This window comes from Ciconia boyciana, chromosome 12 (genome assembly GCF_034638445.1).
Source record: "Ciconia boyciana chromosome 12, ASM3463844v1, whole genome shotgun sequence".
NCBI lineage: Eukaryota > Metazoa > Chordata > Aves > Ciconiiformes > Ciconiidae > Ciconia > Ciconia boyciana.
In genome coordinates this window covers 11,846,633-12,120,342 of record NC_132945.1, presented here as the reverse complement: position 1 = coordinate 12,120,342, position 273,710 = coordinate 11,846,633, and the positions used below count along the sequence as shown (strand labels likewise).

The following is a 273,710-nucleotide window of genomic DNA, read 5'->3' as shown; positions in this document are numbered from 1 at the left end:
GTGGGGCGGGGGGAGGCTGTGCTGGCAGCATCTCCCAGACTGTGGGCTCTCACTGGCAGAGGATCCTTTCTTCAGGTTAGACAGAGGATGCTTTGAAGTGGTTCGGTGCTCGGTTGGTTTTTGTGCTTTTCTTTTTTTTTTTCCCCCTCCCTTTAATGGGAATTGTATTCCGTGTGTGGAGCAGCTGGTAATTCTCCTCCTAGCTGCTGCTGTGTCACCTCCGAGCAGCTCTCGTGAGACTCCTCTTTTCACTGGCTGTACAGAGAACTCAAGCAGAAGAGCCTTGGGTCTGCTCCTTGCTGTAACCCTACTGATTAGAGAGATGTCTCTGAGAAAGCATTAGATACCTGGTCCTGCCTGGGGTGGGGACAGAGAGAAGAGACCTTGCAAGCAGCATCCCCACCCCGTTAGCTGTGGTCATCAGCCTGGGGGTCTGTATGATCGCGGCCAACACAGCACAGCATGTGCCTCACTGATGCCTAACAGCAATAAAACGCAGATTTTTTTTTTTTTTAAAGTGCTTTCCTCAGTCAAAATCCTCTGGTCCCAGAGGGGACCCAGGCCTGAGCTGGGTGAGGGAAGGGAGTGTTCCCCAAAGAGTTGGGTTCCTCTGGGGAGGGAGAAAGACCTTGTGGCTGTGGGAGAGAAGCTGGATGCTCCGGTCTCAGCTCCCATCTCTTGGCTCTGTAAGAGGAGGATGCCGGGGTTTGCTTTGTCTAAGCTCTTCAGAGGATGATCTCTTTATGGCAATGCCTTCCCTTGCTACCTGTTCATGCAGGATGAGATCCAAGTTAGATAGTCTCCGCTAACGCTGATCCTAATAACTTGCCTGTGTTTACCTGCCCCCGGCAATATTCTTGCAAATGAGGTGTCAGCAGGGATGCTGGCGCGTGCGAGCCGCTCCGTGTGGGTTTTACAGCACCAATAAAGCAAGGCTGAGGCGCGTGGTCAGGAGGAATCATGCTGGCATCCAGCTGGAGAGCCAGTGGCACGTGGGGAAGGTCTGTCTCCCAGGCCGGTTTGAGATGACAGCGTCTCATCAGTTGCTCCTTCACCTGGCGCTTGTTCAACAGAGGATCCTTGTGGAAATGGCTTGAACTTCACGTGTGCTAACCACAGCTCCTGCAGGCTCCTCTGCTGAGAAGGTGGCAGTTTGTTACCCAAGCTTCAGCGCAGGCTGCTTCCCCAGGCATTGCTCTGCTTGGCATGAAGAGCAAAGGCCAGGTGTAACACCTATGGGTCTCCCAGTCCCTGTGTGATTTGGCTGCAGAGCCCTGCTCCTGCCTGTCCACGAAGGAGCTGGGCCACATAAGTCTCTGATCTCCCAGTCCCGCACAGGGTGTAAGCAATGCCCCCAGCCACAGCTCCAAGGAGACCGGGAAGCATCTCTCCATCAGTAATGCTGTGTCTGCCTCAGTGGCCCTAGGTGTTATTTGGAAACTGCCCCTAGACCCTGAGCCTCTTATTGCCTGTAGCCTCCGATACACCTCAACCACTACGTCTGCAGCAGCAGTACTGGTGGGGCTGTAAGAAGGTGACCAAGGACTTGGGAGCATCTCATCTCTGTCCTGCAAATTTGTGGTACCACCTGTCATTACCGAAAGCGCTGCTGCATAATCCATCCCCAGTGTGCAAAGGGGCTGGCGGGGAGCCATGCCTCTCAGAGATCTGCTTCTCCTTCTTCTGCTGTGGGCACTGGCTCCAGGATTTGCAGATGCTCTGGGTCAGAGGGTTTTGTCTCTCCTCCTTTATAATTGCAACGAGGATAATTGGTTTTGTGGTTGAGCACAAGCGCAGGAAGCCCATGAGCCCTCCTTCCTCCCCAGCACCCATGCCGCTCCCCACCAGCAGTCAGGCATGACCAGAGGCTCCTCTCCCCCCACGGCTCGGAGGAGCTGGCTAGCTGAGTGCCAAGAGGGTGCCAGAGCATCCCAGTGTGTTCAGCAAGGAGAGAGGTCTGTGCTAGCCACCTTCCCCTGGAGCCAGGCAGGCTGCCTGCTCCCCTCCAACCTCATTACAACTCCTTCCCATGCTTGCAGAGAGCCTGTTATCATGCCTAGTTAACAGGCAGGGGGAGAGGCTGGTTTATATGGATTTAGCACTGAGACAGTGGGCCTGGAGCCCAGCTCCTCCTTCCTGAGGTCTTGCACACACCTCCCTCCCAGCCTCTGCTCGGCAGGTAGCTTTCTGAGTCGGAAGAGTTTGGGGGGCTGTGACTGACCTTCTCCCAGGGTGCCCTTTGGGTTGGTGGCCTTCCTTCCACCTGTCCCGGTGGCCTTCCTTCCATCTGCCTTGGTGGCCTTCCTTCCGCCCATTCTGATGGCCTTCCATCCTTTGTGCTTCACTGCATAGGGCTACTATGAAAAATATTCCCCTCCCATGAGGGCTTGGCCACCACTGCAGTCATCACTGAACCCCGGGGCTGGAGCTGAACCCCCAACCTGTCTCTTCCCACTCCTTGCCCCGGGAGCCCCCCAGATTTCCCAGAGGGATGTCCATCCTAGTCCCAGGACAGGGCTTGTAGCTCCTGTCTCCCCGTGACAATGAGCTGCTGGCAGACAGGAGGTATTAAGGACCAACTGGCTCATCTGCTGAGAGCATTTGATTGTTGTTGTTATCATTTTTATTACCTTTTTTATGGGCTAGCAGAAGGATTTTAACTGTGCCCGGAGCTCGCCAAGGAGGCAGCAGGGGCTGGTGGCTCCTTGCCCACATCTCTGGGAGTTGATTTTGATGCTCTCAGCCAAACTAGGAGTGTCAGGGAGAGGCATTCCTGGCCCAGCCTCGCGGGACTGCGGCTGCCCCTTGTGTTATCCATGGCCCAGCTGGTGCCTAGCTTAACCCTGGCCTCACAGCTGCCCAGAGCCCGTCGCTGCCTCAAAGCATTGATCTGAGCAGGCAGAGGAAGGGGCAGCAAGCTCCCAAGGCCAAGCTTCAGCTCTCCCTCCTGCTTCTCATGACTCAGGACAGACAAAGTCATCTGATGTGTTCCCGCCAGTGGCTATGAATTGTCATTCACCAAAAGTGCCAAGGTGACAGCTGTGGAGACCATGGGCAGTGGTTTCGCTTGCAGATGAGGAGCAGCATAGATCCTGGCTTTGCGATGCTCTCCGGATGCTAACGCAGCTGGTGTGAATGGGCATGGTGGTTTAGGGAGCTACTGGTCTGTGCCGCCTCTCCTCTGCGGCTCGGCCGCTGCCTGACAGTGGGTTCGACCTGCTGCAAAATGGGTTTGTTTCAGTCCCCCTTGGTGAAAGCAAAGCAGCGGTGCTGTAGGCAGATCTGTTTACTTCACACTGCAGCAGCTTGGGGGCACAGACAGGGGCAGACAGCATGTGGCAACGGAGGGGATGGGGATGGGGATGGGGAGCGGGGCTGTGTCCCAGGGGGTTCGGCCAGCCCCACCAGGGCTGGCGTGGGAGGTGTCTTGCCCCCTCCCAAGCTCTCCATGCCACCACCAGCTTCCTCACTGGGGACGTGTTTCTGGAGGGCTGTTGCAGTGTGAGTGTGAGGTGGCCCAGGGTTGTCACACAGGACCTCCATCACTCCCCCTGCTGCACCCACAATCCCAGCCCCCTGCCCCCTGTGCCAGCCGCAGCTCCAGGTGCTTGAGTGGCAGCCAGTTGGTTGATTCGGCCTGCTCCCATCCGTCCATCATGGTATGCAAAGCCCATGAGCAGCAGACTGTGGGTGTCCTGCTGCTGGAGAAGAGATGCAAGCAGCCAGGTGACAAAAGCGGGGGCTGGTGCCCCTTGGCTAGGGGGCTGCCCAGAGAGGTAATGGAGGGGAGGCAGTACTCCCATACACTGGGGGCTCTGGGTGCTGTGGCATAGCAGGCGTGCTGCAGCCCTGTGGTGGTGTGGGTTGCAGGGTGCCGTGCGATAATGTGTTGCAGCTAATGCTGTGTGACAGTTTGACAGGTCCTCCTGGGACAGCCGGAGCTGACATGCCATCTTCAGAGCTGTCACTCTTTGGCTTCCAGACTACGGCATTTATCGTAAACAGGCGGCGTGGGTAACTCTTTCCCCCAGCGTTTAAGGAGTGCGAAGGGCTGTGGTTTTATTTGCATATCCTCAGGAAGATGCTCAGCCCACATTAATCAACACTGGGCTGTATCCTCCAGAGAGATGGAGCCAGCTGGGGGGAGGGCAGAGAGGACAGGGGTCTAACATCCCCCTGGTCCAAGGAGATGATGCCGAGCACCTCCCTTAGAAGATTCAGGGCTCTGGCAGGAGCCAAGCATTGCCATGCCCTGTTCTGGGGCTCACCTCCGCCCAGCCCCAGCAAGGGGTTTTGTACCCACTTGGGTGAGCCACGGCTGCCGCAGCATACGGTGCTCACGGTGCCCTGGCTGGAGAGTGGGTGGGAATGGCATCGACTCCTTGAGGCTGAGGTAGCCACTGAGCCCTGCCAGGCTCAGTTTCACATGTAAAACGCAGGTGCAGGACATATTGCTGCCTTCCCCAGCCCCCTGAGCTTGTCCCAGGGTGTGAGCAGCATACTGTACAGACCACTGTCCCCCTGGCAGGAGTTCTGGGGCACGAGGTGCCATCAGACCAGCCCGGGGAGATGCTTGCGGTCCTGTGCCTTCCATTTCTCTGCTCCGCCAGGTGCTCTTGGTGCTCTCCAAGAACAGTGAGGCTCCCGGTGCTCAAACCCTTTCACTCTCAGAGAGCAACAAACCAGGAATACGCATGGCAAAGCAGAATTACCGGCATGTCTGGAGAGGCAGGGAGCTGGAACAAGACAGGCTCTGACAGCTGCTTTCAGGAGGTCTGTGAGAGACTGAGCAATGTGTCAGCCACGCACAGCTCGTCCTGCAGAGCATCAACCCCCATTTTGCCTGGCTGCCTTTCAGCACACACAGCCTGTCTGCATCTCAGGAGCTGCCTGGCTCTACCTGTCCTGCCCGTGAAATGCATTTGGGGTGGGCACTGGGGCAGCAGCCGTGGGCTGCTCCCTCGTGGGACAGTAGCTGAGCAATGGGGATGCACCAGTCCTGGTGGTGGGGCTGGGAAGCAGCATGTGTTTCCAGGCTGTCATGCTGAGGATTGTGTCTTGTTCCTTATTAAGAGTCCAGATATGATATTCACTCAGCAGAAATCAGCTCATCATCCACCTCTCCCCACCTGTCTGTCTGTCTATCTGTCCATCCCTCCCAGCTCCTTCACGTAGCAGCAGAGTAGCATCTGTAGGGAAAAAAAAATCTCTCTCTGGAAGATTTGGGTTACTCTGCAGGGCTGTAAGGTCAGGAAAGCAAAAGCTGGTGCTTGCTATGCAGAGCACAGAGCCGACATGCCGGACAAGCAGGTACTTACTCAGCTGCACCTGCGAGGGCCAGCTTTGCACTGCGGTGGGGGTTTGCATCCATGGGAGGGGAGAAATGATGCTACCAGGGCCAGAAGGGGATGGCAGGCAAGCAGGGGAGATTGAGACACGCTGAGCTCCTGGGTGGGCCTTGCTGTCCCCCATGCCGGCCAGCCAGCCGGTTGGAGCTGCGGAGGGGGACAGGGCACCCACGCTGCTCTGTCCCCACTCACCGAGTTTTCTTTGCTCAGCTGCTCTGCGCCTAGGTTATTTTAGCTTTGATTCAGCTCCGAAATTGCCTTGGCTGAAACTCTGTCTCTATTGTTTTCAGTCTGCAGGAGCATCATTGAACGTGTCAAAAAGATAAATTGGAGAAAAGGAGAGGGGAGGAGAAAAAAAAAGAGGACAGCAGTGCAGTTGGTGGCGAGAGCCATGCCAGTTGTGGTATCCCAGGGCAGCTGGCTGCTTCAAGCACCCGCTCCCTTCCCAGAGGCAGCTCCTTACCCTGCTTCCCAGCTCCCTCCCTGCAGCCCTGTCCCCTTCTCTGCAGGGCTGAGACACCCTTCTGGACATCCCCCTTCCCTCCTGCCGGAGGGGTTTTTCCCCTCAGCAAAGCTCATTTAGGCTTAGCATTTGCCCTGTGTGAGCCTGGTCTGGGAGCATGGGGAGCACAGCCTCTGAGACCTGCTCTCTGTACCTGCCCTGGTTGGGGCTGAGGCACCAAGACCAGCCTGGTGGGCGGTGAGCTAAAGCCCCTGCAGATCAGCTGGGAGCACCGTAGCAGGGCTCTGGAGACAAACAGAAGAGGTAGGAGGGAGTGAGACAAACAAGCAGGATAGACAGTGAGAGGTCCTGGGCCTTGGGTGGAGGCTCGGAGCAGGCCTGTGTGTCCCCAGGGGTTTCACTCGCTGGTGGGCTTGTGCACATCTCGGGGTACAGCACGCCAAAACGCCTGGTCCAGGGTCCATGGAGCTGGGGAAGGTCTGTGCATCGCAGACCCAGTCTGCATGGGTTGGCTTGGGCTCCAGCCCAGGCTCCCTAAGGAGTTCAGGGGGCCCCTGTCCCAACAGTTTGAAGAGGGTTCAGGCTTCTGCATCCCTGGAAGGATCAGGCCTGAGGGATGAGGTTTTGGGGGTTATCTGTCCATTCAGGGTTATCAGTCAGTGCTGGAAGATGTGGCACCGTCCAAGGGCTCCTGGAGCCAGCACTGGGGATGCAGCATTGAACAGCTCGGGGCAGGTTGCTGTCATAACACCTTCACCACTGCTAATGTGATCAGCCTCCTCCAAGACACAGCTATCAGGGGAAGCCCTGTCCTGAGGGCTCATTAACAGCCAGGCAGAGAACGAGCATGCTCCTAGGGGGATTGGGAGGGTTAAATCCCACTGAGGCACCAGGACCCCTGGTTTGGCTCCCGGGAAAGGTGCTCGCAGTGAGTTCTAGGAGGTTGAAAAGGCGGTTGTTACTGCTGCTGGGGATGCCAGGGCAAATGAATAGCCTATTAAATAAAATGTCAGCCAGAAACAGATGAGAACTGGCATTGCTTTTTGAGCTTGCACTTTACAAAATGAATCTCCTTGTGCGTGGTTGATTTGCATATTCAAAATAGGCCGTGGTGGAGAGGCTCTCCTTCTGAACCCACTGACACCAAGGGCTAAATTGTGTAAATTCGGTTATCCAAATCCTCCTCTAAATGACTGGAACAATCTAACGACATAATCCATTGACAGAGGAGATGGGTTTTCAGAGCCTAAGCCCCTTTGTTTCTGGAAATGACGTCAACTTGCACGTGAGAAATGAAGCCGAGAAATTGCCGGCAAGCGCTGAGCTGGGTCCCATGCCGGGGCAGCTGAAACCATTGCCTGCCCCGGTTGCCTTTCACACCTGAAATGGGGAAGATTGATCTATGTGAAAACTTCAGGAGGCAAATACTGGGCGGATCCCATTAAATAAGGCTGGTTTCAAACAGAAACTGATTTGCATGGGCTGATCAAGGTAATTACTACAGCAGGAACTCGGAAAATCATCAGATTCTTATGCAGTAGGAGTGCTGAGGTCTGCTGCTATGAAGCTCGGTGCATAGAAGCCTGCCAGCATTACCATGCCTGCCAGCAGCAGCCTGAGCTGTCGCTCCCCCTCGTCTGACAGGGGAGGCAAACTCATGACATCGATAATTTATAAATCATTTAGTCTGGTTTAGAAACCTGTTGGGGTGTTTCTCTGCATTACCAATGCTTTCCAAACACTGGTGCGTGCGGAGCGCAATGGCCCCGCGGAGCAGCACCTGCTGGCACAGGCAGAGCCAAACCGCCAGCAGCGGGAGGTACCCACACAGCATGTGGGTAATGGGCATCTCGCTCTTGCTGGTAATTTGGTCCCATCTGGTACGCTGGGGACCGAAAGGCTGCGCTGGCATCTACACTCTTTCTTCTTCCACAGCCGGGCAAGTGCGACCTTTGGTGCTGCCTGGGAGCCCTGGCAGAGCGCAGGGCTGTGTGCCAGTGGGCAGGCAGCCTGGTGGGTGACTGGCAGGGATTTGTGCCGTGGGCAGGTGGTAGCTCTTGGGTGGCATTTGGCCTGGTGGAAAGGAGATACCTTGGGTGTTCCCAGCACCCCTGCCTGTGTCCCACAGGGGACTGTGTGTGCATGCATCCCACAGGGACCCCAGCTGCCTGCATCCCATGGGGAAGCATGCTTGTGTACATCCCACGGGGACCCTGGGGCACCCATGTCAGGTCGTGCCTCCAGAGGAGCAGTTCCACATCCCTGTGCCCACGCCGTTTCCCCAGGTGAGCACCTTCAGGTGATTTGCAGGCGAGGAGGCGTGCAGCTGGTGAGACACGCATGTCTCCTGTTGACAGAGAGATGCCATCTCCTGAGGCTGCTGGTTCAGTGCAACATTTGTACACGCACGTGTAGAAAACAGAGTACGCGTGGGCGGGTGTGCCTCTAAATATAGGCCTGGCTACCTGGGAAGCGCGCTGCACTCACAAGCCCACTTGCTGCAGCTTGCAGAGTCCCCTCCTCGCCCCGCGCCCCCAGGAGCATGCTGGCACAGGCAGCAGAGCTCAGAGCAGGTTATAAAGAGATTATAAAGAAGTATAAATTAAGGCTCTCTGCTAGAAATGCCGGCAGCCCCAGGCTGAAAGCATCGTGCTCAAAGGCTCCCCCTACTCCTTTGCCTTTTATTTTTTTTACTGGTTTTGCCTTTATCTGGCATCAGCTCAAGAGCTTTACTGAGCCTTGGAGCATGGAAAGGGCTCCCAGAAGAGGCAGGGGTGGAGGGGGACCCACTGATGCTGTGCTTGTCACGTCCCGTAAGCAGCTTCCTGTGAAGCTCTGGTCAAGGCTGGTGACAGTATCGGGGGCTTGGTGGGATGGTCCCCGCTGCTACGCAGGCAAGCTCGTGGGCCAGCTTTGTCATGGCTTGGGGACCTTCTTGCCAGTGTTGTGCTGCCAGAAATGCTCCAGGGTTTGCCACCTCTATGTCAAGGCGAGTTCTCGCCCTGGACAGGCTGGCAGGGCTGAGCTGTGGGTTGCTGGACCACACTGGGAGGTGCTGGGTGAGTTTGCTGGGTCTGACTCACGCTCCCTCTGCAGCTGGGGCTGTCATGCAGCTGTCTAGGCTGGGGATGTTGCTGTCGCTTCTGTGGTCCTGCCTCCTCCATTGTCATCCCTTCCCCGAGGCCCCTTCCCTGCTCTGCTCTGTGCTGCGCTGGGTGGAGATAGCAGTCCTGAAAACCACCAGCAAGTCAGCAGCTGAGCAAATTTCTCTCTGTAAATCCAGAGTGAAAGTCCTGGGATTCATGAGGGCCAAAAGGAAAGTGCTTGATTGGATTTTCAAGCCTCTTTTCAGCACTGGGAGAGAGGGGCTGACAGTCTCCCTGAATCTTCCTCATTGCCGCCTGGGAGGGGATGCAGACTGTGCTCTCTCACTAATGGGATGTAAAAGATCTGTAACTCTCCCCCCTTTATTTAACTCCCCTCTGGACTTTGTATGCAGCAATAAATTTCTCCTCCTGCAAATCCTTTGGAGCAGGCAGGCAGCTAACGGAGTCCCTTGCCTGGTGCGTCGGCAGGCATGGAGGGAGCCGTGCTCCTGCTGCCTCGCTGCCAGAGAGGAGCCGCTGCACCGTGCAGCAGCCAGAGCCTGTCCCCAAGGAGCACGAGGCTCTGGGGACATGCTGTGTGCATTTGGGGTCTCCTGCAGGAAAGGCTCAGTTTGGGTTCAAGCTGCCTGTGCCAGCATGAGAGGGGCAGGAACGCCTGGGGCTGGCACCCATCGCCTGGTGTAAGCTCCCTCCTCCCCACGGGACCAAGAGTGTTTGTCTCCAGTACCACCAGAAAGCCAGAAAGTTAATACAACATGAAGGTCTCCCGGGTTAAAATCGGGGAACGCAGGAGCTGAGTGGTTCAATCAGCAGCAGTAAGTGAGCGGCACAGAGCAGCCAGGCTGTAGTGGGGAATTGATGTCACTCCAAGTGCCCATCACGCAGCTGAAGTATCACACAAATAAGGGAGAAAAGTGCTGCAAATTTTATTCCATCACTCCTTATCTCTGATTAATCTTCTTATGTGTTCATCTCATTTTAGCCCAGTGTTGACTGTCTGTTTACTGTATTCCGATAGTACTCGCAGAGATAAAAATCCTTCTGAGTCTGTAACGTCTTCCCGAGCCCTGCCCTGGCTGGGCAAGGGGGGCTCCTGCCTGCTGACACCAGTGGAGCACCGCAGAGGAGAGGACCAAGGTAATGTGCCTGTGGTCACCACGGCAGATGGTAGCAGAGGAGGGGCTGGAAACCAGTTTCTCACAGGCCCTAGATTAGTGCCCAGTCGCTTGGGCATCCCCAAAGGGAAAGAAAAATACCCTAAAAAAATTGTCCCATAGTGTGGCTTTGCAGCCCATGCTTAGGGCATGTGCTCAACACATGAGAGAGGAGATGGGCTTTCCTCTTACCATCCCTCTCTCATTGCAGGCAGATTTGTTAGAGCCCTGCGAGGAAAACCCTGCCTGTCCCAAGTGAGGGACTCCTCTGGCCCAGGCTCTCCAGCTCAGCTCGGTTTTGCCAGCAGCCTTGCGGTAGTGGCTCCCTTGCCTGCTGCTGGGTGAGGCAGGAGCGTGAGCCTTCTGGGCCTGACCCTGTTGCTAAAGGATTTTGCATTAATCTTCTTCTTGGCAAGGTGCTTCTCCGTCCGGAGAGAACAAAAATCCCTTAAACAGCCAAAAATTGTAGGGAAAATTGGAGGAGAAAATGGTGGGAGCCCCCAGGTAAAAACAATTAGCATTTATAGAACAATGCCTGTAACAGCATGGAAACCCGCACAAATGAGGCAACCCGCTGTCTTTGGGGGGCATTCAAACAGGTTGTACAGCACCCCAGCCTGTCCCCAATTTGTACAGGCACGGCCAGGCTATGTGTGCGGACACCCTGGAGGTCTTCATCCTCTCACGCTCAGCATCCTTCACTCCCACAGGTACCGATGCTCCACAGTGCTGCTGCCGAGCACGTGCCCTGGACCCCTGCTGCCTCCTGAAGGCACCTGGTGGCACGCTCGGGCACATGCAAGTGGGGTCCCATCTCTGCCACGCTCACGCACGCCTCGGGGAGCCCATGCCAGTGGCCTGACACGCAGGTGGGTACACGCCCCATCGGTGTGCTGGGGAGGTGGGCTCAGGTCCTCTCTCCCCCTGTGTATTGAGAGAGAGGGCTCATCCCGATCAGATTCTTCTTGGTGTAAATTCTCCAAGGTTTTGGCAAGCTATAGCATGGGAATTTTGTAGGCCTCTGGCTTTAGTAGCTGGAAATTGCTTTTAAAACCCAGTTGAATTTACAGCCTCTCCAGCATCCTGTGGCACCAAGCTCCAAGGATTAATTGGCTCTTGGGTGGCAAAGTCCTGCTTTTTCCATGTGTTAAACCTCCTTCCACAGGTGCCCTCCAGTTCTCATGCACTGCCAGCTTCCTGCCCTATGTCAGGCTGGTTTTAGGGGCCCCATCACAGTCCCTCTTCCTCTTCTCCTTTCCAGGCTGGAGAGCCCAAGTCTGAGATGGGGCAGATGATGTTTGTGAGTGGAAGGTGCGATCCAGGCTGGGCTTCAGATTCTCAGGGGTGCTTCTGGCCGTGTCTCACAGGGCTTGTTTCAGGACAGTCTCTCCCTGTGCAGAAGCTGTTTCTTCTGTTGACCTGAGCGTGTCTGGAGGTTGGGGTACAGGGTCTTTATTAGCCAAGATGACAGTTCTGAGCGCCAGGTCGGGCCAGTCCCACTCCCTGCTGGTAGGGCTGAGCCCCCCTCCATCGCTCTCTGCCTATCACAGGTCCTGGGATTTCCACCTGGCCCACATCTCTCCCTGCCCCTCTGCCTGTGTTTATCTCTAGCTGAGATGCCCAGGACTATTTAAAAAGCTGCAGGCTGAGCAGCAGAGAGCTGCGGCTGCTGCCTGGAGCCAGGCTGTGGCTGCTGCTTCATCATTTACAGCTGCCTTTGGCCACACACTGGCTTCTCCAGGAGCTCAGCTCCAGCTGTGCTGGGGGACACTGCTCACCGTCTGCTTGTTCCTGCACCAAAAGCCCAGAGTATTTTTGCCCTCAAATGGTTGCCATCTGGCACCCGACCTCTGTACCAGCAGCGTACCTGGTGTACCTGCCAGCTCAGGACAGACCCAGTGCCAACGGTAAAGCTAACCCTTGCTAACACTTTTGAAGAGCTCTACTGATTTTAAATTGCTTCCTAATATTGACAGCAAATCCGAGCTGGAGCACAGGGTGTAAAGTCCTGGGCCGTATAGCAGAGCCGTACACAGGCTGCAGTTCTCTAGGATGGGTCCATGAAGGACTTCAGCCGTGAAGGCCTGTGTCATTCTGCTGCCTTTAACATTGGTCTCAGCCAGGCTGGCACCCCTCAGTCCAGCCCTCCTCACTTCAGCTAGCCATTAACTGCTGCCAAAGCAAGGGCAACCATTACCGGGCCATCAAACGCCACCTCCGTGTGCATTGCGTGTCTGAGCAGCTTCGCAGTGGTCTGGAAGTACAGCATCTGTTTGCCCTTGCTGGGGGTGTCTGACATGTTAACGTGGTCCAAATGGCATCTTCCAAGGTGACCAGATGCTTGCTGGGTGCAGATGTGCAGGGCTGATGGAGCAGAGATGCACGTCACAGTGGATCCCATGCTGGCCAGCTCTGCCCGCTCTGCTCTCGTCCCCGCCATTGGTCCCCATGCTCCCTGGCAGCCCTGCAGGCTCTGTCTGAGATGGAGACCAGTGTGTGAGGCTGGAACTGCCATATGCTCCCCATAAAAACACTTCTTGGCCCGTTCCCCGGCGTTTCCTGCCGCTGCCACACGTGCTAAGGATCCCACATGCCTCACAAGCCGTTCACCAACTGCAGCCTGGCAGATGGAGAAGCTGGGCACAGTTTTGCAGAGGAGAGACAGGAATCCATAGGCTCTGTTTGTTCTCAGGTTGTTCATGGCAGCAGAGGAAGGGGGAGGAGAGCTGGTACCCACCCCTGCAGCAACGTCTGTGCAAAGTGCCCCTCTGCTAAAGGCTCAAGACCTTTCCATACCCACTCCCCATCCTGGGGCTCAGCCATAAGCCCTTCTTCAGCTGCAGAAGGTGTTTTCACCTGGTGCCATCCTGTTTAAAGGCAGTTAGAAATGGTGTGAGTGTCCTGGGTGGATGGAGACCATCGGTCCTCCCATGCAGGTGGTACTGGTTTGTTCTGGTGGCTTTTCCTGCTAGCAGAGATGGTCAGTCAGCACTAAAAGTAAAAGGGAGACAACCAGTCATCAGAGGGAGCAGAGATTTATTGCAGTAGGAAATTAAAAATGTACGCGTCAGCTTTTGGAGTAACTCTTGCTCTGCCTTTATCTGTCTGGGGGGGAATGAAGGCACTGGATTCAGCCCTGCTCTGTAGTGCAGAGGTCTGAAGGTACTCAGGAAGCTGAAGGCACATCCCTTGGCGGTGTATCGTGGTGGGGAGTGACCAGACGGAGCTAATGTCTCTCTTACCTTGGGTGGCAGAGCGTGACCGGATCGGTGTCTGAGCTCTGACCACAGAAGATAAGTGTCCAAGCCCCAGGAGAGGGGATATCTTCATGCCGTGTCAGTTGAGACACTGTGAAGAGCTGGGTGAGGAGCAGACGCCCTCCCACAGGGGCACATCCGTGGTGGGCTCCCGCTGCTGATGGGTACAGGGGGGTTTCTCCTGGTGAGTCCTTTCACCTTGTGCTGAGACGTTTCCTAATGACCTTGTGTCTTGGTGGCATTGTGCCACAGTGGTCCCCAGGGATGCAAGGGGACACAGTGCAGCCTCTGGGGCTGGGGGAGGGCAGCAGGCAGGTAGGGACATAGGCAGGGTGGGGACACGGACATGAACGGCCATCTGCTCCCTGCGGTGGGATGGGGTCAGCGCTGGTCTGTGCCCACCGAGGCGGGTGGTGGGTGTCTTCCAAGCAGCGTGGCCCGGATCACTGGCCGCTGAGCCCAGGATGGGGCTGGGTTTGGGTGCTGCTGATGGAGCAGAGCTGCTGAGCTCCAGAGGTTGTTTTATAGCCCCAGTTTCCTGCTGTGAGAGGGAGGCCAAGAGATTTGCAGCCCAGCACACTTCTCTGCCTGGGAATTAGAAAAAGAAACACAAAAACAGGCTTTAGGGAAGCGATGGCTCCTGCGATGGGGTGCAGCCAAGCTGTAATTACCAGTGTTAGGGAGAGCATTACCTGCTGCTGCTGCTGGTTTTCTCCGACCTCTTGCTCTGGTGCAGGGCGAGCACATGTCGTGCCCAAGCCCAGCATGGGAGAGCTGCCACGGAAAGGACGTCCGCAGCCCGGAGAAGGCATGTTGTACCTGCTGCTGAGCTTATTACTGCTTCTCCGGGAGTGGATAAGTCCTGTTTACAAGGACACTGGTCCTCTTTTATTTAATTTCCTGGTAATGCGTCTGCAGCATCTAAGTCTTATCAGGAGAGGAACAGCTTAAGAGCCTGGTAAAGGAATTTTATTGTCAGTATCCAGCTCTTTATTCCCCTTTTCCCTTTAACGCTGGATGGCAGACTGGTTGTGGCTGAAAAGAGGTGTGCTTTCTTTACCGTTTGTCAGTTTAAGCTGCAAAAATCTCCCCGCTAACCTTTTCTGATGGTAATTCAGCTGCGTGAGAGGCTGCTGTTCCCTGGGCTGTCATCAGAGGGTCGGGGCTCAGCTGCAGGCTCCATGGGGAGGAGCGGGGGTGAGACCCACTCCCAGATTGCACACAAAAGGACAGATCTGGGGACACAACAGCTGTAGCAGCTGTTTAACTGGGCAGCTGTAGTCCAGGACTTGTCATCCTGTGACTTGGTGAGCAAACCCCTGCCTCAGTTTCCCCAGAGCAATCGCACTGAGCTCAGCCACATCTCTGAAGCCTCCCAGTGCTTTGAGCCCTGCAGTTCATCCTCACGTTCATGCGCTGTGAGGGCTTGTTGGATGGGAGGCTGGAGTTGCTGTGGGCAGTCTGAGGGGACAAAAGGGCGCGGTCTCCCCTGGGAAGCCAGCAGCTCGGCGGCTCTGCTGTCTCTTGGCAGCCAGCTTCATCTCTGCAAACAGCAGGTGTTCTCCCCAGCCATGCCAGACATGCAGAGATGCAGCACTAAGTTCAGTCTCCTTTTCAGCCACAAGGCAATGGCTTTGGATAATGTTTGTTTGAGAAAATCGTTTGAATTGTGTGATATTTTTGTTGTTGTTGTTGCTGTTGTTCTTTTAAATGCTCATGGAAGTAGCAGAGCAGCTAATGAGGCAGCGCATAGCCAGTCACAGGGGAGACGGTCTCGCCTGCGCTTCCCTGCAGCTGCGCTCTCCTCGTGATGGAGCCGGCCCTGCACCCCATGTCTGCGGGTGCTGCACCCCCGCTGGGACCACTGATGGGTGCAGGACTCCCTCCCACCCCAGGAGATGCCCACACCCTTCTGCTCCTCAGCAGTTCCCTTCCCCAGGTCTCACTGTTTTGCTTCTCCAGCCGTGTGCCACTGCATGAGGAAGGGGAAAGCCATGGGTACCCGTCCGGCTGGGCACCAGGGATGGGTCAGGGTGGACCCGGCAGTGGTGACATCCCATCATCACAGAGCGCAGTTCATCCACAGCCAGCACTGTGTCCCTGACACTGGGTGGAGGCGCCCGGTGCTCAGAGCCCTCCTGGCTCCCATGGGAGACAAGGCAGCAGGGACAGGGACAGATCCTGCTCCCTTAAAGGATGTCAGGACAGGTCACGTGGGAATCAGGGCTGGCAGAGGGCTGTCTTTCCTGGCAGCAATGTGCTCAAGCCCAAAGCTGTGCGTGTGCTGGCGTGAAGCTGCAAAAAGCTCCCGTCCTCTTTTGGCCTCACCTGCCGTCCCTCTTCACTCTGCAGCGAGTGCCAACATGCGGTGCTTGGAGCAGGCAGGGGGATGTCGGAAATGCAGACAGATTGCATTAGATGGATGATGCGTCAAATCCTAAACTGATAAGAGACGGAACAATTGATGTGTTGCCAAAAGGCCAGGAAGGATCTTTTTTAAGCAGGCTAAATAGTGTGGACAGGAACAAGCAATGAGCAGCACAGAAACTACGACGTGTTCATAATTTTGTTTTTCTGGTCGCGGCCGTGCATGTTGCCATCTGTCTGTGCTGCGCTCCACTGCCATCCTGATGGTGCTGGGATTGCTCCCCAATAGCAGGTTCACAGCCCTATCGCACAGCCCGGAGCTATGGCTGGCGTTGCTCTGGGATGCCATGGGCAGGTTTGGCATGACCTTGCCCTGGGCTGGGTCTTCCCGGCTTCTGGCTGTCAGTGCTTCGAGGAGTCTGGGGGCTGGCAACGGGGACTTGGTAGTAGTGCCAGCAGCCAATGCTGAGCTTGCCTTAATCCCAGTTTTTAGATTGGCTGAACTTGTTTCCACTTCTCTCTGATATTATGCAGCCATGTTACATGGCGTGAAAAAGCCAACCCTTGAGTTTGCTCTTAAACCTCTGCAGAACAGGCAGAGAGACGGCATTCCAGCCATGCCAGGGCTGCCATCTCCTCTGAGCCTTGTGGCAGTGGCATCCCTCAGGTAATGACCAGAGTCACACCACCAGTAGTTTATCCCACACAGGTCTCCCATCTAATGAAGTGAGATGCTGGGACAGGGATGGGACAGTGAGATGCTGGAAGAGGATTTACCCTTGGGGGGTATGAGTGAATGTGCCCCTGCCTGAGCTGCTGGTGCTGTGGCAAGGATGGGCACTGAGCCTCACTGCTCTGCAAGGAGGACGGAGGAGCTGTGGATGTCTCAGCAAGCTGCTGGGACCCGCAGTGCCAGCAGCGATGCAGGAGGCAGGTGCAGTGGGGCTGCCCTCCAGGTTGCAGAGGGCCTGGGGCAGGCGGGGAGGGCTGCCATGATGGGGTGCATTACAGCCTGCCCCTCCACTCTGCAGCGCAGCCATGTGATGCTGGAGGAGTGCGGTGGCGATGATATGGAATGTGGGCAGCTGCCTTCGGACACACTCCGACAGGTGACAGTCCAGCGCCACCCCTGCTACGGATTTGGCTTCGTGGCCGGCAGTGAGAGGCCGGTGGTGGTGCGCTCGGTGGCAGCAGGTAGGGTGTGTGGTGGGGGGGTCCTTGGACACAGCTGCAGGGTGCCAGGAAGCACAGTGGCACCTTCCCCTGGTGGGACCCCTCCCTGGGCTCCTGTCCTCTCCTGTCCCCTCTGGTGGGCCTGTGGGGTGCCCTCTACAGCCACATACACGGGCAAATGCTCTGGGGGTGTTTGGGACCGTCCTGCTTCCCCCCCCCAACTCACAGCCCCGGGATGCCTGGGCTGGCCCTGACCCTCTCTCCCGGCAGGCGGCCCCTCTGAGGATAAACTCCTGCCAGGAGACCAGATCTTGGCCATCAACGATGAGGATGTGAGTGAAGCCCCCAGAGAGAGATTCATTGAGCTCATCAGGTGAGGAAAACACTCGTCCCTCATCGCCTCCAAGGAGGAGGCTCATGCCGGACTGCTGTGCCCTGACCAGAGCCTTGGAGTGTCAATGCACACCGCCAGGCTCTGCTGTCACTGGTGGTCACTGCTGGCCTGGGGAAGCCTCAACCTGAGCAGGGGGAGTGCCTTGGAGCAAGTGCCATACTTGTTCCCAGCTGGCCAAGGGGTGGGCAGCACTGGGAGACCACCCACAGCTATATTACCAAGCACCCCAAGGAGCCCACAAAGGTCCCAGCCACCATCGGGCTGGGAAGGGTGGGATGTGCTCTCTCAATAACCAAAAGCACATGTTGAGGTCTACCACCATGAGGTCCTGTCCACCTTCATTTCTCCTCTCTGTCACAGGAAGGCCAAGGACTTCATCATCCTCACGGTCCTGCACACCCACCAGGTGAGACTAGCGGGGCCATGGCCAGCCCCAGGGGAGCCAGGAAGGGGCTTAAGAGCCCTTTGGGAGACTGAGGTGGGGTCCCTGGAGGCGCCGGGGGACCACTCAGGCAGCTCAACTGAGGTGTTGGACTGGTCCCACCACCCCAAGGCTCTTCCAAGCTGTTGGGTCTGAGAGCTGCCGCAGCCCTGCAGGGTCAGTGTGGGGATGTGGCCATCTCGCTGTCCTTGTCACTATCTCCTCGCAGGAGGAAGAGAGGAAAAATATCCCCAAACCCATACGGTTTGCTGAGGGCATCAGGCGTGTCTGATGAAGTGGCCCGTCATGCCAGCAGCGGCAGGGAGGGATGTGCCATTGCCGTTCCCGCCAGGCTCAGCCGGGGTGTCCCTGTGGAGATGGAAGTGCCAGGCTGCAGGGCACAAGCAGGGTGGCTGGCGGTGGTGCTGGCACCAGGTGGTGATGGTGCACTGGGGCTCAGTGCCCATGGCGCTGGAGCAGATTGAACCGTCATGCCAGTGGCGGTGGTGGCAGGGCATCATTTCTGCTTTACTGAGCCCTTTGATGTCGATGAAGGAGATAAGTGTGGGAGCTCCCCTGTGCTCCCCTCCTCTCCGGAAAAGAGATGCCACCACACAGCGCTGCTCCATCAGGACTGGAGCGTGTGCCAGGCTCCAAAAAAGCTGTTTTTCTCCTGGCCCTGGATGGCCACCAGCCAGGACAGACTGCTCAGCTGACGCCGGTGCCCTCAGACGCACACAGCTCTGCAGCACGGCTGCCTCCATGTCGGAGCATGTGCAGGCAGAGGCTCCCCCGCACCTGGCACTGCCACCAGAACTTCCCACAGGGCTGCCCGGGGTCCTGCCACCTCCCATCTCCCAGCCACCTGGCTCCTCCCCACGGCTGCAGACCCACATCCAAGGGGCTCGTCTCTCCCATCCAAACCAGTGCCGGTGCCTCTGAGCAAGCCCCAGCTCATGTCTGCCGAAGCTCAGCCTGCACAGGGGGTGCCGGGCACATGTGCCCGCTGGGGGTGCAGCCTCTCCTGTCATGCTGAGGGTGCTGGTGTGACTTCAGGGGCTGCTGCTCATCGTCCTGACCCTGCCTGGAGCACTGTATAACCACGGCGAAAGGGACTTGCTTTCCACCCCCCCGTTTCATGGTTCGCTGCCCGCTCCCCATCGTCATGCTGGCTTCGGAGAGGCTTTCTCTGGGCCCTGTGTCTGCCTTTCCCTGCGCCACAGCTCTGAGGGCAGGCAGGTGATTTACCCAGTGATCTCTTTCCAGTCTCCCAAATCTGCTTTCATCAGCGCAGCCAAGAAGGCGAAGCTAAGGTCCAACCCGGCAAAGGTCCGATTTTCAGAGCAGGTGACAGTCGGCGAGACGGACCCAGTAAGTCCTGCCCTGCCTTCATCCATGATTCACCACTTGAGGCGTCCCCGGGGCCGTGGGGTGCGAGGTGGCCGGGAACTGCAGGGCTCCTCTCCCCTGATTTGGGCTCCACGGGTGAGAGCAACCCTCTGGCCCAGGGAGCCCCGCAGGGCAGATGCCCTTGGGCACACTCAAGGCGTTGGGTCAGTGCTGGGGGGGACATGCCGTGGTCCTCCCCTGTCCCTCCATCTGGATGGAGCCCCAGAAACTGTACTTGGAAACCTGGTCCCACCTGAGTCCCCCTGGGCACCCAAGGGTGACATCCAGGCAGTGCCAGTGCCTGCCCTAAGGAAGGTCTGTGGCTTCCAACCCAGTGCCAAAGGCTTCACAGGAGCGCCCATGCGTGGGGCAGGGTGACCAGAGCACTGCTGTGTGGCAATGGAAGCTGTTATGCTGCAGTAGCATTGCAGCCCAGTGCCATTATCTCTTAATTGCAGAAAGGTTTTATTAAGCAGCATAAAAAAACCCCCAAAAACAAAACAAAACAAAACCCTGTAAAGAGCTTCTAGCAAATTCTATTTTTAAGCAAAATCAATTAAGTAATTATCTGATCAAAACGCTTCTCGCTAAATAAAATCAGCCTTCACCCAACTTCCTGCACAGGGCATGTGCAAGGTTGAGGTGGGCTAGGCTTGGGTTACGGGTCAGGAAAGGGGGATCAGCTTTGAGCCACCCCGGCCATCGCCTCCCCTCTGGGACACCAGCCGGGGAGCAGGACAGGCTGCCATGGGCACAGCTCTGGGACGTGCTGGATGGAGTGCGATGCTCCATTCCTGCTGCAGCTGCTGGGAGCTGGGGAGGTGAATCTGTCAGGCAGCTCTGAATTGCTCCAGCTCTGCGCTTCTCGATGGCTCAGCAGAGACACTGGATTTTCAAGGGAAATGTGCCTCTTAACACATAAGCCCAGAGAAGCAGAGGATGCCGTAACCGCTCCATCACTGACACTCATTCTCTCTCCCTCCGTGCCCCCCATCCTCCTCGCCTCCCCCGTTGCCGGCCCTGCGTGCCAGGACATGTTGAAGAAAGAAGCTCTCCTCCTCATTCCCAACGTGCTGAAGGTTTTCCTGGAGAACGGGCAGATCAAATCGTTCACGTTCGATGGCCGAACCACCGTGAAGGTGGGCCCCTCCGCTCCACCCACGGCACCATGATGCTTCTCTCCTCCCGCCTGCCTGATCCATTTTTCCTTGTCTCCTGCTTCCTTGCACAAACACCGCAGCGGCGCTTGGCTGGCTGTAAACTGCCACCGCATGATAGATAGCCCCTCCGCCTCCCCAGGCAACATGCTTTGCAGCTGGCAGGGATGGGTTTTTACTGTCTTTCTCTCACTCCTAACTTTTCTCCTTGCTGTGAGCCTGCCTTCCAGCCAGGATGGGTGCTCCTGCGAGTCCCCTTGCCAGGGGACAACTCCCTGCAGCCCCCCTCTGAAACACCGCAGTGTTACCTGAGGTGCTGGGGATCTGGCTGCTGGTCATCTCCTGCTGCAAGGTCACTTCACCTAGCAGTGGCTGGGTACCATCCCGCGGCCCCTCTCAGCACTGCAGGGCCTCATCCTGTGCTGGTGCAGCCCCAGGTGCCAGGGAGGAGGGGGGTCTCAGTGGGGTGCCAGCTCCCACTCTGGGAGGGAGCCAGTGCCTTGCACCCAAGCCTGTCTGTGGCGTTTGCAGGACGTGATGGTGACGTTGCAGGACCGCCTGTCCCTGAGGCATATCGAGCACTTTGCCCTAGTCCTGGAGTATTCCAGCCCGGAGCAGAGCCACCGGTTCCTGCTGCTCCAGGACAAGCAGCCGCTGGCCCACGTAAGCCGCCGGGTGCGGGAGGGTATGGGACGGCTGGGGCACAGGGAGGCTCTTCTCCCACCAGCGTGGGGCTTGGCCGGGGTTGTGCGTGAGGTGGCGTAGCCTCTCCTTGCCTCTGGTATGATCCTGCAGGCTCGGGGTGCAAAGGGTGGACAAAGAGGGAGATGATCAGGGTTTTACCCATCCCACCCTGACAGCACCGTGGAAATGCTCTGTGCTCCAGCCCGGGCAGCTGCAGACAGCATTCATGAACATCCTTGGCCTGCCTGGGAGAGCCAGGAAACTGGCGCTGCTTGGAACCAGGGATAAAATGCAGATTGTGGAGGAAGCATTAGCCTTGGTGGCATAAAACCCTGCAGCGCCAGACAAAGCTGTCACACCAAGGAAGGCTGGGCTGTTCCCAGGATGAGAGGATCAGGTGGTGCATGGAGGAGAGAAATCTAATCCCCCCAGGGGAGAGGAGAGGGGGTCTCCTGCCCTGCAGGCAAATATACGTGGCTCCTGGGCTCACCGCTCCCCTCTGCTCCTGCCACAGGTTGTGCAGAGGACACACTACCATGGCATGAGATGCCTCTTCCGTGTGAGCTTCTTCCCCAAGGACCCAGTGGAGCTGCTGCGCCGGGATCCTGCAGCGTTTGAGTACTTGTACATCCAGGTAGGGGACTCACCCCTAGGAACTGGGAGCTGGTGGCGCTCATGGCCCATGCATCTGCCCAGGCTGGGCCCTGTGGAGGCATCCTTCAGGTGGCAGGTGCCCTGTCCCCATGGCTGTCTGAGGACACCTCTCCTCCCTCCTGCAGAGCCGCAATGATGTGATCAGAGAGCGCTTCGGCACAGACCCCAAGCCAGAGATGCTGCTGGGGCTGGCTGCCCTCCACATCTACATCACCGTCTCAGCCACCCGTCCCAGCCAGAAGGTCTCCCTCAAGAACGTGGAGTGAGTCCTCCTCCCTTTACCCACGCCGACGTGCAGCCCCTCTCTGTGTCCCCTCCCTGTGCTCCTGCTCACAGCCCCTGCATAACTGGGGTGCTCCCAGCAACACTTCAGGGTGCTGAGCATGAGATGCCCTGGGAGCCCTCCTGTAGCTGGCTGGTGGCTCACGGGCTTTGCAGCAGTGACACGCAGCCCCTGGGTCCCACCATGGGGCCATGTAAGACCCCCGCACGCTGACATCCAGCCACACACAGCAGCCTTGCCAGGGCTGGCGGGGATATTTGCTGCAAGCCCAGGATCATTTCCATGGGAACCCGGGCTGATTTTCTGCCTGGCATCCAAGGCAAAGAGAAGGCACTGTGGCTGCATAATCTCAGCCTGTCACCAAGTCATGCAGCCCTGGCTCAGCCCTCCTGCGGCTCCCAGTGATCCTCCTGCAGCTCCCGGAATCCATACGGAGTCCGTCTGTGCAGGCTGGCCTTGCCCAGTGTGCACGGGGAGGAGATGGGGAGATGGCACCCCAGGAGGACCCCAAAAGAGATTTGGAGATTTGCCCTGCATCCCTTAACCTTACATGAAGGTGAGTGGGAGCTGGGCTCGGCTGCAGAGCCTGGCACCACTGCGTTCCCCAGCCCGGTGCTGGTGGCTGTGACACTAGCCAGGGGTCCCATCCCCATGGGGACCCCGGCTGGGGGCTGCCGCTGCTCCGGCTGTGACACCAATGAAGTGCTGGTGCGGCTCCAGCTCCCTCTGATGGCAAGAGGATGCTCTCGGGCAGCATCCCTAGTTTCTGGCCCTCTCTGCCCATCGGCGGGGTCTCTGGCCTGGCGGCTCAGGCAGGCTTCCCTCCCCACAGGAAGGAGTGGGGCCTGGAGCCCTTCCTGCCCCCCTCGCTCCTGCAGCTCATCAGAGAGAAGAGCCTCCGGAAATCCCTCTCGCAGCAGCTCAAAGCCCACCAGAATCAGCCTGGCAGCACCAAGGTGAGCCCAACCCGTGCGGCCACAGCTCAGGGCTGGTGGGGTGGCAGCGTGCCCTCCGCCCCAGCCTTCCTGTTGTCCCCAGCTGCTTGGGGACTCCTATTATTGCTGCTTAAAGTCCCCTTGGATGGGAGATAAATCCCGGGTGACAGCCAGGCAGCTGCTCTCTCTCCTGAATCCACTTCCGAGAGCTGATCTGGATTTCGGGGACTGCAGTGAGGATCAGGGGGGTGAGATCAGCCGAGAGCCTGCTCTCAGCTTGACCGAAGCCGCACACATCAGTTATGCCTGTGTCTATCATTATCTCTGCTTCTGGGCTTGGAAAGCTCTGGAGGAGGCTGCTGAGCCACTGCCTCGGTCCCTGCAGGCATCAGAGCTCCCCAGGGTGGTTATATATCCTCCAGGAGGGTTATACATCTCTGAGGGGGATTATACATCCCCGGTGGGGGTTATATATCAAGCATCTGGGCTCCTCCCTGTCTGTGCCTCTGCTCTGAGTTACCTACCAGCATCTGCCCAGGATGGCAGGGAAGCAGAGACCCCTCCACCCCATGTCAGGCCCCCAGGCTCACTGCCAGCATAGCCTATGCCCCAAGCTGCCCGACAACATGCTGCACAGCCCTTGCTTGGGAGTTCCTGAGTTTATGCCAGCCTCTTGCATATCTTCCCCCTTGTGCTGGTGGTGATCCCCCGTGTGATGTGTTTTGTCAGGTCTCCACAGCCCAGGCGAAGCTGCAGTACCTGAGGATCCTGAACGAGCTGCCCACCTTTGCTGGGGTCCTCTTCAACACAGTAGGACTGGTACGGTAATTCAGGATGGGCTGGGAGGTGCTTGTCACTGGTCCTGAGTGTGTGCTGGAGGGGAGAGCCAGGGGAGATGTGGCTCCCACAGAAATTACTTCCCTCAGTCTCTTGTTTTGCCCCGCTGGGGTCCAAGCCCATCCAGAAAAGACTTCAGAGCCTCTGCTGACAGTAGGTCAGATCTTCAGCTCCACAGGGTCAGGGTCGGCTCTGTTCTTGCCAGCCTTTTGGGCAACGAGATGACCTGCTCAATGAAGTTGGAGTATTCTCAGACACATGCTTATAGCTCAGTCCTGCCCTGGCAGCATCCTGCCATCTCTCTCAGAGGAGGGCCACCCTTGGCAAAGGCCACCACGTTCCCTGCTTGTCCACACAGGGAATAGCCCGGCTGGCCTTACTGTCTCCGTCAGCAGTGGTCCAGCCCGACCACTGCTTGGCAGCTCTCAGGAAGCTGCCACCACCACGGCCCACTCCTCCCTCATCTCCATCAGAGGCATCTCCACCCCTCACCCAAGCCACCTCACTTTCTCCACGGCAGGAAGAAAGCCACCAAGCCAAACATGAGAACGGTGGACCCGCTAAGGCTCCCCGCTGCCTGGCTCACGTCTCCATCCCTCTCGATCCACCTCCCATCCAGGGGTCTCCATGTAAGTGCCACCTCTCTGCCATCCTTGCCTTTACTCCCACCCAAGGTCTCAGCGCTTCCCTTGCTTTGCCTCCTGGGTTCCATCTCTTGTAGCCTTTGATCTGCTCTGCTTCCACGACGCCTCAGAGCTCCTCACCGTGCAGCTCAAAGGGCTGCCTGTAGGAAATCGGTGAAGGCAGAACCACGTGGTGTCTGGTCAGTGACATGGCTGAGCAGTCGGAGCCTGCGTCTGACATTGCCTGGGTCTGCAGCGTTGGGCAACTCACCCCTGGTGTGGGTGCCCTGCCTTTTTTTTCATCTCTGACACCAAAGCAATGACTCTGAGCCAGCCTAGGAGTTGAACCACATATAAGTGGTAGAAAGTATTCCCTTATTCTCTTCTGCACTGGTCTGCCCAGCTCCTCTTCACCTCCAGGTCTGGCTTGAAGCATCCTTCCTGGGCAGACCAGAGCAAGAAAGATCTCTATTTTCAGTCAAGGCTTTAGTCTTTCTTCTTTTCTAAAATGCATTCACTCCCTCCTCTGCTTCCTTCTCTCAGAGGCAATGTCAGATCAGGCAGATTTGTAACATGCTCTTACTTTCCTGTAGTGACACCAGCAGACCTGAATATTTCATGTGGACAGTCAGTTCAGTGCTTTATTTTTAAATAGCCTTGGCATCCTGCACACCTTTCCCAGCTCTGCAGAGAGGCTCGGGGAGGGGGGGTCATGGCACCAGCTTCATCTGCTGCTCTGCAAAAGCCATCCGGGACCAAGCCAAGCTGCTGACATCAAAGCTTGGCTCCACAGAGAGAGCCAGGCACAGCCTGTGCAGCCCCAGGGTGCATTTATTCACCCCTGTCTGTCTGTCTCTCTTTCTCCACGTGCTCGTGCTATCAGGATGAGAAGCAGCCAGCCACCACGCTTCTGGTGGGACCCCGGCATGGCATCAGCCACGTCATCGACCTGAAGACCAACCTCACCACAGTGCTGTCGGAGTTCAGCAAGGTCAGCAAGATCCAGCTGTTCAGGGAGAACCAGGGGGTGGCCCGGGTGGAGACGAGCATCCTGGATGCCAAGGTAGGCACAGGTGCCACGGAGGCAGGCACAGAGGGAGAGTGGCTAGTGTGGAGGCTGTGGCTGGGGGTTCGGTGCTCGTCTTTGAGGGGGTTCAGGACAAAAGTGCATGTTGGACCATCTGCTTGGAGATTTCTAGGGACTCAAAAGCCCCTTTCACATTGCGGTCACAGGGCACGTGGTCTGCAGCATCTCCCCTGCCTGGTCTGGCTCTTTATGCCATAGAGGCAGGGACTGACGCCGAGGGTGTGCAGTGCAGGCATGGTGGCGTCCTGGCCATGACCCAAACACCTACCCAACGGTTCGAGCAGGGTCCTTGGGGCAGACGGGGGTGACACAGGCCAGGTCGGTAGCAGGGCCCTTTGGAGGCAGGACAGCACCTCGCCTCTGCTCAGGGCTGCTCAGCAGTCCATGGCCATACCTGGGCTGGATGCAGGTACTGGAGGGGACTGCTGGGGTTTCGTGCATTAGCAGCGCTTGTGGAACTCATCAAACCATGCAGGATCATTGAATGAACTGTAAATGATGGGACAGGGGGTGTCAGGCTCAGAGTGTGAGAAGAGATCGCTGGGCGTCCCTGGACATGGGTGTCCCTGGCTCCAGTAAGCCACGCCCTGGGTATCTTGCCAGCCACCTCCGTTATCCTCCCCTTCAGCCCACGGAGCAGTCTTTCCAGTCCTCGGCGTACATGCTCTCCTGGGCCCTATGCATTATCATCGTGCCATCCCCTGCTAGTTGTTGCGTGGTGCAGTGCTGGTTCTGGTAGTCGATCCCCATGGTCAGGCCCTGCCATCCCTCCTCACCTCTCGCAGTCTCCTGTCTCTCCTGGGTCCCAAACCCTTCAGAAGGTAAAAGCTTTACTGATTTCTTTGGTGTCTGGTCCAGCAGCCACAAGATCCTAAGGAGATCTTCCATTGGCCTTTGCTCAGGTTTTTAATAAGCTAGGACACATCTCCGGCAGACTCGCAGGCAGGTAGCCGGGTGCCTGCTCCAGGGCATCCTTGGTTTTATTGCCTCCCTGCGCCCAGCTCTTCCCTGCCCCATGCGGAAGAACAGAGCTGAGAAGCAACGATCTGACAGATAAATGCCAAGTTTCATCCTCTCCTCTCCTCCCACCTTGAATTCAACAGGACAGAGTTAGGATCGAGTTTGGGCTAAATTAGACAGGAGCAGTGCTTGGCAGAGGTGGTCTCATGCAATGACATCTGGCACAGTGGAGCTGTGACCGCTGTGGGGCATGGAGATGCTGCTGCACAGCAGAAGGTGTATCTGCACAAGCCCTCTGTGCCTTTGGTTGTAGGTTAGTTTTGCTGCCCCCACATTCATCCCTTTTCCCCCCAAGGCTGATGAACCTGAGCTGCTTTGCTGGCTACCTCCACGTTTCCTCATCTCCTGCGAGGTCTCTAAGCCTCAGCCCTCTCTGCAGCCCTTTCCTTGCGCTCTCTATTTCAGCCATAGCCTCGCAGATGTAATCATGGTGGATTTATTTAGGATTCTCCTGCTGCCTCCTCTCCTGGTGGATTTTAGCACTTCCTCCCACCAGTCTCATTAATTCCTCCAAGTCTGTTTTTCTGCTGCCACTGTGCTTGGTCCAGTAGTTCTGCTGAACTGCAGTAACAACCTGGTAGCCTCTGCCAGAGCCGTGCTCATCCTCATCCCCTCTGCTTCAGCTGTCCCTTCCAACAGCCTCATCGGTGAAGCCCTTTTTTTGCATTTGCAATTCAGTGGGTATTTGGTCAACTGTAATATCTGTAATATTCCCTATTCTGCATCCCACTGAGGTCAGTCATTGCTCAGGTGAAGTCCTGGTGTCCTGCTGTGCCTGTCCCTACCCTTCAAAACCCTCAAACCTCAACCCCTGCAGCCTGGTCAGGTGGAAGCCCTCCCTACCCAGCCCCTTTGGCTGCCAGGGCTGTGCAGGAGCCCACTGGGTCTCCTCCTTACTACTTACAGAGCAGGTATAACCAAGGGATATCGTCTGCACCATGAGTAACCCTTCTGGTTCCTCCTGGTGCCCATGCCCCTTGGATATGTGTGTATAAATAGCAATATTAATACATTAATAATAGGCTGATCATGACCCTGTGATTGCTCGTGGCTCACTGCGAGTGCTCAGAGCACGACATGTTCCTGCTGTCACCTAGCTCCATGGCCGTCTCGCCGGCTGCAAGTAGTGCGCGGGGAGATGTGCGGTGTTAGGTCTGCTCCACGTGGCACTGCTCAGCCCCGGGAGTGCATCGAGCTCACAGTGGGGTTCATGGGCCCCTCTAGTGCTGCTGTCCCCTCCCTGGCATGGGAGAGGGCAGTCATCGTCCCTGGCGCAGTCCGGTGCGCGGCTGAGACTGGCCACAGGAGTGGCAGATGTGCTGGAGGCTGAGGTGATGCTGGCATCCATCTGCTATAAATTAGGTGGCAATTCCCACGCGGCTTCTCCACAGATCCTGCAGTGCCACTCCCCTCAGCCATGCTCTGCAGTAGCAATCAACTCCATAACACCACCAGCCCTTTCCTGCTGTAGGAGTAGACTTTCTCCCGTGTCCCCTCTATCCAGCCTCCCAATTGCTGGAGAAAAGGCAGCTCACATACAACTTCCCACAAGCACGTACACATGCACGGCGTCTTTATCTCCCTGAGAAATTCCAGGCAGCTGCCTTACAGCCACCGAAAGCCCCTCTGCCTGCCTAGAGCAGAGTGAGCATCCCATTTGTGAATCTCAGCAGGCTCAACAGCACCCTGCCAGTGCAGAGGCTGCTGTTATCTGTCTTTATTTAACCATTATCCAAAGGGCTGGGTTTTAAAGCGAGAATGTCTGCTCCAAAATGAGGCATATGCTAATCCTACGCAGGACAGCAATGGATGAGGCAGGCTAAGAAAAGCAGGCAAAAAGATCATTACCTTGCAGTGCTAATCTGCTTTCTGCAATTATTCTATTGCACTGAACATGTCGCTGGCTAAAGCCCTGGGCTGCAAATAAATCTGTTTCCACCATGAGTCGTAAATCATTAGAGGGTTGTGCTCAAAGTAGTGTCCTGACTGCTCTGGGGACTTGCGCTCAAATCTGTATTACCCCTGGAAGCCTGTCAGAGCCCTGCGGATTGCAGAGCAGGTGGGGGTGTCCCCCTGGGGCCGTTGCACCGTGATGCCTGCCGCTGTGTTGCAGGATGCTGGTGCTGGGGCAGCTCCAGTGAGTTCCCCAGGTAATGGCAGGGACGCGGGTGAGCCAGCCTGAGTTGGTGGGGTGGCGACGGCCCGTCGCAGCTGCTCACTGCGTTACTGTGGAAACGGCAGATGTTCAGTGACGGTTAAGGGATTTGTGCAGAAAGGCCATTTTGAATTTCTAAGCGCCAGGTTTATTGATGTTGTGTAGTTGATCCTAAGGGTTGAATAAAAGGGTCAGGTCACAGAGCAGCCATCAGCCGGGAGGTCTGCACACCCCAACCACACCAGCCAGCATCCTTATCCACTGCTTGCCTGCAACTGCAGCCCAGATGTACCTGCTGGGAAGGAGCTGGCGAAGATTTTCAGGTAACAAGCAGGCTTGAGGAGATCATAAACCATTTGCATTTAGTTCAGGAGGAAAAGAAACGGTGTTTGTCTTATAAATTATTCACTGGGTAGTTAATTGGTTTGTTTTGGAGCTTTTCCATCCTGGGCTTCAGTTTCTGTTTAAAACAGCCCATTTAGGATACAAACCCAGGGCTGGTGCCTCTCCTTTGCTTTCTTTAGCTGTTTACCACTGCAAGGGTGGCAAGGGGGGAGGGACAAATGCTGGCAGGACCCCTGGTAGAGGAGCTGCACAACCTCAGGACAGAGGAACAAAAGCCTCCAGGCCTCTGCTACTGGGTCCAAGAAGGATTTTTATTCCCTGCAATGTCCAAGGGAGCTGCTGCAAGGAAAGGAACAGGTTTCACCTTACAGCCACAGAGGGAGTGGGGCAGGTTTGCTTGGAAATGCTGAGAAAGTTCACAGCATGCGGCTGGGGGCAGGATGGCGCTTCCCCAGCTGTGCTGCAGCGGTGCGGGTGTTTTACAGGATCGTGTGGTCATTCCCACCTGGCAATGTCACCTCTCTGCTGGGGCCATCACTTCTCCGCTCTTCCTTCTGCGCTCCAGACTTGCTGGTGTTTGAGCGTTGATTCTGGAGCTTGTAGATTCGCTAGGGACAAGGTGGTGGCACATGGTGTCTCCTGTGATCTTTATGCATTAAATACAGCTTGTCTTGGTGGTCTGGGGGCCCCGCAGGCCCGCATCTCCCAGGGACTTCCCCCTCCAGCTGCCTGGCAGTGCTGGGACCAGCATTTGAGAGTGGCCAGTGCTTCTGAGCCAGCTCAGATTTGGGCTTCCAGGCGTGCATCTCCCCTCCTCCCCAGCACAGGACTGCAAAGTCCTCTTCTACCTCCCAGCATCCCAGGAAGGGCAGTGTCAGCATCTCCTGCCCAGCATCCAGGCAAGCCCGGCAGCACTGATGGGGTGCAGAGGAGACGGAGGGGCTGCTGCTTGCCATGCTCACCCAAGCTCCCCAGTGCAGGAGGCACAGGGAGAGCTGCTCAGCTCCATGGGCACATCGGAGCCAGCTCCTGACATCCAGCCTGGTGGCTCCACCAGGTCGCATCCCTGGCTGTGCGGCTCCACAGCTCCTGCAGAAGCAAAGGTTTTGTTCTTACTCAAATGCCTTTTCAAATGGAGCATTTCTCCTTTCTGATTTACACAGCTACACACCGCTGGGCTTTTTATTATTAACAGTCTTGACATTGGCAAAAAAGCTGCCGAAGCCCTCTGAATGGGAATGAAAAAGGAACGCTCGGGGGGGTAGTCGGATCGCCTGAGCCTGGACAAGCATCTGCAATTTAACAGAGGAGCTGTCCCAGGCTGTGCCTCGTCCCCATGCCAGGATGCAGGGCAGAAGCCCATGGTGGCTGGCCACTTGCCAAGCGCAATTCAATCAAAGGCATTGGGGTAATTGACTTCATGTCTCCCAGCAGGGCCTGCAGCCAGCCGGCGCTTTAGATGAGATCAAGACTTGACAGAAGACAACAAAGGAAAAATTAATTCAGAAAGGTCCCCAGCTGCTGCTGTGCCTGGAATCTGGCTATTGATGTCGGTGTCCCAGGGGCCCCAGCGTGCTTCCAGCCTGCCATGGAAATAAAAAGCTGACATGCACAGCCGGGGTGCAGCCTTCTCCTCTCCTCCTGGAAGGAGCCAAGTCCTGCCCACTGGCCGCCCTTCCCTCTCACTGGGATGGTGACCCCTCTGCCTCCGAGACTTCCCCACTGGAGGTGGCGGCAGCGGGTGCCAGTGGGCCCACAGCCAGCCCCGAGCCCAGCAGTGCTTCCCCCAGCTGAGTGTGGCAGGGACACTTTGTGGGTGCCGAGGCCAGTGCCATACATCCGTTTGCCAAATTGTAGTCTGAAAATGGTGGAGAGCCCCATCAAACTGACAAAGGCAGGCAAGGCCGGCATTACTCCTGCTCATGCAAGCAATGAACAAAGCCCAGTTCATTTCCTCTATATGAAGAGGGAGGCTTTGGGGTGATGATGGACCTAAAGAGCCTTTCAGCCTGGTTCCCTAAGCTGAATTCATCTTTATTTGCATTAAGCCATTCTGAAACACTGTCATCTCATGGCAGAAAGGGAGGGACTGAGGTTTCCTTTGGCTCAGTACCTGGGTGGGAGGTGTGGATGCAGTTTGCCCCCCTTGCAGAGCCTTTCTAGCGGGACGTAAAGCAAAGCGTGTACCAGCATGTGGTGCCAGCCACAGCGCTACCCATAGTGCTGCCTGCGGGCACCCAGGATAGGAGCTAGCCAGAAACACAAGAGCCAGCCAGAAACACAAGAGTCAGACAACATGTGGAGAGGATGAGTTTCCAAGCCTGCAAAGCCAAATTTGATTTGTTTATTTAAAAAAAAAACAAACAAACAAACAAGCAGACCTCAGGTGTCCAGATGGTGCTGCAACCTTGGGAGTCCTGAGAACTTGCTTCGACAAATAGGAAACATGGAGGATGCCAAAAGCGCCGGCAGGCTCTGGTTATTAGAAATCCCACAGGGAAGAGCATGAGCCCTTTGAGTAGCTGCAGGGAGATGAAAGCTGGCCAGGGTGGTAGCTGCAGCATGATGGGAAGGTGTAGGCTGGACCTGCACCTTCCCCGGGACACAGCAGCACCATCGAAGTGGAGAGAAAGAGACACCTACAAGTTTGCAGTCTATAGAGGTACCTCTCCATCCGCTGTGACGTTTTGTGGGACCGTGCGGGGAACAAGGAGGGCGTTCACCCAGCAGAGGTGGTGGCTGCTCAAACCCGAAGGAAGGAGACGCTGCTGCAGAAACCTGGAGGTCTGCTGCTAACAAAGGCAGGAGGTTTATTGATCAACAAATGGGAAATAATGTTCCTAATCACAAGCAGCCTGGTATTGATAGAGCTGAGTTAATAATGCTTAAAGGGAGGGAAGGAAAGGTCAATGTACAAGTGAAAAATTGACTGCTGTCTCATTAGGCCTGGATGCCTATATTATTAAATATAAACTTGGCAGTGCACCTCAAGTAAACCAGGGAACATAAATTATGTAAATTCATCTCCCACCTTTCTACTGCACTACATTAAAGGAAGCAGGGTAAGACCCAAAGTACATGATAAAGGGGGGAGATTAAAAGGAAATGCACATAAGCTTAAGGGTTCTAGCATGCATAGATCAGGTCATAAATTAAATATGAGGACTGTTAAGATCCTCTAGTATAACCCTGGCCATAAAATTTCCTCCAGACATTCTTCTATGAAACCTTCACCTTTGTCTGAACAAGATAATATCCTCCAGAAGGATATCAAGGTTTGATTTAAAGGCAGGGCATAATAGAAAAAGCACTATATCCTTAATAAGCTAATGGAAAACCCATCTCTCATATCCAGTATAAATGTATTTTGTTTTACTTTCCAGAGAGACTAGTTGCCAAGCAGGAAACTTTAAATGAAAAAATGTCCTTTTCTCATTAGGACTAGAAAATCTAGAAAACCAGTATGAGTGAAAGATCAAAACCTCAATAATTTCAGCCTGGTATTATGCATTTAGATGTAGAAAGAGCATTCTCTTTAAAATTTGCTTCTTTTCATATTGGCATATTACAGATCAGAGATGAACCTTTACCTGTGCATCCCACTAGGAATCTGATGTTTGGCATTTTTAGAGCAGTAGGATTATCCCAGTAAGTTTGCTTCTGTGTAAAACCAGCTTTCGTCCTAAAGGTGCTGCTGCCCTGACAAAAATCAGACAGGCATTTCTGCTCTGGCATCCCTGGGAAGCAGAGCCCTCGGGGCGACCAAGGTATGAGCCCCCGCCACTGTCGCAGGGAGAACATGCCAATGAGGAGGAGGAAGAGGATGGGCTGGTTGGCATGAGACACACTATTGGTGTGTGGCAGGAGGATGACCAGAGGCTTATCCTAGTTAATAACTTGTTCCCCATCGGTGATTAACACTATCTCCTGATTAACAGCTGGGAAAGAGGTAAATTGGTGCCAACAGGGCAGGGGGCAGGTCTTAGAGGAACGACACTGGTTTTGCTCCTGCTGCATCCTTCCCTGCCTTCTGGCTGCTCACAGAAGTCTCTCTGCTCTACCGCACCACCGGGTTTAGAAAACTTATGAAGATTCACGCTCTTTCAGGTTGCTGCCTTTTTGACAGGTCTGGTTGAGATTGAGCAGCAAGTTAAAAAAATTGCAGGGGGAAGCAGAGATGTTGCATAAGCCCCAGCCCCTTGGGGACCAGGCCAATACTGACCACAGGCACAAGCCCTCACTGCTCCTTGCAGGATGTTTCCAAAGGAAAGGAGGTCAATCCCATTTGCTGCAAGACATGGGTATCACAAGGAAGCCCAAAGCACAGATTACAGTCCTGCATTGTTGTTACTTAGAGCAGCTCCCTGCAAAGCTGTCCTGAATTTACCATCTAAAACCCTTAGCAACATTAATTGGAAATTTTTCATGCAGCTGTTCAGAAAGTCACTTTGCTCAACTCACCTGTGCCTGGCTGTCTCTGCAAGATCTCATTTGCCTTGCCTGCGTGCAACAGGGTGACCAAGATTGCCGATGTCTAAAAATAACATCTTTGTTAGCTGCCATCACTGACACCTTCTCTTTGTAGCCTGATTTCCGAAGGAAATGAGGCTGCTGTGATCATTTTGCCTCTTTGCCTCTTGACCCCACAAATCACTTTCAGATCTGTTGGCCACTTTCAGGGAGATGTGGCAGCTCAGGGTGGGAGTCTCAAAGGCAGCTGAGCTGCTGCAATTTTGGCAAAATTACCTAGGTTGGTGGAAGAGAGAGATTCAGTCTTGTACCCCACGTGGGAAGGGGTTACAGCCAGACCTCTGTTAGTGAGCAGCAGAGAAGCCACCGAGGCCAGGGGAGATGCACAGCCCAACTGCAGCAGCTTTGCTCACATCCAGTATCTTTTTAAACAGACAATAATCCATCAGCAGGACACAGACCCCCTGCAGCGCAGGCTCCCAGGCCACGCAGAGCTGCTGGAGCACTGCTGGCAGCATGAGTGGATGGCTTCAAGCTGCCCCTGAAGTGATTTAGTCCCTAATAACAATATTTGAACACTTAACAATTAGAGAACCCTCACGCCACTTGCTTGCCAGGATGTGAGAGTAATCGTTTCTAAGACCCCTCCTAAGCTGTAATGCAACTCCTTAATCAGTATTAAGATTCCTCTTTTTCAGAGCGGAGTGCTACAGTTAACCCCAGCATGCCATGCACCGATTGCTGGAAGCCAGTCTGGAGGCTGGGCTTGCTTGGAGACCTGGCGGGGAGCTCGTGGCATCTTGGTGCATTGTATGGGGTTTATTTGTAGGCAAGAAACACCAGTCGGGCTGGTTGTGTCTTAGTCCTGTCTCCCTTCAGGAGGACCGATCCAGGGGCTGTCTTGCCAGCAAGACCCTACAGTCCCATCTCTGGGTGGGTGGGAGCATCCTGAAGCAGAGGTATCTGAACAAAGATGGAAATAGGGCTGGGTCTCAGAGGTACTGGTACCCAGCTGGGGTACTGGGACTGCATCGTGGGCTGAACGGCAAGCACTGAGAGGGAGGCAGTGAAGTTCCATGACTCTGTGCCACTCAGCCTTGGTGTCCCCAAGAGCTAGCTGTGAATCTCTGGTGTGTGACTTGCACGTGGTGGAAACTACCCCCCTAGTTTTCCTTTTGAAAGAGAATTCTCAACCCACCTTGGCCTCTTCACTTAATCTCCCAGTAGTGGATACTCATAAGCCATTGCCTCCCTCTCCTTGGCATTTGCTTCCTTTCTTGTTTCTAGCACTCAAACCCTCGCTGCTGCATAACAGGGCGGGGGGGAAGCACAAATGTCTCTTTATTCAACAGATGGCTTGAAAAACCCAAGAAGGCTTAGCCCTATGTAAAAGGCACTTGTTTTAAGGATGCTTCATACAGCAGAACTGGAACACATGGTTTCCTTTCATCACTTATGTCAAGACTGGAGCTGGGCTAAGAGGTGTCAACCCCCTCACCGCTGCATGCCTGCCTCCTTTGAGCTATGTGGAGAAACTCTTCTCTCCTTTCTCTCTATCTTGATACTTTCCCTTTGATCTGTGTCATCTCAGTTTTATTTTCAATGATGCAGGAAGAGCCTCATCAAGCAGGCAGGGGCAGAGCCTCTCAGCAGAGCACGTTCACTTGTCAGGTTATTTCTCTTCCACATCGGGTTATTTCTTTTCCTTTCTCTTCCTGCACAGCAGCCAAGGAGGGAACTTCTCTACCCTGGCCCTAGGATGAATCAGCCCCTGCCAGGGGCTGGTGTGGTTTGAGGATCACATGCAGCTCTGCCCAGGGCTGATGGCTTCACACCATATTGAGTTATATGGTCCAGAGCATGATGTGCTGTAAGGCCAGGTCTTCCTTTGCCAGAGTTGGCTTGGTGACTTAAAAAGGCAAGTGTTGAGCAGAGCACAGAACTGGCCAGTGGGTACCAGGAACCTCCTGTGGTTGTAAGACAAGGAAACCAAAATAGCTTTCATGCTTTTCACACTGTGTAGGCTTAAGTGGTTTTTCAAATGGGCTTGGTTTGCCCTGGATGTGGTAAATTAGTTCTTCTGAGTCCTGGAGGGCTGTCAGTGTGCAAGAGACCGAGCATGGCAGGATGGGCAGCCTGAGCCACAGCAGCAGCTAAACATCCCCCAGTTGCCTCAGATAAGCCCTGTACCTGGGTACAAAGGTCCTTTAGGTAGGGGTGCTTTGTGCAAGGGGTAGATGAGGGCTAGAGCTGCCATGCAATAACTTTTTTGAAGGCACTGCCAATTTTTTTTCCATCTCATGGGTCCGCCTTGAGCGGTGCTGGGGGCTCAGACCAAATGTAGACCGCTTGACCAAGCTGTGCTGGCACAGGCTGCTCTGCCCAGCCAGGTCCCAGCAGTGCATGGGACCTCAACGGGCAGGTAAGAGTGGATCCCACCCCAACAGCTTCCCCAAGCTAGCTAACCTTCTCCTTGGGACAAGCCAGGAATCAGGCAGTCACGGTGTCTGCTGCTAGACTGTGCAATGAGGTTATATGTGGCACACAGATCATGTCTGATTTTTTCTTCTCTTTAAAGCAAAGACCTTTTTAGTGTGTGAATAAATGCTCTCCTAAAAGAGAAGACACCATCTGCTCCTAAACACAAGTTTAATTTTCCAAAGGGTTAGATTTAAATAAGATCCACAGGCTCAGAGTGGTGGCTGGGAGAGCCTGTAATGGGGTTTTGCCCCTTCTGCATCTTGCTGGAAGCAGATGTCTTGTTTATGGGAGGGCGACATGGTGCCTGCAATGAAACAGGGGTTCTGGCAGCTGGAGACTCCACAAACTCCCTGAGCTCCCCAGGGCCTGATGGTTAAACTGGTGCTTGCAGGTAGGCTTAGAGCATTGACATGCAGACAAATGATCAGGAGCCAGTTGCACGGGGCCCTGCCATGCAGAGCCTGTGCCCTGCGGGGCTCCACCTCTTTCATCATCCTTAGGGGTGTCAGCAAGTGGGAATTACAGCTGCAGCAATGTGCTTTCTTGTGCACAGTGATTTGTTGGGCTATCTGGAGCAAGGACATGCACCTGGCTGTTTTTTCCTCTGTGGGTACTAAAAGTGCCAGCCAGCTCACCAGTTACACCAGTGCAGGCCCTGACACAACCCCTTTGGAGCACTGGTCCCATGCCAGCTGAGCCATGTGGCCCTCATGCACTTTGCCTCTCTTGCCTTCCAGCCGCTGGTGTTGCTGATGGAGTGGCCTGAAGCCACCAACTTTGCCTGCCTGATCGCAGGCTACTGCCGTCTCCTGGTGGACTCCAAGAAGATGATATTCTCCAGGGCACCCAGCCAGCCACCGCCGCCTCAGATTATCAAGGCAGGTACGTTTCAGCCTCTGCTTTCTGTGCGAGCCCCTTCCCCAGCCTCCCCCTCCTCCTCCCTCCTCCCAGAGCTCTGCAGCATTAGAAAGGAGAAGGGTTTCTCTGGCATCTCCCCTCTGCTCCCATTCCCCCTGCAGAACCAGCAGATCCCCTTTTAACCAGAAAACAAGGAGCAGGGAGGCAAGTCCTCATTTTGGATAAGCTCTGACTTGTGGTGTCAGCTTGGGCCCTAAACACTCACTGCAAGTGTTGTTCTGGCAGCTCCTAGAGCAGATCCAGGAGGTGCCATTTGAAAACACCTGTAATGCTGACAGCTAAATGCTGGGTCCTCACAGAACAGCTTGTGCATTGCCGCAGGGATGCAGCACATGCTCCTTGACCAGCATCCCGGCTCCAGAGACCAACGTGAGTGTATGCACTCAGCCAAGGACTGCGCACCTGCTGCCTTTGGACACTGGTGCCTTCATCAGCGGGGGTCTGGGCTGCACAGGCAGCTCTGCAAGTATGGCTGCTCTGCAGGAAAATTTGGTGTCCCAACTTTTCCAGTGCCCAGCCTGATGCAGGGAGTAGAGCGCTGGTCTGGGCACAGCAGGAAACTAGAACAGCTAAAGGCAGGTTCTGTCCCATCGACCACCAATGCTCTGTTCCTTGAGGATGGATTGCAGGTGTGAGTCACCCTCAAAATGTTCAATGATTCTCAAGAGTGATTTCAAACAAGAGCCAACCATGAGCTACATGCTGTTGTCCATGCAGGTGTTCACATCGAATATGTTTTGTATAGGGATATATAAAATACAGGATTAGTGGCTGGAGACGGGCAAAATACCAACACAGCTGACTCTGGAAGGTTGCCCCCAGACCTCCCAAGTGACACTGCAGCTCCAGAGAGCTGTGACAAGTCTTCAGTTTAGCTGGCAGACTGTCAAAACTGCCTCCTCAAGATGGGACTAGCTGGGGGAGGTAGGAGGAGTGCCGGGAGCTAGCAGGGTCCTTGGGAAAGGACTAGATGCCTCTGAGGTCTGAGGAAGGCACCCGGACACGGACTTAGCACATGTGGGAGGACACACTCACAAGAGGCATCAGGAAAGCATCTGCAGCAACCTCAGTGAATCCAGGGAAAGACCTGGCAGGTGATGTTGGTGTAAGTATAAGCGCATGGTTTCCTTTCGTTTCTTCACCTGCGCCTCTTATTGACAGCTGTCACAGTGCTTTCTGCTCTGGGTGCCCTACAGAAACACATTTAGTCACATTTTGCTATGAGCAGAGGGTGTTTCCAACTTAACTGGCTATCATCAGAGTGGTCCTTCCCTGGGTCATGTCACCCTGAGATGGGCTACAGGGACACATGGGGCACATGGCTGTGGGGAGTCAGAGGAATGTGGTAGGAAGCAGAGAGCATCCCAGAACATCCCCAAGGGCTTGGAGGGAGGCTGGAGGCACCCACAGTTACTGGTCACTCAGGAGATGTCTCAGCATGTGCAAGTGGTGCTTTTCTGCACTCTAGCAACAGTGATAATAGCCAGGATTTTTCCTCTGAGAGATTTGGCTTTGTGAGCATGGTGCACACCTATGCCAGAAGGGATGTTAGATCTTGCCCTTTTCTTGACAGTCTCAAGAAACCAATGTCACTCTGCAGGGGACTGGAGTGAGTGTGAGGGGAAGTCATGGTGTGGGTAGGACAGCAATGGAGCAATGCATCCATGGTCTTCATACCAAAGAGCTAGCCCCTCTCTGGATGGCCTGGTCTATCCTCAGGGGTGCAATGAAAACCTCTCTGACCAGTGGAATGGAACAGTTTCGCTGCAGACCCAGTACACTCAGCCCAGCCACTCAGGCATCCTTCAGAAGGAGTGAATTTAGTGTGTATTGAGAAAACAAAGTCTGCTCACAGTTCTGGTCTTGCTATGGCTGCAGGCTGAGCTGTCAGGAGCTACGCAGATCACAGGGAGCAGGGATTGCTGATCATTAGCACATCTCTGCAGGAATGATAAGAAAGCCCCACTGGGGTGAATCAAGTTAGCCCAGGCTTTGACTTCCCAGGCTGCAGGCAGGCTGTGCCAGAATCTTAAATGTAAAATCAAGCCCTGGCCCATGCTTTTTGCCTTGAAGAAGAGCACATCCATCTTCCCTGAGGCCCATTAAAACCTCCTGCTGAAGTGCAGACATTTTTAGAAATGCACGCTCTGTCCAGATGCTGTCAGTTAGATCCATCTCTCCGCATTTCCCTGCAGAGCCGTATGCCAGATCCTTGCCCTCCACAGGAAGGGTTGTGCCATGCTGGAGCTGCGCAGGCAATTCACCTCTTCCTGCTCCCAGTCAGCCAAGCAGCTCCATGCCCTTGGTTCCTCTCTCAGCTCTTCAGCAGGACCTTCTCCCCCAGAGCATCCAGCAGCTGGATTATGGATTTTAGGGTTTTGGCCCCATTCAGCAACAGGCCCTGGCTTGGCGTAGGCAGCTAGCGAGGCTGTCCAAACGGGGCAGGCTGCTAGCATGACCCATCAGAGGTGTCTGGCTTTGGGAAAGCCTCTGCTTCGGTCCATGCTGCCCCACCACAGCCCAGTGCTGAACGCATGTCCCCAGCTGCGGCAGCCTTGTGTTCACTCACACAGTTGTCATTTCTGAGTACAGTTATGTCCATAAATGAAAGAGATATTGTTTTGATTGAGATTTTAGCATTGCAGGTGATGAACAGTATAATACAAACATGTGTTTAGGGAGACAAATTGTCCAATTTGTTGAGCTAATGAATTTAATTAGGATTTATTTGATTTAATTTATACTTGGTAAGACAGAGCCTGCATCCCCCTGGCAGCCATTCTCAGCACAGCTGCACAACTCAACCTGTAATGCAGACAGATGCCTCTCCTGAGGGCTGGACCACTGGCCAGAAGTTCAAGCAATATTTCAGCCACTTGCCTTGCACAAGGGAGCAAGGGGAGGCTGTCGCAAGGAAATGCTTAACAGCAGGAGCAGAGGGCTCTTTCTGAGCTAGCCTGATCCGATAGCTGTCAGACAGACAGAAACAGTGCATGGATCGTGGGCAGCGAGGGACAGTGGACTGGGGGGTGTGTCTGTCACTTAAAGTCAGCCAAGCTACGTTGGATGTCTCCCTGAAAGGCAATATTGCACCACATTTAGCAGTCTCCTAAGGAAAACTGCTTGGTCTGGCCAACGTTATGCAAAAATGGTGACAACAATTCCTTCTTGCCATATAACACGTGAACTGGCAGACTGAGGCTGAAGGTTCTCGTTTGTGCATGCAGCCAGGCTGCTCCCATTGCCCTCTGAATATGGCTGGTGGCTCGGTGATGTGGCACCTGCATCCCCGTGTCTCAGTGCCTGCTGTGCTGGCCAGCCCTCCTCTGGTTCTGCCCAGCTCTGCCTCCCAGCAACCTACTGGGATCTTGCTTCCTCTCCCTGCTGCTGTCACGCAGCACAGAAACAAGGCATTTTCCCCTGTAGCTGACGTGGGTGGAGTCCAGCCCAGAGCAGCAAGAAAGCTGAGACATTTAGGAAACAGACCTGTCAGGAAAGGTCAATGGAATGTGCTGTGGTTAGTCTAGAAAAGAGACAGGTGGAGAGATGGAGAGGGAAGAATAGGACAATATTTCTGATGTCTAAAGGTTGTTTGTAAAAGGGCACCGATCAGTTGTACTGCTGGTCCATGGTGTCATTGATCTAATTCCTCACAAAAAACAGCTTTAGGATCAATACTTTCTTATCATAAATGGCATAATATTTATCTTCATAAACTTTATATGATTAAACTCTATAGCACGTAATCATTTTGGAGACAATAGACCAAACCACATGAAGAGGTGGCCTCCTCCGACAGTGTGTCATAGGGCTTTTGCTGGCTGCAGTTCAACTGCTTCTAAGAGCTGCCCAGCTACCCTCTAGGTTCTTCTGGCCTCCATCATCGCTATACCCCATCCACACCTAAGGGCCTCACTAAAACACTTTCAACAGCTCTCTGTTAATGGGAATCCAGATTTTATTGATTTAGGAAAAAAAGGCATGTCAGCTTCTTCGATACCATGTGGGCTTTTTTTGAGCTGGCCATCTTCCATGTTCACCATGTAAATCTCTGTATGTCCCTCTCCCTTCTGCCTCTTCTAAGTCTTCCCTTCTCTCATTATTGCAGAGAGGGGTTGATGTCTCGGAGCCAGAAGGTCCCTTGTCTTCAGTGTCAGCAGTCCCCTCCTGCTCTTGGTGGCAACACGCGTGGTATCCCTCAGGGCTCAACCCTTTCCTCTAGAAAGACCCACGCACTTAGGTGGGGAGGCCAAGGCAAGTGTGGCACATACAAAGCTGCCCATGGGAATATGCTCGCCTCCATCACACACACATTTATGAAGATTGCTTTAGTTACAGTTTTCCTGCCTCAGAGGTGGGGTACAGACAAGCTGATCACCTGAAATCCCTTCCAGCCCATGATCTGTTCTAGGAGTTAGTCAATAGGACCCCCTGGGAAACTGCCCTCAGGGACAAGGAAGCAGAACAGAGCTGGCAGATCTTTAAGGATGCTTTCCAAAGCAGAGCAAGATCTCTCGATCCCCAGGTGTAAGAAATCAGGAAAGGAAGGCAAGAGACCAGCATGGCTGAGTCGAGACCTGCTGGTCAAACTAAAGGGCAAGAAGGAAATGCACAGGCAGTGGAAGCAGGGACACTTGCTTCCAGGATCCTGGGAAACTCTGTAAAGACATTACCCAGCCGTGTAGGGATGGGGAAGGAAGGCCAAGGTGTGGATGGAGCTGAACTTGGCAACGGACACAAAGAATAATAAGAAGGGCTTCTATAGGTATGTCAGCCAGAAAAGGAAGGTCAAAGAAGGTGTACCCCCGCAATGAACACGACTGGCAAACTGGTAACGACGGATGAGGAGAAGGCTGAGGTACTCAACAACTTTTTTGTCTGTCTTCACTGGCAACCTCTCTTCCCACACCTCTTGAGTGGACGGACCACAAGACAGGGACTGGGGGAGCAAAGTCCCTCTCACTGTAAGAGAAGATCAGGTTCGTGACCACCTGAGGAAGCTGAACGTATATAAGTCTAGGGGACCTGACAAGATGCATCCCAGAGTCCTGAGGGAATTGGCTGATGTAGTTGCCAAGCCACTCTCATGGCTTGGCATGGAAAAATATCAAATATCTCATTATATTTCATATTTTTCAAATATCATGATATTTGAAAAGTCATGGCAGTCAGGTGAAGTCCCTGGTGACTGGAAAAAGGGAAGCATTGCACCCATTTTTTAAAAGGGTAAAAAGGAGGACCCTGGGGACTACTGACCTGTCAGCCTCACCTCTGTGCCTGGGAAGATCATGGAACAGATCCTCCTGGAAGCTATGTTAAGGCACATGGAGGACAGGGAGAGGATTCACGACAGCCAGCAAGGCTTCACCAAGGGCAAGTCTTGCCTGACCAACCTAGTGGCCTTCTATGATGGAGTGATGACATCAGTGGACAAGGGAAGAGCTACAGATGTCATCTTTCTGGATTTCTGTAAGGCCTTTGATACGGTCCCCCGCAACATCCTTCTCTCTAAATTGGAGAGAGAGGGATTTGATGGGTGGACTGTTCAGTGGATAAGGAAGTGACTGGATGGCCACATCCAACGAGTAGTGGTCAATGGCTCAATGTCCAGATGGAGATCAGCAGTGACTGGTGTCCCTCAGGGGTCCGTATTGGGACCAGTACTGTTTAATATCTTCATCAACAACATAGACAGTGGGATCGAGGGCACCCTCAGCAAATTTGCAGTTGACACAAGCTGAGTGGTGTGGTTGACATGCCTGAGGGATGGGATGCCACCCAGAGAGACCTGGACAAGCTTGAGAAGTGGGCCCATGTGAACCTCATGAGGTTCAACAAGGCCAAGTGCAAGCTCCTGCACCTGGGTCAGGGCAACTCCTGATACCAGTACAGGCTGGGGGATGATGTGATCGAGAGCAGCCCTGTGGAGGGGGACTTGGGGGTACTGGTGGATGAAAAGCTGGACATGAGCCGGCAGTGTGCACTCACAGCCCAGAAAGCCAACCATATCCTGGGCTGCATAAAGAGAAGTGTGGCCAGCAGGTCAAGGGAGGTGATTCTGCCCCTCTGCTCTGGTGAGACCCCACCTGGAGTACTGCATCCAGCTCTGGAGTCCTCAGCACAGGAAAGACAATGGACCTGTTGGAGTGGGTCCAGAGGAGGGCCACAAAAATGAGTAGAGGGATGGAACACCTCTCCTAGGCGGACAGGCTGAGATAGTTGGAGTTTTTAGCCTGGAGAAGGCTAAAAGGAAAAGAAGAGACCTTACTGCAGCCTTTCAATACTTAAAGGAGGCTTATAAGAAAGATGGGGACAGATTTTTTAATAGGGCCTGTAATGGCAGGACAAGGGCTAATGGTTTTAAACTAGAAGAGGGTAGATTCAGACTAGATATAAGGAAGAAATGTTTTACAATGAGGGTGGTGGAACACTGGAACAGGTTGCCCAGAGAGGTGATAGATGCCCCAAGCCTGGAAACATTCAAGGTCAGGTTGGACAGGGCTCTGAGCAACCTGATCTAGTTGAAGATGTCCCTGCTTATTGCAGGGGGTTTGGACTAGATTACCTTTAAAGGTCCCTTCCAATCCAAAGCATTCTATGATTCTATGATTCTATGATCCGCATGTGCAAGACATTTCTTCTTGCACTCATTACTGGCAGATAGGCCCAGCGGGTTGCAGAAGATGGTTTTTCAAAAGACCAGCCAGGTGGCTTGGCTGTGCTGTAGGGAACACGCGTGTCGCACTGCAGTCTGGCATGCCGAGAACACGTGGATGCTTCTCCAGGGTGAGCAGGAGCTTCCCCATGCTGTTTTCCCTTCTCCTGGGTGCTGCTGCTAATGTGCCTGTTGTGGTTTTGGTTTAGATTACATCAACGCACACAACCTCCACCGGCCTGCCACAGCGGGGCACACAGGAAAGAAAGAGACCGGGTTGGTGGGTGGCTCTGCCACCGGCACCGGAGCAGCTGGGGCTCCAGCCACCAGAGCTTCAGACTCGGAGCTCATCAGCTTTTGCTACCTCCACATGCGAGAGCAGAGAAAGGAAAGAGAGAGCAGGATGGATATCAATGAAAACCTGATTTTTTTTGAGGAAACTCGTCCTAGGACTAAATCCGACCCCACTTCCAAAAGCTCTGGCCAAGGCTACAATGGGGCAGCTAATGAGTATGACCCGGATGGCCTTGGCCAAGATAGGCACACAGCCAGGGCCAGGGCGCACACCATAGACACCCACCTGCGGAGCGACACCTCGCACTTCTACTGTGAGTCCTGCCAAGCCAAAATCAAGAGCCAGCTGGCCTCATGCAAGGGGGGCAGGCCTGGCAGCACCCGGGACAATATGGTGGACTTGATGTCGCTTCCCCCTCCTGGGAGTGATGAGGAAGAAGATGAGACGACGTCCCTGCTCCCCGCCATTGCTGCCCCCCCTCCTGGCTTCCGAGACAACAGCTCGGATGAGGATGACCCCAAGCGCCGGGCAGCTGCCCAGAGCCAGGAGCAGGGCCGGCACCTCTGTGGCATCCTCTACGATGAGATCCCTGTCACGCTGATAGACAACGTGCAACCACGGACGGTCCGAGACCATGCCCAAGAGCTGGACGATGCCCTGGTGTCCACCCTGCAGGCGCTGGAAGCCCTGGCTGCTTCAGAGGATTGTCCGCACCCCCCACCACAGCAGACAGCAGGTACTTCAGTGGCTGTGACTTTCTTTTTTCCCTATAGTCTTTCTTTCCTATGGTACATCCTTCCCTTCAGTCTCCTTCTCCCATCCTATATGTGATTGTGGAGCAGCTTCTATAGTAAAAACTAAGTTACGGCAACAGGCTCTAGCAGGAGCAGCCAAGCTGCTGCTCAGAAGATTTCTAAGCTGAGGTGGGACTCCTCTCCCTGACAGTGGCTGAAGGAGTCTCTTGGTTATCCCGTATCTGCCATGGTCCACATTCCACGATGCTGGGGTGATCCACTAACAAACCAGTACTGTGAGCATGAGTTCCTCCCTACTGTGACCCCACTCAGCTGGTACCTTTGGCCCTCAGTCTTCACAGGTTCCTGTTCAGGTTTTGCAGTGTGTGAGCCCTTCACAGGGCAAACCTGCTGTCACATGGGTGTCTCTGGGACCAGCCTGTTGGCAGCACAGTCCTTTATACCTCTTCCCGCCTTGGTTGCCCTACTCACTATGTCAGAGTAGGTGTTGCCCAATTTTCCTTCTTGCTCCAGTCAAGTCCCTGTAGCTCTGCTATCACTGACACTGGAAAGCTTCCCAGGACCTTTTCCTGAGCCAAGAGCTCTTGATGAATTGAGCTAGCAAGCCAGCTCAGTGCTGACAAGTGGTCTCTCTTAAAAGCATTAACTCTTAGATGCGGGAGACTAAAGTTTCTCCGATAAGATGCTGTGTCCTGCATTCCTGGGACCCTCCTGCCTCATGGAGTTCCCCTCTCCTCCACATAGCAGTGTGGTGTGAGTGTTGTCGTGGGGTTTTCTTTGTGTCCCTCCTCAGGTCTTATTGTCCTGGCTGCCATCACTCCTGAGTCATCCTTGGATTCTGGCCATGAAACCAACTCTTCAGAGCTAACTGATGTCTCAGAGATGGTCTCTGCTATGAAGCAGCATCAGAACGCAGCCTACTTCCTTGCTCAACACATCAACAAAGAAAACCTCCTGGCCAGGAAAGACTTGCCTTTCCGAATCCAGAGCTGTGCTGCCCAGGCTGTTCTCACCTCACCTTACCCCCTCAGCCGCCAGGAGCCGAGCCCTTCATTGAAGCCAGCTTTCTCTCACCAAAGCCCCAGCCTTACCAATTGCAAGAGCAAACAGGAGCAGCAGCATGCTGAGCGGAGCTGCACCTTGGCTGTCCAGCCAGTGCTGACACCTCAGCTTAATGAGCAGAACAGGGGGGCTCCAGTGCCAGGGTCCGAATGCAAAGGCGCAGGGCACACAAAAGCTGCCTTTGAGGTATCTCTGCACGCCACAGCAGCCCCAAGCAGGGCCCAGTCACAGGATCTACAAGAGAAGATGCCCAAAGAGGTCCAGCAGAGCTCCAAGCTCCTCCTGGATCAAAAAAGTGGTGTAACTCCAGCCATCATTTCAGCCACTCTGCAGCAAGTGGCAAATGCAAAAGGCTCAGCTCCCCAAGTGGTAGCAGCCTCAAAAGAAGACAAGAACATGAATGGTATGAGCAGCTGTGCATCAGCCAGCAGCAAGCCTTCGAAACTTAAAGGAGGTCCACCAACTGCAGAAACATTATGCAACTGTCAGCAGCAGCAGCAACTCCCTCCACAGCAGCATTGTGAAGTTTCTCCAAGTCCTAAAGAAGCTCATGGCAGTAAGGCTGAAGCTTTCCACCTTGCCTCAGCAGGTGATGAAATGATGCCCGGTAAGACTTTTGCCTCTAAAAGCTACCAGCAAAAAGTGAGTAAAGATGCTCCAGGAAAAGCTGGAGAGCCAGGTCAGAAGGCAGGTGGGGAAGCCACAAGCCTCATCTTTCAGAAACACACAGCTCCTTTAAACCAAGAACAGAAAATGCAACAGGAAAGTTCAGCCAAAAGCTTAAAAGCTGAGAGTAGCAATCTGCACTCTCCATCACCTGGTAGTGCTTTCAGGAGCACAAGCGAGGAACCCAAAGGGCCAATCCAGCTGGTTCCCAGATCTGAGAGCCTGCAGATCAGCACTGTGCCTTCCAAAAAAGTAGAAAAAGTCCTCGAGGTGACCCAACAAGATGCTGATGTCCCGGCTAAACCCAAAGCTCCAAAAGCTCCCTTCAGGTTGAGGAACCTGTTCTCTGCAACATTTCCGACCCGGCTGAAGAAGGAGACAGATGAGCGGCAGGCCCAGCTGCAGAAGGTGAAGCAGTATGAGCTGGAATTCCTTGAAGAGCTACTCAAGCCAAAGAGCAAAGGTGACCTCCCACCACAGGAGTATCTGCACCCTCCTGCCCCTGGGCGCTGCAGCTGCCAGCTAAGGAGCAGTCCTGTGCAAAAAGTCCCAGGGATGTCCAGGGAGCAAAGGCGCAGCTGCGACTGCAAGCGGATTTGCAGGGGCGTGAGGCCACCCCCTAACCAGTTGGTGATGCCAGAACTGGAGAGGCGAGGGAGGGATAAAGTTACCGAAGACCAGAAGCAGGCAGAAGCCATTAGGTTGACAAGCGTGAGCAGCCCTTCCAAAGGCAAGCGGATACGATCCACAAGTTTAGAGTCCAGAGACTACCGGTCAGATCCAGAGAACAGCATGTCCTGTTTGACAACATGCACTTCCCGGGGGGAGTGCATGGGTGCTCCACACTACAGCAAGCTCTTGCGTCGCTACAGTGTCAGTGAAATAGACAAGTCTGATAGGACATCCCTGACCTCTGACATCTACCAGAACATCTATACAACCAAGCAGAAAGGCCCCCAGAAAGAGCCTGAGCCCAGCATCCTTTGTCCTGTTCTGAAGAGCAAAATCCAGGAAGCCTCTGGAGTGGCTGACCCCTCCTATGTCCAGATAGCACAGGAGAAAAAGAACCAGAAGGGTTCAGCAGTGTTCTCTGTCCAGGAGGAGATGTATCCAAGTCCTGCTGAGCTGCGGGATGAAGACATGGAGGATGAGAAGTGCTGCTCCATCCGGTACTGCTTCTACTACAGGAAATGCGATGTTGCAGATGATGGGAGTGAGAAGGATGAGCTGTCCTATTCCATCCCCATGCAGATACTCCCGGGAATGAAGCTGGACAATCAGATGGTCCCAGTCATGAGCAGGACTCTTCAGGTCCTAGATGCAACAGCCTGCAGCAGTCCCAATGACAGTCAGACCCAGGAAATAGATTTAAGGACCTCCAGTTTTGAGGGGAGCTTGGCAAAGATCAACACCCTTCGAGGCCATGCCTACAGCTTTCCCAATGGGTTTCTGCAAGTGCAGCTGGACACCAATGAGCTCCTGACTATCCTGAGGCAGTGCGTGGTGAGCCCTGACGTCCGGGACTGCAAACCCTACATCTCCCAGCTGGCTGAGTACAAACAAGAGCTAGCCCTCAAGTTCAAGGAGTTTCGGGCATCCTGCCGCCGTGTGGCAGCTGTGGACAAGAGTCCCACCCACATGCTCTCTGCCATCACGAGCAGCTTCCAGGTGCTAAGCAGCCTCATCGAGACGTTTGTGAGGCTCGTGTATGTCGTGCGCTCAGAGTCCCAGCGCCAAGAGCTGCTGACAAAGGTGGAGGAGGTGGTAAGAAACTACACCTTCCTCCTGAAGGCTGCAGAGGAGTCCACGGCCAGAACGCTGAGCCACCAGCAGGCGGTGGAGCAGCTCGCCCGCCAGTCAGCCACGGTTGCCACTGTCATGAGCACGCTCACACGCTCCCTAAAGACGTTGATCAATAAGTAAGCCAGCTACAAAAACCAACAAGCCAGTGTGTGCCAGGCCACGTGCTAGTGGTTCTGAAATTGCATAGGTCTGGTGAGGATGCGTGTCTACAGGCCCACATCTACTGGGGTTTGTGGTAGCCAAGACGCTCTTTTATCTCTGCAGAATGGATGGTTGTGTTCGTGGTGGTTTTGAAGGGTAAATTCATGCCCTGTCGCAAGCTGTGCAACCAGCTCGTCAGGGGTCTCAAGCAGCTGCTCTGCTTGCTCTCCCATGCTGGCTTGTCGGTGATGGTACTTGAGGGGCACAGTCACCCCATTTCCACGCTAGTTTGGTTTCATGTGGTTCTGGGCCTCACTTGTGGTTCTGGGCCTCACTTGTGCAAAGACCTTTGTCATGGTGTGTGGTGGGCCAGTAAGTTAGCAGGAACTGAGCTGAGATCTCCTGGCTTCACTTGGGCAATTTGGAGCCAAACCAGTGTCTTGACACATAAACAGCTCTTCTGCCTCCAGGGTCTTCCTGCCCCACAAATGCAACATAATTATCAGCAGAAGAGGTCTCTGGGGTGCAAGTCCCTGCTGCTATGCTAGGTCTTGGGAAGTAGTCCTAGCATGGACAGGATGCCATAATCCTGGGGCAGAGCTAGGTCACCCTAGCAGGCTCTACTCTTACAGCTTAGGCACCAATGCCCTAGTCCTGAGCACAGGTACTGCCCATGCAAAAGGTGAGGGCTTAATGCATGCGAGTAGGGAGGATCCAGGGAACTACAGGCCTGTCAGTCTGGCCTCAGTGCTGGGGAAGGTTATGGAGCAGATCGTTTTGAGTGCCATCGTGCGGCATGTGCAGGACAACCAGGCAATCAGGCCCAGTCAGCATGGGTTTATGAAAGGCAGGTCCTGCTTGACCAACCTGATCTCCTTCTGTGATAAGGTGACCCACGTAGTGGATGAGGAAAAGGCTGTGGATGTTGTCTACCTAGACTTCAGTTAAACCTTTGACACCGTTTCCCACAGCATTCTCCTAGAGAAACTGCCTGCTCATAGCTTGGATGGGCATACTCTTCACTGGGTAAAAAACTGGCTGGCTGGCCGGGCCCAGAGAGTTGTGGTGAATGGAGTTAAATCCAGTTGGCGGCCGGTCATAAGCGGTGTTCCCCAGGGTTCAGTATTGGGGCCAGTTCTGTTTAATATCTTTATCAATGATCTGGACGAAGGGATCGAGTGCACCCTCAGTAAGTCTGCAGATGACACCAAGTTGCGTGGGAGTGTTGATCTGCTTGAGGGTAGGAAGGCTCTGCAGAGGGATCTAGACAGGCTGGATCGAGGGGCCGAGGCCAATTGTATGAGGTTCAACAAGGCTCAGTGCAAGGTCCTGCACTTGGGTCACAACAACCCCATGCAACGCTACAGGCTTGGGGAAGAGTGGCTGGAAAGCTGCCCGGTGGAAAAGGACCTGGGGCTGTTGGTTGACAGCCACCTGAATATGAGCTAGCAGTGTGCCCAGGTGGCCAAGAAGGCCAATAGCATCCTGGCTTGTATCAGAAATAGTGTGGCCAGCAGGAGTAGGGAAGTGATCGTGCCCCTGTACTCAGCACTGGTGAGGCCGCACCTTGAATACTGTGTTCAGTTTTAGGCCCCTCACTACAAGAAAGACATTGAGGTGCTGGAGCATGTCCAGAGAAGGGCAACGAAGCTGGTGAAGGGTCTGGAGCACAAGTCTGATGAGGAGCGGCTGAGGGAACTGGGGTTGTTTAGCCTGGAGAAAAGGAGGCTGAGGGGAGACCTTATTGCTCTCTACAGCTACCTGAAAGGAGGTTGTAGCGAGGTGGGGGTCAGTCTCTTCTCCCAGGTAACAAGTGATAGGATGAGAGGAAATGGCCTCAAGTTGTACCAGGGGAGGTTTAGATTGGATAGTAAGAAAAATTTATTCAGTCAAAGGGTTATCAAGCATTGGAACAGGCTGCCCAGGGAAGTGGTTGAGTCACCATCCCTGGAGGTATTTAAAAGCCGTGTAGATGTGGTGCTTAGGGACATGGTTTAGTGGTGGACTTGGCAGTGTTAGGTTAACAGTTGGACTTGATGATCTTAAGGGTCTTTTCCAACCTAAATGATTCTTTTGTTCTATGATTCTATGTTCCCCTTCCTCTGCTGGATGGCTGCATCCACAGTAGAGAGCCTGCAAGGAACCCAGATTGATCTTTGACCATTGCAAGCCAGAAGCTGGGCTAGCAGCTGAGAGGAGACCTCTTTCACACCATTCTCCAGAGGTCAGGTCTGTGCCTCCAAGGCTCAGCCCAAACCCTCTCCTATTTCCTTTCACCATGCCTATTAGAGAGGAACCCCAAGATCAGCTTTGTCTGTGAGCCACGGCTTGCTCCCGAGCCAGGCAGTGCTACTGCCATCGGCCAAAGGAGCTGCCCTCCTTGCCACGGTGTTGGGGTCCTTTTCCTGTCTCCACTGGACTGACTGCCATAAGAAGCATTATTTAGTACTGTGTGGTGGTTATTTATGTGGAGTTGGGGGTTTTGGATTGTTTTTTTCCACTTCCAGGTGAATGCTAAAATGATACCTAATTGCTTCCCTTTGCACCCCAAGGTTCTCCTCCTCCTCCCAGTCTAGCTTCTAGACCTAATCAATCAGACCGCCTTAATTGGTGCTTCACTGCAGTCACCCACCCTCCAAAACAGAGCGAGGAGAAAAATGCAAGGTTATACATTGCATTGCCCTTACCCTGCCACCCACTGTACTTCATGCGTGCACGGGGAGAGCGGGTCCTGCCGGGGTCCCTGCGCCTCTCCCCATCGCACCCGCCTCTGGCTGGAAAGGGAGATCGTGGCATCGGCCTCACAGCGCCAGGAGTGAGACCGGGTGTCAAACCCAGCCAGCTTGCCCCAGCGCTTGGGGATGATCAGGGATCTCCGTACGATCAATTGCTTCCCATCTCTATTATTTTTTATAAATACGCACATTTGAAATCTCTCGTTCTTCCATAGGAGTTATGGAAATGCACAATGTGCTTTTAACATGCGCATCCTCTACCGAGTGCAATAACGTCCCCTGGCCCATGGCTGTCCCGGACTTTGGCCATTGCTGTCAGCAAGGCAGAGAGGATCCTGCTGTGGGGACAGCCTCCTGCTTTCAAGAACCATGTAGCAAATATACAGTGGAAGAGCCAATTCAGATTTCAGTCTGTGGTGGGCAAAGCCCGTTATAATGCTGAAGGCCAACAGGGAGCCGTGTTTTTCTTCTCCCCATGAATTATCTGTTATGAAACTCTGAGTTTGTTCAAGCTCCCCATTATGCCTATATCATTCCTCCATAAATCTCTGTCTAATACAAAGGAAAATTTTTTAATTGTCTGTATATAGTATATATAAATAAAAAATATATAAATTATATATATACACAAATTTATGTCTTGTTTTACAAACAAGAAAGATTAAATATATTCATCTTAATATCCAAACTAGCATTTGTGTCTTTTTTTAAGAACTTTGTGGAAATGTGGCTATTCTTAGCTGTACAAAACATTGTTCATAAGCAAAACCCCCTATTTTTGTTGCTATAGAAATGCACGTATCGCCATACTGGAAGGGCACAGCTTAAGGACTCCACAACATTGCTGGACTCCACAGCAGTTAAGTACCAGGCTATGAAGGAAGCCACGAAGCAGCAAAAATGCAGGTTTGAAATGAACTGTTTGACTTGGCACAGTTTTGTGTTGTTAATGGGCGTTTTGGCTTAATTCCCCTCTGGGAGAGGGACGCCTGCAGCGGCACTCACCCCTTCACCACTGGCACTGGGCACTGCGGCCCTGCTGGGGAAAGTGTGATCCTCCTGGTGCCCGCAGGACACCCTCTTGCCCCTAAAGCAGGGGAGAGCCAGGACATGCTTTAACCCCACTCTGTTAGCAAACTCCTGTCTGATCCCTTTTGGATGAGCCAAGGTGAGCACCCACTGACCAGCACCAGTGCATGTTTTCAGCCAAGTCATGGCCTCTGCCTGGCGTTTGCTGTTCTGCCTGGGAAGAATTGCGGAGTGCGACCTGCCATCAGTGGCCTGATGGTTCTGCTGCCCTGTGGGACTGCTCGGGTGTGTCTGCAGGTGTGTCTGCTCGGTTGTGCAGCCCAGCAAAAGCACAATGCCAGACTCGGGGAGAAATCTGAGCAAGGCAAACAGTTTCCTAGCTACAGATGACGTTGCCAATATCCCGTTCCCTCTGGGGACACGTTTTGCCTGGCACAATGAACTACTCTCTATTTATCGGGGAGGAAGGCATTGGTGTGCGCCAATTGGTGTGGGCTCTTTGTGCCCCAAAGCCTCCAGGAACTATAAAAGCCAAGTCTGATAAAGATCCAACACAAAAAAACTTAGGAACTGGGTCATTCTCTGTATGGGGGCTGAATGTGTTGTCTAAAGCAAAGGCAGCAGCAGTCGAGACTCACACACGTTCTCTGTGCCTCCAGGCTCGTTATTTTAATCTGCATCACACCATTTCCCATGCTGAACTAACTAACGATGACACTGAATGGGACAAAACCCACCTACTTATAAAGCTGGGATCAAAGAAATGGAAAAGCCAAGAGGTTTTCTAACAATCCACAGAGCCTGAAAATATTATTGACAGCAGGCAGTTTAATCAGCAATTTCAGAGTCGATGCTTAGTACCATCTAGTGGGCAATCAGCACCCTGTCAGAAAGGAATTATTTATTCACAGCATACTGTTATTATTTGTACAGCGGTGGTGATAGGTGCTCCAGGATCAGTCAAATGTCCTTGTGTGAAGGGAGGAGCTATACTGGTACATGCCCGAGAAGGATGATGAAGTCTTGTCTTTATTACTGCTGTACTCAATCCTCTAGGTGCTGTCCCTGGGACCTAACTCTATTGGGCACTTGTAAATACTCTTACAGGAAATGATCCAGGTAAAATGTTCCAGTTAATGTTTTTGAATCACAGATTTTTCAAAAAACTGCATCTCAGTTACACAGCACAGAATTAAAAGTAAATATTTTTTTTTCCAAATCTAGTTCCCATTTCACTGTGCATCTAGTTGATCTACCTGCAGACTGCCTTGTTCTCATTTAGCATCAGCACCTCTTCAAATTGAAGCCACTGTCCCCCAGCAAGTTAAAGCAAAGTATATGGTTCTCGGAAAAGGACAATATTGTTTTGCAGGTGTGTGTGCATAAAGATAAATAAATTTTTCTCCATCCCCTCCCACCAGAGCAATCTGCCTGAGCGTAGCAGGTTGTGTTCACCTGCCCTTTAGCACCCTCTCAGAGCAGCGCCAGCAGTAACTGCCCTTCTCATACTGCCTTCACCCTGAGTTTTTTGCTGTAGCATTACAGCTGGTGCAGATTTCCTCCAGGGCCTTCACGGCTCCCATGAGCATTGCTCAGCCACAACGTGCATTCGTGACCATCTGACGTCATTGCACTCCCATCTGCTCCCTCCCTTAATCTTCTCTAAATTATGTCCACTCCCAAGGAGTACTCACCAGGGTTCTATCAGTGACAATGGATAGAAAAGGAACAAAAATTGGGCCATCGCTGGTCCCTCTAATACACATGAGAAAAATAGAAGACCTGGCTTTCAGAGGTTAAAGTGTCAAAAGCAGGAGCTGGAAAATTAGGACACCTCAAGCAGTAGTCCCAAGACAGGTTTGGGTAAAATTGCTTGTGTCTCTGTGGACTTGCTGGTTGTTGTCAGCTGGAGACAACAACTGGGCACCATGGTTTAAAGCACTTTGAACTCTAATCCCCGTGGCATAGTGGCCACATTCTCCTGTCGGGATTTCCAGCCTCTCCAAGGTCCTGGCAACACTACACAGGAATCACAGCAGCCGCAGATACAGCAGGGCAAGCTGAATAGTTGGGACCCACTGCTGCTTTCATGACACCCAAGGGAGCTGACAGTCAAATAGAAATGAGTAATGTCTAAATGTTGTCCTCATTTAAAGCACAGTATCTGGATTCTTGTGTAAAACATCCTAACAAATTCCTCGTGTAGAGAGACACAGTGGAGCTCGCTGGGACACACATGGCTTTAATTGGACATGGGAGAAGTCTGCCAGGGAAGACAGGTATCTCAGCTTATTTACATCGCCCAACGTTATTTAGTATGTATGAAAACAGTCCATACACATGATAGGAAACTTTTCTAAAGGTTTTTGTGTCAGGCTATGTAATTCCACGTCACGGCATGAGCAGACGAGGAACCTGCCCACACCTCATCCCACTGCAGCTGCTGCACAACCTTCCAGCCCAGCTGAGATGGTGCCCCTTGCTGTCACCTGCCCCCCAGATACAGAGCAAACAGGGACGGTGTTTTCTGCAGCTGGACCATAAAGTCATTAGAAAGCAAACACGCTGTGTTCGAAGTGGCAGAAATCCCAGCGCTGCCTCTCTGAGGTTTGTTGCACATGCCAAGGGCTGGGGACAGAGATGAAAGGGCTGGGGACATGCACTGGGTGTATACACACCGTCCAGGGCACCTTATAATGCTCCACTAAATCCCACTTTTGAAAAGGACCTTGGAAATACTCCTGAATCTTAATGAATATTCACCTCTTGCTAGAGCAACAGGACTCCGTCCTCATACTTTTAACAGGGCTCCTTAGAAAAGCACAGTAAAAATGCCAAGTAGAAGGATCAGGAACACAAAGGGACCGGTCAGGATCCTTTAAAGAGCTTGTCATCCCTAAGTCCATATTGTTTCTAGTGGAGACTTGAAAATACATTTATTTCCCAAAGTTTTCTCCTTTTCCTGACAAACGGTGTGCTTTTTCTGGGTGGATGTGCTCTGGTTCAGCTACGTCCTGTGTAACTCTTGTGTAGTATTTAAAGGGCTACAGGTGAGCTTCATTCCTAAATACAACCCATCGGACCCAGTGGGATACCTGTGATAAAGTAATATTCTCTACAAAAGAAAAGGGGGTTCTTGTAGAGTCAGTAAAAACTGGAACCAAGACGGTTCTTATTGCATCCAAGGGGCTTTGAGTAGCAGAGAGAGGACTTATCTAAAAATAATCCCTGCAAAACCAATGATAGAGGCAGAGAAGCAGGCAGAAAGTGACCAGCCAGTAGAACTGCTCCCAGAAGTGATGGTTGGTTTTCATGCCCCACACAGAGAAACCTCAGGTCTCTGAAGTGTTCAGTGAGTCAGGAGTGAAATCCAGAGGTTCCTAACACTGGAGATGCATCCCTTCTCAGACTCCCACCCCTCTTATGCCTTAAATTTTCCTCAGCCCCCACTTCCCTTTTCGCCTCCCAACCCTCTCCTCCCGCCCCCTTTCGCCCTCTACTTTTCTTCTAGGCCCCGCCGCCGCTCTGACCAATCGCAGGTCAGGCGGCCAGGCGGCGACCAATCGCAGGCCTCCTCCTGCCCTGCGCCCCACCTCCTGGACGGGCTAACGAGCAGCCGCGCGCGCACGCACGCCTCCCTCCCTCCCTCCGGGACCGTTGTTGAGGCGGTCGGCGGGGCAGGAGGGAGACCTCTGAGCCACGCCCACCGCCCTTCGCGCCATTGCGGGGGCGGGTAGGGCCCCGCCCCTGACCGCCACGGAGCCAATGGGAAGCGTGTCGAGGCGTGTCCGCGGGGACGGGGAGTCTATAAAGGGCCCGCGCGGCTGGCGGGAAGGGGTAAGATGGCGGAGTAGGTGCGAGTTGGCGTGGCCCGCGCTCACCGTGCCGCGTCCCCGCGCAGGAGGCGGGTGGGTCCCCGTGCGGCAGCCGGTTGCGGCACGAGGCACCCACGTGGAGGAGGAGGAGGAGGGCACCGCTGCCGCAGCCGCCATCATGCCCAACATCAAGATCTTCAGCGGGAGCTTGCACCAGGACCTGTCCCAGAAGATCGCCGACCGCCTCGGCCTGGAGCTGGGCAAGGTGGTCACGAAGAAGTTCAGCAACCAGGAGACACGGTGAGGCGGGGCCGCAATACAGCTCCCGATGCAACAGCCTGCAGGAGTCCCAGTGAAATAGATTTCCCAATTAAATAGATTTAAGGACCTCCAGTTTTGAGGGGAGCTTGGCAAAGATCAACACCCTTCGAGGCCATGCCTACAGTTTTCCCAATGGGTTTCTGCAAGTGCAGCTGGACACCAATGAGCTCCTGACTATCCTGAGGCAGTGCGTGGTGAGCCCTGATGTCCGGGACTGCAAACCCTACATCTCCCAGCTGGCTGAGTACAAACAAGAGCTAGCCCTCAAGTTCAAGGGGTTTTGGGCATCCTGCCGCCGTGTGGCAGCTGTGGACAAGAGTCCCACCCACATGCTCTCTGCCATCATGAGCAGCTTCCAGGTGCTAAGCAGCCTCATTTAGATGTCTGAGGCTCGTGTACATTGTGCACTTGGAGGCCCAGTGCCAAGAGCTGCTGACTCCTCAGCCTCCTACCGCTGTTGGTCTCATACTGCTTTTTGGCCTCCCACCTCTTTTTCTTCTCCCACTCTGTTTTGTCCTCACACCACTTTGAGGCCTCCCACCCCTTTTTGGTATCCACTTTTTTAGCCTCCCTCCCCTTTTCAGCCTCTACTTTCCTATTCATCCTCACACTCTTTCTCTGCCTCTACTTTCTGCCTCCTTTTTGGCCTCCACTTTTTTTTCTGGCTTCTACTTTTCTTTCAGCCACCAAGGCAAAGGGCAGAGCCTTGTGTTATTCCTATCAAGTGCCATTCATTAACAAAACCAGCTGTGAGGCGGTGCAGTCACAAGGCAACAAAGAAAAAAACCCTCAGCCACAGGCTTTTTGCATGAGAATGTGTCCTTGATTAAGTGGCTGGTGGTAATTGAGTGGCAATTGTATGCAGGAATATGCCAAGAGTGGGACAAGGGCTACTTGTCTTGATTGACATCACCATGAAATTTGATTGTTAATGTGCTGCTTAAAACTTCATGGAAAATATATTCTCAGGCCATGAAACATGAAGGTATTTCTGATTAAATGCATCTCCATAGAATCAGGTAAATAAAAAGGGTTTTTAGCCTTTTGTGTGCTTTCAGGTTCTCCTTAGTTGGACAGTAATTTACTTCACAATTCCTAAAACGTGAGGGAACACAGTAGCTCAGGCTATGAGCTTGTTCTTTCTGCTACCAAAACCAAGTCGTGCTTGTCTGCATTGTAAACCACAGGAAAATGAGATTCAATTCTTTAGATTGGAAGTAGATAATTCAATTTATTATATTTTGCTTTCAGAATGAAGTAAGCCAACTGGAATTAGGTGCTTTAATTCTGAATAAGGGTGCCCACAAGAGAGCTGAGATACTCCAATGCACTTTCACCTCCAAACTTCACTTTAGGCAGTGATCATTTTCCTGAGCATCTTTTGACAGACACCCTGATTCACAGGCCAATGGTTTTCAACCACGCAGTCTCTCCCTTCACTCCCCTTAGGCCAAGAACCAGAGAAATATCTCCCTCTTCAAAGCTGGTTCTCCTTGTCTCTTCTTCAGTTAATGGCAATGCAAGCTGCTAATAGACAAGCTATGGCTGAGGAACCTCATGAGCAAGCTTTTTGGCTCTTTTAATTAAGACTTTGGTGCATTAAGAGCTTCTCCTCAGTCAAATCTCTGAGATTATCCTGTTCTAAGAGCTTTGCTAGTGATAGTGATAAATCATTAAGGTAGGTGGACTTTTGTCCTCATAAGCAAAGTACTGTCTAACCTACAAAGACGTAGTAGCTGAAACACTGAAGGGTAGCAGGGACTTTTCTTAGGTGGCACTCGTGGCCATTTAACGCTGCTGTGAGCAGTGCAAGGCAGCAAGATGACGCAGAGCTGGAGGGACTATGAGTGGCCACAGCACCCAGCCCCTGGCTCTGTTTGCCTTGGAGGAAAAGGTGTCATCCACCAGCAGCTCCTCAAAATATTCCCTCCTGGGGGGCAGTTTCTGCCAGCTTACTGTGGCTCCTGAAAGCATGCTTGGCCTCTAGCTCAAAAAGGCAAAAAAGAGAAGTCTTTGGTTTTACACATGAAAGGCTGCCAGTCCCTGGTTTACAGGATTAAGGATCTAATTTCATCTTTTGTCAGATTTTTCACTCTTGTAAATCCCATCTCTGTGGTCACAGGAGGAAACTGACAGACATGCTACATGTCTATCATGACATGAGTCATGAGTTTCCTGTGTAGGGGAAACTTGGACAGAGTTTGTCAATGAGAGGCATAATTCACATATTTTAATATACCTTCTGCTGCCTTCAGCCTCAGGTTCCCAGTCCCTGGTTCACAAATAAACTGGGAGGGGACAGGGATGTTGGGGCACAGAAGACGCTCATTCTGCATTCAAGAACAGGGGAAAAAAAATGGAATTTAAACCAAGACTGAAGCAAATGGTTCAAAACCAGAAACAAATATTTCGGGGACCGGAAAGAAGTTATCCATCTTTCAAATTCTTCGAACTGCAATAGCAGCAACAAACCTTCTGTAGTCTGTGTTTTGCAGGGAGGAGAGGCCTTGAAGTTATTTTTAGACTACATAGCTTTATCACTGAAAAATATGTACAGAACAGCCACTGCAAACTTGCAATTATCCCAAACTATCATTTGAAAAAAAAGTTATGAACTGTGAAAGGCCCATATAAGAATGCCAACAAAATTGCCAGATTTTTTTAGGTGTCCTCCAGACAAAGGTACAGGAGTCATTAGTAAGGGAATGGTTACAGTGATGTGGATTTTGTGCAAGAATATGACTGCTAGAAATTTGGGAGTTATCCACAAATCCCATCACTTGAACCACGAGGTAGCCATCTGACAGTGAAGTTTTCTTCTGTGTTATTAGGATGAGCAATGTTTAGCAACAGATTAGAAGCAAAGGGCTGTATTCTTCCTTTCCCATTCCTTGGATTTGCTGTATGTCACAGCATTTCACAAGCTGCTACAGTTACACCAAAAAAATCAAAATTACCATATACTGATATTCCCATTCCCATCAATGCTAAGTATGGGAATTAATAGCTCTTTTAATCCAGATTAATTCCAAGTTTAATGACACCCTACAAAGGTTTATAGAAAATCTCAAAGCACAATTTTGTAATCATTAGTTTACTGGCCTTTGGGGATAGTGACAGCAGTATTTTGGGCCAGGATAGTTGCAAGACAAAATAAAGAAAATGTGGGTAGCCTCTGTGAATTGCGGACTATTTCTTCTGATTGAATTCTCAAGGACTCAAAGCACTAATTTATCAATGCCAAATTCATTGCAGAAGTTTGTTATCTATGAGACAGTCAAGTAAAATGAGTAGGAATTACACAACTGCATGCAAATTTTGAAGTTGTTTGTGGCTTATTTTGTATATTTAAAAACCTTTAAACACAATGTTTATTTTTGCAAAAGCTAAATTAATCTGCATAATGTAATCACATACAGGCTGAAAGTTCACAGAAGACTAATTACAGAATTAGGTACAAACCCCCGATTATAAATGTAAAAAACCCCTCAGAAATTAAATTAAACAGCCTGTTAAAACAGTACCTATATGGGTTTTAACAATGATCCAGAAGAGAGAAAAAAACACCTCTGTATTTGCAATTCAGAGTATCCACCACAATTATGATTTTTTTAATCTCAAAACGTGGCCAAAGGCTATTTCCAACAGAAAAATAAATAGCAGAAAGTATTGCTGCAAATTCTGAGGACAAGTGCAGAAAATATTGATTATGGCTATCATGATATTTTTTTCTCACTGAGTTTGCAGTGAGACCAGTCGTACTGGCTATATATGCGAGAAGTCAATACCTCTTCGCACATAAAGCCCACTACCATCATTTCACTTTTGAAATGGGATCAATTCACGATTCAGCCAAAGGAAAAGAGACTGAGCACAGCATACTTGAAGGGCAAAGAAAATAAATTATTAGCATTTTTGTAGACTAGAAGTTTGCAAGACAAAAAAGCAAAAGGTTTATCTTCAAGTGAAGAAGATAAGCACTATCCTTCAAAAATTAAAAACTTGCTCCGACTTGATAAGGTTGACACATCGTCCCGCCAAACCTTTGAAGCTAATAGCTGGGGACCGGTCCCAACCGCTGGACTTAGTGCGGCCGGTTTGGGTACGGCTGATGAGGCAGCAGAGCTCCCGTTTCTCCTGCTGTCCTTGACTCTGCGCAGCCTTCAGCTGAGGCGCCTGGGCTTCTGTTTGTGCTGGAAAAGCTACAATTTCTCTTAACGAGAACCTATTCGCTGTGAAAATCACAGAGAAACGTGAAATGGTGGGTGCCCAGCCCGTGCCCTGCAGGGCATTGCCGTACCTGGGGCCCCGCAGGCTGCCACCCCACAACTCTGGGCTTTGCTTGGAGGTAGCTACAGCACAGCATGAGGCTGCGGCTGTCATGCCGCAGCAAGTCACTCGCGGCGGTGCAACAGGCAGCGTCCAGCGGCATGGCGAGGTGGTGGCCGAGCAGTGCTGCCCCAGACGCAGTGGGATGACCCCTGTGCAGCGCTACGCAGGGTGCAGCAGCCTGGCGAGGTGACGCCTGTACAGTGTGACACGGCGGTACAGCAGCCGGGCAAGGTGACGCCCGTGCAACATGCCACTGGGGTACTGCATTACGCCGCGGTACTGCGGCCCGGCGAGGTGACGCCTGCTTAGCGCAGGGCAGGCCCGGGCAGCCCGCAGCGGCAGAGGAAGGAGGCAGCGGGCGCAGGCACACCGGCATGCTGAGGTAACCCCCGCCCCGCCGCCGCGAGGCTCCTCACCCGCCGGCGTCGGAGGCCGGCGGGGGACGCAGGCACGGCACTCTGTGGTGGGAGTGGGGCCATTTCCTCTCCCCCGCGCTGCCTCTCCTCCGGGCCTCTTCTGAGGGAGGGGAGCCATCATGGCCGCCGGAGCGGTCGACTGCCAATCACGCGACCAACGAACCCCCTCGTCGCCCCCCCTCGCCCCCCCAGGGCCACGTGGGGCAGGGCCGTTGGCCAGCTCTGGCCGCCGCCGCTCTGACCAATCGCAGGTCAGGCGGCCAGGCGGCGACCAATCGCAGGCCTCCTCCTGCCCTGCGCCCCACCTCCTGGACGGGCTAACGAGCAGCCGCGCACGCCTCCCTCCCTCCCTCCCTCCGGGACCGTTGTTGAGGCGGTCGGCGAGGCAGGAGGGAGACCTCTGAGACACGCCCACCGCCCTTCGCGCCATTGCGGGGGCGGGCAGGGCCCCGCCCCTGGCCGCCACGAAGCCAATGGGAAGCGTGTCGAGGCGTGTCCGCGGGGACGGGGAGTCTATAAAGGGCCCGCGCGGCTGGCGGGAAGGGGTAAGATGGCGGAGTAGGTGCGAGTTGGCGTGGCCCGCGCTCACCGTGCCGCGTCCCCGCGCAGGAGGCGGGTGGGTCCCCGTGCGGCAGCCGGTTGCGGCGCGAGGCGGAGCGTGGAGGAGGAGGGCGGCACCGCTGCCGCAGCCGCCATCATGCCCAACATCAAGATCTTCAGCGGGAGCTCGCACCAGGACCTGTCCCAGAAGATCGCCGACCGCCTCGGCCTGGAGCTGGGCAAGGTGGTCACGAAGAAGTTCAGCAACCAGGAGACATGGTGAGGCGGGGCCGCAATACAGCTCCCGGCGGGCCGCGGGGCTCTGCCGTGCTGGGGTCCGCACAGCCGCCACGCAGGGGCTGCTGGGATTTGTAGTGCGGGGCGCGGGGTGGGCGCTGGGGCCGCGGCCTGGTGCAGCGGCTCGGGCGGCCGGGGCCCTGCGGCCGGGCCCGGCCCCGGGGAGCGGCAGCTCGACGAGGGCCGCGCTCGGAGACCTCCACTGAGCGCGGAGCACTCCTGCCAGGGCGCTGTTGGGCCGGAGATGTCCAGCGCATCCCGCCCTCCCCCTGTGGGCAGCCGCTGCGCAGCCCCCGGGCGGGCCCGGGCCCGGGTCTCCCGTGGGCGTCCTTCAGCCAAGGGGCCGCCGTGCAGCCGCTCCGCTTGAGCAGCTCCCCGCCCAGAGCCCCTTTCTGTGGAGCGGCGCATGGGGCAGCATGGCGATCGTGCCGCTGGGCGCCGGGCCGGTGTGTACCGAGTGCTGGGTGAGAGGGAGCGGAAACAACCGGCCCGGTAAAGCCTGACACCCCGGGAACGGTGGAGCCCCGTGGGGGTGGGCTTTCCTATGGGGTGAGGCCGGGGCTCTGGTGCTCCCTGGAGAGCTCCCAGTGGCGGTGAGCCATGTGCTGGTGGCTGCACGGCCCCGGCAATGCCTCTAGCGGCCTCCGCTGAAAGGCGCCTGTCTCCCGTGCGGGCTGTGCCACGGTGCGCTGGGCTTCCGACAGGCGCTTTTAATGTTTTCGCTGCACCTCAGAGGGTGCAGTGCTCCTACACGTGGAGGAAAGGGCTTGTGTCACCCGGCTGCTGTGACAGAGGTCGGAGTGGCAGAATTCACCAGCCGGACCTTGCCCCTACCACCCCAAAAGCTAGGAGCTGGTGGGAATACACCTCCCGTGTTTCAGCCTCTGTGCTTAGACTGAGCTGTGATGACTTGAAGCTTGACAGTTTTGTGCTTAGGGTGTAGCTGGTGCCTTTAAACTACTCTGAAGAGCATCAGAGTCTTAAAGGTATTGATAAAATTATTCAGGAAAGATCAGAGGCTGATACCACCTTGCAGCCTGTGATGCAGTTGCAGTCATGCGGTCTGTGTTACCCTGAAGCTCTGAAACCTAAGAATCGTCTTGTTTTCTGTCTCTGTGCTTTATAAGTCCTGCTGCCATCCTACTTGAAGAACCTAAAAGAAAGGAGAGGCTAAAAATTATTCAGAGCTCTTAAAGCTTGGTTTAGAGAAGTACACTAAACATGTATACATGACATGGTATAATACAAAGAACCTTGAATGATTGCTTCAGCCCACTCCTTTCTTCTGGAGACAGTAATTTTTTCCAGGAGAATCCAGCATGTACATGTGACGTAGAATATTATGTTTCTATTGCATGGGTATTGATTGTAACTGAAAACTTCAGAGGTAGTATAAAGAGTTGTAGAGGAGAGTTGTAAAAAGAGTCTGTCTGATTTACAGCTATTGCCATTGCACTGTTCTCATTGCTCTTTATTAACTGCTTTTATCCATTTAGTTGGCTAACCAGCAGGTTTTTATGTCAGCAGGTAATGTGACTTTAAGACCTAATAGACATCTTATTTACCCTTATAAACTGATAGCAGATGCTTCCCAGAAAAAGTAGGATTGTTTTAACAGAACAGTTTGTTGATACTTTTGTACAATACATGTCTTGAATCAGCTTAATATTAAACTGTTAGTAAGTACAGTTGGAGATGACACTTGTATGCTAACTACTGTTAATTCAGACACCTAGCAGAAAGTTCTCATGCTGGCTGGAGTTCTTACTGAGAGATTGGTGTATGCTGTAAGTCAGTGTGCAATAAAGATGACAGCAGTTTGCTGATGGATATTGAGCAGTAAGACTATAAATACCTAGTGGTCATCAAAAACACGTTGAAGAGGGGAGGAAGATCAGAGAACGAAATATTAAAATTAGAAATCTACCCTAAGGGGCTCTACAAATGAAGCCATTAGGAATGGGTTGGGTGATTTTCTGTCTTATTTGTTCCTAGAGTTTGTGGCAGCAGTCTGCAGAGTGGGTGAGCATCTTTAGTGCAATAAGAAAGAAACCGTGAAAGAGCTTTATTCGCAGTAGACTGACTTCTGGTTACTTCCAAATCTGTGGCAGACTTCCCTAAACTGAAATGTTGGCAGTACTTAGTAGTTAATCTGTTCCTACAAAAGGTCTTATGCAGCATTGCCCTGTATGAAACCTCAAACCTAAGACTACTGCTTTCTTTCCAGCTCTGCCTCTGGTGCAGGTGTCTTGATACACACGCTGAAGCTGGCAGTTTGCTGCTGGCAAACAGGACCTTTGGCTTGTATTCAGTCCCTTCATCAGCAGGGATTAGTGTGCATTACATCCAGGAGGAAATTAACCCCAAAAGCCTTTCCAAAGTGAAATGCTGGAGGGCTTCTCTGTTCAAGCCAGTGAATAGCTGTTGTGACTCTCAATCTAATAATCGGCTGCAGCATAGCTTCTGGTAGAAGTTTGGCTCGGCTTTCTCTGCTGACTGGCCATATCCTTGCTTCCTTTGTACACTACTGCTTTTAGCTGAGGTGATTGTACTTCTGATTCAGGGGGAACCAGGCCTGTTCTGGGGTGTTTACATGCTCAGCTTGTGTTGAGATTGAGAGTACAGGCTGAGTGCTTTTAGCCTTACTGACTGAACCATTAAATTTGATCAGTGAGCGATGTAAAATAGTTACTGAGCAAATAAGCAACAGCGTTCCTGCTCAACACCCTTGGTTATATGACACTGTCACCCACAGACCCTTGGGAATGCAATCCCTTGGTTGCTCTGCAGGCATATGTAATGGCTGTGTTTTAATTTGTGTTTGGATACAACTCTCCTTTCCTCATCTGTTCCCAGTGTGGAAATAGGCGAGAGTGTACGCGGGGAGGATGTCTACATTGTGCAGAGTGGCTGTGGTGAAATCAATGACAATCTGATGGAGCTCCTTATCATGATAAATGCCTGTAAGATTGCCTCAGCCAGCAGAGTCACAGCTGTCATACCCTGCTTCCCTTATGCTCGGCAGGACAAAAAGGACAAGGTAAGGGATGTGGTACAGGTTTCTGCTGGGAAGATGAATGCACACCTTGAAAGTCCTGACTGCTGGATAGGGATTAGATGAAGTTGAATACGTAGAGAAGGAGATAAAACTTATTTTCATTTCCTTAAACCTCAGAGCATCGGACTGCAAATTCATCTTTTCATAAAGATCTAGTTCTTGAAAATACACCAAGCTATAATCACCATTTGATGAAAAGATGCAATGTTAACGAGTACTCCTTTTAGTAACTGCTTGTGAATCATTGCCTAGAAGTGGAAGACTGACATCTTGATGAAGGAGTTGAACTTGTCTTCAATACTGTTTTTTCCTGTACTAGAGTCGAGCTCCAATCTCTGCCAAGCTGGTTGCAAACATGCTGTCTGTGGCAGGTGCAGATCATATAATCACCATGGACCTGCATGCATCTCAGATTCAGGTAGGAGCTAAAATCAGGGAAGTATTTACCTGCTCCAATCTGAGCCTCTTTACTGCCTTGCAGGCTTTCCAGCGATCTGCCTTTTTTAGACACAGCAGTGATCGGGCCTTGGGAACGTGGGACTAGAAGGGACTTGTAGAATCAGTCAGAAGGGGATGGGGAGATGGGTAACAGGTTCATCTGTAAATGAAATTATAGCTGTTCTTGATCAGACTAAGCATAATGAGTCCCGTGTAAATGAATGTTGGGCTAGTAAATGATCCATGCAACTTTATTGCCACAGAGTGATACTATGTATTCTTAACTGGTCCTTTGAGGAATTTGCACTGGAGAATGGCTTTGTCAAGAGTGTTCTTAAATATTGAGTAGAGCTTTCTGATATTTACTGAATTGTAAGGGAGAAGTGAGCAGTGCTCTGTTTGACACGGTGGCTAGTAATACTGCTGCCCTGAGGTTAGTTCTGCCTCCAGGTGTACTGGCACAGCTGCTTGTGAGGGTTCAGTTGACCAAGACAGTGATCTGATAGCTTGCTGCTGGACAAGATGGGCAATCCCACTTGTCAGTCTCTTTCCACCTTGAGCAAGTGCTCTGAGATCAAGAAACCAACTCAGTGCAACTGAGAGGGGTGTGGCAGAGGGAAGGATATCTATTGTATTGCTGCAAACACTTTGAATCCAGAAGGGTAAGACACCTACTGCCTGGTGAAGTAGGTGGTCTGGCTGTCATTTTAACAGTTGAAAATGCAGCCATTCACACTTAAGTATAATTTCTTCCAGTATAATTTGCCCAGAAATACTGTGTCTCAGATGGAAAAAAACCTATGGGGGCACAGCTGAGAAGACTTTCAGAAAGATCATGAAATAAAAGAACAGAGCCCAGCAGGGTATGCCTCCTTCCTAAGAGGCTTGGAGTTGTGATGTGTGCCATAGGGTTGACCTTTCACCAGCAGCAATGGTGAGACTCAATTGAATAATTGGGTTTGTGTATATAAGGTTCCAGCACCTGACTAGCTTCAGCCTGGTTCTTGTAGTTGCTGGGTTGCTGAGCACAGAAGGAATGATGGTAGGAAGGATCTGTTACCCCTATACCTTGAAGCATTCCTCTGGAGTAGTTGCCCCCACTCTCCTGCCTATTACTCCATGTCCAGGATTAACTTCTGGCTTTTAGTGACCTTTGAGGTTTACTTGGAGGAGTCTGCTGGGTCAGTGTAAAGTTGTGGAACCAGCTGCATTAGTTTATAAACAAATGTTACTCAAGCCTTTTTCATAGGTTTCCTGTAGATGCAAACAGTGTAGGTAATGAGCTTTAAAGATTGACTTTGTAAACAGGCAGCTAGCTGTTCTGAAAATGAGTGTGTTTGATGCTGGTTTTCTGCACCCCCTTAAGACAGAACTAGTTCCATGTTGTGAAGGTGTCAGATGTAAAGTGTTATTTATGCTGCTAAACTATTTCTGGCTCTGAAGGTTTCTAACATTACTATTCTGTGTATCCCAAAGGCTACTGCCCTTGCATTAAGGGAGGTAGAAAGGAAAGCTGAAAGCTGTGGAAAGGCAGTGGCTGCATGCTTGATCATGTAGAAGGCTTCTTCCAACTGTTTTTGGAATGTGACCTTCAGCTATATCTGTTTCTGTCATCTTCCTTGCAGGGTTTTTTTGATATCCCTGTTGATAACTTATATGCTGAGCCTGCTGTACTGAAATGGATCAAAGAGAATATTGCAGAGTGGAAGAACTGCACCATTGTTTCACCAGATGCTGGTGGAGCCAAGAGGTAAGCTGTCAGACAGCTAGCTTGAGGTGCTGCTTCTATGTCTACTTGAATTCCTGAGAGTGCTTGTGACCTTATTCTTAAGACACATGTTCCCTCTGCCAGCCTGCCTTCTGTAAGACAAGTCTGTGGCAGCTAGTGAAGAGTGGTCAGATATTCTTCCTAAGGAATGTTTAGAAGGTTTCTTGGGCTACATGGAGAATTAAATAGCTTCTAGAATCACAGCTGCATGGGTAGGAATTGCGCAATTACTACATCCCTTGGACTAAAACAATTTTTTTGTGGAAGAGTAATTATGCAGGTTGAAGGAGGGAACCATGTAGCTCATACCCCTATGCCAAGACAAGGTTACTGCTGCTGGTTAATGATACATTTTTATCCAGGCTGTTTTCTTTGCAGTATTTAGCTTAGTCTATTCAGGCATTTTCTTACTTTATTACTCTTGATTTGAATATCTAGCTGGGACTTAAGCCTGCTGCTACTCTTCTTCCCTGAGAGCAAGGAAGATAGATGGTTCCTTTCCAAAAAGCAGCAGCATATCTTATAGCACATTTCTACTTTGATAGCCTGACAATCACCCATCCTTCTGCAGATAAACATGCCAGTTTGTGGGCAGTTCAGAATGTTCTCAGGTGCTTATTGGGAGAAACTGGGCTGTTCCTTGATGCTTCTGTATAAGGGCAAAGGGACGCAGATGTATTCTTTAATCCAGGACTGTCACACCAAAATGTTGGTGCATGTTGACTTGATTCACATACTTTAGAGTGTTTTAAGCTGTTACAAACAGCCAAGAGATACTACTGCTGTAGGTTGCTGTATGTCTTCCTGTAGCTTTGTTGTGGCCCATGTATTGGACAAGACCTTTTGTATATTCAGCTACTTCTGTAGCTTGTTGCATAATGCAGTATATGAAATGCCAAGTCAGCCAGCTGTAATCTTGCTCCTGAAAAAACCTCTTCAAAAGCCACTTAAGCTGAAATGTGTCAATCTTAACTGGTGCAATATTTTATGGAGATACTGCAGAACTAAATACATTAGTAAACAGTTTAGTTTAACAATCTTGTGTAGGACTCCCAGGGTGATGAGTCTGATCGACTGAAGCTAGGAGTCTACTCATCTCAAGTGTAGAATTTCTTAGGGGCATGTGTATTTTGTTCCTTCTCACTTTTGTATGCTTTTAAACTCTTTACTATTCGTAAAGATAAAGTTTAGGTCCCTCTAGTAAAGTTGTTCTGTGGTCACATTAACCAAAGTAAATGTGAGATGGTGGACTTGCATTTCTTGGATGTGCATTCCTGCCACTGTCCTTGTGCCAGTACTTGTATGCATGACAATTGAATGCTTATATGAGTGCAAGTAGATCCCTGTCGTAGCTCAAATTAAGCCTTTCCAGTATAGTGTTATAAAGATGACAACTTCCCAAGCATTCTGATCACTTCAGGTTTGCCAAACTTGCTGGTTAAGGTTTGTTTTGAGCTTTAAATGCAAATTAATTTACAGTGGTCAGGATGAAAGACTGTTTTATCTTAATCTAGTTGCTGTAATTGAGAGAGATTAGATCGGAGACTGCAGTTTAACTGCTTGAAGGGAAACTAAAGTGGCAGAGTGTCTTCTGTTGCTTGGGAGCAGTTACAGATGTGGTGACAGCTTCTCTTACTGCAGTAGCAGTTTGTGCTTAATAGTTTTAAAAGAGATTCAGTTGTAGCTGTTGTGTGGAGTTAAGTGTTGTTTGGAAACTGTTCTCTCTTCAGAGTCACCTCCATTGCAGATCGATTGAATGTAGACTTTGCCCTCATTCACAAGGAGCGCAAGAAGGCCAATGAAGTGGATCGCATGGTGCTGGTGGGTGATGTGAAAGACAGAGTGGCCATTCTGGTAGATGATATGGCAGACACATGTGGTACCATCTGTCATGCTGCAGACAAGTGAGTAGGGCTGACTGATTATTTCCTAAATCAGAAACCTATTGTTAGCGAACGCTATGTAATGAGTTAATCAGATTATTTGCATATCAAGTTTCACAAAGTAACTTACAGTTTCTTGATTATATATCTCATGTCATACAAAATAAGTGAAAAGCCTAGTTAAAGTTCTCACAGTGGGAATAGCTAGAAGACCATAGTGTCTTTTTTATTTGAAAAATGCTTGTGTTGAAAGTATGTCTTCCATTATACCATCACTGACTATGCTAGGTAGAACTAAGTGTTGTCTGGTCCGTCAACTTAAGGTCATACATCTGAATTTCTATTAGAAGTAAGCTTTTCAAGCTTTATCTTTCAAGACTTCCACGCTAGTAACACCAGCATATGCAATAGTCAGTATTAAATATCTGCTACCTTGTGTTGGCAAAAAATCACAGAAGGTGATTTGTATGATCTAGTCCAAATGTGCGAGGGCTAAGAACAATATTTTTTTTCAATGTATACTTTGCCTGTGGTGGATTTTATGGTACTTGTTAAACTGTTTTCTTCCCCCAAATCAGTAGTGGGCTGGAGGGGAGAATCAAAGATAGTCTGTCCCCTAAGCATATGGTATTATCTCCTTTCATGCTTACCATGAGCCCTGCACTAATGTCAGTTTAATACTTGCTAAGAATTTCTCATCCTTCTCCTTTTTACCCATTTGTAGGCTTGTGTCAGCTGGAGCCACCAAAGTTTATGCCATCCTAACTCATGGGATCTTTTCTGGGCCAGCAATTTCTCGGATCAACAATGCCTGTTTTGAGGCAGTTGTAGTCACAAACACAATACCCCAGGAGGACAAGATGAAGCAGTGCCCTAAAATACAGGTGAGCATCTGCTTTCTCTTCTGTCGCTCCTGGGAGGTGATAGCACTTGTCTGTCATGTTGGTGGGAAAACGCCATAATACTGTCTAGTGCTTACACCAGTTTCATTGGTACTAGAATCAGTGGCAGTATTGACTAGTTCTCTTGTTCCTATTGCTGTGGGATAACAGACCTGTTACACTGATAAAATGCAGCTTCTAATCCAGCTCTTCTTAAACAGTTCATTTAAGTAAACTTTTTCAGGGCTTGTTTTACCTAGATCAGATCACTGATCTAATGGGGCCATGATGTAAACAAGCAGTTGTATCTGTACGCTTTGGAGGATTGATATGCTGTTGACATATAATACTGAAGCAGAAGTAGATAGGAACTTCTGAAGTTGGTAATGCCAGCTTCAGTTGTGTATCTGTCACCTAATGCCCAGCCCTTTAAGCAGAGTGTCCCTTCCTTTTGTGAAGCAAAGTAGGCCTGTTTTAGAGAAGGTGAATGCTTCATGTCTGCTCATAACAGCAGTGCAGGTGAGCTGGAAGAGGGAGTGCAGTGTTATCCCATGGACATGTCTTGCTGGTTTGACTAAGAGCAGTTGACATAACTGTACAGTACAATGTTCAGATACTTGCCAAAGATAAACAAAACACTTTGCCATCCATATGAAAGCTAAAAGCTGGTCTCTTGATGCTCCCTCTGTGTCTTGGGTTTTCCATTTAGAAAAAGTACTGTGGCATTTTGTTTCCCAAGCTGAGGCTGACTTTCCTGGAAGGAAAAAATTGGCTGTACAACTTGAGCTAGGCAGAACTTGAGGATTTCCTGTGTTAATGGACAGCTGGAAGTTGCAGCTTTACCTGAGCATTCAGGCATAATAGGTCCATCAGAAGCTTCAGGTACACATAGCATACACACAGCATACACACAGCCAAGGACATCCTAAATGCTAGCTTCACAGCACAGATGTATAGGGGACAGGTTTTTGGAGAAGTTCTGGAAAGTGAATGGCACTGCTAAGACTCAGCTAGTACTGTGGTGTAAGTGTAGGAGGTTCCCCAGTACTGGTGTTCTGGTGAAGAGGAAGCTCAACTGGTTGAAGCTGCAGTGAATTTTAAGCTGCTTTTGGAAGTAAGTTAAGCTGATTGCAAACTGCTATTGCGTTGCATTTTTTTCAACACTAACTTCTGGATGATATTCCTGCAACTGAGCACATCTAAAAGATGTCTGATGCCTCAACTTCTTTCCAAGGTCCATGCTACAGTTAATGTAGGCAAAATGTTAAACTGGTAATCAGTATGTAAATAGCTATAGCCAAAGATTGCAGTGGAGTAGTTTTTCAGGCTCTCGCTTAACACCTCACTCTTATGCTAACATCTGATGTTTAGTGTTGAGAAATGCAGAACTAAAGGATTTGTCATAAGTCTCATGCTCTGTCTGCTCTGCAGCTCTTAAGTTTTTTTTCTTTCCTTCCTTAGGAGGCAAACTATCCAGAAGAGAGAAAATGTTAAATATGGATTTCACTTAGTTTCCTCAACGCACCATGAATGTGGTGCTTCTTACTGAGACTACATATATCAAAATGCTTTAGCTGCTGGGGTTCAGAGCTAGTTTTATTGAGACTTGATTTCTCCCTCTTGTTAACTGGATTACCCCGCCAGGTGGAGCCAGCACAGTGACTGGGAGCTGAGCTGCAGCACAGTAGTTTCATCTTTCTTAGACTGCTGGCAGTGACAATAAAGCCTCATGACTCAAGGGAAGTGATCTGATCTTGATTTAGACTCCTGTAAATTCTCTGCAACCTACACAAAGTGAATAAGATAGTCCTAGGGTAAACAGACTGACCTTAGGGAGTCTCAGCAAAGAAAAGTGACAGTAGACTGTCATCCTGACAAAGATCAACAGTGAAATAATTCTTGTAGCGCTATATGTAGAATATCTTCAGAATTATATGTAATTAAACCCAAGCCTGTGTGGCATGTTATAAATTTGGGTGATGAGTTTACTCTTTAAGTTCTTCCTAACTTATCAGCTGTTCTTCCAGGCTTGATGTCTTTTCCCAGTGATGCTGATGCATCTTTCTTCCCCTCCAGGTGATTGACATCTCAATGATCCTTGCGGAGGCCATCAGGAGGACTCATAATGGGGAATCTGTGTCCTACCTATTCAGCCATGTCCCTTTATAACAACAGATGCCAGCTGCTGCTTGTATGGCTTTTTTTTTTAAAACCAAAAGTTGTTCAGCTTGTTGTAAAGTTCAGTGCAGTTCTCCACAGCTTAAGTCAGGCTCATTGGCTCTGATCCCAATGCTGGGAGGCTGGGGGGGGAAAGCTTATCTCTTTAACACTCCAACTCCACCAGCAACCCTGTGCATTGGGGCTCATCAGTAGTATTGACTCAGTTCTGCAGATCTGTGGAGAGCAGGACTGACACATGGCTAACTGCCACAATTATTTTGAGGGGGGGAGGGAGAGGATTTGTCTGTGGGCAGGGTTAGATGATCTGGCATGCACACCCTAAATTGTTTGGGAAGTAGAGCTCCCTAGGACACGTTGATCTGCATCTATGGCAAGAGCCTGAGAGACTGCTGGCTGTCTTACCACTCTATACCAGCCAGAAGACCTTGAAGAGCGATGGGGAAAGCTTGTATCTTGGCCAAGCTTGACCCTAGGTGAAACCATGGGGGACACCTGGGAGGTGATTCTGCTATAGCTTCCTCCTATGCAAGGAGGTCAGTGTAGCTTGCAAACTTGAATTCATCTTAATTATTGATGACATTAAATGCCCTTTAGCATGCTACACAGCAAAGTGAAGGTGAGAGTATAGTCTGTGCAGTACTGCCTTGCTGTGTTAACTTAGTGGTGAAGGTGCATCCTGGACGAGCATTCTTCTCCCTCTTGTGTAGAGGACTTTGTGGTGGTTGTGTGCTTTAGTTTCTAGTGCAGGCTAAAACCAGTTCCTCAATTTCACAGCTTACTGTTAGCCTTGCTAGTGATTAGAGGACTGCTGTCATGTATGATAGCTGCACCTTGACTTGTTGTGCAAATCCTTGATCCTTTTTTTACCAGTACGCTAGTAAACTGAGCCTCTTTATCTCATAGTAGCTTGGTTGTTGCATCTAGCAAGTGCCTGCTCAGACGCTGGGGTGACCACAATACACAACAGCTTTGTGTCCAGCCTCTCATTGTCTGCAATCCTGTTGTCCTGTAAGTTACTGACACATTCTGGTTGCTTGTCCTGGTCATTCTTGCCTTGCCTTGAAAGTGTTGCTCCTTGCAAAAGATCTTAAACCACGGAGCATAGGAGGTTGCAGGACTACAAAACATGAAGAAGCCCTTGGAGTGGGTCTGATGCTGCTAATGAGTGCTTACAGCAATGGGTTGAAGAGGCTGATGATACATAGTACTGGGAAAACTGTAGAGCTAACACCAACCTGACAGGCAGCAAAGTGCCTGAAAGAAAAATACCAAAACTAGAGCTGGCTGAGGCTCCCGGATGTAGTAAGTATCATCTGAAACTTGAATACTTAGTAACTGTACCAGACAATCGTAAGGTAAACTGTTAAGTCTCTCCTGGACTCTTATGGGGTTATAGACCAAGCTGTTTTATGCTCTGTTTTTTATAAGCACTCCTCTTTTATTTGTTTTTGAGGTGGAGGAAGGGAAAAAGGGAAAAGAAGGAACTTGAAATTACTTGGTAGAGTAACCAGCATGGCTTTGATAGGCTAGGGTCTGGGGTATAAGTGGAACTAACTGAAAGACTTGGTTAAGATCTAGGGAAGTACTTCTTTAGTTGTGCCTTTTACTGAAGACTTCTCTCCCTTTCTAGAACTCCTGTCCTGTGGCAATGTTAACACTTCTCTTACAGTGTAGGGTTTTTCTTTTTGTATAAGAATTGTTTGTCTGGAAAGTGTGTGTGTCTTGCTTCTTTGCTTTGCATCCTGCACTGAGCTCTACTGAGAGTCTGATTCCTGCCTCCTGTATTGGAGCCCCTGCTGCCGCACTGCCAATGCCCTGAGAGCCAAGAGCCAGGACATCAGAGCAGCGGTGTGAGGATTTTCCAGCAGCGTTTGTGTTTAAACTTAAGACCTGATGAAGGAATTAAACTTTTATTTAAAAACCATGGCCTCTGCCTATAAATGCTTCTAAAAACCGAAAAAGGTGACATGCATCTTCTGAGTTGGGTCACTTGCAAGGTAGGTCATGGAATAATGTTATTTGGAAGGGACCTTGGAAGGTCATCTGGTTTAACCCTCTTGCAGCGGGGCTGACTGAGGTTCATCTTGGCTGTGCTCCCATTGCATGGAAGAAAAAGCTTGGGACCAAGCTACTTCTTTTAGAGGGTAGTGGCTTTTGTCTGTATCTGATTTCCTAGACTTAATTGTTAGAGGTGGTGCTGCAGTTTCTCTTGTACTGTTATGTATCTGAGCAGATCTGTTCAGGTAGGAGAAAACCTGAATAGTTTAGCAAGTAGGAATGAAGAATTGCTAAGTATCTTGCACAAAGCTAATGATCAGAGGCAGCAGGATTATGTCCCAAGAAGCACTTGTTCTAACTAAACCATGATTCTTTCTCATTGTGTATTGTAGACTGGGAAAGTATAAATGAAGTCAGAAGGATGAGATGGCACGTCTAGAGTAAGGTCTTTGTCCTTACAATAGAATTCCAGCCCTAGATTGAATATTACTTCAGGAAACATGACCATGGCCTCAGGTAGATTTTTGCTGAGGATCACTACTGTCATTCATCTGTTAAAACATGTTTCAATACTGATCAATGAATAAGTGAACTGTATATTTTTTCCTCGGATAGCAAGGGAGGTGATGTGGGTCTCATCAGGGTGATGTAGCAGACTTCACCTTCCTTAGTGAAGAAACACAACATGAGCTTTACAGCCAAAAATATGTACAAAGGTGACCATTGCTATTGGTGTGTATATACTGTTTTAGTTACTTCAATAAAACCTGGGGGTTGGATTGAGGGAGGGCACAGACTTAAAATGCCGTATGACAGCACTGTAGCTCTTAAAAGGATGAGTGATACACAGGGTATGGGAACTGTCCCAAGGAGGTAAAGCTCTTCTGCTCTGGAAACCTTCAGATCAGAAGGGCTGGATACTTTGGTAAAGTTCCTTCCCTAAATTAAAAAACAAAATACTTTCTAATTACTAAACCTATTTGTAGGCAGGTTGTGACTGATTCAAAGTGACTGTTGTGCTGTTAGAGCAAGTATGGTTGCCTTTAACACATGCATGTAGTAGAATTAAAGCACTCTTCTCCCTGTCCAGGACAGTCATGGATGTAGTACCAGGCTGCTATGGGAAGGGTGTCCCTTCACCATAAAGGGTTATAGCAGGAGATGGGGGTTAAAAATTAGCAGGAAAAAGTAAACTGTGGCCCTGTGGAGTCGGAGGACTGGCTTATGGCTGGGCAGTGGTGGCTGAAGAGCCCTCGGGTCCTAGCTGGCTGTGGTGGTGCCCTGCCTGTCCCTGCAGGCAGGAGGGGTCAGTAGGCAGGAGGCTGAAAAAAAACCCCTCTGATCAGATAGAGAAAACCTCCTGCCTCCTTCCTGTAGAAGAGAATAAAGTGTTCCTGGAAATGGCCATCAGCAAGGCTGTGTCTGAGCCCTGAAAGCCTTGTTCTGTGGAAGACTTAAAACTCATCTAAAATGGCTGGCAGTTGTTCTTCTCTATTTTGGGTCAAGGCTGGTTTTGCTTTCCCCCTATCTGTTGATGTCTTGGTTCTTTTGTTACAAATTATTGAAAGCAGATATACAAAAACGCATGAGAAAGAAGCAGATTGTGCAGTTATGGGAGGCTTTGCAAATTTGTCAGGGGAAAAAGCTCTTGCTGGGGTATAAGCTCCTTTCTTGTTCTTTGTGCAAGATGGGTTTTAAAAGCTCCCCAGCAGCAGCCCCACACCTTCCCTGCTGGAAATGCAGAAGGTTGGCTTTAAAGCTGCTCTGGCCATGGTTTGTAGGAATGTGGCAGTGCCTGTGTGGCCGTGGCTGGCTCAGGGAAGGGGGTGCTCCCCTTCCCCTGCCTGCATGGCCACCGTAGTGGCTTTGTGGCCAGACAAAGACCCTGGAGTTTGCAAAGCACTGCCGCACCGAGGAGATGCAACACATGGCACAGGGGCTGCGCCTTGACTGGGGTGGGTGCAGCCAATGCTGGTGAGGGGCTGTGCATGTGGAGGATGGGGACCAGGTCCTTTTGCAGTCACTGCCTGCTGGGGACAAAAACTACAGCAGACTGTGCAGCATCTGCAAAGAAGCATGTGGAGAACAGGCAGGGAAAGAGGGGGAAGGTGGGCACAGCTGGAGAGTAAACACATAGTAAAACACTTGTCTGACTATTTGCATAAAAGCAAAAACGATTTCCTGCTTTCATTTTGAAACTGGGTGGGTTGTTTGTTTCCTTTTGGCTGCAGGAAAAATGAGCCCTTTCTCAGCTCGGGGTGGGCTTTGTGATGCAGGCTCTGCAGGGTGGGTTTGAAGGATGCTTGTGAAGGCAGCCCTGCCTGGGCTTGCTGCTCCTGGCTATGTGGCACCCTCCAAACCTGGTCCTGCCAGGGTGCTGCAGCACCAAATCAAAGCTGCTCTGGGAGCAGCCTGGCCTGGGGCTTTGCCTGCGGCCTCTTCTTCTCCCCTGGAGGACAGGGACTGCAGGATGTTTGCTATCCAGACTTCTGCAGCCACATCTTGGGACTTGGCCTTAGATCTTGGCCTTTGCCTTTTCTGTGTACACCAACCATTGGCATTTCTTTAATTCAGAGCCCACATGCTGGCTGGAGTAGGAACGTGCCTGTGTCCTCAGGGCTTGCTGCAAAGGGCCACTTCTGGCCAAGACCTGCTGTCACTGGAGAGCACTAGGACCCCCTCCCAGGATGGCTGTCTTCTAGCTAAAAAAAAAACAAAACAAAACAAAAAAACCACAAAGCAAATGTTTCATCAGGCTGGCTGGGGATTTTCTCTGCAAAATCTCCAATAAGCCTGGAGGCTGGCAGGCCGGGAGGAGGTGGGTGTGAGAGTTGCTGCAGCACAGCTGCTACCCCTTGCACTCTACAGTGGGTTCCTGTTCACTGTGACACTGGGATCTCTGCAGAATGGTTTTGGATAAGCCTGCCATGGGGCTCAGGATGCGCCGCGCCCCCCCCCCCCCCGCCTCGTTCCCTTCAGCACCTACAGGACCCTACTGCAAGGTCTCCCAGGCTTCCTGGCCCTCCAACCACTCCGCATCCTCCTGGTGGCCAACATGCAGGTGCCCCTGGACTGCCACTACCCTTCCAGCTCCCCAGCCAAGCCGGGAACAGATAGGCTGCCCGCACTCAGCTTTTTCCCCCCAAAGGTATTTTTTCCACGTTCACCCCAGCCCTTCTGGTGTGTGCTGGCTGCGCCCCAGGCTTTCTGCACCCTATGGCCTTGCTACAGCCAAGCGAGAGCCTCTGCCTGTGAGCATGGTCTGCTCCTTGCCCACCCATGCTGCTGCTGCTGTAGTGACCGGATCTCTCCAGGAAGCACCATGACTGGAGCCAGTGTGGCCGTGGGTTGAGTGCGGTGGCAAAGCATCTCCCACAGCTGTGAAAATACGGTGCTATTTTTATCCCAAGGGCTTGCTTTCTTAAACAAGTTCCACTTCAGCCGGGTGGGTGTGTGGGGAGGTGGCCAGTGGCGGGTGCACCCCTGGGCACACACACAGGGCACAGCTGGCCGGGTGGCTGCAGGGCACCTGCTTCTGGGGAGGGTTTGGGGCTGGGACCATGGTGCTGGGGTAACCTGGTCCCATGGGGAACGACCCCGCTGCCCCTCACAGCTGGCACCCAGGCGTGGGGAGCGGGGGGGGGGGGGTGGCAGCAGGGCTGGGGGGGGTGCCGGGGGAGGGTGAAGCTGGGTGCGTCCACACTTAGGCTTCTGCAGCGTGCATGCCTGTGTGTGCGCATGCGATGCGTGCGCGTGGGGGTACGTGCATGCCGAGTGTGCAGGCACGGGGTGTGTGCAAGGCAAGACGTGCGTACTTGTGACTACGCAGCGTGGCTGCGGGTGTGCACAGGGATGCGTGGGGGCACGTGTACGCAAAGGGTGCGTGTGCGTGTGCGCGGGGGGCAGCGGGAGCTGCGTCCGTGGCTTCCGCTGGCAGTCACGCGCGCGCGGCCCTCGCCCCTCCGTTCCCTCCATCCCCGCGGGCGCGCGGCCCCGCGCAGCGGCGCGGCCCCGCCCCTCTCCCCCCGCCGCGGGGCACCTCGGGAACGGCAGTTCTTCCGGGGTGCGCGCGGCCGCGGCAGCCAGCGGGCGGACTACGCCTCCCAGCAGGCTCAGCGGGCGGCGGGCAGCCAATGGGCGCGCGGGCTGGGCGGCGGCCGGGGTATATAAGGCGCCGCCCCACGCCGCGCGTTCTAGCCTCACCTGGACGCGCAGCCGAGCGGAGCGGGACGGGACAGCGCGGCAGCAGGTGCGGCAGCGGGCGCGGCACCAGCTCTCTCGCCGCGGGGCTGCCCGCGCCGACGCGTGCGGGCTGTGCCGGGGAGCGGGCTGTGCCGGGGAGCGGGCTGCACGCGGGGCTGGTGCGAGGAGGGGCGCCCCTGGGCGGGGGTGCGGGCGCGGGGAGTCCTGGTGGGGGCGGGCTTCGTGCCGCGGGGAGCGCGGCGGGCGAGGGCGGGGCGGTCTCCCCCAGTGGATGCGGGCACCGGGGGCGCGCCCCGGGTGTCCGCCCAGCCGGCGCGGGGCTGGCCGGAGCCGGGGAGCGGCGCGGTGCCTGGGGCGGCGGCGCGCCCCGCCCTGCGCTATTGTCGGCTGGGGGGGGGGGGCCGGGGCGGGCCGCCTTTGTCTTCCGATCCCCGTCCCCGGGGACCTGGGCTGACCTCGGGGGGGGGGTCTCGCAGGCAAAATGTGCGACAAGCCAGACCTCTCGGAGGTGGAGAAATTCGACAAGAAGAAGCTGAAGAAAACCAACACGGAGGAGAAGAACACGCTGCCCTCCAAGGAGAGTGAGTACAGCACCGGGCGCGGGGGGCGGTGGGGCTGGCTGGGGCCAGGGTGGGGCCCCGGTGTTCAGCTGCGCGGGAGGCACGCGTTAGCCGCGGCCGGTGGAGTCGGTGTCCTCGGGTGCTGATCTCAGTGCCGAGGCATCCGGTGGAGAGAGGCGGTTTGGGGCAGTTGGGCTCTGACCCAGAGAAAACCACTGGCCGAGAGGTGAGGGGTCAGGGTATGGCCTCTGGGGCAGTGGGCATGATCGTGTGCGGAGGGCTATTGCTCCGAGCTGTTGCCTCAGGGCATGACTTCCCTGAGGAGAGCTGAAGGCCAACTTGCTGTCACCCCTGTGCATGTCTCCTCACCCTCTGACTTGAAGTGTTTGTCTACCTCGCTTGGGGTCAAACCATAAAACTGGGTGCCAGGGCCTGAGTGATTGCTCTGCAGCCTTCTCCAGTGGATGTTTCCACAAAAAAGTGCCAGACTAATGGAACTTTCTTCTCTTGCAGCTATTGAGCAGGAGAAGGAATGTGTGAAGTCTTCCTAGAGTGAGATGGCCTGGCAGGAAGAGCTACCACTTGATTTTTTTGCTTTGAATTAAATCGTGTTTTTTTAATTTACATCATGTATGTCTATAGAAAACAGCTGCATCACCTAACTCACTGTCCCACCTTGCTGGCAGCTTTGGCAGGTGGGGGGAACAAAGTGTGGCCCTCTCAGTCCATCAATAGCCTGACCTAACCCCATCTCTGCTGCTCAGCAGACTCCTGTTGACAGCACTGATCTTGCTCTAATGTGGTGGGGAGATGAGCAAGGGCTATGGAGGCTCCTGGGGGAGTGGGGATCCTTTCTGGACCGGCCCATGTCCTGGGTCTGTCTTGCATACTCTTCACTGACAGTGTTCTGTAGCCTCACTCACAGTTTTTTGTCTTCCTTGGGGGAAAAATGAGAAGTTTATTATAAAATAAAAAAATGTAATGACCTACCTATGGCTTGTGGCTTCTTCCCTGGCAAAGGTTCAGGCCGCAACCTGGCTTGCCCTGGGGGGTGGGAAGATCTTTGCCTGGTGCTGCAGCAGCACTGGTGGTTTGATGTTGCTCAAAGGGCTATATGGGATGGTTCCCTGTAGGGTGAGTCCAGCTTGGTGTTTGTGTAGGGCTCAGTTCCTGGTGGCCTGGGAGAGACTAGAGCTTGGGAGCATTGCTGGTGTGGTGCTGTGGGCTCAGCTGGCTGAGGCTGTTGTGTTTCACCAGCAATCCTACCACCATAGTGGTTTCTTGGTGCATCTTCAAGTAGAGGTTAACCTGGGCCTTCCTGCCCACCTGAAGCCTCCTGCTTCAAAGAGGTTGGTGTCGCCTGCCTAATACATCACTTGTGGAGCTGGGCTGGCTCCTCACCTGCATGGCTAGAGGTGGCTGGGCTAGCAATGTGGATGCTGGCCTGGGTCCCACTGCATCCAGGCTGGCTCTGTCCACTGAGTTCTTGGAGCAGAGCTCTCCCCTTGCTGCCTGGTACAGCCCTTCTCTTCACCTTGAGCCAACCTCTGCCCCTGCCCTTGGTTGAAGGAGGTTTTTGGAGCCTTGTAAGGATGGATTAATGCAGTAGACCCCTTGGGTACCCTCTAGGCTGATCCCAGCCCTACCTTGCAGGACTGGAGATCCCTGTGTCCTGTAGTCAGCCTCCAGCACAGTGTGGGCAAGGGGGAGCTGAGGTCTCATAGTGTCTATGCTGGTCTATCCAGGTCTATGCTGAGGCTTCCTGGGTACTGCCAGGATTTCCTCACCTCCACCTGGCCTGCAGGGTCACTGAACAGGCTGCTTATGGAGGAGGTAGAAGCAGACTTGCCAACTAACAGCTTTGGCCAGTGTCCCTAGTGAGCCTGGTCAGCTGGAGACAAACATGGGACTGTTGTGCCTGTCTGGACATGGTGCCTATCTGCCTGGTGCCTCCACCCACGCTGCCTGCCAAGAGCTGCAAGTAACACTGCTTGTGTGGCTGCAACTGTCTTCACCCTTTAAAAGGCAGAATCGAAAGAGCTGAAGGTACGAGGTTGGTGTTTGTGTGCTGTCAGGGCAGTGTGCGGGGTTTTCCGTGAGGTGAGGGCAGTGGGGAGCAATGCTGAGGCCCAAATGGGGCTGCTGCTACACTGGGCTGAGCACTGGGAAGCTCAGCATATGACAGGGTGGCTGCGTCCCCTCAGCACCCTGACGTCCCCAGGACAGCACCCTGTCCTGGACGTAGGAATCCTTTTCCCAGTGCCAACTGCTGGGACAGGCTGCTGGGGTGCCAGAGTGGCATCAGCTGCTCATCACCCTGGCAGGGCTTGTCCCTTCTCAGGAGTGGTTTCTCTTGCCGGGCAGGGCAGGCTCAGTCCTGTGCTGGGGTGGGGGCAGGGGGCCTCTTCAGACCCTTCTGTGAAAGCAGAAGGTAGAAAAGATGACGTCAGCAAGAGCTGGGCTTGGGAGCAGCAGGCAGGGCTCGCAGACCACTAAAGGTTAAGCACCTTCTTGCTGCTTCAGCGTTTCCCCCTCCTGCAGAGAGGCTTTGCAATCCCTTGGCCACTTGATGCGCCCAGGCTGGGAGTCGGGTCAAACCCAGAGGTAAAGCCAGCCTGAGCCCCTTTCCCCGTCCCTGAAAGCCAGAGCATGAGATGAACCAAGTGAAGCTTTTGGGATGGAAATACAAAGTGGCAGAGCTGATCCCCTCTCCTAAGTGGGGATTTTGCAGATAGGGAGGTCTCAGTGGCTGCCTGCAGCACCCAATGTTGGCTGCTCCCAACACTGCCCCAGTGCCTCTCCCTCCCCCACACTCTTAGTCACGCTGCAATGGGCCACTCTGTGGGCATGGAAAACCACCTTATCTCTCCCTGAGTCACTCGGACCTCTGCAAGGTCACAGCAGGAGTGTCCTGTCCCTGGCACCGCCATGCTCACAAAAACCTCCCCATCGCCCTGTGTTGCACACACGAGCAGAAGACACTTTGCCCAGGGGTGCCGGGTGCTCCACGTGCCTGCCAACCACACACACCCTTCCTATGGAGCTGACCAGTTTGCCAGCCAGGGCAAGGGCTGCGGCTCCCCAGTGGTTGCCCCAAATGGCAGGGTTGCTGGTGCCAGGAGCTGGCAACACCCTAGCATTTGCCCTGAGCCTGTGGAATAGGCCCATGGGACCACCTTGCTGCATCCTGGGGAGCTGTGGGGTGAGGACAGGGGTGCCGATGCACCTGGATTTGGGTTGCTTTTTCACTGTGGCCACCCCAGGGATGCAGCGATGCAGGTTTAGACATGGGGTTAAATGCTGGCACAGCTGGGTCTCCACCCCAGGAAAGCCACTCCAGGATCTGGCAGCCTCAGTCCAGCCCCAGGGACATTAGTTGGAGCTGGGGGCAGCTCCCCAGCCCCCAGCAAACCCATCTCGGTGGGTCATATGGCTGATGTGGCTGTGTCCACCCAAAATTAGGGCAGCCCAGGCACTTCTCCCACCCACATCCCTGCCAGAATGGTGCACAGGGAAGTACTGGACACATTGCCCAAACCCTGTTTCTTCAGGTCTGAGGATAAAGAGAAAGCCATTTTGCAACCCAGTGCCCAAAATGTCCCTGTTGCCAGCAGAGGATTCACCAGGAGAACCATTACAGAAAAGCTCTTTATATCAACACTTTCCCTCCCTCCCTGTCCTGGACCTTCCCTTTTTCACCCCAGCATGCATGGGCACACAGCTGCCAGTGGCATGGGAGGCCAAGATGCCTGCCCAGCTGATGTCCCCTAGAAACGTGGCGGCTCCGGCAGCATGGGCTGCCCCAGCAGCCACCCATGCACGGAGGATGCCGTCCCGGGAGCTGGGCCTTTCTGGCAGGGCTCGATGCCGCCTTCCCTCACTGGGCACCAGGTAAGTTCTATGTGTCAGCTCCTCCAGGCAATATCCATGCCTCTCCCTGGCTGGGGCCCATCCCACTGCTCCTGGGGCGGTTTCCTCCCATGGCTCAATTAGGTGGTGAGCTGTGGCCGGCACTGCAGAGGAGGCAGGAGGAGGTTGAGTCACTGGCAGGAGGAATTTGGGCAAATACCTGGTGATCAGCAGCATGGGGTGAATTCAGATCAGGGCTTGCAGCTGGGATGGGTGTCTGCCCCTGCCGCTGCTCCATCCCCTCTGACTCAGCTGGGAGGGGATTTGGCCCCATATATGCTTCTGTTGAGGATCATAACCCCATCTCCTGCAGAAGGTGTCTGACTCAGCCTCTGCATGGCCCCACATCGGGCACCCTGGTGTCCGCCTCCTCCCAGTCGTGCAACCACCCTGCCAGGCTGTGGCACCCTCTACGCATCCCACAGTGCCTTGTTGGTTTGCAGTGTGGATTGCCCAGTGCAAGGGAGGCTTTTGCATGCCAGCAGCCAGGGTTTTCCCTTGGCTGCTCTCCATCTGGCAGCCCCCAGAGCTGTGGCAGAAAGTGGTGAGAGCCAAGAGGTGGTGGTGACCAAGGCCTGGGGCAGCTCCCAGGTTTGGACCACAGGAAATCACCAGCCCCAGCCTGCACCATGGTTGGTCCAGGCAAACACCCCCTTGGAAGGTGTGGGTTTATCACCAGAGCAAACAGGATAAGGCGAAGCCAGGCTGCACAGCCGGGCAGATGCTGCAGCTCCCCCACGTGTGGGTCCTCCCCCACCCACCACTCCCCGCATCCCCAGGAAAAACATGTCACTGCCTCTGCGTCACTCGGGTCAGCCTTTCCCCGCCAGGTCTCCCCTGCACGGGTGGACATACTGCCAAGCGCAGAGCTCAAACCCCGTGGTGGCAGTGGTGGTGAGGGGGCAGCAAGCACCAGGTGCCAGGGAAATCCTCTGCTGGGAGTTGTTGGGGAGGATACATTTGTTTGGCTGTAAAAGGGGAAAGCAGAAGAGACTGAGCAGTAACAGGGAAATGAAAGTGTTGTGCAAGCTGGTGACCATGGTCCTTTGGGAATGGAGCTGATGGGAGGCCACCACGGGGTGGGAGAGTGCATGCAATGTGGCACTGTAGGTCAGACTGTCCTCTGAGGGCACCCAGTGACACAACGGGAGGACTAACAGACAAGCTGTCCCCATCCTGTGGTGGGGAGCAGTGTCATGCCGGAGAGCCCTTGTGGCCATGGGGCAGGAAAGCCACTGCCCTGACCAGTGGGTTCAAAGGCACCAGCACAGCAAGCCAGGCACCTCTGGACACCTGCACTGGTAAACTCGCCTGCAGGATGCACGGTAGCTGGCAGAGCCGAGCTGCAACACTCAGCACACCCTGACACCTTCCCCAGCAGCAGAGAAGTTAATTGCTGCTCTCAAAATAATGCCTGGGAGGTCAGGTTTACCAGCAGGAGCTTACTCATCCCCTGCCAGCGAGGGCTCAGCCCAAGTAATGATGAACCAGGAGCACTCAGAACTTCCTGCCCTCTCCTCCAGAGCCCCGGCAAGGACTGGGCTCCTGCCAGCACCCAGATCTAAAGCTGGGGAGTTATGCACTGAGCCACCCTGCAATCCGCTGTGCTCCCCGCATTTGCTCCGGTTGTTGCCGGCACGGGGCGCAGGTGGGAGCAGCTTTGCTGCATGTCTTCGCCAAGCAGCATGCATGTTGCTGGTGCCTGCGGGTGCCGAGCCCTTCAGTGGCTCGCAGCCTGCTCCTGAGAGCAGCCAGAATTAATTGCTCGTTTCTGGCCCCCCAGTTACATCCTGCAGATTCCTGCAGGCCCGTGGGGCTGTGCTGGGAGCTGCAGGAGCACATGTTCCTGCGGGGGATGCAGCTCCGGTGTTGTGCAGCAGTGCCCGCACTTGTGCCGGAGCTGGGGCAGCTGATGGCGGAGAGGAGCGCTTTATTTTAGGAAGCAGCTGGCTCACACAGGAGACATTGTTTATCGTCTTTCTTCCCTCTGGTGCTTTATTACAAAGGATTATGGCATGAAAAGCCATTTTGTTCCCCTGCTCCCAGTGCATAGCCCCCGCTCTGTGATTTATTCCTCTCCACAGGCAGCAGCTGGGGTACAGCACCCTGGGGAGCTGGGAAGAGACAAGGCAGGGGCTCAAAACTATGGCAATGATGGCAGCAGGGATGCATCCAGTGCCCAAGCCACAGCCGGCGTTTGCCAGGGGTGCCCAAGACTGCTATCGACTGCACGAGTGCCGGCATGATGTGAGGAAACCTCGAGGGGCAGAAAAACAAAATCAAAGCCTTTCTGTGGTGGGTGTCACCTGTGAGGTAATGTTGCCTCGCTTTGTCTGGACAAGGCAGAGGTTGGTGTCCTCTCCCCAGGGACACTGCTGTTCCCAAGCCCGGGTGCATCACTGCTGGTGCTGGCGGCACCATGTGGTGTCACAGCTCCAAACCTGCCTGGATGAGCCTGTGGGGGAACATCCTGCTGCCCATGGGGAACCGGGGCCAGGCTGGGTGCGGAGAGCATGGTGCAGGATATGAGCTGGGGGTCAGCATGGGAATATGGCCCTTTGCTGCTTCCCCCAAAATCACCTGCTGGCAGGGCAGAGGCAACTCCGAAGCAGCGGCAGGAGTGGCTTCCCTCTGGCCCTCTGCCCAGGGCACTTTCCTTGCCAAGAGGCAGCCAGGATGCCCTGTGCCCCCCTGTCCCCCTCCTCTGTCCCTGCTGCCACGAAGCCCACTCTGCCGCCATACACCTTTGCTGTGAGTCCCCGAGCAGAGCCCACGGCAGCAGGGGCCAAGGTCCCCCCTGCAAGGCTGTGAGCTGGCACCTGCCAGCCGCCTCCGCGGCTTTCCAGGAACCAGAGCAGACGCGATGGGCAGCAGATAAGCGTGTTGCAACAGATGCTTCGTGCGGTCTCCCAAAGCCCCAACCTGCCTGCGCACCTACATCAGGGTAAAATTCCTCCTATGGTGCTACCTGCTCCACTACCCTGTCACCCAGCACGTCCCTGATAATCAGCCAAGGGGCTCCAGGGACAAGCTGGGGATGGGCAAGTAGGTGAGGGCAAAGGCTGCGATGGTGGCAAGCAGCTCCGCTGCTGCCAGCCCTGGGGCTGCGGTGGAGCTGGGACAAGCCCCCGCTTGCAGTGTTGTGTCTCGGAGAGGCGGCTCAGCAGCCCAGGCATGTTCCTCTCCCCGTTGCCTCTCCCATGCCACTCCCAGTTCAGCAGGGAGGGACTGCAGTTTTTGGGGGTGCAGTTTTTGGGGCTGCAGTTTTTGCAGGGAAGGCTCTGAGAGCACCTCTGGCATCCCAGTGCCATGGTGGGGAGGAGGCAGCTCCCATCCCCGCTGCCTTGGTCCCAATTCCCCTGCAGCATTGGCAGCTGCTCCATCTCCAGCTATGTGGTCTTGCCGCCATGGATGACACTGTTTGGGAACACTGCTACACCCCTGAGGTACTGCTGCCTGTGTGGTGGCTGACAAGTGTTGAGTTTGCAAGGCCTCAGCCCAGCTCATGAAAACTGCACAGGGCACTTCTTCAAGGCAGCTCGAGCTGTGTGGGGTAAAGGGATGCGTGCGGGGGCCTTCCCCAGCTTTGCTCCAGCTGTGTTGTTCCTGGGGAGGGAAATGGGTGCCGGGGTGCCTGGCAGCCACTGTTCAGAGCTGGGCTCAGGGGAAATGTGGGTGGCCAAGGCTAGGGGTGGCAGGGCTGCTCATGGGGGGACATGTGCTGGGGGATGTTTCAGAGCAGATGCTGTGGGCTGGAGCTGCCACCGGGTACAGGCCTTGGAGAAGCAGCTGCAGAGCCGGGCACTGGGGCTGGAACAAAGGAAGAGGTCCAAGCCCCAGCTGCAGCATGGGACGTGTGATGAGTTCATTAAGGCATGAGCTGGCAGCACTTTGCATGCCCATGGGCTGGCAGTGAGGACAAGACTGTGTCAGGACTCCGTACCTTGGCCCCAGCTTCCCCGTGTTTGCCGTAACACCCAGAGCTGAGAGCTGGGTGGTGGGCACGTGTGTCACAGCTTCTCTGGGTAGGGATGCAGCCAAACCCAGGAGGGTAAAACCTCTCATGGTCCAGGAGCCTGGCACCCTGCAGAGTCCCTGCCCTGCTGCCCTGGTGCTGCCCCCACTGCCCTGGCACTCCTTGCCCAGCACATGGCTCCTGGGAAACGTCCCCACCTCCAGACAAACCCCCCTGCAGCAACCTATGGCAGTGCCCAGGGCCCACAGGCAAGGTCCTGTCCTGCCTGTAGTGCTGGGGTGATGCCGGCTCTCGGCAGGCTTCCTGCAAGCACAAGGTCATGCCCAGATAAGCCCGTTCCTCCTTCACCCTTCAGCCCAGGGCTTGAGTTCCCAGGCACTGTGGGAAGCACCAGCCCACCCAGCAGCTGCCTGCCGCCTCCCTCCCACACCTCTCTTCCAGGGGCTCAGCAGGGACCCCATTTCTGCAAATCACATCCTATTTAATTCTCCCCTTGTCCCTGCCAAATCTCCTCAGGAGAGGGCCCAGGCCTCCCTCCCTGCTGCATGGCCAAGCAAGCCATGCCAGGTGGTGCCGCCAGGCTGCATCACCGCACCAGGGTGGTGGAGATGTGGGGCAGTGGCTGTGAGGCTGTTTGCAACCCATCAAGCCACGGTTAGTCTCCTCAGAGGTCTCTTTTCAATTATAAAATATATTTTTCCCCAGGATGCTGTACTGGGTCTGGCTGAGATGGGGTTAATTTTCCCTCTAGCAGCCCTCATTGTGCTGTGCTTTGTATTGGTAGCTAGAAAGGTGTGGATAACACACCAGTGTTTTGGCTACTGCTGAGCAGTATCCCATAGCATCAAGGCTGTTCCTCCAGCATATCCTCCCTCACCCCCAAAGGCCAGTAGGCTGGGGGTGGGCAAGATCTTGGGAGAGGACATAACCAGGACAGCTGACCCAAACAGACCAAAGGGAGATTCCATACCGTATGACGTCTGCTCAGCAACAAAAGCTAAGAGAAAGGAGGAGGAGTGGGGGGCATTCGTTATTCTGGAGCAACTGCTACACCTACTGAAGCCCTACTTCCCAGGAAGTGGCTGGACATCACCTGCTGATGGGAAGTACAGAATAAGTCTTTCATTTTCCTTTGCTGCCGTGCATGGCCTTTGCTTTTGCTTCATTAAACTGCCTTTATCTTGACCCACAAGTTCTTTTCCATCTTATTTTCTCCCCCACCTTCCTGCTGAGGAGGGGAGTGATAGAGCAGCTTGGTGGGCACCTGGTGTCCAGACAAGGTCAACCCATGACAGTCCTTTCGGGTGCCCAACACAGGACATGAGACAACAGCAGTTTTGTATTAAGCATGCTATAGCTATAGTAGTGATTAAGTAGCAAGCTTCGGTGCTGGTCATGGAGGTTGTTGGCTGCACTGCTTACTCTTTATTTTGCTGAGCTTGTGAACATGTTAGTACAAACAACGGCTATGTGCTTTGCCCTGGCATTGACGGCCTTGCTGCGCTGAGAGAGCTATCTTGTGGAGAGGATGAGGGAATACATCTCCTTCTTCCTACCCGGGATTGATGTGGGTGGGTTTATTTTGCAGGCTCCCGAGGTCCTTGCTCACCCTTACCTGAACTGTTTAAAACTACTAATTAACACTGTTGACATATTATGGGGGTTTGTGGAATCTGGTGTTGTCCTGGTGTAAGAGAAGACAACTCCTGGCTGAGGCGATACTGCAATGTGCCCTGAGGTAGACAGTCCCTGGGTGGCAGGGTGTGTGGAAGGATTTGGGCAGGAGCCTAGGGCAGTTATCACCTCCCATAGCCTGGGACTTTACACCTGAACAGGCAAGTAACCCTGGCAAACTGACGCCCCACCTGATAGAAGGGTGCCTTGCCTATCCCAATGAAAACTAGCAGCTTCTAGCACTGTACTGGGGCTTGGCCTGTGCCTACCGAGCCACATCTCAGTACTATCAGAGGACTGTGATTAAGGCAGGGACCCAAACCACCTCTGAGAACACCTTGACTGAGACAGGGGTGCAAACTGCATCTGAGGACATGATAGTAGAGATAGGGACCCAAACTGCATCTGAAGACACCATGGTTGAGATAGGGACCCAAACAACAACAATGACAGTAATTGTCCCAGTAGTGAAAAAGAAACAGGAGGTCAATGGGTCCATATCATTGATTAGTAAGGGAGGAAGAAGAAGAGGAAGGGTTTGATCAAGAAGCTGGTCCTTCAGCAAAGAAATTGGAGGAAGGGGTGAGGGAATTGAGGGAATTCAGACAAGAAGTGGAAACTACCCAGTCTCTGACCTCATCGGAACTTCAAGACATGCAGAAAGATTACAGCCGCTAGCCTGGTGAGTGGATTGCTGCCTGGCTGCTCTGATGCTGGGATAATGGGGCCAACAGTCAGGAACTGGAAGGTAGGGAAGCCCAATAGGTGAGATCCCTTGCTAGGAAATGGGGAATTGAGAGAGGAATTGGAAGAGAGGCAGCAGTCTGCAGTCCCTGGAGACAGCTCCTCTCAAGTGTGAGGGCAAGATATCCATTCAAGGAAGATCTTGTGAACTACTCAGGAAAGTGGACTGCCGCAGATGAAGGCATCCAGTACCTGGGAGAATTAGCAGTGCTGGAAGTCATCTACAGTGATCTAGACAATGATGAGGTCTCCAGAGATCCGCAGGATGTCCAGTGCACACAGGTCATGTGGAGGAAGGTGATTCAAAGTGCCCCAGCATCATATTCTAACAGCTTGGCAGCAAGGTATTGCCTGGATAGAGATACACCAACTGTGGAGAGAGCGTTTCCTTGTCTCCAAAACTTTGAAGAAAATCTCTTTCCTTCCTCATCCCTACGGGCCAGCAGCTTGGCTGTCAGGGGCGCCCCAAGAAGTCAGTCCTCTCCTGCCCCAGTCAGAGGGAAAGGGAGCCCCAGGCCCATGCCACGTGGCACATTCTGGTCCCTCCTGCGTGACCACCTTTAAGCTGGAAACCTGTGTATGCAAACCAAGAGGAAAGACAGCTGTTAAGAAGGGGCCACCCAAGAAGGCTGTCAGCTTAGTTGCTGTAGAGACACAAGAAGGCAATCAGCGATCTCCCAGTCATAGAAGGACTGAGATCACCTCCCTTGATCATGGTGAGGGGACTTCTGGTCTGGTATTGAAAGGATCAGACAGTGAATACTCTGACCAGGAACAGGAATAGAAGGTCCCTGCCTTTGGCCAGGAGGAGGAAAGGGATGACTGGGTATACTGGACTGTGTGGATTTGATGGTCTGGCACATCAGACCCACAGAAATATAAGGCTTTGGTAGACACTGGTGCACAGAGTACGCTGGTGCCATCAGGGTATAAGGGCTTAGAACCCATCTGGATCTCTGGAGTGACAGGGGGATGGCAAGAACTGTCTCTATTGAAGGCTGAGGTGAGCTTTACAGGGGACAAGTGGCAAAAGCACCCCATTGTGACCAGCCCAGAGGCCTCTTGTAAACTTGGCATAGACTACCTCAGGAGACGGTACTTCAAGGACCCAAAAGGGTACCGATGGGCTTTTGGTGTAGGCACTGTGAATACAGAGAAGATCAAAGAGCTATCTACCCTGCCTGGTCTCTCAGAAGATTCCTTCATTGTGGGATTACTGCAAGTTGAAGAACAGCAGGTGCCAACCTCTACCAGGACGGTGCACTGGCAGCAATATTGCACGAACCAAGACTCCCTGGCTCCCATCCATGAGCTGATTCATCAATTGGAGAGCCAAGGAGTGATCAGCAAGACTCACTCACCTTTTAATAGTCCCATATGGCCACTGCAAAAGTCTGATGGAGGGTGGAGGTTAACAGTAGACTATTGTGGCCTGAACAAATTCACACCACCACTGAGTGCTGCTGTACCAGACATGTTAGAGCTCCAGTATGAACTGGAGTCAAAGGCAGCCAAGAGGTACGCTACAACTGACATTGCCAATGCATTTTTTTCAATCCCTTTGGCAGCAGAATGCAGGCCACAGTTTGCTTTCACATGGAGGGGTGTCCAATACACTGGAACCGACTGCCCCAGGGGTGGAAGTGCAGCCCTACCATTCGTCATGGACTAATCCAAACTGCAGTGGAAAAGGGTGATGTCCTTGAACATTCACAATACATTGGTGACATCATTGTGTGGGGCAACAAGGCAGAATAAGTGTCTGAGAAGGGAAAAAGAGTAATTCAGATTCTTCTGAAAGCTGATTTCACCATAAAAAGAAGCAAGGTCAAGGGACCTGCACAGGAGATTCAGTTCTTGGGCATAAAATGGCAGGATGGATGCCATCATGTCCCTGTGGATGTGATCAACAAGATAGCAACTATGTCTCCACCAGCTAACAAGACAGAAACACTACCTTTCCTAGGCCTTGTGGGATTCTGGAGAATGCATACTCCAGGTTATACTCCAGCTTGTGAGCCCTCTCTATCAAGTAACCCAAAAGGAGAACTATTTTAAGTGGGGCCTTGAGCAACAACAAGCCTTTGAGCATATCAAACAGGAGATAGCTCGTGCGGTAGCTCTTGGGCCTGTCTGGACAGGACCAGCTGTGCAAAATGTACTCTGCACTGCAGCTGGGGAGCATGGCCTCACCTGGAGCCTCTCACAGAAAACATCAGGAGAAACCTGAGGTCGACCATTAGGGTTTTGGAGCCAGGGGTATCGAGGATTAGGAGCCCACTACACCCCAAGTGACAAAGAGATACTAGCAGCATATGAGGGGGTTCGAGCCACTTCAGAAGTTGTTGGTACAGAAGCACATCTCCTCTTGGCACCATGATTGCCTGTGCTACACTGGATGTTCAAAGGAAACATCCCCTCTACACATCACACAACCAGCGCCACATGGAGTAATTGGGTAGTGTTGGTCACGCAACGAGCTCGACTGGGGAAACCCAACCGCTTAGGAATCTGGAAGAGATCATGGACTGGCCAGAAGGCAGAGATTTTGGAGCATTGCCTGAGGAGGTGGCTCATGCCCAAGAGGCACCACCATATAATGAGTTATCAGAAGATGAAAGGCGTTACGCTTTGTTTACTGATGGATCCTGTTGTGTTGTAGGAAACCATCGGAAGTGGAAAGCTGCAGTGTGGAGTTCCACACGACAAGTCATTGAAGTCACTGAAGGAGAAGGTGAGTAAAGTCAGTTTGCAGAATTGAAAGCCATCCAACTAGCCCTACAGATTGCTGAATGAGAAAAGTGGCCAGTACTCTATCTCTATACTGACCCCTGAATGGTGGCTAATGCCCTATGGGGGTGGCTACAGCAGTGGAAGAAGACCAATTGGCAGTGCAGGGGTAAAGCCAACTGGGCTGCTGCATTGTGGCAGGACATCGCTGCCAGGGTAGAAAGCACCTCTCTAAAGGTATGTCATGTCAATGCTCACATGCTCAAAAGCTGTGCCACTGAAGAACATATCGAAACAATGAACAAGTAGAGAAGGCTGTCAAAACTGAAGTAGCTGACGTGAACTTGGACTGGGAGCGTAAGGTTGAGCTATTTGTAACTTGATGGGCCCAAAAAAACATCGGGACATCTAGGGAGCGATGCAACATACAGATGGGCTTGTGATCGAGGGGCAGACCTGACCATGGAGGCCATCACACAGTCACTCATGAATGTGAAACATGTGCCGCAATCGAGCGAGCCACACAAGTAAAGTCTCCCTGGAATAGAGGGCAGTGGCTGAGTTTTCAATACGGTGAGGCCTGGCAAATTGACTATATTGGACCACTGCCATGAACACGCCAAGGCAAGCCCTACATACTCACCATGGTGGAAGCAACTACCGGTTGGCTAGAAATATACCCTGTAAACCATGCCACTGCCCAAAACACCATCTTAGGCCTTGAAAGACAAATTTTCTGGTGACATGGTACACCAGAAAGAATTGAATCAGACAATGGGACTCATTTCCGAAATAACCTCATAAACTCCTGGGCCAAAAAACATGGCATTGAGTGGGTGTATCACATCCCCTATCACCCACAAGCCTCTAGAAAGACTGAGAGATATAATGGACTGCTAAAGACTATGTTGAGAGCATCGGGCAATGGGGCATGGAAGCATTGGGATGTAAATTTAGCAGAAGCCACTTGGCTGGTTAACACCAGAGGATCTGCTAACCATTCTGGTCCTGCCCAAACAAAACCCCTAAATACTGTGGGAGGAGATAAGGTCGCCATAGTGCACATAGGGAAGTGGCTGGGGAAGGTGATGTGGATTGCTCCTCCCTTGGGAAAAGGCAAATCCATTCGTGGAATTGTTTTCACTCAGGGGCCTGGGTGTACTTGGTGGGTAATGTGGAAGGGTGGGGGGAGCTGGTGTGTGCCTCAAGGAGATTTAACCTTGGGGGAAAAATAATCTGTGATGTGAGTTGTATGTTGTAGGAAGTGATGTAGCAGGAACGACCTGAACTGACAAAGAGTGAGTTTCACAAGGAACTGGATGAGTGCAACGATGACCCAAACCAAGCCAGTGTTGGTGCCCAACAACTGAACCTACTGCTTCTCCTGTCCTAAGCACCCATCTTGACAGGTGGGGCCCAAGATATAGCCTGTTCTTACGAACATTTGGAGGAGTGGAGGAAGCCCATGGAATGGGAGAATAACATCTGTCAAGGGACAGAGGACAGTAGTTAATGAGAATGTATAAATCTGTATGCTGGGTATAAAGATGGTTTAAGTATGTAGTATAAGTTGTAAGTGTTGGTAAGAAGGCATTTCAGTAATGAGAATTAAATACGATTGGATGGTTAGAAGATACAGATATGTATTAAATTATGTGGAACCTCAGCATGATGCAAATGGTATGGAATAAGGGGTGGAGATGGTATTGGGTCTGGCTGAGATGGGGTTAATTTTCCCTCTAGCAGCCCTCATTGTGCTGTGCTTTGTATTGGTAGCTAGAAAGGTGTGGATAACACACCAGTGTTTTGGCTACTGCTGAGCAGTATCCCATAGCATCAAGGCTGTTCCTCCAGCATATCCTCCCTCACCCCCAAAGGCCAGTAGGCTGGGGGTGGGCAAGATCTTGGGAGAGGACATAACCAGGACAGCTGACCCAAACAGACCAAAGGGAGATTCCATACCGTATGACGTCTGCTCAGCAACAAAAGCTAAGAGAAAGGAGGAGGAGTGGGGGGCATTCGTTATTCTGGAGCAACTGCTACACCTACTGAAGCCCTACTTCCCAGGAAGTGGCTGGACATCACCTGCTGATGGGAAGTACAGAATAAGTCTTTCATTTTCCTTTGCTGCCGTGCATGGCCTTTGCTTTTGCTTCATTAAACTGCCTTTATCTTGACCCACAAGTTCTTTTCCATCTTATTTTCTCCCCCACCTTCCTGCTGAGGAGGGGAGTGATAGAGCAGCTTGGTGGGCACCTGGTGTCCAGCCAAGGTCAACCCACGACAGATGCCAGACATGTTGTCACCCAGCTCTGTGAAGCAGCCAAGCTGCACAGCCACCAGGAGCCAAACCTGCCCAGGCACATCCCTGCTCAGACAGGCAGGTGACTCTCCAATGGCTCCTGGTGCCCACGGCTCAGCCAGGGGGAACATGGGGGCCCCTTGAACATTGGCACGGTCAGCTGGGGCCACTGGCCCTGTGGTGTCCTTGGCTGCACTGTAGGGACATGCTGCCTTCCCTAAGCCCTGCAAGCAGCATCCCCTGAGGCTTTGGTGTTTGCCAGCCCTGCGCGGAGTGGTCCAGGGCATCAGGGAATGGCACGGTGCTGCTGCAGAGCACCATGCCCCTCTTGCCTTAACAGGATCTGTCCTGGCAACTCTTATCTTGCTCAGGAGGTGTCTTGCCCCTCCTGGCCTCGGTATTCTTACACGCTAAATTAGATCTCTAATAAATAAGTAATGAGGAATAACGGGATTAAACGGCTGCCAGGTGAAGGGAGCTGGCAGGGGGAGGTGTGCTGTGCTCGGAGGCTCGCCCCAGCAGCACGTGGCCAGTGTGGAGACCTGGACTGGTTTGGAGCAAGCCCCAGCCAGTGGTGTGGGCTGGGTCTGCCAGCCCTGGCGCTGACACGTATGTTGGTGCCCCAGATACATGCCCAAGGAGCACCCCCATATTCCCCAGGCTTCCCTGGTCCCAGACCGCCAACACCCTGCACCCTCAGGCCCTCACCCTGCCACCCCCTCCTCACCCCCCTACGTTTCTCTTGTTCCCTGTCTCCTCCAACAGATCACCAAGGCTGGTATTACTATAATCCCTGGCTTAATTTAAATCCTCCTCCCATCTCATGTTTTTCCGGGGGGGAGGAGGGAATTGATGCACTTCGTGGCACCTGCTTGGCCCTGGGGCTGGCTTTGGATGGTCAAAAAGCCCTGCGCGTCCATGCAAGGGGTCTTTGCTCTTGGCCCGCCAGGGAAGGTGCCCGGGGTGTCTTGCAGCCCCCAGCGAGAGGTGTCCCCAAGTTTTGGAGCTGTCTCTGGGTGGGCACCAGGCACTGGTGGGAAGAAGAGCTGACGATGCCCGGGAGGGCAGATGGCTCCTGCTCCCCAAACGCCCCCTGCAGCCACCCAGGGGTCTGGTCTCCCCCTCCCTCTCCTCTCACTGTCTGCCCCAGGCTGGGGTGACCTGGAGTATTTTTCCTTTGAACCATCTGAAATGTTTGTATTTGCTGCTCTTCCCCAGAAACCTCCTTTAAGACATTCTCCCTCCTGGTCCCACGGATGATGGTGAGGGTGGGGGGAGTCGCACTCCTTTGGGCAGCTGCCAGCCATTTAACTCCCTCAGCGCTAAACGGGGAATCAGGGAGAAGCCTTTTGGGGTATTTGTTAATTTATTTCTGTTCGTTCCCCTCGCGCAGCAGCTGGGCTCCCGCCAGCAGGGTGAGGGACAGGCCTCCGAGCACGCCGGAACAGGCGCGGGCGGATGTGCGGGGCTGGGGACGGCCACCGCTGCCGGCCTGCAGTGACACTGTGTGGCGCTGTGTTCTGCAGGCAGGTAAGGGGCTTTTTACGGCGAGGGTGCCATTGCCTCACACAGGCTCCATACAGGCCCCACCACTGCATCGGGGCACCCCCCGGTACTGCTCGCCTGACCCAGGGCGGGGCTCCCACTGCGCCTGCCCTCCTGGCAGCGGGGCGGCAGCAGGGAGCTGGTGTGGGGACGGTGGGGTGGCGGGAGGGGGGGAATGAAGTGACAAAAGGGGGACAGGAAGGGACTCTGAGGGGACAGGAGAGGACTGGAGGGGACGGGAGTGAGGGGAGTGACAGGAGAGGGCAGTGAGGGGCCAGGCGGGGCCCAGTGGGGCGACAGGCGGGTGGCAGGAAGGGGCAGTGAGGGGACACGGGTGACAGCAGCGGCACGGGCGGGCCACCCCGCAGGAGGGCGTGGGGCGGGGCGGGGCGAGGCCTGGTCCCGTCCCGCTGCCTCGCGCGACCGCCGTCGGCAGGGCGCGTGCGCTGCGCAGGCGCGGGGTGAGCCGGCACCTGCGCCCGGCGGGTCAGGTGGGCGGTGGCGGCGGCGCGGAGGGAGGTAAGGTAAGGGCGGGGCGCCATTTCCCCCAGCCCCAGCCACCCCTTGGGGCTGGCGGGCTGCTCCCTTCCCCCGGCCCCTTCCGAGGGGCCCCGGCACCCGCTCCGGGGCTGGGGAGGGCCCCGCGTCCGCCTCGCGGAGTGCAGCTCCTCGGCTACGTTCTCCCTCCCTGTGCCTCTCCTCGGCTGCTCCGGCCTTGGGGTCCGGCTGTGGGTCGGGCGATGCCGGGCAGCCAGGCAAGTCCGCCGGAGGGTCTCGCCTCCTGCCGAGCTGGGAGCCAGGGCCTGGGGGGCGGGGCCCAGCGTGCAGCTCCCACGCACGCACCCCGCTGTTTTTATCTGCAAACAGGTGCTGGTATCCCGCATGAGGGGTTTCCGTCCTGCTGCAAGTCGAGGTTAGCCTCCCTTGCAAAGGGCTAATCAATGAACGCAGGTTGCAAGCAGCATTACTAATGTCGGTGTCATGGGTGGCAGTAGTCTGCTGACCTGCCAGGCTCTGGAGTAGCCTAGCATAACCCATTAATAATTTTTAAAACGTCTGCTAGTCACTTGCTAGCAAACCATTTCTAAATGGAAACTCTTGTCAGGGCTGATGGCATGTGTAAGGAAGGGGTTTGGTGGCAGGGGGCAGGCACCATCTTAGACCCCCCTCAGCAAGGGTTTGGAAAAGGAAGAGCAAGGCTCAGAGCAGGCTTGAACTGCTCACCTGCTCAGGGGAGAGTTTCCCAAAGCCATCAACCCCAAGGAGGTATGCTGCAATTCCTCTTTGTCTCCTGTGACATTTGCATTTTATTTGCTTTAGAACCACTGGGTTGCACAGATGCTTCTCAAATGGCCCAATGGTCCATCAAGTTAGTTCAGCTGTGCTTGATTTGGGTTGTTTCTGTGCAGGAGAAGTGAAATTGGTCAGCCTTTAGTTAGTTTCTGCGGAAACTGACTAGAAGCAGAAGTTTCTGATTTTGGCTTTGCGGTAAGCACTGGTTGAAAGAGCTGCAAAAAGAGCAGAAACAAAGTTGAGGAGGGCTCCCTGCGATTAATGCAGAAAGTGTTCTTTGGCCTGGAAGGAATAGAAGTGCTGGTCTGAGCAGTGTCAAATGCTCCCATTTCAGTTGTTTGGAGGTTGGTCTGGTGGTGTCATCACTAAGCAGCACTATGCGTCCACACCCTTCCCAGGAATGTTGGTAGCAGGTGTAAGCAAGCCAGAACTTGTCTCTTTTCACGCCAGGCTCTTGCCAGCTGGCTCACTTTTCTGGTTAGCAGATTCAGGTACACATTCAATCCTCAGATCAGATTCCAGAGTGTGTGGCTAGGCAGGCCAAGCAGATCAAAGCTATTGACGTCCCCTGGATTGAGGGGAGACATGGGTTACACAGCCTGTGCGCTCATGCCAGAGCTCCTTCAATTTATTCTTTTCTTATTTTGGGTTTAGCATCCATAATGCCCTGGCCAGAAATGGGCTGTGTTCCATTTTACTTAGCGCAAGGGAAGCTCTGTCCTCAGCACCTTGTTCTTTGCCTTTTTACTCCAGCCATCAGTACTGCACTTTCAGCTTCCTAGAGCTCTGCTGTTGTTCTTCCAGCCTCGGTCAACGTTACAAATTGAAAGGCAGTGCACTGAGCTCTGGCAACCTCACTGACTGATGTTTGTTTTTTAGTGACTGTTATGCTGGAGGAAGGTGTTCCCTGGACAGTCCTGGAAACAGAAGCGCTGTATTTCTAGAGCAGGTACAGTACAGACAGCAGCCAAGCAAACCTCTTATTCCATGTCAGGCCTTTACCTTTGCTTGCAGAATGTCCCTAGGAGGGGGAGGACTGGTTGGCACTTGGCCTTTCTCTTGCGACTGCTGACTAAGGAACCTGTGGTGTCGGGGTTGTTGCAGTGTGAACTTGCACTTGTGCCCTAGCAAACTGGCCTGCAAAAAGCATTACCAGAAAAGAGCAGCAGAGAAGCTGGGTCTCCGCCTGGGAAACCCCTTCTGAGCTGTAGAGATCACATGCAGAAAACAAGCGCAGCTCCCTTTGTAAGGTGAGTCAGCGTTCTTGGGGTGATTAAGAACTGGTTTGCCAGATGACTTGTATTGGTTGGGCCTGTACATCTTTTACATCCTTCCAGTAGAGCAAGTCAGATAGGAGAAATTATTTAGCTAGTGATTGTACAGTGGAAAGGAAGGCCTAGTGACAGTGATCCTTGGTGATTTTGCTGTTTGTGTGATAGCCTGAGGACACAGGCCAGAAGAGATGTTTAACTAGTGATGGTATGTCTGGAAAAACTAAACAAGCTTTCAGGTACAGAGTTTTCACCAAAGGTGGTATCATTGATACTAAACTCTCAACAGTTGTTCTCACCTTGCACTTAACAGTGGTGACCTGCTGCTTCCATTTTGGACCTGATGGAGGACTTGTGTGCCTGAAAACTTGTCCAATTCCCAGCTCTAATCACTCTTATTAGAGAGATTACCTACTGTATATAAAACTTGTTCAGAAATGGGGATGGAGATACCATATTCTGTTCTTCCGTGTGCAACTTTCTGCAGAATCCACGAGTCAAATAGCGTTTTTTGTACTATTTCTGAACCCTGCAGATTGCCTTGGTACTGTGCCCCTCCGTCCTGCTGCAATGAGTGGGAAGTCCTTGCTCTTAAAGGTCATTCTCCTTGGGGATGGTGGAGTTGGGAAAAGTTCCCTCATGAACCGGTATGTCACCAACAAGTTTGACTCGCAGGCTTTCCACACGATTGGTGTGGAGTTCTTAAACCGGGACCTGGAGGTGGATGGACGTTTTGTGACCCTCCAGATCTGGGACACTGCGGGACAAGAGAGATTCAAGAGCCTGCGAACCCCGTTTTACAGGGGAGCAGACTGCTGCCTGCTGACCTTCAGTGTGGATGACCGGCAGAGCTTTGAGAACCTCAGTAACTGGCAGAAGGAGTTTGTCTATTATGCTGACGTGAAGGACCCTGAACACTTCCCATTTGTAGTCCTGGGCAACAAGATAGACAAACTTGAGAGACAAGTGAGCACAGAGGAGGCCCAGGCCTGGTGCATGGAAAATGGTAACTATCCATACCTGGAGACTAGTGCCAAGGATGACACCAATGTGGCAGTGGCCTTTGAGGAGGCTGTGCGACAGGTGCTGGCGGTGGAGGAGCAGCTGGAGCACTGCATGCTGGGCCACACCATTGACCTGCACTCCAGCTCCAAATCAGGGTCTTCCTGTTGTTAAGAGTGGCTGCTGCTTCGAGAACATCGCTCGAGCCGGCGGCTGGACCGGAGTAAGTGCAGGCAGTTCTGGGGCACTCTGAGGAGAGTGGCCACAAGGACAATAGGTGGTTTGCTTGCTGGGGAGTTGCAGCCTCACCATCTGAATTCTGGCTGGAGTTTTTGGGCACAGAGGATGTATCTGCAGGAGGGAGCTGTCAAAAGAGCATGTGAATGTAGTCCTGCTTCCATCTCTGCCTGTTTTAGCAGGTTTAAAGGACTTGGTTAAAGTGCTTTAAATTCACTAAAGACAGTGAATTCTGATCTGTACCAAGAACTGCCTGCAGAACAATGCTGAGAGTGCTCTAGACACTCTTTGAAGTATTTTAGTCCTGAACTCAAAAAAATACTAGACCCACTAAACTCATGACCTTACTGCCAAAGGAAAGTCTGCTCAGCGTACTGAACGAAACCTGTCGTAGAGACTCTAGCCCATGTGTCTGTGAGAATGCCAAATACTAGAGTGGCTGAGATGTGTGTATCTGTTGTTTGGGATAAGTGCATTGTGTCCTGAGACTGAGTTGTGCTGAAAATTTAGAGCTCTGATCTGAAGCAACATAAGGAAAGAGAGATGGACCTGTTTTTGAATGTGGCAGCATTGCTTCTTCGTAGCTGCCTATTTCTGGTCTGTTTTTCCTCACCTCTAACTGTCTTGTGTGAATGTTATTTTATGGAGAGACTATCTGCTTCTCTTTTAATATATGTTTCCTTGTCTCTTCTGGAGGCTCAACACCAGATCTCGCTTCTCGTACCTTGAAGGCCTGGATGAAAAATACTGATATGGACACTCGCCGGGTCATGTCAAAGGGTTTAGAGTTACTCAGGAGTTCAGGAGATCTGGAGTGTGAAACTTCAGCTGGTTTCTGTCACAAGTAATCGCCATGTCCAGATGATATGCTCTAGCAGACTGGATGGTAGGTGGGTGAGATGTCTCCTAGGTGTGCAGGTGGCTGGGGGAGTCATGTGTGGTCAGCTGTTAAGTCCACTCACTCAGCGTGTGGGGCCCGTGACCACTGTGCTTCGTTAGCTGGCGGATCAGTGTCTTCAGTTGCTTTAGCATGGATGTCTCCATCTGGATGCTGCAACGTAGAACCATTCACTTTATTACCTGTTGTCGGGTGCAGTGCTGCTGAGCACAGTTAACTCATGCAGTTGTCCTGGCCCTTACTCCCTGACAGGGAATCTAGTACGTTGTATCTGTAACTCATCTGACAGACTTTAGAGGATGTCCACTCAGTTAACTGGCCTTTGTTAATGGCTGCTGCATTCAGTCCATTGGGGAGAGAGCTGCACTGGTTCCATTTCTGTTCAAGGTGGCTGAAAAATGGGGGGGAGGGGGGTGCGCAGGGAACCTTCTAGAAAAGGACTCCAGGCTTTGCTGATCCCAGCTCCTGCCCCCTGCTAGGTATTAGTCCCAAGCTATCTGCGTAGCAAAGAGATGAGTGCTTGCTGACTGCTGTCTTTACCATTATAACCTCATGTCCTGCAATTTCCCATGCAAGCATTTGTCCAAAACTATGACTTTGCCCATAAGCACATAAGAGCCTGCCATGGGGAGAGCTTCCCCAAGTATGTATCTGCTAGCTGCTGAATGCGACTTCCACTGTGGTGAGCTACTGGATGGTAAATTTTGTAGCTCAAATCGAGCGGCCTCACTTATGCTGTGCTTTAGAGCAGGGCAATCTCTGCCCTCATGCTGGCTGGTGGCAGCTAATCCCCATTGCCAGTCTCTGAGCATGCAGGGAATCTCCTCTGGGGGAACTCAGGGCGATCCTGCCCTTCTCTGCAGGGCAGCCATGTGTGGAAGAGACTGAAGCTTTAATGCAAAGTGCTTTAGAGGGATCTGATTTCTAAACAGGGCTGAACACTCATATTCATGGGGATAGATAGGGAGTGCTTGCAGTCTCTGGAAAACCAGGTCCCTTGAGATATAAGAGAAGGCTCTGCTTCCGTAGGTGCAACAATTTTTTACAGGATATTAAAGTTACTGTTACTGTTTATTTACCAATGTCTGACCTGCCCAGGCCTCTAGATTTTTCTTCATTGTAAGACTGCTTGGTATTTCCTTCACAATCCCAGACTGTGACCTGTGGTTCTGATTTACATCTCTGAACAGACACACGTTTCCCCCCAGAGCTGGTTTGCACGGGGGCCCGGGGTCAGAACAGGCTCAGGTGCTTGTGCACCGCTCAGCCCTGCCAGAGGGGCTGCTGAGGGCGTTCCCTGCAGGTGAAACTGCTGCTTCCCCAACGTGGATCTCGTGGGATCTGTGGGAGGACTGGCACCTCCTGTGGGAGAGGGCCAAGACTGAACAACCCATGGTGTAGGAGGCACAGGTGCAGCACACTGTTTGCAGTACCTTGGGTGTGTGTTGATCCTGATAGCTGAAGCTCAAGAGCCTTATTGTGCAGAGGCTGTGCAGACGGTATGTATTGCTGGAGGGTGTTACACAGCATCTTTTATTCCTAACAGACATTGGATCATTGACTTTAAAAAAAAAAAAATTTAGGCTTATGTGTTTTAAAAATCCATTTTAAAAAAGTATAGTATAATATATTTAAATTGTTTAATTTATTTTAAATGATACACACAATTTCCAAAGGAGCCAGGATTTTGAACTCTTTGTTGCAAAGTTCAGTGCCAACAGCCATCCCTTCCCTGTGTCCACTCATGCTGCTGTGGTTGTTGCTATTGCTACAGAACTGGAATTGTAAAACCGAGATTCTACCTTTATTTAAGAAAATAAAACATGGATGTATTTTAAGTGAATTCAGAAAGTGGCTGCCTTCTTGGTTTATCAAAGTTCAAGTTGGCTCCTGTTCTCCTGAGGGATGTGGAGCTGGGTTGATTATAGTGTCTGGCAGAGAGAAGTCACTAAGGGATCAAAGGAATTGATTATTCCTGAATGTGCCTAGCTAGACTGGTAGTTGAAGGAATATAACTTATTTACCAGCTGAATCCAGTGACCAGTTTTGTCTTTTCAAGAGTGTATCAGAAGACACTTTGGTAACAGAAATATTCCACATTGCTTCCCTCTGTCACTACCTTTTAATTTTCAGCCTGGGCTCTCAGCAGCAAGCTGGGTACTTTCCTTTGATTTCTTCCTGTGATCTTGGAACTGGTCCCTCGGGCTCCAGGGGGTTGTAACCAGGCATGATTTCCATAGGATGCTGAGACAGAAATCAGCATATGGGGACTGTTCTCTTCCGCTGTCCTGCAAGGATGGTCACTTATTTTGGGAGGCTTTATGTGTGTTTGCAGAGTCTGTGCCTGCTGTTTCTGTTGGCAGAACCTTTTCGTTTATTTTTCTCCCATGTCTGCTTGCCTATCCATGCTTCCAGAGGCAGTGTAGGATTTGAAGTCCTTGGAAATCCTGCTTTTTAAATGTGAACTGGAGTACCTTGGGGCCTCCAACACTTTACTTCAGCTGTTTCAAAACACAGCTGAAAACAGACAGCCAGTGTGACCTGGTGGGAGATGTCCCAGCCTTGGAGGATTCATGGGGGTTGGGTAAGGCTGTCTCACATCAGTAAGGGTCTGTCTAAAACCATCAGAACCACTGACTCCTCTGATGTGAGATGTTTGTAAGAAAATACAGGGCAGAGGCAGGAGCGGTAGTGAGGCTGTTCCCTCATTCCCCACTTTGCCAGTGCAAGTAATAGCGGAGGGCTTAGTGGGTTTTGTCATGGGTTGGGGAGAGGGTGGATCCCTGGGAGTGTCTCCAAAGGAAAGCAGTGAGCTGCTTCTGTCCAGAACAGATGCTGTAGCATATCCCTGTGTGCTTGCAAATGAGGAGGAGTGGTGGGAAGTCTCCTAGTCCCATCCGTCCTCTCTACCACAGCCCTCTTGAGGATTTTGCTGCTCTGGGCCAGGTAGCGCAGCTGTAAGGCCGTGCAGCTGCTTGGTGAGCTGAGGAAACTGATACATTCTCTAGAACCACTAGCGATGGTGGCTAGTGATGCCAAATGGCTGCAGATGCCCTAGAGTTGCTGTGGTCTCTGGGTGACCCAGGCTGCTCACACACTGCGTTTCCCAAGTGCAGCTCCTCCCTAGTTCCGGAGGCTGGGTCCTCGTGGCAGAACAGCTGTAAGGTGGTTTATGGGAACATGATCTTTCTGGGGACTGCATTTTCTTACATGTGTCTGGGGATGGGCAAAAAGATATGAAGAGTCTAAAAATGGCCTTTCAGGAGCCTCTGAACCCCACTCCAGGCTCTGGTTCTTAACAGGGAGTTTGCTGCAGCTCTGGCACTGGGGCACTGGCATGGTCTGCTCTGGAGGAAGGAGCACTCCCTGCTCTGCCAAGGAGGGATGCAGTGGGAGGCAATGGCAGCTCTGACAGCAGTTGCCTGAAGGCCTCAGGTGAGTCAGAGTCCCTTGACTGGGAAGCTGGGACCTGCAACAGTCTGTGAAGTCAGTGAAGTGGTGGGTTACCTCCTGAGGCGATTGCTTGGGCAAAAGCAATCAGGGATGGACAGAGGATTGCTTGGGCAAAAGCAATTGGGGATGGACTCCTTGACCCCAGTGCTTGCATGGCTGGTGGGGCAGCTCTTTCCTGGTGGCTTCAAGCAGTCCTTCAGGGGCTGGTGCATGTGGCTATGTGCAAGACGCAGGACTCCTGTCTTCATGAGCAGCCAAGTATAGCATTTGCCTGTGCTATTGTCAGTCTTAGTCCTTTCAGTGAGGACTTGCCACTTGCTATTCCCTCCTCATCCCTGGGCATCTCCCTAGCAGAGCCAAACTGTGTGCAGAAATGGAGAGAAACAAGCTGGGTGCCTGAGAGGTGTCAGGTGAGAGCTTCCTCTAGGGCAGATGGGCAGCAGTACCTTGCTGTGGCCCTGGCAGGCAGGGCAGCTCACCAGCTACCACCCCTGCCAGGTCAGCGCTCACCACTTGCAGCCCTTTCCCTGCCCTAACTGAAGCCAGGACAGGGCTGGGGGAGCTGCTGGAGGGGAGTAGCGTGAGTGTGCCCTGCCACAGCTGGTGTGCCCGCTGTCTGCTCTGCTGAGTGTTAGGGCAGGCAGAGGGATGGAGGGCTGAGCCAAGGGAGCAGGCAGCCGTTGGGTTTCCCTCTAGTGCTGCCTCCTTTCTCTGACCCTACCTGCTCCTCCCACACAGCCTTACCCCAGGACTGAGCCCGAGCCCTTGCTAAGAGAGCAAGGCAGGGGACTGTGCCTGCCCTGTGTGGCTTCAGAGGAATTTGCTATGTAGTTAGGGGCTTGCTGAACGCTTTGTGTAGCTTTTGTTTGCTGTTCCCTTGACTGGACTGTGCAGGACCGAGCCCAATGTAAGTGAAGGCACTTAGAGGGAGACGGTAGTTGTTTTTTCTGATGCGTGGCCGGTGGGCTGGCTTTGTTTTGGAGGCCCCCAGGGCACCCTGAGCAGGAGACATGCCTTTGCAGCGAGGGCTTCCCCGGGGAAGCACGGCAGGGCAGCGGCAGCCGCCGCGGGGGGCTTGGCAGAGCGGGAGGCAGGGTCCGGGGGTCGGGGCGGGGGGAAGCCGGGGCACGACGCCCGCCTTGCCCCCTGCCCCGGCAGCGCCAGCCCGGGCAGCCGCCGCTGCGGCCGGCGGCCGCGGGGAGGAGACGGAGGACCGGGGATGCGGGAGCCGGTCCCGCCCCGGCCGAGGGAAGCGGCCGGGAGGAGCATCAGCCTGGCGGGACCGCCTCAGCAGAGGGCTGGGGACCCGTGGCCGTCCCTACAGGAACACCTTGGGTGCCGCCATCCCCTCCCCTCTCCTTTCTCTGCGCAGGGGAGGTTTCTGCCTCCACTGTCCCAAGGGCTTGCTTGCCCCGTGTCTCTTGCTAGCAGGGGCACAGGGCCCTCTCCCGGAGTGGCAGGGCATGGGATGAAAGGGTGGGAGTCACCTTGCCTGCTCGCCAGCAAGGCAGCCCATGGGACCTGCTCCAGGGTCCCTTTCTCTGGTCCAGCCTTTGTGGGAGCAAACTGCAGCCACATTTCAGCTGCTAGACAGGGGGAAAGTGTTTGATTGCACTGGCTCCCCTCCTTGGAGCTCTCGTGATGGGCCAGTTTGTAGAGATGTGGTTTGGTATGAGGCAGGGTTTATTCCCTGTCTTTTCTCAACCAGTTCCTGGAGGGCGCTGGGTGCACGGGGAAGGAGCTGTGAGGGCAGGTCCCATGTCCCCAGGTGGGGTGGCAGCAGGACACAGCCAAGGGCACAACTGAAAGAGGCTACATATGTCCTTTGGCCCTCAGACTTTCCCAGCATTGTGGCCACGCTGTCCACTTTCACACGCTACCTCGCGCTGCTGTCGCCAACCCTTACCCCGGCTGGGGGGCACCAGTCTCTGCCAGGGGAAAGAGATGGTGTTTTGTTCCCTGGCTCGCTCTTGCCCAGCGGCTGATCATGCACACACAGGCTCCTTTCAGCTTGGGGAGAGGAGGGTGATGGCATCTGGGAACGCAGGGAACAAAGGGCCCCATTGATGCTGGCTGCAGCCCCACGGGTTTCTGTGAGCTGGGGCAAGGCTGGGGGTGCAGGCACAGCTGTGCACTGAGCTGGGGCAGCAGCAATGCATGAGCTAAACCTCCCCTGGCCGGGCTGCGTGGGAAGCCTTGCTGCCTGCCCAGAGGAGGCTGAAGCTGGGGGAGAGAGGGGAGAGGGGGATTTGGGCTAGAGTTCCATTTAGGAAGAGCAGCGAGAGTCCTGGCTGTGGGTAGGTAACAGCCTGCCGGCTCTCAGTCCGCCCTGCCGCTCATGGGCACCTAGCTGTGCCTGAAATCTGCCACTTGGGCAGATCTGCTGCAAATGAGAGCGGTGCTGGGATTTGAGCATGGGGCTGGGAGCATCCCTCTGTGTCCTTGCTCCCCAGAGGCTCCTGAGCACAACTCCTGGGGGGAATTTCCAAGAGAAGCAACATCTGAATTGATAATTTTTGAGTAGCTGCTGTGGAATTGTGCGTCTAAGGGCAGCGTTTGTCTGATCAGGGGCAGAAAGACACCAGCTGATGACCTCCCCACGCACTAGCACTGTGCAAACTGTTAATGACCCCACAGCAAATGTCACGCAGCCACCACAGAGCACATGGACAGGACATGTAGGGCCGTGTGATAGTCGAGTCCACCCTTGTGCCTAAACAAGACCATCCTATTTCACACAGGACTCTGCAAGTGAGAGAATCATGCATCCTGCCTGGCTCTGGATGTGCTCGTACCATGTGTGTTGCCTGATGTGAGCCGACAACCTTTGCTCAAGCCATGCCGATTAGTTTTGCTGTGGTCGTGCTGCAGGTGCTACATTAGGAGACGTGACAGAGGCTGTCACCACGTAGGCTGAGTATTAAAGGGCAGCAGTACATCACCAAACATGAGCAAGCGGCTCCTACAAGACCCCAGCTTTTCCCTGGGTGGCTGGAGGAGAAATATAGGTTTTAAGGGCTCCCCAGCTGGGAACAAAGATTTTGAAGTCAGGGTTATGAATCTCATGGCTGGGGTGGGAAGGAGGGGTGGGCAGAGCCCTGTCGGGGCTGCTGGTCCTCACATGGGGCTGGCAAGCGCTGCTCCTCTGGGACCTTCTCCTCTGCAGCCTCCCCTTCCCTGCTTTTTTTTGGCCGGGGAGGGGGTGCGGGAAAGCTAGCACAACAAAAGGACAGACAGATGTATATCTTGTTCAGAATGTTCTTAATTTTAATTTATTTTCTTTAATTTTTATAAAATACATCTTGTAAGATAAGTCTCTAAAAACTGGCTCCTTTTTATTGCTTGTTAACAAGTTGAAATTCTAGATCAGAAATGAAGGAAACACTTTCAGTTGATTAACTCTCTTTTTGCGCGTGTGTGTGGTGTGTGTGTGTGCACCTGTGTGCATGTGTGTGTGTTTGGGGTCTGGGGACAAGGGTGGGAAGGAGGATCTGGTTATTTTTTGTTAAATGGATACCAAAAAAACCCCAGCAAAACCCCAAGAGAGATAGCGTCAATATGAATTTCCAGATCTTGACTGGTTTCTCCCCACCCTGCTGTCCCTCCTGGCATCTTCCCCCCCCCCCAGCCCGTGTGCGTTGGTAGCCTGGCCAACCTATTTCAGCATTGCTGGCAGCAAGGATCCTTCAAACACTCTGCTCCGCAGATCTGCTCCTTTATCCTTGCCCCTGCTGAAACCAGCACTTAAAAAAAATATAATAATACAGACAAAAAAAAAAATCCATGCAAGATGGAGCTACAGTCTGCCACTGAAAGTAGATTCTCCAATAAATAAACACTAAGATTAGCATTAAGGAGAGGCAGGGAAAAGCAAAACAAAATACCAGTTGGTGGGGAGGACTGGAAACAGCGTTTTGGTGGGTCTGGCTGGACCTGTGCTACCCAGCCAGAGGGCTTTCCTCCAGCTGCCATGGAGAGCAGTTGTGGGGGAGAGGTCATCTCCACTAAACTCCTTGCCCTGCTGCCCCCCTCCATGGGAAAAGACTGAACTGGCACCAGAAAGGACCTGGTTTGCAGAGACAGGACGTGTTTCTGCCCTGTGACCCTCGAACTGCCGCCTTTCCTTCCCTCCTCAGCTCCTTCATGGGTTTTGGCTGGAAGCGATATGCTGCCAGTCCCTCCCACCCTGGCAGACACAAGACAGTTGTCCTGACTTGCAGGAAACGTGGGGATAAAAGTGAGAGGAAGAGGGAGACAGAATGAGGGAAAGTTACATTTGACGTGGGTGAGAAACAAATCAAGCTCTCCAATGCAGCGGAGGTTAGAGAAGCAGACATCACCCCAGAGAAGAGCACCATTGTGAAGGGATGAGAGTGTGCAGCGAGTGTGGCGCTTGCAGGGCGGGCAAAGGCGCACAGTCCAGAGGGTCATCCCCTGCCTATGGAGGGGTGGCTCTGGCTTCACGCTCTCATGGCATGGTGCAGAGATGTCCCCTCTCAGTCAAACCTATCTGCTGCCTCTCTGCTCCCTGGAGGGTAAAGCCAAGAGTCCCCCTTGTCTACAGAGATGCCCAACTCCTTTAGGCTTTAAGGGGGGCAGCTGGGTTAGGGCTTTATCAGCATTGGGGTCAGCACTCTCTTCTCCGCAATGGGAAGATCCTTGCCCTGAACTCCCTTTGCCTTGGCTGCAGCAGGCAATTTGGGGTGAATTTATCTTTCTTTGCTAAGGGGAAAAAAAAAATCAATCCTTCTCTTATTCTCCATCCATGGGTGGTGACAGCAGACAGCTCCAGGAGAGTCTCTAGCAATGGTACCAAGACTGGGCCAACTTCCTTTTCTCTCTAGGTAGCCTCTTGCTATGGAGCCATGGAGCCACCTACATGGATTTCCTTCTCCCAGGTGCATGAAGGCCTTTGCTCATCCCTAGGCAATATCAGGACACTGGAGTAAGTCCCGCCTCTTCTCTGGCTGGTTTTGATGGGCTTTGCCTTAGAGTGAACCGGTTACGGATGAGCAGAGAGAGAAAAGTGCATGAAGAGGTGTCCATTGGTGGGAAGCTCTCCTTCCTGGTCATGCTCAGCACGATGGATGCGAGGGAGGAAGAGGAGGAGAGTCAGCGGCGAAGGCAAAGTTAACGCAGGAGACCTGGTGTCGGATGGCTGCAGTGTTAAAGCCTCGGGGTTAGAGAAAAGAAGGGCATTTGGTCTGGCTGGGCTCCACTGCACGGGCTAGAATTTGGTGCCTCGGCCCATCAGCTTGAGGACAGCAAAGTTGTAGGTGGCGGCGATCATGAAGGTGAGCTGTGGGTGCGAAGAGAGTGAGCAAGGGGGGAGGAGGAGAAACAAAGCTCCCATGGGCGAGGAGGGCAAGCGGTGTGGGACTCCTCGTTGGGGTACACCCGAGGTGGCATCCCCCAGCCCAGCACCCCAACAGGGGAGTTTCCCCGTGGAGCCCTGTGGCCCCGCTGCACCAGTAGGACAGCGCAGTGTCTCATCACTGGTGTAAAGCAATAGGAGAACCGGGGAGAGGCAGGGGACTCAGTGCACGAGCAGCAGGACCTCTCCCCGGTGGTCTCCTAAAGCCTCTCCAGATCCCCTCCAGCTGCTACCTCTACCTTCTTATGGCCTGAATTCTCCATCTGCACTTATGTGCCAGAAAATGACAGAAGCATGGGCTCTGTCACGTCCATGCCCAGCACATCCATTGTCCTCTGCCCCCACGTCCTCGCTGGGCGGAGGAGAACGGCCAGGCAGGGGGAGCACCAACTCACCAGTGAGACCAGTGTGGCGGCCGCCCCCACAAAGGCTGCGATGAAGAGGTGGAACGTCATCTGGAACTGCAAGGGAAGAGAGGGCTGAGCTCCCAGGGTCCCATGTGCTGGCTGAGGAGGCCAGTGCTGAGGCCACCCACTGAGGGGAGCACACGTGGGGTGACAGGACTTGCTCACCTCGCTGGTCTTGCAGATGGAGAGCAGGTTGGAGCCACACACCTTGCCGGGGAAAGCGTTCCAGGGCAGGATGCCTGGTGAGAGGTGGGGAGCCAGGTGAGCCAGGCATGGCTGCCAGCCAGCTGCCTTGCTCAGTTTCCCACAGCCACATGTCACACACACCCTGGTGTTTTGGGGCTCTTCAGCACTTGCCCCTGCTTTATCCCAGACTTATCTGCCCGGACCCTCTCCTCCATCCCCTCTCCTCCTCTCCTGAGCCCTGGCTCCTGGGCGGCGAACCCGGCACTTACCGTACATCCTGGCATCCGCACACAGGGTGCCGATGCTGGCTGAGGTCTTGCTGGGATTGGCAATGGACTGGCAGGTGGTCCAAGTGTTAAAGTAGATGTAGACGGGCACCGCGGAGCAGGCGAAGACCAGGAGCCAGACGATGGTCAGGACGTAGGTAATGCCCACAAACTACAAGGGGCAGGACAAGCCAGGGCAGAGCCGTGGTTATCAAGCAGCCAGGGACATGGACAGGGGAGCGCGAGGGTCCCCAGGCAGGAGAAGGTGCAGGGCAGGCAGGGGACTGAGACAGCCTGCATCCGTCTCCACACCACCCGCCAAACCCAGCATATCCCCAAGCAGCCAGCATGGAGCAGCAGCCCGAGCCGGGTGCCCTGTGGCTCACGGGGCCAGCATCAACCCCAGGCTTGTGGCCAGCTACGCATGCATGGGGGTGACCGGCAGCAGCAGCAGGATGGCTGGCATCTCCTGTGCGGGGCAGGGGGAGCCACAGCCATGGCCAAGCAGGGTTTGGCCTCCGCAGGAGGGCAGCTGCAAAACCTGCCTTGGTGTGCAGATGCGGATTTCCTGCCCTCCCTCCACAGTGACACCCCGACCGGCCCCCGAGGGAACCGCAGCCATCCCCTCCGCTCCCCCAGGCCATGAGCTCCCCTTGCCAGCACTTTGTCATGGTCCCCAAGCACAGCGGAGAGGACAACCCCAGGGGCACCAGGTGCCAGAGAGCCTCGGGCTGCCGGCACCACAGGGATCCTCGTGGCTCTCCCTGCCAATGCTTAAACATGAAGCAGTTTCATTAAATGTGGCCATTTGGGCTGCTTTGGTCCCCAGGGGCCACGGCAGGCCTAGGGGAGGGCAGCCGGGCTGCGCTTCCCTTTGGGATACCCCGAAACCCGGACGGCCGCAGTCTCCTGCCCTTCGGCCACGCCAAGCGTGGCGAACCCGCTGCAGGCGCGCGAAGGGGTGCCAAACCCCAGTTAAGATCACCTTGTCAGGATGTCCTAGCCACTTTCCCAAACACTGACACACCCGCTGCAATGAGTGAGCTCGCTGGGGGCCTCGCGCTCCCCTCCCTTTCGGGCCCCCGGTTACCGTTGCGCTGAGGCCCTTGCCGCAGATGGTGGTCTTGTAGTCCCCGAAGATTTGCCGGACGGCACCAGTGGTGTAGAAGCCTTCAGCCAGCAGCAGAGCTCCATAGAGGAAGAAGAAGGAGGCCGTGCCATAGATGACATACTGAAAAGCATGGATGCTGCCGGGGAGAGGAGCAGGCAGGGATGCTCAGGATGCTCAGCTGGGGTGGTGCCGGGGAGCTCAGCCCTGCGTGCGGCATGGCTGGGGCAGCCTGGCCGCAGCGACTTACCCTCCCTGTGCCACCCCGGGGGGACCGAAACAGAAGGTGAAGCCATGAGAGGAGTGAGCTGGGGCAAAGCTGGGGCAAGCAAGACTGTTGGCCACTGCTGGCTCCCCCGTGCCCTCCATACCTACCCAGTGCAGAGGTCCAGCACTAGCCAGGACATCTAGCGAGGGTCAGATAAAAACAGGCGTGAAACGGAAACAAGTGGCCATTGGACCCTGCCATGCAGCCGCGGCACTGGCACACAGCAAATGCAGCCTGGGGTCTCCATGGTGCCCAGGTGACAGCATCACCCTGGACAGCCCGGCCAGACACCGGCCCAGAGCAAGACAGAGATGCAAGGGGCCCCAGCATGAGGGCAATGCACTGCAGCAGGGTACTTACATGTCAATGAGGTACTCATAGTCCTGGTAGTTTTTGGAGAAGTAGGTCTCAATGAGCTGCTCGGTGCCTGTGAGGGCTTCGTGCCCACAGCCACAAAACAGCGCTACCCCGAAGAAGCACAAGCCAGTGGCAACCAGCGAAGCAAAGGGTGCCCCAATGAGACATCTGGCACAGCACTCGAGCAAACCTAGGGAGAAGAGAGGTGAGGTGGGACAGGACTGCCGGGACAGGGAGCGCTTGGAGCCTGCAGCTCAGGAGCAGGCAAGCACAGGGAGAAGAAGGTGCCTGGCAGGAAGAAGGAAGCAGGTTGAAGGAAGACCCAGAAATGATTCATTGCGGTGCTGGAGAGCCAAACCCAGCAGCTTCCCCAAGAGCTCTCTAAGCAGCCAGGCAGGATTGCACCCAAGTGTGCCCAGGGACAGGGGCTGATAGCAGCGTGGGGCACTGGGGCTGCAAGGCAGCCCCTGGGTGTGAGGTGGACAGGGAGCCAAGGTGAGCCAGCCGTGCCGACCAGTACGAAACAAGATGGAAATACAAGGCGATGTAGCTAATGGCGATAATGCTAGTGGGACCTGGCAAACAAGCTGCTAATGGGCTGCAACAGCCCCATTACGTGGACAGATGTGCTTATGGAGAGGAGCCGTGTTAGTTCCCTGAACGTCAGTGCTTGTGTAATAGATTTAGACCTCCAGGACAGATATTTGGCAAGAGGGCACATGTACCTGTGTGTGAATAGGGAAAGCGAGGGCACGTGCCAGCGTGCTGCTTGGGTTGCCTAAATGCTGGATTTTTTTCATCAGTGGGGCCATGGGCACCTGCTCCTTCTGCATGTTGGGGCTCTAACGTGCAGGATTGTTTGCTCAGGTTCCCGATGAGGGTGCTCAGCCAGCCGCTCTCCTGCCCAGTTTGAGGGCGGGCAGCCAGGTGGGTTTGCACTGGAATGTCAGTGGCTCCAGCTAAGCTGTAATAACCTGCTACCCTGGCTGTGCAACACCTCTGCACAGGGAAGCTGCTCCCCTTCCCCAAGTTGTGGGCTCCAGCACCCCACTGTCCCGAGCACGGTGGCTGCCTGGGCATATCCCATCTGGGCACAGCATTTGTGCCTTGAATGCTGAAAAAGGACCTGTGGGAAGCATTCCCAAACCCACGCTCCCTCCACAGACCCCACAGTGCTTATCTCCTCCCTCAAAGGACAAGAAAGCCGTGGGGTTCTGGCCAGCAGTGCCCTCCCCTTCCCACTGGGAGCAAGGTTGCGCGGTGGCACCAAGGACAATGGGGGATTGTCCCTGGCACTGCCAACCCGGAGGCTGCCCCATGCTGAAAGCAAACAGGGAACAAAGGCAGCACTATGGGGGAGCGCTGGGACCCCTCCCACTTGTTTGCCTTGGACACGGCAGGTCTGGGGGGGAGTCCCACTCCTCCTGGCCAGCGATGCTCCCCGAACCTCGCTGGAACGCACGGGGATAGCCCTGTGCACCCAGCAGGGTGCTGGGCCAAACATGCCTTTTTAATTTTTATTTTTGGTCACCTGGGAAGTGGTGTGGCAGGTGCCCGGGGCTGGGACACGGTGAATGACCCCATTCCCAGGGGGCTGCGGATCCTGGGATGCGGCAGAGCCTGGCAGGCTCCCTGCCACAGCTCCGGCCCCTCGGGCTTTGGGAAGCCTGTGTTGGGGAAGGCTGGGGAGGGGAAGGGAGGAGAAAAAGAGACCTTGTGCCGCACAATCTTGGGCCTTGTTCCCAGGCTCAGCTGCTGCCGGACCCAAACAATACGCTGCAGGCAGGAGGAGGAGGCGGGGTGCCGGCAGCCCATGGCACCCCTGGGAACAGAGCACCCTGATGCCCTGCGGGGTATGCCGGTAAGTATTAGCTCTGGTGTATCGATAGGGAAACTGAGGCACAAGGCGTGCCTCCATTTTCCCAAGTCTGCCGGCATACAAGTGGCACGAGCTGTGGCAGGTCTCACTGCCCTGCCTGAACCTCCCAGCTCCCGCCAGGCCTGGGCAGGAGCTCTCATCTCTCCAGCCCGTGTGGTGAGGGCTCAGGTGGGACTGGCTGTGGGGATGGCATCTGTCTCCACAGACAGTGCATGAGCACACAGGGACAGAAAACCATTTTGGGAAGGAAAACACTGTCCCCGCTGTGCTGAGGCATCCTTCCCTGGCAGCTCCCATGGCCAGCTTGGCCACACTGGGGCCACGGGGACCTGACCGGTGCCAGAGGAATGTTTCAGGGCACTCTGCTCTGGGACAGGGTCCCCAGAGCCACCAGCGACAGCTCTCCCGGTGTCTGCCACCCTCACCCCATACTCACCCATGGCGCTGGACTTGGTCAACTCCCCCGACCGCCTGCTTGGCTGCTTTGGTGCTGTCTGCGGGAGCCCTCGCCTGCCTGGTGGTCCCTCGCCCTGTATTTCCCGCTCTGGGTGCCTGTCCCGCTCTCCAGCAAAGAAAAGGGCTCTCTGAGTGACAGCCACCCCCCTTAAAGGGACAGGACCCCGCCCCTCCCCCCGGCCCCCCCCCCCCCCGGCACCCCTTGGCTGCCAGCTCCTGGGTGCCTGGTGGCCGCGTGGGCAGAGCCGCTCCACGGCCCCGCTCAAGGCTTTTGGGGGAAAAGGCTTTTGCAAAAGAAAGAGAGCAGCGTGGGGTCATGGGCAACTTCATGGGGTGTCCCCTCATCAGTGGCTCTGGGGACCCCCCCCCTAGACCCAGCCGGGCTGTGTTTGCCCCTGGCTGCCTGCTGTGGCAGTGTGGGAGACCAGCCCCACAGGACAGCAGTGATGCCCCTCTGTCACCTCCCCGACCACCCAGCACCCACCAGCGGGGAATGGAGGTCCCCCGTCCCAGGGACCTGCTTTCAGCCTTGGGGGCTCCAAACTGGGATCTTTCTCCCTTCTGATGGGAATTCTGTGGCTGCTTTTCCCGGCCCCTTGGCCCCCGTGGGGGAACAGCGCTCAGGCGGGCACAGCCCCACGGTCCCCAGGTGACGGGTATGGCTCCAGGGCTGCAGCAGATGGAGCCAGCTCCCTTGGGTGCTCCTGCTCCCATGGGTACCCCAGCTCCCTTGGATGACCCATGTCGCATGGGTGCCACAGCTCCCATGGGTGCCCCAGGTCCCCTGGGTGCTGCGGCTGCAGAGCCAGCACAGGGCTGGGGAAGCCTGCAGAGGGCAACCTGCCCCTTCCGAGCAGGCACGGGGTGGACAAAGCCCCACTGTGTCCCTCAATGTCCTGCTTTGTGCCAGGCAGCGAGGTGGCAGGGCCTGGCTGTCCCTGGGGCTGGGGACGCTGGTGGGCTGGGGGGTCCCTGGGCTGCAGAAGGCCAGGAGCAGGGTGGGCCACCTTGTGGGGACCCCTGCCCCTTCCTCACCCACCCAAACAGCCACCTCTTGGCTCGCCTGCAAATGGGTTGGGGGGGAAACACCACTTGGGCAGCTGTGCAAATACTGCCAGGGTTTCATGGTGGCCAGCTGCACCCTGCATTGATGGGACCCAGCTCCTGGCTGCCCCAGCACTACTCCCTGCCTCGGTTTCCCACTGCAAGGCAGGGTGGCAGAGAGCTGCCCAGTGTCCCCAGACAGCTGTGGGATGGGAAGGGCTGGGGAGGGACAACAGAGCAGGTAGAGCCTCTGCCACTGCTGTGGGCAGCATCCTTGGGCACCTCCCTTAGCCCTCCAGGTGGCATCCAGGTGGCCTGGCAGCGATGTCACCCAGCCATGGTCACCTCGTAATGGCCATGAGAGGGTGACAGCCTTGTAACATCTCTTTGGAAATAGCCTGTGACCCCTACGGCCACTGGAAACCAGCAGGGCCCAGCCTGCACCCCAGGGCAGTGCAGGGGGACCCCTGGCTACGAGGAGGAAAAAATAGGACATTAAAAACCCCCATAAATATAGCATATAAAATATAACATAATATAAAAAAAATAAAATGACATCGGGGAAAAAAATATAAGCCCTTCTTTTTATTTCCATAGAAATTCCAGTCTTGCTGACTCTGCAATTTCTGAACACCCTAGAGGGAAGCAGCAGCTTTACCGCCTTGGGGAGAAGGTGGGCAACTCAGAGGGACTGTGATTTCTGCACAAAGTGGCTTAAAATTCTTGGTGATCAGGCACTGTTTGGCAGCAAGCGTTTCCCTCCTGGGCTGGAAACCCCCCAGAGCTGCTGCTAGCCTCACCCACTGGCAGTAGGGACAGCCCATCTCCCAGCGGTGCTCCCGCGGGTGCTCCAGAGCAGAGCTGCAAAACAAGGAGATGGGAAAAGGGAGGAATCCCCTCCCTGGATTTCTAAGGCTTGAGGGAGAAGAAAGCGTGCAGGCAAGTGGTTGGGGTTGCCTTTCCTCTGCCAGCACAGCAGGTACTTTGCACTGAGCAGCTGGGTGGGTGGCACCCCAAACACTGCACCATCTGCTCACACTGGGGGAAGCAGAGCCCTAGGGGTACATGTGGCCATGGGGATGCTGAAAAGGCCGTCTTGCATCCCTCTCCCTTTGCATTTCAGTTGGAGAGGTTGTGAGAGCCTCTCCTGCAAATCCTCAGTGTGTAACTGCACGGTTCTGCACGCTTGCAGCAATCCTTCAGCTCAGCCCCTTCCTGGATGAGGCCCCAAGGGCAGCGTGCGGCTGCAGGGAGCCTGCCAGCCCGCATAAAAGTTTCCTTGTTGGGTTGTCCCTGACAGAGAAAATGCTGCTATTTCTCAGGCAGGGAAGGGGAGATGCATCCCTGTTTGCCAGCCAGGAGGGGGCCACGCCAGGCTGGTAAAAATAAACATGCTTATAAATCAATCCGGATCACCTTGCAATTTGTTCTGACCCTTGGGCAGTGGCCAGTTATGTCCAAAACCACCCTCCACAGGGCAATTAAGGGCTTAGCTACCTGCATGCATTAATAGAGCCCGGGACTGCCACGCTGCCCCTCACGAGGCATGCCAGGGGCTACACATGGAGAAGGCTTTCCTTCCCCAGCCACCTGCAATCTGCACTAAGACACTGGAATGAGCTGCACCAAAATGAAGTATTTGGAGGAAAACACACACATACATCTCTAAATACACCCCCCCACATGGTAAGGCCTCTCTGGGATGTTTGTGGGTTTTTCTCTTCCAACCTCAGTGCTTCACAGCTGTAGCTCAGACTCAGGCTTTCCCTGGGCCATGGGGAAGGCAAGTTTGGGGCTGGAGGGGCAAGCAGGTGACAGCAATGGCAAAGGAAGAGCCACACGGGTACTGCCGATCTGCACCACTCCACCACATTACGGCAAAGAAGCGAGATGGGAAAGCAAGCAGGAGCATATGGGGCAGAGAAACAAAGCATCCTCCCTGTCCCCTTTCCCCTATGCAGCCATCTCACCCGTAATCACCGCAGACAGCCTGTCACACCCACTCCCATCATGCTGATGGCACAGGACAGCCTCCTGCTTGCCCTGGCCCCCTGGCACCCAACGGGCATGCCAGGCTCATGGGCAGCCCTCCCCGGGAAGAGCCAGGAAGCAGTGGGGAGGCAAGTCACAGTGGGGGCCAGCTGGAAGAAGAAGGTTTCCTGCTTGCTCCTGGCTGCCGCAGCCCCGCAGTTTCAGGGAGGATATTCCCCCTCCCCCCCGCCCTTGATGTCTTTGCTTACATCCCCGCAGACTCATATTCTGCACTGGCCTGGGCATGGGACCAGGTTTTCAAAGACACACAGTGGCCAAAATCACGCTTCAGTGGGTGCTGACCCTGCAAAACAGAGAAAGCCCCTCCACCCTGCACCCCCAAAATGCAGGCACAGCCCTGGTACACCCAAGAGGAGCCAGCGATGGCGTGTGCAGCACCCTTATCCATTATACATGGGGCAGCGAGAGAAATCCCGGTGTATCTTGTCACAGCTGAGAACCTTGCTGCTATTTTTAGGCAGCTGCTTCTCCAGCCAGGCTGAATTTCTTGTTATCTGCTGCTGATTTTAACTGTCCTTCTTCACCCACCTCACTGCCTCGGTTCACCCATCAGCCGGGTAAAAATATCCTGGCCGGACAGCCGGAGACTTGTCCTGCTATCGAGTGCCCCAGGGCAGCACTGCGGCCAGGCTGAGCCAGGCAGCTGCCCGCAGCAGTCAGGGATGCCCAGGGATTTTCCTGCCGTGCAAAATCTCCTGGTGTCCCAGGCAGTCCCATCCAAGCGGAGAGGAGACGGCAACCGCGGGAAGGTCACAGCAGCACCAGCAGCATCTGTCCAGCTGCCTCCTCCTGGTGGTGCCAAGGCCACCTGCCGGAGCCAGCCCCGCTTGCCACTGCCCAGGCCTGGCTGCACTCGCTGTCCTATTTGTATTCCTGGGTTGCTGCAAGCCTGCAAAATGTGCTAATAAAAATTAAATTAAAAAAAAAAAAGCTGGCAGAGGCTGGCAGAGGACAGGAGAGTCACGCTGAAGGACAGACGGACAGGCCAGTGTCACGGGATGACAGACGAAGGGCAAGGGATGTGCGGGAGAGGAGCAGGCTAAAACCCTTGCTGGGCTCAGCCAAGAACTGGGCAATGGGTACCAGCCTTGTGCATGGGAGTCAGCAGCAGTGGGACCCCACACCCTGAGCTCCCCAGGGATGCTCAAAGGCTCTCAGGACCCACTCAGCAAGCAGGGCTGCAGGCAGCACGACAAAGCCCTGCTGGATAACTCGGGGGGCAGAGCCCTCCTCCCTGGCACCAGTGCCTGTCTCCTGCCTGTGTCAGCTGCCGGACTTTATCTGGGACCAGAACGGCAGCCATGGAGGCGCAAGCCAGCTGAGATTACACCCAAGCTGAGTTCACCTCCCTGCCTAGTCACCCTTTAGAGAAGATGAGCAGTTGCCCACGCCTCCTTTTTGGTGTGCCTGGCTGATGTTTTCCCCTGCAGGAGCCTGATTTTTTTTTATATACCAAGCTTTAAAATTTGGAAGGTTCTCCTTGTCCAGCCCGTGCACCATGCCTGCGCTCACTGGCATAGGAGGAGCCCAAGGGGAAAGAGGGGAGCCTGGGGGGAAGAGGGGGCCACCAGCCCCCAAGCCATGCTTGGGGCAGGGTGTCTGGCATCCTGGAAGCAATGCATGCAGGAGCCCCGCTGCCACCCCGTTGTTCCTACATCTTTTGCAGGCTGTGAAGCCAGGGTGGCAGGGCCACATGGCACAGGTGTGCGGGCACGGCTGCCCATGCCTGGGGGGGAATCAGGGGCTCAGGCAGCTGCTGGCAGCACAACCTGGGGCCCAGCTGATGTGAGAGGCAGCCCAGGCGTTGGAGGGCTTGCTGGCTGCTCGCTGCTCCTTTTACCCACTGAATAGCCCTGTAATTTACTGCAGAAATTGGGGATAATATGCTGGTCCAAACTGCTTTCTTATTCTAGTTTCTAATTTCCCCCCAAAACTCTCACCAAGCTCCTTGCCCGGTGCAGCGAGTCCCCTGGGTTAATTATGGATTTGGGGAGAAGGTGATTTTTTTTTCCCCCTGGCTGATTTTCCAGCAGATTTGCCTTTCACATCCATTGTCTTTCTCCTTGATTTTCTTCCTAAAGGAGGGTAAACAGATGCCTCACACTGATGTTCTCCGGGCTGTTCATTACTCTCTCGCTCTGCCATTCATGGGGTCATATTCTTGAACTGTTCTCATTTACCTTTCAGAAAATCCTGGAAGGGAAATACAAATGTCGTTCTGCCTCCTTGGAGCCGACAATGTCTGAGAAGAGCAAATACAGCCTGGTCCTGATCACACTGTTTCTATTTGCACTTGTGAAGCTGGAGCGGGATCTGTAAAGGGAGGGTGCAGGCAGCACCAGGGCCAGGCTCAGCTCCATCTCTTTCTTGCTGCCCATGGGACCCATTTTGAAAGGCTTGGGTGAATTTGTGTGCCTCCAAACAGCCAAGGAGGTGCTAACTTGTCCCATGCTTTTCCTGAGCCCAGAGGAGGGATAGTGATGCTGAGGGATGTCCTGGATTAGCCAGGGCAGTCCTTGAGCAGCGGAGGTTGTGCCCGCGATGTTTTGTCTTGGATTTCTACCCCGAGAGGGAGCTTTTCCCTGTATCTTGCTCTAGAACCCAGGAAGATGCTTCTCCTCCCGCCCACACCCATGCCAGCCCCAGCCCCAGCTTGCCTACCTGTGCCAGGGGTGATGCCCCCTCCAAGGAACCAGGGGACAGGGTCTGACCTGGCCGCTCAGAGCCCTGTCCCCAGGCTGGCAGGACCCTTCCCATGGCCAGCGGGTGCCAGCCGCGATGGGGGTCTCCCAAAGGATGAGCAAGTGGATGCTGGGGAGGTGATGGCTGGGTCGGGCGGCAAAAGGACAGCAGTGAGAGCCCCCAGGGTGGGATTACTATCACAGCACCTCATGCCCAAGCCACAGAGAGCATGCTGCGGCGTTTCCTGGAGAGCAAACCCAATGGTAGGACCAAGAGGTGAGAGATGCAGACATTTCCTACCCAGCACCCAGTGCCTCTCTCCAGTCACAGACGCAGGCAGCTCTCAGAGAGTCGGCTGGAGAGCAGCAGCTGCACAACCCTCCTGCATGCCCCCTGCAGCTGAGCCGGGCAGAAACAACCCACGAATGCCATGCAGGCTCCTCTCCCGGGGTGGCTCTGGGGACAGGGGACTCATTTGCTGCTCCAGTTGTTACATTTACTTAGGTGATGCTGCTATGCAGCCCCTCCATGCCAGCAGCTGCACAGGGAGAATCAGCCTTGCTACCTGGGGGTGGCAAGGTGATGAGACATGGGGATGGATGAGATGCCTTTGCCAGGATGCCACTTGCAACAGGGACCCCAGGACAGCCACACCAGAGCCCATAACAGCGTGGGAGGCAGAGGACAGAGTGGGGGAGCGAACCTGGGGTCACACTATGGTCCTCATGGCAGCATCCTCTGCAGCCACATGACCACCACCAGCAGGTAGCACCCAGCATGCTGTCATGTGGGGGCACAGTGACAGCTTTGTTGGCACCGTGACACACACCAGCTCCGTGGGATGCAGGTGCCATCATGGCGGCCCTACACCCCGACTCTCGCAGCCCAGATTCCCCCAGGAAGCAGTCACTGCCTGAGCTGCTGCTGTTTGCATCTGTGCAGCAGTGGGAGGATTTGTCGTCTAATTAAACAAATCCTTCATCTCCACCACAGTGGCTGTGCTGGGGGGGGAGGCAGTGGGGGGGCACAGGGCTGGGGGGCTGGTTTCTTATTCCTTCTCCCCCCTGCTTGCTGCCTGATGCTGCAGATGTGTAACGCTTCATTTTCCAAACTTGTCCCTCCCGGGGGTCTCTAGTGGGGAAAAAAAAAAAAATCTCATCCAATTAGGCTGAGGTGGGCAGCCTGCAGTTAGCGCCATGTAGCACTAACGCACGTTTTGCTTGCAGTGATCTCCTTCTGCTTTCATGCTTGGAGACCGCTGGGGTCGAGGGCAGGAGAGCCACAGAGGCAAGAACAGCAAACAGAGCTCATCAAAGCCTGCAAGCGCTCCTGCTGCAGCAAAGGATGCGCATTGCCATGGCAACCGTGGCCAAGGATGCACAGGGCTGAGTACCCCAAAGCAGGGAGGAGACTGGGGGACCACGCTGACCCTGTCCCACATCCCCCATCTGTCTTAGCTGATGCAACACCCTTTAGCCCGGCAGTGGCCGCAGCATTGATTTTGCACAGCAGCTCCTCTCCTTCCCAGGCTCAGGCAGGGCAAAGAGCTGCGGGGGGTGGGGCTAGGGCAGGCAGAGATTAGGGGCTGGGGGGTCTTGCAGTGTCAAAATCCAGTAGATTTTCCCCAGAGTAACGGGAAATGCTGCAAGCAACCAGAGCAGGGGTCAGGCTAGTGCTGTCACCTCCAGCACCGCTCCCCACAGCCCACTGGCAGATCCCAACCCCATTTGATCGCCAGCCTCACCAAGCAGGGCCATTTCTGGGAGCAGAAATGGGAGCATGCTCAGCCAAGAGCGATCTCTGCGCCAATCCAAGCTTCATCCCTGTAATTCCCCTCCAGCACCACAGGGCTATTTGGGGACAAGGCAGGCAGCAAAGGGGTGACCCGTGGGAAAAGAGAAGGGACACGAAGATGGGAAAAGGCCAGGTCACCCTGGGGGGGCGAGGTGCCCACTGAGGGTTTTGGCATCTGTGCCAGGCTTTGCTGCTGGCCCCAGGAGTCTTGCTTGACACTTATCTAAATTAAATCTCCCTGTTCAATGTGCCCAGCTTGCCAAGGTCATGGGATCAGCCGGTTACCATTGCTCCAGCCTTCTCTCTGCAGTTCCCTCTGCACTTGCTCTATGTGCAAATATGATCCATGTAGTTTACTCAAAGCAGAGCACCACTGGTGCCAGGAAGCACAAGGTCCACAGCCCATGGAGGGGAAAAAGCAAGTTAGGACCATCTAGGCCATGTCTTCAGGCCAGGGTGGTAGTTCCCTGCTTGTACATGATGGGGGGACATATATGAATTATTTCCTTGAGAACCTGCCATAAAATATCAGAAATATGTTAGACACATGAGGATAAGCACCTGTTAGATGAGGGGTTGGTTTTGAAGAACAAGCATTGGTCCCTTTTCTTTGATAGCTTTCAGGAGAGCAACATCTGAAACACCCCCCAACCTGCATGGAGGATGCCCAAGGGCTCCAGGATGCTGGGAAGGGCTTGGACAGCCTTTGTGCAAATGACAACCAACTCGACAGAGCGCAGAAGAGCTCCCCAAGGCAGTGCTGAGCTACACGGCCACTGGCAGTGTGGCCGCTCCAACATGCCCTGGCCCTCCATCAGCCGCCCGGCTGGCTCCCATCTGGCACAGCATCTGGCCCTGACGGCAGCCATGCTCTGCCCACGTGGCCTCCATCACAGCAGTCCCCAGGATGGCATGACGTATGTCAAGGCTGCATGGTGGCACAAGGGACCAAATCCCTGTGGATCACCCTGAAAAGTCCCATCATGGATGCAGACATGGGCCCAGGGCCAGATCCTGCATTTCTCATTGCCTGGCTCTGAGCAATCTGCTTGTGACAGCAGAGTTGCGCAGGGCTGAGCTGCCCCCATGGCAAAGAGGGTGGTGAAGGTGGATGGGGATGGCCCAGCTGGATCCTGCCATGCTGGGACTGCCTCCAAGCCTGGGAGAGGCTTGCCAACCCTGTCCCCTCGGGCCACCCGCTCGTGTGTCCCAAACTCAGCTCCCCAGCAGCTCAGACACTCAGGTACAGGTGAGGTCCCTTGGCTCGATGCTGCCCCCCCGAGTTGTACGAAGGGACACATTTCCTTAGCACATGCAGCAGCCCCACAGCCACAGTGATGGGCTGAGCTCCTCAGGCCTCGCTGCCCCTCGTTGGGGAAATGAGCCCTGCTGCAGCATCCCACCCCAGGCTGGTCCCCAAATGGACCAGACACATCCCAAGGAGCACCCACAGGAGCCAGTGTGTTCTAACTGCAGTTCCCGAGGAGCACCCAGATGAGCCAGTGTGACCCTCTGGGATTAGCAAAGGAACCAGTGCTGGGATGAAACACAGCTCAGAGAGGTCACTGAAGATGCTCTCCCCTCACGCAGTATTTTGGGGACTGCTAGCTGAGCAGTTGCATCTGGCACAGCCCTGGAGAGAGGTGCCAGGTCACCTTGGAGCAGGAGGAGGGAAGAGGTGACCTCTGCGCCTGGCTGCTTGGGGAGCGGGAGGGCCAGCCCTATGGCTGCTGTGGGGCCACCCAGCCCCAACGGCCGGCTGCCCTTGGCCTGTCCTGCAGCACAGAGCATCTCTCCGCAGCTGCTGCGTGCAGCGCCCACCCCATGCCGCACCAACAGTAGGCGTATTTTTAGCCTGGAAAAGCGCCACAAAATCATAGAGCAACATTAGCTGGAGTTGGGAACCAAGATCTTGGTTCATCTTGCAGTCTCCTCCGGGTCACACTGCCCAGCTCATCTGAGGCACTGGGTCCTGCTGGCACCGCTGCAAAAGCACCAAGCAGCCACTGGGCTCCCCAGCACCACCACCGTCCTGTCCGCTCCTCCCATGCCACCGTGCCACCTTCCCCTAGGAGCAGCCCCAAATCCCCCCAGCACCCCATGACCTTCCTGGGCCACTGGAGGGGATATCCTGCCCTGTCCTGCTGGTGGCTACACCTGAACCCAGTGCCCATTTGCCCTGCAGAGACGTGGTGGGGGTTCGGGCTCTCTGCCCATGCACTGGTGCCAGTGGGGCCACAGTCTCCCCATCAAAGCACCACCGCGGTTATTCATCCCTTAGCCATGCATTTGTTGCCCTGAGAAGATTTTTGTTCCTACTGGGAAAGGAAGGCACCCGCAGACCATTATACAGTTTCTCTGGGGAAAGATGGGGGCCAGCACAACACTGGGGAACCAGACAAATGTGCCATTAAATGAGAACGAAGCACCCAAGCTGGGCGCATGCCAGGCAGCCAGGGAGAGCCACAAGCTGGCAGCAATGCACAGCCACCCTCAGAATGTGTTCTCCCTGGCATTAATTTCACACTCAATTAGACACCTCAAAATGTTTGCTTTGGGGGAGCCTGCCACCATGTCCACCCCAGGGCAGAGGGGGTTTTCCTATTTGTTTTGCTGCTTTCCTTAGAAACAGCAATGAGACTGTGTCTGCTTTCCCTTTCTTTCACTGGTTGGAGGATTAAAAAATGGAAAGGGGAGCTGGCGTAACCCTAAACTGAAGGCACAGAGGCCTTGAATCTTTCACAAGGAGCACTTTGCTCCCCAGCACTCATTAAGCATTGAAGCAATCAGTACAGAACAGAAGCACACAGCAGCACTTGCACGCCAGCTGGCTGGCAGAGCCCTCTGCACTCTGTGTCTCTGTTTCACGCCTTGGTTTCTGCAAAAAAATCCGTCCTAGGGCAAAAGAGAGAGGAGGATGTCCAGAGCCGGCTGGGTTGGCTGGGAGTCTTGGGAGCGGGGAAGGAAGGCAGGAGGGAATTAGGAGACAGGGGATGGAGGTGCCTGCTGTGTGGTGCTCTCTAATTAAAATAAGCAGTCTCCTAGAGCATCTGCCTCTGCCCCTGATTAATTGCAGAGTCTTTATCTTGTCTTTGGCGGGAGGCTGGCCTGCGTGCCAGCCGCTCATTGTGGCTGGGGCAGCGATATGCAGAGCACGCAACACCCCCCAAAACAGGAGCTGCCTCTAAGCTGCTATCAACCCCGCCCCCGGAGCCCCTTGTCCCCCGAGCCTGCTGGAGGGGAGCTGGACCAGGTTGCTTAAAGCCCACCACAAACCTGTGCCCACCTGAAGCTTCTGCTCCTCCTGGTGCTCCAGGTTCCCCTGGCTCCAGGGCAAAGGCAAAGTCCTCTGATTCCAAAGGACAGACTGAGGAGCAGCATGGGCAGCAGCATCTCGGCCCCCCAAGTGGGGCTGCCAGTGGGGGAGCCCTGGGGGGCTTTGTGGCCCTACACAAAGAGCAAAGTGCACTCCCATTCCCCCCCCCCCAACACGAACACCACAAAACTGATCTTACAGGCAACTGTTCATCCCAAAGTCGAGCTTAAGCACCTCTCAACCTTTTCTCTGTAAAAAAACCAAACCTGTTTTCAAGGGGTTAAATCACTCAGCCACTCGAAATTGTGTTGTCTGCGAATGCACTACACGGTTTATCAGGCAGGATTAAATATATAGATGTGGCAATGCAGGGGATGAGCAGCAGAGAGGGGTCAGGATCCAGGCAGTGTGGATTGGCACAGCCCTCCTCCAGGCTCTGGATCCAGGCAGATTTGAGGAGGGTAAGAGTCCAGCCCCAGAGAACAGTTTGATGCGGGTCAGAGATAGCGGAGGGAAACGGAAAAAAAGATATCACACTTTCCTTCTTGTCTTAGAAACCCCAGCCTCTGCTGCCTGCATCTCTCATATTAGCAGAGCCTGGCACCGTGACGGGTACGGCTTTGGGGCAGGGACAGGGTTATCCCCAGAGAGGGCTATGCCAATGCCAGCCCTGGGGACTGCACTAGACTGGCAGCCACTGCCCACACCCTGGGTCATAGTGTGGCCCTTGCCGCGGCCGGCCTTGCTGCCCCCGGGGAGAGCAACCACAGGGCAGCCTGGCAGTGGATGCCTGCCTCTGGGAGCCCATCCCTGGCAGCTGCCTGCTGGCTGGCATCTTTGCTGTTTACAAGAAAAAACACCTCACGCTCTGATTTGAGGAACATGGAGGAGAAGCCTGTTCTTGTCACTCCCAAAAATCCCCTGGCTGGGATGCGGTGCGGTGCAGTGCTTGGGGTCCCTGGGCATGGCCGGGGTCTGCTTTCGCAGCTCCTGCTCCATCCCCCTGACCCGGCTGGTAACAAATCAGCGCTGCCTTTGCCTTCCTGATGGGATGCTCGCTGCCTTCATTTTCTCAGAGCTTATTCTCAGCACCGCTTTGCTCCTTGCAGCACTGGCTGCCTGAAGAGCTGCAAGGTAGGCAGGAGGGCTACGGCTGCACCGTCCCCAGCAGCCTTGGTCATCAGGGAGCCGCGTTGCTGCATTGGCTTCGCTGGCCTCTCCAAGGGCCTCGTTAGCTCGGCCCCAGTGCCCTGCTGACCACAGCATGTGTGGCCGAGGCTTGTAGCTGGTTATCTTGAGAGCCAGTGCTCATGGCCACCTGGAGAACTGGCTCCACGGCCACTCCAGCCATCCCCAGGCCCCTCAGCGGATGCAGGCGTGGATGCAGGCACACCGCCCAGGTGCCTCGGTTTCCCCAGAGGGCAGACAGGATGCGGCTGGCTCCCCTCCTCCCAATGGTGTCAAGTCCACTTAGCTTGGACAGTATCTGGAAGAGGAGCTGTCGAGCAGCGTGCATTTGCTCCGCACCCCGAGGCTGCAGATCCTGCCTTGCGCCTGCCAGCACCGTGGCCCCATAAACATTAATGGCAACGCTAATTGGAGGAGACTTCTTCCAGCTCCTGGTCCTGGGAGAACTGATGAGTGGGGACGAGGACTCCTGCACACTGCCTCGCAGCTAAGTGCCCACTGCCTAGGGCCCCCTGTCCTCTCCCCTGTGCTGGACAAGGCGCCCCAGGCTTGGCTTCACACAGCCAGCCTTCACTCATGCTGCCTCCCTACAGCAAACTCAGCAGGGAGCTCTTAAAATCCTGCGCTGGCTTTCTGTGGAGGAGAAGCCAGCGCAGACCTGAGCCCCTCACTTGCCCTGGGGAGAGCAGGCGCGGGGGGTACCACGCTCTCCTCCTCTGCTGAGATCCTCCTCTGCGGACCCCTGCAGCAATGGCTTCATACGGTGGCCCCCAGCCATTACTGAACTGTAATTAACACAAACGAGATGAGCCAGCCACGGTAGGGTGAACGGAAACCTGAATGACATATCCGCTGGGAATCATTTATTCTGCGCTTTTCTCTTTTTTTAATACTATTCACTTCCTCGCAAATTAATCACAGATTGCCTAGGACCAGGGACGACTCTGCGGCTCGGCCGGGTGGCCCCAGGGGACAGGGCAGAGGCAGCCGAGCAGGCCGAGACCCAGCCCTGCCTATGCCGCTCTGGTTAACAAGCAGCTCCCCTCTCTCTGCCTCGGTTTCCCTCTCCCTGGCAGCCACTGCAGCTCCCCAGATGATGCAGACATGACTGTCCATCTTGCCTTCTCCAAAGAGCTTACCTGCCCCTACCGAGGGACAGGATTGCCCCGTCCGCTGAGCCTGTGGTAAAGGCAAGCACAGGGGATCCCTGCAGGAGGGCTGAGCCCCCCGGGGTCTGTGCCCCAGCCTGCCTGCGCACTGCCAGGCCAGGCAGAGGGAGGAAGGAGCCCGGATGTTCCCAGCCGCTCCCTCCCGCCCAGACGGGCAGTGCCTTCGGGGCATCCCTCAGCCCCCGCACATCCCTCGATCCCAGCACGTTCCTTGTCCCCGGAGCATCCCTCAGACCTGCACATCCTTTGATCCCAGCACAGCCATCCGCCCTGCCACATCCCCCAACCCCGGCGCACCCCCGGCCCCTGGTGCGCCCCTGAACCCTCGCAAACCCTGCCAGGGAGCTGCCTCCCTCCCCATCGCCGGGCCAGGGCCCTGTCGCCCCGCGCCGAGGAGCCCCCACCCGGGGACGCGGGCTCCAGGACAGCCCCGACGGGGTGGCAGAGGTCCCCGAGGCGGTGGGGAGGAGGCGGGCACGGCGGCGGGTAGCCCCCCGCCGCCGTGCCCGCCTCCTCCCCGCCGCGGCGGACGAGGCTCCGCCCGGCTCCCGGGGCCCGCAGCCGGCCGGCGCCCACCCCGCGGCGGGCTCCCGCTCGCCCGGACTATGAGGAGCGGGACCGGGCGGGGGGCGGCGGCAGCGGCGGCGGCAGCGGCCCCGGTGCGGCGGGAGCGGGAGCGGGGACGCCGCCGCTGCCGGCCAGGTCATGCCCGTGCGCCCGGGGCGGCGGGGCTGCGGGCTGCGGCGGGATGGGCGCGCTCCGGGCCGGCGCCCTCGCCTTCCTCCTCCTCCTCCTCCTCGGCTGCCTCCTGCCCCGGCGCGGCCCGCTCAGGTGAGCGCACGGCGCGGGTGCTCGGCGCTGCGCGTCCAGCGGGGCGGCCCCCACTCGCGGGCCGTGGGGCTGCGCGGGCCGCTGCTCTCCGCACTGCTCCCCCGGAATCCCCTCCTCCGGTACCCGGACCCCCATCCCCCCGGAGCCACATTTCCCCTCCGGGACCGGGGCATCACCCCCTCTCGGAGACGGATCTCTCCTGCCGTACCCGGGCATCCCCTCCTAGGCACGGAGAAGCCCCGGGACCCACACCCCCACCCCCGACCCAGACCTCTCTCCAGGGGCTGCTTCCCCCGGCCAAAACCCTCCCAGCCCCCATCCGGACCTCCCTGCAGGCTACGAGAGCTCCCCCAAATCTGGCCTCACCCCCCATTTCCCGGGACCCTGACCCACCACCCTGGGGACCCACCAGACCTTCCCCCTCGAGCATCAGCCACACACAGCTGGGCTCTGCCTGTCCCCAGCAGACCCTGCCCCAGTCCTGGGTCCCCGATGGTGCCAGCCAGGGGGACCGTTGCCACGGTGGGAGAAGGGACAATCTGAGCCAGGCAATGGCCCAGGCAGCTCCTTATCCAGTGCTGCAAAGCCCCCGCGATGCCCAGACTCTCTCCTGGCTCCTCCAGGTGTTTGGGGGGGACTCAGGACAGTGCCTGACCCAGCCCCTGGGTCACCCAGGCCAGTGGGTGCCCCAGGTCCCATGGGTGCAGGAACAACTCTTGGCCCACTTGTGTGGAAAATCTAAAGCTCTCGGTGCCCTTTCTTCCTCTTCGGCCACCTTGGATGCTGTCTGGGACAAGATGGGATGCAGGGGAGAATGGACCAGGCAGGAAGGGGTTGGGGGGCTGCAGCGCCCCTGGGCTGAGCCTGCTTCCTGTCCCCACTCCCCCACCACTCAGCCAGTATGGCTGGAGCAGTGCGGGGGAGAACTGCAGCATTTGTGATGGGGAGGGGGGAAATCGTGTCAAAATGTTATTGCTTCACATGCGAAAACTGCTTGTCTCGGGGTGGCATTTTTAGGCGGATGTAAGTGTTTTCCAGCCCCACCATCCCCTTGCTCCACGGAGGTGCTGAGCCTCGGAGTGCCCCACAGTGCCTAGGCCAGGTTAGTGTCAGAGTCCCCTGGGGCAGGCAGTGCCCGAACTGGGGAGCTGCAGCCAAACCTTGAGAAGAGCCAGGACCGAGGGGCTGTGCCCAGGGGCTGTGTCCAGGGGCTGTGTGCCAGCATGGCCCTGCCAGTGATGCTGCTGGAGGTGACTGCACCTGGGGCGTTTCTACACTCCCTGCAGCCCTCAAGGTCCGAGCATCGCTGGGGCTGCAGATCCTCCGCTGCTCAGCCAATTAGCTGAGCCTCTTCAAGGAGATAGCTGCCACGCGCCAAGGGAGCCTTCCTCCCACATGCTACAGGGGAGAACCCTCATCTTCCTTTCCAGCGGAGGACGTGGTTCATGGCTGTGTGGCAGGCAGAGGCCTGACTTAACTCCTTGTTACCCTGGCATCTCGCAGCCCTCCTCCCAAAGGTGCACCTCTCTAATGCAGCTCCTGGACGGGGAATTTCTCCCAGCCTTTTGCTCTTGGCCAGGACCAGTCTCAGGTACTCTCTGCTGTCTGTCTCAAATTAAGGGAAAACCTGCCCGGCTGGATCGTTTTGGGGTGGCCGTTGTGGCCATTTCTAGCTGGCAAGGTTGCACATAAGCCCCTCCAGGATGAATCCCGCTCCCCTGAGAGGAGGTAGGAACAAGGTGTGTTGGTAGGAACAAGAAAGTAGGAACAAGGACCCCAGGGGGTCCCAGCTCCCAGCATCATCCTCTGCTTGTGATAATGGGGTTGTGGCTCCAAGCAGGAGTGGGACCCATATGGGCAAAGAGTTATGAGGCAGTGTGCAGCAGCACCAGCAGCGTGCTCAAAGCTCTTTTTGTGTCCAGACGTCTCTATCTAATTCCTCTCCATCACAGCCACATGCCTAGCAATGTGGTGAGCGAATGCCTCTCGCATTGTTCCTTGAAATGATCATTATAGACTGACAGAAGGAGAGAAACTGGCAGGCTAAGATGCGTTCACAAAAATATCCCCTCAAGGTCAGTTTAAATAAGTCTCCATCATCATTGGGAGCGCTGCATGGGAGAGCTCATGTCAGCTCTGTGCCATGGCCAGTGCGGAGGTGGACTTTGCTGCTCCTCTCCTGCCATGTCGTCTTGGCCCCTGGCAAGGTGTCACAACCCCAGCTGTGCTCCTGGGCACCTCCTCGCTCATGCCAGGCCAGCCCATGGCTCGAGGGGAGTGTTGTGTCCCCCAAGCGCCCCAAGCCATGAGTCCATGCCAGGCAGGGTACAGATGTTTGCTCAGCAACTCGAGCCAGGGCTGGCGATTGAACCCGGGAAGGACTCTCCCTGCCTTCCTCCTCCAGCACCAGCACAGAGCCTGGCTGCCGTGCACGAGGCCATCACCTGCTGTGCCCCGTCCCTACTGCAGCCCTGGAGCTAGGAGGCACATGGCCCTGAACTCCAGGGAACACGGCAGGCAGGGGCTTTGCTGGCAGGGGGACAGACAAAGCGCAGGCACGCGGCACTCAGGCTGTGGCAGGGGACGGGGGAAGCTGCTGGGATCACAGCAGAAGGAGGAAGGGGTCCCCGGGATCAGCGCGCTGACTTGACACTGGAACAGATGCAGCGCAGGCATAGCTGCTTCCCCTGGCAGCTGGCAATCCCCTCGGAGTGCCAAAATGTGCCTGCAGACCCCTGGTGCCAGCAGGCAGCTAACCTGCCTCCTCTGCCCCGCAGGCTGGTCTCAGGGCGGGAGGAGTTTAAAGCTGCTTCCCGAAGCTTGCCCCAGCCCATGTCACCCTCTGATTTCCTGGACAAGCTTATGGGACGAACGTCAAGGTATGACGCCCGGATTCGACCCAACTTCAAAGGTAAGGGGAGGATGTGAAGCTCCCAAAACCTGGCAGTGACCCATGCTTATGGCTGCCCAAAACCAGGGAACGGGCAGGTATGGGTTTGGGGGCAGTACCCTGACCCACGTCCCTCCGTCCCAACACCCTCCCCAGAGTCCCGGCTGCTCCTGTGATCACAGCCGCCCTGCGTGTGCCTGCTTTGCCTGACAGCATGGGCGGCTGCAGTGCTTGCAGGGTGTGCTGGGGCTCACCTCAGCACACTACAGGGGTGAGCCCAGTGGGCAGGGGGATGCTCGTGTGCATTCATCCACGCAGTGTGTGCAGGAGGTGGCATCCCCACCTGTGTGCCTGTGCGGTGCCTGTGTCTCCCTGACCAGTGGTGAGAGGAGGCTTCATGCTGTTTTCCAGGTCCACCCGTCAATGTGACGTGCAACATCTTCATCAACAGCTTCGGCTCTGTCACCGAGACCACCATGGTGAGGGTTTCGCCAGCACGACAGGCTCCTCTGCCAGCTGGTGATGGCTCTGCCGGGGATCATGCGGGTCCCGGTGCCCAAGCCTGTGGCCGTGCTTACGGGGGTCCTGTGAGCCCTTCTCTGGAGCCGGCCCTGGCACCGCGGTGGGGACATACAGAGCCATAGCAAACGGCTGTGGCTTTTCTGGGGTCAGTTAACCAGAGCTTGGCTGTGTGGGCCACATTGCCCGTGCCTGAGCTGGGACAGACACCCCGAAGGGTCAGAGTGAGGCAGCCGGTGGTAGCTCCCTGCTGTTCGCAGGCTCGGCAGGTGCCATACAACACAAGCGAGCTCTGTGTCCCCGCCATCCCTAGCCTCCTCGGGTGCATGAGGAACTCCTCTGAGGAAGCCCCAGGGCTAAAAATTCCCTATTTGTGCTGCTGCAAAGCCTTAATACCATCAACCATCACATCAGCCACCCAGAGGGCCACAGAGCCCTGCGAGGAATGCTGCAGGCAGTGGCTACTGGTCCTCCTCCTCCTGTTCCTCCTCTCAGCTGCTGTGGCTTTGGCTTTTTAATTTCCCCTGGCTGCCAACAGCATGGGAAGGCTCCTGAGCTGCCCCTGCCCCGTGCATGGTTAGTGTCAGGCAGGCAGCACCTGCAGGGCTGAGCCTTGACTGAGACTCCCTTTCACCTCCTCCTCCATCTCTTCCTCCTCCTCCTCCTTCTCCTCCTCCCCGGGCACCATGGGGTGCTCCCAACTGACGTGGTGCCCTCTGCCCCAGGACTACCGGGTGAACGTCTTCCTGCGGCAGCAGTGGAACGACCCCCGCCTGGCTTATCGTGAGTACCCTGATGACTCCCTCGACCTCGACCCCTCCATGCTTGACTCCATCTGGAAGCCAGACTTGTTCTTCGCCAATGAGAAAGGGGCCAATTTCCATGAGGTCACCACCGACAACAAGCTGCTGCGCATCTTCAAGAACGGCAACGTGCTCTACAGCATTAGGTAGAACCCTTCTCCTCCAGTGCAGTGCCCGAGTCGGGAGGCAAAGCTTTCCTCTTGCCTCCCATGGGGCAGCTTTCCCCCCACCGACTGCCCCAGCCCCCAGCAACCCCCTCCTTTCCTCTGCCTCCTCCAGGCTGACACTGATCCTGTCCTGCCCCATGGACCTCAAGAACTTCCCCATGGACATCCAGACGTGCACCATGCAGCTGGAGAGCTGTGAGTACCTAGGGGGGTTCAAGCTGTGCTTCGTCCCCCCCATCTGATCCCATCCCATCCCATCCTGTCCTGTGCTGTCCCGTCCCATCCCATCCCATCCCATCCCATCCCATCCCATCCCATCCCAAAGGCTGGCATCTCCCTGCTTCTGAGGGAGGTGAGCAGGAAGTAGCAGTCATTCAGGGTGGGGATGAACGGGGTGCACATCCCACTGTCCCATGGCTCCCTCCGTTCCCTCCAGTTGGCTACACCATGAACGACCTCATCTTCGAGTGGCTGGAGGAGCAGGAGGCTGTGCAGGTGGCAGAGGGCTTGACGCTCCCACAGTTCATCCTCAGGGATGAGAAGGACCTGGGCTATTGCACCAAGTACTACAACACAGGTGAGCACCCCAGGCTCACAGGTGAGTACCCGCTGCCAACCCCCGCCACAGTCCAGGGTCCCTCTCACCCACTGGGCCCGTCTTTCCCCACAGGCAAGTTCACCTGCATCGAGGTGAAGTTCCACCTGGAGAGGCAGATGGGTTACTACCTGATCCAGATGTACATCCCCAGCCTGCTCATCGTCATCCTCTCCTGGGTCTCCTTCTGGATCAACATGGATGCAGCACCGGCCCGGGTGGGCTTGGGCATCACCACCGTGCTCACCATGACCACGCAGAGCGCGGGCTCCCGTGCCTCCCTGCCCAAGGTCAGCACCAGCCCCGTGCTGGGCTCCCGTGCTGCAGCCTGCCCAGGGCACCTGGAGTGCCTGCTGCTGCCCCCAGTGCCCTGGGGGCAGGGGCAGCCTTCCCTTGGGAGTGGCTGGCTCTGTAGCCTTGCCAGCTGGGGTACCCCATGTGCCGAGGGGGGGACACAGCGCTGCTCAGCCGGGCGAGCTCTGGCCCGTGTATCCCAGCTGAGAGGGCTCCTGTGCCTCTCAGCAGCGGGGCGAAGCTGACAGTGGGGGGGGATGAGCGAGGCAGGGGGCAGTGGGTCCCTGAGCCCCCTCTCACCCTCACAGGTCTCCTACGTGAAGGCCATCGACATCTGGATGGCCGTGTGCCTGCTCTTCGTCTTTGCTGCCTTGTTGGAATATGCAGCTGTCAACTTCGTCTCCCGCCAGCACAGGGAGTTCATGCGCCTGCGCCGGCGCCAGCGGCGGCAGAGGATGGTGAGTCCCTCCTGCTACTGCTGTCATGATGTCTGCCCATCCTCAGCTGCTGAGGGGATACCCTGGGGCTGCAGGGCCAGTTTCTCAGCAGCCGTCGGGGCAGGGCTTGACACTGGGCTGTGTCCCACTGCCTGGGGCTTGCGGCTGGCCCCTCCAGCACACCAGGGACCCATGGGCATCGCAGTCCTTCTGCCTGCCTGAGCAGCACAGTGCACAACACCCATGGGTGCCCCAGGCCCTGCCAGCACAAACACACCCAGGGTGCCGTCCTCCTCCTGCCGGACATCCTCAGGCTCTGCTTCCTCTAAAAAAGCAGAAAAATAAACAGCGAGGGTGGGGGAAACAGCCTTTCCCCTTACCTGCAGCCCCAAACCCAGGCTCCTCACTGTGCCACAGCAGTGGCAGGGGCTTACTGCTGCGTCAGGGTGGTGGGGCACAAGGGGGACCTAGTGGCACCCAGGGACAGGGCCTGAGCTGCAGACAGGAGTGCAGCAGGGCCTGGAGAGGCAGGGTCCCATGCTCACGGGACACCCCTCCCTTCCATCAGCCCATCGGCGCAGGCATCGGGTCTGCGGGATGCTCGGGAAAGGCACACAGCTGCCCCACTCTCATGTTCTTGCCGTAAGCGCACCACGGCACCAGACCTCCATGGAAAACATGAGTACACATATACACTGCACAGGCTTGCAGTGCCCTGTGCAGCCAAATCCCTTTGGCATGTGCTGAGGACGCATCCCAGTGCCCAGGCACTGCTGGGGGGGTTTTCCACCCACATGGAGCTCCCGGCCCCCTGTCATCCCCATCCCGGCGCCCAGAGCCACCATCCCCGGGGCCAGGACAGAGCCATCGGTCACCCACTGTCCTGTTTCTGTTTGGTGCGCACTGTTGGATGCCAAAAGGGCCTGAGCAGCGGGACGGCCAGCCTGGAGTCCCTGCGGCAGCTGAGCGGCCGGCACGGCGGCGAGCACACCTACACGACGCTCTTGCAGCTCTCCAACTCCCGGGTAAAGCACAACCCTCCAGCAGCCCCCCACGCAGTGCAGCGCAGCGCAGCGCACCCACAGCCAGCCTCACCCACCCCCCCAGGACAAGGCCCCCAGGAGCCAGCCCCGGGGGTCAGCAAGGGCCCGCAGAGGAAGCAGGGCAGTGATTTGCACAGAGCATGTGCCTGTAGGATGGAGCTGCTGCTCCCTGGGCTGAAAAGAGATTTAAGAGAGGATTTGGAATGGAGCAGATTTCCCTGGAGACACCTCCGCTCTGTGCCTCAGTTTCCCCTTCCGTAAAGCGGCACCAGCACAGCCCCCTTTGCCAAGGGATGAGTGATGCTGGGGCAGACTGATGGCTGCTTCTGGGCTGCTGCCCTTCTCCACAGGCCATGCCCACGCCTCCGGCAGGGTGAGAGTTCTGCCTGCCCAGCTTTCCTAGCACAGGCAGGTTTGAGGCACTTGTGGCTGCCTGCAGTAACTCCAGAGTGGGCAGTTGCTCAGGGCACATGGGCACTTTGCAGCTCGAGGCATAGGGAGGAGCAGTGGGGCAGGGCAGGCTCCCAGGCTGGCAGAGAGGTGCTGTGGGATGACCACAGCTCCAGGGAGATCAGGCCGGGTACATCCTCGCGTGCCCATCCAGCTAGGCTGCCCTGAGCCTCCCCTCCACCATCATCAGCCTTTGGATGCCAGGAGAGGCTTCCCACCTTCCCCCAGCACACTCCCTTGCTCCCTGCCTTTCACAGCCCCTGAGCACCAACCCCTGGAGACCCACCTAACTGGGGCAGGGAGGGGGAAGCTCTGCCGAACCAAGGAACCATCTGCTGGCTTAAAACAGACCAAAGTGCAGCCGCCCTGAGGTGGAGGCTGCAGAGCCACGCCAGGGTGCTGCTGGCAAGGGACCGGAGCAGAGCCCTGCTGCCTGGAGCTCCCGTGCTGGTGCTGCCTGACGCAGCACTGCCTGGGTGCCGCAGCCCGACAGCGAATCTCTCCCACAGATCCCACAAAGCTGGGCCCAGGGAGCTCCCTGCACCCAGCCTCGGCCCCCAGTAAGCACCCCGGGGCTGCCCCAGCCCAGAGGGACCCAGCTGGGAGGACCAGCACTCGCAGTCTGCCATCTCCTCCCCCAAACGCCCTGGCTGGGCCTGCTAGCTCCCCGGGCTGAGGCAATAGCTGCTGCCCCCCAGGCCGCACAGGGCACCCCGGCTCCCCCCACTGCGTCCCCCAGCGTGGTCACAAGCGCTCAGCCTGGGGCAGGGGAATAAAACTCAGCTGCAAAGGTGAACTAATCTCAGCAATTTGAGCCGCTGCAGCTCTTCCAGCTGGGAAATCTTGCTTAGCTGGCAGATTGCTGAGTTAGATAAAGATGCCAGGGCGCAAGCTCTCTGCATGAGAGGCCCCTTGCCGGCTGAGCACCTGTGCAGGCCGACCGCAGTGAGGAGGCTGCTCTCCGCGGTTTGGAGGGCAGTCCTGGTCGGAGATGGCATTTCGGATCCAGCACCCGGGCTGTGTGTGGGCATGGCACGAGGCGAGGGGCTGGCCTGCAGCACACCCCGGGAGAAGAGACCCACTGCAGCCAGATATGGCATCCGCGGGGCAGAGGGGTTTGTGAGCCACAGAGACCAAATGAGTGGCCTGGGAGCTCGGTGAGAAGCCAGACGTGCAGCCCGGGCTTGCACGTGCCAGTCCCTCACCAAATGTTTGTGCACATAACTCCCGCTAAGGGTAAAAGAGGAGGACAAGGCAAGTTGCTAACAATGGACAGCTGTCAGTGGGGAGGAGTGCAGGCACCACTGGCTGGCACCCGAGGGGCTGCAAGGCGAGCAGGGCTGTGCTGTGAATGATGGCTGTGGGCTGTGAGCCAAGGGTGAAGGCACGTGCCCAGCTCTGACGGCACTTTTGCAGGCTTGATCATGGGCAGGCAGCCCTTGCCAAGCAGCCATGGGGAGAAACGGGGGTCTGGGCCATTGGAGGCTGGGAAGCCCTGCAAGCCATGATGGTATCCAGGCTCCTGCATCCCTGCCCAGCTCTGCCCCAGCAAGCTGCCTCCCCCCTCCTATTCACCAGCACAGGCATGCTTCCACCCCACAGCAAACACACTGCCACAGCAATGCCTACACCCCCAAGCTCCCTGCACCCTCAAGCTCCCTGCACCCCAATACACCCTGCACCCCTGTGCCCTGCACCCCCATGTGCCCATCTCCCCCCTACACCCCAGTTCACCCCTGTCCCCCCTGGCTGCTGGAGAGCCAGGCTTCCCAACCTCCTGAGTCAGAGCTGGGAGGAGGCTGGGGGGGATCAGTGTTGGGCTGCCAGGCTCAGGGTTGCGCTTGGATTCATGCTTAAAACACATGCCGGATGACAAGGCAGTTGGTCAGTGCTCACCCCCACACCCCACGCACACCACTGCCTGCCTCTGCCCTCAGCCTGACGGCCCTGTGCTTTTGCCTGCACGCTTTGGGCTTTCTGAAAAAGCACCTAACCTTGCACTGGGCACTTACATGACTGTATCGCCTGGCAAGGAGATGTATAGGACATGCAGCCACAAGTGCCTGCTCACCCTGCAGTATTGGTGCCCACAGGGTGCCCCGGCTGACAGCCTTTCCCTTCGCCAGGAGGAAGAGCTTGTCCGCGAGAGCCGCTTCTACTTGCGAGGCTACGGGCTGGGACACTGCCTGCAGCCAAAGGATGGGGCTGGGGAGGGCCCCGGCATGCTGCTGCGAGAAGGGGAGAGCCTCCGCAGGCGCTACATCGACCGGGCCAAGCGCATAGACACCATCTCCCGAGCCGTCTTCCCCTTCACCTTCCTGGTCTTCAATATCTTCTACTGGGTCATCTACAAAGTGCTGCGCTCGGAGGACATCCACACGGTGCCCTGAGGCCCAGAAAAGCATGACTGCCTCTTGGTCTGACCCCCCCAGTGCACCCAGGTGCCACGAGCTCAGCCAGAACCACATTTCCCTCTGTCCCGGAGCAGCGGAACAGCAGGGCTGGGCCTTGGAGCCTGGACACGCGGCAGCTGCCACGTCCCTTTGGATGCCGGGGCACTGAGGTGGGGGATCAGCAACTCCAGGTGCCCACAGTCAGTTGGAGAGAGGGACCTCTCCTGTATGGTGTCACCCCAGGGTACCCAGGGATGCTGTGCTGCTTGGGGAGCCCCAGGTACCCGGGGATGCTGCATTGCCATGGCACAGGGGAGTCCCTGGTACTTTAGGATGCTGCACAGCTGGTGGCCAGGGAACACCACCTTCCAGCCAAACACCTTCCACCTCTCCACACCTCCCGTGTCAGGCTGCTGCTTCTCCAGCTGTGTCACTGAGCCGTGGGCCACGAGCAGCCAGGTGAGAGGCTGCAGTCCTCTCTCCTCCCCTGGCCCAGCGCTTGGTTGCAGGAAACGGCAGGCAGCACCCCTGCCTGCGCCCAGACTGTGTGGGGTGCTCACTATGGCCCCATAGCCCCCAGCCCAGCGACAGACAGGGCCCCTCCAGCCCCCAGCCAGCTCCAACGCACAGCAAAGCAGTGGGTTGGGGATGCTTCCTTCCCTGCAGAGGCCAGAGCTGCCCATGATGCTGGTGGTCGCAGGCAGGACTATGGCAGGGATACTCCTCTGAGGAAATGCCAGCCCCGGGGCAGGAAGCAGGTGAGCCCTGACAGTGAAGGGGTGCAGATGGCCATTGCAGCCGCAGACAGGAACCGCTTGGCACTGGGGAGCCGCACTGCACTACCTGCAGGGTAGGGCCCACAGCCCATCTTCTGAGGGAGATTTTTCAGGATGAAAGTAGTGGGGGCAGCTTGGCCAATCCCTTTGGAGGAGTAGAGCAAGTGGTGGCATCCCCAGACTGCTGCGTTCCCATGGCACCACAGTGCCAGCAGAGAGCCAGATGTGCAAACCACCCTGTTCCCCAGCTTTCTCCCCACCCTGGCGCCCAGGCGTGGCATCCACCAGGTGGGTTCACCCCTGCTGCTCCTCCACCGGAGAGGAGAGCATCTGAAACCTCGACAGGACAAGCTCAGCAAGGCTTCCAGCCCTCCAGACCTGGATATCCTCCGTGCTTAGCAGGAAATAAAAGCAGTAGGTGATGTTTATGTAGGTCCTACAGAGATAAACGTGTTGATGCTCTCCTTTCCCCCTGCTCACAGCCAGTCCAGGGGGGCTCGCAGACCAGCAGGGTCCATCCCCCCACAGCCCTGGGCACAGGAGAAGGCCCAGGGTCTTCCAGGCAGGGCAGGATGGAAACAGGATTCATCCCTTTCCTTGGAGGCTGTGGTGACACCATGGCACGGTGAGGGCCCCAGTGACCCGCGTGTCATGGCAAAAGGGACCCTGCAGGGCAGGGGGATGTGGGCAGGAGGCCAGCACTGCCTGCTGAAGCGAGAGCTGGGCAGAAACTTCCGCCATGGCCCCTGGCCCCACTCCTCGGGCAGCCATCACCCTCTCCTTCACGTGACTCACTGGGAGCAAAGCCCCGCACCCGCTAGCCCCTGCCCAGCCCCCTGAACCCCGCAGAGTGCTCAGCCGCACACACCCATTTCACAGATGGGGCAAGCAGAGGAGAACCAGCCCCAGGCCACGCCCAGGGGCTGGTTCAGGCCGGGGCCCAGCCAGCCAGGACAGACTGAGCCAGCTCCATCCCACCACCACTGCCATGCATGCCTTCCCCACTGTGGGGGGTCCCTGCAGGGCCCCACCATGTGTCCACACCAGGCTTTCGAGACTTGTTTTTGAGAAGGCCCTGTTTGGAGGCAGAGGAAGGGGTGCACCTCATCTTGGCTCGCCCAGCACCCAGCCCCCCCAGGGCAGCGCCGAACAGGGAGGTGCCAGTGCCCAGGCAGCACCTGCAGGTGCTGGGCAGCCAAGCCACCCTCTAGCAGTGATGGGTTTTTAAACAGCATCAATCTTCCTACACAAATAAAGCCTTTCTGGGATTTTCAGTGGTGTGCTGGGGGTTTGTCTCTGCCGAGGACCCTGCGGCCAGCTCTAGCTCCAGCTGCTGGCGGGGCTGCCTGTGTGTGGGAGGGACGCAGGGATGAGGGCGCAACAGCCCTGTGAGGACAAGAGCCCCACCCTGCAATTACACCCAGATATCGTTACCTCCACAGGTGATTTTTCTGACATAATTGGTGGTGACTGTCAGGTTTTATCTCCTACGTGGGAGATGCCAGAAGGGCCGGGCGGGAAACCCCTGCAAGATCCCAGCCTCAAACCCCATCCTGTCCTCCCCACCCCAGCCCTGTAGGGTGCTCCCCATGGTCACCCCAGCTCCTTTCCACCCCATCCAGGCTTGGCCAGGGGACAGGACCCAAGATGGGCAGATGTGGAGCCGGGAAGGGGCTCCAGCTCTGCAATGGAGCTCAGACACCCAAACATGGGCAAGCACCCCGACAGGCGAGCCTCCCCATGCGGCCCCTTCGGGCTGGCTTGCTGGGCAGGCGCCAGCCTTACAGAGCTGCCAGCTGTCCCAGGGGGCTTACGCCAGCCCTGCAGTGCCATCCGGGGCCGGCGCTTTTGTCCCCAGCTGGCGCGGGGGCAGGCAGAGCCCACAGCTGAGGGCCAAGCGCCCAAGCAAACATCAATCTCCCTCTGTCCTCCTGGCCAAGTTTCACAGACCAGCTCTGTTGGTACCTCGCAGCCCTGTCGCCCGCCCGGCCCCATCGGGGTCTTCTGCTGCAGGGAGAAGAGAAAGCAAGGTGCACCCACACCAGTTTGGTGCTGGGGTTGTTCTTTAGATGGGACAAACCAAAACCTCACAAGGTCTTGCTCCTGCCCCCACCCCAAACCCAGAGAGAATGCAGCCAAGGGGAGAGCAGGGAACCATTTCATACCAGTGTGGTGCACCCAGTTTCTTCACTCCCTGCTCTCCTTTCTCTCCCTTGCCGAACATCAGGTCTGGGCACCCAGCATCTGTTTGGAGAGGTCAGCCCTAAGCCATCAAGCTCTGGGAAACAGCGTGTCCCAGAAAAATGAAAATGGTAAAAACCCAACACATCCTTCCTAAGCTAAAGCCCCCGGGTCCCACATGCTGGTCATGGCAAGGTGGGAGGGCCTCTCTCCTAGCACCGCAATAGCAAAGGCATGAGGGGAGTGCTGCCCCACGGCCCCACAGACCCTTGCAGTTCAGGTGTCCCCGGGAGCAGTTTCGGGGTCAGGAGCAGCACTCAGCCCCTGCTCCTGGTCCTCCCAGCAGCCCAGTTTGGACTGGGAGCTGCTGGGATGCACACACAGCTGCAGGGCTGTCACTGCCCTCCAGTGCACAGCTCCAGTGGGTCCCCTCACATCTTGGGGACAGCAGCAGTGCCCAGGCTGGGGGTCCTGAGCCCCGCACCCTCTCACAGGTCACAGTGTGGCCAGGGGCCAGCCCAGGTGGCTCCATCCCCCAGCAAAGCCTTTGGACAGAGTCAGTTTTCCATTTCCCACCCAAGGCTGTGCATTGGGGAAAACGCATTCCAGCCACCATGGGAAGCAGTGGTGGGCACGGGACCAGCAGCCATGGCCAAGTTAATTGCTGGCTTAAATGGAAGTTAATGGAGTTACACTGGGTTAACAGAACTCCCAGACAGTAAAATGAGCATCATTGGCACTGGCAGCTTCCCAACAGCCTGCCAACAGCATGCCCAGGGCTGGGTGGCCACGGGCACATGTGGTTTTGGGGCAGCATGGCCCCTCACCAGCCCCAAGGGCTCCCTGGGGTGCCTGCGTGGGGCCGAGGAAACGTGCCCTTGGCTGGGCACTGCGATGGCACGCCAGCCAGACCCCTGCTCAGCCAACCACAGAGGGCTTGATCCTGCTGGAGCTGAGCTCTGCCACTGCACGTGGCGGCACTGGGGTGCCAAACCTTCCCTTCCTCCCCCACTCCCTCACCAGGGCCTCCTGCCTGCACCCACAGCCTGGAGCTCCCTTGGGGCAAAACCAACTGCCAGAGCTTTAGCAAACCACCCCGTCCAGATGGACCGATGCCCACAGGACAGCATGTCCCACACTGTTCGGGACACCGGGTTTGGAGCCAGGCGAGTTCAATGCAGCAAGAACAGGTGACAGCCCTGCTGGGGCTCTGAGCACTCAGTGCCCTTTGCACATTGCCCGGGCATGGATTTTTTTTTAAGAAAATATCAAGCTCCAAAGTCAGCCAGCCAGTCCTGAGTGGGCCAGGGCTGCTCCTTACAGACAAGGAAACCAAGGCACAAGGAAAGCACCAGGAGCTGGACTGGCAGCGTGCCCTGCTGGGATCTGGCCACACCACAGTGCACAAGGCCCTCGCAGGACCGCAGACCCACTGCGGCCAGCCCCGTGGGGGCGGATCCTTCCACCACAAGGAAGGTCCAGGTGCAGGGCACTCAGGCAGCATGGCTGTGCTGGCACCCCAGCCCTCAGCACAGCTCTGCCAGTGCTGCCCCCTGGACAGAGGAGCCCCAGGAGCCAAGGGGCACTTTGGCCCCAGTGCACCCCTGTCATCTCAGCTGCAGCAATCACACCACAGTCTGTCACCTCCACCCAGTCAGAGGGGCTTCGCTGGTGCCCTGCCAAACCCCACACCCCCACGGCCACATCCACCCCCCCAGCATCACTTTGGGACTTGCCTGCACCACTCAAGGGAAGCCAGCCAGTACATGCAGGCCACAGGGCATCCCACATGCTCCCAGCGCAAGGGGTGTGGGTATGCCAGGTACTCCGGGGGGCAGGCAGTACACCTGGGAGGGGGCAGTGAGGGAGGGCTGGAGCCGGCGACAAGCAGGGATCAGCCCTGCAGTGGTCCCAAGCCCTGGGAATATGAGATAACTGCCCAGCTCCAGGTTGTGATTTTGCACAAGAAAAAAAACAAAGCGATGAAGTTTTCCAGTCCCCAAAGTGGCTTGTTTTGTCCAACTTTGAGAAGCCTCTGTGCTTCAGCCCCTCAAGGGGCAGGGGGAGGACCCTGGCACTGAAACAAGGAGCAATTATCAAACCATGGGCTCTGAAGAGCTTTTGTTCCCTGGATGCGCCAGAGCAGGGATCGGAGGACACCTAGCGAGATGCCTCAATGGCCCCACGCACTAGTGGCACCCAGGGCCCAATGCCATGATGGCCCCAGCCCTGCAGCAGTCCTATCCTGCTCCCCTCCTCCTGCTGTGGCGGGGCCCACGACAAGAGCTCCAGCAAGGCTGCAGGGGCTGGTCCAGCCCTGGGGGAGCTGCACAGAGGAGAAGAATCGGCTCCTCCTTTCGCATATCCCACTGCTCTCACTGCTGTCTTGGCAGTGAGAGCCTCCATGCCTCCCTGACAGGCCACACACGCTGCCACTGCTGACATCTCCAGCAGGATGGGGCCCAGCAGTGCTCACAGCTGTGTGACTCCTGCAAAAACAGGGATTAAATTTGGGGCTCATCTCAGAGGTGCTGACTGGGATGCAGATGCCTCTTACAGCTCTCTGGGTCCTGCTAACACCAACATTGTCCCTTTCACAGAGGTTCTCATCTCACTCCCCAGTCAAGCTGATTTTACTGGTGCAAACAGGGCAATGGCAAGTGACTATAACTTATACTCATGGCTGAACTTGTTTGAAGAGAGACCACAATCTTTGAGTGCAAAGATCTGGATGGGCACAAGCACCCCAGGCAGAGACACGCGGGATCCAGCCCCTCAGGGATCCCCACAAGCAGGCAGAGCAGCAGGGAACAGCCTGGCTATACCCCATGCTCTGTATCAGCCTCTTGCCAGCCTGGATCCAGCCCCAGGCTTCACTCTGGTCCTTGGATCCCTGCAAGAGAAGAGCCAGGCTCTGCAGAGACCCTGTTCCCCTTCCTTACCTCCCAACCTACAGTACCATAAAACATGCTGAAATCATGGTAGAGACCCTGCCAGCTCCTCAGCACAGCCGAGGCACCTGAGAGCCCGCCCTGTGCTCCAAACACCCTACGCAGCCAGGACAGGCAGGCCACAAGATGCACACTGAAGAAACACTGTAACACCAAACCCCTCCTCCTCCATTGATGTTGGACAAGCTCTCATAGTCAAGGAGCAGTAGTGCTCAAGGTAAAAGACAAAGTGAGGAAGATGAACCCAGCAGCGTATCTGAGGGGTGAAGGAACGCAGGCGGCTTAAGAGGGCAGTGGCGACAGAGGAGGAAAGAGACCAGGGGGAAGAAGGCGCTCTGAAAAGGAAGGTGCCGTCAGAGGGTTCATTCAGGAGCTGCTCACAGGACGCTTTGAGGCAGGGCTGAAGACTGGAGGAAAAACCAAGCCCCGGGCCCGTGGGGAACAAACCCCCTTCCACAGGACCCTGTGCTCAGCGTTGACACCACGGAGCACGCACAAAGCCACCGCCCCTGTGCCCACGGCAGCCCCAAGCCCGCCCAGGCCCCCACGGGCAGCTCCGGGACTCCTGAGCCCGGCCACGGCAGGAGGGAGGAAGCGCATGCATAGGCTCCCACCCCGGGCACAGCCCCCCTAGCACCTCACGGGAGCCCCGGTGCAGCAGCCGGGGAAGGCCGGCCCTGCCCACGCGTCCCCCGCCAGGCACCGAGCAGGCGGCCGCGGACAAGCCCAGCCCAGCCCGGCTCGGCTCGGTCCGCCCCCTGCGCATGTGCTCTTCCGCCTCGCTCATGTGACCACCACCCCCACGTGAGCGCCCGGAGAGAGGGCGGGCCGCGGTGCGCCCCGCTACCCGGCATTGGCGAAGGCGTGGCGGACGCCGCGCGTCGATTGGTCGGTCGGACCGCCCATCGTCGCGGCGGCTCGTCGGCGGCCATGGCGGCGGTACGGCGGGCGCTGTGCTGGGCCCTGGCGGCGGCGGCGGCGCTGGCGGCGGCGCTGGCGCTGGACAACGGGCTGGCGCGGACGCCGCCGATGGGCTGGCTGCACTGGGAGCGCTTCCTCTGCGGCACTGACTGCGCCACCGACCCGCGCCGCTGCGTCAGGTACCGGCGGCGGCGGGCGGGGGTGCCCCGGGGACGGGGACCGGGACCGGGACCGGGACCGGGAGGGGGGGCCGGGAACGGCCCCAGGGGAGCCCAGGTACCGGCACTAGGTGTGTCAGGGCCGGGGACAGCCGGCCCGTGCGATGCCCTACGGCCCTGTCCCCTGGCAGCCGGTGCGTGTTCCCCATGCCAGGGCAGAGAGCCAGGCTCACCCCTATACCGGGGCCGGGGCCTTCCCCCCGCTCCTCTGCCGTTTGTGTGCTCATGGCCGGCCCAGCCCCTTGGCGGGAGGGCGGCACGGTTGCCGTGTCGTTGCTAGAAATTGGGCTGCCATGTTCTCCACTTTCTTTCTTGGTCGTGCTGCTTCCACGTGCCTAGCGAGCGGCTCTTCATGGAGATGGCCGACATGATGGCTGCCGAGGGCTGGAGGGACGCAGGCTACGAGTTTGTCTGCATTGACGACTGCTGGATGGCCCCAACACGGGATGAACATGGCAGGCTCCAGGCTGACCCAAAACGGTTCCCCAGTGGGATCCGCAAGCTGGCCGACTACGTGAGTGCCACGTGCTGTGGTGTAGGGCAGTGACAGCAGTCGGGGGGACCTGACCTGCAGCTGTGCTGGGAGCAGGGGAGAGAGGGAAAGCTGGGTGGGGAACAGCTGCATAGCTGCTGAGCTAAGGCCCTGCCTGCCAGAGTGGGGGTTTGCCTCCCTTGCCGGCCCAGCTCCACTTCCTCCTGCCTTGCGGCTGCCCCATCCCCAGTTCTCTTTCTGTCTGCAAGCACAGGTCCACTCCAAGGGGCTGAAGCTGGGAATCTACAGCGATGTCGGGAACAAGACGTGTGCTGGCTTCCCTGGCAGTTACAATCACTACGACCTGGATGCCCAAACGTTTGCCTCCTGGGGTGTGGACCTGCTGAAATTTGACGGCTGCAACTCTGGCACACTGGAGCTGCTGGCAGAAGGTAGGCGTGGGCTTGAGGCAGCACTTGCCACAGGGTAGGAATATTCTGCGGGCAGCAGCAATTCTAGGTCCAGGGTGGGCTCCAGGGAGTTGCTTTTCCCTGAGCATACTCATTTAAGGGATTTGCTTACAAAAGCAGGTATGAGACTCTGTTCTCAAGCTCAGGGTAGTGAGTGTTGCTGGCCCAAGTGTTTTTTATCTGTTCAGCCTCCTGGAGCTTTCAGTGGTGTGCACAGCTTGAAAAGGCAGCTTTCTCACACCAGAGACCACGTCACGTCGAGCACGGAAGCATTGACTGCGTACTCTGGGGGCTCTCTGTGCAGACTGCTGCCTCAGCTCTTAATGCAGCAGAGGCTTTGCCCTTCTGCAGTGCGTTTACTGGAGAGCTCAAAGCATTTCACACTTAAGCCTTTTGGTGAGGCCATGTCAACATGGATCAGCTTGAAGCTAGAACAGCTTGTGTCAGCTGTAAAAAGGGCAGTTATCAGGGCTTTTAACAGAAAAAAATGAAGGGAATTCTGGCATGAAAATCCTACTGGGGTTTTCATTTTAAAGCATGCCAGTGTAAATCCCAGTTCAGAAGTTATTTGCACACAGGCTGGCAAGTCAGCAGCTGAAAGCTCAGTAGCTCACTGTGCTGAGGGGGCTCGGCTACAGACTCTCTGCAAGCACAAGCAATTCCTGGTGCCATAGGAGCAGATTTGTGGGAAGAATGATGCAACTCAGAAGGCGGTTTTCTCTTGACTGGGCTTTCACTGCTGGCACAGTCAGCACCACGGTGTTTGGCAGCAGGATCCTGCACGCAGTCCTGGCTCTGCCTGGCAGGGAGAGCCTGCCCAAGTGACAATCCCATTGAAGCCAGTTGATGGGGCATATGCTAGCTGCCGCAGCCAGGAGCACAGCTCAGCACCGTAACTGACAGCTGAGCTGAAAGCTCTTGTTGGATCATATGTGTAACCCAGATACAATCCAGTTGTATTGAAGCAGTTCCAGGGAAGAGAGCAAACTTTTCATTCCCTCTCTGCTGACTAAAAGGGGCTTAACAGGGCTGTCTAGGGACAGTGCTTTTGCATTCCTGCCCAGTCCATATGGCGCAAATGCCTCATAATAATATACTACTGCAACATTACCCAGCAAAACTGTACCCAGCAGCTTGATAGATAGAAACTTGTGTTTCACAGGTATATAGAGGAAAAAAATGCCACACAGCAAAACCGCAGCCTCTTCCTATGGCTGTATGTACAAAGAGATCAGCAGTCTCAGAGCAATAAGCCTGCCCATGACCTGTAACAAAGCTGTGAAGAAGCTCACCTGTCCTTGGGAGGCAGGAGACTAGCTGCAGACTATAAGCTCCCCTGTCTTCCCTGTGGTGTTTCAGCCGCGAGCATGTGTCCAGCCTTGATTTTGCAAGAGTTGAACTGAAACCTGAACCTTTGACATTGGATTAGTTCCTCTGTTTGACCAAGGAGATTGTGTAACCTCTGTCTGTCCTCTTCCTTTAGGTTACAGGCGCATGTCTCTGGCCCTGAACAAGACTGGAAGGAGCATTGTGTACTCCTGTGAGTGGCCTTTCTACTTGAGGCCCATGCAGCAGGTAAGGAGTGTTTCTCAAGGCTTATCCTGGGGCTGAATGTAGGAAGAACAGAAAAGCATTAACACTGCAAAACAGCCTCCTGAGAAACTTGCTACTCTCTGGTCTGACCGAGAACAATACTGTAGGGTGGAAGAAAACCACTTTTTCCTCTAGAGCCCTGAAGTATACCTGAGGCGAGTCATTACTCTGCTGAAAAGAATTCAGTAGGATCTTGCAGCATGAAGGCACAGCCCAGCTGGAGCATGCCAAAGAACACAGCAGCATCCATCTGCTTTCTGTCTCCAAGGAACCAAGCAACAAAACATAAGCAATGCAGACACACAGCTAGTGGATAGTTCGGTGTTATTCCTCCTGGACGCAGTGTGCTGCAGACTCAGCCTTACAGTCACCTCTGGGGACCAGGAGAGAGACTTTAGGACAGCCTATTTAATAGGAATTCTCCACATTGTTTACCAACAGGTTTCTGCCAGCCAGGCTCTATGACCGACATGTTGCTCTCCACCCATAGCTGGCTTCCCCTGTGCTACCATGACAGGATGCTGCCATTCCCTCCCACTGGGAGTTAAATGCATTAGTCACCGAAGGGTGTAAACCCAAGACATGGCAACAATTACTGGGATGTCACAGTTTAATCCTACTGGCCCCGTCACACCTGCAGTAAAATAGCGCTCAAAGGAATTTTCTAACAGAGCTAAGTGTCCACAACTGTTCTCCCAAGGGAAGCAATAGCGTTGTCTGGAGCGTGGCAGACTGGAGTTACTGGGCGCAAGGCATCCTAGGGAATGAACATGCAGATCATCCAGATAGCTGGTGATGGAAGGTGTTATCATAGTTCTCCCCCAAGTTATCCCTGATCCAGTCTAGCCTTGTGTATGGTCTTGTTCTTGTACAGCCAGGCTCTCTGGCTAATCACACTCATTGTTTTGGCAGCCCAATTACACAGAGATCAAACAGTACTGCAATCACTGGAGGAACTTTTTTGATGTCTATGATTCCTGGAGCAGCATCAAGAGTATCTTGGACTGGACAGCACTTCACCAGGACAGCATTGTGAAGATAGCTGGGCCAGGGGGCTGGAATGATCCTGACATGGCAAGTAGAACAACACCCACCTCCCTTGCAGCACCAGCAAAAAATCCTTTCCTCTGCTGTAGGCTGAGAAGGATGGGGAGGAAGAGAACTGGGGGAGAAACACTGAGGGGAAGGGCTCTGATGGGGCCCTAGGATCAGGAACTTGATGAGAGGGTCCCTGGCTGGAAAGGGAAAGAGAACTATAGCTACAGACGGTACCAAGGAAGTGCCGTCTCTGTGTAATGCAGCCTCTACAAGCAGTACCAGTTCAGAACATAGGCATGGCAGTGGGACACAGTCTCAAAAGTACTGATCTCCCACCAGAGGGAAAACCCCTGGGTGCCAGCATTGCAAGGAAGGAATAGCTGCATCCAAGAGCAGATTCTTAAATGCTGCCTAGCCAGTTAAGGATCCTTCTTTACCTCCACCAGTGGTTCATCCTAAATTGCCACACTAGTCATGCCTTGGCTTTCCCAACCAGCTGGTCCTGTTCCTGGCATTCAGCCTATCTAACCAGTCCCCAAACAGGGGTCCCACCCTCAGCATCCCGTCATTTATCAGTGCTCGGGTTGGTGGCCCAGTTCCTCTTTGGCAGGCAGTTACCGGGCATTTTTGTTTTCTTGTCACAGCTGGTGATTGGAAACTTTGGGCTGAGCTGGGACCAGGCAGTGACTCAGATGGCAATGTGGGCTATTATGGCAGCTCCCCTCTTCATGTCCAATGACCTGCGGCACATTAGTCCCGAGGCCAAGTGGCTGCTCCAGAACAAAGAGGTGATTGCCATCAACCAGGATCCGCTGGGCAAGCAGGGATACCGAATCACCAAGGTACAGCAGGACTGGGCTGGAAGTGTGGTGTGGGGCACAGGCAGCCAGCCCCCTCAGAAAGGGGACACTGGGGACACATGGAGTGTAGAGGAGTACTTAGGGTTTGGGAACAGGAGCCCAGTGAGCCCACTTGTTCCAGAAGCCTGATTAAATAGACAGGCATAAAGACCATCAGTTCCGCCTCCCCTAATGTAACCCCTGGGTTTATTTTTCCCTTGGCAGGACAAGAACTTTGAGCTGTGGGAGCGGCCCTTGTCTGGCCAAGCCTATGCTGTGGCAGTGCTGAACCAGCAGGAGATTGGGGGACCCCAGAACTTCACCTTCTCCCTCACCTTCCTTGGCAATGGGCTGGCCTGCAACCCAGCATGCTCTGTCCGGCAGGTCCTGCCAGCCAGCAGGGATTGGGGGGTTTACAGCTGGGTCTCTTCCCTGAGCACGGAGGTGAACCCAACAGGCATTGTGCTGCTGAAAGTAGTGGCACTATAGGAGGCACAAAGATAATCTTTCGGTAAGCCTCAGAGTGTCTAAACTTCTTGTCACAAGAAGCCTATCTCCTTCCTCCAAGCAGGGTGCCTTTGTTCTCTCCTCAGGCATTCTCTACTCAAGTGCTTCTACATAGACTTTGAACCTTCAGCCTAATGTGACAAATACCCGTCACCAAGAGATAACAGAAAGGGGTGCCGCTTCTTCTGTTTACCCTTCCTCTGGCATCTCACCTAACTCCTCCAAGGGGCTATAAGGGCCCCAGCAGGGGAGCAACTCCTGTTAACACCCGCTGCCACTACCAACCGAAGAAATGCAAAGGATACATGCAGCATCTTACAGTCCTCCTTGAGCATTTCAGGGACAATAGGGAAACACACCCTGGCTGCCTTGCTCTTGCTTTGCCAGGCTGGGGCACACACTCCAAGAACAAGAAAAGCTGGTCTACCCCTGCTGAATAAATCCAGCACCCTCCTCAGAGCATGGACATTTACTTCCACCTTCTGACAACTCAGGGACTGGCCTAAATCACTGCACTTCTTAGCAACTGCTTTCTTGACAGCTGCCTGCTTAGTATAAATATGATTAAGTATCACGCCTTAGGACTCGGCTTTTGAGGGTTTCTCCTTACCCCAGGAGTCTTCCTGTCACCAGTAGCTGTCACTTCCCTTTAGATGACAATTCCCTCCCCCCCCCCCTTCATGGGGCCACTGGGGTCCCCTTCCTCAGTGAGCTGCCTTCCAGAAATACTTATGTGCTTGCTTTCCACTGCTGGCAGTAGCCTTTAGGTTGAATAAACACAGGTCCTTTCAAGACAGGAGATGGATACTTAATCACTTATGCAGCCATTATGTACAAATATGTTCTCTTTTGGCTACTACACAACCAGGATATCTTGGTTTGTTCTTATTTCTGTGATTAAGCACTTTGATTAAAATGCCCCTTAAAAAGGCTAAGCTTTTTCCTAGTTCCACTGTACAGACTACAGGATGGTATTTGAAATTAAATCAGGTTTTAGAAAACAGGCCAAGTTTGTTCTAGTCACTTAAGTTCTTGTGAAATTTGTCACAATTACTACAAAGAGCACTCAGTAAAGCTGACATGATGCAGCCATACAGTCCATCTCACAGGCAGAGGCCAAAGCCACTGCTGCTAACAGCTTAAGCAGCAGGAGCTTGAAAACACCAGACATATCAGCCAGTACTGAATAAGCAAAAATACAAATTCTGTTACTGTTTGGCAACTGAGCACTCTCAGTCCCTATAAAGATGTGACAAGGCATTTCTCCATCCTCCAGCTCTATTTCCACTACAATAAAGTTACTCTTAAGAGAGAGCTCTGCATTGCATTCCCAGCACCAGCTGACAGTGGGCTTCCTACTCACAAGCAGCATACTGCTGCCTGAAATGGATGATCCTGTCAAAGCCCAGGGTATGCTGTCCTCTAACATTCCACACTCTTGGTAGTTGCCATCAGTCACAGCTCATTTGAAACTTCAGTGCTGCGCTTGAGCTTTTTCAAGGAAGATTCTAAGAAGAGGTGTCAAAAGCAGTCAGACACAGCAGGCAGACAGCCTAAGGCCTGTCACACCATCACTTTTAGTGTGACAGCATGCAGCTGGGGGAACCATGGGCACAAAGCTGTTCCTTTCCTGTCTCTGAGCTACCATAATGCTCACAGCCACTGCACATAAGTCATAGCTGAGCCGCAGCATGTAACTACCACCTAATGGTGCTGGTGACACGTCATCAGATGAAGCCCCTCGTACTAAACCCACTAGCTGCTCCAGGGCCTTTGCTCATGCGTTACCCCTTAGGGGAGTACAGCTGTTCCCTGTTTGTAAAGAGGGGCTACAGCCAAGTGCATGGGCTGCTCAGGGGAGTTCAGGTTACTCTGGCCCCTAGTGTGTTGAAATCATTGCTGGGTGCATGGAATCTTACCTGTCTCTCCTTTCGGGCAAGGGCTTGGAGAGGAAAAAGGCCTACTCAGGCAGCTCTGTGTCCTTTCCCCCCCCCCCCCAATCACTACTTCATCTACCAACAATTCAAATTCACCACAGCATTCCTGAAATGGAACCGCTGCAATAGAGATATGAACTGTTTCAAATGAAACAAACTGCAGAAGTTTAGAGGAGGCCCTTTTGAAGACAGCCTCCTACCATGGAAGCTCATAAATAAGCCTGGAGAAAAGCAGCAGCACAACGTTCACGCAGAGAGGCTACTGGTGCAAAAATCCATCAGAGCCTCAGGCTCTACATATATTCTAAAACACCACTTGGTAACACAGTAAGGAGATCCTAGCCATCGGCAGGGGTTTTTCAAAAGCCTTCAGATTACTAACTGTTAATTTCCTAAGCAGCTTTGCAAGCAACACCTTCCTGTTGGGTTGATGTACTTGCAAGTCCCACCCCACGAACAAGAGAAGATACACAAAACCAAGCAACAGATCACTTCCAAATACTTTAATATGGTCCATAATAACAAGTAGGATGGAGCTTAGAACTGGATCACCTGGCCCTGTAAGAAGGAAGAGACAGAGCGAGTTTATTCACCACTGAATGTCACCACCCTTTCTCAGCCACTCTTGGTACACAAACATACCTTTCTCTTCTTGTCTCCTCCCAGTTCAAAGTGCTTGCACCTCTTAATGGCCAGCATCCTCTTGGACCTGCAGTTGGGCTCCACGCACTCCAGCCTCAGCACAATCTTTTTTGTGGTCTTAGCCTGGGAGGAGAGGAGCAGAGTATCAACGAACAAAATGTCCACAAGCAGACAAATTGACACTCTCAGGAAAAGCTTGTTATCTGCACTCCTGACGATGCAGCAGCTTGTTCTCAAAGCATGAAGACTACCAACACAGTTAGGGTCCCTCCATTAAAAACCAGAAGGCACCTTAAGGACCAGTACAGGAGTATAGTGGATCTGTACCTTCACAATAAAGGACACTGGCAAAAGCACTCAGTGGGGCAGGGCTAGTGTCCTGCAGAGATCAGCCACGCTGGAAGAAAGCCTGTGCCAGTGAACACACCAAAGAACAGGCACTTCTGCAGTGTGGAAGAACAGACTGACACTGCTCAGGAGAAGTTCAGCAGAAAGCCAGGCAGAAGAAACACCTGAAAGCAGCACCACTGACAAACTCTCCCCAGAAGGAGCAGCAACACAATGTGCTCAGCACAGACCCACAGCTACTGAGAAGTTAGATGAGACCCAAAAGACTACAAAGGGAAGAATCCAAAGCTGCAAGGCTACTGTAGCAGCTGGACAGAGCTGTAACCACCAGTTATAAACTTCAGCCAATCATCCATATAATGCTGACTGGGAAGAAACAGAAATGGGAATGGCAATGTACAGGTGGAGAGTGCCAAACTGCGAAAGCAGTATGGCTGCTTTGTGTATCCTGCTTGCAGAAGCATTTTCTGCAAGGTGTCCCCACTTCCTGGCAGAAAGTCAACTTGAAGAACTGCTGTCTCTTTTTGCTCTTCTTGCTGGAAAACTTCCTGAACGTCTCCAGCAGAACACCAGGGCTTTCCAGCAGTGAGCCAAGTAGCTCTAAAAGCGTAACTAAACAGTTCACACAAAAACTATAACAAATCAGCCCATTGGATTTTGCTTCCCTGCTGTAAATACCACAGATTTTGCAGCCCCGCCCCCAACTCCTTGGCACGAGGTACACAGAGGAACAGAGAGAAAACATGCTGCAAGACTACAGTTCTGGGTACCCACACTGAAGAGGGAGGATGACAGCAGCAGGTTTCTGCAACTCATCTGTAACAGAATGCACTGCTGCCCTTCCACTGCTGCTTTGAGACTCTCAGGAAAGGCCTCTCTCATTTGCTGTGGCAAATGTGGCAAACAGCAGCTCTCATTTGCTGGCTCAGTGATACAGATTTCCCTGGAGACAGCAGACTGCAAGAAAACAATGTTGTGTTCTGCAGTACCCCCAGGGGTTGCACATGCTTCACTTCTATCATACCCTTGTCAGCAAAGGCCGCCTCACTATGCAGAGCCTCACAAACCTGGCAAAAGGTTTCAGCGATAAACTACTGACACTTCAAGAACGTAAGTAAAACAAGCAGCAGGCTCCTTTTCCCTTTGCCATACTCTTCCCCTTTGGCAAGCAATGGGGAAAACACTCCTTTCATTAAAATCATCACTTCCAATAAGACCCTGCTCCCCTACAGCATCAAGGCTCCCTGCAGAACCTGCTCTGCAAACACATGCTACATCACTCCTGCAAAAAAAGGAGCATCTACATGAGACAAGAGCAGCAGAGAAGATGAACAGATGCGGACAGAGAACTTACACTCCTCAGCCAGCACTACCAGCACAGAGCTGCCATAACACAGCTTGAGCACAGGACCACCACAAGGCTGCAGGAGGGTGAAGTGTCCCTCTTCAGCTGGGCATGTGGATTGCCAAGACAGTTTCAGGTCCTCCTTCCAGGAGCAGCACTCACCTTCTTACGGAAGATAGGTTTTGTCTGGCCCCCATAGCCACTTTGCTTCCTATCATAGCGTCTTTTTCCTACAGGAGGAAATGGCTCTGTTTAGGCAACAACTCAAGACGTGCTACAAGTGCAACTGGCACACTTACCAAACCCTAGCAGACCTCAGCCTGCAGCCACATAACCGATGAGAAGCAATCCCCCCCTTCTCTGTCAGGCATGTGCTCGGCCCACAACCGTCACCCTGGCACGGGGAACGACCACCCGGCCCCATGCAACTTCCCCTGGGCCGTGCCCCAGAGACCTCGGAGCGCACCCGTCCCTACCCTGGGCGTAGAGGGAGTCCTTCCCCTTCTTGTACTGGGTGACCTTGTGCGGCTGGTGCTTGCCGCATTTCTTGCAGTAGGTCCGGCGAGTTTTCGGGACGTTCACCTGGAGGGGCAGGGAGAAATCGGTCAGCACGGCCACCAGCCGCGCAGGAGAGATGCCGCACCGCGCTCCGGGCGACCCCTCACCCCGGCGCTGCCGAGCGCAGTCCAGCCGCCCTTCCCCTCCCCTCGGGGAGGCCCTGCGTCACCAGCCCGGGCCTATGGCCGCCTATGGCCTCCTACAGCCTCCCCCTGCCGCCCCGACCAGCTTAGCCACCGGCCAAGGACCCGCCACAGCAGCCGACGCCTCGGGCGGGCGGAGCGAGCCGCCACCAGGGCGGATGGCAGCAGATGGAGTCAGACCCACAGCCCGCTACCGCCACCGCTCACCATTTTGTCGGCTGCAGCCCGAAGAGAAGGAGCGCCCCGGAAGCGGAAGCAGATGGGAGCGGGAGACGGACACACCCACCCACCATAGAGAGGAGGCGCGGAAGGGAGGGCGAGCGAGCGGCCCGTCAGGCACTGGGCTTGCAGCGCCCCCTCCCGGTGGGAGGCGAGCGGGGCGGCGGCCCCGGGCAGGGGGTGCGGGCTTTGCGTGGGGGGCCGCAGAGGAGTGGGGGTTGCAGGGCGTAGGGGGTGGGGGTATGTGGCTGTGGGGGTGCCGGGGGTGACCGGGGTGGGGGGGTCTGTGGAATGCGCAGGGTGTGGGACGTGGGAAGCAGGGGCAGGCTGCCATCAGGAACATGGCGCTGCCCCCCGCCCGCCCCACAGCCCGGCCCCCGGCCCCGGCCCCGGCCCTGCACTCCGGTGCCTACGTCCCGGCCCCCCACCCCTGCCGCTGCGTCCAGGCCCCCCGTCCCCTCCGTGCGGGCCAGGCCGCCGGAGCCCCGGTGGCCCCATGGAGGTGGCCCGGCTGTCTCCAGGAGGAAACACAGCTGCTGCTTTTGAGTCAGAAACCAAAAAAAGAGGAACCGAAAGGGTGGGGTTGGCCGGCCTCGTCCTTCCTCCCAGCGCGGCCGACCCCGCCGTGCCTCCCTGCCTCCCCGCCGCCACAGGCACCCCGACCTGCCGGGCTGGGCCGCTCGGGGCGGGCACGGGGCAGCAGGCGCAGCGGGACCCCAGCTGGCCGGAGCAGCGGCGGGAGGGCTCGGTGAGTGCGCCGGGGCGCAGAGGGTCCGGGGGAGCCGTGTCCCGGCACCGCGTGGCGCAGGGAGAGGCGCGGCGAGGAGCACGAGGGTGGCGGTGCCCAGGGTGCCAGCGAGGCCCCGTTAACGTCGCTGGGGGGGAGAGCCTCCACGCAGCACCTGCCTGTGGCCTCGCACCTCTGCTCGGCAGTGCCGGGGGCCGTGGCGCCTGCCGGGGGTGGGAGGGCCATCCCAGCTGCAGGCCACGCGTTGCCAAGCTGCGGGTGAGCCGAGCTGGGAAGGCTCGGCCTTCTCCCGCAGCCTGGCCGGCTCTGAGCAGGCGGTTTCTGACCAGGGGTGGGACAGCTGCCATGGGGCCACAGTGCCAGGGGCCATGGGGGTGCAGCAGAGCAGGGCAGTGGGGTGGTGTGTGGGTGCCAGGGGCTGCAGGGGTGCACTGGAGCAAGAGGGTAGGGTGCCGCTTGGGTGCCAGGGGCTCTGGGGCTGCAGCAGAGCACGGGATCAGGGTGGTGTGTGGGTGCCAGGGACCCCAGGGGTGCTCCAGAGCAGGGGGGCAGGGTGCTGACAATGCCTTTGACCACTCCTTGCTCGTGCTTTTTGCAGTGGGTGCTGCTGGGGTGCAGCTCTGGGTTCACTTCTGAGTCTCTCCCATGTGGGAGATTCCCTCCTCTGTCCCTCCCACCCTCCATTTTTGTCACCCTCCAGGCTGCACCTGAAACATGGGGGCTGTGGAGTTTGTCATTCCCAGGCACCCTGTTGCCCTTCCCACTTGCCCTGAGCATTCCAGCCCCCCATCAACCAGTGGTGGCAGGCAGGCTCGGCTCCTTAGCAGAACACAGGCAGGGGCCAGGGAGCCTGCCTGCGGGGGGTGGCCCTAGGACCATGGTGGGGTGCAGCATCCAGTGGCGTGCGGCCAGCGGTGTGTGCCAGGCCTGGTGGTGGTGTCAGAGCATGCTTGGCCGAGGTGTGACAGTGGCAGGAAGTCACATGAGTTTGAGGGGGGGACACACAGGACATGCTTCCACCCACCCACTCACCACCTCTGCTGTCACAGTGCGGCAGCGATGGCTGGCTGTGGGGGTGAGTCCCATGGGGCACCCACCACCTCAAAGGACAGGCAGGGACAGAGCAGAGCCGGTGCCAGTGCCGGGGAGAGGGAGGCTGTGCCATGCTGGGGACAAGGAGGCAGTGCTGGGTACAGGGAGGCTGTGCTGGGGACAGGGCAGCTGTGCCATGCTGAGGCAGAACAGCCCTCTGAGATACTCATTGTCCTTTCCTCTCTGGCGGCACTGTCCCAGAGGACATAGCGAGGATGTGTTCCATCTGCCCAGCACTGCAGTGGGGATGGGCTGGAACCTGGGGCTGCTTTGCTCAGCCCCTGTGTCTGTGCTGGGGGGGCAATGGGAGCCCGCCTGCTCTTGGGACACAGGACTGGCAGCCACATTTTATAGCTAGGGAAACTGAAGCATGGGGCTACAGAGGGATGCTGGGGTCACTCTGGGCTCTCCCACCACCCTGCCAGCAGTCTGGGGTCAGTGGCCACCCCAGCCACCTGCCCTGTTCCCAGCAGGGACCCCAGTTCCCTCCTCCCTAGGCCTGGATCAGCCAGTAGAGGCTGCTGTTTTTTTCTAAAAGACTCTGACAACTCATTTTTCAAGTTTGTTGTTTGTTTTTTTTTAAACCACCCAAACAAGCCAGAAAGGCCTGAGCCATGAGAGCCATGAGGGGAGGGAAGGAGGGACCCTGGGAGGGGGGAACCCTGCTTGTCCCCAGCCTCTCTAGCTATAGCCACTGCAGTGGGGCAGGGTCAGGATTGCAGCAGCAGGATCTGTGCTAGGAGGGTCTGGGCATCACCAGCCCATGGGGGGATGCCCCTGCTCCTGCCCCTGGGCCGGGGCCTGCCCTGGAGCGAGGCACAGCAGGGGGTACCAGCCCGTGGCATCTTTGGTCCCCACCTGGTCCCTGTTGTGAGTGAGCCAATGCATGCCTCCTGCATGGGGGGAGCGGATGGGCTGCCCAGCCGGGTAGTGTGGGGCTCAACCCCTGACTCTGGCCCACCTCTGAGCCTCCCCCGGAGGAGATGGGCTGCAGGCAGCAGGGAAGGGAAACAGCTTCTCCCAGTTTGCCCTCCAAAGCTGCGTTTGTGGGAGAAAAAAGGGAACAAGGTGGAGGTGAAGGGGGAGCAGGGCATGCAGGTGGTCAGGGCAGGAGACATGGAGGAGAGCTCCAGAGGATCACAGTTCAGCAGTGGCTCCACGTAGCTCATCAGCTCCCCATTAGGTCCAGGCTGGAGTCAGGTGTTGGTTACAGCCGTCAGAGGAGGAGAAGCCCACAGCTCCAGCCACATGGCTCTGTGGGGTGCTGGAACCATCTGGGTTGTCGGTAGTGCCCAGGTGCAGCATGGAGAGGCACAGGGTGAGATGGATGGGCTGCTTCAAGAGATGGGCCAGGGGGGATTTCCAGTGCCCTGAAGGCAGGGCAGCAGTGGGACATGGGGCTCTCATCTGGGCCCTTTCCTGCCCTGAACACCCCTGGAGAGGCTCAGGAGGAGAGCTTTGCTGAGGAGGGCTGGCTGCTGGCTCGAGGCAGCCTTTCAAGCCTGGCCTCCAGCAAGCACTTCTCACAGAGGAGGAAAGGGGGTTGAGCATTGTCCCTGCACTCCTGCAGGCTCCGTGGACGCAGAAGGGAAGGATGACTTTAGGGCTGCTCCATGCCCTCTGCAGCATGGCACTGTGCCTATTCAGGGCCAGGACCTACCCACAACTTTTTAGGGACTGGCCTCCTGCGGCCATCCCTTGCACACTGCCAAGTCAGCATGTCCCCAGCACGAAGCGCCTGCGGTGCAGCAGGAGGAAATGGCCCACACAAACACACACGCACGATGTTGGAGGGGAGGAGGGAGCCTGCTGGGTGTCACTGCTCAGGCTCTGTGCTCCTCCCAGGGGCTATGCTTCTCGCAGCCTCCCCGCCTCCCTCCCTTTCCAGCCGTCTGTGTCCGTCTGTCTGTCTGCACACCCGGGGCGTGCCTCTAGCATCCGGCAGGAGCCAAAGCCAGCTGGGTGGTGGCTTGGCCCACAGCCTGGCATCGGAGAGGGTACAGGAGAGGGAGAGGTCACATCGCAAATACCCTACACTGACCTGCCCACACACCTCTGCAGCTGTTCTCCTCCGTGGGGGTCCCAGCACCCCCTGGATGCCCCTCAGGCAGCAGGGAGAGTGCACTTGAGTGAGGTCCAGTGGTGGGCAGGTTTTCGGCTGGCCAAGCACTGTGTTGGTGTTGTCCTGCCCACAGCAACCCGGCAAGCACGGCGTGGAGGAGGCCAGGGGGGCCAACATGGCCAGCATCATCCTGGAGAGCATCTTCTTGAAGCGCTCACAGCAGAAGAAGAAAACATCTCCCCTCAACTTCAAGAAGCGCCTGTTCCTGTTGACAGAGACCAAGCTGTCCTACTACGAGTATGACTTTGAGCGGGGGGTGAGTCGGCGGCCCCAGGGCTGCAGGGGCTGTGCCATGGCAGTGCCCATGGGTCACTGTTTGTGTCTTGCCAGCACCCAGCCCAAGGGGTGGTTGGGCGGGAACGGTGGTTGGCTTGAGTCTCCCCGGGTCTCCCCCTTGGCAATTGTTCAAACCAGACCCATCTCTTGCAGCGCCGGGGCAGTAAGAAGGGCTCAGTGGACATTGAGAAGATCACCTGTGTGGAGACAGTGGTGCCTGAAAACAACCCTCCCCCTGAGCGGCAGGTCCCGGTGAGGAAGATCCCGGCGTCGCTGCTTGTGTCCCCCTGTCCCCTCGCTGGGGAAGTAGGGAGAGTTACCCTACCCTGGGGTGGTGGGAATGGGGGACAGTCCTGCTTGGCATGGGGGGCTTTGCACCCACAGCCTGTACCATACCAGGGGTCCGGCTGGATGCAGGGCAGGGGGAACAGGGGGATGCCAAAGGCTGTGGGTCCCAGGGAAGATGCCAGCAGCTGAGCAGCAGGATGCCAGCATCCATCTCTGCCTCTCTCTTCCAGAGGAAAGGAGAGGATTACAACAACATGGAGCAGATCTCAATCATCGAACGGTTCCCCTACCCCTTCCAGGTGAGTCCTCACTGCACCCCCTTTGCCAGTCCACTCTGCCTAGCTGCAGGGTCCTGGGGGGAGGAACCCAGAGGGACCTGGGTCCAAACATGGCATTGTTGACCCAGTGCCAGGTGTCACTCAGCCATTTGGGAATGCCCTGCTGGTGTCCGTGCTGTGTGGGGCAGGCAGGTGAGCCTCTGCAAGCCCTGAGGAACTGGGCATCTCTGTTTAAGGGGGCTGCTTAGATGGAAACCTGCTTCTGAGCTCTGTCCTGCCCCTTTTAGTCCCCTGGCCGATGCTGGAGGGATGCTGTCTGCCAGCTGCCCACTCAGCCCCCAAACCAGCTGCCTGCCCCTGCTGGCACCCAGTGCAGCCCCTGACACACCGAAAGTCAGAGAAGGAAGTGGAAAGTCTCGGGGGAGGGGGCTTATTTATAACCTCTCCGTCACGGTCCCGTGAGCACCGTGCAGGGCCAGCACACACAGGCATGGCTTGTGCTCTACACCAGCTGCTTGGGGTGGCCACAAGCCTCAGCTCCCCCTGTCCTCCCTGGGAGACCCCCGTCCGGGGTGCTGAGGCGTGTGGTCCTGCAGGTGGTATATGATGAAGGGCCCCTCTACGTCTTCTCCCCGACGGAGGAGTTGCGCAAACGCTGGATCCATCAGCTGAAGAGCGGTAAGTCTGGGAGCTCTGCGGCTCCCTCGGAAAGCAAACACAAGCAAACCCAGAGCGCTGGGTTTCCGGGGGCTTGCTATCTCGTGGTTACATTATCCCATGTCTACGGAAGAGCAAGCGCTGATCAGAAACTTCTCCTGTGACGAGTGCACTTGTAAGGCTGTGCCCCCACATGCATGCTCCCTAACATCCTTGAGCTGACACCAGCTGCTCCTGCTGGGGGGGGAACGACACACACGACACCCTCACCTCTGTTACCCTCTGACTTCTGCAGCACTGCAGCCACCTTGGCTGAAGCTTCTTGCCCTCTCACAAGCCTGCTCCAAATTAGCTCAAGCAGGCTCAGAAGTTATTGAGGGCAAGAGGAAATAGCAGATGTGGCCACACAGCTGTACTGGCATGCAAGGCAAGGGTAGAGCCCCGAGTGCTTTAGGAAACATGGACAAAAAGCCTGCTGGAAGGCAGGGAGCGTCTCTGCCAACCCACCCTGAGCCTCGCTCAGTGCTGCTGAGCTAGTGTTCAGCTGTGTGGGTGCTACCTCCTTGAGCTGAGCACATGTTGCAGTAGCATTGCGCAGAGGGGCTTGGGTGCTTGCAGTTGGCCGAAATCTGCTGGAGCTGCCCATATGTGTCTTTTGGTGCATGTGTATCTTTCTGTGGCTTTGTGCTGGTGGGGCGAGATTAGCTGCTCAAATTGACACAGGGAAGTTTGCCTGAGCGGGACGGAAGCAGAGCAGGCTGATAACGGGGAAGTCGGTTATTTCACGAGACCCCTGCTGCTCTGCCCTGGCAAGCAGCCAGCCCTCTCCCCACTTCCCTGCTACAGGAGGGGGGTTGCTGTGGCAGCTGAAGCTAGTGTAAAATCCACAGAAAATGCTGGCCTTTTGCTGCTGGGATACCCTCATCCTGCTCCACCAGAGAAGGCGCTCTCTGCACCCCGCAGAGCTGCTGTGGGCCAGCAGTGTGCTGTGGTGGTGGTTAGGCACATCCAGTTGTCCCTCTAGCTTGGGGAGAAGTAAGAGGAAGCTGGTCGGCGCCTGCCTGGCAAGGGAGCGGTCTCCCAGCAAGGGAAGTCTCTGAGCAGGCAGGGGATGGTGGCAGTGCCCTGCTCCCCCCATGGACAAAGCAGGCACAGCACTGGCCTCCCTCCCCACTTCTGAAAAAAAGGGTTCAAAAGAGCTGCAAACTGTGGGCCTCAGCAGCTCTGGGGATGCTGCACATTTCAGCTGACAGGAGGGCCGATCACTGCAGGACTTGGCCCTCCAAGCATGCTTGTGTCCCTTTGCAGAGCTGCTGAAGAGCTTTCATCAAATCTGAGAGGAAAGGCCTGGCCCTCCCTGAGCTAGGGGTTTCATGGCACAGGGTTTGCCTAGCCGCAGCACTGAAACACAAGTGATGAGCTAAGGGAAACCTGAGCAGCAGGGCCACATGTGACTGTGTATCAGTAGCACAGCAGAGGGTGAAATGATTTAATGGGGCTGATCATCTGCATTCAGGGAGCAGAGAGCTCTCCCCAGTGGGCTGGGGACACAGCCCTGGGTCACACACATCTCCCCTTCCCTGCAACAGTGATCCGGTACAACAGCGACCTGGTACAGAAGTATCACCCCTGCTTCTGGATCGACGGCCAGTACCTGTGCTGCTCCCAGACAGCCAAGAACGCCATGGGCTGCCAGATCCTGGAGAGCAGGAATGGCAGTAAGACACTGGGCACCCTGCCCTTGCCCTGTCCCCAGACACTGGGGACTACCGCAGCACAACATTGGGGGTTTCTTCTCACCTTAGTCCCTTTTCTGTTCTGAAGGCTTAAAAGCTGGGCGGTCGCATCGTAAGACAAAGAAGCCTCTTCCCCCGACTCCTGAGGAGGACCAGGTAGGGGCCAGCATCAGCATGTGGGTTTGCACCAAGGTGTTTAAGGAAAGGTCTACCTGGGAAAAGCCAACACATTCAACAACTGACAGGACATTGCTCAGAGATGTACAGGCCAGGGCTCTGCTCTGGGGGGATGTCAAGATGGTGCCCTAAGGGAGAAGGAGCTTGAACCAGGGGATGGAGCCCAAAGGCCTGGAGGAAAGCCAAATGATCTCACCCCTGAGGTTCCCTAGGAGGAGCTGGGAGGATAGAGAAGCCCTGATATAGGGTGGAGAAGTCACGGGTTAAGCCAAAAGGTAGAAAGAAAACACCTTTTCTGAGGACGGGTCTCCAAGGAGAAAATGTTGCAATAAAAAGCACTGGGGGGGAATTGGTCTCCTGGTTGAGATACACGTGGGAGCTGAGATGAACGCTGCGCTGACCTGGCCTGAGCCCACTGCCCTGCCAGGCCTGGGGAGGCTCTCACCTGGGAAACAGTGCGTCTGCCAGCCTCACTGTGTCCTACACTCTCCCTCGTTCTGGGGAAGATGGTGATGAAGCCCCTGCCCCCTGAGCCAGCCCCCAGCACAGCAGGTGAGATTAAGAAGGTGGTGGCCCTCTACAACTACCTGCCGATGAACGCACAGGACCTGCAACTGCAGAAGGGCGAGGAGTACTTCATCCTGGAGGAAAGCCACCTGCCCTGGTGGAAAGCCCGTGACAAGAACGGGTAAGAGCTCCCACTGCCTGCAGCACTCATGCCACAACGGTTCCCTCTCCTGATGCCAAAGCACTGGTGGGCAAACACACCTGTTCAGCATCACGGGGGTTAGGACAGGCTGGCTGGCTGGCTGCCTGTGGGCTCCCGCATGGGATGGCACATGAGGAGGGTGAGGGAGACTGAAGCAGGCTGTGGTATCAGCCCTCCCCAAGTATAAACCCAAATGGGTTTGTGCCAAGGTTTTTGAGCCCATTTCTACTCAGCCTTCTGGGACAGGAACCTGCTGTCCCCTTGGCCCCCTCCATCAGTGTGTGACCAGCCCCTTTTCACCTGCAGGAGGGAAGGATACATCCCCAGCAACTATGTAACTGAAACCAGCAATTCCCTGGAGATCTTTGAGTGAGTAAGAGATGGCACAGGGACGTGGCAAGTTGCGCTTGGTCGGAGACTTTTTACATTCAGTTCTGTTAACCTATGCAGCCTGCAAGCCCAGCCTGGCTGGGTCGCTCTCCCTCTTGCACACCCTTTGAGAGCCTCCGGCCCTGTGACAGCCATTCCTGCCCTGTTCCCTGCACCACCTGTCCTGGCTGGGCCAGGGTCAGACCAGGCTGGGGACAGCGGTGGCTGCTGCGGTGATCTCCCTGATGACTGTGTTCCTGTTGCAGGTGGTACTCAAAGAATATCACTCGGAGCCAAGCGGAGCAACTGCTGAAACAGGAGGTAAGTGCTGACTCCCGAGGCTGGGTTCTTTCTACACACCAGCCCTCCGTGGGCTGCTGTCATGTTGTGTCCAGCATGGGACCAACCCTGGCTTGTGCTGGGAGGGGAGTGTCACCCCAACAGCCACAGGAACCATCTGTACCCCAATGTGACCTCCTCCCGGCAGGCACTTCAGGAGGTGGCCCCCCAGGCAGGGACTGGAAGTAGGACTCCTCTGACTTATCACACCCTCTCCAGCCATGCTGTGATCTTCACTCACTTTAAGTCTTGCCTGTTACCGTCACGCCTCCCCACAACCACCCCATCCCCTCTCCTCTTTCTGTTTTAGGGTAAGGAAGGGGGCTTCATTGTCCGAGACTCCACCAGCAAGACAGGGAAATACACTGTCTCCGTCTATGCCAAGTCCTCTGTGTAAGTGGATCTAAGAACAGCTTGTTCCTACCTCAGAGGGCCCCTCCAGGCACCCCTAACCCTCTGCCTGTCCTCCCCATGCCACTGATTCCATGTACTGTCTCCCCAGAGACCCCCAAGGCATGATCCGCCATTATGTTGTATGCTGCACCCCCCAGAATCAGTATTACCTGGCAGAAAAGCACCTGTTCAACACCATCCCGGAGCTCATCACGTACCATCAGCACAACTCTGCCGGTCAGTATTTGGGGGACAGAGTGAGGCCAGCAGTATTTTTACTGACACGACAGTATCCTCACCTTCCTGCGCTGAAGGCAGGAAGCTTGTGTTCCCTGCTGGAATGTGGTGGGTGTGGTGTGGCAATCTACCTTTTTGTGTTTCAGGGCTCATATCCAGACTGAAGTACCCCGTGTCCCAACACCAGAAAAGTGCTCCTTCCACAGCTGGCCTTGGCTATGGTAAGCTGGCCTGGGCTACCTCATGGTTCCCTGGTTGCAGGGCCTGTCTCTACCAGCAGTAACTTTCCGGGGTTGGGATCCTGGTTGTCCCATGGCAGCAGGGCTCACAGCCTTCCCAGGAATCACTTCCCAACACTCACTGGCCCTCTGGTGACAGTACCAAGAGATGCCACAAGCTACTTTGCTCCCCATCCCCTGGAGGACCAGGCCTCAGATTTTGTGGATTTTTTGGGATGGTTTTTCAGGCAGCACATGCTCATGAGCTCTTCTTGGGTTTGCTAGATCAGATGACTGGGAGCACCCTGCAGGGAGGTCACCTGCACCCACGTTACGCTAACACTCTCTGTCCTAGGGTCGTGGGAGATTGACCCAAAGGATCTGACCTTCCTGAAGGAACTGGGGACGGGGCAGTTTGGCGTGGTGAAGTATGGGAAATGGAGAGGCCAGTACAACGTTGCTATCAAGATGATCAGGGAGGGCTCCATGTCAGAGGATGAGTTTATCGACGAAGCCAAAGTCATGATGTAAGTGGTGAGCAGCCTGCAGGTCACTGCTGGATATGCCTTACCAGAACGGCTGCACTCCTGGGTGGTGTGGAGGGACAGTCTCAGGCAGCCTCATACTCTGCAAAATGCATCTGAGGACCTGCTGCCTTTGTGCTGATTCCCTGGTGAGCTTTTCCACCATCGGCTGGGCCAGGAGCACCTTCCCTTCCCAAACTCTCTTTATTCTGCTTGGCCTTTTGCTGCTTGGCCTTCTAGCTGCTCAGAATTGCCCTTCTTGCCCCCAACACAGGAACCTATCTCATGAGAAGCTGGTGCAGCTCTACGGGGTCTGCACCAAGCAGCGTCCCATCTTCATCATCACCGAGTACATGGCCAACGGCTGCCTCCTGAACTTCCTGAGGGAAACTCGGCGGCGGTTCCAGCCTGCTGAGCTGCTGGAGATGTGCAAGGACGTCTGTGAAGCTATGGAGTACCTGGAATCCAAGCAGTTCCTGCACCGAGACCTGGTAGGGCTGTGGCTGAAGAACACATCTCCAGCTCACCGACAGCCACAGCATGTCCTAGACAGAGTCCAGCTAGTTCATCAACATGAGGAGAGGCAGCTCTGCAGCCTTCTCTGCAGAACATCCCTCTAAGCTTCTCTGCCCACCTGAGCATGGGTGCGATGCTCTGAAGTCACTGCTCTGCAGCAAGTTAGCAGAGATTGCAGAAAGGGCAGGACTAGGTAGTTTTCCAGGGAATATGAAATGCATTTGTGGCTAGGGCAGGGTTTGCATTAGGCAGCATAGGCAGCATCGCTGGCTCAGACATGAAAAGGGACCTCTCGACCCCCATGAAAAGCTAAGCCTGCAGTTTGTCAGGCCGTGGGCTGACATTGCCAGCTTGCAGTCCTGCTAGGTGTGGTAACTGATCTCCTCCTGGTGCCGCTTTGTTCAGGCAAAATCCCACCAGGGAAGTCGCCCCTCCATAGATAAACAAGATGCCTGGAGGCCTCTCTTGCTATCTTTGCTGAGGACTTTGTAGCTTGCCCCGATTCAGGTGAACCTGCAGGACAAAATGAGGCAAAGTGTTAAGTGGGTGGGGGTGAGATGAAGGGGGATGGGAGAGGCAGGAGCAGGTAGGAGTGACTTCCTCCATCTCTCCATCCACAGGCTGCTCGCAACTGTTTGGTGAATGACCAAGGAATTGTGAAAGTATCAGATTTTGGCCTTTCCAGGTCTGGTAGATACGTCTGTCACCTTCCTGTCTCAATCCCCCATCTCTTCCTTCAGTCTTTTCTGCACTTGAGACTTTCTCCCCACCATTCTCCAGCTCTGCTTTTCCTCTGCCTTCTCCTGTGTTTCCACTTCATCTATCTGGCTCAACCTTCTGCCTCTCCACTTTCCACCATCCCTTTCTTACTTCCCTGTCCCTTTTCCCCCTCCCTTTGCTGCTTCTTTCCCACACCTCTAGTCTCCTGGCTGCAGCTTTCTCTCCACATCCCCTTTTTGCTATGCTTCTGTGTCACCCTATCCCTTCCCCAATCTTGACTAACATATACTTGTTTGCAAAGGGACATTTCTGCCTGTTGAAACCCATGTGGAGTGCAACCTCTGGTCACTCTCAGAGCTGTCAATTCCTTTTGGGCTTGGTCAGTTGCATGGAGTGAAATGTGAGATCCAAGACAGGCACCTAATCCATTTATCTGCTGCAGGTACGTTCTAGATGATGAGTATACAAGCTCCATGGGGTCAAAGTTTCCAGTGCGGTGGTCTCCCCCTGAAGTGCTTCTGTACAGCAAGTTCAGCAGCAAGTCTGACGTCTGGGCTTTTGGTAAGAGCACAGCATTAATGACTTGGAGGTCAGGAAGAGAGGGTGCCCCGACAACAGTGAGCTTCTCTGCAAACCAGCTTCAGGCACAGATGCTCCTGTGCCATGAACTGTCCCTGCCATTTCCTGTAACAGGTGTTCTGATGTGGGAAGTTTACTCTCTGGGAAAGATGCCTTACGAGAGGTTTAATAACAGCGAGACAACAGAGCACGTCATCCAAGGCCTGCGTCTCTACCGGCCACAGCAGGCCTCGGAGCGGGTCTACAGCATCATGTACAGCTGCTGGCATGAGGTAAGTTGCTCCCACCCTCGGTGATCACCCCCAGCTGCCCTGGGGTGCAGCTCCCCCGGGGTGCAGGGAGCAGTGGGGTGGCCAACAGGCTCCAGCAGGGCTGTCCCATCTTGCACGGCAGAAGCCTGAGGAGCGCCCCACCTTCACTGCGCTGCTGGGCAGCATACTGGACATCATGGATGAGGAGCCCTGACCCCGGGCTGGACTGGCCTGGACCACTGGCCCCTGCCCGGTGCTGGTGGCTGGTACTACTGGGCTGGTGCTACCCCACCACCCGTCGGGACGGACCTGCGCACCGGATGGTACCTCAGCACCACTGTCACAGACCCGGCACTGGCCACAACCGGGGCCAGCAGGGGCCTGAGGGGCCCTCACGGCCGCCACCGCAGCCCGCATCTCACCGGCAGGGCCCCTCACAGCCAAGACAGAGGCGGGGCCCCTGATGGCCGCGGTGCCGGCCGGCCCCGGTGCCGGCCGGCCCCGCCGGGCTCCGCAGGCAGCGGCGGGCCGGGCCTGTGCACAATAAACGGTTCCCAACGCCAAGGCCTCCCTGGCTGCCGCCGCTCACCGGCGCCGCCGCGCAGCCGCTCCGCCCCGCCGACAGGGGACGCGCGGCGGGCGGGCTAGCATGCGCAGCGCGTGCGGAAGGGGCGGGCACGATGCATGCGCTCTGCGGCTGGGGCGCATGCGCGGCGGCGGCGCGGCACGTGAAGGTCGCGGCGCGGCGGTACCGGCGGTACCGGTAGCAGGATGGACGCGCCGTCCGCCGCCGGGCTGGGCGGCGCCGACCCCCAGCTCCAGCGCTTCATCGAGGTGGAGACGCAGAAGCAGCGCTTCCAGCAACTGGTGCACCAGATGACTGAGCTCTGCTGGGTACGGGCGGCCCGCGAGCGGCTGGCCGAGACGGTGGCCGGGGCGGCGGGGGCGGGGGCGGAGGCGGGTCGCGGTGGTGGGACAGGCGGGCAGGGACGCCGCGCTGACCCTTGCTTCCGGGGGAGGAGGGAGATGGGGACAAAATGGAGCCGCCGTGGGAGCGATGCCAGCCCCGCTGAGCCCGGGGGGGGGGGCTCTCGGGGAAGGGGGGGCCCGGGGGGGCCGGCCGGTAAGAGCCCCGGGCGGGGGAGGGGCTAGATGCGCCCGAGAGGATGAGGTTCGCCAGGGGGGAAGACGCCGGTGTGCCCGCGGGCTGGAGAAGCCCAGGAGGCGTGGGTCCAACGGGTCCCCCGCTGTGTGCAGGAGAAGTGCATGGACAAGCCGGGTCCGAAGCTGGACAGCCGGGCCGAGACGTGCTTCGTGAACTGCGTGGAGCGCTTCATCGACACCAGCCAGTTCATCCTGAACCGGCTAGAGCAGACGCAGAAGTCCAAGTCGGCCTTCTCGGAGAGCCTGTCCGACTGAGCGGGACCTGCGCCCCGGGGGATGCCAGCCCCCCACAAGGCCGGGCCCTCCGCCGCACCAGCTCCCGGTCACTCTGCTGCCTGAATGAGCCAGGATCAGCTCTGGAGTTTAGGATTTAATTAAATGCCAGTCTCGGGGAAGTTGCAACCAGATGAGAGCCCATGACAGAGGCACAGTCACTCCTCCTCGGGGTGGCGTGCTGCTCCAAGCCCTGCAGGCCAGCAACCATCTTTGTGCTGGGACTCCAGGACTATCAATGCTACGCAGGGAGTGTTTGGAATGCACCCGCTCAGCTGAATGGAGGGGTGGTGACGCTCACGTCCGGGGGTACTCCCAGCACTGATGTGAATCTCAGCTCTGGGCCAGGCTAGCCTGCGACCACTGCCTTAAACAGTGCTGCACAAAACGAACCCTCCTGGGTAGATGTTAACAAGCCCTGCAGGTGCCATCACTGTGCAGTCTGGTACAGGTACCCTTAGCGAGAAGAGCTTGTTGGGCACACTGATCATCCCAGGCAGTGTCACTACTGGAAAATACTTCCAGGCTTCCATAGGTAAATCATTCATGTGGCCAAGTGATAAATTTTCAAATTGCAGCACAACTCTGTCAATCCTGACTTGCTCCATTTACTGCTTTCCCCTGGTCAATGTAATAAATATTAACTGGGTCAATTTTTAACATGAGATTCTCCTTTGTTCAGGTAGATGACCACTGAGAATTGAAAATCTGTCTGCCTTGTCACTCCCGCTCTTTCCCAGTGATCCTGTTTATTGCAAAATTGGTAGGGAGGGGGCATAATTGTCTTCTGGCTAGAAGGTCTGCTCTGAATTCTGATTTGTTGCTCAATTAATTTGGTCCCATGAATCAAACTTATCTCTGGGAGAGGCTGTGGCCTTTCCTCTTCCTCCCCAAAGAGTTAACAGCTCCTGCTGTCCTGTGAAGGAATAGTTTCTTTAGAGACTAAATGCAGGAAATAAATAACTGGTTACTTTATAACCTCATGCACCTTAACCTGTGGAGATCACTGGAGGGAGGCCTATGGCTGTGTCTTCTGGACCTCTAACCACAGGACACAGAGAGGAGCTTCTAACTGGAAAAACAACCTACTGATCCACCCTCTGGAAAGGCAGCATAGCATTTTAGCAGTGTTTACGTACAGCATGGCTCTGGGAAGCCTGGAGCAACCCACTGACAGTGGCTTGGAGCTCTACACAGGAACCTGGTAAAAGTTCTGCACACATCTATTTGCCATGGGTGGCTGGGCAGGACATGCGAGTTCCTAACATGGGTGGCTTGTAGCCAGCAGCCTTCCTAGGAACAAACTCAGGATGTGTTAAACAGCTACGCAGATAAAAACCCACATAAGTGAGGACACAGCTGTCTAGTTATCTTTCAGAAACTTACCTCAATAGCTAAGAACTCTTAGGTCACTCCTGTTCCCACAGTAAGCGATTCCCTCTCCTGTCCCTATCTTGAGTTTCTCTTGAGCACCTGCATGGTTCTTCCTACCCCTGTAATCCTTCACGCCTTTCAGTGCTGGCCCAGCTCTCGGTACAGATGTATCACTAGCCACTCCTTAAATGAACAAATTGGTTTTTAATAGAATACAGTAACCAGGTGCTTCATCAACCTGCACAGCAAACATTGTGTGAAGAGGTTGGTCCCTCCCTAAGAGCCACCAGCAGTATGTGGCAGCACCACTGAAGTTTTCCAGTTTTGGCTGTATTCTGTTCTTGGATGTGAATCTGTAAATAAATTCTAGCAGAGTGAGCAAAACAAGTACTTGATAGAGGAATTTTTGAATTAATATTCTGGGTATGTGATCTTTAAAGCCAGATATCCATTGTCTCTGTGTAATCTTAGCACCATGTTAGATTATTTTGTAACTGTTAATCTTCTAAGTATATTTTTAAAAAATGCTGTGAGGCCTCCCCAAATGCGTGGTCTTCACATTCTGTAAGGGTTAGCACTGTGTTAGTGCTGTGGGCCTCTGCGCAGCAGAAGCCTGTGTCCTGACGAGGGCAGATCAATTCTTCATGTAAAAGAACAGTGAAGAGGCACCAAATCCCAGGAACTGGGTGGTTCCCAGGGCTCCTGTCTGTAGTCGGAGGAGGCTACTGTCCCTGTCAGCCTCCTGGCAGTGGCAGGTCACCCATCTCATGCCTGGGGCAGGTAGACAGTAACTGACAACTCCTGCTAGTGCAGCAGTAGCTGAGGCAGCATGTTCAACCTTGCAGTGGAGCTGCTCAGCAGAAAGCTAGCAGTTCAGAGGCTTCCTCACACGCTTTCACCTTCCTCCTCCTCCTCTGTGCTCTGAAAGCCCTTGTCCTCTGAGGGCAGAAGAGGCTGGTGCTGACATGACTGATGTCTGTCTGTACTCCTCCATGAGGCATGCAGGTCTGCCCTACCTTGCTGCAGGAAGAGGGGAAGGAGGTCGGAGGTGAAGGGCATGTCCCTGAAGGCATGCAGGAGGAAGATGCCAGACACAATGGTGAGGAAGCCACTGATGGTGCCGATGATGTTGTCTAGCACCATGTGTTGCCACTCCTTGAAGAGGATGGCAGAGCACATCATGACTGCTGTGGTGAACAGCACATAGTAAATGGGTGTGACCACAGACGCATTGAAGATGTCCAAGGCTTTGTTCAGATAGTTGATCTGGACACTGATGCAGATCACCAGGCACACCAGGAGTACCCAGCCCAGTGGTTCTTTCAGGACTGGCTTCCCAGAAAACAGTTCTTTCAGGGCAATCCCCAAGCCTTTGACACAGGACACAGAAAGCGAGCCAATGGCGGAGCAGACCAAAACATAAACCAGGACGTTGCTCTGTCCATAACGGGGTCCAGCCACAAAGATAAGCAGAAGGGAGCTCACTAGGACACACACAGCAAATACAATGAATCCTTGGGGAAAGAAGAATTAAAGAGCTCTATCAGAGAACAGTAGCACCAGTGACAGATGTAACTGAACAGCAAGTAGAGATGGAGGACAGGTGGGTAACTGCCCCATCAGTCTGTCTTTTTAGCCTCCACCTGTAGGGACTGGGGTTGGGAAGCAGAGTTGGTCTCCAGCCTGAGCAAAGTTGCAGAGAAAACAGCAGCTCTTTACAGTGCTGATCACAGCACTGCCCCACAAGTCAGCCTGTCGGGGGATACAGCCACCCATGCTGGAAGGGGTAGGGGCACAGCCAGGCTCTACAGCACTAGCGGAGGTGGAGGGCTTGTTGACCAGGAAGAACAGGGGGCACAGCTCTGCAGGAGGCCCAGGAAGGTGGCAGAAGGCTTGGGAAGCCCTAGCTGAAGTCTGTGGGCTGGGATAAAGAGGAAAGCGCCACATCACAGGAGTGCGAGGCCCTGCTGGAGCGCTCCCTCTAATAAGCAGCAGCATCTATTACTCTGCTTTGCTCTTCCCCTTGTGCTTCCTTCCTCCACCTCCTGTGGCTTATTCTGCCATTCATGCTATTGCCCAAATCATATCCTTGCAACCTGATTCATCCTCTAACATAAATATCAGGACTACTTGATCTTGGGCGTAAATCCTTGAATCGCTCGTTCACCTTTGCCTGAAGTTCCTCCTCTGTCTTCCCTCAGCCACACCACTGCCACCCTCGTGTACAAGAATTCCCTCTCTTATCCCGGCACTGCCACAGGCCAACCCCTTCTGCTGACAGCTGCAGCTAATTCCCATGCTCTTCACTTTTTGCATCTGTACCTCATAGACAGTATAAAAAAAGCACACTTGGTAACTGTTAATGACCCAAGTTACCATCCTTGCTTTGGCACAGACCCAGTGACTTGGGACCATCACCCAGACTCCCTCTCCGTGAAGTGGAGTTCCCATCTGCTGCTTTCATCCAGGGCCAAGAGGACTTGACAGTCCTAAAATGCCATTTTGAAGCTGACAGGTCCCCCTATGTTTTGAGCTAGTTAATAAGGTGTAAATCCTCTGAGCACGTGCATTAAGTGCTGTTTGACTGTCACCAATCTTTCATATTTAGAGCGTGGAGACCCCAGCCGTTTCCCACCACAGAAGGCAACCCGCAAGCTATCCTGGACATCGGGGAATGTTTCCTCCACTGGTGCGCACAACAAGAAACAGCTCGATTACCCTTTAGTTCAGTTCTTCCCAATCTAGCCAAGTTGTATCCTACTTTCTACTGTCATTTCCAAGCCTGAAGTTGATAGGACCCCTTTTATTTAAGTACCTGGATCTTTCAGCTTCTCTGCCATTGACTCCAGGCTGGAAACCTCTTCTTCCTGTGGAGCATGGATCACCATTACCGTGGAGCCTAGGATACTCAGGATGCAGCCAATCTTCCCATGAACATTAAGCTGCTCATTCAGGAAGGTGGAAGACAGAACTGCACTGAAAGAGAGTAAAAAAAACCCAAAACCCATTAGGCCAAGGGATAGAGTACCTGAGGGAAGAGACAGAAGAAAGCAGAGCAACTGCTTTCACCAGGGGGCAGGTAGGTGGTAAGGGGTGGTAGGTGAGGTAAGGGTGTTTCTGAAGCTGCTTACCTAACAAGGACACTTAGAGCACCCAGTGGAGTTACCAGTGTTGCAGGGGCAAAGGCATAGGCAGCAAAATTTGCTGCTTCTCCAACTCCCACTGCAAGAGAAACTCTGTCAGCTGAGCATCAATGTAGGAGCAATTCAGCATAATACAAGTTTGAGTGCAGTCAGAGAGCCTCAGTTTCCACCTGAGCATCCCATGTTTCTCTGAGGTATGTCATGCAACCAGGAAAGAACAGCGCCAGCAAGAACAAGCAAAAGCCCAACATACGTTGTCTTGGGAAGAGAAGGCTCGTGGTTACACGTGGTGATCCTTAGTCACACGTGGCTATGCAGCTGAGCAGTAACCACAGAAAAATATTTCCATAATGTCCTCAAAGCTGAAAAGAGTTTTGACCCGTTTCATGTTTCTAAGTCATGTTCTTCTCCTGGAACAGCTTTTACAGCTTTTTAAAGGGTAAATCAAGTACAGTTGATTATTAACATCGAAAAGTGTAAAATAGAGTTGCTGAAATCACTGTAGCACTAAACCCACAGTGCTGCATGTGCCCTTATAACTACATTGTCTGGGCAGGCCATATCAGAAGCACTTAACCCAACCCAGTTAGACCAGCTCCTCAACTCCTATTTAGCAGAGAAACCTGGTAATGCATGAGACTTTAGAATATTTTAAAGTTATAATTAGATCAACAACATCCTCAGACACTCAGATAAAAATCAAGCAGTCAAACAACGATCATAATAATAAAACACGAAAGCAATTGGAAACAATGACAAACACACTCTTAAGTGTGTCTTGCTACAGTTTCAGAGCAGGTACTTACTGCACAGCAGCCCTGCCCACCAAAGCCATTCTTGCAGGTACGCATGACCTCCCTGTCCTAAGTAAGGAAGAAAGAGTAACAAGAAACTTCAGATGAAGCTACACAAAAGGCTTATTTATGCTGCCAGAACTGCCTCGGAGAAGCAAGCAGCAGCAGCCTGATCTCTATGTGCAAGGCTGCCTTGGGTCTGCGTGCCTTGTCACGTACTGGCCTGACCCAGACATGGGCAAGCACTGATTCTTTTACTGTAAAAGCAAAGATTTTATCCCCTGGTCTCCCACGTTTGAAAGACAGCAGTTTCAAGAATGCATGAGTGGTTGTAGGAACGCGTCTTTGTTGGCTACGGGCGATGGCTAGCTATCCCTGTGGAAAAAGCCTACTTTTAAACCAAAAAGCCCCACAAGCATGGAGGGGGGCGGCCAAGGCCCAGCGCTGGCCGGACTGTCCGGGTGGAGGCTGGCGCGGCCTGCAGCGTCCGGGGAACGCGCCTCCCGGGGGAGCAGCTGCACTGACAGCCCGGGGGTTGTCTGCCTACGAGCCAGAGGCGGAGGCGACGGGCCGCTCGCCGGGGAGGCACCGGGGCGTTTTGCTCCCCGCCACCGCCCCCCCCCGCCCGGGGCCGGTGGTACCTGCCCTGGCGCGGCCGCGGCGGCACAGCCGGAGCAGCCCTTTCTTCTTGAGAATGAAGCTGCCGCCGATGAAGGCGCTGGAGGCCAGGGCCAGGCCCAGCCCCACGTAGAAGCCGGGCCACCCGCCGGTGCCCCCCATGGCAGCGCCGCCGCCGCTAGCCGCTGCTTCCGGTGCGCCGCTAACACCCTTCCCCCGGTGCCAGGAGGAGCGGAACGGGCGGCGCGGGCGGGGGGAGCCTATGCCGGCGCACCGGGCCTGACTTCCGCCCGGGACCGCTGCTGGGCGCGGGTGAGTGGGGCTGGGGGAGGCTCCGGCAGCGCGGTTTCGGGCTGGGAGCGCCCGTGAGCGCCGGACAGGCCCTGCCGGGGTGTCATCCCGACAGCAGCGCAGCCTCGGGCCCCGGAAAGGCCCCAGCTCCCCCCGCTGCCGCACCTGTGCGGGACGCCCGCGGGTGAGAGCGTGGCCCTGGCCGTGTTGGGCTAGGGCTACCTTGTAGGAGCCTTCTTGGCGATGAGGTAATTGTATCTTGTTTTCCAAGCTGAAGAAGAAAGGATGAGTAAGAGCAAGGATGATGCTCCGCATGAGCTGGAGAGCCAGTTTGTGCTGCGGCTGCCGCCGGTAAGAGACCATTCGGTCTGGTACAGCTGAAGTGGCCACCATCACATTTTACACACAGCTTAGTCCGGTTTGCGTGGCGAGCACAGGGGTTGGGAGAGGCATTAGCAAGGGGGGTGAAGTCAGTGGGAAATCTGTGGACCTGGCAAGGGACATGGAAGGGGCAGGGTGCTTTTGGCCTTGGGTAGCCCATTCCTACTCATTTGAACAGATTTTCTATGGCCTCCTTTTGAGAGGTGCTCCTGCAACACAGAGCAGGAGGCTCGGAACACAACTTAGAGGATTAGGGAGGAAATTTCTGTCACGGTAGAGCTTTAGCAAGTGCTGGGTCTTCAGTTGCTATGGCTGTCAGTGCACTTGATGCTATTTGTTAGATGCTTAAAGCTGAGACTGTGTCCTGCTGAGGCCAGGAGAGCTTGGTGAGGGGAACTGTAACTTCCTCCAGAGCTGTGGTCCTCTGACAGGGTGTCTCTGCTGGGGGCCTCACACCACTGTCACAGCTGTATCATGTCGGAGGGTGTGAAGGGCACTGGGAATAGCAGAGCCACAGGGTTAATGCGTGGTATTGGGAGGAGGGTGCAATTTGCATTGCGGCTCTTGCAGTTGTTTTTCTACGTTGGGATGGCAGGGGTGTTTAAAGCTGGGTAGGCTGGACAGAAGCCTTTGGTGATTCTTGGAGGAAGCACACCCAGTCCTGACGTAAGTCTGTCCAACCTTCCCAGGAATATGCCTCCACTGTGCGGCGAGCGGTACAGTCTGGGAATGTCAACTTGAAGGACAGGCTCACCATTGAGCTACATGGTGAGTGAGCAGGATCAGGGCATCTTAAAACTCCTCTGACTGTCTACAAGTGAAGCTGTGTAACTTGCATGTGTTTTCCCGTGAAATTTCTACTGCCCAGGAACATATTGCTCAGTTTAGCTGTTTAGCAACAGCACTAACCTGTCCCGTGGCTTTCTGCAGCGGATGGGCGCCACGGGATTGTCCGCGTAGACCGGGTGCCGCTGGCAGCTAAGCTGGTGGATCTGCCCTGCATCATCGAGAGCTTAAAAACCATTGACAAGAAAACCTTCTATAAGACAGCAGATATTTGCCAGGTATGGACTGTTCTTCTTGCCTGCCCCAATAGCTTAATTCCTTGCTCCCCTGTCCAGGAAAACCCTAGTACACTTTGGCAGCTGGACACCCAGTATGACATGGCTTATTTCTCTATTCTCACAATATTAGCAGCGTAAAATTTCCCACTCCACTTGGTGTTTAGAAATCCCATTTCTGAAGTATGAAATGTGATTGTCCTAACAGCTTCTCTGCTGCTGTGTTTAGATATGAACTGAGCTGGGTGTGAAACATTGTGTTTCTCGTACCCCATGCCCATGAATCCCTTTGGCTCACAACATGCAGTGGGCAGTCACCGTTCATTTTCCAGAAAAGCTTTCATATCCTTTTGTCCTTGTGTTACAATAAGCACCCTTTGTGTTTATGTGCGGATTCCAGATGCTTGTTTGTACTGTGGATGGTGATCTCTACCCTCCTTTGGAAGAGCAAACTGTGAGCACTGACCCCAAGGCAAATAAGAAGAAGGACAAGGACAGAGAGAAGAAATTCATCTGGAACCATGGCAGTGAGTAGAGGCTGTGCCAAACCCCTTCATCCCACCAACCCAGTGTCCCCACAGCTGTGCAGGGCACTCACCACTGCTGTGTCCCGGCTGTGCTGCTGCTCCATTTTCAGTACTCTCTCTCTTCCTGAAGGGATCTTCTCCCTTTTGGCACACAACTCTCCCATTAGGCCATCTGCCTGACACATGCAATCTGTTTCCTTTCTCACAGTCACTCTTCCCCTGAAAAATGTACGGAAGAGACGATTCCGGAAGACAGCTAAGAAGAAGGTGAGTTGCTTCTCACACAGATGCAGTTGCAATAACCAAAGGATAGAAAAGCAGAGACATTAGAGCTGTAACTGTTTATTAGTCCAGAAAACATGTAATTTGTTAGCATTGCTTCACATGTTTCCTTGCCCAAGATGAGGGTGAAGGGAGGGTAACAGATTTAAACACTTCTTTGGGTGCTTCCTCCATATTTTCCAAGATGCTCCTGAGGGGAAAATCCTCTGTGCAGAGAACTGCTGGACTCCATTCCTGCGGCTGCCTTGCCATAGCGCACCTCTTCCTGCTCATAGAGAAGAAAGGAAGACTCGCATGGAAATGAGACTTCACTCATTCCTGCTTTCCCAGCTGAAATCTTCTTTCTATGCATGGCCTGTTCACTTCCCCAACAAGCAACAACACTACAAATAGCATAACTGTCATGTCAGCTGGGGGAGTGACAACAGATGGAGCTCAGAGACTGTCTCTGTGCATATGCACAAGCCAGGCAAGGTGTTGGAGAGATGCAGCACTGTGAGGCTGGGAAGACTTGTTCGTCTCTGCTTTGCAGTTTCTGAGAACAGAATGGAGTGCTATTTTGCATGACATTTGGGAAACAAATTACTTGAGACATTCTTTTAGCCCACAGGAGAGATTTTATGTCACTGCATTAAGATTCCTGGCTAATTTAAAAGCAAAAAATGAAACCTTCTTTTGAGTGAGATGGGAAGGAGTTGAGTTGACCATCCATCAGAAAACAGCATCTTGAGGACTTTCTGCATACACACGAAAAGTCTTATTTCATAAGTAGTATAAGTAGAAAAGTGAGAGTATACAACCCACCAAGGAGCTCTGTGCAAAAAAGATGGATTGCTTTCTGGAGGTGCATAAATTACTTTTAGGGTGAGCATGAGCACAGGCTGAGCAGAAAGCATAAGAGGAGACAGGCTTGAAATAGGGCTCTCTCCAGAGGTGGAGGGTTGGAGTTGACCAGCACCAGCAGCCCGCACGAGGCATTTAACAGTGGCCCTGTTCTCTTTCCCCTCTCTGGCCCAGTATATTGAGTCTCCTGATGTGGAAAAAGAGGTGAAACGTCTCCTAAGCACAGATGCTGAAGCTGTCAGTGTCCGTATCCTTTTAAGGAGAAAAAAAGCTCAAATGGGGGACAAGACACTATGTGTGACCTTGGGATTGTGGAAAGGAGAGACAAGTTCAGCTCTGTGTGGGTGTGAGAGGCTGGGAGATAAGCACACAAGAGGCACTGAAGTTTTGGAGCTTCATCTTTGCCTTGTTCAGAGCTCATCGTTTCTTCATAGTGGCCTTCCTTGTGTACTGTACTATTGTACTGAGCAGGAACTTAAATAACAGCAGAGGAGAAGTCATCAAAAAAGGGGGCTGGGGTGGCTCATCCTGGATATCCATAGCTGCAAGGCCAGACTTCTTGGAGGGGCAGTGATCTCCTGCAGTTTTTAGCATTCTTTTGTCATACTGCATCTTTCATGTTCCTCTTTTTCCCTTGACTTGTCTGTTCCTGCTGTCAGGCTGGGAAGTCATTGCTGAAGATGAAACAAAAGAAGTAGACAACCATGGTTCGCTCACCAGCCTGGACATCTCATCCCCAGGGATGTCGGGACATAAGCAGGGCCATGGCTCCTCAGGTGCAGTGGGGAAGGCTTTTGTTTTCTTTCTAGCCACTAAGTAATCAGTTGGGCCCATTCTCTCTGAGGTAAGCCCTAACCAGAGCAAAGGAGAGAGGGCTTTCAGACAGGCACCCTGTACTGATGTGGTCCCTGGCAGGCAAAGGATGATGGAAGGTCATCAGCTATGTTTTTTGTCTTCCCTTTGCACTCCCCTAGAACATGATGAACTGCGGGAGATATTTAATGACATCAGCAGCAGCAGCGAAGACGAAGATGAGAGGGATCATCATGATGACGAAGACCTGAACATCATGGACACTGAGGAGGACTTGGAGAGGCAGCTGCAGGACAAGCTGAATGAGTCCGATGGGCAGCAACAAGAGAACGAGGGGTCCAACCAGATAGGTGAGTGGGTGGCAGAGTGCAGCAGAATCACTGCAGTGCCAGGCAGGCTGCGCTGCCCAGCTCTGCTGCTGCTCTGAGCTCACTCTCTCTTCCAGTCATGGGGATCCAGAAACAGATTGACAACCTGAAAAGTAAACTCCAGGAGACCCAGGACAGGAGGAAGCGCCAGGAAGATCTCATCATGAAAGTGGAGAACCTAGCTCTTAAGGTGAGAGCTCTCCTGAGGTCTCTTCAAGCCTTCTGCTTTAGCACTGGCTTGCCATTAGATCCAGCAGACTGATTCAGCTGCTGCCCTGGAAAAGCCAGGGGCCTTTGCCTGCTGGGTTAAAAATAATAGTGGTGTGACCATACATACTCCAGCATTTCCCCATGGAAGCAAAGCAATCCATGAAACTGCAGGAGATAAGGGGGCTGGTTGTCATTGCAGCTTGGGGCTTGCTGCACCATTTGACATGTTGTGCCAGTACCCATTCAGTTCAGAGCACACTGGTAACTGTGGTCTGGCATGTTTGTCTCTGCAGACCCGTCTCCAGGCTGTGCTGGATGAGTTCAAGCAGCAGGAAGAGCGAGAGAAGCAGCAGGTGAGGAAACTCCCACAGCGGAGTAGGAAGGACTGGGGCATGACACGGTTCTAGGCTTGGCCTCTAGCAAAGTTTCTGAATCTTGTACCACACCATCTGCTTTGAACTCTGGTGTTACAGGTCAGGTGTGGTTGTATCTCATCTGTACTTGCATGGAGCTTCCTAAGGCACAAGGAGGTACAGGAAATGGGGTTGATTGTAGCCTTCCTTCTAGAGGAGCAGTGAGCTGAAACATGTGTAGTCAGCAATCCAAGGCTGCTAGGATTGCTGCCTGGGGTAAAACAGGGCACAGAAACCCGCTAGCACCCATGCACAAGAAAGGCAGTAGCTGTAGGGTCTTGGCAGATTTCCTGTCTGGGCAGCTCTGCTGAGTTTCAACCAGGTACCAAGGCAGGAGGTTCCCACTCCCAGGTTCCTGTTGTGTGGCTTTATGTTGTCGGCAGTGCTGAGTTCTGCCCCAGAGGTGCCCAGGCACGGCTCCCTGTGTTGTACAGGCAAAGCAGCCACTGGCGTAGGTAGAAGATCTGCAGAAACGCAGGAGTGCTTGGGCTGGAGCTGCCAGGAGTCCCAGCCATGCTTTACTGTAAGGCCTCACTCCCTTTTCCCAGATGACATCCCTGCAGGAGCAGCTGGAGTCCCTCATGGAGAAGTGAGGAGCAGGCCTGGGTCTTTGTACCTGCAAACAAAGCTGGAAGTGTTGTTCATCTGCCATGCTGAAGTCTGCTCTAGTCACACACCTCTGCTGCCAGATGTGCTGCTAGGCAGTGCTAGAGGCTCTGTGTCCAGAGCTGCTCTCACATACATTGTGCTGGGCTTGGCTGAGTGGCACTAAAGAATTGGACTATGCCTGCGAGAGCAGCCAAGACACTGGATTGGCTACACTGGTATGTATTCAGCACCATTCCCCCAGAGGGATTTAGTTCTCCCTGGGACAGTGCAGTGCAACTTTCTGCATCTTGCTGAGTCTTGGACTTGATGAGCTGTGGCTTGGTAGGAGCTTGTTCTTGTGTTTGGGGAATGCTTGTGTCTGCAAATCAGACTCAATAAAGTACTGTTTCCAACCCTGGTCTGTTCCTCTGTGGTCACCGGAGCACAGACTAGCACTGCCTCTTGACAGCTTGTGCCTGACCACACACAGCCCCTGGCTGGTGCTCATACCAGCATCGCTGGGCTTCTACACTGAAATGCTCCTTGCGTGGCTAGGTCAAGGGGAGACTGTGTGCAAGGGGGACCCTGCAAGCTGTCACTCTGTGGGAGGAACAAGGCCCTCCTGATCAGGGAGTTTCTTTAATTCCTCACAGACTAGGCAGGCAAATCCCAGATTAACCTGGCAGAGTGGGAAGAGGATTAGAAAGGCAGTTCCAGAATGCAACGGAGGGCACTGCGGGCTTCAGCAAGTGTATGCCACAAAGGGACACCCCTCTCACAACCTGAAGGGCAGGGGAAGGGGAGAAAGCCTTCAAGTTCTGCCCCTGCTACAGAAAGCGAAAGGCCAGTGTCAGCCCTGCGAGATGACATGTGTGTCCAGATAGTCAAGAAAGGGCGATACCCCGAGGAAGACGCAGAGCTCGGGAAGGGCCAGAGCACATCCGTGTGCATGTGCCTGTGACCTGCTCCTGGGGGCCAGTGGGAGCAGCCATGGAGGAAACCTACTTGCTAAATGTGGAAGGGGTCAAAAAGAAGATTCTGCATGGAGGCCAAGGGGAGCTGCCAAAGTTGCAGGATGGGAGCAAGGTAAGTCGTCTTGGTTGTTACCCCAAAGCCCTAGGAGAGGGGAGTGGGTCCAACACTGACATCCCTGCCCATTACAGTTAGATTCTCTGCTCACAAGCTGAGCTCCAGGTCTGTGGTATGGGGAGATCCCATCTCCAGGAGATCCCTCACAAGGTGGGTGCATGAGGGGCTGTTTTGGGCACAGGCAGCCATATTGCCCTCACAGTGACGGCTGACATGGCCTACTGCCTTCACCTTTCTTGGTGCTGTTACCTGCCTTCTCCCTCTGTCCTGGGGCTGTCAGAACTTAGTGGCCACAATGGGTTGCTGGATATTTGCCTTTCCTGATGTGTCAAACAGGAGTGAGGAGTGCCAATGGGGAGCTCTTGGGGGTTTCCGAGATTCCCCAGCCCGTGGGTATGGGCAGATCAGTGTGGGTTCTGCCAGGTCCTGGTGAATGCTGTGGGAGCACTCTCTGTCCTGGGTTATAAAGGGGGGATCCAAAGAGAGCAGCAAGCTATAGTACCGATGGGCAATAAGACACTCCACCATCTGATTGCTGCCTAAGTGGGTAGGAGGCACAATCTCCTGCTGCAGATGGAGAGCTGCCAATCAAACCAGCACCTCACTGGGAGCAGGCTTGGCTCTGCGTCCTGGCCCTGTGGCAGAGGGATTCAGAGGTGGCAAGGGGACAGAGGGGTCTTACTACGGTGCCTGCCCTGGCTCAACACTGAGCTTTCTCTGGGGCAGATCACCTTCCACTTCCAGACGCTGAAGGATGACTTTGAACGGACAGTGATCGATGACAGCCGGGAAGCTGGCATCCCCATGGAGATCATTGTGGGCAAGATGTTCAAGATGGAGATCTGGGAGACACTGCTCAGCTCCATGAGAGCCGGGGAGGTGGCCGAGTTCTGGTGTGACACCATTGTGAGTGAGTGGCCTGCAGGCACCCACTCCCCTCCTTTCTGCAGAGCCAGGGCACAGGACCATGCACCCCAGAGATGCTCCAGCCTTGCCTGGTGCAAGCACAGGGGGCATAGATGTGACCTAACCACTGCACCAGGGGGCCTGCCCCAGAGGAAGGGGGTGCAGCCTTGGCCCCATGCGACTGAGCAGGGTGCTCCCCCTCCTTGCAGCACACGGGCATGTATGCCCTGGTCTCCAGGGGCATGCGGAGGATTGCGGAGGGCCGGGACCCCCTGGAAGGGCAGAAGCACCGCTGTGGCATGGGCAACATGTTTGACTACCACAGCACAGGCTATGATGACCTGGACGAACTGCAGCGGACACCGCAGCCCCTCATCTTCATCATGGAGTTGTTTCGGGTAAGGGGGATGGTGGGGATGGCTGCCAGCGCAGGGATGGCCAGGGCAGGCAGCTCAGCTCCCGCTGCCCATGCAGGTGGAGGAGCCCTCGGCATACAAGCGTGACACCTGGGCCATGAGCAAGGAGGAGAAACTGGCGGCAGTGCCTGTGCTGCACAGCGAGGGCAACCGCCTTGTCCTCCGCAGGGAGTTTGAGCAGGCGGCAGCAAAGTACCAGGAGGCTGTCATCTGTCTGAGGAACCTCCAGGCCAAGGTGAGCAGGACCCAGCCACTTCCTGTCATCCCTGCCTGGGTTTCCTCAGTAAAGCACTCCCCTGTGAGCCCTGGGTGCCCAGGAGGGGATGGCCACAGCCATGAACCACCCACCATGGCTCCCTGGGGCAGGAGAAGCCATGGGAGGATGGCTGGCTGAAGCTGGAGAGCCTGGTCACACCGCTGGTGCTCAACTACTGCCAGTGCCAGCTGGAGCTGGGCGAGTACTACGAGGTGCTGGAGCACACAACAGAGCTCCTCCGGAAACACAATGGTACCGTGCCCTGCATCCCACCCCCCCGCTGTGCCCACGGCCCCCAGGGACTCTGGCCTCTGGATCCCCCATCCATGACAATGCTCAACCCACATCCCTCTGCCTGTGATGTGGATCCCCATGTCCACTGCAGAACCCATGTTCCAGGTCCCCCTGCCCATGTCCGTGGTTTCCCCTGCCCACGATGGCACCTGCACCCCATGTTCTGTAGGTTCCCCTGCCCATGATGTTGTCTGACATCATCCAGATCCCCCTGCCCACCATGGTTCCCCTTGTCCATGATGATCCCTGCACCCCATGTCCCCTGGTTCCCACAGCGGTACGTGCATGACCAAGGTCCCCCTGCCTACAAGTGTGTCCACCCCATGTTTCGATGGTACCTGTGCTCCATGTCCTCTGGGTTCTCAGGGCCTCCAGCTCCTGTGGCTGGTGCCCCTGAGCTGCAGGACCCCCCACCGGGGGCTCTCCTCTCCTGGCAGACAACGCCAAGGCCTATTTCAAGCGGGCGAAGGCCCACGCTGCTGTCTGGAATGAGCGGGAGGCACGGGAAGACTTCCTGCGGGTGGCTCACCTTGACCCCTCCATGGCGGCTGCTGTGAAGAAGGAGCTGAAGCAGCTGGGGGAGAGGATGAGGAAGAAGCATGTGGAAGATCGGAAGCGCTACAAGGGGCTCTTCCAGCCACCCCAGGGGCTGTGGGCCAGCAAGGGGCAGGAGAGCGGGGAGACAGGTGACAGGGTGATGCTGCGGGAAGAGGCACCCCAGGGTGAGGTTGGGGTCCCAGAGATCCCTGGGCAGGGGGAGCAGGGTGCAGGGACCGAAGAAGCAGAACAACCAGGGTCTGACCAAGCAGAACAAGGGACCCCCAGGGCCAGGTGTGAAGGGGCAGCACCAGGAGGAGAAGCAGCCCATGAGCAGCCTGTGGGGGTGGAGGTGGAAGCACAGGATGGGACAGGACTGAGTGAAGAAGCAAACCTGGGCACTTGTGGGGCAGAGCCAGAGAGCGTGGGAGCAGAGAGAGGGGCAGAGGAGGAAGATGAGAAGGAGGGGGGGGGGAAGGAGGTGGAGGAAGAAAAAGAGGAGAGGGAGGCAGTGGAGAAGGTAGAGGAAGATGAAAAGGAAGAGAGCCCAGCAGCAGAGATTGAAGAGCTGGCTGTAGGGCAATGTGGGACAGCAGGGGGGACAGAGGCAGCAGGGCTCAGGCAGAGGCTGGAGCACGGAGCCAACGGGGCAGAGGGAGCTGGCACAGGGACCACGGCCAGGGCTGAGCCAGGCAGAGCCCCAGAGCCGGGCCCCCCCATCAAAGAGCTGGAGCCAGCCGAGGGGCACCCGGAGCTGGAGGATGAAACACCCGGAGAGGCGCTGGTAGAGGGGAGCTGCGGGGAGCAGCAAGCAGGCAGCGGCCGAGGAAATGCTGGGGAAGGCAACATCCCCCCTGACAGCTTCACCCCTGGGGCAGTGCTCCAGGCTGGGCACTCCGGGGCAGACGAGGAGCTGGGCGGAGGGGCAGAAGTAGCCCCCTGCCCCATAGCAGCCAGGGGAGGGGGTGATGCACACCCCAGGGCAGTGCAGCGAGAGCAGAGAGCTCGGGGCCACGACCCTGGGACACGGCCAGCCCTGAGCAGGGCCGATTACCCCTGGATGGGGGAAAGGCTGCCGGACCACTGACGACCAGTGCACAGGCACTGGGGCTGCTGTACCCTTAGGGGGAGCCCCAGGGCTGGGGACTGGCCCTGCAGTGACAAGGGGACAATGCTGTCCTCACCCTGCCGCCGCCGAGACCACCAGCCCCGCTGTGCAGCAGCGCCTGCTGCTTCCCTGCCCCGACTCATCGGCTCCAGCGCCTTTCAGCTGGGCCCCGCTGAGCTTTGCTGGCTGAGAAATAAAAGCCCTTCCCTGGCACCATGTGCTGGATTTGTTCCTGGACGTGACCGGCTTCCCTGATCACAGCCTGCACCTCCTGCCTTTCCCTGGAGATTGCGGTGCAGGATGGGGATGGGGCATTTCGCACTACCCTTGAGAGGGGGAGTTAAAGAGGTTGCATTTCACCCCCATTTAAGCTCGTGAATCTCTCCTGCATGAGAGCTGTCCCTGTACTTCCCTGCGGTAGCACCGTATCAGGCCTTTGCCCAGCACCGCCAGCCCTTCCAGGCAGGGGTGAGAGCAGGTCCAGCCCTACAAGTACCAGTCCTGGGCAGGCTTCACTGTCAGCTGGGGCTGGGCTGTACCCTGTGTGGCAGGGAGGGCCTGAGAGCCCCTAGCCTTGCCCTGGGCTAGTCCTCAGCTGAGCCCCTCACTGTGCTGCAGAGACACGGGGAACATGGGCAGCACTTGGGGCAGAGGCACCCAGACACCTCTGGGCACTGGAGATGTAATGAGGCTCCAGGGAGAAAGCATGGAGGGAAAAGGAGTGCCTGCCCAGCATCCCACTGCTGCCTACATGCTTCCTGGGGCTGAAGGGTTTCCTACAGCAGAAGTTCCTGGGCAAGGAAGAGGGACCATCCCCACACAGCCCCTGTCCCTGCCCTCAGGCTGCCACGTGGCCCTGAGCAGACCCTTCTGGAAGAGGACAAAGAAAGATGGTGGTCAGGGGACACACCTGTGTCTGGGGAGCCCAGGGCTCTGCTCACAGCTTCTGCTCTGCCTTGAATGGTGTCGACAGACAGGGTGACACAGGGAGTCACAGGGTGACTCCAGGGTGGACATCCGTGTTCCAGCAGCCCTGCAGGAGTGGTGCCAGGACGGCACAGCACCAGGAGGTGCCCTGACTCAGCCGAGGTGCATGGATAGAAGAGGCCAAAGCACCAATCCGGGTCTCAGTATAAATACAAATTTATTCTCTTTCCAGAGCAGAGATGGCGCGAAGCAGCAAGGACAGCAGCACCACAGTACACGGTTACCAGAGCATTAGCCAGCCTACTCTCCTCCCTCCTGCATCCCGCCTCCCAAACACAGCCAGTGCTTACCCTGTACCCGACTGCCCGAGCACCCAGCCTGGCCACTGCTGCTCCCCACACCTGGCACTGGGGCCAACAGCTCTGCCCTCATCCTGCCTTTTCATTCCTCCAGCTCCCACCAGGCTGGGTACTCCTGACCTCATCCTCAGGCCAAAACCATGCTCCTCCCACACTCCCCCCATCCTGCCACTGGGATAACAGGGGTATCCAGCCAGGTCTTGCAGGCTAGCATGTGGTCCCTCACCGCGGTCAAACAAGCAGCCTGACACACAGCATGCTTGCAGCTAGCCTAAAACCAATGCCACTGCTACTGCACTCCTGTTGCTCGCCTGGGTGTGAGAAGGGATGGCAAGGACAGCAACCCCCACCGCTGCTAGCAGACACTGCAGCACAAGACCCTGAACACCTGGCTATAAGGCTTGTACCGCCTAATCCCTGGTGTGGGCACTGCTTCACACCTCTGCCAGCATGCCAAGCCAACCACCCGCACAGCCCTGTGCCCCCACATGCTGCCTTGGTCCGAACCTCCTTGAACAGCTCACCACCACACCCTGTCCCAGCCAGCCACAACAGCCCCGTCCCTGTCCTCACAGCAAGCCCTGTTTTGGGCAGGATGCTTCACATCAGCATGCAGCCCTGCCTGCACACTGCCTTGCCCCGAGGGCTCAGGCATCTCATCCCTCTGCAGCCTGTGGCCCCAGAGCGCCAGGGTCATCTCAGCCTCCGCTCTGGGGCACCCCACAGCACCTGACACTACCTCTTTCTCGACATAACACAGCATGAGACAGCCAGCTTGAGGGAGCCTTTGGGACCAGGAGCCACCATCACCAAGCTACCCTGCCAACTTGCAGAACAGGCTCCTCCACTGCCTGGCAGGACTCGCCTGCTTCGAATGAGCGCCTCTAGCCCCTCAGCCCAGCTCAAACAGGGGGACAGCAGCAGGGCAGCTGCTCCTTGGGGGCAGCAAGGAGGTGCCCTGCCTGTCCTGCTGCCTGCCGGCACCGCTATGCTCCTGCATCTCAGCCCAATGTCCTGGTGGCCCCAGGGCTGGAGCTATGGCTAGACAAACCCCTTCCTGCAGCACCGTGGGAATGGGCAGCTGCAGGAGCTGAGGCTCCCCAGGGATGGAGCTGTGTCCGGGCAGGACAGGCTCTCTGTGCCACAGCAAAGGCACAGCTCCCCAGGAAATGAGGTGGGACGGAGTGCCTGCTGCTGGTCCAGCCCTCCGCTGAGCTCCCCTCACAGCAGCCCTGCTCCAAGGCAGCACCAGCAACGGGGAAGGTGCTGGTCCCTGCAGGAGCAGATGTTGGGCTGGACTGAAAGTGAAGGGCAGCTGCACATACAGTATTAGAATTTAATGGAGTGAGTCCATGAGAGTATTTAAGTACAGAATATATATATATATAATATGTAGAAATATATGCAAATTAAATGACAAGGCTCTGTTATAAAGACCCTCTCCAGATAAGGCTACTAGCTGGGCTGAAGCTCTAACATGGACTCAACCCTACCCCATAAACCTTGCAGACTCTCCCCACCAGATGGTATGTGCCTGGCTGGCTGCGGAGTCCTGGGTGGAGAGTTCAATCTGTAAGGCTAGCAGCTGGATGCTGTTAGAAAGAGTTCTTTTAAAAACTGGGTGGCTCCAGGAGTGTTTTGGTGCCCATAAACCTGGAAGCCCCTGGGCACAACTGAAGAGGAGAGGGATGCTGAGCTCTGCATCCCCCAAGGGCTGCGGTCAAAAGGCAGCAGCCTGCAAGCACTGGGGGAGACAGGCAGCTTTCACGGCTTCAGTTCTTTCTTCTGAACCTTTCCACCCAGGCTTGGACACTGTGGCCAAGTGACTGAGCCAGCCTCCTGGGGAGCTCACAGTCCTGCTCCTGCATGACCTATGTTCCCCTGAAATCTTCTGGATGCTTCCTGCACGACCAGCTTGGAGGGAGTCTGTGCAAAGTCTGCCGCACAGGGAGCATGGCAGGGAGAGGAAGGGGAGGAAAGCAGCCACGTAGCTGGTTAGGAAAAGCCTCTGGCTCACAGGAGGTGTTAGATAAGGGAGGTCATACCTGAAAGAGAAATGGAGATGTCAGGAAAATCGGACCCAGAGCTACCTGGTTAGAACAGGGCTGCTGCAGAGCAGGGATGGCAGAAAGTGGGCGAGGGTCTGCGTGGGCAGAGAGGGAAGCTCTTCCCTGCCTTGTGTTAGTGCTGGCACCAAGCAAATGCCCTCCCCCCGGCACACGCATGGGCAGCCTGGGCAAGGGACCGAGTGCTGCTCCTGGGCTGGAGCACAGAGGGACACCAGAAAGACCAATATCAAACTCCACTAGGCTAGGCAAGTGGAGTGCCATCCACACACACATTCCCCAGTCCCCATCCCTGCTGGGAAGAGCCATCCATGAGCAGCTAGGAGAGCTTGCACCATTGCTTCCATCTCGCCAGGTAACTGGGGCCTCGACCTCTTCTGGAGAGGGGTCTGGACAGGGATGAAGTGAGGAGGTGGCTCAAGGTGATCGCTGCAAACTCAATGCTGGCAGGTCTGTCCATCTTCGCAGTGGGGAGCCCTGCGGGGTGCAGGGTCCCGAGCAGGGCAGGAGGCTGCCTTGCAGCTCCTCTCGGGGGATGTAGTTGGTCCGTACTCTTGGCAGCTGTGATTGCCTCTCTTTGCAGGTGTGAAACCTCCTCCTCATCTTCTCTGTGCCCAAGCCACACACCAGTCCCAGCAGCACCATGGCAGCAAAGCTCTTGGCTGTAGGCGCTGTGGGGGATCGGCCGTCGCAGGGAAGCTGGGGTCAGGGCAGGACTCCATGGGGAAAACCTCATCTGAGGGAGCAGTAAGAGGACAGAGAGGAGGATTTCACTCGAGTACCTCGAGAGTTGGGGAAAGCACTCCGCAGCTTCTCCATGATGTCTTCCAGGCACACGCTGACTTCCTGGGTTTTGGTTTCCACCTCGTCTGCAGCAGGAAAGAGGGCAGGGGGGGTGAGCAGGCTCTCTAGGCATCCGCCTCACCAGCCAGCATCTCTGCAGGATGGCAGGGTGCAGGCAGCTTCCTGCAGCACTGAACCAAGGGAATGGGGCAGAGAGCTCAGCCCAACCCCAGTCCTCACCTGCAGCTTCGGTGTCAGGAGTGTTGTGCTCTTTCTCCTTTGCCTGGCGGCCTTCAGACTGATGTGGAGATGAAGCCAAGGAAGAGGCTGCTGAACTGTTGCCATCTGACTCTGCCGGAGGCTGGAGAGAGAAGGGGGATTGTCACGATCCTCTGTCCTTGTCCTCCCCACCTTCTGACCATCCCTTTCTGCCACTGCCCCAGCTCTGTTATGGCAAAGCCCACCCCAAGGATGGGCTTCACCAGATCCTTGCTCTGAGGGTACCTGCAGCAGCAGCTCCCTCAGCCGGTGCAGCTGGGACTCCAGCTGCTTGTTGTGGTCCTCCAGGATCTGCATGCGGGTCTCCAGGCGGCTCTTGTGCTGCCGGAGGATTCGTGCTTCTGCCAGGAGCTCATCGTTCCGTGGGTCTTGCACTGATTCAGGGGAGCCTGTAGCCAAGGTTGGAGACTCCACTGCCTCATCATGCTGCCATTTCAAACGTCTCAGCTCTCCCTGGAGGATCCTGCAAGACAGCCTCAGTCAGCATCACCACTCTCCTTTCTAGAGACTGCTGGAAACACCCAACAGCTGTGCACTGGGGACAGCTGATGACTCAGAGACAAAACACCCCTGGACGCTTTGCTGCATGTGAAGCTTGAGGACCAGCATGCTCCTGGACTTTGTCCCTGCACTGCAGGGTGGCCTGCGCCTGCAGCTCTACCCCACCCGGGCAGTTTACAAAAAGACATGCAACTGCTTCCTAAGAGGCTGAGAGCAAGGGCAGGGAAAGCATTACCTCCTGAGCTGAGCTGAGCTGCCCTGCCCAGAGCCTCACCTTGTGTGGTCCAGAGCAGCACCACTGCTGTTTGTGAGGTGCTCATGGACAAGAGAGACAGCAGTGCCCTAGGCTCACTTCAACCAGTTTGGGGTTCAGGAGGGGAACAGGTTCTGGAGACAGGGGCAGGAACATTTTGGGGAACAGAGTCCTTGGAGAGCACACTCTCACAGAGTGTTCCCATGAAGATTTTAGGGCTCAGCCTAGACACCCTCCAAACCAGCCCACTCAGCTCCTCTGATCCCCACCTCCAGCCCCAGCAGCTATCTCCTGGCTCCACTCTGAGCTCTGCCAGGCTTCTCCAGCACCTTACCCTTAGGCTATAAACTCCACTTTCAGAGTTGCCCATGCCCCTACCTGTTTTCATCCTCTAAGTGGGCCAGGATTCGCTCCAGCTCTCCCTTGTCATCTGTGTTGAGGCTTCCTGGAACCTGCTGGCTGCCCCCAGGCTCTCTGTCAGTGATGGGGCTGGAATGGCGCAGCAGGTACTGGTCCTCGTCCCTGTTGCAGCGGGTGGAGAAACACCTTAGTGAGGAACATCAGTCTCAAGGGATTTGTGTGCCCTTGGGGAAGGACAGCCTGGAGGGAGGTGGTTTTGTACGGGAGCTCATTCTGGCTGCTCCAGGTCTAGAGCTCAGAAGTGGCTCAGCACCCCTGGGTAGCTGGGGGTGCCCAAGAGCGTCAGACTCAAAGGAGCTGGGAAGGAAGGCATTTCTGTGCCCTGGCTAGGCAGGGATGGAGCCACAGGAGCCCTCACTCAGCAGGAGGTGAGGAGGAGGGAAAGGAGGCAGAACTCACAGGCTATCGTCAGGGGACAGGCTATCATTGAAGAAGGAACAGTTCTGGCTTTCCATCTCTGCAAGCCTGAAGGAAAGAGAAACAGGTTGAGATATGGTCAGAGACACCCTGAATGTCTGCTCAATGCACCCTACTTACGGCAGCCCCTGCAAGACCCTCTCTGGCAGGATCTCCCAGCTGGCCTGCACCAGTCTGCCCCTCTTTACAGGCTCTAGAGAGTTTTGCCTTTTTAGAAAACAAAAGGCATTCCTGCTCTGGGGTGACAGTCTCTGGAATAAAGGGCTGCTGCAATGCAGCAGGCTCAGCCTCCTCTCATATAAGCAAAGGAAAAGGGTGAAAGCATACCAGCTCCAGTCTAGGGCCTGTGCTCCCTGTGCTCCTCAGGTCCCCACTCTGCCTGGACCCGTGGTGAGGGCAGAGGCATTACAAACCACAAGGCAGGAGCAATGGGAAGCACGCAAGCAGCGCTGATGAGCGGCACAGGCAGAGCAAGACATCGAGGGATCTGCCTGGTGAGAATCCAACCATGCTCATACTGGGAAGAGCAGGAGGGTACATGAAGGTTGCTTCATCACTAAGACATCTGCTGTCAAATGCATGGTGTTTGCTGCCAATTTGCATGGCATCAGCTGTGTCCCAGGCAGGAGCGAAGTGGTGCAGGCAGTTTTGTCTGGCCCTGCAGCTGCCTCTTCCCAATGGCACTGCAGCCTGAGCCGTCGCAGCCGGCCTCTGCCTGCCAGGCAGCATGCTGGGAAGCGTGGAGGGGGCCGCAAGCAGCAGGAGCTCATTATGCGTCTGCCCCAAAACCCCTCCACACCCATCGGAGTCATGCTCCATGCCCTGGCATGACAGCAGTGCCCAGTGGTGATACCTGCTGGCAAAGTGCTCGATCCGGGAGTGGGTGTCAGCATGCGGTAACATCGGGGAGGAGGCTGGTCTGGAAGAGACACACACTGGTCAGCAAGGCTTGGCAGTCCTCACTCAAAGCTAGGGCTTGGAGAGGCTGCCCTGGTCTCACCTGGGCTGAGAAGAGCCAGGGACAGGCTGGAGAGGGAGACTGAAATCTCTGCTCCTCCAAGAACCAGGTGCTGTATCATGCCCAGAGCAAGTGCCCCCTCCAGCCCTCCCACAGGAGCCCTGTCTCACAGCTGAGATGCTGCTTCCATCTGTGGAGCCTACATATCAGGCAGGGTCAAAAGGCAAAGCCCAGGGCCCAGCCAACTCACGTCTCGGAGAAGTCAGCCTCGAGTACAGACTGGACGGGCAGGTAACCTCTCTGTGGGTGCTTGCTGAAGTACTGCTTGGACCGAAACTTGTTCTTCAGTGTCGTGGCAAAGTCTCTCATGTTCTCACTGGACGTGGTCTACAGAGACACAAACATTACCAAGGTGCTGCTTAATGAAAAGTGGGGGACCACAGGTCAGCATCTGCAGGAAAGAAGTCCCTTCAGGCTGGGCATGAGCTCCACAGAGGAAGAGGCAGACACAAATGAGGAAGCAAGGAGGGCACACAGCAGCTCTGTCAGCCTGTCATGGGGCCTGGCACAAGCCAAGCTGGGCATCAGTGGGTGCCATGCATCCCGCTCACCACGAGCCCCAGAATAGCAGGGACACAGGCAACCTCCAGCATGCAGAGGGGAACAAAAATATACAAGGGATCCACTTCTGGGGCTGCACCAGCCTAAACATCGCAAGGTTGCTGCCATCGATGGCGACCTGCTCTGAGCCAAGACCCTCCCAGCCTGGCTCCATACCGGGGTGTAGTACTCCATGATGGGGTAGTGCAGCTTGTTGCCCTTGCTGGCTCGCCCGGTGAGGAAGCAAGTCTGGCAGATATCCACATTGAACTGCTTCAGGCTCCGATACCTGGGGAGATCAAGAGGCCATAGGGAGGCAGTGAGAGTCAGCAAAAACACATCATTTGGAGCCCAAGGAGAGCTCAGCACGGGACAGAGGTGGTCTGTGTTTCTCTCGCACCCCGCTGAACCCACAGTGCTGATGGCTGAAGTCCCCAGAAGAGCATCCTGCTCCTCCCCTCTGCTGGCACCTGGTCTGACCTGCCTGAAACACTGCTGCTGCAGAGCTCTAGGTTCCCCCAACAGCACAGAGCAAATTCAGCTCCCTCCTGAAGGACACTATGCACTTCCCTTGGGGGCCAAGGTCCCATATCACAACCCCTACCTGAAGCCCTTGATGGGGCACTGCCGGCAGACGGAGCACTTGGTCTGGTGCTTCACCTGCTCAGCCATGGTCACCCGGTGCAGCACAGCCAGCCACACCATGGACTGCGGCTCCAGGTTGGCCCACTCCAGGAACTGGGACGCCTCGATGGCAGGCTTCCCGTTGCTCTGGGGAGGGGAGAGGAAGGGGTTGCTCAGAGCTGGGACCTGGCTGTGATGGGGTGCAAGCTCCTCGCCAACTTGGGAGCCTCTCCCTGGCACGGCTGCTGCAGAGGGGACGGCACAGGCCACAGCACCCTACTCACAAAGCGGAAGCAGCTGCGGATGCTGGGCTCCACGTTGCTGCCCCCGAATGCTGCCACCTCCCCCAGCTGGCGCGGGACCTGAATGGCCTCGTGGAGCAGGACGCCAAGGTGCCGCTGGTCACATAGTCCTCCGCCATTCGCCACTTGACTGAAGAGATCTGCTGGCAGGACAGACACACAGCCCTGTTAGAGACACAGCTCTAACACACCAGGCAGGATGGAGGCATGGGGGAGCAGTGTGTGAATCAGACCGGGGCCCTGCTGCCTGTCTCTGGCAGGGAGCCCAAGTAACAGGGAAGAACTGAGCTATGATTAAACAACCTTTACCAGTACCCTTCTAGCTTCCAATAACCAGGAGTTTAGAGTCTTCTTGAGACAAAAGTTACATACATCACTTCTTTAACAGCCACAGCTAGCCTGTCCTCTATGAATCCGCCCAATCCCTTTATTTAACCCCTTGGTGCTTCCTATGCTAACCCCTCCACAGTATCCCATGGCAGAGTACACCATCGTTAAAATGCAGTGAGGAAAGGGGCTTCCTTTAATTTGTCTGAAACCTACTTCTCAGCCATGCATGCCCAGGTGTTTTCCTTCTGGGAAGCGCTGAATAACTGCTGCCTGTTTGCCTTCTCTGTTCCTTATAGTGCCATGCAGGCAAGATCAACGCAGCACCATTCAGTCTGCAAAAATGCCTCCTAGTTTAGGCAGCATAGGCTTGGGGGGGTAGGGAGGGAGGGGTGGCAATGCAAGCTGATTAGCCAGTGCAGGAAAGCTGTTTCTCTGCTCTTTCTGGGCAAAGAAGGGATAAGCCAGGAAAGAAAAGCACTCCCGCTTTCCCCCAGGTTACTCCACACCAGGGGGAGGGAGATGGGGGACTCACACTGAAACTTCTCCTTGACCTCTGTGCCGCATAGACATGCAATGCCCGTCTTGAAGGAGAGAGCCCTCATCTTCCCACTGCGGCCACTGCAAGGCGAGATATTGCACAGGTTTGCAAATGTTTTGGAGTTTTTCTTATGCAGGTGGGTCAGCAAGGCAAGCCCGCACCAGGCAGCCCCCTCGCTAGCGGCCAGGGCCTTTTTGCAGCACTGCCAGTTGGAAGAGCAGCACAGAGGTTTCCTCCCAAGCATGGCAGCCCCACAGCTCAGGGGGACGCTGAGGGACCCATACCTGTCAAAGACATTCAGCAGCCAGTTGAGGCTCATGTCCACACAGAGTGGCACATTCACCAGGATGCCCCGCTCCTCCTCCAGCCTCTCATAGAGGGCGGTCAGGCAGTGGATGACCTCTACCACATCCATCGCCCGGTCGCTGGGCTGCAGGTCGTGCTCATTGAAGATTTCCAAGGCCGTGGCCAGGGTCACCATGTCCACTACGCAGAAAGCACAGTAGGAGGGATCAGAAGCAGAGGGGAAAATGGGGGAGGTGAGAACCAAGAGGAGGGAGATGTAACCTCCAGCTCAGGCTGGAGGCAGTCTCAGCCCCGCTGCAGCGCGGAAGATGCTGGCAGGATGGGCACAGCCCCCAGAATTGCTCTCCCACCTGTAAACCCCTCCCAAATACCCACATCTCCACTTATAGTCAACCTGAGCCACCATACTGTGTGACCTTCCTTCCCTATGCTGTGGCCAGCCATGGCCACGAAAACGCTACCCATGAAAGGCTCTGTATGGAGCCACAAGCGCCAGCCTCCTCACTTGCCGGGTCCCTGCAGGGCCACAGAGCCACACAGACCCTACGAGCAGCTGCCCAGAGGTGGAGCAGTCCTGTCTCCAGCTCTGACTGGCAGCAGGGGTTGAGGCACAAACCTAAAATGGGGCTAGGACAGTGTGAGCTACCCTGGCTACCCTGCTTTCAGATTTCTACGGCCACAGGTTGTATGTGCTACCGTGTTTAGCAGCCAGCAATCTTTCTTTCCTGAGAGTCTTTCCATTTCTGAGACCATTTATGTTCTCAGTGCCTGGGGGATCATATACCATTTCCACACTGCAACTTCACTCTGTGGAAAAGTCCTCCCTTCTCATGTCAAAGCTGCTGACAGTTGCACTGGGGACCCCCAATTCACACACCAATGAGTATCACTCCTGCTCACCCTCACATCCACAGTGTCCATGACTTCACATGGCAGTGACGTGTCCCACACTGCCTCTTTCCTACATGGCCACTCCACCAAACCTCTCATCACTGGGAAGCTGCTTTGGCAGCCTCCTTGCCCTTCTCAAGTATGTCTTGAATAAGAAGCACTTATTCATGTTCTTCCACATAATTTCGGGGCTGGGAAGAAGGCACCAGCGCAGCATGTGAGATGCAAGAGATGGGCAACCAAAAATGCACAAGCAGCACACAGAAGGGCTCTGCTTTGCTCTCTGCCCTTTTCCTCACCATGCCTGGTGTTTCTGCAGCTGCTGCTGCATGGACATCTTTGCAGGGTGGCAAAAGCTAACTGCTGCTTTCCCCCATTTGCACTACATCAACCCTGAATGTCCTGGGTATGGGACAGCCTGGTCGCCACAGTGTCATGAAACCACTCTGCAGCCAGGGTTCAACTCTCCCGAGTACCAAAACTCCTCTGACCCTCACTCATTGCCTTCTTCCCAGGCTTTTCACAAGACACCAAGGAGCAGAGGTCTGCCTGGGACCCCACCACCACCTGGCTGTGTCTCCTCCCCGTCGGAAATGATTAATTCAGGAGGGGGTTTTCCCTCATCCTGCCACTGTTTAATTTTGACAGAGCCTTAGGCAAGAGGCCTTGCCAAAAGCTCTCTAGCAGCCAAGGATGCTGCATCTATCAGATTCCCATCCACCTGCTCACCGATTCCCCTGGAAACTCCTCAGCAGTTTCCGAGAAGCAGCTGCCCCTCAGAGAGCCATGCATCATGTTGAACTCCTATTGCATCATGTTCACCCAGCTATTCATCCTTGTTTTAACTGCAGTTTTACCAACATGCAGAAGTCAGGTTTATTGGCTCCCTTCCTCCTCTTTAAGTAGTGGAGCCCTCTCTGCCCCTGAGAGCCAGGCTGGTTTCTGCTCCCGGTTATATCCACAGCTACTCCGGCCTCCCTTGGAGCTCCTGGGTGAGCCCCTCCCTCATCCCACAGCTTTGTAACTCTGAGCTGGACCACTTTGTTCTCAAATCCCTTTCACTAACACCTGCCCTTGAGGCATTTCCACCCTAAGCCTGCAAAGAAAGGCGATGAAACAGACACCTCGCTGGTGGATTTGCTCAGCTTTCCAGCTACAGGCTCATCTTCCTAGCACTTCTTCCGTCAGCTATCTGTCCCCTGGTGGGCTCCTGCCTTTGATGTGCTGATAAAAGCTTGTGTTAGTTTAATGCCTTTACCAGGGAGACCCAGCAGGAGGGAAATACTTCCCGCACTCACATCGCAGGGCTTTTTGCACCCGTCGTAGTTTCATAGCCGTCCGATACGCTGAGAACTTGATGTTGTTCAAATCCGCTGCAATAACACAAAAAAAGAATAAAACTGCAGCTCGACATCCTTATCTTCAGGGCAGGAAGCAGCAGTTGCAGTTCCCAGATACCAGCCCCACCAGCAGAAGCAGTGTGTGCAGGAGCAGGAGGGGCAGAGCCTGGCAGGGGGTTGCACCCCATTGCTTTGGGGGACCCTGTGCCACAGAGGGGAGCAGGTGGGCTAGGGGGATCTCACATAGTACCCCATGCTGCAAAAAGGCACGTGCTACTCAAATGGTTTTGTGGCAGCCTCCTTACCCAGCGTCTGGTACAACTCAGTCATCTTCGGGTGGTCCCAGCATGTCGTCTGGGCCTGGTGGCTGAAAGGAAAATAGAAGGAAACCAAGAGTCAAGCTGGGAATTAAGCAGCTGCCATCAGAGATTTAAAAAAGGACCTGGCTGGCCCTGGGATCGAGTTCCCCAGTGCCTGCAGACGCTGGGGCTTCTACACTGCACCCCAGTGAGCACACTCCCCAGCCACAGCAGCATGGTGAATGCCCACAGGACGATGCCCCCACTTGCCGCCAGCCCCAGCTCCTTCCAGCCAGAGTCTCCCCTCATCTGAGGCATCTCGGTAGGCAGGGAAAGCCTGGCTCTGCCAGGCTGGGGGCAACATGCTTCCCTGGAGGTCAGTTCTCAGACCAGTCTGCTCACTGCCCCCCACTCCTAATGGGTCCCCAATTCCTGTTCCCACTAGGCCAGAGAAGACCATGGGTTGTGGTTGGGAGCACACTCACTTGATGTAGTATGGCACTTTGTTAGGGGAAATGGCTCGCTCCCAGGGGACCTGGACAGAGGCTGCAAGGAGAGAGAGACAGATGCCAGATCAACACCAAACACTCCTTTAGGTTGATGCTGTTTCTGATGAGAGCCCAGCAGGACTGTGCCAGCAGGTAGGTGCCTCTGAAGAGGCTGTGCCTTCCCAAATAACCAACTGGGGGTGTTGAAGCAGGCAAGCGGATGGTGCCTACAAGAGGCACAAGACTGCTGGTCTTGTCAGAGGCATCTTGCCTCTCTTGAGACAGGGGCTCTGGATCTGGCTGAGCTCGGAACTCAGGAAGAGACACTTCCTGATGCTTTTGATGATGCCCAAGGCAACACTGTGGTCTCCAGTGGGCAGGGCTCACAGCAGCTGGGATTCAGGCACACACACAGCACTGCCTGTTATGGCCAGGCTTGGGCACCCACGGCATCTGCTCTTCCCATTACTCATGCTCTGTGTGTCACCTGCAGTATCTCAGGAAGATGAGGACACATTCCATACCAGTTGCCTGACACCCTATGTTTGTTATCTAGAGGAGGAAAGACCTTTTGTGACCCTTGGCTATTTTCCCTTGTCACATGCAGCTTATCAATTTCAGCAACTAGAAAAGTCACTCTTCCTTTCAGATCGGAGGACATGGTCGGCAGAGAAACACAGGCCAACAAACCCCACTGACATCTGGAGACCCTGCAGGGCTCAGCATTTCCAAGAACAGACCCCAGACTCTGGAGCACAACCTGCTGCCCATTCTTTGCAGGTCTGAGAGCCGTCAGCCAGCAGCAGCTCAGCTCTGTAGGAAGAGCATCCCTCTGCCTCACCACGCGAATGAAAACCTCCTTAATGTGCACATTTTTGGCCTCCGAATGACTAATGTGGGATATGGGGGACTGCCTTTTTCTGCTATCTGTTGTCCTGTTGTCTTGCCCACCCAGTCTCTGAGGCTGGCACAGTCCCAGTATCACCTGGGAGCTGCTGCTGCTGCAAGTGTCACAGCTCTGCGCTCTGAAGGGGAACCATGCTCATGTCCTACCCTTGGTCCCACAAGGGGAAGTAGCACAACACTAACTTTGGGAGACGCCTCCTGCTCTGGTTCCTGTGTGCCAGGCCTGGGCCCTTTTCTAGCTTCACATGTGGCTCTGGGCTCAGCAACAGCACTCTGCACCCCATTCTCCCGTGCCACAGCCCATGCTAAGCCACTCTCCGGAGGCAGCCTCATGGCAGGAAGCCAGGAGGACCCACTCACGTACAGGAGAGGAAGTGCTGGGAGCCTGGTCCGAAGTCCCGATGGGCGTCTTGGAGCTGCTTCAGGCGTTCGCTTACAGAGGCCTGGAGAATGGGACAGAAGAATTCAATGGCAGCCCATCAGGCATTTCAGATTGAAGCCATTCAGGAAGGCTTGTGGATGGACTCAGACATGCCCCAGCACACAGGTTTTCTTCCTTCCTCACCTGCCTTGGTATTTGCATTCCCCAGTCCGCTCCGCCCTCTACACCTCCCACAGGCTGAGGCAGCACAGGCCACATCTCCAGCTCACCTGTATCCATATTTTCCAGACATCAACAAAGCCACAGCTGGTACTGACCCCCCCATCAGATCCTGATTCTCCTCAGACAGCATCCTTTGTTCCTCCCATTGCCTCTTCCTGCTCAAGACCTCTACAGATTTACCAGCCACTTCCCTCAGATTGAACTGTTGCTCTCTTCCTCCATGAACACCAGCTATACTATCCCTGCTATGCCAAGCTTTACTTTATCGTCCTCAAAGTTCAGCAGTGACAGCCCTTCCCCAGCTCGCCAGCATCCTCCCACCTGTGGTTTATTTGCAGTGGTTGGTCCTGACTCCTTCCTACCTGCAGCTGCTTCCAGCGCATGTTGATCTGTTCCAGGGTTCGGGAGTTCTCCATGGACAGGTGGACATCTGAGATGGCAAGCTGGTGTGCAAGATCATTGACCACTTTCACCCCATCCTTCATGGGGGAGAGCTCCTCTTTGAACAGCTGGAGTTCCATGCCCAGGGGAACAGGCACAGGGCAGGTGAAGAAGGAAAAGAAGTAGGTGAGCAGTCGGGACTTGGATCTGATTCCTCTGCTACAAGCTAGGGCGGGCTAGTGGCTGGCAAGATGCTGCTGACCAACCCTCCCACAGGGTACCTTAGCAGGGAAAAAAAAAAAACAAAGCAAACGAGCCAGGCTGGAGATCACTCAAAGCTCCTAAGTGGAACATGGACAATGGCTCATCTATGCTGAGCCACTGTACCTGTGTAAGGTCTGTGCCATGACAAGGTGCTCAGCACAGCCAGTTGCTCAGGATACTGTGGGCCAAATCCACCCTCACAAAGCTAGGGGGCTGTCAGAGTGAGGACCTGGCCCCTGAGACCCTAAGTAATGAGGCTGCATTGGACTGAGCAGTCAGGAGGAGCAGCACTGCCCTCCTGGGAAGCAGCATCTCATCACCTCTGGGGCCAAGGCTGGAGCCTTCTCAGAGCCAGAAGTACCTTGATCGACTGGATGTGCTCTGGTAAGGAGTCAATGAAGAGGTCCCCAATGGGTTCCCAGGTTTCGCGCACACTTTCAGCCTGGTCCAGTGTCGTGCTGAGCTCCTCCATGGCCCCTTTAATCTCTAGCAGCTGCTCCAGTGTCCGTTCGATGTGACGGTGCTGGTCCACACACCGGGCTGTGAGCTTCTCCCACAGCTCGCTGGCGACATTTGCCTGCTTCCAGACAAAGCGGCTGACATTTTGGATCCGGTGCCGGGGAGAGACATCTGTGAAGGCAAAGCAGAAGGGAAACAGAGAGCAAAAATGAGAGTGCAGTCCAGAGGAGAGTGGGCAAGAGATGGAGGGAGGGCAGGGAAAAAGGAGATTAAAAAAATCTAGGGAATACTGGAAAGAGGGAGGGAAACCAAGTGATAATAGTATCCATCTCTGCACCAGCTCCTCTAGGTATCCAGCCTGCCCACAGACCTCTGTCCACTCTGGCTGTCCTCACAGGCAGAAGAAGCCCTGCTGCCATTTAAAATCCTACCCCAGAGCACATCTGATACTGTCTCATGAGATGCACCCCATCATGGGCTGCACCAGCACCCTCTGCCTTCACCCGGGACAGAAGCACTGCTCTGCAGCGGTCTGACCTTTAGCCAAAGGATTGGAAACAGTCTGGTGCACGATGGCGCGAGGCAGAGCACTGACATGCCGCTTTGTGCCACACCGACCACCTCCACTCCATCCTCTCCAGTTCAGCCCAGGAGGAGCTGTGCTGTGGGAGAATAAGGAAGGAGGAGCTCCACAGACCTTTGCTTTCTGAAGTTGGTTCTTCTAATTCCTCAAATGGATGCTGGGAAAGGAAAGCCTGTGCTGACTCCAGGACAGAGTAAATGTATGGTCCCCGAGACTTCACTTCTTCCATGAAAGCCTGGAGAGCAGAGCACAGAGATGAGCACAGCAGGCTGAGACAGAGAATCGTGCCCCTGCTGTCCCCTTGCCAAGGGCTGCAGTGATTTATTCACTCCAGGGCCCAACCCTCACTGGAGACACAGAGAGAAGTTAACAGAGAAATATTTTTGCAGTTTGGCAAAGGAATGACCACCTGCAAGAAGGTGGCTCCTGCAGAGGTCTGGACTGCAGCTTTGCTGGAAGCAGAACAGCGAGCCCAAAAGGGTGTGTTGAGCCAGGGCTGTGCAAGAGGAACTGCTTTATTGATGATGCTTTCACAGGAACTGCTTGGAGACGCTCCTCACTCATGCAGCGAGAGCATGGTCATGCAAACAATCCTTCCAGCAGCTGTTCAGCAACAGGTCTAACTGCTGGAGGAGCAAAGAGGGAAACAGCAGGATGCCCCAAAGCAGCATATCTGCCAGGGCAGACTTCAGAGGCAGGCTGGTTTAGGATGTCCTCTCCTCCCCTCCAACTGCAGCCCCCCCACTGATGCTGTCTGCTGGATTGACTATTTGTGCACCAGGGAAGTGACAATGAGGGATAGCAACAGTAAGCAACGGTTTAGCTTTGTTTTCAAGGTAAAAACAACTAAAGCCCAACAGCCACTGGCAGCGAGAAGGAAATGCTCTGATTAGGGAAGCAGGAAACTCTGATCTGTCTGGGTTTACCCCAGTTTCAGATATGACGATAATGTGCTACTGCAGGAGTTACTCATGTCCCAACCACTGGGTCGCCTTTAGACCAACCAACTTCCTCAGGCCCCAGGATCCCAAAAGCAGAGGACAGTGAGAGGCAATTCCCTCTGTTGCAGAGGTAGGACATAAGGAGGAAACCAGGACAGAAGTGATGGAGTCTATCTACCAACTGCCAACTGCAGCACCTGCAGATGACTTGAAGATGTAATGCAGATTTATTGTCTAAAACCAGATGGGCTCCACCTGTTGCATGCCATGGGTATTTGCTATGGGACTGGGGCTCTGCCTTTCCACAGGAAGCAGAGATGGAGATGGGCAAGGGCTGGTGCACTCATAGGCTGTGGGCATGGGCAGTGACACGAGGCAGGGGTCCCAGGCAGGGCTGCCCAGCTGCAGCTCATCTTAGTGAATGGTGGCAGAGGAGGTGTGAGGGAACGTACCGTGTGCGACTCCTTTTCCTGTTGCACCAGGAAGACATCGCCCCGCAGGGGCAGCTGCGCTGAGAGCTCCTCATCCTTCTGCCCAAGCCAGTCTATGATCTCCTGGAGAGGCACCTGCAGCTTCCCACTGTGGTCAGAAAAGGCCTCCAGCCGAGCCCTGGCAGGAGAGCGAGGACAGCAGGATGGTGGTCAGATGGACAGGAGAGGAGCAGGTTCCCCAGGGAGAGGAGGCACAGCACCACAGCTGGGGTGGTGACCCCCGGGCACCCACAGGAACCCACCAGTGACTGGCAGCACACTTCAGCATGGGCTGTGCATGACCCTCAGCCAGCACAGATGCTGCACTGCCAGGTGGGGTGAAGCACAGGGGCATGCAGGATAGGAAACTCTGAGACTATTCATTACCCTGGAGCCCAGAGCAGAGGACAGAGCCGCTCTGCATTTGCCTGTGGGTCAGGGCTGTGCTCTGGCTAGCACAGGGGTGGGCTTGGCTCGGCATCTACATGACCGGGCAGCTTCCAGGAGCCTTGCATTAAGGCAGGAGACAATCAACACACCCCAGTTAAGCTCTCCATCATGCTGGCTGTGGAGCTGCAACCTCTGACAGTCTGGAAGGCATGTTCCCCCCGTGCAATGGAGAGGGCTCCCAGTGAAGGGACAAGCACAGAGGAGGTGGCAGCAATGCCGTGGGGTGAAAAGAGACAAGCCGCAGAGATGGCAATGGCAGAAGATGGAGAAAGCAGCAGAAAGCAAGCAGGAGTGAAGGAGGGAAGGGAGAGGAGGACGGATGGGTGGAAATGGAGGGGATGCTTTTCAGCGTACAGAGAAAGATTCAGAGGTCTGTGGACAAGAGGGGAAACTGAGCCAAGGTGACCATGAATTCATGTGACTCATCAGGTGAACAAATTCAAAAACCTCCTGACAAGCACATGCAGCAGGCAAGGCTGGAAGGCCAGGCTAGCCCCAGAGCTTGCTCCAGGCAGGGACTCTTACCGAAGGCTGTGGGATTTCTTTTTGATCTCATTCCAGCAAAGATTCATCTCCAGAGGGGCCTGGGGCCCAGCGGCACCGCTCAGAGCCTGGGGGGTTACACACGAAGGTCCTGCACCATTCTGCAAGGCTTCAACCTGGGCAGAAACAGAACCATGCTGTATCCAGAGATTGTTGCCTGGTGCTTTCGGCTCTTGCCTGGGGACACCTACCACCACTCTGTCCTGACCCTGCCTGGCTTTCCAACTTGCAAGGGGGCTGCTCTGCTCCCGGAGGGGTCTGTTAGCAGCTCCAGGGAAGCCTGTGGCTGTGCCTGGAGAAAGGATGCAGTGCCAGCTCCAGCAGCACTACGAGCAAAGGTTGAAGGAAGGGCTTACTGCACATCTCCTGTTCTGCAGGATCTCTGTGCTCCTCAGTTATCCAGCAACGAACTTATCTCACTACTAGGTATTAAATCAGAGCTGGCCCTTGTGTGTCACAGTCCCTGCAGGGCTAACAGCGATTTCTTTCCATGCCATACAGGGCTGCTGTGCTTTGAGAAGAGGCAAGCGCCATGGGTCCTGTTGTTCCTAGGGACCAAGGGGACCTGCCAACCTCCTTTACGCCACCCCCAGTACTGGGAGCTGCCACCTGCTCCTCTACAGAAGCACAAGGATATTCCCTGCCTGCACAGCAAATCTGAGATGCCGCTTGTCCTCCACAGATGCTGTTTCTCCTCTGCACCTCTCCAGAACGAGCAGTGGTGGGAAGGATGCTCTGAGAGGCCGTGGAGCAGATGACAGCAAATCCTAACCCAGCCACACGAAGGAAGCACAGTTTGCACCGTGCCACTCAGCCTGGAAAACCGGGTGCTGATCCCTGGACAACAAATCCTCAGTGGATCGGGGAAGGAATCCTCTCCTAAGCCTTTAGCACTGTATCATGCTCCTGCTCGTGATGGCAGCAAAGACATCATTGCACTTGCTGGCGACAGCAACACACACCAGCAGGACTGGAAGTATTCCACATAGGACTCAGTGAGTGAAAGGGGATTTCCTCTCCAAAAAACATAGTTTGTTGTGCAAAACACATGGACATATTTTCATTTCCACAAGTGAGACACTAATGTCCTTTGTTGGGGAAATGGCAGCATTTTTATCTAATGCTACTTTGATATTAGAGCTCATTTGTGATAATTATCCTCAGGTGATTAATCAACTATAATTAACTGCATTAGCACTTTCTAAACAGCACATACAACAGGCACCCCTTTGCCAGAGAAGGGCAGCTGCCTCTGGGGGAATATGAAGATACTTGTCACTTGTCCTGTCCAAGGGCTCCCAAAGGTGTCCAGGGAACAGATCCAGCCAAGCCAAGAGAACAAAAGGCAAGAGGAAACCACCAGATGAGGAATTTGGCTGCACAGCTAAAACGATACCCCTTCCATGCCAGTTCTCAGAGAGAAATCAAATGATCACTGAGACTGGTGCTAAGTTTGCTTAGTCTAAAAACATCTAACACCAGGCTGTTCTTTACCTCCCCATCCTGCCACTCCAGGAGCATCAAGAAAACAGAGAAAACCATCACCCACAGAGTTCACAGGAATCTTGGGGCCATGAATAATAAACCACTCAAGCTAAACCTGCTGCTTTTAGCATAGAAAAGCATAGAAAAATCAATACTCTGCATGTGCACGTCCTCATGACACTGAAGTAGGTTAGCCCCACAGCGCTGCCAGGGAACACTCCAGCTCTCCCCTCTATCCCAGGGGATACCAAAGGAGGGGATCAGCTCCTTTGTGACTGCAAGTGCAACTGCAGGACAGCTCAGCACGCAACACAGTCCTCCCAACCTTTTTTAAGAAGTTAAAAGCCCACCAAGCCTGCGACTCTCAGATCATGCCCAGTAGATAAGCCAGTGACAGTGGCCAAGCAGGGGCCAGGTGTTGAACAACTGCTCTCCTAGGACAAAAACCCTGCAAGCAAGCAGAGGGAAAAAGCAGTGATTTCCCTCTGAGCATCCCCTAAGCATCCCTTCCCCAGACCCCCAGCAGCAGCAGCCTGGATCCGCATTCCCCCTCCATCCTTGAACAGCTTTATTTTCAGGCGCAGAACACTCACGCAGGCTCTGGCGAGCGCATCTACCTGTGCTTAGCCACAGATCCCCCGCAGGACCACTCAGCTTTGCTGGAGGAGCGGGCATTGCCTCCCACCCCTCCGGGTGCCGCCAGGCAGCACCCGGCAGGGAAGCAAGCAAGTGCCGTGTGCTTAGTAGAGGGGGCACCCTGGGCACTGACCCCCCAGGAATCTGGAGGGGGGCGGCAGTGCCTTGAAGCCAGCTTCAATCCCAGCTTTGTCTGGTGGCATTCCAGCAGCCTCCAACCAGCCTTAACCCTGGTGGTGCCATCGTGGCTGCCCGCAAAGCACAAAGGGAGCAGAGATCTGCCCGCTGCAGGGCACCCTGGCACGGGAAAGCCCCTTGCGGGAAGCTGGCTGTGCGCAGAGGGATTGCTCCAGGCACTGGGGAAGATCTGTCTCTGCAAGGGCATGGCAAAGGTGATGGTGGGCTGGGATGGTGTGACCAGCAGAGACCTTGCCCTCAGATGCTGGAGCACATGCAGGGCAGACAGGGGTGTTTGCCAGGGAAGAGATTTACCCAGGGAATGTTCCCAGCAAGGTTTGGCTACCTGAAAGGTAAAATAGTCAGGTCCTTGAGACCTAACCCCCAAGAAGCCAAAGATGCCCTCCTTGCCCCCCACGTGCCCCAGCCCAGTGCTGGGTGCCAGCACAGATGTTCCTGCCTGCCTGGACTGGGTGCAAATAGTTTGTTTTTGCCAGAAGGCTCTGGGCTGACTCCTTGTGCCCCCCACAGTCCTGCCACCCAGCATTGTTTCCATGCTCTCCTCCACCTACAGGGAGGGAATGAAAAGCTCCCTGTATCTCTCCCTCTCTTCCGCTCCTTCCCTGCCTGCACATCTGACTGCTGCTGTCTCTCCCTCTGGGACCAGCACGGCCAGCCTGCTCTCCCCACCACCTCCCAAGCCCAACAGGACCAGCTCCCAGACTGGAGGAGGGGGCTTCAGCAAGGCCAGGGCACAACTAAAGCTGGGCTGTCTGCAGCCTGCCGGGAGCTTTCAGGACAAGCAAGGACAAGAGAGGAAGGCTGTTTCCTAGATGGCAACACCTACACCTGTGAGAAGGAGGGCACGGCAGACCCTTTGAATGAGGCAGGCTGTCATTAACGTTGCAGGAGCCAGCAGCCAGCTGGTGCATGGCACCCAACACACTGATGCCCACACAGCAGAAAGCCAGGCTCGGGCAGCGACTGGCAGAAACCTGTGGTGGATATGACCTGAGGATGCTTGCACCCTCCCCATGTGCCATCTTGCAGCTCACTGGTGGTGGGTCCCACAGGGTGTCCTGCCCCGGCTCCCCTCCCCTCTCCCAGCAAACCCCACAGAGCTCTGACCCCCTCATAAAGGCCTGGACTGCTCAGGCAGCTCAGAATGGCATTTACCTGCTCATCTTGTTCTATCCCTCTCCCTCCTTGCTTCATCTGCTGGGCTGTTCAGTAACCACCCATGCGCTGGCCTGGTAGCAGCTACCTAATGCCCCAGGGCCAATAACCCCTGACTCAGCTACCAAGAGTTTGCCCCAGCCACAAGCCTCATCCTTGCATGCTGGAGCTGCTCCAGAGACAGCTCTGCCTTCCTCCTGCAGACCCCAGTTCTCTGGGGCAGGATGGGTCCAGGCTGATGGCAAGCCATGGCAGGGAGGAGCCCCAGGCTCAGCCTTTGCTCTTCATGTTTGAAGCATGAAAGGAAAAGGCAGAGCCAGAGACTTCATTTGTCCTGGGAACAACATTGCCAGTACCCAAGGAAAACTCTGGCACCACCCATCTGTCTCTTGCCAGGTGAGAGGTACCCTGAGGCCAACAGCTACAGGTAGCAAAAGGGAAGGCGTGCTCTAGAAGAGCTGAGGCAGCGTTTCCCCAGCCTTGCTGTCCTGGGTGACCCAGGACAAGGTGCTAAACCAGCTTGTGACAGTTCTGTGCAGAGCACAGGCAGCTCTGCAGACAGTCACCAGCACACCTTTCTGTTCTCCACTTTGCTCTGCCATTTACCCAGGGATCCCGGAGACCTTCACCTCTCTGCCCAGCCTTGGTGAGAAGCCTGGCCTGCCAGTTCAGAGACCCTGGGGGAAGGAGGAGGGAGACCAGCAGTGTGAGCACCCACGTGAGTTCCTCACAATAACTAGACTAGAAAGAGGTCAGACTCCTCCTCTGCCTTACAGCATTCACCAGGGGCTTATTTCCAAGCTCTTCTCTGCAACCAGGAAGATTAGAAACCTACATTTTCAGCAAAAGCTGACATTTTTCCAAGTTTCCAGGAAAAAAGTAAACCCAACCAAATACACAAGAGCTGTTAATGGTGGCCTCTTGCTCTTTATTTTGAAGGAAGCTTGAAATCCAGGTCTGCAGGTTGACTCTCTTGCTCTACTTTGGGGAACACTTTGCAGTCAAAACACTTGAGGAGAGCTAATGCTCTCATTAAGTGCAAGCCCATGGGGGGCTAGAGCTAACAGCTTTCCCTGCCACCAGGAACAGAGGTCCTGGTGTGCTCCACAGACATTTGCAACCACTGCAAAAAGCTGCCATGAGAAAGGCTCCCAGACCCAGTTCTTACCTGAGACAGCGGGTGGGCAGTGCTGCTGTGCTGTGCCTGGTCTGTGACGTGCCACTCAGGACATTGTGGGAAGACATAGGGCCATTCCTGCATCACTAGGGGCTGCATCAGAACCGATGTTCATGGGGATGGAGACCAGTCTGGGCACGAGCACCTGAAAAGCAGTGTGAGAGTCCCTGGGTTAGCTTGCACCTCCTCATGAAGATGATCCCCTTTCCAGCTGCCTAGTGTGCTGCCTTCATGAAGGCTGAAGACTAAAAGGATGCTTTTTTTTAAAAATATATTTGTACTAACGTTGCAATCTTTTTTCATCTAAATGTCCATCTAGTTATAGAAGATGTTGCATCTAGTTATACAATTTACTGTAATGATATCCTGTGCTCGTGAGTCCCCCAGATTATGTTGCATTTTTAAAAAGGCTTGGGTTTCTTGAACTACAGGAGATACCCAGGCTTTAAAGGAAGAGGGAAGAGAGGATCTCACTGTCATTGACCACTTATGTTTAGACATAATAGACATATCCCCATAACAGCAATATTTTCAAACATATTATTTTTTCCTTTTATTTTCAGAAGGAATATTGCCTAGACCTCAGTCCCCCACACATGCATCTTACACTATCAATCAGCTACATTTTAATGAGTTTTTACTAATTATGAGTTATAAAATTCCCTTTTTTATTCCATTTTTAAAACTGTATGACCTGTAAAGCCAGTTAGCAGTGGCCCCTTGTCTATTCCACAGGTCTGAAACCCAACCTCTGGTCACAACGCTGCTTTTTTTGTTGTTTGGACTCTGAATAAGCTAAAATAGTGATTTATCCCTCCGCCAGCATCATCTTGGCTTTACAGAAAGCCATGAGAAAATAAAGCCCAGAGAAAATGGTGCAAGGTAATATTTACCTGAATATGGCAAATTTCTAGAACTTTCCCACAACTCTACATTTGGCCAGTGGCAGCACTGTGAAAGGAGCTGAGCACCAACATGTTCACCTCAGGATGGAGACCTAACGTACAAAAGCTGTGAACACTACGCAGGGCTTTGCCCAGATCAGACTCAGCACATCTGAGGTCAGATGAACAAATCAAGAGTGATGCTTGAATACCGCCTGTGATGGGTCAAGAGGCAGTGCTGAGGGACTGTGCTGTCTCCTGTCCAACCCACTGCCTAACTTGGTGATTGCTTTCACACTTTTAGAAGGAAACTATCACCTGGCTCCAGCAGCCAGGCCTCATGTCCAAGCAGAGATGGGGCTGCTTCCAAGATAGAGATGGAACAATGCTGCTGGAAGAAGGTCATTGGCTCCTTCACACCCAGCTCACTTAGACCAGCTGAGAAACTTCCTGCTTGGTCCTGGCAGGCCAGGAGCAGGCAGCGTGTCCTCCACAGCCAGCAATCATGCTGGACAGCTGGGCAAGGAGAAAGCCCCCAGGACCTGGTACACACTGCCCATCTCTCACGCTTTTACGTCCCTCACTCCCCTGCCTGAGCTTTCACTGGCTCTCCCCCCCTCCATTACACACATTAAAAGAACAGCTTATCCTGTTATGATTTTTTTAATCCCTTAGCAATTTCTACAGCCATAATTCTCTCCCTCTCCAGCAGAACAGCCTGTGCTGAGCTCTCCAACGTGCCAATAATCCAAGGTCCTGTCCTCTACCCCTCCTGCCCACTTGTACAAATGAACATCACAGACTGTGCATTGCAGCACCCTTGCCCTGCTCTTTTCCCCGTGCAGGCAGGGTTATCAGGACACATTAATAGTTATAAATTCCAGGGTGTTCAAAGCCCCCCAGCCTCACAGGGTGTGACGGTGTGCTTCCCCCGCCCCCGACCTTTATCTCCTGCAACCCTGCTTAGGTGATAACCACCAGTGGTGATTGTAATGGATGCATCTGGTCACGATGGCTGCACCGGCTCAAAGTGGATTCAGGAGACAGATAACAACACAATAGCCTAGGGCTATTGTGCAATGCACCCACCGAAGAAACTAAAATCTGTGGTCGGCATGCAAATATGACTATGGGTCAATCATCTTATCCCCATAAATAGTGAGCAGCCCAAGAGCCCTTTGAGGTCTCCTGCACAGCAGCAGGCTGCACGCCAGGATCTCCCCTTGAGCAGGGACACCTCTCAAGGTTACTCCTCGAGGTTGAGAGATTCCTTGCCGCAACAGATCCTCGGTAAGTGACTAACAGCACGCTAAACTTTGAAATCTTAGCTAAATGATATAAAGGATTGATTGCGCACACATATAATCCTTTAGATATAAACCGTTGACCAAGTCTGGGACTAGGACTGGATCTAGCTGCACCTAGACTCCTCTCTGAGAAGGAGTTTAGAAAGCAAGGGGATCCTTCCGAACCTCATGACTCAACGGGAAGGTCTCCCTGACACTTTTGTCAGACCCTGTCCTCTGTGCAGTAAATAATCAAGCGTACCTCGCCATCGAATCTTGTTAAAACACTGTCGCATTGAACTTTGTTAACTCCCTATTCTGTATCAATAAACTATATTTTTACTTCTCTCTCACAAGTGAAGTGCACTCTCACTCCATCCGTGACACAGGGCAAATTCACCCCATGCAACTCCAAGGGTACAGTGGATGATTTCTGTCTTTGACAGCAGGTAACACCATGTCCTATTCCTCCAGTGCTTGTGTTCTTTGGGGTCTGAGCTGTCCCTGATCCTCTAAATGACCACTAGATGAGGCTCAGTCTAGCAGAGATACAATTCTCAGGGCATGAAAAGTTATTTTGCCTCAAAGCCTCCGTCAGAGGAATGCCATTGAGCTCTACCACATGACTGGGAAATCCATGTTTTTTGCCAATGAGGTTCTGCAATGTCTCATTGCAGCTGCCATCCTGAGGCCTCAGTTTTCCTGTGGTGCAGTGCAATGTAATTGCAGTGATGTGTGCTGGCCAGGCAGGTTCAGCCAGCCCTCCAAACACCACACACAGGGGCCCTCTGTTCCCAGTCCTCCCAGCACAGCCTGGTCTCTTGTTCCTCCCACCAGCACTGCAGAATGGAAGCAATACTGGGAAGGTCACTAGCTCTGATCTTACTGCATTTTGCTCAAGCATAAGTCTCCATGTACAGGGTGGGTGTGGTTCTGGAAACAGAGATGGGTAAACCATGTCCTATGGGTATCCACCTGTAGGACATGGTGGGTCTCCATGCTCTCTGCCAGCATTATGGAAGTAAGAACAGCCCTTGCCTCACCTCCTGAGTGCCAGACTCCTGAACTCCTTCAGCAATGACAAAGTCCATCAGGACACAGAGCCATGGCACAGGGGAACTAAAGCCTATCTGAGGCAGCAGTCAAAGAATGAGGCTGAGCTGGAAAGCTAAGTGTCAGCAAAGGCCACTACCTCAAGCAAGTCCTGTGCAATACCTTGACACAGAAACCTTATTGCAAGTTTGATGGCAATGGCTCAGCTGCTCTTTGCCACTCTGCAATAGCAAAGACAAAGACCAGATGTGGAGAACCCAAGATAATGTGGAAATAACTCAGCTGCACGGCAGCCAGCACAAAGGAGGACATTTAGTGGGAGACAGACAACCAGACGGTGAGGCACGACTGCAAGCAAATCGACAGCTACATATGATCCCTTGCCAAATTCCCTGCTATTACAGGAACCAGGCAAGGAGAAATGTTCTTGATCTGCTCTGCTCCTCTACCACGGCACACAAAATAGCTCCAGCTCTTGCACTTTTACTTTACTGCTTCAGCACAGCACTGTGTCTGGGCACTGCAGCATGTGGAGTAGATGTTTTGTGGATTCTTCCTGGCTAAATGTCTATTGCCTGCTGCCTACACCTGTCAAGAACCAAACCTGTGATCCACCTTGCCTCTCCCACACCAGCGTTCACCCTCTGCACTCTGCTCTAGGTTGGTGCTGGAGACCCAGTACACTACTGCCAAGGAATAACATCAATCAAAAAAGATTTAAGCATTGGCTTAAACTACCATCCCCGCAGCCTACAAGAAGCCTCTACTTGAAAAGGAGTTGAAAAATCCTCCTTTGGATGACTCAGGGAGCAATGTGGTCAGGCAGTCCAACCAGTTTTAAAGCGAGGTTGATCCCCTGGGCACATTTCTGTGCAAGAAAGAAAAACATCAAGGCCCACGTGAGCAGAAGCAGGTGAGAATTTCCACAGGAGGACATCGCAAGAAGCAGTCTTACAGTCACCACAGAGCAAGCACTGGGGCACTGCACCCATACAGTGGAGAGAGCAAGGAGTGAAACCTTTCCCACTGGTGCGTGTCACCTGGCCTTTGCTGGAGGTCTCCACTCTAGGCCCAAAAGTGATCAGAGCCTTCCTCAGAAGGACCAGGTACAACCTCGTTACAGAATCACAGAATCATATAGGTTGGAAAAGACCTTTAAGATCATCGAGTCCAACCGTAAACCTAACACTACCAAGACCACCACTATACCATGTCCCTAAGCACCTCATCCAAACGGCTTTGAAATACTTCTAGGGATGGTGCCTCAACCACTTCCCTGGGCAGCCTGTTCCAATGCTCGATAACCCTTTCAGTGAAGTAAAATTTCCTAATATCCAGCCTAAACCTCCCCTGGCACAACTTGAGGCCTATCATCCTCTCACTAGTTACTTGGGAGAAGAGACCGACCTCCACCTCTCTACAACCTCCTTTCAGGTAGTTGTAGAGAGCGATAAGGTCTCCCCTCAGCCTCCTTTTCTCCAGGCTGAACAACCCCAGTTCCCTCAGCCGCTCCTCATAAGACTTGTGCTCCAGACCCTTCACCAGCTTCGCTGCCCTTCTCTGGACACGCTCCAGCACCTCAATGTCTCTCTTGTAGTGAGGGGCCCAAAACTGAACACAGTCTTCGAGGTGCGGCCTCACCAGTGCCGAGTACAGGGGCACGATCACTTCCCTAGTCCTGCTGGCCATGCTATTTTTGATACAAGCCAGGATGCCGTTGGCTTTCTTGTGCCCACTTGGGCACACTGCTGGCTCATGTTCAGCCGGCTGTCAACCAACACCCCCAGGTCCTTTTCTGCTGGGCAGCTTTCCAGCCACTCTTCCCCAAGCCTGTAGCGTTGCATGGGGTTGCTGTGACCCAAGTGCAGGACCCAGCACTTGGCCTTGTTGAACCTCATACAATTGACCTCAGCCCATCGATCCAGCCTGTCCAGGTCCCTCTGCAGAGCCTTCCTACCCTCAAGCAGATCAACACTCCTGCACAACTTGGTGTCATCTGCAGACTGACTGAGGGTGCACTCGATCCCTTCGTCCAGATCATTGATAAAAATATTAAACAGAACTGGCCCCAACATAGAGCCCTGGGGAACACTGCTTGTGACCGGCCGCCAACTGGAGTAAACTCCATTCACCACCACTCTTTATGGGACATGGTATAGTGGTGGTCTTGGTAGTTTTAGGTTTACGATTGGACTCGATGATCTTAAAGGTCTTTTCCAACCTATACAATTCTGTGATTCTGTAACGAGGTTGTACCTGATCCTTCTGAGGAAGGCTCTGATCACTTTTGGGCCTGGAGTGGGGACCTCCAGCAAAGGCCAGGTGACACCCGGCCATCCAGCCAGTTCTTTACCCAGCGAAGAGTACACCCCTCCAAGCCATGAGCAGCCAGTCTCTCCAGGAGAATGCTGTGGGGAAACCATGTCAAAGGCTTTACTGAAGTCTAGATAGACAACATCCACAGCCTTCCCCTCATCCACTAGGCGGGTCACCTTGTCGTAGAAGGAGATCAGGTTGGTCAAGCAGGACCTGCCTTTCCTGAACCCATGCTGGCTGGGCTTGATCCCTTGGTTATCCTCTACATGCCGTGTGATGGCACTCAGGATGATCTGCTCCATCAGCTTCCCCGGTACCGAGGTCAGGCTGACAGGCCTGTAGTTCCCCGGGTCCTCCTTCCAGCCCTTCTTGAAGATGGGTGTCACATTAGCTAATCTCCAGTCAGCTGGGACCTCCCCAGTTAGCCAGGACTGCTGGTAAATGATGGAAAGGGGCTTGGTGAGCACATCTGCCAGTTCCTTCAGTACTCTCGGGTGGATCTCATCAGGCCCCATAGACTTGTGAGTGTCTAAGTGGTGCAGCAGGTCACTAACCATTTCCCCCTGGATTATGGGGGCTTCATTCTGGTCCCTGTCCCTATCTTCCAACTCTGGGGGCTGGGTACCCAGAGAACTATTGGCCCTGCTATTAAAGACTGAGGCAAAAAAGGCATTAAGTACCTCAGCCTTTTCCTCATCCTTGGTCACTGTGTTCCCTCCCCCGTCTACTAGGGGCTGGAGATTCTCCTTAGCTCTCCTTTTGCTGCTAATGTATTTGAAGAAGTATTTTTTGTTGTCTTTTACAGCAGCAGCCAGATTGAGCTCTAGCTCAGCTTTGGCCCTTCTAATTTTCTCCCTGCACAGCCTTGCTACACCTTTGTAGTCCTCCTGAGTTGCCTGCCCCTTCTTCCAGAGGTATAGACTCTCCTCTTTCTCCTGAGTTCGAGCCAGAGCTCTCTAGTCAGCCAGGCCGGTGGTCTTCCCCACTGGCTCGTCTTTCGGCACCTGGGGACAGCCTGCTCTTGTGCCTTTAGGACTTCCTCCTTAAAGAATGTCCAGCCTTCCTGGACTCCTTTGCCCTTTAGGGCTGCCTCCCAGGGGACTCTCTCAAACAGTCTCCTAAACAGGCCGAAGTCTGCCCTCCGGAAGTCCAAGGTGGCAGTTCTGCTGACCCCCCTCGCCGCTTCTCCACTTATCAAAAACTCTATCATTTCATGATCACTCTGCCCAAGACGGCCTCCAACCATCACATGGCTCACAAGTCCTTCTCTGTTCGTGAACAAGAGGTCCAGCGGGGCACCTTCCCTAGTTGGCTCACTCACCAGCTGTGTCAGGAAGTTATCTGCCACACGCTCCAGGAACCTCCTAGACTGTTTCCTCTCTGCTGTATTGTATTTCCAGCAGACATCCGGCAGGTTGAAGTCCCCCACAAGAACAAGGGCTAGCGATCATGATGCTTCTCCTAGCTGCTTATAGAATAGTTTGTCAGTGTCCTCATCCTGGTTAGGTGGTCTGTAACAGACTCCCACCACAATATCTGCCTTGTTGGCCTTCCCCCTGATTGTTACCCATAGACACTCCACCCTATCGTCACCATCATCGAGCTCTAAGCTATCCAGACACTCCCTGACGTATAGGGCTACCCCACCACCTCTCCTGCCTCGCCTATCCCTCCTGAAGAGTTTATAGCCATCCATCGCAGCACTCCAGTTGTGCGAGTCATCCCACCACGTTTCTGTGATGGCAACCATATCATAGTTTTCCTGATGTACAGTGGCTTCCAACTCCTCCTGCTTGTTGCCCATGCTGCGTGCATTGGTGTAGAGGCACTTCAGCTGGGCTGTCGTCCGTGTGTCCTTCATAGAAGAACACCCCTTGTGTGCTTTGAGGTGTTTCACTGGCATTTCCCATTTGGCTCCTATTGCCTCAGTATCCCCTAGCTCAACTCTGTTCAACTTCAGCTGTGCCCCAGCGTACTCCGCACGTCTCAGAGACACAGGCTGAGTGCCCTCGCTGGCACCCTCTCCCTCTAACCATGGCACGTCATCCCTCAGCTTCCCTCGGGCAAGCCTGATATTATCCCCCTCCCCCTTCAAGCCTAGTTTAAAGCTCTGTTGATGAGCCCTGCAAGTTCCTGAGCAAAGATTCTCTTTCCCCTTTGAGAAAGATGAATCCCATCAGACGCCAGCAAACCTGGTGCTGTGTAGGCCATCTCGTTGTCAAAAAAACCAAATCCATGGCGATGACACCAGCCACGGAGCCATGAGTTGATAGATTGGGTGCCTCTGTTCCTTCTAGTGTCACTGCCCACAACTGGAAGGAGAGAGGAGAAAATAACCTGTGCTCCAGAGTCCCTTACTAGCCGTCCCAAGGCCCTGAAGTCTCTTTTGATTGCCCTAGGACTTCGTGTTGCAGCTTCATCGCCCCCCACATAGAAGAGCAGTAGGGGGTAATAGTCCGAGGGCCGTACCAGGCTAGGGAGTATCCTCGTGACATCCTTCACCCGGGCCCCAAGGAGGCAGCAGACTTCCTTAAGAGGAGGGTACATCCGGCATATCGGACCCTCGGTTCCCTTCAGAAGGGAGTCACCCACAACTATAACCCGTCTTCTCTTCCTTGTGGAGGTGGTGTTAATAGGAGAGGTACGTGCTTCTGACCTGGGTGACACCTCTGGTGTAGATGGACTGTCGTCCCCATCCTCCATTGACTGGCCTTCCACCTCCAGGGCCTCATACCTGTTGCACAGAGGCACCTGGGGAGGCGAGGTGGGCAGGGAGGGCCTTCGCCAGCCACCACGAGCATGGACTTGCCTCCATTCACCCTCCTCCTTTGAGCTGCTGCCTTCAGCCCGGTGGAGGGGGGGACAGAGGATCCCCTTGATCGTGGGTTCTTACTGATGACTGCTGCTGCTCCTGTTCCTGTCTCAGGGGGGCAGAGCATGGCACCACCAGTCGATCTCTTTCTCAGCCTCCCTGATGCTCCTTAACCTTTCTACCTCCTCCCATAGCTCTGCCACCATGCAGAGCAAATCATCCACCAGGTCGCACCTCACACAGCTGTCCACACGGCTGCCATGCGGGAACAGCGAGAGGTCCAGGCACTCCCTGCAGCCCGAGACCTGGGTGGCCGCATGTTTTTGTGGGAGCTCTGACTGGGTAGCCACATCCACTCTGGCGAGCACAGAGGGCATCGCTTTCTGATGAGTGAAGACCATAGCTGAGTTTCTTCTGAAAGGATGGGGACTACCGAATGAACTCACTTTCCACAGTTCCTCTTGAGCTAGTAGGGTGCCTTCGCCTTCCCTATACGCCCTGCCTGCGTGAACTGATGCTGTTACATGATGCTGTTTTGTATCCTCCCACATGAAAAGCGCTTAACACTTGCCTCTGGTCTTAGTACACCTTAAGAAACAAAGCATTAGACGTCTCACAGTGCTGTTACAGCTTCCAAACAGTTTAGTAACCAAGCCACAACTGTTTAGCCTAGTTAGAGACCATGATGATCCTCTAGTTGAAAAATAAGCAAGCCAAAAATCTTGATGTTACATTTCAACAGTTGAATGCTTGGGCATTAGGGTGTATTCAAAGCAAAGTAGTTGCCTTTTTCCTCTTCTTACATGAGCTGTACCTCATGTTACAAATTCATCACTGGAGAGCCTGGCTCACTGCACTGCTTTCCAGGCAGTCTGACAAAGGCAGCTGGAATGGCCTTTGCTCAACTAGTTCTGCTTCAGCTCTACCACACAACTTACTGCTCCGCTCAGTGATCTCTGCACTTTTCCTACTTACAGACCCATTGCAGCAGCAACACTGGCTGGCTGGAGAGGCAGCACTTGGGTGCACAGGCTATGCCCCTGCAGCATCTCTTCTCCATCCCAGCCAACAGTAAGATGACAGCTTGCCACCAGTGCACATCCTGCACAGTGTATTTCTGCCATTTTGCTGCATTTGTTTAAAATTCTCCTGATAAAAACCCAGATCCGAACTCTCCCAGACATCAAGGGAATTCATGCTGCAGCTGACCTGCATCACTAAAGGTAACCCCCAGGATCGGACCTGCTGTGGAAGCTAGAGTCCAATGTCAAATGTTGAATTTCCGGCTCTACCACATATAACAGCAGCAAATACAGCATATAGGTCAAGAGGTCTCTTGATCACAAGGCTTATGCTTTGAATTGCTAATTTCCTCCAAAATGTTCTTTCCAGGCTGAAACTTTCCACTTCAGATCTTGGCCTATAAGGAAAAAATATGGTAACATTTTGAGGCAAGGCAGCTCAGCCTTTATCCCACGAGGGGAAAGGAAATACAAACAAGTTCCCTGCTGCTGGACATGTTAATGACTTTTTTGTTGTTCAACTTACTGTATAAGAGAAGTAATAACATTTTAGCTCAGCATGCTCAGTGTCCTTTAAGGGGTAAGGTGGGAGGCTTGTGGATATTTCAAAGTTCACCTCCCATGTAGATGCTAACAAAGGGAGCATTCCCAAGCTGGCAGACAGCAGGACTCCCTCGACAGCGCAATAGCACATCCTGTTCCAGCAAAAATTGTTTTCTGCATGCGTAAGTAAATAATTTAAGCCTAAGATGGAGGGCCAGCAGACCTGCTTCCCAAGACCCCACTAGGTCAAGGTTTGGTGAGAAAGAAGGAACAGAAGTCTGTCCCACAGGGACAGAGTGTACAAACAACACAACTCCCTCTTAGAGCATAGGCCCTTAGTCTCCATCTCTTTACAAACCAGGAATAAATACCCAAACACACTCCTTAAAAAAAAATCATCCCAACAGTCTCCTGGTTCTCACTTGCTCCTTTGTACAAGGAAAGGGGAAAGTACCATCAGCAATCTTCCACATCAGTGGGCATTTACAACCCCATCATCCAAGGGCGAAAAACCCCAGATGCCAAAGCTGCAGCTGGGCTTCACACTGCACTTCCACCTAAGCACCAGGTTCCCTTCCTTAATTAGAATGAAGGGTCCTTCAATTAAGCAGCTGTCCTTAAGAAGTAACATAAAATCTTTGCTGTATCTGGTAGTGAGCAAGTGGCACAGAAGACGCCTTATTCACTGAGGGTACATGAAGTGGGGCACTCTTGCGTCTAATGAGCTGCATTCTTAAATGACCACTTAGACTTTGAGCTCATAACCAAAATGTTATTTTAATTCAATGGATAAATAGGTGCCACAGGTCCTAATACAGAAGCAGCATCTCTTCCACTGGCTCACTCGCTCCCCATTTTCCCAAGCAAAAGAATACGCACACAAAAACTCAAGCTGAAAAATTTCACCAGTTAGTCTTGCACCAGGAAACTGAGACGATGATGTCCCCAGCTAACCAGGTGAGCATGGGTGCATGCCCACGACATGGCCATGCAGAACTGACTGCTCCTCTCTCTGCTTAAAAATAACTCACAGGAATTTATTTAGGAAGACTGAAATCTAAATTTCTTTTACATGTTGTTTCTGACTCCCAGCTGGGCTTTAAGCTGCTCTCTCCAAAACTCACTTTGCCTAGGAATTCTTCCCATCTCTTCTCCTCCTTCTGCAATTAGACAAGTACTACAAATAATGACCCCAGCACCTTGAGGATCCAGCTGTAAACACACAGCCCTGCTGTGCTGGACACAGAAGTTGCTGTCTGATAGACCTGACAGACAAAAAGAGTGGAGGAAGCAGCAAACATCCTCCAATCTCCCAAAAGGAACAGCAGGGGGGCAATAACTTGACTAATGACCAAAAGAAGGTTGCACCAACAATAAAAATTGAACCCAATTCTTCAGAGACTTGGTAGTGTCCTGTAGCCCTGAAACCAGCCTATTTAAAACCACTAAAAATCCTGAGTCTTGTCTTTGTCTTTCTCCTCTAAGAACCTGAGCTTTCCCTTCCCTCTAACAAGGCAGGAAATGAGTCTTGCTGCATTGTGAAAAACGGATCACCCATTTGCCATACTATATAACTGATCAGCAATAGTGGGAAGAGCACACCCACCACACAGTGATAGCCAAGGTAATGCTGTGCTAACTTCTGGCTTCCTTGACGCTTTGTTTCTCATTCTCAGTGTCAAACTAATATCTATTTCTCTGTACTGAATATTCCAGTCAAAGCACAGGGTTCTCTGGCCTTCTGAGGCCACACATTTTATAAGCAGGCTGTGTGCCACATGAAGTGACATTTCCTTTCCTTTCTTGAGATGTATCAGAGCAACCTTATTCTTATGCTAAGGGAAACAGCAAAGGAAAACAGGATTGAGCTATTTTGGCTCAGTTCTGAAGAGCTCAGTTTCATCTTTATACATGTGTGAAAATGCGTTTTTTTTGAAGACTGAATTCTTTCTGGTCAGTATGTCTTGTTTCATGAGACTTACAATTCCTTTATGCTTTTATCATAGGCATCCAGCCTAAAGTGGAGGCCTTGAATATATTTCTCAAAATATATATAGTATTATAAGTATAGTATTATAATCAGAAATTCACTATACCTCTCCAGAACTCATGGCTTTTGTCTGAATCCATTCATTTAATCCCTTCCCTATCTCAGTTTGTTTAGTTTTGAAAAGAGTCACTCCAACCTGAGCAACCCCATTCATGGTTACAGTCCTGGCCAATTTTAGCGAGTAGGATTAATCTATCTCGGGTATTAATCCAGAGAGAGAGATGGTCCTCATCTTAATTTCTTCAGTTAACAAAGGGGACCTGAACACAGCATCACATCACAGTGCCCACTCCAACATCTTCCCATCCCAGTGCTCCAGGCACCCACATTCCTGGGAACAGTGCTGCAAAACAAGATAGTTTGAAATTGCACGTCTATAGTCTGGTCCCTTTCCGGAGTGCCACCACACGCTTGTTGTCACCAGAGCCCTGCCTGGCCATCCCTGCAGCAGCAGAGAAAGCAGCTTTCAGCATGGGGAACTGGCAGGGGAGGATGTGAGATGGCACCAGAGCCACGGCAGGCACACGTGCTACACAGGGCTGCCAGAAAAATGGAAACCCTCCCGGCATGACTGAGCCTTGTAGCTGGGACTTCGCACAGTGTGTTGCTGTAGGGTACTATGGTCAGACAATAAAGGCCATTAAAGAGAATAATCAAGCAAGAACTCTCATGGCTCCAGAGAGATCATTGAGCAGCAGAAGGAGAGAAGATGCAAAGGAACTTGGATTAGGGCACAGGTAAAACAGACTGACAAAGATTTGACTAGAGATTTTTTTCCAACACTAAAAACCAAAACCCAAACAAACATCAGTTTCTCCCACAGACAGCATGGCATTTAAAAGTGTAGGAGTAATTGTTCCACACCCCTGTCACTGTACACAGGCAATCTCAGCATTGAGACCCCGTGAATACGATGCTGGCAATTCGACCAGCGCAGCTCTATGCCTGTGATGCCATGCTGGAGGGAAAACTGAAGGGAATGGGCTGGTCTGGGAACCGGTAATAATCTGTTGTGCCAAGTGGCACTAAATCTTGGTGAACCACTGCCCAGGCTGCCCTGTCTGGCATGGAAAGGGAGGCAGAGCGCTGAGCCCTGGGGAGCAGGAAGGTCCCGTGCCTCCTGCGGGCAGTTCTGCAGCCAGTCAGGGCTGCCCGCATCAAAGGGAAGGTCAGCAGTGGCAATATAAGGCCCTGAGAGAGGAGGAGGAGGAATGAGTGAACAGGACTCGGGAGAAGCTGGAGGAGGGGAGGGCAGACACATAAAAGAGCAAGGCTGGACTGGGCAAGGTAGTGAATGAAAAGGGCAGAGCTGGGACTAGAGTCTGATCCCAGCTTACTACTCAAGAAATATTTGGGTCCCTGCCTTTGCCCTGCTGTCTAATCCTCCCAGGAGGATGCTAGAAGACCACCACGCACCCTGCCTAGAGCAGTCCTTCAGCTCAGGCAAAACCACTGCCAGGGTAAATAAGCCTTCAGTGTGCAAAGAATCAAAGCTGGTGAAATCGGGATGCTGACTACTATTGTTTGCCTTGAGAAACCACATCACTTACTGGTTCCTGGCCTCTCCATTGTAGAAACAGTCTTGGCCACCTCTCTTGCTCCCACTGTGTCCCCCTGACACCCTTCTTTTCTTCTCTGTAAGTTTCTTCACCCGCACATACATGGACAGTGTTACTGTGAAGGGATACACACATGCACCCATGCCCAAAGAGTGTATTTCCAAGGTTAACCATCTGTCAATATTTTCCCCTTTTCCAGCCCAGCCAGGATCTGAGTGGGAAACAAATTTTGTCATGGCCTACCTTCCGAGTCCACCAGGTCTGAGACGCGGGGGCAGCGGCCGCCGGGCTTCGGGAGCAGGGACAGGGGCTGCCTCTGTGAATCAGCAAAGGAGTCCCTGTGACAGGGATGCATGCTGAGGCTGAGCGCTGCTGCCTGCACACTCCCTGCCTCTCCTCCTCCACCGCCCCGCGCTGCTGTGTTGCTATGCAATCACATCACCAGGAGTAAGAGCATCTCTCCAAGCCTGCAAAGAGATACCCTTGACTCTGCAAAGGCAGGAGGCACAAGGCCGATCACACAAAGTGCCCGGCCCTTTGGAGGTCTCCTCAGCCAGCAATCGATCTGGAGGAGGGGAGGGAGAAGAGTGGAGATGCAAAGACAGACACGCGCACAGGAGGAGGAGGAGACAAAATACACATGGAGAGAGAAAAGGGAGGGGGGGAGAAATACAAACGAACAAAAGGGACTGTGGCCTGACCTCCAGAGACCTGACACAGGCTGCTGGGCTCAGACACACTTCCTGCTGCTTGCCAATGTCTCCCCACCGCCTTTCAGGACTGGCAGCTCTCATTTTAGGTTAGCTATGGCCATATGTGTGCTGGAAAATGCCAGACACATTCACCTCCTTTCTTCACTACAATTTGGGTGTCTGGCATAAGATTTAATAACTTAAAACCAGCCCATTTTAAAATTACAGTTAAGGAGCAAAAATAGGATAATCATTTAATTTCAGATATGCTTCCTATTCTTCTCAGAAAAGAAAAATAAGTAAAGGAAGAGCCAATTTTCCAAGCTGGGGAGAAATCCTGATCCAAGATTTTTTAAATGTCAGGGTATCTTGTCTCAGCTCACGAGAAACAGAAGGATTTGAGCTGCTAACTTGGCTGAGGACACAAGTAGACCTGGAGTTAGGATTTCAGTCCATACATAACATAGTTTGCAGTTCTTCAGATCATTCCACCCAAGGATTTCAAACTGCTCAAGATGCCAGTGATGTTATTCCCATATTACACAAAAAGAAACAGAGTTAAATTACTTGGTCAGAAAGAGGATTCAAATCTGATCCCAGCACCGTGCTTTAGCCACTAGACTGTCTCAGCCTCTCCCTGGGAAAATTAAAACTTGGGAAACATGATCTTCCTGGTCCTTGTTAGAATAACCTTTAATGAGCCTTAGTCCTTCTTTTCCTAGAGATGACAGACGAAAGATGTTAATTTTCTATTCATACAGTCATGTTCTACAGAAATATCACTGCTGTTTATAAAGGTTGCACATTTTCATACGTTTATTCCTCACAAATGGTAGGTCGGGTGTACCTCAAAATGCAGGTTCATTTGGCCCATTCAAACCCAGCGAACGGATATGTAACAACAGCTTCACAATTCCACTACATTTCTGAAAATCATTTCTGGCCAAGACACCTCTCTTGCAGCAATGGAAAATGCAACTGGCAAACTACTCACAGTGGCACAGGGCTTCCTGTGGGCTGTGCATTGAGGAACGTTGGTCAGGAAATGCTGTTGCATAGAGCAGCAGCGCCCATCCCGCCTCAGTTGCCCACTGCTGTGACCAGCGTGGTGGGGAGGCCAAGTCTACCTTTCAGACAGTTTTGGGACCCTAAGAACAAAAATTTCTAATCCCACACCATTGTTGGGAGGTGGATGTGCATGGATCAAAAGCTTTTCTAGGTCACCAACTCAAACCTGAAGAAGGCAGTCAAAATATAGTTGATCTTCAGTAAAGTACATTTGAGAGAGTCCTCAAGAAACCATTGTGCTCCTCACAGTGGTACCAGCTAGAACCTCCAGCAGGTGGGTGGCTGACCCCGAGGAACCTCTCCTTTCATCCTAGGTAGGTGAACCAGGAGTCAGGAGCAGAGATCATAAGCACACAGTGAGGCAAGATGCACAGAAACCTCATGTAACTACACTGAAAGGAGGAGATTTTTAAATAGCAACCTCCTCATAGCTGGTTCCAAAAGGAGCAACACTGAATACTTCGAGTACCAACCCAAGAATACATACTCACTCCATACACCTTCTGCTTTTAAAAGCTCCTTTGATAGCTTCTGCTTCCACAACAGCTGTACTGATGCAACAAAACTCATTCTGAAAAGCCATATTTAGACCAAGAAAAATAGATATGGATAGGAAGACAGAAATGAGCAGAGTCTCTGCTGGGCTATTTTTGTGCATACGTACACACACACAAATAGTAAGTCCTGGGTTAAGTAAGGAGAGTGAGGGGGGAAAAAACAACAGAGAGCTGGAAGGGCTACCCAAGCAACTCCAAACACACCATTCTACAGAGAGACATGACCAAATCCAACTGCAGCATGCATCTGTCACCAACAGTATCTATAAGGGACATGACAACATGGATAAACAAAGTGAGTACATATCAAGCCAAGTTACACATGCACACAAGACAGACATCAGCACAAGAGACATTAACAGACAGCACGAACCACAAAAACAAGGTGCTTTGCAGTACATGCATCCTAAATTATTGATAGTTTAGGGACAGCAAAATGCAGCAGGAAAAAAATCTCTTGTCTCAGTTTAGCTTAAATTTTGAGACAAACCAGAATCTCTGGTGAAAGAGTTGCTTCCATGGCTGGGAGCATCTTCCTAAGGCCCCCAGTACCTTCTGTTTTAAGGATATAATTACGACAAACAGCCAAGCAATTCAGAACTCAAAGGAAATCAGGGAGACAAACTCAGATTTGTCATAAACGCAGCCTTTCACATAAGCACCACAATTTTTTAAAGTGTATGGGAAGGTTTATGAGACAGGATGCTAAATTTGGTATGCTTTGAGTTCTGAAGAGAACTTAATCCAAAAAAATCTCCCAAGGAACTCCAAGAACCCAGCTTCCAGAAGACACAGTTGTACCTACTGTATGCCTTTCCCTAACAAAACATTTCAGACATGTTATGTTTTACTAGATGGCAAATATGTACCTTGTTAACAAAACTAAGAATCTCCACCTACCCAACAGGGACAGCTCAATATGCACAATGCTAAATACAGTGTACAAACATACAATAGATAAAAATCAAGCCAGGTTTTATAAGGCATGAACATGAAATTGAAATAAGTTCTAATTTACACCAGAATCACTCCCTTTAAAACACTGGAGTTTAAATAAATTTAAATCATTGAAACAAATTCCAGTTTACACTTGTGAAATCAGAATCAGCCACACTGACTAAACATACAAAGTCACAAAATGCAGAATACCCTGAATACAAATGCATTTCCTGAAAATGACTGGTGAAAACTGTGCTATATGGAGATATACTAACAGTATTTTTAGTCTGAAAATTTTAAAAAGCTAGAAATAAGGGCTGTGTCTGGCCTGACCCTAAAGTCTCTATTACTTTCTCTTTATTCAAAGTCAGTATTAATTTGGCCAAATCACTCATAAGCTGGAACATCCATAACACTAAGTATCTTGCATTACCCACCAATAAAAACATGAACTAAAATTCTAATATTTGCATTTTCAACACAATACTTCAGGTGTTAATAGTTAAAGGCTATTACTTTTACTTTTTTGCTTCCCATAACCTCCCACCCATTAAATTCCTCTTCTAAAAATAGCCCTTGTCGCAGAGAATTGTTTCCCAAAATGCACGCTTTCTCTCCTCTTCAAACACTGCAACCTCCCTCCTTTGAAATCTCACATCTCCTGAAAGATGAGGATCATCTTCCCTCTTGTACAGAAGATGAAGTGCTGTTACCATCCTTTGGAAACTTTGCTAGATTCTTTCCCTTTCTGAGTCAAGCTCAAATTTATCAATTTATCCCAATTAAAGTATTTTAGTGAATGATGCTTTACCTAGGAACCTAGAATGTAGATTGTGCAAGGAAGATTACAATTTACCAGTGTGGAGTAAATCTTCAAAAATCCCTCATATAGAGCACTACCAAGAACACACACAGAGAATGCAAAGTGAAGAAAGGCTTCAGGGAGCACGATGCAGCAGCAGCAAGGAAGGCAGTAGGCTAGAGCATGTTCATACACCTGCGTTCAACTGATCTTTGCCTTGCACAAAGTGCTGCGGTATTTTGTCAAGCAACCTCTGATGAGGAACCCACACGGCATTTCGAGCAGAGAAGCAGCTGGTGGAGCCTGATGAGCTTAATTCCCAAACCAGTGCTGGAGAAGCAGTTGGAGGTTGTGAAGTTCCTACATGCGGAAACAAGTCATTGATATCCTAACAGCCTCCAAACCCCAAACACCTAAGCCAAAGAACAGAGCTAAACATTGACTGAGAATATATACGAAAGCACATCTTTGCTAAAAGAATAATACAGGTAGAGAGAAAAAAGAGCGCTAAAAGAATACAGGTAGAGAGAAAAAAGAGCACTTTCCCTAGAGCCATACACCAACAGAGTCCTTGTGGATCCAGCTGCTGAAGAAGGGTTTGGTGAAAGGCTTATGAGCTGAGACAAGGTCTCTTATGGCTTAAAGAAATCCTATTTCTCCCCAAGAGCCTACGAATCCCTGTTTTCCTGAGACACAGGGCTCCCTCATCTGGGTCTCCTCTTAACTGAAGTAACAGATGAGACTGAGTTCTCACACAGAGGTCCATATCAAAATGACAGTAATTCGGTTTTCATGTAGGATCATTGATCTCAGTGGTTATGCTGTGCCTACCTGTGAAGGGAAAGCCAGAAGGAACAGATCTCACACAAAGGGACAGACCTGCCCATCAATTCCAGTACATTAGACAGGCAAGCATGCTTGTAAGTAGAACACAAAGAGTCTCTTTTCAACAAGAAGGAACAAAACTAGAATTAGGAGCCCTAAATTCAGCCTGAGAAGAATACAAGAACGGTTGCCCAGATATTGTACCATCCTGTTCCTTTTTTTGTTTAAATAACTGATGTCAAATAAATAACTGCACCTCCTTTGCTAGCATCAATAAGCAAAAAAAAAAAAAATCTTCCAAGCACAGATTCTACCCTGTCAAAAGCGTTTAGAAAAACAGCAGGATACTTTCTAAAAGCACAGTACCTGGGGTGAGAGAGAACCGATACAAGCAGACAGCTGACATGCACTGAGAAGCAGAATTAATCTTCCTTTTCATTTGTTCCTGCATAGGGATTGAAACAGTCCCCCCCGAATGAGAAATGAGAAGGACTACAGGGGACAGAGGAAATCTTTTCAGAGATGCAAGCACCAAAAGAATGAGGGGTGGGTGTCAAAAGAGTGTAAAATAATTCAGGGGAGAGATGGAGAAAGAAGAGAGAAAGGAGAAAATGTTAGAAAAGCAAGCAAAAACATGCAGGAGAGAAGGGGAAGGCAGACAGGTGGTTTTCAGGGGCCGTTCTGTTCTTCAAAAGCTGTCAACACATTTACAATGCGCTTTCCATCCCCCTCCTTATTTACTGGGCCGTGCACACAAAGGAGCAGGAAAGCAATCACACAGGAGCTGCTGAAGATTCACTTCGACATAGAACAGAGGTGCCCTAAGAGAAAGAAAACTGCTTAGTGATCCGTGTACAACAAACCATGATGGCAATTTTACAGGCCTAGAGACTCTAGAGAGAGGGTTGTGAGAAAACCTGCGGAGAGCAGCCTCTTCCTGCAGAGATCACACTCAAGACTTACAGGCAGCACAGATACTGGAGGACAGCGAGTCAAACTGCATGGGGATACAGCTGCATATAAAAATATACATATACACAAGAAGGTTATCACTGAATTCTCTAAATGAAGAGCCCAAGTGATTTAGGCAGAGAATAAAATTTTCAAAAGGATCTCTTGCAATTTGCACCTAAACCCAGTGCCTGAGGCTCAGGAGCTCAGCCACATTACAGTGACTTAATATCCCATCACCTAGCCTGTACTAGAACAGTCCATTTTGTGTCACATTTCTGGCAGGTACCAAAGCTTGCTTGATGCATGTTCACTCATTAAGCCGCAGAATGGGGTCACGTCTGAGCCTACAGACTTCTAAATGCTGTCAAGATTAAAATCGTATTTAGAGCCTGTGCAAGGTACCTGCTTGAAGACCAACTGTTTCAGTTTCTACGTCTCTGCAAGCTGTAGTGAGCCTGAAAATGGAAATTAGATGCCAAAATAATTAAGGCTTTTTTTTTTTTTAAATCTTACCCTCTGCTGTGCAGACTTTTTACCCCCACAAGACAAGAAACTGAGAAGCAGAGAAATGAAGCAGCATCACAAGATACGCACTTCACCAAACATTATTTATGTACTTCAATACCTCCCTTGCCAACTATAATTACTTGGGAGTTACTCAGGCAGGTCTAACAGCTACATACAAATCTCAGGAATCCTGTGCCTAAAACCATGTCACCATATGCTAAGAAGGTCATAAAAGACCTTCTTAGTCAAAAGCAAAGTTTGGTGAAATCAAACCATCATCACAACCAAAATCATTACTTTTATTCTACAAAGCAGAGCCATAATGAGGGAGAGCCATCTCTACAACATAAATCATCTTTCCTGGAAAAAAATACTTTGAGACTTTGTTCTTTCAAGATATTCATCCTCCAGAGCAAGCTTGTTACCAATGCCTGTTGTTGTTCACCCAGACTGGATGTATCCTCTGACTATGCGCTCTTTAGCGCATAAAGAGCTCCCTCACACACTCTCTCAGGAGCCACAGCGCTACAAATAAAAGCAGTCCAGTGTGTATTATTAATGACAAGTTATCAGAGGATCTAGGACCACAGCCAGACAGGAGTTTCATTATGCTGTGATTTTGTAGAGAAGATGAACCCTTAGCCAGGCCAGATCCCTCAGTTTCCCTTATTCTTTTCTCCTCTGTGCAAAGATTTGTGATAAACCATTTTGTCACAGCAGCTGGGAGGCAATTGCCCTGCCCTAAAGGGCTTATAACTGAGCTTTAACTAAAAGACAAAGGGAGCCAAGTGAGGAGATGCTGGGTAGAGGCACAAAAAACTTAAACATATAAAAAGGGCAAAGTGAATATTATTTTGGTACCAGTTAAATGTTACTAGAAGAGTTCAGGAGCACACATATTGGCAATTGTTGGAGCTGCAGTACAAGCCTCAGAGGTTCAATTTTCTGAGTGGCTACAGCTGTACCACCTTCTAAATCCTTGGGTCCTGATTTATTCATGGCATTAGGAATGCAAAATGCAAGCAGAGGGAAGTAGGCCAACAAGAGAATAGAAAGCAGGGACACAGAGGAACCAGTTTCTTCATTCCAGCTGAAAACAGGTTGAAATTATTAACTCTTTCAGAGCAAGGTCTCTCTGAAAGGGCAACACAGCCTGATGCATAAAAATGCACAAATGAGTCTCTCCCCACAAAATAAGATCATAACAGAAACACAAAACAAATATGGCTTCCGAAAAAGAATTCAGCTTAACTCTAGCCCAAGGCATTTGCATTTTCAGATGCATAATGCTCAGGCCAATGTGCCTGACAGGGGAGGGGTTAATGGCTTTGGTTCTGTGAACTGTGGACCAGATGTTCAGCTGGTGCAACTCAACATAGATCCATTAGAAATTAGTGGAGCTATGCCTGCTTACCCAAGACAGGATTCCGGCCCTATACTTTGATATCTTACCTAATACCCACTCAGAGATTTTTCTAAAGGAAAAGGCCTCACTTTCTGGAAGCATCTAAACAGGCTACTAGAAAAGCTGCAGAATGTGGTTGAGCTGGAATGACTGCTGCCCTGACCTGGTTGTAGTATTACAAATCCCCTAAATTGAAAGCATGCAGAAGCCTCCTGAGAAGGGAGGCCAGACAGATATTGGAGCAAGTAATCAACTTTTACTCATGGGAAGACAGGACACAACTTTTACTCATGGGATTCCCTGAGATCAGGTGATACTAGAAATTTGGACACTGAAACAGCATCCTCTCGAAAGAAAAAACACACTCAAGAGAGCAGACTCAAGTGACACAAAAGCATGTACTTTCTTTCTAGTGAAACATGTTGAATATAATCCCCTCAGAGGGAAGTTACAGGCATTACCTAAACTTAAATATTCTGGGGTGCTGACTGACATGAATGTGAGCCTTAAAATGAACTTTTCATCCTGCATTGCTCCTATCAAACAGTACCACAAAACAGTTGTTTCTGCTACACTTTCATAGTGCATACATATGGCAGGCACCTTATAACAGGCAGGAAAGGGCACTAGAGGTAAACCACTGATTTGTCACTTACCAGGAAATGGATGGGTCTTGGCTATCTCCATTTTTGTTCTCAGAGCAGATGCTGTGGTCAGCCAGGTCTTTGAGCATACGCTTGTAATAGAAAATGGTCTACAAAATTTACCACGGTGATTAGATGGTAAAGGGGGGGGGTGGGAGGGGTGGTGGAGAGGTACAACAGCACATTCCTCCCTAAAAGGGCCATCATTCCATTCAAGTGGAATGTTAATAAAGTCAGATATTTAGAGAAAAAAAGAAGAAAAAAAGTCCAGATGTAAAAGACGACAAGAACTACCAAGGCGTACACAAAGAGGCTAAAAGTCATCTCAAGTGCCCAGTAATACTAAGCACATAATTGCTGCATGGGAAGGATTTTAAAGTCGTCTTGACCAGCAAAGCTGACATTAAAGGAAAGTCATCTGCCCTGTTACTTTATATTTGCACCTCTAAGCGTCCAGCCTGTGCACTTGAATGACAAAATTGTACACAATTTGTTTAAAGACTTTTGTAACACAGGGTATAATAAAAGACCTGTGACACTGCAACAACAGTCTCCCAGAACAGGATTCTGTGTTTTCTCAACCAAACACCAACCTCAAGGGAAAACTGATCTCAGGGACCAGTAACAGTGTATCCTAAAGGACTCTGCTATAAGCCTCTTTAAATAGATTTACAGACATCACACACACTCTTAAGAATCTAGGCACCTTACACAACTGAAATGAAGCCTCTGGCAGCACCTTCCAGTCTGACAGTAACGCTACAGAGCTATGCTCCTTCCACATAAACTCCAAACAGCACCCAGGTAACATGAAGTCTGTCTTCCTGGCTAGAACTAAATGCTTGTTTGAGATGTTCTGCATTTGCTCCTTTCCCCACTGAATGAGCCTGCCATACACAGATCTGTAACTGGGTCCATGTCTTCATCTCATGTTTTCCTAGGGTTGTCAATCCCTCCAGCCCTATTCCTATACAGAATCCCAGTGCAGCAATATGGAAATACAAGTCTGGTCAACATCTGAAGACAATTGCATGCTGTAAGGACAAAAGCTAAGAAGTTGTCCTTATGGAATGCAATACACAGACTTTCCAGCATAAGTGCTAGCATTTCCAATACCTTTCTGAAGGTAGCTTCATAGAAAAATTATAAAAACTATGGAGCTACAAAGCTCTCCTCCTTGGGTCCTTAGCTGAAACCTTTAAGGAGTCTAACAAACAATAGGCAACACTGTGATAGGGATTGCCAGCTAGTGGTGTTGGCATAGTCCTCAGCCAACAAGCTGAGCTAGTCCAAAACAACAGTACCAGCCTTTAAAGGAGATAACTGGGTATATGTTAGGGCCACATCTTGAAAGGAATTTGTAATTTGTGGAGTTTCTGTTGAGAAAATATAATCAGGATTTCTGAAGATCTGTTTCTCTTGACAGAAATTAGCAAGCAGCACTTATACCAGCTGGAATAACACAGCCAGATGAGAAAAGGCAATACTTTAGTCTAAGCAGACGTCTCTGCAAATCTCTCTCTCTCAAAGTCTTCAGTGAAAGATTTTCTTATTCTCTGGAGAGAATATATATACACATATAAATATATATATACACATATTAACCAGATCATCTATTTGAGCTGAGAAGTATGGTACTCAATTTAGAGCCAATCTGATTTTGAGAGGATGAAGAAACCAAACACATTCTTAGTGGCTCTGGAGTTACTCTCAGGACTGATTCCTTTACTGGATCAAAGTACAGATTCACAATGCAAAATTCAGTATACTCTGACCCATCTTTCAAGTGGTTATAATCTCGTTTTACAGCAGTGAAATAAAGTTCACTCAAATTTTGGAGACCTGAGTTCAGCTTCTCCCAACTTCTACTCAGAGTTAAAATGAAATGACAGGAGAAGATACATTGTGTAGCAGAGTTTCTTCAAAATGGTATGTTGGAAACATTTCACAGAATATAAATTATATATATGTACATGTATAATATACAACACGTACAGAGCTAAAAACACAAAAAGGAAAGCTACATTTGCACTTATCAATAGAAAATGGTGACCTGGTGGCAACATTGTTCAAGGGCTCAAATCATCAATAAACCATCAACTGAGCACAAAATTTTCCAGCTGCATTAGAAGAACATCATAAGCAATGTTAGCAAAAAGTCTCTTTTGGAAGCTTCATAATGAAAATGAAGTTCAGGAAGGTCAGTTTGGTTAGCCTGTTAAAAGCCAGTATGTACATGGTACAACAGGGAATTGGGAAACTTGTAGTGCTCCAATCCAGTACATATACAGTATCCCTGAAAGGCTGATTAAATTGTGTCTCATTACCTACTGTTGAGGAAGGCAAAACATAAGTAATGTTGATCCCTGACCTAAGTGAAGCAGCACTGCTCATTGCAGTTTTGAGATGGAAAATGTTTCTCAATCAAAGCAGATACTCCAACAGAGAAAAACGAGGATGAAAAGTGTGGATGATATATAACGTATGAGCTCAGCACCTTCAGACCAGAGAAGTTCAGCAGGGACAAGAGGGGGTTCAGTGTTAGTGAACCAAGCCAGCCTAAGCATTCCTTCCGTGTCTTCACTTTCTTAAAATAGATGTCAGTACAAAAATGCAGATAAGGGTAATTGCTCTGTTTCTTTCCTCTGAGGAAGTAAGAATTAGTGATAGTGACACAGTCCATTATATTTTGCTTTCCTGTTCCAGATGATAAAAAGGCTCCAGTGAGTCCCAGGTCACACTTGCACATTCCCTGCTTTACTGTGAGAGGCCTGGGAAACACGATTGATGCTGCTTTCAATAAAGACCTTCAGGCCCTTTAAACCTTGTGCATAGAGATATTCCAGATACCAGTTCCACTTCTTTCCCTATAAAAACAGAAAGAATAGTCAGATGTGCAGGACATAGCTTTGTCTCTTTCTTAGGCCAATCTGAAAAGGTCTGCAAATATCGCCTTCCACAGTTTGACAATGTTCATCCTAGTCTGCAAATACCCACAGGTATACAGGGTCACGTCCTGTTCCCAAATGCCCAAACTTTTCACTTATGTATTACACATTCTTAGCTTGAACATGACAAATCATGATCTTTTTTTAATACTGAAGATGTTTATAAATCCCAGTTCTAAAAGGAGCGAAGTCTATTGGATCAACAGTGAAGATGTCAGGAACCAAATGAACAAAGATATTAAAGCCTTCCTTCCATCACTAATGGCGATTCCTCCAGATCAGGTTTGAAGTACACTGTGATACAGGAAAAGAAGCAAACTGCCACTGTACTTGCTCAGTGGAGGATCCCTGTTCAGCTACACATCCATCTCAGAAATTTAATATTAAGTTCATTGATAATTGTCAAATGGTAAAGCAAAAGCCGTGAACGCAAGCGAAGCAAAGCAAGGAATTAATTCACTCCTTCCCATGGGCAGGCAGGTGTTCAGCCATCTCCAGGAAAGCAGGGCTCCATCACGCGTAATGGTTACTTGGGAAGACAAACACCAATCACTCCAAATGTCCCCCCTTCCTTCTTCTTCCCCAGCTTTATATACTGAGCATGATGTCATGTGGTATGGAATAGCCCTTTGGTCAGTTTGGATCAACTCTCCTGGCTGTGTCCCCTCCCAGCTTCTTCTGCACCTGGCAGAGCATGGGAAGCTGAACAGTCCTTGACTAGTGCAGCAACAACTAAAACATCTCTGTATTATCAACACTGTTTTCAGCACAAATCCAAAACATAGCCCCATACCAGCCACTATAAAGAAAATTAACTCTATCTCAGCTGAAACCAGGACAATAATAGAAATTCTGCTTCAAGTACACCAAAAGTATAACTTTTTCTGGAGCCCACAGAGAACAATAAACAGCCTTGTCCTGATATTGTACTGACTTGTGGAAGAAATATATAAAAGTCTCAGACCACTACCCAGATGACTAGATAATAACTTATCAGATGTTGATGTCCTCATGCTTGGCCCTGTTAAGAGACTGAACCAAAGTCTACAGCTGGAATTTTCCCCTTTCAAAATTTTTATAGAGCATTTGTGGAATTGGTGATTATCACCTCAACCTCTTCCAAATAGCTGCTGAAAATTGCCTATTTTCACTTCAGTAAAATAAGAAATCTTACCTTAATTAAACTGAAGTTAAAAGTCGTATCATCTGGCCAAGCCTTAAGGAGAGGGAATAAAAACAGCATCAAGTCAGATAAAAAGTATGTCCAGAGTTGCTGGGCCTCTGCTTAGTCCCCTCCTAACTCAGGAATTGCAGGTGTGCAAAGAAATTCAGAGATTATTAATCATGCTTCAGAATGGGCTTCCAGCATCATACTGTGTCCACAAGTAGCAAGGTAATGTGGAGACCCTCTTGCCCTGTGCTGCAGCATTACTGGATAGCAACAGAGAATGTTTATAGGTATCTTTAACCATTGTCTCTCTACAGTGTAAAAGCTACCCCTTCAAAACATTAAGACAGATAATTCCCAACAATGAGAAAGAGCATGAGGAGAGAACCTACTGACATTTAGATGTGTGACATTTAGCTTGTGTTCTCCGAGTTTGCTGCAGAGCAGTGCCCTCTGGTGCTCAGCACTGAAGTGCTTAAGAGAAGATGGCACTGCAAAATCTCTTTCTTGGTTCTGCAGTAGGAAGAATGCAAAAATTCTCCAACAGAAGGTTTTGGTTTGGTTGGGTTTTGGGGGGTTTGTTTTGTTTTGGTTTTCTCAGAACGGAAAGGATCTAGACAAAAGAGACAAAAAAACTAATCCTGCTACAACAGCAGAAAGACCAAAGAAAAGAAGTTGTATATAACAAAAATAAAATAGCCTCCTCTGTCAAAGACAAAACTTGGGTTTAATCAGCAGTAAGAGACAAAATACCTAGATTCAGGACACTGACAATGAGTATATAAACGAAGGCAAATTTGTGAAGTGTTCTTAATCAGCATTCTTTGCTTCAACTTTAACCTCAGGTTTCCCTTGCTTCATTCCAGGAGCCCTGCCTACGCACGCCTTCAGTCTGCCAGCATTCCTCACAAGAAAATGGCATCTTTGTGCACCCCTTGGATAGCCTACAAGACCTGATTTCTCAGAGCAGCATGCACATCTCGGAACAATAACAACTCTGGCAAGCTGCTCCCTCCACTATTCAGTAGCTGCATTGAACACATGATGGCACCCGGAATTCAAGACTACTTGCAGAACTCCTATCAGACAATAAAAGACAGCACCATATTATCTTACTTCTGTATTGAAGTAGCTACTTGTATTTCTTTTTTAATAAGCCATTCTCCAAAGCTACTGCAAGAGCCAGAAAGCACTGCTAAAAGTTCTACTGTGCGCACCTGTATACAATTTAACTACATATTTCTTGACTTTCTGGAGTTCAAATGTTTAGGTCATGCTCCATATTTTGTGGGGCAAGATGTATTACTGGGAAGCTTTTACTGAATTAGCCATTTATTTCACTATTTAGCTATTTTAGTTCTATCCTCAAAATGATCATAAGCACAAATTCACATGTAAAACCATTACATTCATGCTTTCATACCATGCAAACAAAGACTACTGAAATTGTGCTACTGATCTGACACAAACACAGAATGCCATACCACCTTTTGAAAGCTCAGTTGACTTTACAAGTCAGCCAGTACACTGAGAGAGACTTCTCTAGAGGAACTGTCAAGACAGAACATCTGGTGCTGCCAAAGGCCCAAATGTTGGCTTACACCATTACCTGCTGCAGGAAGAGGACAGCATAGCCCATCATGGCTGGGTGGTAGACAATGTTAAAACTGGTTTTGAATTCCTGCACTGTGGTTTTCTTCAGCAGTTCATCATCCATACGAAGACCCTGAGGATGAATATCCTTCTGGAATGCACTGGATGTCCACAGACAACCCACCATAGCTATTATGTACTGGTTGTACTCTTGGTATGTCTGGCTACTGAACTTGAATTGCAGTATTTTCTGAGGGACAAGAAAACAAATCGATAAATAGCATCCTCAAAGAAGCTGAGTGCTCCCTCCAGTCCTTAAAAGAATGCCGTCAGAACATCTCCTCTGGCATTCAACCCAACTCCTTGCTAAGGTCCGTTCTAGCACATGGCAGATTTGTCCACAATACCTTTTTACTCAGCTCATTTTGTTTTGCAGCCACTAAGTTGGTTCGATACCTGAAAAAGCAAACAAAAGAGAAAGTTAGGTGCCTGTAAATTTTTACTGCCTACCAGTGTTGAAAAAAGCTGGAGGAATGTATTAAGAAAGTTTATTTCCTCCACAAGAGAGATCATCAAACTTGATTGGTAAAAAAGAGACATGAAAAAGAATTCAAAGACTTTATCACTTGGCATAGGCCCACCCTTTCCAGGCAGAGCAGCAAGACACCCAATAATATTAATCTCTTAAATGATTAAGACATGACCAGTTTGCCTGGGACAGTCACCTTCATAAAGGCAATATGCAAGAATTGACATACAGCCTTAAAATCAGCAGAAAAATGCAGGGTATTTTTAAGAAGGGAGGCTTTCATTCACTAAACAGAGAAACAGAAGCCACTGGAAGTAATGCAACTTGACAGTTGTTCTATATAATATGCACTAGCTCCTCTTATTTCCCAGAGACCATCCTGTCATGTTAATTACTCTGCAGACTCCTCAGAGAAAAAGCCACATGGAGAGCCCTGTGGCAGCTGTCAGCAATTGGCTACTCTTCTTCTCACATGCAACCACTGGAACTAACAAGGCCAAGAACAGTAGCCATGTTGGTGGATCCTGCAGAGAGCTAAACAGTGCTGTCTTTGGACCCGCAGGCAGCACGAGGCAGTCCCAAATTCCCACAGAATTTGGAGGTGGCAGAAGTGCTTCCTACTCAGCACATTACAGAATTTGTACGGAAAAGCTCAAGTCTACTGGTCAAAGCACAGGAGTGAGAAGTACTATAGTTCACTACTAGTGATTCCAGTTGGCTGACTTAAGTTCTTTCAAAACAATATGGGAACTCCTTCCTTTACATATCAAAGATACAGAAATAATAGTAGCAAAGAGGTCAGAATCTTGCTATTTTGGATAACAGAATGAAAAAAAGAGAGTAGGAACTACAGCTATAAAATCCTGTATCATGAAAGCTGGGCACAACTGGAGCTTTCACCTTTGCCTTGCATTGTAAGAAAAAGTATGTTTCAGATTTTACACCAAAGTAATTTAATTTCCAAAAGACTGAAAGAGAAGACGAGGTCCCTACAGCCCACACCATTTGTAGTACCTGTACATAATGTAGCAGAGCTGATTCAAGCTGACAGAATCCATGCTGAGAAGTGCTGGGTAGAAAACTCCAGCAGGAGGCATTATCAACAAAGGCAGATTGTACCTCAGATACATGTCACACACCTGCAGGAGCAAAGCAAATCCAGGCAGATTACTACTGCCATTAACAAACCCCAAAGCATCTAAGAGCAAAAGAGAGCATGACATTGCATTCCAGCCAGCTCCATCAACTTCACCTAGGAGGGAAGGCCAGGGTGAAGCAATTCCATTTGTTTCCCCTCTCAGTATGAGACATATTCATGAGTTCATATCTCAGTCTCTGCTTCAACTGTTTAGGTATACCATATGTTTTGACATGGTTACTTGCTGAGTCAAATCTACCCAGATCCCTGTAAAAAAGCAGCAGCCATTTTTTTCTGATCTTTTAGATCATTCCAACATATGTAGCTGGGATTGCACTAGACCTGACCTTGTTCCTAGCCTGGTTTGCTGATACCAGCAAGGCAAACAGACCATACATCTCTTCCAAGTGGGAAATTAAATCTTTCTATTTCTATCTTTCTATTTAAATCTTGCTGGAATTGCATGAACACATGATAAAGCTTTGCTCTAAGAAAAGATGATATGGCCATAAAACATGGGTTTATTATCAGACTCATGTTTAGAATTTAAGGTTGAGTTTCAAGTAAAAAAGACATTTTAAGATTTCTGCAGATTTAACAAGATCTTCAGCTATAATGACAATCTTAAAGTATGGATAAACAATTGAAAGCAATATTGCTGTAACTTAACACATTACTGTCATCTATAGCTTAGCCACAGTAACTATTCCCGAAGGCATGCTCTTCAGGAAGGTATGCATCATTTTCAGAAGAGTACTGGTCTAAGCATACACATATCTAGTTACTACAGCTCAGACCATAAACAATTAAGCTGTGACAGCCCACCATCCCGAAGATGGATACTTTTTACATTTTGTTAAATTAGGTACAACAATTGTTTTAGGACTCTTTCCCCTAATCGCATAACAGACTTTTCACTAAAGATTGTTTGCCAGACCTTCACCTTTCCTCTTGCCCTCAGTACAGCTATACCATGTAAGGTATAGGCAGGTATTTGTATGTAACTGAATTACTGGTATGTTCAGAAACCTAGACTCTTTTCTTAATATCTCAGCTGCATGATTTTAGAAATCTCTAGAGTTTTGAATACATAAGCAAAACGTCAAGAAAAAATTCAAATCCTAGTTGTCTACTAGAGCACCAATAATCATATATTGAAGTGTGCATGATTCTCTGTATATTCTCATAAAATGAACATTTACTTATTTTAAACACACTGTCTTATGCAAATATTGTTGCCCATTAGTTTTGTGCATTTTTAATGGACATTTTAGTTACAAGTAGATCCCAGAACTATCACTGTTTTTTCAACTCTTCACAATTTTATCCCAATTGTAGGAACAACAACAGCATGGCTGGAGTTCAAATGGCAGTAAGCACATCTACAGAGAGGATGTGAGGAAGCTAGAGTATAGGCTTAAGCCTATTTGATGCCGCTTAGTTTGTCTACAGGACAAACTCGGGAAAAAAATTCATTTTTTAAGGGAACATTTAAGGAAAAAATCAGGATATGTTTTTTGAAATTGAACTGAACATTGCTCTTTTCTATAAATTAACATTAAAAAAGCATGTCATGCCATATTGTTACTTCCGCTTCCACAGTTCACCTCTGACTTAAAAGCAACCACTTTCTAGTAGCATATTTAGTTCTGCCTATGGATGCAACAGCAGCAGCTATCACCTGCAGATCTACCAAGTATTTGGAACATTCTTGCATTTAATCACAAAGTTCTGTAAACTATAATAAGGAAGGTGTTTTCATGCTCTAGCTTAAAAAATGCAAACAGCCTTAGAGGCTGAGGATTTTGAAAGGCAAAATGAATGCGATACATACGGTCTCATAGAAATCCAGGATGAAGTACAGCAAGAAAGTAGGATTGTTTTCCAAACGCAATGCAGCAGTAGAGATCCATCCAACAAAGTGGATCAGTTCAGCCACCACGTTTACTAGTCCAGAAAGGGTGGTATTCCTGCAGCAATGACATAACGCAACATTAGGATATACACCTCTTTGCAAATGGTAAAAAGGAAAAGTGGTAAAAAAGAAATTGAAGTTTATCCTTCTGCCCCACCAAGCATTCAGCAGCATGCATTTGTTCTTCAGTATACCCAGTAACATATTATTACCAACATCATTACAAACACGACCCAGCTGCCAGTGTTACAAGGGTTTTGACTTCTGGACATTTCAATTTTCAGTGTCAATAGAAACACTTTTAAAGAGAGAGAAAGAACAGGATTGACAAGGTAGCTTACAACATAGCAGAAACATTACAGCGTTATTTAACCTTCTAGTCAGTCTTTATGCTAGGTAATAGGGCTAGAATATATATCTAAACACACTAGTGAACAATGCACAAAACACTATTGCATTTATTTCAGACAAACTTACAAAGAATAGACTTGAGAATCAGACTCTGAATCCAGATGAATTACGTGCCAGTTTAACCAGTTCTGCAACAGCTCTTTCAGGCTCTCAAGAACACTGCACTGCAAGAGGTAGAAAGAAAACAAGTTGATGACAATTTACATAAGTGAATACTACAAACGAAAAATGCCATGAGAATTGACATATACAAGGAAAGATATAAAGAGTTTCTCAGGACCACAAAGAGCAGTGAGATAATTGCATGTCCCCTTGAACTGAATGTATGCATTACATAGCTTTTCCTGGAAAATGCAAGTTTCAAATACTGAGTTAAAACTGCAATAAAGCAAACCAACTATTGTCTTGTACACTATCAGTACTTTTTATTTCCAGTGCCCCAATTTAATTCCAGTCAAAAAATAAAGTATCTTAAAGGCACTCAAATTCCCAAAGAATTTACGTTGTAAGTATGTCTTTTACCCTCATTTGGGCACAGACTTCCCCAAAAGACCACTCTTATACAATCCCTCAGACTGCTACACCTAACACAAGTGTAGATAGCAATATCAACTAGAAGTAAAAAGCCACTGAACTCACTTAAATTACCTTAAAGTAAAGGGACGATGTGAAAAAGAGCTGTGCCAGGGGATCATAGAGATGTGACTTCATTTCTGAAACAAATGAGAAAGCAGCATATCTGTGCACAAATCCTATCCCCCAAGATCAGACACTGTCCAGCCTCACCCAAAGGATCTGCAACACATACCAGAGAAGCTGCTGAGGGGAATCCAACTCACAAGTCTGAGGATTTGTGATCGGCAGCAGAAGCCATCCCAGAGAGGAAGGCTCCTGTACAGGAACTCTTCACAGGAAGAAAATCCCTCCTACAAAGCAGAAGATGAACATTCAAAAACTCATCTCATATGCCTGCACCTTGCTATGCTCACTTCACCCTGGAGGAAGAAAGAGGCTTATACCTCCTTCCTGCCATACAATTCACCAGGACATTAAAATTATCATTCTCAGTATCATTCTCAAATTATCTTTCCTGCAGAAAACAAGGCCATCTCCAGAATATTGACTTGCTACAGGAATATGTATTTTTATTACTTGAGACACTGTCACTTCTCAGAGATAAGGAAACAGGTAGGTCTCAAAAGTACTTTAAGGGAAGACTTCATTAAACCCTTGGCTTCTACAAAACAGGCACCTACCTGTAAGAAACACTCTGTCTTGTAGACAGTTTCTAGGAAGTCCTTGAATTCTTCTTCATATCGGTTATTATCAGCCACACACCAGGTGCATTCTAAAGAGGAGAGAATACTGTATTTGAATATGGGCACAGCAAGAATAAGCACAATCAGAAACAAAATTCAGTTCTCCTCCAGTAGTTGTTTTAACACTATGGGATTATCACTATAAATCTAAATAGCAAAGTACCAGTATTGAAATGTGAAAATCCTCAGACACCCTTTACCTCCCTACCATGCAAGGTAATACTAAATTCCTACCTTCCTGAAGAGTCTGGCCCATCCAATAGTAGAGCCTCAGGTAAATAGATTCATCTTTGATGCAATTCATGTAGTGAAGCAATAAAGGGTTTGTTAGCACTGAACCCATCTGGGAAGGAAACTGCAAGAGAAATCAAGAAAAGAGTTATTCAGTATTTACATCAGCAAATTGCCAGAGAATCTCATTCTATCAGAGTTGCCCAATCCTTTTACCAGAAACAAGGCCATCTCCAGGACTCATTCATCACCCTCAGGTAGGACTAGATGCTCTGTCAGAACTATGTAGCCCACACACTATTCATATATAAAGAGGGCATACAGGAATATCCTTTGATCTCTCAAAACATTCAGTGAGCTTACCAAGACCTTCCTGAAACTCACCTCTAGATGGTGGATATTTTGTAGGAGCTGAGAAAAGGTCTGCAGCTGCTCCACTGGAAAAGACTCATTCGTACTGTACAAATCAACATGGTTCTTTTCCCTGTCCTCTTCTAAATTATTTTGGTTTGTACTGCTTGCAGGTATAATCAACTGGGTATTCCATTTCTGTAGAAAAGAAATACAAATGAATAGCAATGACTCTGTTTCCAATGCAATCAAGTGCACTTGTGACCAGCGTTCCCATAAAGACCTTGTTTTGCAAAAAAGGTATCCAGGCTTTCATTACAACGGGAATGCTGCATTTCTATATAGCTACTCCACCCTTCCCAGTGCTGAAATAAAGCCTGACTCCCATTATTTGCCAGTATTCGTAATGAAAACAGATGCTTGGCACCTTCTCGGGTCTACCTTAGGCCCATAACTTACCCTTTTTCGTGACTGAGGTTGAGCTGTGCCTAAAAACAGCAGCTGGGACACTGGAGAGTTTTCCTGGTTTCTTCTCCTTACTGTGTTGATTGCTGCTTTCCATGGGCCCTCTGAATTCTTGAAGTAAGTCTGAAAACATAAATCAGACATCTATGCAAGAAGCCAAACTAAGACATAAGCGACAGAAAGATCAGTTTCTATCCTGATAAATGTCACCACAGTGATATATATATACACTCAACTCTGCTTGACAGATCAAGAGGCTAGCTTTTCACAGCACAGAACTCTCATCATTCCTCAGTTTCATAACTTTCTGACTATAGTTCAACAGTTATGCTTTTATTTCCTTCTGAAATGATGTCCCCTTTTTCAGAAGGGATCTCCAACACTTCTGATTTATAATCCTCATTCAGATCAATCATCAATTCATAGAGTAAATCTCAAGTATACATTAAAATAAAACATGACCAAGGTATGCTTATGCAAGTTACTAGGAAAACTTCCCAAATTCAGCATCAGTGATATCCTGCCAAACAGAACAATTCAATAAGTAATCGAATTCTCAAATTAATGTAGATACTACAGCTAAAAAGAAGACTGGAAAAATGAACCCAGCACCTTTTCTGCACAAAACTTACTTTTTGTCACTTCAATTGCAATCAGTCTTTAAATCCTAATCAAGTTCCAAACCATCACAAAAGTATTCAGATTGGTTTTGGCCTAGGTAATCAAGCTTTTTTTATACAAGTTAACACAGTGTGTTCATAAAAACAGTTGAAGATGTATTTGGGTTTTAGTTGCTAGTTATTTACTTCACTTCTGTGCATGCCAAAAAATGTAAATTATCCAAAAGATGACTGTGCAGCACAATGCAAAGTATAAATTTAGAGAGCAATGTAAGTACACAAGCAGACTGAAATAAAACAAATTTTCTTTTATAGAAACACAACTTGACTACATTAAATGTCTCTTCTAAAAAATACATTAAATGTCTCTTCTAAAAAATACATTAAATGTCTCTTCTAAAAAATACATTAAATGTCTCTTCTAAAAAATACATTAAATGTCTCTTCTAAAAAATACATTAAATGTCTCTTCTAAAAAATACATTAAATGTCTCTTCTAAAAAAAACCCAAACAAACCTTAAGTCTATCCCAATGAAGTACCAAAAGAAAATTTGCTGCAGAATTTAGGTCTCACCTGCTGCTATTTTCTGTTACATATTCAGTTTCTGCTACATATATTCTACTTGGTCAAAGGGCTAAGCATACATGCAGGCCTCTCTAAAAGCGGAGTCATATTTTTTGCTGTTACCTTGAGGCTCTGACAAATCAGCTTACCGCATTTTTCCCCACTTTTCTTCTCTTTCCTATGACATAGACTTTCCAAGTGGGAAGTTACTAACTTCCATTGTTATTTGTACTTGAGAAAGTCAGCAATTTGGACAATGCCTTGTACAAATAAGACAGTTTGTTTCTTGAAGAACTTAACATTGTGTGAAACAAGTCAAAACCAGCAAGAACACCAAAAGGAGGATTAAAGTAATCCTTATAAGGATAAAGGTAGATGCCATTCCATTCCAAATCATCTTATTGTGCTGAAGAGGAAACAAAATGCAAGGCAAGGAATCCTCTTCTAAACCTGATTTTACTCAGTGAAAAGAGGAAATAGAATTAATCTTCACCACTAAATCATGCTATGGCTTAAATGGAAAGCTTGGTACAAATACTGCTGTAAGTACTGGTTCCAAATAGATTAAATCTAATTCCTTACCTTCATTTTCCCAGGAAGGGTTATGGTCACGAGCTCAGGACAGAAGAGTTTGTAAAGAGACAGTAGAGCCTGCAGATGAGACTGCATTCCCTGTCAAATAGCAGAACAGGAGGAAAAACATGTGGGGTATGTTTTAAATATGGAAACTGAATACTGTATTCTGGAAGCAAAAAAACCCCAGTGATTACTAAAAGCTTTCTAAAGCTACATGTCAGTAAGTAACCATAGATGAACAACTGAAAATTAAAGAACAGAAACTGTGTCAATTAAATACCATAGGAAAAGGATTGAAGAAGGAACTTTCTGTAGTCATAACTCTAATAAAAAGGAATTTAACAATCAAAACTATGAAAAATAGTGTCTTCTACTGTCTAAATGCTCCAAAAACATATTATTATAGCTACAGTTTTTTCTTACAAAAAAGGGAGCAAGATCCTCTAAAATCTTATATTTCTCAGTCATTTTTGATACCACATGAAAAAGGAAGATTAATAGAAAATTAAAGATGGTAATAGATAAATGAAGCTGCCCCTTGCTTCAGAGATTTTACCACACTTAGCCATAAACATATAGGTTTGTGCATGTCATAGCATGGGTTCACAAAACACAAATGAAAATTAAGGATGCACATGCAAGATAGACAAGGCCCGATGCTACAAAGACTACAACTTACAATTCCAAGTCTAACCCTGTCCTGAGAGACACTAGCCACTCTTCTCCATCCTGCAGTCTTACAAGCTGCATTATTAACCACAGTTCAAACTCTACAAGATTTGAAATCGACTCACCATTTTTGCTTGGAGGTCAAGCAGTCTCCTAATCCGAAAAGGCTTGACTGGAAATACAATTAAGAACATAATGGATTTACAAACCACTGTATAAGACATTTCAGCAAAAATGCAATATCACTTTTATTATAGAAAGTCATGGCAAAGCAAGCAGAACCAGTCAGTTTTATTTCTAGGCTAATAGACAGGTTTCCAATTCAGAAAGTGTTACACAAATCAGGCTGAACTACCACTCATGCTTCCTTGCCTTAGAAGCACTATATTGGCTACTCATTGTGTTAGCTCTGTCAGAAGAAAAGCAAACAGAATAAGAAACAAAATGGTGTTCCATCTCATACAATTGGATAGACTCACCGCTTTCTTTCCTGGTCAGCAGGTAGAGCAGGTGGCAGACATAGGGGCACTGCAAGGAAAAGGCAGCAATGAACTATCCAGCTGGTGCAGCCTACTAACCAGGATACGCTAAAAGCAACATACAGGCTTCACAAGCTAATATTGTTTCATTCAGTTGGCTGCCTCAAGTCATCACTGCATCCCCATTGGGGCAGAGCATACTTGGGGCAGAGCATACCTTACTTCCCTTAGGAAGCAGCATGTTTTTTACATCACATATGTCAATTTTATTTAGAAACATTACCGGCACTATGAGCAGTCCCTATAGTAATCAAGCTATTCAGTGAGCTTTGATCTTGTTTTCTGGAACATTTCAGGAGTCAGCAGTGAAAGGACAATTACATTTTCAAAAAGAAAGGCACCTTTGAATCAAAATAATTTATTAGAGCTTCTAACTACAGTTGAGGCTGTAAGGGTCTTAAATTAGTTTCACACCAACTCTGCTGCACTTTTGAATTGGCCCATCATGCCTGAAAATGCCATTTTAAACAGTAAGAACTTAAATCCAGTTTTATGAAAAAATTATAATTAAAGTTAACCTAAACCCATTAAAAACTTTGCAAGAAATACAACTCAGAACTTCGGGAACTTTAAAAGTCTTAACCACAAAATATCCTAAACTGAAAGAATATTAACAATTTCATATCTAACATGACTGCCAAGACCATCTTAATATGAACTGAATCCAAACACTTCAATATTCCAGCACCTGGACTTTACAGTTGCCATATAGCAGAAATCTCCTGATTGCTTGTTCTCATTTAAGCTACATTTCAAATCAATTAGAGTAGAACAGCATTTAGAGTTTCTCACTTTTAAATAAACATTGCTCTAAAAGGTTTTTTTCTTTTTGCCCAAGGTATGCAAGTCAGTTTCTCCCCAGGAGTGGGAGACTTCACCTGCTGATGTCTGACATCAAAAGCAATCCAAGAGACTGCAGCATCATAGTTTGGGAATTTAGACAGCATATACTGTCACTCTGTTTGTGATGCAGAATAGCAGTTCTTGGAAACATGTTTAAACAACCAGACCACAGCACTGAAACTAAAATAATCTTACAGTACTTCCCTGTTTCTGAACCTAAATTACCCAGCAATCTTAGAAAATAAATTACAGCCATCAGAAAATGGTCTCTAACCAACAGCTACTACAGACTAAATTCTAGCACTAATATGCATACTACTAATGAACTTTTAGGTTTATTTTGTCAATTCCGTATATTCTTCAGCTCTCCTTACCATCTTCTCATCTTGCAGGAAGGAAAAGAAGAAACCATAGAGGGCATGAAGTTGTTCCTTGTGATCAATGAAGTCAAACACTGTGATCAGCCATCTTAAAAAAAGCAGCTGCAGATAGGAAAAAAGCCATATTACATTAAATGATGGGCAAAAGCAAAACAGACCAGTCACTAGCCAATTTAAGAGACACAATCATTAAGGATACATTCCACTCTCAAGGACAACCAGATAGCTACAGATGAACAGGGATAATTCAGCTGTGGAAGAAAGCCTGCCAAGGGCACCAACTGCCACATCAGAAGAGAAAAAGCAGCTCAGTTCTGAATACATGCTAACCCTCAGATAGGATCTGAGGGCCCCTCACTACAAGAAAGACATTGAGATGCTGGAGCATGTCCAAAGAAGAGCAACAAAGCTGGTGAAGAGGCTAGGACACAAGTCTGATGAGGTGCGGCTGAGGGAACTGGGGTTGTTTAGTCTGGAGAAAAGGAGGCTCAGGGGAGACCTTATCGCTCTCTACAACTACTTAAAAGGAGGTTGTAGCAAGGTGGGTGTCAGTCTCTTCTCCCAAGTAGCAAGTGATAGGACAAGAGGAAATGGCCTCAAGTTGCACCAGGCGGGGCTTAGATTGGATATTAGGAAAAATTTCTTCACCAAAAGGGTTATCAAGCACTGGAACAGGCTGCCCAGGGAAGTGGTTGAGTCACCATCCCTGCAGGTATTTAAAAGACGTGTAGAAGTGGTGCTTAGGGACATGGTTTAGTGGTGGACTTCGCAGTGTTAGGTTTACAGTTGGACTCGATCTTAAGGGTCTTTTCCAAACTAAATGATTCTGTGACGTAAACCTTTGAGCAGACTACGTGAAGATGAAAGGACTGTTTTGCTAACATTAAGTTATATTGCCACGGCCCAGGTACACAGAACCTAAGGGATACCTTGCTGAAGTTGGTGAAGAATGAAGTATTTGCTGAAGTATTTCAGAGAAATGTTGGTGGAGAAACCATTCCTAAGGAATTCAGAGACACAAAACAAGCAGGAACTGCAAATTTCCACTCATACTTAAAAAGTATTCCTAGGTTCCCACTGCCATTCCAGCAATGGGTGCCTCTGCCAATCTTTCTAAATGACAGTATCTTATGTAAGAACCTTGTACATTAAAACCTCAGGATTTTTGCTTCCTGAAAGTAATCTGTCCTCATCATTCCTGTGTAGAAGCAATAACTACTGTAAACATTTACTAAGGTACCTGGATGTTGCTTGAGCATTTGCTGACACAGAGCCAAGATACAGATGAAACCACAGAATTTTCTGGTATTACTGAGGCTGGAACCAGGCTCTTCAGTAAACGAGTATTCACTGTATCAGCTGGAAAACAAACGAAAAAGTAAGATGGTGCTCATGTACCAGGGTCTTTGATATGGTTTTGCAGCTTAGGTCAAAATTCCCTCTGGACAAGATTATTCAGACCTTCATTGCTTAAAGTAACAGTGCACAAGAATCTAGTAGGGACTTACCTATACCTCAAAAAATTATGAGAAATATTTCTTCCCAGCTTAAAGAAAGAAAATGGAATATCAAGTATTTTAGTACTGAAATAGCCTCTAGACTCTTGGCAAGACAACCAAAAGTAACACAAATTTCTGGTAATATTAAACGACCAATTCCTTCAGCAAAAGAGTATATGACTGTCAGCCAAACATCAACAGATTAGTGTTCTAGAGATAAGCTAGTAATTTTAAATCAAGAAAAGCACTAAAATACTTGCATAATGGGGAAAGAATCCTGCGTGTTCCTCTTGGGTTGGAGGGAGGGGAAAGTTTAGGGTTTTTTCATTGAGTATTTCATTATTTAGAAGTATAAATGGTGGCCACCATTACTAAGAAAGCAGCATGAGAGCTGCACTGACACTGCTGAATTGATCGTTAGGATCACATTTTAATTTTAGCAAGTTTCACTAATACAGCTATGTCAGTTTGTTCAGTTATTTTGATCTTGGGGAAAAGAAACCTATACAAACAGTTACAACAAGGAAAAGACACAATGGTTGCTAAGGACACACTTTAAGCCTTTCAGAGACCTACAATTACAAAGGAAATGAGCTTTTCGAAAAACATTTGTAACAAGCCATAATATTCTTCTGTGTATCACTCCTCTGTAGCAAGAACTGAGGTTATTTTTAGCATGAACTCAGAAATTACACTGAAGCATGCCAGAAAGATTAATTTTACGCTAAAGTACCTAACAATACAGTCACCATAAACACATTATCTCAAGCAGGTTTGATTAGAGGGGAGAGATACATTCACAGAAGACACACTAGCAGTATATAAACATTTTACCAAGTTTGCCACTGAGTGCCACGTTTAGCAATACATCAAATCCTTCAGGGGGTAACCCTCTTTGCAGGGCAATGCTTTCCACAGTATTCAAGTGTTTCTGCAGAACATCATTCTTTTTCAGTGAAACACGGTCTTGAACTAGGAGGAAAAAAAAAAGACAACAAACAAAAGGGTGAAACAACTTTTGAACTGAAAATGAACTATTTTAAACTTCTCTGAACTGTCCCTACACATATTCCTTTTTGTTGGGTTCTTTACATAGTAACAGAAAGGGGAAAACCTTTTAAGACATTAAAGAAATATTACAAAGCTCAGGCATGAAAGAGGAAAAACAGCAGGTAAAATTAGATATTTATTATTATTATTATTATTAAGAAATTAGTTATTATCTTTTCAATCCTAGGTAGCTAACCTTAAAATTACGCTTACCTTTCTCAAAGTAGCTCAAAGCTTGCTCAAGGGAGTCTTGCTTGCTGTCATTTTTCTGATCATTAGGAGACTGATCATTCTGGACACTTTTTTCAAGGTCAATTCTCCCTCCTTTTCGCCATGCAGAGAGATCAGTTTGATTTTTATGGTGAACTTGCAGAGGCTGCTTTGGGGTCTTAGAACTCTGTCTTCGCTGCATCTTTTCAGATTCACAACTGAGACTGGAGAATTTTACTCATTTGTCATGTGGGTTCTAATCCTTCATTACAAAGAGGCAAAAAAACAGATCAACCTCCAACAGCTGAAGAACATCAGAGAGACAGTTTCCTGCAAGAAAATAAAAATTTATTTTCCTGACAAACAGATTTTAGAGGGATCTTGCATAACGTAACAGAGTAACTTCAGAGGAAATCATTTAGAGCCACCTGCCCCCCAAAAGATCAGACAATATACTCAGAAGATGCACAGACAACAGTGGATCAAAATTCCATTTTCTTTCATTAAAAAAGGGAAGAAAAAATTCACAAGTAAAAATTAACACAAACTCCTTTCAATTTAAAAATTATCTGATAAAATTTTATACAGTATTTTGATCTGAAAATTAACATAACCAGAAAGTTAGTAAAACACAATCAACAATTTTCTTCTGAGTTTATGTTGCACATTATCAGTTTTATTACTTGTATTGTGTATGCCAATGTAATCAGTCAAGAGGTCATGATCTCCTGCAAGGTAATCCACAGATTTTAGAGGATCATCCTCTAAACACTTATCATCCTACTTTACAAAAATTAGATTCTTCTGCAGCCTTTGTACCTAGCAGCTAGGATTGAAAAAAATATATAATTTTGGTAAACTTCCAAGTGAAGCACAAGAGCTACCAACACTGCAAAACTGCCTAGCTCTGGGTGGCATTTTCTCCTCAATATGCTGGAGAGATCAACTTTTTACTGGAAATTTAATGTGAAATTTTGCTACAATTTCCTGGATTTGGTAGAGTATGCATGCATGTCCCTGGATTGCTGGAGCCTATCTTTTGCTTTCCAGGTTTCCTGACACAGTAGAACAGAATGATTTTTCAATTCATACTCCCTCTTCAGCTCTCACTTCCTTAAGATGTTAGAATCATCCTTATTTTCCTGTAGGTTTGTTTGTCACTAACTTCCCTGTGCAGCATACTGACAACAAATCTCTGGCTACCTAGCACAAGACCTCCTCTGAAGCACACACTGATATACACACACAGGGCATTCACATTTACAAATGAAATCTACTGACTTCAGGTGAAATGTACCCCTCAGTATTAAAAGACAACACCAAGCACATCAGTACTCCCACAAAGATGCTTTGCATGATAGTGACTAACAATAACTGAGATGCTTCAAAACAGTGAAAATTCCTGATAGCGACTATACTGTGTTTATATTAACATGAGCTAGACTGACATGTAAGAGTTGCAGAAAACCCCAAACACTCTGGAATCTTGCTTGTTGCATCTTGAATCACCTGAGCACACTGTAAATGGTTCAGGAAGCAGATCAAGCTAACAGTCCTCGGTTACCACACTCTGGAGTACAACAGCTTTCTCACAAATTCTTTAGCACCCGCTCTACCTGGTTTTTTTTTTTTTTATGTTGTCTTGCAGGAGTTCTACCAGAAAGGTTTGGTGGGAAAGAGAGCACCACCGACCTTAAAGCAGAACTAACAGACAGGCTGGAACAGCAGTTCCTACTAACAGCAAACCCACCATTGCACAGCTCTTCAGTACTAGACATTTCCACACGGGTATTTGGCACGAACATCCCTTCCCCTCCTCCCCAGCCGACGCACGCACACTATTCTCCCTCCAGCTCCCCACAGCGGCTTTCCCCAGACGCTCCCGCAGAGCCCTCTGTGATGCTCTGGCCACCTGACGCGGGGAGCGGCCCTAAGGGGAACGGAGGGAGCCGAGGCCCTCCGGGCCCAGCTCCACTGCCGCACTCAGGCACGCCAGCTCCGGAGCCCCAGGAGCGGCAGCAAGGGCCCCTCGCCCCGGGGGAGAAGCCGCCCCCGTCACAGTTACCTCCCGCCAGCGCCAGCTCCAACCGCCCCGCAGTTCAAACCTCTGCGCCACATACTACGCATGCGCACTGCCCGCCACGCAGTGCCGCGGCGGCCGATGGGCACTGTCCCCCTTCCGCGCATGCGCAGTGCCACACGAGGTGGGTTGGAACGGCGGCGCTTCCGCCCTGTCCCGGGCGGTTCTGAGCATGCGCAGTCTCGCGGCGGCGCGGCGCGTGCGCAGTGGCCTCGGCGTGCGTGCCGAGGGGGCCGGGCTGCGGGGATGAGGAGGTGTTGGTTGGAACGCCTGTGGGGGATGGGACCTTAAAGGTTGGAAATCGAGTAGGGTCGGTGATCCGCAGTGGTCCTTTTCATCCCTCTTTTTACAGGCAGGTAGAGGTTTCCAGGCAGGTCCTGCGGTGCCGCGGGCGGCTGGGCGGTTTTGGTAAGCCCGCAGGTAGGCCGCAGCTCTGCCCGGCACGCCGGACAAGCCGGCCGCGCTGCGGGCACCTCTCCTCTGACAAACCCCGACCTCCGCAGCAAGCTGCAGCTGGGAGAACGCTGGCGCTAGAACGTGCCTGCTATGGCAGCAACTGGATGAGACTGACGGGAATGAAATTATGGGCTTGGAGATAAGAAAGAAAAGCACAGGGGGAAAAAAAGATGGAGTAAATTAGCGTCGTGGTCTTAAAAAGGACTAAATCAGTTTTTGGTGCCTTATCACCGCTAGCAAGCAAAGATGACTAGTAGCTTCCAAAAATAGTTTGCTCATGCTGGGGGGCAATGATGGAGGTTAACCCAACATAGATAAATACAGAGTTCTTGTTACTGGACTCCCAAGAAGAGTCTTGTCTTTCTCTGTAATAAAATAACATGTAGCCCCTACTGCAGATCAGTAATTCATACTGTTGCAAATGTGAAAAGGGGAACGTTTTTCAGAATTCACTTACAGTCTGAAGTTTTTGCAGGGGTAAGCTTCGCTATGCAGAGTATTTTACACTTAGTATTATGACATCTATAGAGGTTTTGGTGAAGAAGATTACAGAGGACAAACACTTGTTCCCAAAAGTTTACTGGGTTAGATGCACATGTGAGGGGCAGCTGGCCAAAAGGTTGCAGTAATTAGGTTGTGAGTACTTTGTGTAGAAATGTAGGTGTAGTTTTGAGTTGGTGGTATTTTTATTTGGTTTTGAATTAAAAAGTGATTAATAACTCCAGTCAGGGCATGGTAGATGAAGTGTCTTTTGGGAAGTAAAGCAAATTCTGTATTTGGGATGACTTTGAGGTAGTCTGTGAAGATTAGATTGTCTAACAAAGAGGTGGCCTGTTGGTAGTTTCCTTTGTTCAGGGTGCACATCTGATAAAGAGATAATTAGTCACTCTTTGGGGCTGTAGGAGGAGGATTTGTCAGCATATATATATTTAGGTCTATGTCTGTTTCAGCAGCAAACTTAAGAAGAAAACTGGTTATACTGCATATGAACATCCATCATCAATTTTTATAGAGATATAATACTGACATTTTACTGGAGTTTTAATATCTTTTCTCACTGCCACATTGTACTGAAGCAGAAATTTATCTGAGACTATTTCATGAAAATGTTCAAACATCTCTTTTAAATGCCTGTGGTTATTAATATATAGCCCAGTAGTGTTCAGATGGCTTCCATCCTGCATCACCTCATCCTTCTCCGAAATTCCCCTGACATGATCCTGCCCATTTAGGTGCACTGTTTGAGCACAGGAAAAATATTTTCAGATGTGTCTCTCAATAAAGAAATTTGTTTCTGTCAAGACATTTTTCTCTAAACTTCAAAAAGTTTATTTTCATGAATAATTAAGAAAATAAGGAAAAACTGAAAACAGACAAACATCAAGAAAAACAAACAAACTCAGAGGTAACACATGCTTCTTACGACACTCTGTAAGATTTCAGATACAACACGCAGGGATTCAGGCTCTGGTGACAGGATTTCTCCCAGCTCACTGAAACTGTACGTGGGATGAACAGGGAGGTACCTGGACATGTTCAGACCCTCATGTATCGGCAATTCCATAAAGTTGCAGTAGTTGTGGAAAAAGGGATTTTTTTCTTGGAAGGAAATAGGGAGCATGATGCTATTTGCCAACAGCAGACAGATATTTTGGAGTTCTTTGGGCAGTTCTGTTCCTCATCCCCTCACCAGGGATCCTTACTCTCTGCCAAGAGGGGTAAAGAGATGGCATTGCCTTGTGTGAAACAGGCAAAAAATTACTGTTATAAGGCCATTGTCCCAGTTTTAGAGCCTCTGCAAAGTGTGGAAATCCAGGAAGATGCAAATAGCGCATTCCATGTTTTCCCTGGATAACCAGTCCAAAGAAAGGACTAGGCACAGAGGCAGCAAAGGCTAAGGGATGCCTCTCTCAAACACAATAAACAGCACTTTTATGCTTGGTAGGGCCCTTTCCCCCCTTGACTATGGAAAAGGAAATGCAGATTTGTGGATGGGGCTGCACAAGCCAGCACAGGGACACCGGTTATGTTCTACCCACCCACTGTTGCTGAGACTGCCACATAGCAGAAGTGCATTCAGGCTAGGTTTCAACTGGCATGGGGCTCGGGGACTAATCTCCCCACTGAAGCAGTGCCAAGTTAACATGACTACCTGCCCAAGTCTTTGCCCACGCTCTCAGGCTGGTTTTGCAGCTTTGCTAAGGCCAGTGCTACTCCAGCCAGGCTGCTAACTGCCTCCAAGCTGTCCTGGTGAAAGCTAGCTTGTATTTTTCTACATTACAGTGCAGCAGCAAAAGCAAGACTACAGCGTAGACATACCATGTGTCTCTCAGACCCCAAGTGCAACTTTATTTAGACAGACAAAAAAGTATAAACAGGTAAATAAAAAACAAATTTTCTGGGTGATTCTGGAGAGAGCTGCCTCGAGGGTCCGTATTTTTCACACGCACTCAACTAGGATACCTTTATTTTGCCTTTCTCAGGAGCTGCTTCATGGATGAGTGGCTGCTCATCCCCATTCACTGACAGGATCCTCTTTTCTGGTGGCTGCTCCTCAGGCTGGCGGGCAATCAGCAGACGACAGGTAAGCAGGATCCCAAAGACTAGGGCATGGGCGTAACGCTTGAGTGGATCCCCCACTAGCTGGTGGAAAAAGAGCACAGCCAGCACGAGGAGGAGAAGGAGAAAGTTGGCCACGTCTTTGGGGCGACCAGGCACCAGTGTCATGACAGTGCCACACGCCACTTCTAGGGCACCAATGCTCTTGCGGAGAAGGATGGAGCTGACTCCCATCTTCTTCAGCACGGGGAGGGCCCGCACGTAGCTTTTGTATGCTCGTTTCTGAAATCAAGCAGTAATAGTGTAGAACACCATAATGTGAGAAAGTAAAGGCAAAGGTGACTTCAGGTGAAATAGATTGATGTGCAATATGACATAAACATCACTTCAATCATCATAGACCTCTCTGGCACAATATCCAATCTGTACCCCTGAAGCTTCTGTTAGAGGGATATTAACACCATCAACCTGCAATTCCCACTTTATAAGCTGTTGTCTTCTCACTGGAAAACAGTTCTGCAGCCTAGCACCCATCTTTGGAGCTAGGACCAGGCCAGGTATACCGTCTCCTGAAATCTGAAGTTCCAATTGCTAGAATTAGCAATGCAGAACCATGTTGTTAAAAAAGTACCTCTCTCTAAGAGTAGCTCGTCCTTTATAATTAACACACCTAGTCTCTGCAAAGCCAAGGCACAGCAAGTAAAAACAGAAGTCTCTTTCTACATCAAAGCAACTTACAATATCCCAGTGTTTATGGGCAGTACAATCATAGCATGGGACTATACATCAAAGCCGAGATTCACCAGCCCTATCCTGTGCTTATATACCTTCATGATCCTTTCTTTCCTCAGATGAAAGCAAGCTGACATTTGACATCCTTTGCTCCCTGGTATATGCTGGATTTAGAAGCAGTATAAGTTGCAAGACAGCCTCCTTACATAGCTGTCTCATTGTTTCAGGGAAGAAAAAACCTCTGTCCTTACATGCGTTCAGATTCTTGCATTTGAACATTAGGTGCTCATGGGCTTATTGTTTTTGTTGAGGTTTTTTTTTCTTTTTCAATCAGTATTTTTTTTTTTTTTTAATATTTTAATAAAGCTCGTAGTTATTGGAGACACTGAAATTATTTCCACTTACACTGGAGTATACTATCCCTGCAGATATTCTTGCCATTGTGTTCTCTGCTTTCTAATCAGGGAGAGGGAAATGGAAGACGAATCTCAGGTACAGAGTTGTTCAGCTCTCGGAGGTGCTGATGAGATTGTAGCTTTACTTCCATGTGATTTTGGAAACCTGCACTACAGGCACACAGAACTTCCCCACTTCTTGGTAAATTTTGCTGCTTCCTTCTAAGAGGAGCTGACACGTCACATATTAAAAAATATACAGCATTGTCACTTTTGCTACTAAATAATTGAAGATCTCATGACACATTTACTCTAAGTGTATGCATTTTAAGGATGCATTTTAAACCTTCAGTGAATAAAACCTCTCCTCAGAGCAGAGCATTTTTAAACAGTTGTGAAAAATACAGCTTTATAAAGAAATGTACTATCAGCATGTCCTAGAGTACTCTGGTATTTTAAGTATTTTAATAGACAAACTAGTGTGTCTGGGTTTTGCTGAATGAAAAACTGCAAGTTTGGTGTTATAGGTAGATAACAGAGGTTCTCTATTTGCTCGGGGCAAGAAGCCATGCTTATTGATTGGCAAGATCAGGTTTTCACTGTCTCCGTTACATGACAGACCACCCTGGTATGCAGCAGAGCAAAAGCATGAAAGCCTAATGAGCCATGAACATGTTACAGTATGGGCTATTAAGAATGATGGTGCTGCGTAATATCCAAGTGCCTCTGCTTTCTCTTTGTAAAAAGAGATCATTCCTACCGGTAGGCCTGACTCTTGGTAAAGCAGAAAGGGACAGAGAAGCGCAATATTTTACAGAGCAAGGATTTTGCAATGCTCCTAAAGTCTCAGTGCTTTTTTCTGTCCATTATGTAGCAGAAGCTCAAGAGCTTTGTTTTCTGGGCATTTATCTCAGTCTCTTGCTCCTGAGTTACTTCTTGGTGATTGTTCTCTGTGAGATCCCTGTGCTGGGCTGCAGATGATGCACTGCGATTCAGATGTTATTTGAGAGCTAAGGAAAAACAGCTGGGCAGGTGGAGCAAAGGGAGAGAACAGAATGTGCTGGAAACTTCCAGCACTATTTTTTTAGGGGCACAAAAATTATACCAATGCTTTTCAGCCACTGCAATAAATATAACCGGGGCGGCGGGGGGAGGGTAGCAGAAGAATAAACAAACATAGACAACGAAGCAAAACATGGCAGCCAGTCCCTTGCCTGCCTGCAGCTCACAGCCAGCAAAGCTCTGCAGCAGGGTTGGCCCTGGGCACAGAGGAGCACAAACTACCTCACCAGTTGAGAAATACACACGGTGACTTCTCTTGCTTAACGGGAAAGGGACGAGGAGAGGAAGGAGGAGGAGCAGCTCATTTCCCAGGCTAAAGAGAATAGTAAGGTGACTATTAATAATGCCTCCTTCTGCCAGCTAAGAATCTCAAAGCATTTCACAGTCATGAATTAATCCCTGCACAAGTCTGGTGAGGTAGGGACAGGCAGTGTCATTATCCTCACTTTAGAGCACAGAATTCTGAGGATGATCATCTGGCTGCCAAAGCAGGCACCTGCTTTTCCTAATCCCAGTCCCAGGGGTAAGTATTCTCCCAGGGATCAGCTGTACCTGCCTGCTACATGTCTGGCACTTCTTCAGACCTTGCTTTTCAGAGACCCTTGTGTCCCCATTTTTTTGCAGCCATCAGTGTGCTGTGCTACGCTGTCCGCCTCGCCTTCCCTCCCTGTCCTTATCCACAAGAGGTTTTGCCACGAATAGGCTCAGACGGAGCCCAGGCGAGGGCTGCCAGGATATCCTCGGCACTGCGTATTACTTGTTTCTCTCCTTGTTCATCAAATAAGGAGACAGATAAGCTTCCTGCCGCTCCCTCCCATCGCTCAGGGCTCCAGAGCGGTCACCCTCCATGTATCCCACTGCAAACACTGCTTCTGCCACAAGGTTGATGGGAGAGAGCCCTAATGCGTCTCCCTCCATGCTGCCACTGCCGTACTCACCATCTCATTGTAGGCATCTCTGCTGAGCCGAGGGGTCAGTTTGATGGTCCCCATAAAGACAAAGAAGAGCCCCAGGGCCACTGAGAGGGCGACGATGGTGATAGTCCTGGGAGATGCCATGGAGCTGCTGGGAACCGGTCCTAGCGAGGCCTTCTCGCTCTGGCTGCCAGCCTGGGCGTGAGGTAGTCAGTCACCATTGAAGGAGATGAGGAATAAAGCTGCAGAGGCAGCGAGGATGACAGCGGGAGGGGGATTCAGCCTCCGCGACTCAGCAACGTCCAGGTCCTAATGCCCCGCAGCCGTGCGGCCAGAGTTAAGCAGCTCTAGCACCTGCTGAGCGATGAGCATTCTCACCGCTCCTACCATTAAGTCATCCTCTGTTTCCTTGCACGTTCCATAAATTACCCACAGAAAACCAAAACTGAGCCAGTTCTAGGGATGCGGGATGGCAGCCAAACGTGTAGCACAGTTGCTCGCTAGTGGGAAAACGAGGACACGTTAGCAGGGGGCACAGGGGTAACCTGCTATGGAGGAAAAGTGGTCGGAGGTCTCTTGTACATAGGCAGCTTTCAGTTTCAGATGGTCAGACACTAACACACAGCAAACAACCTATTGCTTAACATATTTGCCCCAGAAAAGTGAAAAAGATGTCTTGCCCCTGTGGCTCTCCTGGAACCTGATGCCCAAAAGGGACGGTGAGGCTACTGTGCCACCCTCCCCCATTGCAGATAAAACCTGTCCTCTATGTTCAGCTCTCCAGAGACTAGTGGAAAGGTTTCCTGATCCTCTATTACTTTCTGATTTAAAGTCATTATCTCTCCCCCTCTAATTTGCAACAAATTTCCTTTTGACAAAAGCGTAGCCAGGCTAAGCAGAAATCCATTCCGATCTTGCAACAAGAAGCCAAGGTGTAATTACACAACACAGAACTGCTGGAAAACTGCATCCCTCGCTATAAACTTAACACTGTGCAAAAATCTTACACTCGTGGGTAGTACAAGCGTGACACTTCCTATGCCTATCGGGTATCTCCCCATCACCTCCCTTTCTGGTGTAGTAAGCCTCAAGTCCTAAACCCATGCTTTTTAAGCCCCCATGCCTTGAGAACTGGTGGTTGTTGTTATTATTCCAAGCTCAGGGTTCCTTAGGACTGGAGTTAAAAGCCTGGAAAATATCAGGCAGCTCTCCCTCTTTCCTTGGGAGTTTATCAGCCTTGATTCACCCAAATCAGATAGGGAACTCCTCTTTTGGAGGAAAGAGTCAAATTTAACAGCCTGACTGTAGAAATGTGTTCTGCTACTGGTCTGGCCTAGATGACCAGGATAAACCAAAAGGTAGCTTCAATACAACATAAAAGCAAAAATTAAAAAAATAAAAATAAAAGGAGCCCTCAAAACAACGTGGAGTTCACAAAACACAAGGGAACTCTGCTCAGTCAGACCTACCTCCAGGTCGTAGCAGCTCCATCTTTTGAAGAGCTGGAGAGAACTTCATAGAACATTGAGGTTCACAGCTTGCCAGTCAGTGAACATGGCAGGACAGATACAAAATACACCAAAGTTTTGAATTAGCTATTGCAGAGCAACCTGATGAAGAAATAACTTGTTGCTGCTGACATTTTCACAGGGCACTTCATATTTAGGTATCAGCAAGCATTAGCAGAGAAGGGGGAGGCAGGTGTGGAAGGAGAGACACTGAAATCTGTTTTTTTCTTCATTTCATTTTATAGAAAAAGCTTTCTCATTGCCTCCAACTTATCCACGTGACTGACAGCGATTCAATATTGGTTTTGGAAGTTTGTACAGGAAATATTTCCCTGGCCCCAAAAGTCAACATTTGCCCAGTGAAGCACAAGGATTTCTAGTTCCTACGGTTTCTTCATAGCAAGTTCACTATCAACTTGAAAAACACCTGAAGTATCCTTGAAGCAAGCAGAGAACTAACGGCATGGCGGTATTAGAACATACAGTGGATTTTCGTACTTCGTATTCACACGTTGATGGTGACAACCCACAATACCAGGGAGAGGGTATTTTCCAGGCTGCTTTAACCAGCAGCCCAAGAAGAGGTTTGCAGGGGAGGGAAGGGTGATGAAATGCTAGAGAGAACCTTTTCACCCCAGAAATCCAAGTGCTTCCTTACAGAACAGTGCAGTTAGGCAATCCAAAGTAAGAGCAAAAGCAAAATTATTTCTTTTTATACAACTCTCAAGAAAGTACGTTAAAATCCTAACTACATTGACTCCAGTCTTCAGGACAGTAGGAGGCTGCTTCCCAAGCTCTCAGAGCTGGCATACCTGCCTCCTTGTCAGCGGGTGAACAGCAGCACCAGCTCACAATGAACAGTATGAGGAAACATGTCAAAAGGTACAGCTAACGTGGGGGCAAATGGCTCTCCTGTCAGCTTCTTCCCTGGGTCAGATGGGCAGCACAGCCTGTGGAACGCAAAGAGAGCATCCTTTAGACCAGTAGCAGAAGCCTTCCCACCATTATCGGTAGCACAATACCACAGAGGATGCGCTAAGGAAGTATCGTGTGTTTGGCTATCATGCCTCAGAGTCTGCAGCTGACACTGGAACCATCAATACTGAATCCCAAACCAGCTCTGAAAACCTAATGGACAAGCTGAAGAGTCAGTGGTAGGTTTAAAGCTCCCTTTCTCACACGACATCCCAGCTGAAAGACACTTAATACCCTTAGGAAACAATCCTCAGTTTTGCACTACCTTCATTGGCTACCTGCAGACAGATTTATCACCTGCAAATGGGCCTGCCCCAGATAAAGACTTAGCTACATGATTAACCCTAAGCAGGTGACTAATCACCTTGGCTTCACTTCGTTGGCTAGGGGCCAACCTTCCTGCAGTGAACCCAGTGGGCTCCATATCCCACATCCAGATGTGCCGTTTTGTTGGGGAAGGATGCACAATGCCATTACAGCATGTTTGCGTTATTTTCTATTCCTTACTGATGCACTAAAGTATCCTGCTGGAACATAAAACCCAAATAACCCACTACCTTAAACCAGTGAGTGCAGCTTGCAGGTAAACCCAAAGTAACACAGAAGCATAAACCACTTCTGACCATGCACTGACTAGTCCTGGATCACACCTGCAGAACTCACCCAGTGAAATGCAGTTGCAACAAAAACCTTCCTAAGCCAAGGTCAGATATTTATGTCCTTGTCTGGACATAATAGGGTCTGTCACTAAGGTCAGTGGAAAGGAAAAGAGGAGGGTGCTCACTCAAGAAAGTTCCTCATGGCTTCACCCTCTGGCTTGCAGGAGATGTAGAGCAGCCTTCGGATGGACGTGCAGTTTCGGATGGCTCGCACAACCCTATAATCTGCAAAAAAGATACCGTGCATTCCCAGTGACCCACTACCACCATGAGCTCTCCAGAAGGAATGACTGCACAGCAAGCATCACAGAACTGCACTGAACTGTCAAAAATACAGGGGAAAAAAGAATATACACATTTTGCCATGTCCTGTCTCAGATGCAGGCTCTTAGGAGGTCGGGGATGCGACCCACGCTGCTAACAGCTCAGCCAATTTGGCAGGGTAGAGCAGTGGGAGAAATCCCTCTGCTTCCCAAGGGGATGCAGGATGAGAGAAAAATCATTACTTAATTAAGCAGAGGCACGTAAAACCTTCCACACACACTTGTGAGACCGCATCTTGGCACCAGGACCAGTCTGGGACTTCCCAGTACACACTGGAGCAAGTCCAGTGGAGACCACTAAGATGGTTAGAGGGCTGGGGCACGGTATGCACGAGAAGAGCGTGAGGGCTGGGGTTATTCAGCCTGGGGAAGAGAGTGTGAGCAGGGATCCATTTGCTATCTTCAGGGGCCTCATGGGGGATTACAGAGAAGATGGAGCCAGAATTTTCTCAGAGGGCCACGAGAAGAGGATGAGAGGCAACAGATGCACTGCCGCAAGGGGAAACTAAATATATTGGGGAAAACATTTTCAGGAGGGGGTATCCACCCTTGGACACATTCAAACCTCAACTGGGCTTTACAGCCCTGTGCAACCTTATACAACTCTGAAGTTGGCCTTGCTTTAGTTGGGAGATTGCACCACAGACCTCCAGAGGCTCCTTCTCTCCTAAATAATTCTGTGAGCCTATGAAAGATGGAAGAAAGATTAGAGCTGTCTGCTTTAAAGAGAAAGCATGATAAAGGCACTGAAAACAGCAGACTCTATGGGATTCTAGCTGCTGTCAGCAACAAGGTAAGAAACTAGAGACTAAGCGAGCAGAGGGTTTGGAGCCAGTATAACAGGTCTCACGGAACTTGTTCAAAATTAGCTGTTTTCAAGATGAAAATAAATAGCATATTCTCTCACGGAGCCCAGCCCGAGATGGGTTCACCACAGCAACAAGGGGTTGGCCATCCTCCCACGATGACAGGAGTTGTGGTAACACGGCCTCTGCCTTTCCACTGTGAAACTCACAGTTTGAAATTCCTGTGAAGCAAAAAGCAATCACATGAACTGAGCAGAGTCGGTCTCACCAGACGTTAGGTATAACATGAAGTACCGCCCTTTGCTGCGTGGAGGTAACTTGTTAGGATCCCTCTGCTCACTTCTGCTTCCAATTTTTCAGCAGTTAGTTTGAAACTTTGTGCCACGGCGAGTTTGAACTCACCATTGAATGCTGCATTCCACCTGGCATCTGCTATTGCCTTCTCCACCACCTCAATACCAATAATCTTGGACACTTGGTGAGCCAGAGAGAGACCAATTGTGCCTGGAAACGAGGGATACAAAAATACTCCATACATTCATGCTGAAGAAACAAGCCTTTAGATAGTGGGGATCATTTTTGGCACGCAAAGCACCAGCCCTGGGGGCCAGGTTCACACGGCCACTGCTCACCCGTTCCACAGCAGATGTCGAGGAGGACGGTGTCCCCACCAGCCTGACTCAGCTCCCTGACCGCTTGGTACAGAACTTCTGCTCCACCTGTGTTTACTTGGAAAAAGGCATCTGGAGAGATGCGAAACTTCAGGCCGAGCACTTCTTCAAAGATGTGCGGTTCTCCGTGAAGGAGCTGGAAGGGGGACTGCTCATGTGAGCAGCGTGTCATGGTGCTAGCAGAGCACACAAAACCCAGCTGTTAGAAGGCAGCAGAGAGGCAGCTGATTTCCATTCTCATTCCCGGGGTGCTCATGTGCAGGGGAGGATGGTTCTCCCCCCACCACCAACTTTTATTTCATGTGAGCCTTTCAACAGGATCAAAGAATTTTGATTCTTTGTAAGGGACCTGTAACTTGCACAGCCTAGAATTCATTAAAAGGATCAAAATGACTTTGCAGAGGGCAGCATTCCTAGGGTCTATTCCCCAGTTTTGCTGCTCATGTGATTTACTGTCTTGGGAAAGTCACTATAGTTTTTTTCTTCAGTTTCCCAGGCTCGTAACTCCCATGAGGTAGAGCCTTAATGTATTCAAGTATTTCAGGTCTGGAAAAACAAAAGATGTGGCCATCTTAAAACCACACCTGCAAGAGGCATCCAAACATCTGTCACTCTCTTCAAGCACTCCCTGAACTGGTAGAATTTGAATTTGGGGAGAAAAAGGAGGTGGCTTTGTTTCCACTCTTTCCCTGTGTCAAGACATATACCTCTCTTGGAAATAAAGTGAAGTCAAGGCACAGGCTGTTCCAGGTCCACACGTGAAGAACTCCTTAAGCAATGCTTTCTGAGTAGCCAGTGCCTCCTGTCAAGGGCGAGAAAGGAAAACGTAGCTGTTTGGGTAATCCGATTAGACACCTCTCCCCAGCAATACACCCAGCAAGCTCTGGTCAGCCAGGTGTGCCTCTTGCCAGGGGCCCTGTCCTCCATGTACTCACCTGGCCCAGCTCCTGGGGGTGGAAGGTGATGATAGCCATGGTGTGGCCACAGTTGGTGGTGCGTACCACGAGCTCCCGCCAGTGTCCACCTTCGTGGAAGAGGATGCAGGGGTCCAGGGGGGAGCGACGGATGAACTCCTCATAGCACTGAGCGGAGGAGAAATGGCACTTAGGACAGCAAAGACAACTGCCCTGGTCTTAGCATAACTCTGTGCACTCCAAACGGGTGGCCCTTCCACCAGTATCATCTGTTTTTTCTGTTTGATTTCAATACACTGAGTGAAAGCTCTTTCCAAGTTCTTGGAAGACATTTTAATAATTTCAACTTGTGATTCTTATGTACTTTAATAGATTGGCAGGAATTCATTGTCACTTGATTAACTTCATTCTTTGGGACAGTTTAGAGGCTCCAACATTAACATGCAAGTTTTAAAAAAAATATTTATCCATCAACCAGAGTCAGGCCTGAAACTTTTCAGAACGTGAAAATGGACTTGAAAACCCAGTGTAACTAAAATTACAATGTTCTCCCAAATAAGAGTTACGGCACTCCTCTGTTCCACAGTCTAGGGAGAGACATGACTGACTTTATTTACCTGGGCTACTTGTTTGTGTTTTGTGGGTATGTTCCTCATGTGGTCAGCTTTCACACAGACAATATTTCTTGCTGGAGAGAGACAGAAAGGTATTTAACTGTTTTGTTTCAGGGCACGTAAGCCACTGTAGCATCTGACATGATAAACTGTGGTGAGGCCTTTCCCCTGAATCCTGTGATGTCCTGGGTACCTGCGGTCTGCAGGACCTGCCAGAATTCCCTTTGCCAGTGATTACTGTCACTAACTTCCATGAAGAGGTTGGAGCTCCAGGAGCTTTTTAAATGCCCTCTAGCAACTCCCAAAGGAGCCACTGCGCTGTTCTTAAACTAAGGGAGCCAGAGCAGAGCAAGCCGGTTTTCTAACTGGAGAATAATGGTGTGGGCTTACAGCAGTAAAGCAGTTTAGGCTGCCTGGAAGACAGCATTCCCACTTTAGTTTAAATGCTAAACTTCTGCTGTCAGAAGTAAAATGCATCCATGGAATTATTTTTCAATGAGAAAAGTACACAGCGACCACCCCAGCACCTCTTGCTATGGATGTCGAGAAGCAAAACCTAGTATCAATGGTGTGAACGAGTTCACCACTGAGCAGCTTGCAAGGAGCACACAGCTCACATCTTCGTTGCACAAAACCAAACTGCTTCACGATCCCAAACGCTCCAACATTGCTCTGCTGCCTATGGACGTGCAACCCCCCTCCCATGCTCTCCCTGCTCAGCACAGGCTCCTGGAGCACGCCAAAAACATGGGAACAGCACAACTAAGAATAACAAAGCTAAATCCTGGAGGGCCTGCTACCACAGCTGTCATCCTTACTGCTGTATTTAGCAAATTAGAAGCTGGCGTTTCTTAAGAAGCTAATGAACTGAGGTTTTAAAATTGCTGCCCCGCACTTGGTGGCGTTTCTGTTGGTGTCCCCCAGGATTCAGGCTTCTAACTTGGGTGGAGGCTGTCACAGCAGAGCCTTGCCCCAACCCAGCACACGCCAGCGGTCTTCTACCCAGCTCCTTGTCCTGCGCTGACCTCTGCCAGTTCCCACATACAACCCCACCGTTTTGGGGTTCCCATCTGGTCCTCGGTTCACAGAGAAAGTAGATTTGTTTCGGTAGCCATCAATGACGGGCTGAGAGAGAAAAGAAGGAAAAGTAAAGCCTTGGATTAAAAGAAAAAGTAATGGAGGAAAGCCAAAACCCAGCCTGGTTGTTCTGCTGGCAACACAGGAAGATACACATGAATGTGCAAAACGCAGAAATGGAGCTTGTGCGCGAGACCCCCAGTACTTCCCCTTGGGAAGAAGAAATGGCTCTCTGTGACAGAATGGTGACAGGTTTATCAGGGAAGGCTTGGGCACAAAAACAAGGGTTCCTAATCACTGGGCTTGTTTCACTCTCCGGCACTCACAGGCTGCAAAGCAGAAGCTAGCAAGGACTGACACAGACACGTTCTCTGCAACCAAGTAATCCCCACCATAAGACTCTTCGGGAGCCAAGTGAGAGACTGTTGGTGGCTCAGAGGAGAGTGTTCCCACGGGATACTCACCGAAGGGACTACAGGCCGGAGGGGACAGCAGAGTCCACCAGGTTTCTGCACATCGACGCCCAGCTCCTCAAGACGAGATGCCAGTGTCTGCAAAATCTTCCTCTGGCTTTCATACTTCACCTGCAGAGGAGTCCTAAGCCAGAAACATTCTCACAGGACCACACGATGGTGGGCAGGTCTTCATCACCCACCTCTGGGAAGGCCAACAGGAGGGAATACTGCAAGTGGGATATAGTCCCAGAGGAACTCTGCCTTTCTCATCACCGCAGCCGCTTGGAGCAACGGGGAGAGAGAGAAATCCTGTGCCTGTGGTCCCCAAGCGCTGGCCTGGAGCATTTGGTCCAACCTGAAGCTGCAGTGAACCAGCTGTCCCGCACTGGACAGGCTCACTGTGCAAGTGCCCATCCTCTGTGCTGTTGGTGATCACACATACCACCCGCAGGGAACCTCCCAGTTCTAATCCTTCACAATAACTGAAGAATTAAAGCAGCAGTAAAAGGGGTCTGAAGAGTTTACAGCGTTAAGCGACTAAGATGCTAGGGGCTGTTCCTCAAGGGGGATAGGAGGGGCAGTTGGGGCAACAGGACAGAGAAAAGTCCACATAAGCACCTCTTACCTGCAGCTGCTCTTGATAGGGAAGCCTCCACAGTGGAGTCACCGCGTTCACTAACCTGGAAAGCACAACATCGCGGCAGTGCCCAGAGGTACTCGCCTCCTGATACTTACAGCATAACATCCCCGCCAGCTGCTTCATGGGCAGGACTGTTCTGGTACGGGCTCTGCACCAGCGCTGGCTGTGAACATCCAAACTCCCTTTTTGTGGCACCTTCCTGGTGCAGAATACTTGTGGCTGGAAGAGGGACCCAGGAACCACAACGACCAGCTCTCCAGAAGGACAGGTTGAGCCTTTGGCAGAAGATTGACCAGCGACACCTGGGTGTCCTGGGTAACCCAGGTATCTTTCTGATCCTCCTATAGAGGACAAGGCCAGGAACAGCGTTTCCCCCGCACAGGGACCCAGAGGCCCTGCCGAGCCCTGGGTGAGATCTGACTCCAGGCTGGTAAAGCCAGGGGAATGAGTATTCAAATGTTACTGCGGTCAGAGGGAAACACAAAGTGCAGGCAGAGAAGGGGGGAGGGGGGAAGAGATCATGCTGTAGCTTCAGACAGGCTCTGTTGCTTTCTCCCACTGAATCAGAGGCTTTGGCCATCCCTTGCTGCTCTGAGGACAGCCCAAGTCCTGTCTCCCTAGAGTTTTCCCCTAAAAGAGAAAGATGCTTCTCTCATCACTCGATGCATCCATGCTGCATCATCTACCTGCTCACATTTCCAGCCACTACTGCATCTTTTTTGCTAATGCTAGATTAAATACTAGATTAAATCCACCACAGTGAAATGCACAGTTTGTGTGCACCAGGCAGGGAATTACAGGCTGCTCACTCTCACTGACCCGGCCACCCACGCAGCAGCAGTTTAGAGATAAACCTCAGAACTTGCCACCACTTGTATATGAGGCAGGGCAAGCAAGAACAAAACACATAAAAGCTGATTTAAAAGAAAAAAGAAAAAAAAAAAAAAAAAGACAGAGTAAGGGGTGAAGTGGACATGACCCAAACTATCATAACTATCCATCAACTACTGACTCACTGAGCCCATGGAGAACCTCACCCCACAGCTGGATAAGCTGCTGTTATTGCTCACTGAGATTTTTGGAGCTGCTTCCAAAGCACCCAGTGGCAACTACTTTCAGGCACAGAACTGCAAATCAAACGGACTACTACTTTTTGCTTGCCAGTATGGCAACTGCTCTGCTCCCAATCCTTTCCTCTTAGATTTTTTCATTTGTCTCTTCCATTATTCCTATCCCCAGGCCAAGCTCCAGGGAAGCCAGCTGAGCCCTGGCTCTTCTATTCCTACTGGGGAGAGCTAGGTGGAGGTGAAACCCCCAACGCACTGCTCTAACTGCTTCAGGTGCTCGGTGCTTTGGAAGAGCGCTTGGTCATTTTGGAAAAGCCGTACCTCTCCTCCCAGGAGGAACCCGGCAGGCCGCAGCCCTCCCTGGCCTTTTTCTTCTCCTTCCACTTTGCTGCTGTCTTCTTCTCCATCAGCAGGCTGCGGTCCCGACCGGGCAGGCTGCTCAAGAGAGCACTCGAAGGGCAAAGGTGCCGGCACAGTAGCCTCAATGCACGGGACAGAGCCATGGTGCGAAGGAGAGGGGCTGCACCCCTGCAAGCAGCACAGCGAGCCCACCGTCTGCCTCCCAGGAAGCCGCACATCAGCTACGCACCTGGACACGGGTTGAGAAAAACACCCTGCTCGTGGCCAGCTCCGCTCCAGAAAGTAAGCCACTTAGTTTAAAAATACCCGCGGCCGGTCTGACCCAGCGGGTGCATTCGAGCTTTGCTCAGAGCTGCCGGACGGTGCTCGCAGCGCAGCGAGCGCCCCTGCCCTGGGCCGGACGGGAAGCGCGGAGGGAACAGGCCGCTACGAGCGGAGTTGCGTCCTCGGCCGCAGGTGCCCGGCCTACCGGCAGCCAGCGCGCTAGGGCTCGGTTAGGAGCGCCCGCTGCCAGTCCTGCTCGCCCTGGGCCCCGCCGGTGCTTTCATGGCTCAGCTCTTATCTTGCGTGATGAAAAGCTCACTCCTTCCGCTCGCGGCCGATCGCCTCCCTGGCGCTCGGGTCTCACGTGGCGGGACGCGGTGTGCTGCGCTTCCGCCGCCCTGCACAGCGCTTACGGCTGAGACACCCCCGCGCCGGGAAGCGCCGCGCCGCGCCCGCCCCGCCGCGGGGCGGCCGAGCCCCCTGCCAGCGAGCCAGGGCCAGCTCCCCCCAGCCCACGGGGCACTTCTGCTCGGTGGCCAGTCCGGCCGCGCTCCCGGGGCCCGTGCCTCGCCTCCCGGCGCAGCGCCCCAGCTCCGCTGCAGGCTCCCAGCCCGGCACCCTGCGCTTTCCGGGTCCGTCAGCGGCGACGGGGCGGTTGCGGTGCCCGACCCGCTCGCCTCGCCGCCCCGGGGCAGCGAGCCGCGCCCAGCACGCGCCAGCCTCGTGCTCGGGGGTCGCAGCGCGGCACGGCGCAGCCCTGTCCGCATCCGCGAGCGCACAGTGTCCAGCAGCTCCGCGGCAGCCCGGCACCCCGGCGCGCTTCTGCTCGGGGAAGGGGGCGGAGGATGCCGACAGCCACGCAGGGTGCGAGACCACCCTGCGGAGCAGGGCAAGGGGGCTCCTGCTTACGCCCGTCCGCGGGGGCGGCATCAGTCAGTGTCACCGCAGCTCACCCCAAATGGCCTCTGCCCATTTAGGCACCCGAAACAAAGACAGCAGCAGTGGGTGCGATCAGGTCCGATCTGTTCTGTCCCAGGATTTAAGTGTCCCGGAGAATTCCGCAACAGAGCGGCCCTGTAGCTCCCGGGACCGCGGGAGAAGGAAACTCCCCCGGGCCACCCGCCGCACAGACCCCAGAGCCTCTCCCGGGGTCCTGCTGGCAGGCAAGGCTGTACAGCAGAGCTCGTCTGCTCGGTTTTGCCGGCACAAATTGCAATTATTGTAGTTACGGTCGCTCTCAGACCTGGTGCCTCGAGGAAGGCTCTCAACAGTGACCAAAAATTATCTGTATGCAGTCTTTAAGTATTCTGATTTGAGATAATCTAGGCACCTTAGAAACGTTCCTTGTCTGGGAATTAACTCTACACAGCTGTTGCTCTAGCCTCTAACAAGTTAGGGTAGAACAGTCACTTTTTGTTGGGTAACCACCACATAATATTCTAATAACAGTTTCATCTTTTTCAATTGAAAAGGAGAGCGTCATAAGTACTTTTGATGCATGGATTTTTATTTTTGCTTCATGGCATGGCACATCCATAGCTAACTTAGCTATAAAATAACATCAAATTCTGAATTAAGCATTTATCATCTATAATTTTATCTAGGCAAAAAAAGCTTTGTGGTAATTAACTCTTCTTAAATATTGTGGGAATGAGTGTTTGCATCTCAGCCAGGAAAATTGCAAGTTCCTAGTTATTTAAGTGTGGAACCTGAAAAACACTTGAAAAACAAACATTGGAAAAGCATTTGAGAAAACTGCTGTCTCTAGACCCGAAGATTAAAATCAGAAGTACATGGAATACCACTGTTATACCAGAATTACCTCTTGCCTCTGTCTTCTCTCCCAGGTGTGCCCAACGGGATTGCTCTCTCTCACAAAGCCTCAGTCTTCTGCGGGGTCTCTGGGGAGCATTTGCTGCAAGCATTTGTTTCATTTCCCATTAGCTAGGTGTACTGGAATTGCTCTTTATTTACACGACACGCACAATTATTTGGGGACCACCAGGGTGTCTCTGGCTTCCAGAATAAAGCATCCCCTTCTTGAGATTGCATCTTAACATTGTAGAAATTTGGCTAGGCCTGTAGGCAACAGCTGGGTGCACCAAAGACAGTGGGCTCATTTCTTTTCTGATCTAAAGACTAGCCTTCTTCACCTAAATACTGGAAAAGGTCCCAATAAGCAGAAAGCAAGAGGCAGAAGTGTCCAACAGCAGACAAGAACAGCAGCTGAAGAGAACTGAGCAAACAGCCCATTCTAATAACTCGTCCTTCTCCACCTCCACCATTAATTTTGTTCCTAATTACCCACAGCTGTAGTGGATTTGCCATCTTGCAGTCTCAGTTCTCTAGGTTACCAGCTGTTCTGCAGAAAAGGCCACTGTTAGGGATTTATGCATGCTGGCCACCATAACAGGGACCGTCCCTAGGATCCCGCTGAAAATGCAAAGTCCAAGTGAAGGTTTCTCCTTCCTCTTTTACTAGTTCTCACGTTACAGCTCAAGCTGGGTGCCTCCGGAGAGGCACCCCTACCCCAGATTGCGCCCCTCAATTATACCCGTACCACCCAGCACCCGATCCCCAAGTCCAATCACTTCATTCTGGTTGGTGGTCTCTTGGTTTCTTATTGGTTTTCACTGTAGCTGGGCTAGCCTTCTTCTGAAGTTACTTCATTCTCTTGGAGTTGTTTCCTTGGTCCTTATCTTCTTCATTCCGCTCGTATCTGCCGGATTCAGCTAGTTCTGTGTTAGCAGCATTAGTTTTATCAAAAAGTTCACTCTCGGTCAGCTCTTGCAGCCTAAGGCTTCAACTACTTTAGCTACTAGTGCTAAGCTACTAATGCTAAACGAGACTATTCAGAGAGAAGAATACAGTTAATCACATTTCTTCTCATGTAACAGTCCTCCCTTTGGTTTTTTTTGGGCATCCCTGCCCATCTATAGTTGGTCTTGTATGAGGACTCTTCGATATCACAGAATCACAGAATCGTATAGGTTGAAAAAGACCTTTAAGATCATCGAGTCCAACCGTAAACCTAACACTACCAAGACCACCACTACACCATGTCCCTAAGCACCTCATCCAAACGGCTTTGAAATACCTCCAGGGATGGCAACTCCACCACTTCCCTGGGCAGCCTGTTCCAATGCTTGAGAACCCTTCCAGTGAAGTAAAATTTCCTAATATCCAGTCTAAACCTCCCCTGGCGCAACTTGAGGCCATTTCCTCTCGTCCTATCACTAGTTACTTGGGAGAAGAGACCGACCCCCACCTCTCTACAACCTCCTTTCAGGTAGTTGTAGAGAGCGATAAGGTCTCCCCTCAGCCTCCTTTTCTCCAGGCTGAACAACCCCAGTTCCCTCAGCCGCTCCTCATAAGACTTGTTCTCCAGACCCTTCACCAGCTTCGTTGCCCTTCTCTGGACACGCTCCAGCACCTCAATGTCTCTCTTGTAGTGAGGGGCCCAAAACTGAACGCGGTATTCGAGGTGCGGCCTCACCAGTGCCGAGTACAGGGGCACGGTCACTTCCCTAGTCCTGCTGGCCACGCTATTTTTGATACAAGCCAGGATGCCGTTGGCTTTCTTGGCCACCTGGGCACACTGCTGGCTCATGTTCAGCCGGCTGTCAACCAACACCCCCAGGTCCTTTTCTGCCAGGCAGCTTTCCAGCCACTCTTCCCCAAGCCTGTAGCGCTGCATGGGGTTGTTGTGACCTAAGTGCAGGACCTTGCACTGAGCCTTGTTGAACCTCATACAACTGGCCCCAGCCCATCGATCCAGCCTGTCCAGGTCCCTCTGCAGAGCCTTCCTACCCTCAAGCAGATCAACACTCCCGCACAACTTGGTGTCATCTGCAGACTGACTGAGGGTGCACTCGATCCCTTCGTCCAGATCATTGATAAAAATATTAAACAGAACTGGCCCAACATAGAGCCCTGGGGAACACCGCTTGTGACCGGCCGCCAACTGGAGTAAACTCCATTCACCACCACTCTTTGGGCCCGGCCATCCAGCCAGTTCTTTACCCAGCGAAGAGTACACCCCTCCAAGCCATGAGCAGCCAGTCTCTCCAGGAGAATGCTGTGGGAAACCATGTCAAAGGCTTTACTGAAGTCTAGATAGACAACATCCACAGCCTTCCCCTCATCCACTAGGCGGGTCACCTTGTCGTAGAAGGAGATCAGGTTGGTCAAGCAGGACCTGCCTTTCCTGAACCCATGCTGGCTGGGCTTGATCCCTTGGTTATCCTCTACATGCCGTGTGATGGCACTCAGGATGATCTGCTCCATCAGCTTCCCGGTACCGAGGTCAGGCTGACAGGCCTGTAGTTCCCCGGGTCCTCCTTCCAGCCCTTCTTGAAGATGGGTGTCACATTAGCTAATCTCCAGTCAGCTGGGACCTCCCCAGTTAGCCAGGACTGCTGGTAAATGATGGAAAGGGGCTTGGTGAGCACATCTGCCAGTTCCTTCAGTACTCTTGGGTAGCTCTCATCAGGCCCCATAGACTTGTGAGTGTCTAAGTGGTGCAGCAGGTCACTGACCATTTCCCTGGATTATGGGGCTCCATTCTGGTCCCCGTCCCTATCTTCCGACTCAGGGGCTGGGTACCCTGTATCCTTGTACAGATTCCATAGCGTATTCTGTAAACAATTCCGAATACAAGTAAAAACACAGTAGGCTATCAGAAGCATAATAATCACAGGTAAAAGACTTTTTAGCAATGAACTAAATAAACTACTAAACCATGAGGATAATCCCCATCCAGAGAACGGGTTTTGTAACCAGGGATTCAATGGCTCTTCCTAGATCATTGATAGAGTCTTCAAGTTCTAAGGCAACCTTTTCTAAGACCACGTGTAGTCTGATGGTATATCAGCCTACACAAGTAATGGCGAGGCCAGCCACTAACAGAATCATTTTTAAATGGAACATTCTATTAGTTCTCCCTCTGTTAGCGGATTTTTCCATGTGCTATCTCGTGCCTCTTCTAGTCTTCGGAGTGTTTGTTCTTGAGTTTCAATGAGGAAGTTTTTCTGACATTTCTAATTGTTCCCTGAGATAATTTAGAAGTAATGTGTAAATATGGCACCCCACGGGCTACGTAACAACTGCCTGTCCAATTGGCTGGTAGTATTTTATAAGATTTTTGGCCACAGACAAAATAATGGTCTTGTCGGGCCCAAAATGGGGAGTAATGTCTGCTTGTTAGTACACTGGTATGTAAGATTAAAATCCCATATCTTTCCAACGGAAGGTCAAAACCGTCTTCGTCTTCTGATACCCAAGGTCCATTTAGACTACAATGTCCTTTACCTTTCCACCACTTGTAGATCGTTCTGGTATCATACGTTGAGATGTTACTGCAATTGTTCCTCTGTGGCCTGAAGCTTATAGTTTAAAAAAATGGGGTTTGACCTTTACAGAAAGTGTGGGTGTTCTTAAACCAGTAACCATCTCTCCACTGGGTTATGAGGCATGAGCTGTTTCCTGCCAGGTAGGCATATCGGTCAGACTGGTTACGAGTGAAACAGAAAGTTCCTTCTGTTAGCACGGCGGTTGTATATTCCCAGTCCTGATATTTGGTCTGAGTTAAGAGAGTCTTATTCCAGAAAGGCGAATTGGAGCGGTTGTTATGAGTATACTTCTCTGTCACTTTCAATTCAACTAAGGTCAAAGGAATCATGATAAGGGGTATACCTGTTCTGGGGGTTAATGGGGTATGGGCACATACCCAGCAATCTGTTTGGTTAGGTTGGCCACGTGATGGGCCAACAACACAAAGGAATTGTTTTAGTAAAAGCAGTAAAGAAAGGTATTGTACTAACACAGTTTTGAGAATAGCTTTCTCGTAATGGGTTTGTCGATGCATGGTTGAGCCCATTTTGGCGATGGCTTGCCCATTGTTTTCAATCAAGTGTACAAAAGAAAAAGAACCAAAACATCTAGACAAAGAAGGGTTCATACCAGAACTAGGGTAACCACTCTTAACCCAATAATAAAACATTGAGTCTCATGGCTAACTCTTGTTCACTGGGTGGTTGGTGCCACCGGCATGCACAGCACCAGTTTATGTATCCGGCTGCGCCTTTTCTGGTTATATTTCCCCAGCCCCAGCCTCGATGATGGTTTTCCCAACGGCCTTTATAACAGTTATTAATACACCACCCAGGATGACACGGGCCATGATTATTGCAGGGTAACCAAAGCCAACCATGCTGATGCCACCTCAAACCTTCCCCTCTTGGAACTGAGCCTGGAGTGACTAGATGGTGAATGGTGAATACACCATACTATAAGGATGGTGAATACACCAAACAGGACACTGCCCTTGATCTACGGTCTCTGATGGTCCACTTGGCCAAGCAGCGGGTGACCCTCTGGTCCACGTGGCTCTAGAAAGAAAACAAAACCGACGTGGTTCTGGGATTCCTTCAGCCTTTGTAAGCGTAAATGGCCCCGGTCTCAATCTCCGAGGCAGGATTGACGGAGTCCCGCAGGGTCAACGGTGGTCCGTCTAACTGATGTTCTTTTGCCAGTCATTTAACATGAGAGTGGTGAATCCAGTTATCCTCTTCTGCATTCTCTACAGCAAAGTAAGAAGTTAATAACGCAGTATACG

General features: G+C 52.6%; 17 protein-coding genes and 2 long non-coding RNA genes across 43 annotated transcripts; 11 read left to right on the top strand and 8 right to left on the bottom strand.

The window, feature by feature from the left end:
• The first annotated feature begins 19,007 nt into the window (after positions 1-19,007).
• On the top strand, positions 19,008-48,226 carry FRMPD3 (FERM and PDZ domain containing 3). The gene is made up of 11 exons (XM_072876975.1): positions 19,008-19,055; positions 20,105-20,212; positions 20,762-20,893; positions 21,429-21,548; positions 21,694-21,830; positions 22,684-22,807; positions 23,516-23,605; positions 25,130-25,309; positions 36,542-36,686; positions 43,587-44,408; positions 45,221-48,226. The coding sequence occupies exons 2-11, from the start codon at positions 20,108-20,110 to the stop codon at positions 48,076-48,078; spliced, it is 4,713 nt and encodes a 1,570-aa protein (XP_072733076.1). The 5' UTR covers positions 19,008-19,055; positions 20,105-20,107; the 3' UTR covers positions 48,079-48,226.
• Positions 48,227-61,279: 13,053 nt separating this feature from the next.
• PRPS1 (phosphoribosyl pyrophosphate synthetase 1) lies at positions 61,280-74,353 on the top strand. 4 transcript variants are annotated; one of them, XM_072876663.1, is made up of 8 exons: positions 61,280-61,566; positions 64,441-64,624; positions 64,962-65,060; positions 66,706-66,830; positions 68,579-68,752; positions 69,456-69,615; positions 71,689-71,803; positions 74,184-74,338. In XM_072876663.1, exons 1-7 carry the CDS (start codon positions 61,445-61,447, stop codon positions 71,779-71,781), a joined length of 957 nt encoding a protein of 318 aa, XP_072732764.1. In that variant the 5' UTR covers positions 61,280-61,444; the 3' UTR covers positions 71,782-71,803; positions 74,184-74,338. The 4 variants fall into 4 exon arrangements, with proteins under 4 accessions (XP_072732764.1, XP_072732766.1, XP_072732762.1 ...); XM_072876665.1 differs by lacking the exon at positions 71,689-71,803 and having other exon boundaries at positions 74,184-74,353; XM_072876661.1 differs by lacking the exon at positions 74,184-74,338 and having other exon boundaries at positions 71,689-73,717.
• Positions 74,354-77,883: 3,530 nt separating this feature from the next.
• Positions 77,884-79,543, top strand: LOC140658430 (thymosin beta-15A homolog). The gene is made up of 3 exons (XM_072876857.1): positions 77,884-78,040; positions 78,471-78,575; positions 79,068-79,543. Exons 2-3 carry the CDS (start codon positions 78,476-78,478, stop codon positions 79,103-79,105), a joined length of 138 nt encoding a protein of 45 aa, XP_072732958.1. The 5' UTR covers positions 77,884-78,040; positions 78,471-78,475; the 3' UTR covers positions 79,106-79,543.
• Positions 79,544-95,385: 15,842 nt separating this feature from the next.
• Positions 95,386-99,944, top strand: RAB9B (RAB9B, member RAS oncogene family). Of its 8 annotated transcripts, none has more exons than XM_072877159.1 (3): positions 95,386-95,419; positions 97,607-97,676; positions 98,534-99,944. In XM_072877159.1, exon 3 carries the CDS (start codon positions 98,569-98,571, stop codon positions 99,172-99,174), a length of 606 nt encoding a protein of 201 aa, XP_072733260.1. In that variant the 5' UTR covers positions 95,386-95,419; positions 97,607-97,676; positions 98,534-98,568; the 3' UTR covers positions 99,175-99,944. The 8 variants fall into 8 exon arrangements, with proteins under 8 accessions (XP_072733260.1, XP_072733263.1, XP_072733265.1 ...); XM_072877162.1 differs by lacking the exon at positions 95,386-95,419 and adding an exon at positions 95,481-95,501; XM_072877164.1 differs by lacking the exons at positions 95,386-95,419; positions 97,607-97,676 and adding exons at positions 95,763-95,953; positions 97,742-97,977.
• An 8,871-nt stretch (positions 99,945-108,815) lies between these two features.
• Positions 108,816-113,873, bottom strand: PLP1 (proteolipid protein 1). The gene is made up of 7 exons (XM_072877373.1): positions 113,870-113,873; positions 111,558-111,744; positions 110,807-111,068; positions 109,825-109,993; positions 109,535-109,608; positions 109,358-109,423; positions 108,816-108,887 (listed from the first exon to the last, which is right to left on the bottom strand). The coding sequence occupies exons 1-7, from the start codon at positions 113,871-113,873 to the stop codon at positions 108,816-108,818; spliced, it is 834 nt and encodes a 277-aa protein (XP_072733474.1).
• A 16,888-nt stretch (positions 113,874-130,761) lies between these two features.
• Positions 130,762-137,553, top strand: LOC140658494 (glycine receptor subunit alpha-4). The gene is made up of 8 exons (XM_072876997.1): positions 130,762-130,876; positions 131,267-131,334; positions 132,100-132,323; positions 132,457-132,539; positions 132,781-132,921; positions 133,015-133,229; positions 133,542-133,691; positions 137,290-137,553. The coding sequence occupies exons 1-8, from the start codon at positions 130,798-130,800 to the stop codon at positions 137,551-137,553; spliced, it is 1,224 nt and encodes a 407-aa protein (XP_072733098.1). The 5' UTR covers positions 130,762-130,797.
• A 6,802-nt stretch (positions 137,554-144,355) lies between these two features.
• GLA (galactosidase alpha) lies at positions 144,356-150,035 on the top strand. 3 transcript variants are annotated; one of them, XM_072877237.1, is made up of 8 exons: positions 144,356-144,564; positions 144,943-145,117; positions 145,350-145,527; positions 147,029-147,120; positions 148,051-148,212; positions 148,821-149,018; positions 149,241-149,526; positions 149,609-150,035. In XM_072877237.1, the coding sequence occupies exons 1-7, from the start codon at positions 144,395-144,397 to the stop codon at positions 149,502-149,504; spliced, it is 1,239 nt and encodes a 412-aa protein (XP_072733338.1). In that variant the 5' UTR covers positions 144,356-144,394; the 3' UTR covers positions 149,505-149,526; positions 149,609-150,035. The 3 variants fall into 3 exon arrangements, with proteins under 3 accessions (XP_072733338.1, XP_072733337.1, XP_072733339.1); XM_072877236.1 differs by having other exon boundaries at positions 149,241-150,035; XM_072877238.1 differs by lacking the exon at positions 148,821-149,018 and having other exon boundaries at positions 149,241-150,035.
• A 1,912-nt stretch (positions 150,036-151,947) lies between these two features.
• RPL36A (ribosomal protein L36a) lies at positions 151,948-154,791 on the bottom strand. The gene is made up of 5 exons (XM_072877349.1): positions 154,703-154,791; positions 154,271-154,376; positions 153,957-154,024; positions 152,102-152,224; positions 151,948-152,017 (listed from the first exon to the last, which is right to left on the bottom strand). Exons 1-5 carry the CDS (start codon positions 154,703-154,705, stop codon positions 151,997-151,999), a joined length of 321 nt encoding a protein of 106 aa, XP_072733450.1. The 5' UTR covers positions 154,706-154,791; the 3' UTR covers positions 151,948-151,996.
• Positions 154,792-154,882: 91 nt separating this feature from the next.
• BTK (Bruton tyrosine kinase) lies at positions 154,883-167,521 on the top strand. Of its 2 annotated transcripts, none has more exons than XM_072877344.1 (19): positions 154,883-155,462; positions 158,750-158,932; positions 159,106-159,204; positions 159,471-159,539; positions 160,115-160,196; positions 161,765-161,893; positions 162,000-162,067; positions 162,694-162,776; positions 163,104-163,166; positions 163,433-163,487; positions 163,816-163,898; positions 164,008-164,135; positions 164,282-164,356; positions 164,709-164,880; positions 165,152-165,368; positions 166,014-166,078; positions 166,556-166,674; positions 166,807-166,964; positions 167,086-167,470. In XM_072877344.1, the coding sequence occupies exons 1-19, from the start codon at positions 155,211-155,213 to the stop codon at positions 167,155-167,157; spliced, it is 2,172 nt and encodes a 723-aa protein (XP_072733445.1). In that variant the 5' UTR covers positions 154,883-155,210; the 3' UTR covers positions 167,158-167,470. The 2 variants fall into 2 exon arrangements, with proteins under 2 accessions (XP_072733445.1, XP_072733444.1); XM_072877343.1 differs by having other exon boundaries at positions 154,888-155,462; positions 162,595-162,776; positions 167,086-167,521.
• On the bottom strand, positions 164,837-166,668 carry LOC140658671 (uncharacterized). Its single transcript, XR_012044813.1, has 2 exons — positions 166,534-166,668; positions 164,837-165,906 (listed from the first exon to the last, which is right to left on the bottom strand). It is a non-coding gene; the product is annotated as an uncharacterized lncRNA (long non-coding RNA).
• A 100-nt stretch (positions 167,522-167,621) lies between the features above and the next one.
• TIMM8A (translocase of inner mitochondrial membrane 8A) lies at positions 167,622-169,033 on the top strand. Its single transcript, XM_072877351.1, has 2 exons — positions 167,622-167,837; positions 168,201-169,033. The coding sequence occupies exons 1-2, from the start codon at positions 167,715-167,717 to the stop codon at positions 168,360-168,362; spliced, it is 285 nt and encodes a 94-aa protein (XP_072733452.1). The 5' UTR covers positions 167,622-167,714; the 3' UTR covers positions 168,363-169,033.
• Positions 169,034-169,938: 905 nt separating this feature from the next.
• LOC140658667 (magnesium transporter NIPA2-like) lies at positions 169,939-174,565 on the bottom strand. Of its 2 annotated transcripts, none has more exons than XM_072877346.1 (5): positions 174,333-174,565; positions 173,704-173,760; positions 172,886-172,976; positions 172,570-172,730; positions 169,939-171,238 (listed from the first exon to the last, which is right to left on the bottom strand). In XM_072877346.1, the coding sequence occupies exons 1-5, from the start codon at positions 174,469-174,471 to the stop codon at positions 170,640-170,642; spliced, it is 1,047 nt and encodes a 348-aa protein (XP_072733447.1). In that variant the 5' UTR covers positions 174,472-174,565; the 3' UTR covers positions 169,939-170,639. The 2 variants fall into 2 exon arrangements, with proteins under 2 accessions (XP_072733447.1, XP_072733446.1); XM_072877345.1 differs by having other exon boundaries at positions 169,939-171,268; positions 174,333-174,550.
• TAF7L (TATA-box binding protein associated factor 7 like) lies at positions 174,483-180,465 on the top strand. 2 transcript variants are annotated; one of them, XM_072877347.1, is made up of 12 exons: positions 174,483-174,621; positions 174,872-174,951; positions 175,671-175,749; positions 175,912-176,045; positions 176,443-176,569; positions 176,778-176,837; positions 177,864-177,941; positions 178,354-178,470; positions 178,669-178,857; positions 178,953-179,065; positions 179,379-179,438; positions 180,047-180,465. In XM_072877347.1, exons 2-12 carry the CDS (start codon positions 174,886-174,888, stop codon positions 180,089-180,091), a joined length of 1,068 nt encoding a protein of 355 aa, XP_072733448.1. In that variant the 5' UTR covers positions 174,483-174,621; positions 174,872-174,885; the 3' UTR covers positions 180,092-180,465. The 2 variants fall into 2 exon arrangements, with proteins under 2 accessions (XP_072733448.1, XP_072733449.1); XM_072877348.1 differs by having other exon boundaries at positions 176,778-176,836; positions 177,869-177,941; positions 180,047-180,463.
• Positions 180,466-180,645: 180 nt separating this feature from the next.
• Positions 180,646-184,671, top strand: LOC140658686 (aryl-hydrocarbon-interacting protein-like 1). Its single transcript, XM_072877372.1, has 6 exons — positions 180,646-181,172; positions 181,902-182,081; positions 182,291-182,479; positions 182,556-182,732; positions 182,864-183,005; positions 183,485-184,671. The coding sequence occupies exons 1-6, from the start codon at positions 181,077-181,079 to the stop codon at positions 184,669-184,671; spliced, it is 1,971 nt and encodes a 656-aa protein (XP_072733473.1). The 5' UTR covers positions 180,646-181,076.
• A 1,182-nt stretch (positions 184,672-185,853) lies between these two features.
• DRP2 (dystrophin related protein 2) lies at positions 185,854-230,997 on the bottom strand. 6 transcript variants are annotated; one of them, XM_072876787.1, is made up of 25 exons: positions 222,410-230,997; positions 221,394-221,639; positions 207,617-207,770; positions 202,957-203,090; positions 201,964-202,120; positions 200,685-200,805; positions 199,890-200,158; positions 199,246-199,392; positions 198,644-198,722; positions 197,371-197,431; positions 196,892-196,953; positions 196,545-196,619; positions 194,334-194,535; positions 194,044-194,129; positions 193,164-193,324; positions 192,860-193,026; positions 192,433-192,544; positions 191,906-192,042; positions 191,551-191,616; positions 190,680-190,745; positions 190,239-190,382; positions 189,332-189,569; positions 189,068-189,188; positions 188,827-188,913; positions 185,854-188,023 (listed from the first exon to the last, which is right to left on the bottom strand). In XM_072876787.1, the coding sequence occupies exons 3-25, from the start codon at positions 207,722-207,724 to the stop codon at positions 188,004-188,006; spliced, it is 2,820 nt and encodes a 939-aa protein (XP_072732888.1). In that variant the 5' UTR covers positions 207,725-207,770; positions 221,394-221,639; positions 222,410-230,997; the 3' UTR covers positions 185,854-188,003. The 6 variants fall into 6 exon arrangements, with proteins under 6 accessions (XP_072732888.1, XP_072732885.1, XP_072732883.1 ...); XM_072876784.1 differs by having other exon boundaries at positions 185,854-188,913; positions 222,410-222,560; positions 229,556-230,997; XM_072876782.1 differs by having other exon boundaries at positions 185,854-188,913.
• Positions 230,998-231,325: 328 nt separating this feature from the next.
• On the bottom strand, positions 231,326-250,693 carry CENPI (centromere protein I). Of its 2 annotated transcripts, none has more exons than XM_072876788.1 (21): positions 250,629-250,693; positions 248,567-248,893; positions 248,138-248,275; positions 247,045-247,163; positions 245,799-245,906; positions 244,522-244,570; positions 244,168-244,214; positions 243,380-243,469; positions 241,606-241,734; positions 241,180-241,344; positions 240,799-240,919; positions 240,502-240,593; positions 240,054-240,171; positions 239,894-239,958; positions 239,312-239,409; positions 238,754-238,889; positions 236,796-236,920; positions 235,660-235,708; positions 235,269-235,502; positions 233,666-233,707; positions 231,326-232,410 (listed from the first exon to the last, which is right to left on the bottom strand). In XM_072876788.1, the coding sequence occupies exons 2-21, from the start codon at positions 248,763-248,765 to the stop codon at positions 232,279-232,281; spliced, it is 2,256 nt and encodes a 751-aa protein (XP_072732889.1). In that variant the 5' UTR covers positions 248,766-248,893; positions 250,629-250,693; the 3' UTR covers positions 231,326-232,278. The 2 variants fall into 2 exon arrangements, with proteins under 2 accessions (XP_072732889.1, XP_072732890.1); XM_072876789.1 differs by having other exon boundaries at positions 248,567-248,825; positions 250,629-250,691.
• A 1,786-nt stretch (positions 250,694-252,479) lies between these two features.
• TMEM35A (transmembrane protein 35A) lies at positions 252,480-258,241 on the bottom strand. The gene is made up of 3 exons (XM_072877234.1): positions 258,231-258,241; positions 256,786-256,956; positions 252,480-253,940 (listed from the first exon to the last, which is right to left on the bottom strand). Exons 2-3 carry the CDS (start codon positions 256,903-256,905, stop codon positions 253,554-253,556), a joined length of 507 nt encoding a protein of 168 aa, XP_072733335.1. The 5' UTR covers positions 256,906-256,956; positions 258,231-258,241; the 3' UTR covers positions 252,480-253,553.
• LOC140658600 (uncharacterized) lies at positions 253,160-258,634 on the top strand. The gene is made up of 3 exons (XR_012044788.1): positions 253,160-253,477; positions 253,583-253,683; positions 258,515-258,634. It is a non-coding gene; the product is annotated as an uncharacterized lncRNA (long non-coding RNA).
• Positions 257,211-267,522, bottom strand: LOC140658598 (tRNA (uracil-5-)-methyltransferase homolog B-like). 4 transcript variants are annotated; one of them, XR_012044787.1, is made up of 14 exons: positions 266,792-267,522; positions 265,389-265,443; positions 264,773-264,892; positions 264,257-264,356; positions 263,235-263,305; positions 262,639-262,785; positions 262,411-262,505; positions 261,665-261,879; positions 261,435-261,536; positions 261,134-261,253; positions 260,029-260,128; positions 259,082-259,219; positions 258,231-258,298; positions 257,218-257,261 (listed from the first exon to the last, which is right to left on the bottom strand). XR_012044787.1 is itself a non-coding variant. In XM_072877231.1 (13 exons), the coding sequence occupies exons 1-12, from the start codon at positions 267,046-267,048 to the stop codon at positions 259,093-259,095; spliced, it is 1,509 nt and encodes a 502-aa protein (XP_072733332.1). In that variant the 5' UTR covers positions 267,049-267,522; the 3' UTR covers positions 257,211-257,261; positions 259,082-259,092. The 4 variants fall into 4 exon arrangements, 3 of the variants coding, with proteins under 3 accessions (XP_072733332.1, XP_072733333.1, XP_072733334.1); XM_072877231.1 differs by lacking the exon at positions 258,231-258,298 and having other exon boundaries at positions 257,211-257,261; XM_072877232.1 differs by lacking the exons at positions 257,218-257,261; positions 258,231-258,298 and having other exon boundaries at positions 259,086-259,219; positions 266,792-267,059; positions 267,300-267,518.
• Positions 267,523-273,710: the final 6,188 nt, after the last annotated feature.

Coding starts and splice junctions, on each gene's coding strand:
- FRMPD3 (XM_072876975.1), top strand. CDS start 20,108: ATGTTGAAGAAAGAAGCTCTCCTCCTCATTCCCAACGTGCTGAAGGTT. Junction 20,894..21,428: donor ACAAGCAGCCGCTGGCCCAC/GTAAGCCGCCGG, acceptor CTCCTGCCACAG/GTTGTGCAGAGGACACACTA. Junction 25,310..36,541: donor CGAGCATCCTGGATGCCAAG/GTAGGCACAGGT, acceptor CTTGCCTTCCAG/CCGCTGGTGTTGCTGATGGA.
- PRPS1 (XM_072876663.1), top strand. CDS start 61,445: ATGCCCAACATCAAGATCTTCAGCGGGAGCTCGCACCAGGACCTGTCC. Junction 66,831..68,578: donor GATGCTGGTGGAGCCAAGAG/GTAAGCTGTCAG, acceptor TTCTCTCTTCAG/AGTCACCTCCATTGCAGATC. Junction 69,616..71,688: donor AGCAGTGCCCTAAAATACAG/GTGAGCATCTGC, acceptor CTTCCCCTCCAG/GTGATTGACATCTCAATGAT.
- LOC140658430 (XM_072876857.1), top strand. CDS start 78,476: ATGTGCGACAAGCCAGACCTCTCGGAGGTGGAGAAATTCGACAAGAAG. Junction 78,576..79,067: donor CACGCTGCCCTCCAAGGAGA/GTGAGTACAGCA, acceptor CTTCTCTTGCAG/CTATTGAGCAGGAGAAGGAA.
- RAB9B (XM_072877159.1), top strand. CDS start 98,569: ATGAGTGGGAAGTCCTTGCTCTTAAAGGTCATTCTCCTTGGGGATGGT.
- PLP1 (XM_072877373.1), bottom strand. Junction 111,069..111,557: donor TATGAGTACCTCATTGACAT/GTAAGTACCCTG, acceptor TCTCCCCGGCAG/CATCCATGCTTTTCAGTATG. Junction 109,424..109,534: donor CCATCTGCAAGACCAGCGAG/GTGAGCAAGTCC, acceptor CTTCCCTTGCAG/TTCCAGATGACGTTCCACCT.
- LOC140658494 (XM_072876997.1), top strand. CDS start 130,798: ATGTCACCCTCTGATTTCCTGGACAAGCTTATGGGACGAACGTCAAGG. Junction 132,324..132,456: donor AACGTGCTCTACAGCATTAG/GTAGAACCCTTC, acceptor TGCCTCCTCCAG/GCTGACACTGATCCTGTCCT. Junction 132,540..132,780: donor CACCATGCAGCTGGAGAGCT/GTGAGTACCTAG, acceptor CGTTCCCTCCAG/TTGGCTACACCATGAACGAC.
- GLA (XM_072877237.1), top strand. CDS start 144,395: ATGGCGGCGGTACGGCGGGCGCTGTGCTGGGCCCTGGCGGCGGCGGCG. Junction 145,118..145,349: donor TCCGCAAGCTGGCCGACTAC/GTGAGTGCCACG, acceptor CTGCAAGCACAG/GTCCACTCCAAGGGGCTGAA. Junction 145,528..147,028: donor ACTGGAGCTGCTGGCAGAAG/GTAGGCGTGGGC, acceptor CTCTTCCTTTAG/GTTACAGGCGCATGTCTCTG.
- RPL36A (XM_072877349.1), bottom strand. Junction 152,225..153,956: donor AACCTATCTTCCGTAAGAAG/GTGAGTGCTGCT, acceptor CTCTCCTCCCAG/GCTAAGACCACAAAAAAGAT. Junction 152,018..152,101: donor GAGGAGACAAGAAGAGAAAG/GTATGTTTGTGT, acceptor TCCTTCTTACAG/GGCCAGGTGATCCAGTTCTA.
- BTK (XM_072877343.1), top strand. CDS start 155,211: ATGGAGGTGGCCCGGCTGTCTCCAGGAGGAAACACAGCTGCTGCTTTT. Junction 159,540..160,114: donor GGTTCCCCTACCCCTTCCAG/GTGAGTCCTCAC, acceptor GTGGTCCTGCAG/GTGGTATATGATGAAGGGCC. Junction 163,488..163,815: donor AGCAACTGCTGAAACAGGAG/GTAAGTGCTGAC, acceptor TTTCTGTTTTAG/GGTAAGGAAGGGGGCTTCAT.
- TIMM8A (XM_072877351.1), top strand. CDS start 167,715: ATGGACGCGCCGTCCGCCGCCGGGCTGGGCGGCGCCGACCCCCAGCTC. Junction 167,838..168,200: donor AGATGACTGAGCTCTGCTGG/GTACGGGCGGCC, acceptor CGCTGTGTGCAG/GAGAAGTGCATGGACAAGCC.
- LOC140658667 (XM_072877345.1), bottom strand. CDS start 174,471: ATGGGGGGCACCGGCGGGTGGCCCGGCTTCTACGTGGGGCTGGGCCTG. Junction 172,977..173,703: donor GTGGGCAGGGCTGCTGTGCA/GTAAGTACCTGC, acceptor TTTCTCTTGCAG/TGGGAGTTGGAGAAGCAGCA. Junction 172,731..172,885: donor GCTCTAAGTGTCCTTGTTAG/GTAAGCAGCTTC, acceptor ACTCTCTTTCAG/TGCAGTTCTGTCTTCCACCT.
- TAF7L (XM_072877347.1), top strand. CDS start 174,886: ATGAGTAAGAGCAAGGATGATGCTCCGCATGAGCTGGAGAGCCAGTTT. Junction 175,750..175,911: donor GCTCACCATTGAGCTACATG/GTGAGTGAGCAG, acceptor GGCTTTCTGCAG/CGGATGGGCGCCACGGGATT. Junction 178,471..178,668: donor GCAGGGCCATGGCTCCTCAG/GTGCAGTGGGGA, acceptor GCACTCCCCTAG/AACATGATGAACTGCGGGAG.
- LOC140658686 (XM_072877372.1), top strand. CDS start 181,077: ATGGAGGAAACCTACTTGCTAAATGTGGAAGGGGTCAAAAAGAAGATT. Junction 182,082..182,290: donor AGTTCTGGTGTGACACCATT/GTGAGTGAGTGG, acceptor CCCTCCTTGCAG/CACACGGGCATGTATGCCCT. Junction 182,733..182,863: donor TGAGGAACCTCCAGGCCAAG/GTGAGCAGGACC, acceptor TCCCTGGGGCAG/GAGAAGCCATGGGAGGATGG.
- DRP2 (XM_072876782.1), bottom strand. CDS start 207,724: ATGCAGCCCCTAGTGATGCAGGAATGGCCCTATGTCTTCCCACAATGT. Junction 197,432..198,643: donor CTCCCAGCACTTCCTCTCCT/GTACGTGAGTGG, acceptor CTCTCCTTGCAG/CCTCTGTCCAGGTCCCCTGG. Junction 193,027..193,163: donor TCCGCAGCTGCTTCCGCTTT/GTGAGTAGGGTG, acceptor TCCCCTCCCCAG/AGCAACGGGAAGCCTGCCAT.
- CENPI (XM_072876788.1), bottom strand. CDS start 248,765: ATGCAGCGAAGACAGAGTTCTAAGACCCCAAAGCAGCCTCTGCAAGTT. Junction 239,410..239,893: donor CATCGTCCCTTTACTTTAAG/GTAATTTAAGTG, acceptor TACCTCTTGCAG/TGCAGTGTTCTTGAGAGCCT. Junction 232,411..233,665: donor TTAACTTCAGTTTAATTAAG/GTAAGATTTCTT, acceptor CTGTTTTTATAG/GGAAAGAAGTGGAACTGGTA.
- TMEM35A (XM_072877234.1), bottom strand. CDS start 256,905: ATGGCATCTCCCAGGACTATCACCATCGTCGCCCTCTCAGTGGCCCTG. Junction 253,941..256,785: donor GAGATGCCTACAATGAGATG/GTGAGTACGGCA, acceptor GCTTGATTTCAG/AAACGAGCATACAAAAGCTA.
- LOC140658598 (XM_072877231.1), bottom strand. CDS start 267,048: ATGTGCGGCTTCCTGGGAGGCAGACGGTGGGCTCGCTGTGCTGCTTGC. Junction 265,444..266,791: donor GGTTCCTCCTGGGAGGAGAG/GTACGGCTTTTC, acceptor TGTGCTTTCCAG/GTTAGTGAACGCGGTGACTC. Junction 264,893..265,388: donor CCTATCAAGAGCAGCTGCAG/GTAAGAGGTGCT, acceptor ACTCCTCTGCAG/GTGAAGTATGAAAGCCAGAG.